This window comes from Thunnus thynnus, chromosome 4 (assembly GCF_963924715.1).
Source record: "Thunnus thynnus chromosome 4, fThuThy2.1, whole genome shotgun sequence".
NCBI classification, from domain to species: domain Eukaryota; kingdom Metazoa; phylum Chordata; class Actinopteri; order Scombriformes; family Scombridae; genus Thunnus; species Thunnus thynnus.
Genome location: NC_089520.1, coordinates 21,481,127 through 21,724,919, shown reverse-complemented (window position 1 = coordinate 21,724,919; position 243,793 = coordinate 21,481,127). Strand labels below are relative to the sequence as shown.

The 243,793-nt window shown below is 39.6% G+C and overlaps 19 protein-coding genes and 2 long non-coding RNA genes across 36 annotated transcripts; 10 read left to right on the top strand and 11 right to left on the bottom strand.

Annotated features, from left to right (window-relative positions):
• Positions 1–5,930: 5,930 nt before the first annotated feature.
• On the top strand, positions 5,931–25,638 carry c1ql4b (complement component 1, q subcomponent-like 4b). 2 transcript variants are annotated; one of them, XM_067587526.1, is made up of 3 exons: positions 5,931–6,578; positions 7,331–8,483; positions 23,474–25,638. In XM_067587526.1, the coding sequence occupies exons 2-3, from the start codon at positions 7,950–7,952 to the stop codon at positions 23,651–23,653; spliced, it is 714 nt and encodes a 237-aa protein (XP_067443627.1). In that variant the 5' UTR covers positions 5,931–6,578; positions 7,331–7,949; the 3' UTR covers positions 23,654–25,638. The 2 variants fall into 2 exon arrangements, with proteins under 2 accessions (XP_067443627.1, XP_067443626.1); XM_067587525.1 differs by having other exon boundaries at positions 7,034–8,483.
• Positions 25,639–32,022: 6,384 nt separating this feature from the next.
• Positions 32,023–44,262, top strand: smarcc2 (SWI/SNF related, matrix associated, actin dependent regulator of chromatin, subfamily c, member 2). 3 transcript variants are annotated; one of them, XM_067587513.1, is made up of 26 exons: positions 32,023–32,231; positions 32,864–32,983; positions 33,089–33,174; positions 33,344–33,419; positions 33,930–34,022; positions 34,189–34,258; positions 34,353–34,422; positions 34,643–34,718; positions 36,228–36,472; positions 36,587–36,711; positions 36,813–36,866; positions 37,076–37,113; positions 37,202–37,332; positions 37,759–37,830; positions 37,980–38,093; positions 38,197–38,362; positions 38,466–38,582; positions 38,680–38,742; positions 38,873–39,131; positions 39,575–39,736; positions 39,836–39,897; positions 39,993–40,113; positions 40,204–40,367; positions 40,465–40,599; positions 40,694–41,057; positions 42,102–44,262. In XM_067587513.1, the coding sequence occupies exons 1-26, from the start codon at positions 32,121–32,123 to the stop codon at positions 42,164–42,166; spliced, it is 3,159 nt and encodes a 1,052-aa protein (XP_067443614.1). In that variant the 5' UTR covers positions 32,023–32,120; the 3' UTR covers positions 42,167–44,262. The 3 variants fall into 3 exon arrangements, with proteins under 3 accessions (XP_067443614.1, XP_067443613.1, XP_067443615.1); XM_067587512.1 differs by having other exon boundaries at positions 33,338–33,419; XM_067587514.1 differs by having other exon boundaries at positions 32,024–32,231; positions 33,338–33,419; positions 38,197–38,350.
• Positions 44,263–45,160: 898 nt separating this feature from the next.
• On the bottom strand, positions 45,161–49,667 carry myl6 (myosin, light chain 6, alkali, smooth muscle and non-muscle). The gene is made up of 6 exons (XM_067587524.1): positions 49,556–49,667; positions 49,239–49,266; positions 47,244–47,387; positions 46,602–46,775; positions 46,306–46,383; positions 45,161–45,555 (listed from the first exon to the last, which is right to left on the bottom strand). The coding sequence occupies exons 1-6, from the start codon at positions 49,556–49,558 to the stop codon at positions 45,527–45,529; spliced, it is 456 nt and encodes a 151-aa protein (XP_067443625.1). The 5' UTR covers positions 49,559–49,667; the 3' UTR covers positions 45,161–45,526.
• Positions 49,668–50,469: 802 nt separating this feature from the next.
• tsfm (Ts translation elongation factor, mitochondrial) lies at positions 50,470–54,364 on the bottom strand. The gene is made up of 6 exons (XM_067587511.1): positions 54,237–54,364; positions 53,750–53,902; positions 53,448–53,576; positions 53,221–53,343; positions 51,896–51,977; positions 50,470–51,391 (listed from the first exon to the last, which is right to left on the bottom strand). The coding sequence occupies exons 1-6, from the start codon at positions 54,282–54,284 to the stop codon at positions 50,997–50,999; spliced, it is 930 nt and encodes a 309-aa protein (XP_067443612.1). The 5' UTR covers positions 54,285–54,364; the 3' UTR covers positions 50,470–50,996.
• Positions 54,365–55,477: 1,113 nt separating this feature from the next.
• Positions 55,478–58,049, top strand: endou (endonuclease, polyU-specific). Its single transcript, XM_067587522.1, has 9 exons — positions 55,478–55,579; positions 55,695–55,817; positions 55,936–56,058; positions 56,549–56,738; positions 56,851–57,056; positions 57,177–57,290; positions 57,374–57,480; positions 57,580–57,722; positions 57,803–58,049. The coding sequence occupies exons 1-9, from the start codon at positions 55,522–55,524 to the stop codon at positions 57,921–57,923; spliced, it is 1,185 nt and encodes a 394-aa protein (XP_067443623.1). The 5' UTR covers positions 55,478–55,521; the 3' UTR covers positions 57,924–58,049.
• A 2,134-nt stretch (positions 58,050–60,183) lies between these two features.
• LOC137181663 (neurogenic differentiation factor 4-like) lies at positions 60,184–69,132 on the top strand. The gene is made up of 2 exons (XM_067587523.1): positions 60,184–63,243; positions 65,514–69,132. Exon 2 carries the CDS (start codon positions 65,520–65,522, stop codon positions 66,510–66,512), a length of 993 nt encoding a protein of 330 aa, XP_067443624.1. The 5' UTR covers positions 60,184–63,243; positions 65,514–65,519; the 3' UTR covers positions 66,513–69,132.
• Positions 69,133–73,533: 4,401 nt separating this feature from the next.
• Positions 73,534–105,997, top strand: LOC137181659 (zinc finger protein 385A-like). Of its 2 annotated transcripts, none has more exons than XM_067587517.1 (8): positions 73,534–74,122; positions 89,421–89,569; positions 94,564–94,674; positions 102,185–102,359; positions 102,878–103,198; positions 103,539–103,726; positions 103,816–103,902; positions 104,005–105,990. In XM_067587517.1, the coding sequence occupies exons 1-8, from the start codon at positions 74,110–74,112 to the stop codon at positions 104,230–104,232; spliced, it is 1,272 nt and encodes a 423-aa protein (XP_067443618.1). In that variant the 5' UTR covers positions 73,534–74,109; the 3' UTR covers positions 104,233–105,990. The 2 variants fall into 2 exon arrangements, with proteins under 2 accessions (XP_067443618.1, XP_067443619.1); XM_067587518.1 differs by lacking the exon at positions 73,534–74,122 and adding an exon at positions 78,306–78,661 and having other exon boundaries at positions 104,005–105,997.
• Positions 74,129–112,332, bottom strand: LOC137181665 (uncharacterized). The gene is made up of 5 exons (XR_010928169.1): positions 111,393–112,332; positions 110,777–110,845; positions 84,147–84,356; positions 78,222–78,288; positions 74,129–75,268 (listed from the first exon to the last, which is right to left on the bottom strand). It is a non-coding gene; the product is annotated as an uncharacterized lncRNA (long non-coding RNA).
• gpr84 (G protein-coupled receptor 84) lies at positions 107,132–109,566 on the top strand. 2 transcript variants are annotated; one of them, XM_067587521.1, is made up of 2 exons: positions 107,132–107,355; positions 108,044–109,566. In XM_067587521.1, exon 2 carries the CDS (start codon positions 108,045–108,047, stop codon positions 109,278–109,280), a length of 1,236 nt encoding a protein of 411 aa, XP_067443622.1. In that variant the 5' UTR covers positions 107,132–107,355; position 108,044; the 3' UTR covers positions 109,281–109,566. The 2 variants fall into 2 exon arrangements, with proteins under 2 accessions (XP_067443622.1, XP_067443621.1); XM_067587520.1 differs by having other exon boundaries at positions 107,133–107,350; positions 108,044–109,565.
• Positions 112,333–112,752: 420 nt separating the features above from the next.
• On the bottom strand, positions 112,753–123,455 carry stat2 (signal transducer and activator of transcription 2). Of its 2 annotated transcripts, XM_067587515.1 has the most exons (24): positions 123,225–123,448; positions 122,224–122,364; positions 121,976–122,120; positions 121,755–121,850; positions 121,116–121,208; positions 120,924–121,002; positions 120,688–120,767; positions 120,427–120,578; positions 120,000–120,158; positions 119,812–119,901; positions 119,163–119,222; positions 118,997–119,017; positions 118,789–118,882; positions 118,426–118,473; positions 118,209–118,292; positions 117,962–118,060; positions 117,715–117,850; positions 116,734–116,786; positions 116,160–116,245; positions 115,897–116,033; positions 115,560–115,748; positions 115,319–115,373; positions 115,017–115,108; positions 112,753–113,676 (listed from the first exon to the last, which is right to left on the bottom strand). In XM_067587515.1, exons 2-24 carry the CDS (start codon positions 122,352–122,354, stop codon positions 113,447–113,449), a joined length of 2,409 nt encoding a protein of 802 aa, XP_067443616.1. In that variant the 5' UTR covers positions 122,355–122,364; positions 123,225–123,448; the 3' UTR covers positions 112,753–113,446. The 2 variants fall into 2 exon arrangements, with proteins under 2 accessions (XP_067443616.1, XP_067443617.1); XM_067587516.1 differs by lacking the exon at positions 115,017–115,108 and having other exon boundaries at positions 113,484–113,676; positions 123,225–123,455.
• Positions 123,456–127,058: 3,603 nt separating this feature from the next.
• On the bottom strand, positions 127,059–130,051 carry apof (apolipoprotein F). 2 transcript variants are annotated; one of them, XM_067587509.1, is made up of 2 exons: positions 129,779–130,051; positions 127,059–129,185 (listed from the first exon to the last, which is right to left on the bottom strand). In XM_067587509.1, exon 2 carries the CDS (start codon positions 129,143–129,145, stop codon positions 127,805–127,807), a length of 1,341 nt encoding a protein of 446 aa, XP_067443610.1. In that variant the 5' UTR covers positions 129,146–129,185; positions 129,779–130,051; the 3' UTR covers positions 127,059–127,804. The 2 variants fall into 2 exon arrangements, with proteins under 2 accessions (XP_067443610.1, XP_067443611.1); XM_067587510.1 differs by having other exon boundaries at positions 127,059–129,180.
• Positions 130,052–138,273: 8,222 nt separating this feature from the next.
• tac3b (tachykinin precursor 3b) lies at positions 138,274–142,710 on the top strand. Its single transcript, XM_067587508.1, has 6 exons — positions 138,274–138,410; positions 140,854–140,971; positions 141,090–141,201; positions 141,283–141,312; positions 142,252–142,327; positions 142,429–142,710. The coding sequence occupies exons 2-6, from the start codon at positions 140,858–140,860 to the stop codon at positions 142,433–142,435; spliced, it is 339 nt and encodes a 112-aa protein (XP_067443609.1). The 5' UTR covers positions 138,274–138,410; positions 140,854–140,857; the 3' UTR covers positions 142,436–142,710.
• Positions 142,655–150,122, bottom strand: c1galt1lb (core 1 synthase, glycoprotein-N-acetylgalactosamine 3-beta-galactosyltransferase 1, like b). The gene is made up of 4 exons (XM_067587506.1): positions 149,250–150,122; positions 148,809–149,082; positions 146,200–146,864; positions 142,655–145,804 (listed from the first exon to the last, which is right to left on the bottom strand). Exons 2-4 carry the CDS (start codon positions 149,032–149,034, stop codon positions 145,493–145,495), a joined length of 1,203 nt encoding a protein of 400 aa, XP_067443607.1. The 5' UTR covers positions 149,035–149,082; positions 149,250–150,122; the 3' UTR covers positions 142,655–145,492.
• A 655-nt stretch (positions 150,123–150,777) lies between these two features.
• On the bottom strand, positions 150,778–165,256 carry os9 (OS9 endoplasmic reticulum lectin). 3 transcript variants are annotated; one of them, XM_067587503.1, is made up of 15 exons: positions 165,064–165,255; positions 164,254–164,436; positions 160,920–160,983; positions 160,754–160,830; positions 156,967–157,065; positions 156,595–156,796; positions 156,225–156,380; positions 155,960–156,075; positions 155,457–155,514; positions 155,125–155,207; positions 154,810–155,013; positions 154,508–154,709; positions 153,907–154,074; positions 153,107–153,216; positions 150,778–152,838 (listed from the first exon to the last, which is right to left on the bottom strand). In XM_067587503.1, exons 1-15 carry the CDS (start codon positions 165,211–165,213, stop codon positions 152,701–152,703), a joined length of 2,010 nt encoding a protein of 669 aa, XP_067443604.1. In that variant the 5' UTR covers positions 165,214–165,255; the 3' UTR covers positions 150,778–152,700. The 3 variants fall into 3 exon arrangements, with proteins under 3 accessions (XP_067443604.1, XP_067443605.1, XP_067443606.1); XM_067587504.1 differs by having other exon boundaries at positions 155,125–155,177; XM_067587505.1 differs by lacking the exon at positions 153,907–154,074 and having other exon boundaries at positions 165,064–165,256.
• A 653-nt stretch (positions 165,257–165,909) lies between these two features.
• b4galnt1b (beta-1,4-N-acetyl-galactosaminyl transferase 1b) lies at positions 165,910–179,492 on the top strand. 3 transcript variants are annotated; one of them, XM_067587501.1, is made up of 13 exons: positions 165,910–166,232; positions 167,686–167,794; positions 168,119–168,220; positions 170,249–170,471; positions 170,594–170,770; positions 171,302–171,408; positions 171,923–171,960; positions 172,059–172,239; positions 172,746–172,838; positions 172,962–173,149; positions 173,235–173,375; positions 173,483–173,720; positions 175,875–179,492. In XM_067587501.1, exons 4-13 carry the CDS (start codon positions 170,257–170,259, stop codon positions 176,090–176,092), a joined length of 1,596 nt encoding a protein of 531 aa, XP_067443602.1. In that variant the 5' UTR covers positions 165,910–166,232; positions 167,686–167,794; positions 168,119–168,220; positions 170,249–170,256; the 3' UTR covers positions 176,093–179,492. The 3 variants fall into 3 exon arrangements, with proteins under 3 accessions (XP_067443602.1, XP_067443603.1, XP_067443601.1); XM_067587502.1 differs by having other exon boundaries at positions 167,686–167,803; positions 168,119–168,215; XM_067587500.1 differs by having other exon boundaries at positions 167,686–167,803.
• Positions 179,493–181,469: 1,977 nt separating this feature from the next.
• On the bottom strand, positions 181,470–205,252 carry arhgef25b (Rho guanine nucleotide exchange factor (GEF) 25b). 5 transcript variants are annotated; one of them, XM_067587498.1, is made up of 16 exons: positions 204,857–205,252; positions 193,060–193,394; positions 192,863–192,964; positions 189,575–189,702; positions 189,249–189,315; positions 188,970–189,073; positions 188,652–188,721; positions 187,737–187,826; positions 187,534–187,626; positions 186,782–186,832; positions 186,576–186,653; positions 186,126–186,317; positions 185,858–186,038; positions 185,569–185,762; positions 185,328–185,468; positions 181,470–182,387 (listed from the first exon to the last, which is right to left on the bottom strand). In XM_067587498.1, the coding sequence occupies exons 1-16, from the start codon at positions 204,948–204,950 to the stop codon at positions 182,364–182,366; spliced, it is 1,944 nt and encodes a 647-aa protein (XP_067443599.1). In that variant the 5' UTR covers positions 204,951–205,252; the 3' UTR covers positions 181,470–182,363. The 5 variants fall into 5 exon arrangements, with proteins under 5 accessions (XP_067443599.1, XP_067443600.1, XP_067443597.1 ...); XM_067587499.1 differs by having other exon boundaries at positions 185,388–185,468; XM_067587496.1 differs by having other exon boundaries at positions 185,276–185,468; positions 193,060–193,391.
• A 6,311-nt stretch (positions 205,253–211,563) lies between these two features.
• On the top strand, positions 211,564–216,698 carry ankrd33ab (ankyrin repeat domain 33Ab). The gene is made up of 4 exons (XM_067587491.1): positions 211,564–211,831; positions 211,960–212,089; positions 212,471–212,611; positions 214,213–216,698. Exons 1-4 carry the CDS (start codon positions 211,571–211,573, stop codon positions 215,055–215,057), a joined length of 1,377 nt encoding a protein of 458 aa, XP_067443592.1. The 5' UTR covers positions 211,564–211,570; the 3' UTR covers positions 215,058–216,698.
• LOC137181647 (uncharacterized) lies at positions 211,650–214,043 on the bottom strand. The gene is made up of 3 exons (XR_010928168.1): positions 213,715–214,043; positions 211,941–212,100; positions 211,650–211,777 (listed from the first exon to the last, which is right to left on the bottom strand). It is a non-coding gene; the product is annotated as an uncharacterized lncRNA (long non-coding RNA).
• Positions 216,699–217,283: 585 nt separating the features above from the next.
• On the top strand, positions 217,284–228,167 carry LOC137181643 (activin receptor type-1B-like). Its single transcript, XM_067587490.1, has 9 exons — positions 217,284–217,475; positions 220,568–220,813; positions 222,155–222,421; positions 222,536–222,766; positions 222,933–223,100; positions 224,097–224,253; positions 224,376–224,500; positions 224,615–224,745; positions 225,629–228,167. The coding sequence occupies exons 1-9, from the start codon at positions 217,367–217,369 to the stop codon at positions 225,752–225,754; spliced, it is 1,560 nt and encodes a 519-aa protein (XP_067443591.1). The 5' UTR covers positions 217,284–217,366; the 3' UTR covers positions 225,755–228,167.
• Positions 228,168–228,329: 162 nt separating this feature from the next.
• On the bottom strand, positions 228,330–235,248 carry LOC137181645 (5'-AMP-activated protein kinase subunit gamma-1-like). Its single transcript, XM_067587492.1, has 13 exons — positions 235,110–235,248; positions 234,009–234,060; positions 233,810–233,910; positions 233,639–233,720; positions 233,489–233,547; positions 233,241–233,286; positions 233,093–233,147; positions 232,417–232,543; positions 232,057–232,222; positions 231,902–231,939; positions 230,654–230,800; positions 230,156–230,255; positions 228,330–230,009 (listed from the first exon to the last, which is right to left on the bottom strand). The coding sequence occupies exons 1-13, from the start codon at positions 235,116–235,118 to the stop codon at positions 229,999–230,001; spliced, it is 993 nt and encodes a 330-aa protein (XP_067443593.1). The 5' UTR covers positions 235,119–235,248; the 3' UTR covers positions 228,330–229,998.
• A 949-nt stretch (positions 235,249–236,197) lies between these two features.
• rhebl1 (Ras homolog, mTORC1 binding like 1) lies at positions 236,198–242,146 on the bottom strand. The gene is made up of 8 exons (XM_067587493.1): positions 241,709–242,146; positions 240,486–240,557; positions 240,306–240,373; positions 240,053–240,135; positions 238,979–239,035; positions 238,829–238,876; positions 238,039–238,120; positions 236,198–237,936 (listed from the first exon to the last, which is right to left on the bottom strand). Exons 1-8 carry the CDS (start codon positions 241,758–241,760, stop codon positions 237,844–237,846), a joined length of 555 nt encoding a protein of 184 aa, XP_067443594.1. The 5' UTR covers positions 241,761–242,146; the 3' UTR covers positions 236,198–237,843.
• Between the last annotated feature and the right edge of the window lie 1,647 nt (positions 242,147–243,793).

Below are 243,793 nucleotides of genomic sequence, written 5' to 3'. Positions count from 1 at the left end.
CTCCTTTTTAAAGTGTCTGAGAGATCCATTTCATTCTTATTTTGGTTTCTGTCATGTGTCATGTTTGGCACATCCCAGTCATCACTTTGGTATCAGTTGCCAGTACTCAAGTGTCATTTTTTATGGATCTTCATCTGCTGATGAAGCTTAAGTTTTTGTTGGTATTAGGGATGTAAAAATAAAAACTTTCTAATACATGAATATGTTTATGAACACATAATACACTCTTATTGTACATTTAGTTTCTTTCCAATGGACCTGTTGCAATGTTTTTAGGTTTTTGAAAGTATTTCTTGGACTTCAGTTGTACTACAGCCCTCTACCTTCTCTAATCTGTCAGACTTGCTCACACATAGCGTGAACACACATCTTCACACACTTCCAGCGTCACTGTCTCTCTGCCTGATCAGCAGTGTTGTTACTGTACTTTTCTGAGGGACACTTGAGTTTGACAAATGAGTGTTTCATTTCTTGTAACCACTGTTTGTGATTGACATTACTGTCATTATTTGTGGTACAATAATGACTCCAATGCCGTAATGAATTTCATTGGGTAGTATTTAATTCACAACATTTACAATATTACTCCACATCGGTTCCAGACTTGTGTGCGTGTCTTGTTCACCCGGTGCAGTCTTGCTCTGTGTTTCCCATGTTGGAGAGATTCAGAATACAGTTTTCCTGGAGGGAGCAGCAGGTCGTTGGGACAGACAAGAGCTTTAATTAATGTTCACTGTGGGCTGGAGGATTTCTAACACTGTTGCTCAGTAGGGATTCAGTTGCTACTTTTGATCCACGAGTAATGAACTGTACAAGGTACTCTTCTTCTCCTTCTCTTTCTGTTCACAGAATTTCATTCAACTTCCTAATATGTCACTGTTACAGTACTGCAACTAGCTAGTTTTCACACACTATTTTCGGTCAAATCACCATCAAAACTACAAACTTTTATTCATACAGTCACAAACAAAACTGAGGTGTGTGATGAGGAGGAAGAGGAGGGAAGTGAAGACTTGACTTTTAAATAAACATTTCAGTATTTTTTTTAAAAATTTTGCCAGCCATATGTTTATGACAAAATATCTAATTACAGAGTACCAATACGGATATGAATTGGAGTGATAAATCATTATTTACCGATGTGAGAGGGCTTACTTAACCTTGGAGTGCTGGCAGAATTAAAATGTGAATTTCAGGGAGAAAACCCACTCAGTATGCTTGACCATGCTGTGGAAGGAGAGCAAGACACGAATGCAGGGGTGGGGTGGGGGGGAGGAGGGGGGGGGGGGGGGGGGGGGGGGGGGGGGGGAGGGGGGTAGAGAGTGCAAGAGCTGAAGATGGAGATGCAAGTAAAAATGGCAGGAAAGGGAACAGGTGCAGAGACCAATACACAGAAAGACAGCAAATTGAGAGACGAGTGTTGTGCAGAGAATCTATGGAAAAGTAAGCCAGGAGGAGATAAAGGGATGAGATGGAATCAGCAGCTGGGGAGGTAAGGGACAGGTAGAGGAGGGGTGGTGTGGTTTTTTGGGGGGGGGGGCGGAGGAGGAAGGGGAGAGAAGAGGAAGGGAGGGGAGGGTGGTGGTGGAGAGCACAAGACAGATGACAAATTGTGATTAATAGATGGGGTCCGGGGCAGCAGTGTGGAGCGCAACTCATTAATAGAGAGAATTAGAGAGGCTGTGCAACTCAATCTGCACAGTGTCACTCGCAATCAAGGACCATAATCAGATCTGCACACAGACAGAGGTAGATGTACAAGTGGAGAGAGGGGGGGGGGGGTTCATGCACATACACACATTTTTTTTCCTATGCTTACAATGGACATCCACACAGCTGCAAAACCTAAACTATCCTGAACACTTAACCCTGACGAAACCTTATCATAATTCTGCTCTTCACCTTAAACCAAAATCCCAACACTAAACTGGAAATTTAAGGAGGTGAGGAAGTACGGATTCCCAGAAATGTCTATAATAGTACGTTTAAAAGCAAGAGCTACATAACACTGTTGAATGATGAAGACAGTTAGGATTAATATCCTTGAAGGCCTGCTGCATACATGTGTTGTGGTACCATGTGGATACTGTATGTCTACCGTGCCAAAAAATCACCCAAACTAAATGAAAACAAACCACAAAGGTCTATTTAGTAGCTGTTGTGGAGCTTGGTGAGACCGTTTTGTCAACTACTGTTTCCAAGGTCAAGAAATTAACTTTCAATCTCAACTTTTAACCTCTCTCAGCCCCGCAGGTAGCTTGGTTGATCCTTGTTCAACCCTCAGAAATTTGTTTAAAATTTAAAAAGTTTCCAAACATACCAAATACCAGATTGAAATCTGGTATTAAATGGTATGTTTTTAATGACGTTGCATACATTAAATTTTACTATGCAGCCATAAAAAAACATGGAATCTTGGCTTTGACTCTTCTTTATAACTAAAACATCATAGATCCTATAATTTCTCTTCAACAAGTTTGAAATAGAAAACCTTTAACCAGTTGTAGCAGTTTAAGAGTGCTAAGAAAAATGAAAGTTTGAATATCTACAATGACGACAGTCATAATTTGCACGACCACAAGAGGGTAAATGTAAACATAGGTTGTATTTGAAAATATTGCCAATGCAGAAAACTTGAAACTACACTGTCTACTGCAATATAATAAACAAATACACACACGCTAAACTATCTCCTGTCGCTTCATAGGTTATAAAGCCAATGTAATGCTATGACCCCTACATTTCTATTACCCTCGCTGCCTCTCTGTTCTCCATCCCTCCCAGACTCTTCCTCTCTCTCCCTCGCTCACTCTCTGACCTGTGAGATTGCAGGTCAGGTTAAGCCCTTTTCCGCTGCCACTTACTTGGCTTGTATTTGTGCCTTGCTGTGTTGATATCGCCTCCACCTTGAATGAGCTGGTTAATACCATGGTAACCTCTCTGATCACATACTGACTTTCTGCTCATGCCCTGATTGGTTTTACTGATTGTTCTAAACAGAGAGTCCAACTGTCCTGCTGGTAAATCACCTCTGTCCAGCCCAATCTATCCCCCTGTGCTGCTGTCTGGAAAACCAGAGTGTATTAGCTGGAATGAGTCATTCCACCACAAAGATCCCGTTTTTAACTGCCATAAATCCAGGGTGTCACAGTAAAGTATTGGCCCGCAGAGAGATGGTTTCAAACTGCCACGTTAGGATAAGCTTGAGCGGGACACAGCATCCCCACCAGCTCCAGAAGTGCTGTTACATAACTGACTATAGTTTTCCCTGGGTTCGGTCTTAAACCAAAGTTTTGGACGAATTCAAATTTTGACCCAGTGATGGCGTTATAGGTGGAAAGTGAACGGATCATCAAAGTTATTACTGTTCGTCCTGAGTGGAGCAATAATGTCTGCACCAAAGTTCATGCCGATCCATTCAAAAGTTGCGGAAACATTTCACTCAAAGCCACAAATGTCAACCTGCTGGTGGTGCAAGATGAAAAGATCACCAAGACCAGTAGGATTCTGCCCAATAGTTGCTGAAATATTTCATTCTGAACCCAAGTGGTCGACCGACTCACAGACTGAAATGCCGTCCCTGCAGCCATGAAGCTAGAAAGGCTAAAAATAAACAGATGCAAGAAAAAACATGCATTATCTACACCTGCTTATCTTGAGCAGAGTTGTGGGGAGCAAGACCCTCCCATATATTATTATTATAATCATGAACAAGATAACTTCTGAAAATGAAACAATGCTACAATTCATTACAGTGTGTTTTGAGTTCCCTCTATTCTCATATATATATATATATATATATATATACCAATGCTTCTCATATACATCCATATTCACGTGCATAACCATATACACATCATTTTAAATCATCTTTTTCTCCATTTATGTCTATCAATTATTTGCCTCTTTAGGAAATATGTTGTTCTATCTGTCTTTCATTTGATGAGACTGAGATTTCTCCCTTTTTTCCTCTGTTAAAGCATTTTTGTTTAGTCCTGTTTCCCTGAGATTTTGGGCTGTATAAATAAAACTAACTTGACTTGAAGGCCACTCTTATGATTTTAATGATGAATCATTATACAGACATAACATGTTTTACTGGAGAAAATTACCTTTGTTAAAATCATGTGCTCTGCTGGTTGACTGCAGTTTTTCTCTGAACTTGCTCTGGCTTATTGACGGGGTTGGGTCGGCAGACCTTTTACGATAACAAACAGCAGCTACGTCCCACCTGAGACTTAACCATGTAACCTTCTGGTCCTCAGATCTTGTGTTGCTATAGAGCCTTTATATCAATCATAACTCCACGGCACAGACACTTGAAGGTCAGAAACGAGAAGGACATATATCAGAGTCAAGGGCGACACATAATTGTGTTAATAATCAACATATTCAGAGTATTCAGCATTGTACGGGTCAAAATAAAGGATCAAAGTATGTCTTCCCATAACCCTGAGCCTTAATTAAACACAGAGAAAGATGCTACACAAGAAAATGATATCATATATCATGAGGAAACAGAGTCAGAGACAGATATTATCGCTTCACAGCTTATATATTCATCGGCTTAGTTAATATTTCATAGGGCTCTAAAAACCTCATTCTCTCTAAATTGTCCTCCCTTCTTGGCAATAATAATTTAAATGCAGGAAGACTGTGAGTGTGTCACCAGTGTGTCGGAGCCCACATGTAAATGATATGTGCATGTGTGCACATATGTATGCATGTAGGCACTCATACACACGCCATAAAGGCACATAAAGAAGCGAGCCCTGACATGTAGAAGTGGATATAGGCACGGAGTGAACTGTAAAAGTATATACAGTGTTCACAGATGCAGAATTTTTTTTTTTTAGCATCTATACTTTTGATTTGCCAATTTTATAAAATGCACAGACCACACAGTTTCCCACTTTCTGACAAGCAGTAGTTATTTTCTATCTCCAAATGCAAATGTGACTAGAGGCTTGGCATCTGCCTGAGGGCTTAGTCGGCTGACAGTATGCATCCTGGGGAGTGATCTATTGATCCATATTCAATATCTGCTACACACTCCTGCTCAGTAAAGTTGGGAGATGAATAAATAAAGAGCAGAACTGACAGTACATACCAGTACACTTGTGCCTTAGAAGACTGTCTAAATGGTTTACTCGCCTGCTTCTTGTTTAAATGCCCTCCAGATCAGCATTTCTTGTAACATTAACAGTGATAGTCAGGCAGAATTTAAAGACAGATGTGTTTTACAGATTTTACATTTCAGGTGTCGGGAAGAAACACCTGGAAATATTGATTATTTTAGAGTAATCCCTGCCCTACAAAAAGCTTACAAACACAAAAGCAATGAGCAATTTGAGAGCTAATTTATTTGTGTCTGCTATAGCCTAAACGTAAAGTCAAAGAGAGAAAGGAAGAGAAAGAGACCATGAGGAGGAGGAGGAGGAGGAGGGAGGGATGAGGGGGGAGGGTGTCAGCAGCAATACATCTTTCATCTCTAACGAGGTCTGAAAGCTACAGAAACACAGACATTGACAACAAACCCTGAGAACAGCGCTCCCCCTGCTTTCACCTTATCCTTTTCACTTCGCCATTCTGCCTGATGTGTGCCAGTCTCACATCTGTACTCTGCGTTTTGTACTCACACTTGAGCGTCTTCACACCTGCTATTCTCCCAAACACAGCTCCACAAGTAGCTGCGTCTTACTCTTGCTTGAAAATCTTATCCTGCTCGGAGCGAGGAAGTCTATCGTGGCCATCTATGCACACATTTAAAAGAAATTTACATCATTACCACAGAAAAAAAAAAACACTAGAAATAAACCCTGTGGGAATATTAATTGACATCAGTTTTTGTTTGTAGCCTATAGTTGCAAATAAATGCTCAATATTTGAACGGGAGGGGGGGGGGGGGGGGGGGGGGGGGGGGGGGGGGGGGGCATCCTGTGATTAAACTATTAAACAGATGTAGTCATTTGATTTGTGAAAAGGTCGCATGCAGGATGGGACGGTGGATGTGAGTGTGTGTGTGTGTGTGTGTGTGTGTGTGTGAGTGAGTGTGTGTGTGTGTGAGTGTGTTGGGGAGGGCGGGAGAGCAGTAGTAGGCAGATGCTGAGGAGGAGAGAGGAGCAGGACGGAAAATACAACAAGTGAGTGAACTGTTGCTCTGCGAATAAAGTCGCTCTGCAGCTGGATTTCAGCGCGGCGAAAAGTGCGTAAAGTAGCTTGTCAGGAGGTGTTAGTTTTGATTGAAGGAGTTATATTAATTTGAGTTTTACGCCTTCTTGGACTGTCTGTGAGCGCTGCTGCTGCCTTGAGCGTTTTTTTTCTCTTTTTCTTTTTGGGCAATGCAGTCGGGCCACCGAGCAGGAGTCCTGCATGAGATGCTGCAAGTTCAGATATTAGTGTGACTGAGTTTGCATCGCAGCGCAGTGAAAGCGGTCAGTGTTGGGAGGGTTTCATCCCGGTCCTGGACCAGTTCTCCTGCGGCGTCGCCACCTGAACCCGCAGCGTTAAACCCCCCCACCCCACCTCCCACTGAGAACCGGAAAGAAAAGACAGAAAGAAGGACAGAAAAAAACTTGGTAAGTTGATCTTTATCTGACCTGTTTCTGCACCACTTCCTTTTTTTAGTATTTAGTACAAGTAGCCTATTCAAATTGGGGTGAGATTTTTGATTAAAGTAATCTTTTTGGTGGTGATTAGGCCTCTAATATATCAACATACAGCTGTGAAACCACTTAGTTTTATTATTATTGCTGTGGTTGCCCATATCTTTACTTTTATTAATAAAGATGTTTAAACAGATTATCCATAGTCTGTCTGTAGACACTCACATATTTCAGGATTTTTAATTGCTGGATACAAATATTTATTTTATTTATAAATTACAAAATGAAAATGCTTTATTTGTAAAATTGTTCTCAACATTTTAAAATAAAAGTTAATATGTGTTAAAGCAAAGGGTTTTAGTTTTGTTAGTCCATGACTTCTTATTTTATTATATGTGTGTATAAATGTGTCTTCTTTTCCTCTATAGATGCCCTTTTGTAAAGAGATCCAGTGATTTGCTGTGATACGTAAAATGACTTTCAAACAAGAATTTCCACATGCAATGCCCTGCCCTTTTCTTCAGAGTCTGCCTTTTTATGATCTGTAACACATTTGTTGTTTGAACGGAGGAGTAGACTGTCGAGATAAATCTAATCCAGACTCCTTTAAATAACATATAGAGAAGTGCGAGCCTGTCAAGAAAAAAAAAGGAAGCAGGGAGGAAGGAAGAAAAGAGCACAGATTGAGCATTTTCCTTCGTTCTTCTCTTCTCATTCCTGGACAGACAAGTGAGCGCCCTTCCTCGTATGTGCTGGGTGAGATGAACTCCAGTGGGAATACTGTAGACCCCACCTGACAGCTCTCTGCCTGAGCAACCGAAAGCTTTTCACTGGAGCTTCCACAACCTCACAGCTGGATAACAAAGCAGCGGCCTAAAAATCATCTCAACGGTGATGTTCGTTTGGGACAAAGAAATTTAAAATATTTATGTTATTTTTGGGCTTGTTAAGTGATGTATTATCTTTAGATAGGTTGAAATCTCTCACCAGAGGAAACTGAAAAATAAAAGGATACAAACTAAATGTGCTGAAAGCTAAGAAATGGAAAAACCTGTTTGTCATTCGTCTCCAGACTTGTGATTTTCTCCTTTTCCTGTTTGAGACTTGCCTGTTCCGCTCCTAGAATACCCCCCCTCCCCTTCCCCCAGCCCCTGATTTCTCCTCTGCCCCACACAAACACACATTTTCCTCTTTCACCTTCTTGATCCAGTAGTTGATTTCTACCCAGAGTTCAGTCTGGCCGGCACAACAATTCCAGCTAAGGGGGAGGAGGACTTCCTCACGCTGGCCACCTCCCGGCTCAGTCGAAAGAAACGCGTCATCGGGGCTGGAGTTGGTGTGGCCATGGTCCTGGTCCTGCTGGTGGCCATTCCCCTATTGGTCCACACCACCAAAGGGGGAGGGTCTGGAGGAGGGGGCATGCATTACGAGATGCTTGGGACCTGCAAGATGGTGTGTGACACCCCCACACAGGGAGAGCTGACAGCTGTCTCCCCACAGCCCCCGGACTTCTCAAATCGCAGGGGCAAGCAGGGTTTCAGAGGGGGCCCTGGACCTCCTGGCCCTCCAGGTCCCAAAGGGCCCCCCGGAGAGCCCGGCAAGCCTGGCCCACCTGGTCCACCAGGGCCTGGACCTGGTGGCTACGGCCCCTCATTCTACAGTCCCAAGATCGCCTTCTACGCTGGCCTGCGGAAACAACACGAAGGGAGTGAAATACTGAAGTTTGATGACGTGGTGACCAACGTAGGGAACTACTACGAGCCGAGTACCGGCAAGTTCACCTGCCCTCTGCCCGGCATCTATTACTTCACCTACCATGTGCTGATGAGAGGAGGTGATGGGACGAGCATGTGGGCCGACCTGAAGAAGAACGGGCAGGTGAGTGCGTGTGTGAAGTTAGGTAGGTGTGTTTGTGTGTTAATCTGACCCTTTGACACAAACTCCCAAAACATGTGGGTGAAAATACTTAGACTATGTCCACACAATATGTTTTCATTTTAAAATGGCGTTTAAAATGAAAACAATCTCCGAAGTGTTTTAGCACCATTTCAGAAATAATCCCCCTCCATTACTAACATAACTGAAAACGCATATCACATGACCATTCATGTACACTGGGCATACGCATGCAGGTGACAGATTGTCTACTCTGCAGTTGGTTGCTTAGTTGCAGAAAATACTACGGAGGAAGAACAGCAATGGCGAAAAGTAAGACTAGAGATTTCTTTGCTTGGACTGACCACGAGGTGGAACTGTTACTGGCCTGACGAATCAGGGAAGGACACGTTGTGACAGATAAGACCCAATCAGGAAGTGAATGTGGGTGTCTGCGTCATTGTTTTCAAAAGTCTCTGTTTCCGCCCGTCCAGACTAAAATGCCATCTCTGAGTTTTCAAACTAAAACGGAGTCAGAGATGTTTTCAAAAGTCTCTGTTTTAGAGGTTCAAAAACATCAGAGTAGTGTGGACGCCAGGTGTAAACGTAGCAAAAGATATGTGTTTTAAAATGTATTAGTGTGGATGTAGCCTTACACACATTACACACAATACTTATACAGGTGTGTTTGATCCAGTATCACTCTGTGCCACCAACAGCTCAATAACAAGAACACTTAAATAATGCAATATAGTACAACATAAATAATAATAAAAAAACCCTCCAAATTAAATGATAAAATATATTATTTGGACTTTCCCTGCAGAACAACACAAATAAGCTTTTTCTGAAATGACACGTCTATTGGTAGGATGACATAATTTGTCAGTGCCTTCCTAAACCTTTACAAAACGCCACTGCAAAAATAAAACAATTTTCTGATGTGACAACACCTTGGTCTAGAAAAACTTGGGTTAATGTAACTTCATTAAGATCATTGAACCTTTAAGGTTTGGGTTAGGGAACATGGTCATGGTTAAAACTAAACAACGTTGACTGTCAGTAGAAAACAGGAAGCAAACAGTGGTCCAGCGTTTTGCTGAGACAATCATCTACTTTGACATCCTCCCTCTGTGGCTCTATCATAATGTCATAGTGTCACATGAGTCATGATGTCACATCTAAGCTAGCTTCTGTTCACCTAGTTTCCGTGCAGTCTCTCACTCAGCATTTCTTTCAGTGGTCTTTCTGAAAAAAAACCAACTTGTTCCTGGGGTTTATCAGAAGTTCAGAATATCTGTCAGAAGTTGAAACCTTCATGACTTGACAAGTATTTTGTGAGCGTACAAAAAGCCCGGCAGCAGCAAGGGTACTTACATCTTGTATCTTGGTTTTGTCCGTATCCATAGAATTCACCAACACTATCTTCTGATGTCATTTTTTCAACTTTTTATCTCTAGTCTCTGCTGTCTTAAAACGACTTCACATGACTTTTGCTTCTCGCTGTCCTGCTGTTATTACAGACATGTCCCCGGACTTGCCCATAGTCTCAGTTTATCTGTCAAGCTATGATTTCATATTTGATTTTTTTTTATTTTTATAGATTACTGTCCTTGTCCAAACATGTGGAGTGAACCACATGACTCACTGTTGACAAAGGTTATGTTCCTAGGCTATTTCTACTGATGGACAAGAGTTATAAGTTTTACAGCTGCTAGAGAGCTTTGTGACATGAATGCTAACATATGGGGTTTTGGTCATTTGTTTAAAGCGTATATTATTGCTAATTTTTATAAAAAATGATGTATCATATGACAATGTGTAATATCAAGTGTTGCTCGTAGCGATGAACCTGCAGAGAATTATTACTAGACTCTGCAGCTCCCCTCGGCTTTACAGAGCTTTTTAGCAAGTTTCAGCTCATTGTTTAGCTGTCCGGCTGCAACTTTTCTGTTTTCGTTCACTTTCATGGCTCTCACAGTGTCATTTTCGGTTGCAGCAGGCAGCTGTTTTCAGAGAAAAAACTCTAAAAACCCACTGTGCACCACCTGCTCAAGACCAAACGGCAAACAGACACAGTTAGTGACTAGCTGGTGAACATAGTGGGGCATTTAGCAGCTAAAGAGCCAGATATTTCCCTCAGGAGTGGGGAGAGATAAAAAAAAATAGAGCTAAAGGCGAGTGAGTATTGGACTTAGATTCACCAGATGGACAGAAACATGACTCCAAATGAATGACAATGTTGCTTCGTAACTGCTGGATGTGGAAATAAGCAACAGTTTGCTAACATTTTTGCCATATCAACCTAAAAGATGACGATATGTCAGTGTTGTGTTCACAACTTGTTTCTGCTGCCCCCAAGTGGCGAAAAAAAATCTGTTAATGCAGGTTTAAACAACTGACGCTGTTGTTTTTGTTGGGAGAACAGGCTCATATTACATTAATGTACCTCCTTAGAAAATATCATAAGCAACACCTCTCCAACACAGGGTAAACAAAACTCATAATTAAAACGATCAATTGTTATTTATTTCAGGGTTATTGATTTGGACTGCATTGTACTTCACAGGTGCCGCTGTTATTGTGTGATAACATAGAGTTTGACTACCTAATCATATGTTAGCATGTTCAAAAAATGTTTCTAAACAACAGAGCATTAAGAAACACCATAGTGAAGAATTAAATTTAAAGAAGAGAAAGAAAAGTCTAAAGCAAAAGCTGCGAATTTAAGTAAAATCACTCATGCTGCATGGGGAGGAACTATCAACCCCCTGTTTGATGGTACAGTTTAATCAGAAAATGTTCTCAAAGTTTCCAAGAAAAGCAGTCGGTGATTTCCTTTAGAGGACAAAGAAAGGAAGCCAGACTGAAAGGAGAAACAGAGGTGTGACTAACGTCTGCTTTACATGGAAAACTGTAATTAATTGTACAACTTGCAAACAAAGGGAGGGGAGCTGGGAGAGAGAGAGAGAGTGACAGCCAAGCGATCAAGGGGATAACAATCCTCCAAGTCTCGGTGGAACAAAGCCAAAATTCAACAGCTGGCTACTGTCCTCTGAGGAACTCTGACTTTAACACTAATAAATAAACAAGTACAAATGTCTGGAAAAAGCCTTGAACGCTTCCATCTGGAGATCCGTGACAAGCTTGAAGTACTAAGCCCTCACTCTGTTGAGGAGCTCTGATTCTGACATGTGTGCTGGAGAACAGAAGAGTGACATCCTGGGGATTACCAGAGAAGAAGAAGAAAACATGCTTTGCATTGTTACACGCCAAGTCAAACTAGGCTGTGTTTGGTGGTACAACAGCGGCTTCTCTATACACGTTTATGTTGCTGCTGAGCAGACCTTCACCCTGCTGGGTTGTTGTCTGCTGATATGCTTTACTGATCTCCATCTTCAAAAGATACTGTTTTAGATACTGTAAGTAAGAATTTAGCAGGTAACTGCTGAACAATTTCCACTGATCTTATGCAAAAATTTCCCAATTTCAAATAGTGGATCATTATATGAATATTCAATGTTGGCATTATACCTCTGAGCCAAGGAGGTTCTGTTTTCAATTCAGATTTTCAGTTTCTTTTTTGGGCCCCAGTAACCCTCCTATTGGCCAGAGGAGGATATGGGAGCTGAAGAAATACACATGACACCAGTGATGAGCTTCACAGGGAGGTTTATGCCGCACAACCCGTAGGAGTCCCAAGTGCAGCAGCAAAGACATGCAGCTGTCCACGCTGGCTTCTTAACTCTTGTTGCAATGTTACAAAGCCAATTGTGATGCCACCTAAAAAACAACATTAGGCACCATTGGTGTTTTTGCAGTGGTGGATTGGAGCTTTACCCCTGAGTCAGACATGTGCCTTCAGCTCCATTTGTTTGTTATCTTGTAGAGTACCTCAAAAACCTGTCAACAGATTACAACGAACATTTGGTGGAAAATTAATTTTTTTTTCAACACTGAGATTGTGAGTGATATTTTTTTTATGTTTCCTATTTTCTCCTGCACTACTGCACCTAACTACATGAAAAAAAAATCTTTCAAAGTGTTTATTTTGTGCATATATGGATCCAGGTGTGTTTAAGAGTGCAATTTAGGGTTGCTACTAATGATTATTTTCATTATCAATTAACCTGCCAATTATTTCTTCAACTAATAGATCAGTCTTTTAGTCTGTGAAATATTTAAGAAATGAAGTGAAGTGAAAAAAATGCTCAGCGCAATTTCTCAGAGTCCACAGTGACGTCTTCTAATTGCTTATTTTACCGGACCAAACACAGAGATATTAAATTTATAATGATACAAAACAGACAAATGCAGCAAATAATGTTTGGTATGTTGGCTTGAAAATTGACTGAAACGATTAATTGATTTTCAAAATAGTTAATAAATTTGGAATAATACTTTTACAAAGTTGCAGAATCCACCAAATTAGTGATAAAAATGTTTAATCTGCATCATCTACACATATTAACAGATGTGCTGGAGGTGAAATAAGTAAATAATTCATGAAGGAGGGAAATGTTCAAAACTTCTTTCTCAATTTTATTAAAAATAATTTTAATAAAATTCCTCTCTGCACCAAAAACTCATTGTGTTTCACACTACATGGTCTCACTTTGTGCTCAATCACACTGGAATATTTTCTCATGTTTTTGAGTTATTTTACTAACTAACATATGAGCAACATAAATTAATATGATTACAGGTTCAGTACAATTCTGATTTTTTTTTTCTCATTTTCACCCCGTTTTGGTTTTACTTTAACAGTCCAAAAACACACATCATTACATAGTAAATCTTTTTTTGTGACTGATCAAGTCCATAAAAATAGTTATTCCCCATTTCATTGATTTGACAGGATGTGCATAAAGTGCAGAGTGAACAGGACAGACAGTAAATGCCACATATAATTGGGGGACTTGGTTTGTTGCGTGCCTTCACAGACATTGTCATTCCTGTCTTCTCCTGCTGTTAAATCTTTCATAGCCTTTAGATGAGATCTTCTCCCCTCCACCTGTGCCCCTCCTTTACACACACACACACACGCACACACACACACACACACACACACTGTCCACACTGGCTATTGACTCCTTCCCCATTAATTATCTTTTCCATCAACTAAATTATTTAACCCAATTCGGTGCTGATCTTGCCCTCACAGTTTCATTGCACTCGCTGTTTTTGTCTGTGAATAGACAATTGATCTTGTAGCAGAGTGAATCTGCTAGGTCAATGAGAAAAACCTTGAGGATAACACTGAAAAACTTTCTGTCAATTGAGAAATTGCTAAACTCCTTTGTTACTGTTAATGTATCAATCTTTCTGAATGAGAATTTTGTTCATGTAGACTTGATTTTGTTTATTTTGAGACAACATTCTCCAACTGTGAGAATTAGATTATTAGTGAGGACATGCTTTAAAGGAATAGTTTGACATTTTGGGAAATGCACTTTGGCTTCTTATTAAGAGTTAGATAGAAGATTGATACCAGTCAAGACTTTCTTTCCACTAAAGGATTTTGCTGGCAGTTTATAATTTTCTTATTGTTAACAAATCTCATGTGCAGAGCCAAACCAACAATGAACTGATCCTACTACAAGTATTGCATGTGTATCCAAAGTCTGATATATTGTATTCCTCTGTGCCATAGACCTTGGTTGTTGTCCAAAAACTACACGTCAGTGAGCCACACTGTTGCGCTGGATGACATGTTCATTTGCCACAAAGATTAAAGTCACATTAGTTTTTTTTAGAAACGGCTCCAAAGACTAATACCACATAATCTTATCACATTTTCAGTCTCAGGAGAGAAGTTCCTTAGTAATCATGACTCTTGTCCTTCAGGAGCAAAGGAGGGAGTGGTGTGACGTTAAAAGAGCCACAAAGTCCATAGATGGAGTAGGTTGGAGTGGATGTGTGGGTCAATACCCACACATCAAAAACAAACCATAAACAGTTTGTTTTTGTGCCTAAACCTAACCAAACCTTAACCGTAGCAACGTAAGACAAGAAATCCCTTTTAATCTTGAAAAGGTGATGTTGTCCTTTCCATAGTGGCATCAGATCAGAAAGACGCCAACCAGCATTATATCTTTTATATCTTGTTAGTTTATCAGCACAAAAAACAAAGATATAGCCAAGACATGGGCAGGGAACTGTAAGGCACATAACCCCTTCTTAACTCCACAACTTGTTGTTTTCACACTTAGTTTTTTTGTACAAATTAAACAATAATATGCCTTTTCCTAAAACATCATAATACTCCTTTAAAATCTCTTATGTCTGCCTGTAGTGTTTCCCAGCATGAGTGAACGTGTGTGTGTGTGTATACAAGCATTGTCAGACTGATATGCACGGTGTTGATCAATGTCTTGTCAAACGGAGCTGAGAATAAGACACATCCTGGGGAGAGATTACTGCAGAGACAGGCAGGATGCAGACAAGTGGGCTGACAGAGAGAGAGAGAGAGATGGATGGACGGATGGATGGATATTCATAGGAGAATGGACAAAAGGAGATGAGGAAAAAGGCAACACTGGAGCGTCCTCTGTCCTCTGATGAGGGGATAGGAATGTAATCAGACAAACATGAAACAAATCAGACGTGTCAGGCTCTCTGGCTGATGAAATGTGTTGCTGGTGTGCAAGTTTACACCAAGTTTGGAGACCTGAATGACTCAATGAAAGGAATCCTCTTCAGTCCTCGTGTCCCATAACTCATCAAAAGATTGGTGTTGAGGTAGATGACCTTTTCGATGGATATATAATTCACCACCAATATGTACTTTGCCCTTTACAGTGATGAGCATGGAGTGGGAGCATGAATATTTATAGCTGGTCCAATATGGGTGAACCTGGGTTGGTCAGTTGGCCAGTTGGTAGCATCCACACACACACACACATACACACTAGTTTTGATGATAGTAGTGTTTCAGTATCTCATGCTAAAATGTTGCTCTGCTATTGACACTCATTATGTGGCAGTGGCATTAGGTTGGATCTGGTGGTCAGGTGGACAAACTGGTGCCTTATTAAAGCCCAACAAAATGCTCTGACATGTGCGTCACTGTGGCTCAGCCTTAACAATGTGAGGTGTAAAGGTTGGAAGGGAAGATGAATTAAACGTGGAGATTTAAGCTTATTGGATCAAAGGTGTATGGGTTAAAATAACAGATTTGCAGGTCCTGATAAAGATGCATATGTTGGATGTTATTGTGGTGCAGGGAATAATGTCTTATTAAAGGCTCATTAATTCCAGCGAGGTTATAAATAAGGGTTTGGATGAAGCTTGAGAGTAACAGATAACAGGTAGCAGCAAAGACAATGTTCTGCAAACTAAATAATTTTCGTTGTGAATACCATAAACACTCCACACATCACAGTTGTTTTTTTTAAATTCACCTGTCTGTACATAAAAAATAACTAATAAGATCTATGAGTTAATTATAATTAATTAGATATACAATTTGAAAGTTGTGGTGATGACAAGCTTGGACTCAATTAGAAGACAGAAACCGCTCGCCTCCAGTAGGTAGGTGTGATGCGGTTACTGTGAGAGGTGGAAGCTGCTAATTACAGTTTGTCAGACAAGGTGTCAATATGGGCTTCATGTGGCACTTCATTAGACGGTACTGAATTTATTTTATTTTGGGCATTTTCCCAGCTGTGTTTTTCCCCCCAACAACGGTGTGTCTTCGTAATCTGGACTAATCTTCTGTGTGTTGCATTTACTTTAATATCTGACACAATGGCCAAACATTATAAAGGGGAATATTTTGTGATAAAAGAAAAAAAAAAAAAGACCGTCCTTTCAGACAACATTTCTTGTCAAGCCAACAGAAAGAATCCTCTCATATGCCCTGCAGCTTGTCCTTGTTTTCTTTTCTTGTCTTTTTCCTCCGAGAACACACACTTTCATGCGTATGTTCATGCACACAGCCATTATTTGACTATACTGTATGTTTCTGTTATAATGGCTGAGGCCATTATATTCTGTTGACTAAAACAGCTCAGCTGGTTGTTATGCCTTTGTTGTGCTTTCCCTTTGCCTCACCATTATATCATTATTTCTCCTCATCAAGGAAGCAGGTTTTGTCTCTTTTGTACACAGCAATGTTTCACAGTGTTTGATAACAGCGTTTTCACAACTGACATGAACAATGCTAAATGTAACCTGGATTATTAACATTATTAAGAGCAGGCATGTTGCAGTTAAAGGGTTATTAATCTCTGATCTGTGACAGGTTTCATATGATGAGTGAGTTTTAGGAAATGAGTCACTTTTGAGTGTGTCTGAGTCCCTGCATGCTGTGTGTCTACACTCTGTGTGTGTGTAGGGATGCATGTGCACACACCTTTGTAAAACACACACACATTTATTATGAGGCAGTCATAAAGGAATAGTATCATTTACTGTAAGTTCAGTGCTGAGGCTTAACTTGAGCTCTGCAGGTAGATTGTCCACTGTCCCATTTATATCCAATTAAAGCATCTCCTCTACCCTCAAAGGCTTCAGTCTAGAGCCAATTAGAGACTTTCTAATCAACATCTTGACACCTTGGGTCTTGAGTGTCATGGCAAAATATTAGCATTTAGTATGCCAATTACTGTGTGAGAGCATAGTGCAGGAGAAGGGTTACAAGTCGACCTGCGTAATAGAAACAGGATACCTCAGGCTGGTACACATGGATGGAGGCAGGGAGAACGCAATTGCTTTTACAAAAAGAGGCCATTTCAATTGCCCTTCTTCTCTCCGTAGCGTTCTCTACGCCCTCTTCACCCTCAGAGGTCCCTCAGGTAAGTTTAAGAGACCCCGTCTCAATCGCCTCGCTCCGCTCTGAGAGGTCTGTACATCACAGTGAATGAATCCTGTCAGTTTTATTACCAAAGGATCAAGGCACCACTGCGAAACAAAACAAAACTGAAAAAATAACACACTACATGGACAGCCCGCCTCCCCCATACCTCATTTATGCCCTCCTCCCCCTCGTCTGAAATAGGCATGCTTGATCAGTTTGTTATCCAACAGGCTCCCTCCCCATCACTCAAAGCCCCTCTCTCAACTTTGGCTTCCTTCACCTGAATCCTGTGCTTAGACTGTTAAAAGTGCACACAGCTGTTTACCCATCTGTGTGCCATTATCCAAATATCTGCTATCACACCCTCCTTTTCACATCGTGTCCTCTGTCTATCTGAGACAAAGCTCAGACATAAACATTAAGAACACTCACTTTGATATTGGGTTGATGTGCATAAAAATGAAAAAGATTGTAGGCTAAATAGATTAGAAATATGTCTTTAATATGTCACACAAATCAGTGGCACACAGCTGAAATTGCAGATTTTATTGAGCATTTAACATTGGAAGTGAATAATTTCTTTGCTGTCAATTTCTCTCTTTCTTCTCCTCCCACCTCTCTCCGTCTCTCTCACTATTTAATGTTGCCCCCCTAATGAAAAGTGGAGGCAGTGTAATCTTCTCTATTGTCCCACGGGTCTCCCTTCTCCCCAACAGCAGCAGATCAAGTCAGAATACGCGCTGGGCCAACAGACAGAAATTCACTCCCTTGTCGCTATCAATCTCCGCCACTGTTGACAATAATCCTGATTTGCTTTTCCCTCTTGTTTTCACTCCCAGAGCCCCAGTGTCTCCTGCTCGCTTTAAGAAAACAAGGTTTCACTGTGATTGTTACTGACAGCCGAACCTGAGATTCATCTGGGCTGCGTTTCAGTGTCACAACGCTCTGCAAGAAATTAGAATATGTTCCACACTGGTAGAAAAGTGTTCAGATCCTTAAATTAAGTAAAGTAGCAATACAACAATGTGAAAACAAATAAAAGTCCTTCATTCAAAATCATATTCAGCTAAAAGCCCAAATGTAACAATCTATAAAATATACTTAAAGGATCAAAGTAAATGTCCCTCTCCTGCAGAAAAATGGCCCCTGTGAGTGAGATATAATAATATACTATATTATTAGATCATTAATACAAATGAATTAATACATAAAGCTGTTGTAACTTGTTGAGGTTGTGCTAATTTTAATTACTTTATATATTGTGAACTACTTTAATCTGTATCAGTTCCGTGTTTTATGTTCAGTGTTTTTTTAATGTAAATTAATGTTTTTAATTTCAAAAGTTAATCTTAACTACAGCTATGAAATATGATATTCTGTTTTACAATACTGAAATCATATATTCTTTGCACATAAAGTATAACCTTTCATGTCAAGAAACATTATTATTAATGAACAAATAGTTAACATAGAGAACTACTCACTGTGAGTTATGCGGATATGTTTCCGTCTTACTTTTTTTTTTTTTTACCGAGGACTTACTGTTGATGACATTCAATGAAATATAATTTCTTTATTTATAAGCACAACACACATTAATTAACATTTCTGTAAATGTGCCTGCGTTAGTCAGCCGGTTAATGTTCAGCTGCAGTCCTTTGGCAAGAAAAAACTATATTTTCAAAACCAGTTCATGATTACACTCATATTCTACTGTGGCAATAATACTGACGATGGCTGTGATAATGTTTTAAATGTCACACTCTTAAAGATATGTGCATAAAATGTATGAAATAGCTAACATGTCCACCAGGTTACTGTATATAGGAAGAGAATGCAACCATGAATTAATCATAAACATAACACATTAAATGTCAGCATCTCCACTGTCTGAGTCGAGGCTAAATAAACCTACGTGTCTCATAAGGAAATCAACCATAAAAAGCCATAAATAACATTGTGTCCTTTGGGCAGGCAAATATAATTAGCTGGTGTTCATGTTTAAAAGGCCATTTCTGTGAGGTGGTGTGAATATCACTGCTGCAATTTTTGTTAAAACCCTTAAATGTGGGTGATTCAGGTAGGCAGTAGTTGTTCATTAAATAAAAACAGTCTTTTATAAACTATGCTGCATAAAGTACAATCAGAGAAGTAAACCCATTTTAATTGTAATCTTATACTGTATGTTCGCAGCAAGTTACAGCAGCCTGTCAGCCTCCAGCTCAGCTGAAAATAATGTCAGGGGAATCCTGCCGCTCAACCATGTAGACAGATGTTGGAAGTACAAGATGTCAGAATCTCTTTACTGTTATATTTTTCCTAAAACCTATTAGGTCTTCTCAGGGGAGTTGTTTCAGTCCCTTCAGAGTGAAGCAGTCTACAGTATAAAATAACAAAATGTCTCATATGCTGCATGTTTTTTTTTTCTCAGGTGTTCACTTGAGGTTCATAAAAAAACAAAAAAAACAAAGAGAGCTGGAGAGAGAAAGAGCAGGTGGAGTGTGTGTTTTGTAGGATCTTATCTTGATCTCCTGCTAGTATGTCATGGGCCCATTTGACCACTGTAGCCTATCCGGTGCCCCCACTTATTGTGATTGTATGGAGTTATTGAGGAGTTGGACCTATTAGGCGGGGAGCTGCCATGGCTGTCCGACTACCAATTACCGTAGCCTGCAGCCGTGTATAGCCTGCCCTGACGCATCTGGAGGTAGGGGGGGTTGAGGGCGAGGGATGCTGTGAGGAGGGGGTGGGGGGGTGTTGCTCTCAGGAGACCTGCCACAGCAGCACGCCGTTAATCAATCCGATTTAGACCGGACAGGGACACACTTAGTCGCTGCTCGCGCCAACACTGCCATGGCGAGGAGAGAAAATGTGTGCGTGACCTGCATCCCATTGGAGTGTAAGGACACAAAAAGATAGATAGATGGGTCCAGAATGAAGAGATAGAGAAAGGGGCTACGAATGGAGAGAGGGATGATGGAAGGGGCGTGAGGTGCGGAGGGTAGAGACAACAATTAATGGAGTGATGTGAGTTGAATTAAAACAAAGGGAAATGTATTGATTCATTTCTGTCTCGTGGAGGGGAATAGAAATGTTCACTTCCTCTACATGGAATAAATGCTTATACAAAGAAATATATTGAAATAATGGGCAAAAAAAACTCATTAGTAGATGGAGGATGAGGAGAAATGGGTAGCTGGGTCTTATTTGATTTGTCTTAGTGATCACAAGGCAGTCAGGGAAGCTTGATGATCATATCCTTAGTCAGACTCGGAGCGGGAGACAAGGATGGAGTAGGCTATCATATTTGCATTCATTAATATGTATGCGCTTGTGTACTTTATTTTCCACCATTAAATGGATCGTCTGCTTGAATAGTTGGTTACTTATCCAATGATATTGCAATTCATTATAAGCAGATTTGCTTACAGGGTGCGAAAACAACTTAGGGCTTGGAACAGCAAGGGAGTGGGACGAAATAACAGAAACACCTAACAATATCATGAATAAGGGATGACCTATCAAAGCATCAAAGCAGCTGTTTTCCCACCTTGAAAAATAATTCCTGGAGGAAAAGCCTTCAATTCTTTAAGTAAGGAAGAAACATGACATTACATTTAGTGCCTGTGTAGACTGCTGCAGGCGTTTGACTTCATCCTCGTCCTAATGAAACCTCTCTTGGATTTATGTAGCAGCATGTACGGGAGCATTATCATCTTGGAATATGGAAGCATCATTAAATCTACGTTCAGTGGTATCGTATATGTTATGTAAACATGTACAGTAATCATCTGATGTAACGACTTCCTTTAACAGGGCTGGTCATACCATTATAGACCCAGCTCATAATGTCAGGTTCTTGTTGTAACTGTGTTGTCGGGGCTTGATTATATTATTTTGTCCTTTGTGCACTCTAGTGTGTATATACAGTAGTATGACTGTGTCCATGTTTAGCATTTAACATATTAGGAATGTCTCTTTTTTTTGCCATTTAAAAAAAAATATTAGATTTTTTTCATTTGATACACCTCCAGTTTCTGCTCCACTGAAACTAGCTTCCTAATGTTTCTTGCAAAACTCAAATTTAAAGGTGAAGTTTGTCAAATATGTTTAAGCCACATTTTTAAATTGAATTAAGCTTTGTCAATTTGTCACTGACTCAACTGCTGTAATGGTAATTTAGTCGCTTCACATTTAAATCTGCCATATTCAATATTTCTATCATAACAATGGATTAAATAAATACGTAAAAGGAGTCGCTCAAACCCTGAGCTCTGCAGAGCGTCTTTCAGCTCATTGTTTTGGTTCTCACAACTTTACTTTTTTGTTTCACTCTCACTGCTCTCATCAGTCATGTTTTTGGCCATGACAGGCAGCTGTTTTCAGTGAAAAACCTCTAAAGACCCACTTTATGCTAGCTGCCCAGCGAGGAACAGCAGACACAAAAAGTTAGCAACTAGCTGGTAAACATTCTGGAGTATTTAGCAGCTAAATATTTTTCTAAGGAGTTGGTGCAGACTGAAAGGAGAATAATTATTGGGCCTACAATCATTCATCAGGAGGACACAAATGCAACTCCAAATAAATGTTGCTTTTTGCAGGCCGTCCTTTTTTGTAACCTGAACAACATTCATAATCCCTTGTATGCATATATACAAGTGTGACATGGACTACTTATGCAGCTTTGTAAAGCTGAATACCTGTGAAATAATGGCCAACATTTGGCAGAATGTGTCCATATACACACATGTTTATTGTCGTAATGCTTGACAAGTGAACTGATGTCCTCCCCCAATACAACCCATGCGATCCCTAGATTCTTCCCTGCAACAGGTGGATCAGGTGTGGGAGCAACAATCCTCTGGAAAAACTGATAGCAAGTAAAAGTTTGTGCTCTCAGATGGAGGTTTGAGGCCAAAGATCACTGCACATCTCATCTATCTACCCAGTGGACAGGAAGGGATCTGTGCTGATGACATTACACCGAGATCACAGAGTGAAACAGGAAATAAAACGACACCGGCTACATCAAGACATAGAGAAAACAGACTGGTTGTGGGTGAGATACTGTGATTAGATGGAAAAGGTAAATCTATTAAAATGATAAACAAAAATGACTGATTTGAAATAAATGGCCAGTGGAAAAACTTGAGTGCAAACATTTACCTGTAAGAACAAGAAAAACATTTTTCAATTCTGAGTTGCATTAAGCATCGAATAAAACTCGCTTCACGTGGCACATGTGGCATACATACATATTTATGACAGCATAGAGTAAATGTAAGTACTTGCAAGAATTTTGCCTGAGGTTTGAATATGTAGGCTGTGTTTTCCTGGCTTGAAGAGTCATTACAGGTAGAATGAAACGGTTCAGAGCCATTTAGTAATAAAAATGCAGGTCATACTATACAAACAAACATGTGCCGTATATAAACTCAGCATGTGCTCAGTTAGAGGTGCACATTCAATTAAAATATTCTTAAAATAAGATCCTGCCACCACCCCAAATTTAAAATAGCGATGCATTGATACTCATATTGATATCCGATATTGGTCTGATACTTACTCAAATAGCTGGATCAGATATCGGTAACAACGGGCCGATTATTTTAATGAATAACAATTCAGTAAATTTATATCTGTGTTTTATTTGCTGGATTTTGTTTCACAAAGTTAGGAAAGCAACATTTAAATCAAGCCTGATTTTGCCTTACACATAACAAAATGATCCCAGTCTCTTCCACACAGTGAGGCATACAGCTTATTAATTAAACACTGGTATTGGATCAGTACTCAGTATCGGCTGATACCCAAAGCCCAGGTATCGGTATCAAGACTGAACAAGTCGGATCGGTGCACCCCTAATTTAAGACACGGCTCCCCATTCCTCCTCTGTTCAACCTGATCCAACCTCAACCTCCTTCTCTGTCTCCCATTTTTTGAAAAATATGCAGAAGCTTTAATTGGCTACAAAATTTCTCTTCGCCATTTACATTCGGGGTTAAGACGAGGGCCATGAGCCACAGTATCGCCGGCTCAAGTCTGGTCAGGGACCTTACAATTGGTAGCTTCAACACAGGCCACAAATACTCATGACGCTTATGACATCAATTATCTAGTTTCCCTGTGATATATTTCAATGTTTCTCTCCATCTTTGTTGCCTATCAACATCCTGTTTTGTCTTTATCTCAGGTGAGGGCCAGTGCAATTGCTCAAGATGCAGATCAGAACTACGACTACGCCTCCAACAGCGTCATCCTGCACCTGGACGTAGGCGACGAAGTGTGTGTACAGCTGGACGGGGGCAAAGTTCATGGCGGAAATACCAACAAATACAGCACCTTCTCTGGCTTCCTTATCTACCCTGACTGACAGTATACTTACATTCTTATACTTTATCTCTCTGTAATCGAGCAAAACGTTCCCTCTCCTTTCTGCATCTAACATGCCATGCTTTCATGATGTAATTTGTCATTCCAACGCTGTTCGGTACACAAAACATGTAATAACATGATCACAGTTAACAAGTTTGAAGAGAATTTGTGTAAAAATGAATATAATATTGTATATATTACCAGTTAACATTTACTTCTGATACACACACCGGTGTAATCATTATTCTGTGCCATGTACAGTATGTGTAAGCATGGCTAAAAGACGTCATTCACATCTGTTTTCTCCTACAACTTCTCCTATCAGTTGTTACACTGAGACAAGATGACCATTTCAGCCACCGGTCTGAAATCGACTTAAATGATCTCTGAATGTAGACTGTAAATCGAAGAGTGTGTATTTGGCTGCAGCCTCTCGCCTTCACAGTGAGATGGATTTTCAATATGGCCGTAGACACCAAACGAGAAAAGTCATGAATATATTGATCGCAGCTGATAATACAGCCAACACCATGAGCATAATCCAGTGTGTTGTACGTCTGTATTCATGCTCGTGTGCAAGCATTTGTGTGTTTACCCTCCAGTTTGTGTTAAGGAGTAAAAGCATCATGTTGCTGTTAGTTTGACCCGCACAATTTCTGATACATTAAGGAAGGGGTGTCAACTTTTTGGTAACAGTCCCTTAACACACACAGTATATCAATACCGAGGTTTATCTTTGAGATTTCGCCTGAGCCAGAGTTTATGATAGAGCGTCATCATATCCTGCTAATGAGCCCGGACTTCCTCTACAGCCTCACCTGTTCAGCCCGGCATCCATAGTGTGCTGTATGATGAATATGATATGACTTTAAAGAAATAGTTCGACATTTTTGGGGAAATATTTGCTTTCTTGCTGAGACTTAGATAAGATCATCTATGCCACTCTCATATCTGTCCTCATGTTAATCATACAGAAAGCGGTTTCAATCTTCTCATCTAATTTCCCTCAAGAAGGTGAATAAACCCAAAATGTCTAGCTATGGTTAATTTTATTGTGTATGTACCACTGTGAAGATGTTTTTGAAAAGCTGGTGACTGTTGATGTTTTACTGCCATATGACATACCTATAGGTTTTCTGTGCCTTACACAATCTATTTCATTTTTATTTTTTATGCATGAGACTGTTTTTAAATCCAAGCTTTATGAACAAGCTGATCCACGTGATACCAACACGTATCTGACAGAAGTTTCTTATGAAAACCTCCCAGACGCATGCAGTCCATGCATATGTTGTCATTTTATGAAATGCAGATACCAGATGCTAACTGAAGACATTGACTGTGAATCTTTGTATGTAACTGGATGTAACTCACTGCTGTAAAGAAAAGCCCCAAAATGGAGATCAAGATTCAATCTGTATGAAGCATGTCATTTTGTAAATTAAAATCTGCATCAGAGAAATTATAAATATGTCGATGTAACCAAATAATTATATTTAACAGTTCTATTTTTTTGTTTTTACATGATATTATGCCTACACGGGTAAAATGTAAAACTCCTTTAAACACATCTATTGTAGTTTTAATGCCATGCAGGAGGAGAGCGTCACATTGACCCAGTAATACACTGGTTATGTGTGGCAGAGACTTTTATGTCCCAATTCTGCAGCTTGATAGCATGACTGTACCCCGATGAGATTCGGATGTGAGTCTGTTCTGATCAAGTCGTCATTCTTGTGCTGTGATTGAAACAACATCCCGACACTGTATATTGTACACAAACATTCCTCCTGAGTGACTTCACATAACCTGTGTGCCATGCTGCATCCTACTGTGTGTGTTTTTCCTGCCGCTGTTACCTTTGTTCACGAGCAGTGTTGTCACTGTACTTTGCAAGCTGAGTTGTGTGTATTTGTTATGTATGAAATCAGCATAGATTTTTCTCTGCCCTTGAAGACCATGAAACACAATAAAAAAAAGAAAATTCAGGGTTATTTTGCTGTCACTGAGTCAGACTATAGCACCAGTGTTTTATTTATTCTTTACTTCCTTTGCTCTTATATACATTACGGATCTCAGCAGGCGTTGACATCCGTGTGTAGCATTTGTCGTATTTTATAACTTATCATAGAACCAGATTTACATATTCCAACAAAGTTAAATCAGTTGTCTCCCATTCAATAACCTATACCTGCCATAACCCGGTTTCCCCCATTGATAAAGAATAATATGATACATTATCTAACATTGTGGACATTATTATTATTATTACTTTGACAGATAGTAAACATAATCACATTAATACATAGTCAGAGTGTCCCATTTAATATTACATCTTAATTAATAACATTCATTAAGAGCCATCCTGGAAAAACAACCAGATTTGGTTGCTTTTTGGGTTTTTATGTCAAACTGAAAGCCACAGTAATTAAAAACAAAGAAAAATAGTGAAATTTGCCCTTTACTGAAACACAACAAGTGGGGTGGTGACACAGGGATCATAAATCAAACATTGTCAGTTATAATAATACTCACCCTTACGATGACAAATGGCACCTGCATTTTATTGATGTAGTTACCAACTCTCTTTAGTAGCAGTGTTGTATTAAAGACTGCTGGCCTTTCCTCAAAAATGTGATTCATTCAACCCGTAATGTAGCCAGTGATTATATCTGACAACCACGTTAGCTTACAGTGTTTCTTTTCTTTACTGTTACATTTTTCCCACTAATGAGATAACAAGACAAGAGTTTATAGCCATGCTAGCAGCTCTGTGAGGCTGTCTTTATACAGTATGTACGTACAGTGGTGCTTTGAGCTAAACGCTAACATCAGCATGCTAACATCCTCATAATGGCAATGCCAACACGGTGATATTTGGCAGGTTAACATGTTCACCATCTTAGGTTTAGCCTGTTAGCATGCTAACATTTGCTAATTAGCACTAAATGCTGTTGAGAATGGCATTAGTTTTGCAGGTATTAGGCCATAAACAACATCAAACTTTCATGGCAATCCATCCAATAGTTGTTGAGATATTTCAGTCTGGAACAAAGCGATGGACTACCAACCTACTGAGCAGGATCTGTTGGAGTTGAGAGAGTTTGTGAAGCTCCACAGATTACATCACAAATACATGTTTAACAGTCTGGTTTTAATGTTAGTGAGGTCTGAGACATAATATCAAACACTTTATATGAAAAACTCAGCACTCTGGGGTGTAACATAAAACATAACAGAGTATGTTGGATAGATCAAATGTAGCATCAAACGCCTCGTGACTTTGACAACATCCCTGTGTTTCAGGTTTATTATCAGTTTGAGTAAGAATGCAGCTCCATAATGAAAGAGTCCACAGTCCAAAGGTTCAGTTCACTGACTTGTAGCTTCAGGCGAGAGTTGAACACAAATACAAATTGGACAAATTGAAATGTCTGAGATCACAGCAACCAGCTTGAAGTTGGCTTTGCTATTAGAAGACTTGTTTCTGTGCCTGCTGCTGCTGCTGCTGCTGCTGCTTTTACCTTCCACAAAGTCACCCTGTGAAAGTGAAACATTGGCTGAAGGGAGATTTCACTTCACCAGAATAAAAACAAGGAGATGGATCTTTAATTAAAGGTGAGGGGTAATACTATTCTTGATGAGGAAGTTCTTGCTGAATGTGGTGCAGATGAGAGGTTTGGGAGATGTTGGACTTGAGGGGTGTTGGTGCAGTTGTATCTCAGCAGTGTCTCCCCTCCTCTGAGTCCCAGTGCTCCTTCTTCGCAGATTCCAGCGTTAAGTTAATTGGACAGGGAGAGAGGGCTGAGGAGGGAAGCGTTCAGCCCCATTAGCAATCCCCCAGTGGAAGGCTGAGCCGAGAGGATCACAGACTCACAAATAGGAGGATTAAAATAATCAATAGGCTTCACTCTCTCTCCTTCAGCACAGACGGCTGCACCACACACACACAAACACACTGTTACACAGATATGCACCCACATGCGCACACACGCTCATGAGCAAATACTAACACAGACAGTCTGAGGAATACTAGTTCAAGGAGCACTACTCTCCTCAATGTTGTCCCTGGGCTTTCACAAATTAGTCTGGGTCATGTTAGATTCACATACCACACACACACACACACACACACACACACACACACACACACACACACACACACACACACACACGCTTATTCTCTGTTAATGAAGGTTAATTTAAGCCTCTGATTAAATGAGGACCAGAAAAGGTCAGAGACATGAACAGTCTGTATTTTGCTTGGTTATTTCTGTACTTTCATGTCTTCTGCATTTCCTTTTTGTATGACTTTTATAAAAAAAAATCTATGTCTTTATTCTATTGCTTTATAACTCAGTATGATCCAGTTTTGCACCACCACAAGAATTGTTATTTTATTTTACACAATGTTATATACAATATTTCTAATTTGTATGACTATAATTCCTGAATTTGGGTATTTTGGTTGTACACATTTTACTTATATTTACTGCATGGGAGCCTTGAATTTTGCTGTAATATCTGTATAACACTACAGGATACATTGTAGGATTAGTATAATTATTTTGTTGGGAATAATGATATAATAAGTCTGTGGAAGACATTTCCTTAATTTCTTGCAGTAATTGGAATTTAATTTGGTCTAATATAAACATTAATTGAGTAAGATATGTACATTTGACATACATTAATATAAAAAGTGCTTCATTCATTCAGGAAATCAATCAATGCCTGCAAGGCAATATCCACATGTTTTACATAACAGTTGTTGGCAATATCTATAGCAAATATTTGAACATGAGCTTTTTAATCCTTACACCCCTCATACAGTGACACACATATGAGGTGATCGCCCAAACACTTTCAGTCAAAAAAGCACTTTTAAAATGATAAAGAAAACAACCCAAAACAAAACAAACCTTTTTTCCATTCATATTGCCTGTTTTTCATCTCTATAGGCTGAAGAAGGAATTATTTAATTTAGCCAGAAATCAAAAGAACCCTGTGACCAGAAGTTAAATTTAGGATCACTGGTCTTTGTCCTCTCCTGCCGTCACACCCGGACTCTCCTGGATGAATCAAAGTAGATTTAAACTAATAAGCAACACCTGGTGGGCAACAATACCTGAATAATACTACAGTCATGAATTATGAAATCCATGTTTTAAAGAGAGCACCTTCATAGTCCTGGACTTGATGCAAAAAAGATATCAGATGATAGTAGGCATGATTTTCAGCTGATACCTGATTCATATGAATGATGATCATATAAAACCCAATTTCTAATAACAACAATATATGCACAGAATCAAAACCTGTTTCTGCATGAATTATAATTGATGATATAGGTCCTATTTTATTTACTTGTTCATGAAAAAAAAAAACCTTTTTGCCTGCTTTCTCTCTCAGGTGTCTCAGCAGCACACTTACTCAAGTCCTACTACAGGAGGTCATTTAATTGCTGGGGAGGTCATGTGTTGCCAATCAGAATCTGAAATTGTGTTTTTTCCCCTTTACTTTTCCCCCTCAAGATTTACAGGTAAGTACTTTGTTTTGGTGATTTTATATTTCGCCACCTCATGTAGTCTTTTCAAGACATTGGCAATTAATCAACCTCTAAATCAGTCTTAGTGAGGAAGCATAAAGTGGAACACTGAAATGCACTAAGAAGGCTGCTTCATACTTAATTTCCAAACCAATACACTTCTTTCAGCTGCCACTTACAGAACAGTGTTCACTGGCAGCGCTTGGCAGCACATCAAACTACCTGTTGACTCTGACATTAGTTTTTCGAGTGTGTAAAGACGCAGCCTGATCTGACCGTGTTACACCAAACTAAATATCAAACTAGAAACTGATAACAGACCAAATACGGGGATGATAAGTAGATTTTATATTTTAGAGAGACTAAGACGATATAAAGTTGGTAAAGTTACTGTAAACTCGTAGCATTATTATAGTGATAGAGCACAGACACTTTAACCTGCTGTATATCCCTTTCAAAACACTATCATATGTATGTTACTGATACATATTATACATACAGTATTAACACGTATATATATATATATATTTTACTGTATATGGAAAACTTGATTTAATTTTCCCTTTTGTGTGGCTCAGTATGAGTGTGGTTTGGCTGCTAAAGATGCTACTCACAGTAATCTTCACTGTGTTTTCAGGCTCACCTGTTACAGTGAAATTCATATCTCTGTCGACGTGATCCTCTGATAATTGAACCATCCAGTCTGTCTACGGGACTGACTCATGACACAAGATCTATATCAGTGTCTGTAGTGATGAACACTGAACTGGGTGAGGTTTTATTTGGAAAACATTACACTGGCTGTAATATGTTGTTCTGTGACAGTGGGTGAAATATCTCGCACACGTCATCCATTACCCAACAAATTCTAGGACAACACCTGGTTAAGAGAGTGACCTGTTGTGTGACCACAAATCTTTTTGACATATCGCTCATTATTTTTCATAGTTTTCAGCATCCTACAAGAGTGGTCAGGACATGGAGGAACAAAACAACTGTTTATTTTTCACTTTTAAATACGTATGTTTTTTCTTGGAACAGATGATAACAGTCATGACCGGGGGGTCTGGTGCGGAGCCCGAGTGCTTGGAACAGATTTACAGCTTGTGCCTTCGTCTCTGGTGTTATATCCAGCGTTTGCCCTCTCTGCCCTTTTCTTGTGTCTCCACTCATAATGAGAAAGTATGTGCATGCCAGTGGTGGAAAATAACATTACATTTACTCAAATACTGTACTTAAAGGATAGGTTCACATTTTTTCAAATCATTCAGTCATTCAGCTGTTCATACTGACTGTTAAAAGATCTCCTTCAAATGTGCTTTCAATGTAAGTAATGGGGACCAAATTCCACAGTGTATCCACACAGTCATTTTATCCAAAAATGCATTTAAAAGTTTATCTGAAGCTTATATGAGGATTCAGCAGTCTGAGTTAGTCACATCAAGTGGATATCTGTCACATTTACAGTCTTTTTAGCATCAAATCCCCTCTTTGTGTTTCCCTGTTGAGCTGTGTTTGGATGACTGAAGCTTCATATTAGCTTCAGATAAACTTTTAAATACATATTTGCCCAGGGGGAGGCCTCTAAGTACAATTTTGAGGTATTTTTACCTGAATATTTCTGTTTTATGCTACATTATTCTTGTTACGGAAGGAAAATTTATACTATTTATTCCACTACATTTATCTAACAGCTAAAGTTACTTTTAGTTACCTTTCAGATTAATATTTTACATACAAAACATATAATGACCTTATCAAATATGATATATTATAATAGATAAAACTAGAAATATACACAGTAAAGCAGTTAAAAGTAAAAGTAGTAGTTAAAAGTAGATTATTTTATGGATACTAATCAAGAAAATTAACAATAACAACCAAGTTTCAAGCTTCAAGTTCTTTATTGTTACATCTCATTACACAACTATAAGACAGTAAAAATCTTTGGTTTCAGCTCCTTGCAGTAAGGAAAAAAGAAATATTTAAAATAGTAAAATTGATAGTAATAGATAAGACTGTAAACAACAAGAGTGTAAAACATATCAGTGTATGTATGTAAAGTGCAGTGTGAATGTGTCCTGAATATAATATATGAATAAATATCTATACATGTATGTATAAATATGCTTATGTATGTGTGTGTGACATCAGGCAGGCTGTTAAGTGTCCATTGTTGATAAGCCTGGTGGCCTGGTGGAAAAAGCTGTCCTGGAGCCTGCTGGTCTGGGCCTTGAGGCTGTGATACTGCTTGCAGATGCAACCAATACACAAAATGATGAACCTCTGAAACCATATTAAAGAATTCCTCACATGTTAACACATCAATAATGATGATCCAAGACAAAATACACATAAAAAGAAGAAAGAGGAGAAGAAAAGAAAGAAGAGAAAAAGAACAAATTAAGAACCTATAATAAAAACAGTTTTTGTTTGTTGTTCTTTTTTTAACTATTAATAATAATGTGTTAATAATTGTTTGAAGAATTGTATTTTTGATTTATGTATGCTGTTATATAATTAAAATATAAATAAACTGGAAAAATAAAAAATAAAAACGATGATGATCCAGTAATATAATACTGACAGGAGCACTTCTGCATGATGAGTACTAGCCCACTTTTACTTTTGATACTTTAAGTACATTTTGTTGCCTCTGTATTTAAATTTTAACTTACTTTTACTTGTAATAGAGTATTTAAATAATGTTGTATTATTACTTTTGCTGTCAATTCAATTATCTGAATACTTACTGCTGCACGCAGCTGTAATGCAGCAGCAAGTTAAACCATGATCCTCTACACAGCAGCGCCCCCTGCTGGTCCTGCAGGGTCCTCACAACCGCGCGGAGGGGCTGTGATGACGCGCCTCGGCCGCTGGGCGGCACGCGACGTCGACTGGTTGTCTGCAGGCAAAGATGGCGGTGCGGAAGAAAGACGGCGGCCCGAATGTAAAATATTTCGAAGCGTCTGATACCGTCTCTCAGTTTGATAATGTGCGCGTCTGGCTGGGAAAGAATTACAAAAAGGTACTGAGCGCATGTTTTGTCGCCATACACACCACGCGTACATTTTTCAGGCTGAAATGTGGGCACTAACCTATTGAGCAGAGGCAGTGACAAAGAGAGGAGGGAGGGTGCTGCTGAGCGTCCAGCTGTTTGATTCACTCGAGCCGGGATACAAAAGGATGCTGAGCCGACAGCTGCGCCAGATGCGGCACTATATCCCTGCACGTTATTGTAGCTCAAACGATCCAGAAGACCTCTGAGGGGGCATTTGTGCAGAAAGGGGGTGACTTTAGCCGCTCATGAGGCTAGCTGTAGCTCGTAGCTAAGCGGCTAACTGTAATGCAGCTGAGATCCAGATGTTGGCTCTGCGTGGCGCGCGACGCTGACTGAAGCCATGGCCCGTGTGTAGTAACACTGAGCGGTGTGCTGCCGCTCACACTCATTGATTAAACAAAAATGAATCATTCATGTTATAAATAGGCCCAATAATAATGATGATGATAGTTTTATTTCATCCCTCAACAGATATTTCAAAGATTTACTGAGTAATAAAGGTGATAGCAGAGCACCACAGCACCCCTTTTATCACACTGTAGTTTATTTTTATGTGGCTCAGAGTTTTGACTGCCCCTCTGTGTTTGTTGCCCTCTCAGTACATCCAGGCCGAGCCCCCCACCAACAAATCTCTGTCCAGTCTGGTGGTCCAGCTGCTCCAGTTCCAGGAGGAGGTGTTCGGTCGACATGTCAGCAACCCGCCGCTCACCAAGCTACCAGTACGCCTCCTTTATCACCTCTATATGTCTTTCACAGGCACAAATCAGATCACTTTACTCACCTCCGAGGCATTCTGTAACGTTTTTGTTTTTTTATGTCTCCAGATGAAGTGTTTCCTGGACTTCAAGGCTGGAGGGGCTCTCTGTCACATCCTGGCTGCTGCCTACAAGTTCAAGAGTGACCAAGGATGGTAAGACTTTCTTTCCAGCTGGCTTGATGAGTTTTAGGAAAGGGGACAGCATTGATAAACAAACAGATTCGATATAAATAGGATTATCTAGAGTTACAGTTGCTCTGTTGGATTTTGGCTCTGTTGCCGTTTCGTGTGTAACTCCAGTCTAATTTCCTGGTAGGCGCAGGTTTGACTTCCAGAATCCATCGAGGATGGACCGAAATGTGGAGATGTTCTTGACGATTGAGAAGTCCTTAGTGCAGGTGAGTTTACCAAAATACTTTTCTTTATATATGCATGTTGCACACTTACCTGGGCAGTCGATCACAATTTTAAATGTTTTCATTTCTAATTCTGTGAGGTTTGATAGCAGAGTTGTTGTTTTTTTTTTACTGAGGATATCTTTCTTTTCACTCCACAAACTATTACAACATTCCCACAATTTTGCTATAATTACAGTTATTGCTCTAAAGGAGCATCTATGAGCTCCGCAGGTTATAAGTCTCCTCTGGTTACATCATATTTGTGAAGCTGCCTGAGCCACACAGATAGAAATAATGAAGGGCACCCGGTCATGTGACTTGACCAGTAATCCTACTTAATCAGTCCTGCAGTTACACTACAAGATGATCTAGATCTCTTCATATGCAGAACTCAACAGCATATAACACAGACAGACTTCTTATTTTTAATGAAGATTATGCGTTATATATATTTTGATTTCTTGCATGTGAATGTCACTTTTACACACATGTTGCATCTCTTCATTTCAGAACAACTGTCTGACTAGACCTGTCATCTACCTGAGTCCTGACATAGAGCCAAAACTGCTTGGGAAACTGAAAGACATCATCAAAAGACATCAGGTTTGTTATTTTGTTTTGTTTTGTATTAACAGTTAGAAATCATCTGTAGTTTTAAAAGAAAATCTGCCCACGTTTGAGGCCCTTAATTAGATGTTAAAAGTATTCTTAAATGTTCAGTTTTCTTTGGCAGATCTTATGTTAATTCTGTGGATTTTATCTGTCGCAGGGCTCAGTGACTGAGGACAAGGCCTCTAGCTCCCATGTCGTCGTTCCTATTCCCACCAGCTTGGAGGAAGGTGGGGCTTTAAATGTTGTGCCATTGTTGTGAATTTTACTGCACTACCTCACTTTGTGCTAATATCCTTTTATGCTTTTTTTTTTTCGCTCCAGAGGAGTGGGTGCGTCCCGTGATGAAGAGAGATAAGCAAGTGCTGCTCCACTGGGGATATTTTCCTGACAGGTTGGAGCACAGTTACACAGCAGAAAGATATAAACAACATCACATGATATTTTACACCTGAACTGGAAACTATTGCCTAATATTTACTGTGGAAGCATAACATGTTTCCCACACCGCAAGCTTAAGTAACACATTCCTCTTCCCAAATTCTTTGTACATGCACAAACTTGTAATCTTACCCCTGGTTTGACCTTTGACCTTGCTCCTCTCATTTTTTTAGTTACGACACCTGGATCCCAGCCAGTGAGATTGAGGCTGCTGTGGAGGATCCTCCCAGCCCAGAGAAGCCCAGGAAGGTATTTCATTTCTTGTCATGCAGTGTCAGTAAAGTTCAGAACTTGTTTTGTTGTCACTTGTTGTTACTTGTCTCGCTATTTTTCAGTCATCCATTCTAAGTTTTTTAAGTCTTTAAAGTTATCTTTTCTATCTCCCTCATTTTTAACAATGCAAAACACTTTTTTCCAATATTTTGCTTAATTTCACAAATTTCACACTTTTCAACAACATCATACACATATTTTGTATCTGCTTGTAGCCCTTTATTGAGGCTAATAACACTCGAGAAAAATGAGAAAAATATTCAGATCCAAGCTGCAATTTTTAATGGGTGCATGTCACACTATTAGATGGAAAATTATAGATCTATAGTTGCCTTGTGCATTATTTTATATGCATGATTTTTTAGACCATTTTCATCTTGACTGGAATTTAAAAAATAAAGATCTTGTTCTCGTCTGCACACCATTACAGTCTGTAAGGATGAGTTACTTTTAGTTAATTTAAGTTAATTTTATGCGTCTTTGCCTTTTCTTTATTACATAGACCTGTCAGGGGACTGTGTATACCAAGCTGAAAGCTCCCTAGTGTGACATTGATAACTCTTTTTATATCTTCTATCTATGGAAAACATCCAACAATGGAGCGCTGTGGCAAATTGGCACTCGGAGCAACAGAGCCGACTGTGGCACTTGGCTAAACAATAAATTCAAAGCAGTGTCAGAGACTCTTATTGTGTATTCAGAGTGACACTCGCTCAAGGCGGTCAGCACTCACTAGGACATTATAGTATGAGCGGTGAAGCATTCAAATGTTTTGAGCAGTACTCGCACAATAATGAGCACACTGGGTTTGTTTGTAGTGAGGCATTGTGCCACTCTGTTTACTCACAGTGGAAAAGTCTCCCTCAGACCATAACTTCAAACTGACATAATTAAATCTTAAACCATAGTAAAAGTATTTGTCTCATTTTAAACGAAATTTCTTCTCTTGTTAATAACATATCTACTCAACATCTGACATTTGCAGTATATGCAGCTAACATACAGTATTAACATCAGTGTAAAATTATATTTACTGAAACATAGACCATTGTAAACATCCAATTAACCCAGATAGATTTATTTATTATTTTCCATTATTTGTGTTCTAAACACAACAGTATTTCAGCCACAAAACCAATTTAGGGACCAGAAAATACCACCCTCTGATGTTTTCAACAACAAATTTCCTGCTGTGGCTTCACCTCAGAGAAACTGTTTCATAATAATCTCTTCGGAAGGCATCTAAATTCACATATAGGTCATTATTTGTACCTCTTTTAAATTTAACCTAGAGGTTTTTGGAGATATCAAAAGTATTTTGTTTTTCAGGTTTGTGTGTGAAGCACTGCCTGGTTTAACTGTGGGATTGTTTGATGACATTTGACTCAGGTGGCTGTCTTGCTGACTGAATATGATCCAATGCCGTTCCGTCAATAATATATTGGGATAGATGTTGGGCAAAGATTATATGGTCCTTGTTCACAGGTCCATGCCAAGTGGATTTTAGACCTGGACCAGTATAACGAGTGGATGAATGAGGAGGACTATGAAGTAGGAGAAGGTTGCCCAAAGAGGAAGAGGATCTCAGCCAAGACCCTGACAGACGAGGTGACCACACCTGACGAGCGGAGAGACAAGAAGCCTGGCAGTGCCAAGAAGAGGAAACGCTCGCCGTCACCCTCACCCACCCCTCCACCTCAAGAGAACAAGAAGAAGAACACCAAAAAAGGGTCTGTGAGCAGTCACATCTTTGTGTGTGATGTCACACTGAATAATGTTTCGCTTCAGGTGTCTGTTGTAGAATCAGAAATATTAAATAATGTCCTCTGTGTGTTTTTCGACAGGCCAACAACCCCGTACACCAAATCTAAACGGGGCCAGAGGGAGGAGGAGCAGGAGGATCTGGGTAAGGACTTGGATGAAGCGTCACCTGTCCCAGCATCTGAAGAGGGAAATCCAGCTAAGACAAGTACGCAGCACACACCTCCACATATGTACAACATATGAAATCTCTTTTTTGAATTAGTATATGGGATTTTTTTAATGTTCATTTTCTCTTTCTTTTTGTAGATAACACTAAGAAGGACTCTGATTCAACCCCAGTCAAGGGAGGAACAGATATGGGTGAGACCCTGTACAGCATCATCATGTGTAGTTGTATCTCCTCTAACATGGTCACCTTTAACCACTGGTTAAAATACAAAGTAAATGAGACTGACCACAGTGGTACAGTTAAAGAAAATGACATAATAAATGACAAAATAACATATAATATAATACTAAAATACCAAGTAATAAGAATCTAATTTGTAAACTTTTTGTGATTTGAACAGATGAGCAAGAGGACGAGTCCATGGAAACAACCGGAAAGGTAAGATAGTTTTTGAAAGAGTGTGAAAATACAGTATAACAGTGAGAACAATGTATGTGAATATGTGTGTGTGTGTGTGTTAAAACAGGAGGAGGAGGAAGGCTCTCCGAGTGTGAAGGGTGAACCAGTGAAAGGCTCAGACCTTCACGAGGACAATGTGACTGAGCAAACCCACCACATAATCATACCCAGCTACGCTGCCTGGTTTGACTACAACAGGTAAACAATAAACTACAGTAAGTCATGGGATTAGAGAGTAATTCCAGTAAACACAACTAGATTTCTGCTTTTTCATGACAAAGACACAGAACAGGGAAGGTAATACTATGATTAATACTAATAACAATAAGATATGAGTATAAATCAGTCCAAATCTAAGTTAAACTGATTAAAACTACATTAATTGTCTGGTTATAAAGTGAAGAACTAAATATGTTTTTTCACACTTGAACAGTAGTGTGCTCTTAAAGGTCAGACATGTGCAAAGTGAAAAAAACACAAGGCCTAATTTTAAAATCAGCTGGTGTCGTTTTGGTTGAAATTAAACCCTTGATAGCACATGACTGGTGACTCATAAAGTCAAAAATGAGGTTGAGATGTATTTCAGCTGTGAGTCCTCACAGTGTCATAATTGTTTCCCCTCAGTGTTCATGCTATTGAGCGCAGAGCCCTGCCAGAGTTTTTCAATGGGAAGAACAAATCCAAAACCCCTGAGATGTAAGTATTTGATCACTACGTAACACAATATCAGAGTTTTTTATATAATCTTAAATGTTTGTCTGACACAATTAAAAATGCAATCACAGGCATTTTTCAAGTCACAGTTGTAATATCTCAGTTTTCTCTCCTCCTCCACCTTTCTGCAGTTACCTGGCATACAGGAACTTCATGATTGACACCTACCGACTGAACCCTCAGGAGTACCTGACCTCCACCGCCTGCCGCAGGAACCTGGCAGGAGATGTGTGTGCAATCATGAGGTATGTGGAAGGTCGAATGTGAGCAACGGATTTGAAAAAAAATCCAGAGTTGAAACTATGTGTATCTAGTAGTTGTTAACAAACTGTGCTTCTTCTCCTGCAGAGTCCACGCTTTCCTGGAGCAGTGGGGACTTATCAACTACCAGGTGGACTCTGAGAGCCGGCCCACGCCCATGGGCCCCCCACCCACCTCTCATTTCCACGTCCTGGCAGACACTCCATCCAGTCTGGTGCCCCTCCAGCCCAAAACATCCCAGGTCCACACACAGGCTCGTACACACACAGACAAACAGACTCTTTCTCAGTTTCTTCTCCTCACACACAGATTTTGTATTATTTTACATGTGTCCTCCTCTCATTGTGTACCTGTAGACTCCTGCTACACAGCAGATGATGTCCTTCCCAGATAAAGTGAAGGATAAACCAGCAGATCTGCAGAACTTTGGGCTGCGGACTGACATGTACAGCAAGAAGACCGGCTCTACAAAGGTACAAGTCAAAGAAGATGAATGACAGAATGCCTGTGTTGCTGTACTTTATGATGATTTAACATAACAAAGTGGTTGTGGGTTTTTTTAATGCACAGAGCAAGAGCGCAGCGAGCTCCATGAGGGAGTGGACAGAACAGGAAACACTATTACTACTCGAGGTACAAACAGTCCCTAAAATAAAACAACATAAGCACGAAGATCATAAATCCAGTGCCAGTAATAACTTTTGTAAACTAGAAAATTATAACCCAGAAATGTGAAGCTTAATGTAACCCTCGCTGTCTTTAGGGCTTGGAGATGTACAAGGACGACTGGAACAAGGTGTCAGAACACGTGGGCAGTCGTACACAGGATGAGTGCATCCTGCACTTCCTGCGGCTGCCCATTGAAGACCCATACTTGGAGGACAGCTCCTCGACACTGGGACCACTGGCCTACCAGCCGGTACCTTTCAGCCAAGCAGGAAACCCTGTGATGAGCACAGTGGCGTTCCTGGCCTCTGTAGTCGACCCACGTGTGGCCTCAGCTGCAGCCAAATCTGCTCTGGGTGAGAAGCAGCTTTTTTTGAATTTCCACACTGTCCAGACAAGGTGTTTGTTCCTACACAGAGCATGAGCTGATAGTTAGTGCCTTAATTAGGTATGATGGAATTTCAGTATGAATACAAAATCTATGCAGGTTCCCTAATCAGCCGTGTTAGTGATCAACACTTGATTAATTATTAAAAAGTTATTAAAATACAAAATGTATGTTTTTCCATGATGAGAGCTCAAAGTGAGAACAATTGCCTGGTACTACCCAATATTTAAAGTAAAGTAAATTATTTGTTTCATGAACAAATTGCCAAAAAACCTGCAGGGCACAACAATCCATTCTAGTATCACAAAAGGCACAAATGTCTATCAAATAGAAACATTAAATGGCTGCCACAATCTCCCAAAATCCTTACTCATTAGTCATCCCCAAATCTTCTTTCTCTCACCTTCTCAGAGGAGTTTTCACGTATGAAGGAGGAAGTTCCTGCAGCCCTTGTTGAGGCTCATGTGCGGCGGGTGGAGGAGGCAGCGAGGGTCAGGGGCCGACAGGACCCTCTGTACGGCCTGGAGGGGAGTGGCATCGCAGGCACCGGCCTGGAGGAGGGAGACAGACCCGGTAGGATGGACGGACAAATTTTAAAAAGACGCAGAAAAACCCAAATAGGCAGATGAAGCAATCAACAAATTCTGACTTGTTTTCTCTCTTTGCCTCTAGATGAAAGCAGCGATGAAAGTAAGAGTGACAGCCAATCAAGTGAAGAGAAGAGGGAGGCCAAGGTATGGTGCCTGTTTGTTGCGTTACTGTTTCTTATTGTGATTATTTTTACTTGTGCATTGTTGTGACGCTCAGTCTGCTGTCACTTTCCACACAGGACAGCAAAGATGGAGTCACTGAGGAAGAGGAGAAGCAGGCAGAAAACGGAAAGAAAGAAGAAGAGAGAGGAAGAGAACCTGAAGGAGAGAGGGAGGCAGACAAAACTGAGTCAGAGATGGGTACGAAAAGGGCATCTCATCATGTCAGATACAGGAAATAGTTTTCTGGTCAAAGGTTAAAAAAAAACAACTTTGTTTCTTTTCTCTTAGGTGATGGAGAGAAGGAGAAGGATGGAAAAGAGGGAACAGAGGAAGGACAAAGAGAAGGAGAGAGTGAGGTAGAAAGGAAGGCTAAAGTGGAGCGTGATGTGGGAGAAGGGAATCTGGCCACCGCCGCTGCATCCGCTTTAGCTGCTGCAGCTGTCAAAGCCAAGGTAAAGTCAATTATCGCAGGGGCTCAACCAGCCGTATCCTCCACCTTTTTTTCTCATATTTTCCCTGACTGTAGTTTCTCTGTTTCTTTGCTCGTAGCATCTGGCTGCAGTGGAAGAGAGGAAGATCAAATCTCTGGTGGCTCTGCTGGTGGAGACCCAAATGAAGAAGCTGGAGATTAAACTGAGACACTTTGAAGAACTGGAAACCATCATGGACAGAGAGAGGGAGGCTGTGAGTGAGGGATTCTGGGATATGTGGTATCAACAGACAGTAGCTAAGCTAATTAGAGTGCAAAGCCTTCAACATTTTTCTGTGTGTTGTGCAGTTGGAGTACCAGCGGCAGCAGCTGCTGGCTGACCGTCAGTCTTTCCACATGGAGCAGTTGAAATACGCTGAGATGAGAGCTCGCCAGCAGCACTTCCAGCAGATTCAGCACCAGCAGCACAGCCAAGCCGGGGGTCCTCATTCCACCCAGGCTGCAGCAGCCCCGCCAACCCAAGGTCCGACTGCAACTCAGCCAGCTCCCAGCACACCAGCACCGCAGCCGGCCCCCAGCCCTGCACCTCCAGCCTCTTCTGCCCCGGCTCCTGAGTCCCAGCCACCTGCGAGTGCCCACACCTCGCCCCCCTGCCCCCCAGGCCCGGCCATGGCTGCGCACTCCAGCTCCAGCACTACTCCTGTACTCCATGGTGAGTTTAAAGTTAAAGCACAGTGTAGCAGTTTTAAGGAGGATAGGTTCACAGTTTTTCAAGTCTGTCCTAAAACAATAGTCAGGCGTCGTAATGAACATTGACACGTTTTTCTTGGGCTGTAATCATTCCTCCTGTTCATTCTGACCATTAGACGATCCCTTCATAATGCACTTTCAATGTAAGTGATGGAGGCCAAAATCAACAGTCCTCCTTCTGTGAAAAAATGTATTTATAAGTTTACTTGGAGCTAATATGAAGTTTCAGCCATCCAAATTAATCAAATCAAGTCAATATCTTTCAAAGTTACTCTTTTAGTGTCAAATTCCCTTTTTTTGTTACAATCCTTCCACTGCAGCTGAAAAAGAAAACGCTGCCCATCAAGACACAGAGGGAATTATTACTAAAAAGACTAAAAAAGACTTCATCTGTCAAACTCAGACTGCTGAAGCATCATATTATCTCCTGATAAAATACTTTTTGCTCAAAATAAGGACTGTGAATTTCGCTCATGGATTAAATGGCCCTCTTCTTTCTTTTCCCCCGTAACGCCCAATCGATTGAGGGCTCATAGTGCATCTTCAAACCTCAGTCCTGGCACTTCTCCATCAGTTCCTGGTACTTAGCGCGTTTCCTCTCATTGGCTTCTTCTGTATGCTCTTCCCAGGGTATTCTAGTTCTAACATGATCAGTCACGTCAGAGGTGATGATGATCATGTCTGGCCGGACTGATGTTGCTATGATGTGCTGGGAAACCTCAGCTGCTTGCCCAGATTGACGTGCAGCTGCCAGTCAGAGGCTGTGTAGAGGAGGCTCGTTCTTGTTTTTGGTTGTGGGTGGGGTTTCTCTCTGTTTCTCTGTTTGCTGGTGCTGATGACAGTGGCCATGCTCAGCCACCTTTTAGAAATTCTGTGTCGTGTCAACAGAAGGTCTATCTGAGTACCTTAAACAGGGAGATGAGTTTATATCCTAAAACCAGATGTCTCCAAATTGTTCAGATTTTTAACATTTTTTTCTCCTCTTCCCCTGTTTCATCCCTCACAGAGCCCACCGCCCCGCTCCCCGGGGAAACCCTCCACCCCTCAGCTCCAGTTCCACCTCCGCAGTGAGAATCTGAGTGACTCTGACCACTTTCAATCCTGCCTGTATCATCTGAAATGAAGAAGTCAAAAACCGAAGGAAGAGAACACATTTTACATTTTCAGCTTTTTTTTTTTTTTTTTTTTTTTTTCTCCGACTGGACAATTCATGTGAGAAAGAGAAAAAAATGATCAACTCAGAAGTCCCTTTCAAATTGAATCAATGCCAGTGAAGAATACTGATTTTCAGACAGTTCATCCGGCGTGGCCGACAGGACAGCAACATCCCACTTCATTATTTTACGCTTAACACCAGAGATCTGGTGAACTAAGAGGGTCTTAACAATATGCTGACACTCGAGGAGAAGAAGAGAAAAGACTCATCTTGTGTTTTCAGTGTTTTTTTGGAAATTGTTGCATTTATTTCCTGCAACGGTTTGTCACAGCCTGTGAAGTTTCACGCTTCATAATCTCTCCAGTGATCTCCCCCCTTGTACTGTAGGTACTAATTGAAATATATGTAAGGAAAAAAAAATGCACTTTTAATATGTTTCCCAAGGTCTCATTGAAAGACTTGAAGCATCCATGAAATTGAACTTTAGCACTTATATCGTCATTTTGTTGTCTTAAATACTTTTTCATACTGAAGGTTTTAAAAACTTGATTGGAAATGTTACTTTTTTCCTCTCTATTTTTTATTTGCATCACATGGACAACGGTCACTCTACAGGGTCTGGCCTGAAGGTCACATATCTAAAAAAAAAAAAAAAAAAAAAATGTCTGTGATGAATGACAAACATTCAAATCAGAAGCCCGTTTGAAATTACTTAGTTTGGATGCAGTTTTGAGAATATGTACTGTAAACTGGACTTTCTGTTACAATACTCTGACAAACAAACCTTTTATTATCCTGTAATGATAATCTGAAAGTACTGACAGCGTATGTCCTCCAGCAGCCCCTGGAGAGCCGTTTGGGTGAGGTCGTTGTCATGGAAAGACCTCCTTTGAAATATCTTAACAATGATATCCCATTTCAACAGCACTTAAGAGAAGAAGAAAAATATCAGTGAGGAGCTTCATCTTGGATGATCTCATCTAGGTTGTAGTTTTGTGAGGAATGTAGTATTGTTTAAAAGGAATGACTGAAGAAGTCTGGGGAATATCGAATTTTATCGCTGACCGCAGATGTGTTTATTCATAATTTGTGTTAATTGCTAAACCAAAATGTTTTTTATAATCATGTTGATCTCACATTTATTCAGTGTTTTATTGTGGTTCGCCTGGGAAATGAAGAGGATTTTTTTAGCAGCTTGTTTTTTTCCGCTGGTGCATTTTAAGTTACAAATGAAAGGAAAATGTTGATGCTGTCAAAAACAAGGGAGCTCGCACCTTAAAACAGCTGACAATGGAGAATTGTGTCCTTAATATCTGCAACAATATCCTCACTTTTTATCCTATCGATTTTTATATTTTTTACTGTCCTTTTTTTTCCATCTCCTTTCTTTGATATGTCAACATTGTAACTGTATATTATTACCTTTGTAGCCTATATTTACCCTCTCCACTGTTTGTGTGCGTGTGTGATTCTGATGGGTCTGTCGGATCCGTCAGAGATGTGACTGTGAGCATGTGTGTATGTGAAAGGCATGCCATTAAGATCTGTAAAACCATATTACCATTCAGTTTTATTTCCAGTGCCATTTGTTGTGTGTCACAAAAGTTTGAAGAATGACTTAAAAAAGGCGGCACATCACGTCAGTGTCATGAAATATAATCCAGTCAAATGGTGAAACTTTTAAAGCTACGTTCGTCAAGCCAGTATTGCAGACCTCACCGCAGCTGTGAGCATAAATGGACTTCTTTTATCTGTGTTATTACTACATTGTGTGGATTTTGTGATATGAAATAAGTGTCTGTTCAGTTTCTGTATGTTTTTCACTATGCTGAAGGTAGCAGCGATTGCATTGATTATTATACAGTAGAAATCAATTTTTCCTCAGTAAATCATCAACATTAGTGCTGACAGTTAATCTGATAGTTTGTATCAAAAAAAAAAAGAGGCAAAACAAAAGAGGTTCAGGTTTTAATTACAAAATGTTGGGGAAAAAATAAAGATGTGAAAAGGAGTCTTTGTGAGGAGTCGTTTGTTCTTCTTGTAACATAAATAGGAATCACACACAAAAAGCTAAATGTACAAACTGATAAAAGGGTTTACTAGTTTGTCAGGAGTCAGAACGGCTGAAGAAAAGAAGCACAGGATATTTACAATCAGTACAAAGTTGTACCTAAAGTAATAACAGCAACACAGAAGAGTCACCACTTAACTGTTGTTGTACCATACAGCCACTGTAGAATTCAAGATTATCGTACTTAAAGTCATAAAATATTTCATGGACTTGCTCTTGACGTACATCTACAGCCAGTCTTGTCCCACACAACGCAAACAAGTCTTACAGATGGAGGAGTGTGTGTGTATACTGCTCTAAACTCTTTCACCAATTAGATTTGAATGTCAAAAAACATTCAAACATTTAAAATGCATCTTTTTAAATTTGTCTTTAACATATGGTATCCCGATGCTGCCTTAATCTGCCGTTTGTTACTGATTTCATCTTCATACATGTCATTGAATTGAAATAATGTCTTTTTGATGGGTATCAACAGTTTGATGGATACTTAAATCTCATTTTGGATTTCTTTTTTGGCTCATTATTTTCTCATATTGCACTCTCACATACAAACTGTTTAGTTAAAATGTAATCTTTTATTAATTTATATATTACACATTTCAATCTATATTTTTCTAATATTATACTTATACTACTATTTTTCAAACGTTACTAATATTTCTTGGATATTTTACTTGATATTGTTATTCTTGCAATATTTTTCTGATATTTGATCAATATTTTCCAGACGTTTCACTGATATTGATATTTTTCAGATATAATACTTTGAAATAATAATAATCTACTGTAGAATTTATACAGAGATATATGATTTAAACACAGACTCAGGCTGAAAGACACTTTGGAAACCAGGATTTTTATTCAATACTGTTAACTGTAACATTATTCACATACACATGATCATATCCATCCCAAAAAAATGAAAAGCTAGTTGACAGCAAGACTGACAGGAGTCGATTGACGCAGAGGGAACAGATAAGGAAATATTACCTGCGAGGCTGAATAATGTGTGGAAATGAGATGAGCGGGCCTCTTCACACCAGACAGTAAAGGCACATTAGAAATAAAATAAAGATGTCTAAAGAAAGAAAAACAGGGACTTGTTGGAGGTAGGATGACGTGGATGGAAGAGCAAGACATGATCAACAAAACAGAAATATTGAGGATTAAAATTAAAGCTGGAAGTGTGTTTCTGAAATCCTCAACCGCTCATCACCACCCGGACGAGTTCTGCATAGAGAGAAAGAGAGAGAAACACAACATCAGCGTTCAGTGTGACGTGTGTCATATAAAAAAAGAAACAAAGTCAACATACAGCATCAGTCAGCAGGGCTACAAGTCTCCTAACTCTCCAGATCAAAAACACCAAAGCTCAGAGGCCACAGAATCAGCTACATCAAATGTTTTTTAATTCTTGAGTCAATTAGAAAAGCTGCAGTCATTTACTGCTCAGGTTATCGTATTATAGTCATTTTTTATTCACTCGTTTCTCACTTGTAATGAATCTTGACTTAACATCTGAGTGATTCTTCTTTTTTGAGGTGGCTTGAACATTTGTTGTTGGGACTGAACCAAACTTTTTTTTTTTTTGGCTACTGTAACTGCTCGCCTGCACTGCCACTGTGTGTGAAGAGGTGTGAAAACTCTCTCCCTTCTTCTCTCCCTCTCTAGATAAAAGGCCGCTGTGCAGCGGTGAGTTTGAGATGCTTCTTTGTCCTCCAGGCACCTGAATGATGCCCGACCCTGAAGAGATGAACAACCCTCTGCTCAACCGGACACGATGTGATCGACAAAGTCTTTGACCCGGAAACACTGAGTCAGCGAGCGCATGACACAAAGACACAATGACTCTTTTTGTTTTTTAACATTCACGACAGTTATTCATCACATATTTTTTTATGTGACACTGCAGAGAACTTGATACGTTTCTTTTTCTTTTAGGCATCAGAGTACATCTTTCTACATATTGTCCAGTGTTACCTTCATAGTTAATGCAGCCATTGGCGTCTTCATGTCCCGCTAGAAGAGTCTCCACCTCCTCCTCTGTCATCTTTTCACCTGGAACACAAAAACGATTTAGTCAATATTTTAAGAAACAATAAAGAAAACAAGGAAGAAAAAGTGATAAGAACACCCAGAGGAGATGGAAAGCTTGTTTACATCTTTCTTGGCACCGCTAAGATATGAAGCAAGAAAAAACAAACACTGGTCAGCTGTGATTACTACATGATGACCAATGACAAACCCTTGTGTTTTGCAGTTATTTGAGGTCTTACCTAATGTGGTGAGGACATGACGTAGCTCTGCTCCCATCACTGTACCATTTCCTTCCTTGTCAAAGACACGCAGACCCTCTACGATATCCTCGAAGGAACCCTGGTCCTTGTTCTTAGCAATGGCCTGAAGCATGGGCAGGAACTGCTCAAAATCCAACATCTTGTGGTTCATCTCTGCAGGTTGATCAATGGCAACAACATTAGAGTGAAGTTGCTTATAAATACCCATATTTATTTTTAACACCTCCAGAACTTGCACATGATCTAGAAAGCCACTCTGTTATGGCCGTAGTGTCGTGTGTGTCTGTGTGTGTCTGTGTGTGTGTTTTTCTCTCCCTACTCCTGTAGTAGGTGGTAGATCACGCCGGTGATCAATTAAAATATCAAGGCCTGGAGCTTAAAAGCCTGAGTAGAGCTGCAGACGGGGCCAGTCTGCCAGCTGGCAGCATTTGTGCTGTGTGCTGATTCAACACAGTCGAGGACATTTCATCCCCTGGACATGTTCGGGGACGTAACACTCTCTTTATTCACAGTTTTCACAACATAAGAACCAACTAAATCTAAATGTTAACCAAGGTGATGATGACGTAGTTGGTTGAACTAATCTGGTTAAATCATGTCGATGCTGTCTGAGAGGCTTGCCTTCTAACTTGGGGTTTCCCAGGACCTTGAGCACCTCGGCATTGACGGGGTTCTGTCCGAGGGCCCTCATGACATCACCACACTGGCTGTAGCAGATCTTCCCCTCACCCGTCCGGTCAAACAAAAGGAAAGCCTCCTTGAACTCTGACAGGGAAACACAGAGGTGGATGTCAGACACAGCTATACAGCATGTTAGGTTAATAAACGTGACACGCAAAACGTCAAGACACAAGCAAACACATATGCATAACGACACAAGGCTGATGACTTCCTACTACGTATGTTGTTTTGACATCACACACATGCAATTAAGTCTACACATCTTCAGAAATGCACAGCAGGAGCAGTTCCTGCTCCTGCTGTGTTAAGTGGGTATTTTATTAGCCGATACTGCTGTGATGGTAACATATCAGAACAACAACAAAAAAACAAGCTCATATACAGTATAACAAATTGGAAAAATATTCCTGTACAGGAGCAGATGTTGGGATGAGCTCCAGAGGTGGATATCTTGCTGAGGAAGTAGGTCAGATCAGTAGACTTGTTTTGAGTATCGATACTAGCATTGATAAGATCAATACCCAAAAAAAAGATTTGATCTCACATTTAATCAAATTCTGAGCACATGAACATGATGACACATGAAGACATGACTTTTTTTGGAGGTTTTTGGTTCTGCAGCCCATTAATGATGCATTCATCCCATTAATGACGACAAACAGCTCTTTCATATCTGACTATTCATTAGCTGTTCTTAATAATAAAAAGTATTGGTATTCTGAACCTTGTATTATTGGTATTAGATTGGAAACAAACACACCTTAAAGGAAACATCCACAGTGTTTTGTTTAAACACATCATCTACAAAGCTGTGCACTGCTCCTGTCAGCAGATTTCCCCCCAGCTTTATTGAAAACAGTCAAATTCAAAAAACAGTAAAATATAAACAAACATGAAAAACAAAAAGAGGAAACAAAGTAACAAAGTGGCAATTCAATTATGACAACCACCCCCCCCCCAAAAAAAAAAAACATTTGGTAAAAGGACTGTGCAAGACGCTTTTTATGTTCAATAAAAACAAAATAATACATAGGAGGAGGAAAACTTTTAAAAATAAAGGGGTACAGATGAATTGAGTAAAATTAGTCAATAATTTTATAGGTTTTAAAAAGCATTTTGCAGCTTAACTAGAGTTGTAATAGAGCTCAATATCAATTAGAAACAAAAGAAAAGTTTAGTTTTGTGAGCGGACTTGATGACGGATTTTGGGATGCAAGTCATCATCTAGTGACGGGCAGATGCAACTACATGACATCACATCGCCCATTTGACCTTATATGGCAATACAAGCAGAGCGGAAGACTGCAGGAGCAAAAACACTATCCTCAAAAACAAAGTTTATCCACATCTCAAAGAAGATTTTTCTCATGTTAAACAACGCCGCAAAGCAGTTTGTGTCTTGCATCAATTTACAGTTTCTATTCTAACTAAGTGGCACCAAAGAGAAGCTTCATTGTCTCTGCCACATCTTTAAATAGAGAAGTAAAGTCTGAGCCAACACCCTGATCCACACACACCCCCCTGCTCACCTGCCTTTATTATTACACTCCAGATATCATGTAAATGCTGCTTGTTTCAGCGTTCATGCAAAAACACTATCACACTTCAACACAAGGCTTTTGTGCAAGTTAGTACATCGGCACTCGTGATAAACTCAGACTGTTTCACCAGTGCGAGTCGTGACAAGCTTTAACACACACACACACACACACACACACGCGCGCACAGAGTCAGAAAATGTTAAGTTTAGTTGAGCTCAGTCTGTCATTTTCATGTGGTTACAGTACCTGAAGGGCTCCAGTGTTTTGATGAGACAACAGTCTACAGGCTACAGGATCAGAGTCACGGATTCATGAGGCTATTTCAAATGTTTTCACGGTTTTAACAGCTGAAACCTTGATAGAAACCTCTTTCAGTAAACAGGTGTTAACTCACCAATGATCTGGTCCTCTGAGAAGTCAGACTGGTTGAGGCAGATTGAGGGCAGTAGCAGTTAGTTGCGGCAGACGGAGATAGAAAGAGGGAGACAGGTATTAGTGATTATTCTAATGCTTTAGTTAATCCTCCATTAACGCTAACGTACAGTTAGCTAAGCTAACAGCTCCTACAGTGACGGCCGGGGATGCACAGCTCACTAGGACAGACGTTTTCAAAAATCAATTGACAACAAACAACTAGGAATTATTATTTAGTACGATTCTATCATAAGTATCTTTATCTATAGATTAGTCTGGAGCAATATCTTTACGTACCATGTCTGTTTTTGGTCGTCAGGTGATGGACGGGCGAGGGGCTTCACTGAGCAGCAATGACAGCAGCTAGCATCGGCTTCAGTACATCCCTGGTGATGTCATCGCAGCTCGCGTAGCAACAGCCAATCACAAGCCTCCATTTCACGGCCTCAACAGTATATAAACGGTGGAGTGTCGGATGTATTTTACCATTAATTTAAGGTGTTTGGATTTTAGGAGATAATGTTTCATGTCCTGAGGTAATGGCAGGTTGCTGCTGGAACTGGCTCACTCGTCTTCACTGATGATGTAACAGATGATGAATTCAGAAGTGTCCAGATACATTTTGTCTGGCTATATATACAAAGCAATTCATCCAGTATCTCATCTTGATTTCATCCTTCTACAAGACAAAGATCCCCAAACACACACACTGCCCTTGCAACCAAAGCTTTTGTCAGTGGCAAAAAACTGGAAGGTTTTAGACTGGCCAAGTCAGTCACCAGTTTTAAAACCTATTGTACATTTTACCTGCTGACAATAAAATAAATTTTGAAAAGATTAAGGACAGAAACACTGTCCGAGGAAACACAAATACTGTAATGTGGCAGATATCCACTTGATATGACTAATTCAGACTGCTGAAGCCTCGTATAAGCTTCAGATAAACTTTTAATATATTGAAAGCTCATTTGAAGGGGATCTTTTAATAGCAAGTATGAAAAGGAGGAATGATTACAGCAAGGAAAACCTCTTTCAGTGTTCATATGGGCACCCGACTGTTGTTTTAAGACACACTTGAAAAATGTGACCTTTAACGCTAAATAAAACCCCATTTTTATCTGAGAGTTTGTTTTACAGCCTGCTGACATCTTTGTCATGCAGAGAATTTTGTCAAAATTGACATTGTTTTGCGGAAAAGTTAATGGGAATCATTTGATCAATATTTAATTTTTTTATTCCTGCATTATGCACAAATCTTAGGCGAGTGCATATCAACTTTGACAAAAGTCAGGCACCATAAAGATGTATCTTTCAAGGTTTCATTCAACTTTATACTGAAATATATGAGGTTGAATGGAACTTGGAAACATGAAGGAGAAAATATGACAGCATGCCTGATAAAATGATCTCATGGGGAAGAAACAACATTTCAAAATGATTACAGAATACTGATTCAACAAGTAATACATCAAGCAAAATAGTGAATATTTCAATTTAAAATGCTGTGCAGAATATACGAATATAAATGGACTGAGATTTCCAGAAAAAAGACATTTTATTGTTGGATTGTTCATTTCTTCTGACACCAGTGCTGGCAGGCCTGCATACTCTGCCTTCAAATTCATGATGATGCTGTGTGACTGCCTGAATGTTAGTGAATAAACGTGAAATTGCATTTTATCTTTATATGAAACATAGACACGTAACATGTGGATAAATTATTTGCCCCCCCCCCCCATCATTCTGCTGCTTCACCGGTTTTCTCGCCACATTGAAATCGGACAAAGTCCAACACTCGAGCCTGCTGACCCCTGAGGAACTGTGCCACAGTCCTGCTCGGATCTCCCAGGAAGGTCTGAGGCAGCAGGCGTGTCTCACTCTCGCCGCAGGGCAGGTCATCCATGTTGCCCAGAGACACAGGGGCTTCTCCCACTACATGCTGTCCCAGCTTGCGACCTAAAGTTTCCTGTTCTCCCTCTTTTCCACCCTGGAATACGACCAGGGCACCGTAGCGCCCCATGGCCACCTCAGTCTGACCGGTCACACCACCGTGTACATATGAGCCGATGTGCCACTCAGCAGGGACACCCACTGTGACCGCCCGCTTCAGTGACATGTTCTCACCGAGGCGGCCTGAGAGGACAGAGAGAGGTTGCATCACTGAATGCTGCAATAAACTGTACTGATATCAGAAAAACATGCTGCATTTGTTAGATGGTAAAAAAACATTTTGAATAATTAATAAATGATTCATTCTCACCCTTTGTCTTATAAAGTCAATGAATTTACAGCTCTTGCTATATCCAGATTTTTTTTTTGCTTTTTGCTATGAAGCTTCAAAAATAATACCACAGCAATTTCAGCATTAAATCACAAAAAATGTTACACTGTTAGTAATTACAACAGTTATCTATCTTTAAAAGGTCGGACTTATGCTGCTAAATTCAGTCAATATGTAATTATACTCAACCCTACAAAATAATTAGCAATGAAGATAGTGTTAAATGAAAATAAATAAAATGAAATCTTCAGTTATCATTAAATGGTTCAGTAAGATCAGCAGGTTGCTTAAAATGTTTTGAATCCAAAACAGCAATATTTTAGACTGAAGTATCCCATAAGAAAGTTCTTACTGACCTATTGTCAGAGCCACCTGATCAGCAAGTGAAGCTCCTTCACCCACACTGAGTTTGCTCAAGTCATCAGCTGCCAGTGAAGTCTGAAAACAAATGTGATATGTTAACAAAGTCAAAGTACAGCAAAGCAAACAGTGCTGATTCATTCTGATACTCTGATTTAACCAGCTGTACACAACTAAATGTTTGTTTCTATTAGCATCAACCTCCAGAAGTTAATTGAAGTATTAAGTTAAAAGTATTGAAAGCTAATTACTGGCTCCACACGACCTCCATCAGCACACGTGTGCTGCAAGATTAACTATGTACAGTAAGTGTGAAATTGAATGTAATGTAATTAAATTAACTTACAGCTGCTAATATTTGATGCTGATCTAACAATAGCTTTTGCTCAGGGAGCAATATTTTCTACAGGTCAAATTAAATCTTTAGAGAAATGATTTTCCGAATAGTTAAATAAGATGTTAGTTTTACTCCACAAATAAAAAATGTGGAGCTAAATTCTTCTTCTCAATATTAAACACAGGTGTAACTAATGTAATTGCTCAAACAGAACCATCATTAGTTCAGTTATTTGTTCCACTTGTGCTTTTCTGACAATGACAATGAATCTGATTCTTTTGGGATCAATAAAGAAACACGATCGCTTCCAAAAGGTTGCATGACAGAAAAAGTTAGTAGATCATTATCCACACATAACCTGAAGGGTATTTCGCAAAGAGGAGAGAAGCAAGAAGATGAATGATGAAAGTCTGGCTTCAAAAAGAGTGATTTTGCACTTCTGTGAAGACCAGCTTCACCTGATTAACTTGTTACTCGTCTAGCTCAGATTAATGTATGCATGTAATGTCAGTTTGTACTCGCTCCTATGATCTAAAAGCAGGTAGAGAAAGACAGAGTGAAAAATCACTGATTTATGAACATTGCATGCATATAATTACTAAAAAGGATTAAAGTTGTGGCTTAATTAACCAAGATGGAGGTTGGCTGTCAAATGTCAACTACAGTTAAAGGAATGGTGCAACATTTTAGGAATCATTCTGAGTTTGATCCACAGATTGATATATCTCTCATATCTGTTAGCGATTAGGTTAGCTTTGCATTAAGAATTTTCCAAAATATAGAACTATTCCTTTAAGCCAATAATGTGTAACTGCATTGAGTTGGCTGTACTGAAATAAAAAACAAACTGCTGTAGCCTGTCACTTAAGGTATCTACTTATTTTTAGAAAAAATATTAATTTAATCAAATTAATGGATTTTACTTCCAGCTCTAAAGTGGACGGAGCAGTTGCCCTCAGTACAACTCTTGTTGTGTTGCTTTACCTTCACATATCCTGTCTGGCTTTGGGTTTTGTTCCGGTGGTGAGCCATGGTGGCAAACGCCACGTCCTTAACCAGCTGCTGGAACTTCTCATTGCGGGCAACAAAGTCTGTCTCACAGTTAACCTGCACCAAACACACAAGAAGACAGACAAGAGATATCGCTGAGTGCCATCAAACTAGAGACAGAACAGTTGAGATGAAATAAATCCCTGCACCGCTGGCCTCACCTCCACGAGAACTGCAGCTTTATCTCCGACAAACAGACCGATCAGACCCTCTTTGGCTTTGCGACCCTCCAGCTTGTTTGCTTTGCTCCAGCCTTCCTTTTGAGCCTGCTCATGTAGCCAAGTCTCTGCCTGAAAGTTTGGTCATTTAAATAAAAAATAAGCTTCATGAACAGAGAACAACTATACATCACACCTTACTTTATTCATTACGGTCAGGTAGCCCTCCATAGGGAGGGAGAACGAGGTATATTTGTGTGTGTGCAAAACATTTGAACTGTTTGAATCCATCATTTTGTCCGTACCTGTGCTATGTCATTATCAAACTTCTCCAGTGCTTTCTTGCAGTTTATGAAAGTGTATCCGGTGCTTTTCCGCAGCTTCATGAGGAGAGCCTTCTCAGCTGCCAGGAGCTGACATCCTGTGTGTAGTGACTGTACATGCTGGAGACTGCTGACCTGAGGATGACAGATAGATAGTAAAAGATGTTACCGTGGTTACAGTATAATCTCAAAAAGCCCAGTGACCCAGGTTTCCTCTGTCTGAAGGAGACAGTCAGAGAATGAAGCACAACTCTGTCAAAAGAAAGGCTTTATCCAGATAAATATCTAACTAACAAGGAATTAGGATTAACTAGCGAAATGACTCCATTGAAACTGGCCTTACTGTATAATGTTGGCAAGTGAATCAGAAAGTAAGGAAGCTAACTTAAGACACAAACCAGCTGATGACAACTCAAGTTTTAGGTAAAATGTCAAGAATGTGTTAAAGTGAAAGACTCGATCTTCTCACCTTTAAAACGTCTTTTGTAAATGTTCTGAATAAAAAGGTTAACGACATCTTTGAACCCTGCAGAAGTGAACTGTCTTATGAAAGCTCAGTATGTCATTGAAAATCCACGCTGTGTACGGAAGCCGAGTAGGGCCATAAATGTGAACGTAAAGTTATTTTTTACTGCTCAGCGCCCTCTAGAGTTCAGGAGTGCCACTGCAGGTCAGAATACATTTCTCAACAATTGCTTGACCCCAAAGACTGAATATTTAAACGATATGTCAATAACTTGTCAATAAAGTCAATAATTCTGATCTCAAATATTAGTAATAATAAAAAATATTAGCCTATTTGTATTTTTTCAAGCAAATGTCTAAATAAAGACTTGCTCTCTTTGCTCAGTGGTTCCCAACCTGGGGGGTCACAAGATGATTACAACACAAAAAAAAAATAAAAGAAAAGAAAAGAAATGATTTCATTTAAGATTACAGAGGAACAAAAGTGATTTAAACTGCACGGACTCAAAGGCAGAAATACCCAGTAAAAAGAAACTACAATCCTACTGTTCTAGTTTTCAACATTGTCGACAGGTTGTTACACACTTTAATTTATAATGAAAAACACTTTGCTGTGTGTTATCTGTTGTTCCACAGGGAGTATGTGACCTCAGCATGTACAGGAACACTGAAGCCGGTGAGCTATTCTGAGCTATCATGTAGAAACTCTGTGAAATACAACATCTGTCACTCTGGCAGGAGATATAGGAAAGGTCTTCAAAGACTGTATAACCATACTTCACAGTTTTACTTTGTATTGGACATGATGCAACTGACTGTAAATGTGACACTAAGTTATATCATTTTTTTATTTAATAGCAATTATATTAACTATCAAAACAGAGCAAAAGTCAAAACTGCGGTTGTTGTCACAACTCACAACTTGATATGGTTGTATTTTGATACATTAAAGAACCATCTGTGTGATAGGCAGGTGTGCAGTTTCACAGATAAGAGATAGAAAGTTTATTTACACTTTTTAAAAAATTATTTTAAGTGTCTACTTTGTAATCAGGTCCCATTTTCCAAAACATCAAGCACTTATAAACCTATAACAAATGCAGATAGCCGCTGTGAATCACTGACAATACATTTAGAGTGTTTTACCTAAAAGAAATTATCTTATTGAAATGGCTGACATCCCGATGTATGGACTGGCTGCGGCTGGATTGGTGGAGTGAAACTTGCTATAAAAGGGAGACCAAGATAACAGTCAGTCCACCTTGTTCTCAGGTTGCTGCTGAGCCAAGATGAAGATCATTGCTGTCTTTGCACTTTGCGTGACCCTGTTCTGCCAGGGATACGGCAGTAAGAAATTTTACTTCTCTAATATCACCATAACCCATCTTTAAAGGTTTCTGTATAACCATCTGTAAGTTATTCGTGTGTCATTAGGATATCAATCTGTCCTGTTGGTTTCTAGACACCCTGGACTCCTGTCAGGGTCGCTGTGGTTATGGAACAGACAGTAATTACTCCTGTCAGTGTAACCAAGCCTGTGAGCGCTTCAAAGACTGTTGTTCGGACTATGTTGAGTTCTGTAAAGGTTAGTGACAAAAGCCGAAAGCTGTCAGAAGAAACTCTTTGCAGTCTTTTGTAGAAAACTGTACATATATCAACATGTGCCAATATCCTCCTGTCACACATGTGTCTTTTCCTTTCAGTTGGATCCATGTCTTGTAAAGGCAGATGTGGTGAGAAATACAACTCTCAGAACAAGTGCCACTGCAACTCCAAGTGCACCAGGTACAATAACTGCTGCAGCGACTACGCAGAACTCTGCAACGGTAAGACAAATCATGTGTTAGCTACAGCTGAACCCTGCTCACGTGCCACAAAGAACATCACCGGTGTTAGTCAGCCAGTTGTTCTGTTTGTGTTGTACTTGTAACACCTGCTGACTTTCTCATGATGGACACTGAATCTAAAGACAGCAGTCAGACAGTGCAAAAGCTCAATTTCTAGATCTACAGTTTATGACCAATACTGTTATCTTTTATTATAACATTTTGCCTTTTAATTCTGTTTATCTGGTTCTGTCAAAGTCTAATTCATGATTATGAATACATGTTGTCAACAGAGGCTTGTGTTGCCTGCCTTTAGTAGATATGACCAGTAGGTGTCACTGTTGTGCTGAGCAAAAAAAGGTTCAGTTTTCTCTGCACAACTTCACCTCTTCCCTCTATTTCTGCTACAGAAATGCAGAAGTCAATATTGTGTTTTAACAACAGTAATATAGTTGTGTGTGTGTGTGTGCTTGTTTGTGATGTTTTGCAGGTGGTGGGGGCGGTGGTGGGGGCGGTGGTGGGGGTGGCGTCGTTGTCACTGATGCTGAGATCAAGGCTATCTCTGAGACACTTTTCGCTCTGGACTCAAACAAGGCCTCAGCCTCAGAGTTGATCATTGACCCTCAAGCTCTGGTGCCAGACTCTCAGACCGGCTCCCAGACAGATCTCTCCTCTGTGCCGTGAGAACACATGTCTCATTATCACAGCACTCTCTCATTGGCTTGAAATCGATGTATTCACCCCCTTTTTTCTGTGTCATTTGTCATCTGCGTTTGTGTTTTGTACTTCCAGCTTGTTCAGCTATGTGGACGAGGAGGTCCTGTTCTCCAAGCCCACCTACGCAGCTCTCCTGGCTGTGCTGGACAACTACCAAAGGATGACAGGACAGACAGAGGACTTCAGTCCTCAGCAGCTGGCTGAGCAGGAAACCTTTGTCAATGAGACCATGTCCAACACTGAGCTGGGCAGAGAGCTGTTTGCCTTCCTCTACACCAAGGGTGACTAGATCGCCTTGTAATAGTCAATAATCACAATAACATACTCTCTGGTGATCAAGTAATGTAATTGCTTTTCACTTGATATTAGTGTTTATAATGGATGTTACTCTGGATTTGAAGGTATTTACGCATCTGAGGAAGAGTTCCTTCATGACTTGAAGATGATGTGGTTCGGTCTGTACTCCCGCTACAACAACAAGATGGATTCCAGCGGCTTCGAACACATCTTTGCAGGTTTGGACAGAGGAGATGTCTTTGAAACACTGCAGATGTCTTGCAAATATTTTTTTCTTTACATTTCTTACATTCTGTAACAGGAGAGGTCAAGAAAGGAAAGGTGTCTGGTTTTCACAACTGGATCCAGTTTTATCTTCTTGAGAAAAGAGGAGTGCTGAACTACTACAGCCACAGCTTCGACGGGCCTGTAAGCGTCAACAGTTAAGACCTCAACATGTTGGTTTTTGCTGTTACATGTGTAGCTCTAACTTCATTTTCTTTTTCTTTCTTTTTTCCCGGCTCTCAGTGGACCAACTACCCCGATGTCTTGGGGATGCAGTTCATGTGGGACGGCTACTACAAGCAGGTCGGTTCCGCAATCATCGGCTCCAGCCCTGAATTTGACTTCGCCCTTTACAGCCTCTGCTACATCACTCGCCCTGGAAAACAGTAAGTAATATCTAACTATCATGTTTTCTTGTGTGTGAGCCTTTCCTGATTTTTGTTGTTTTTGTGTCCCTCATCCTCAGGTGTTATCTGAGCCTGGGAGGAAAGACGCTGATTATCCAAACTTACACCTGGAATAACTCTTTCTATGGTGATGGGAAGAAGTTTATCGGCTCTGCCTTTCCCGCAACCCCCAGGAACTGAAGCTGTCATCGACGAAGAGTCCAAAATAAAGAGTAAGGTCTAGACCTGCTCCATGTAAAAAGTGCCATGAGATAACTTCTGTTGTGATTTGGTGCTATATAAATAAAATTGACTTGACTCAACTTACGGAAGACCCTGCTAGTGTGTCATTACACTCATGATATAAATGAATTGAAATAATTTACTAATAGACATTATTTTAAGTCCCAAATGCCTTAATAAAGCAGTCCAGGATAATGCAGAAAAGCAAATCTTGCATAAATAAAACGGTAAGCCAGACAGTCCATTCATCTGCAGTAAAACCTTTCTGAGTAGCCTTACAGAGCATGAGAATGTGGTGCTCTCCCAGGGGCACGATCAAACTGTGCCTAATGGGGCAAAAAATGGGCGTTTACACACCATGAGTGGGTACAATACTAACACCAACCTTTCAGTAGTGAGAGCATGTGTGCATTTGACACAATTGCTTATTGTCTTACAAAACCGCAAAACAAAATACAGTCTTTTGCAATATGAACTATAGAAACAAAAAGACATTAACAGATTCTGTTCTGCTTGACCTGCTCCAAACAGTAGCCACCAGCTAAACCTGTTCTTATCAGCTGCCCATAAAGCTGCGTGTGTAACTCCCCAGTTGGGGTTAAGTGTGTGTGTGTGTGCGTGTGTGTGTGTCCAGCTGGGATGGGGGTTGATTTTACTCTTTCACTCATCTAGGGTGACTAACAGGATAAATTCTGGTCTGCCGACAGAACAGGGGGACACACTTGCAGCCTGTTTAAAGAAAGTATTACAGGAGATGGATCTGCCACTGATCCCATTGTCCACCAGTCTGTGTGCATTCAGGCAAAATAAGAGCACAAGACCCGTCAGTTTGCAGGAAAGCTACAGCCTTCAGTGATTCATCTGGCCTCACATGCAGTCAAAGTGTTTCAGCAACATGACAATAAAGTTAGCTCAGGGAAGAATTTCTCTTGCTATTTTGTCAAACCGTATTACATTTTCTGAGCTGTTGACTCCAGAAATTAGAAGAGTAAATCTTCTCTCTTTTCACATTGCCCTGTTTTTAAAGCCCACATGGAATCAAATTAAATCACAGTGGGGCAAATAAAAGAAAAAAAGATTCAATTGTTTCTTTTGTCACTCACACAACTTCATAATCGAATTATAGCTGGCCACCCGCCAGCGTGTCCTCGCATCCCCCCCAAATGGGCTTCTCCTGGCAGATCTCGTGAGCCACCTGACTTTTGTTTTGTAATTATATTATCCCGCTCTCCCTTTAGCATGTTGCAGCTAATGGCTGCGCGGGCCGGCCCAGCTGCACATGCAGAAACAAAGCTGCTTATGGGGCCAGACAATGGACCCGTGGAAAAGGGACGCCTGAAGGCGGTCAGCCAATGAGTACGCACAACAGGGGGCCAACAGAGGGTTTAGGGAAGGGTTAAGGGGGTTTAGGGGTTCAGGCAGAGGGGGGGTGGGTGGGTGACTATTTTATCCAGTAGTGGGGTCCATCAATGAGATGGTTAGTAGGAGGACACATGGTCAACATCACCCCTGTCTCCCCAGGGTCGGTGCTGGGCTGGAGGGAGGTTCAAGTTTGGCTTAGATGCCGGTCATTTCTAAAGTTGATGGGAGACCATGAAACACAGACTAACGTTCATTCTCTGGAGTGTTTTGTGCGCTTTCCAAACAATTTGATGACCATATTGTCATTGCAATGACCAATAGTATTCATTTTAAAGTGGATACCCACATATGTAGAGTAAGAGATACAATCTTGGTCCGCTGAAGTGACCTTGTTATGTTATTGCTGCACCAAAAGTATATCCAAGGCTGCTGATATTGTAGGGAAAAAAAAGATTTTGATTGCTGCATATTCAATTTAGCCACATCCTTAACATGCACACACACAAACAAACACACTCATATGCACATATACACACACACACTTCTCATGCTGTGGTGTTGGCATCTCTCCTAGGATTTCCAGTATGACAGATGGACAAAGCCCACTTTCCCCCACTGTCACACACAGAAGCACTGGGGATTCAGAGGAAGGTCATGTTTGTGTGTGTACTGGAGTGAAGTTTTATCTGTCCTTCATCATAATAACTAATTTCCCATCTAATAAACATACCTAGAAAAGGTTAGGGAGTGCCCTCCGAGCAATGCGGACATGCTGAGTGAGCTGAGCAGCCAGTGGAGAATAGAGGAGCATCTGAGCCACAGACCACTGAAATAAGAGAAATGATTAAGACCATCTGCAGCAGGACTTCATCATGTGTGGCCAGCACTGAGGGACCTGGGGACATTATGGCATACATACTGTACAGGATTCACTTGAGCACCACTTGTAGAACAAGATTGCACAATATAAGTAGGTCAAACTGGAAAAAAACGAATGAAAAAGGGGCAAAAAAGTGTAATTAGTCATGACACACGTTATTTAGCAAAGTGGGATGCAACTCACACTCCCTGAAACAAAATAATAAACAAATTCTAATTTATTTTAGTATCATAAACAGTGTAATGACAGTATGCAGCGGGGAAACAGCCCTCAGCTAGCATAGTCCCCTGCTAGTTCCACTCTGGGGATGCAAGAGGCCCGGCTCCGCTATTCCCATTTCAGGCTGCAGGTGTGAAGTAGGAGAGGCACAGACCCAGGGGGAAGAGCAGTGGGTAAGGTGGTCGGCCTGGGGATGGACGGGGAATGAGAAGAGCGTACTTTGGGTGTGCAGATTACCTACCTCAGGCCTCCCTGTTAAGAGCATGTGGTGCTCTGCTCCGAAATCACGCATATTCTCTGCCTCACTGTTCCCTGATCAGTGAGGATGAGTGTCGGGGGACGAGCCATCCTGTACTGTACTGTTCACCTCTTACATTACTGTGGTTCAGGGACAGATTATGACTATTTATTTGTGGCATATACTCACCTGGAATTAAAACAAGAAAGATTATTTCATTCTTATAATCTGACCAAACAGACTTTTGACACTCTTCATTATAATCTTTTTAAGTTTAGTAAGTATATGTGCCACAATCTAATTACAACCAAGTCTATTATCTTAAAGTGTTGAACTGTCCTACAAGTCTTCAGTTGAAATTTACCAGATTAACTAAAAATGACAGAGTCACCTTACAAAAAGCATAAATTATGCCTGTTCAGACATGAATTACTGTAGTTTCACATACAGCACGTCCATGTTAGTCACCTTTATTTGGGATAGATGTATGTACGCACATCTAAACTGAAGCAGGCAGGTGCTGGACTGAAAGTGAGTAAAAGTTGAAAAACAAAGACACAGCTTGCATACTGCAGGGCTACAATGTCCACATATAATTTATTGCACCAAGGTGACGTTTTGAACAAACCTGCTCTTCATCACACTTGAGTCTGATGAAGAATCACTCTTATTTCTAAAAAAAGAACAATGTTATAAGTGTCACCTTTGTTAAACAGCTCTGAAACACGAGAATCTTTTGCATTTCTTTACTGACTGTTTAGACGTCTCTCCTGAATGTTACAGCCGACGATCCACACATTCATTTTTGCATTTCCTTTCTAAGGTGATTCAAAGCCTCAGATCAAATATGTGTACATGTGGGATTTATATGATCCTTGCAGCTGATCATTTGATCAACAAGTACAAGTGTGATGATAAACTTTTCAGACATGCCATGAAAGCCTTTTACTGATAAAAGTAAAGTCAGCTTGTGGTGGCCCGCATACTTTACGTGGATGATTTTACCACCTTTTAAAAGTCTCTCCCCACTCAATGATGTGTTTTGCTAATTGTTACTTTACTCAGATGTTTGAGCTTCACTGTACAGAATGATGTGTGTGTTTGACACTAGAAGGTTGTTTTCATAGCCTGAGTTTAAGACTAGAGCTGCAATGATAAATTGACTAATTGATTAGTCGATCGACAGAAAATTAATCACCAACTATCTTGCTAATTGATTAACTGCTTAAAGTTATTTTTTAAATAAACAATGTCCAAATTTTCTTTCAACTTCTTTAATGGGAATATTTTCAGGTTCCTTTAGTCTTCTATGATAGTAAACTGAATATCTTTGGGTTGTGGACGTCATCTTGGGCTTTGGGGAACAGTGATTGTCATTTTTCACCATTTTCTGACATTTTATTGACCAAATGACAAATCAGTTGCAGCCCTGTTTATGTGAATAATGTGAAAACTTGAAACTTCCAGTGCACGTACACAGAGAACTGACATAGGAGACATCTTGTGTCCAGTAAGTAAATATCAGAAATGTTCACCTAAACTATTTGAATATTCATAGATTCTTGATTTTACAATTAGAAAGAAGAAGCATGGTTTTAATTAAGTTTAATGTAACTTTTTTGTTGGAAAAATAGAACATTTTTTAATGTCAGTATTTTTATTTTTATTTTTATTTTTAAATGATTACATGTCTGGAAGGAATCTTTACGTCATTTTCAACTTTCAGGATACTAAAATGAAATAAATTTAGCTCCAATGATGATGGAGCTACTCAAAAATACTGACAAGCTAATAAATCATTTCATTTAGAGAGAGCTGCTCAATCATGCAATGTGGGTCATTTTGCTTTAAATGATTGATAATCCAGAGGGCACGGACCTATATTCTGCAACAAATGAGTCCCAAAGACACTCTCGATACTGTAACTGCACACCTCATCTGCTCAGAGCTGCCTCTTGGGAGAAATGAACTTGTTCAACAGCGTATCTCCGCAGTGCGGAGGGATGGATGGCTGGAAGAGGGGACGGAGCAAACACCTGCTCACATGCAACTTCAAGCTGTCACATACAGTTAAGCTCAGCCGACTGAGCGCGTCTCCCCACAGCTCAATGCATAGCCTACGTGCTGCGGATTTGGCGGCCACTCTTCCAAAGCAACAAAGAGCCGGGGCCTCTCCTGCCTGTCTGGAGAATTTCAGAGAGCCTATGCATATCTCCCGGACCCTACACACACACACACACACACACACACACACACACACACACACACACACACACACACACACACACACACACACACACACACACACACACACAGGCGACGAGCCACGGGCCGGCCACGCGCAGCTCCAGCGCGTCAGCAGGAATTGGATGGGAGTGAGGGAGGTGAAGGGGGAGGGAGGAGCTTTATGAGTGGAGGTTAAAGCCAGAGCCCCCGCAGAGTGACCCGCACTGAGACTGGAGACAACACGGTACTTCTTCACTGTCTGATGGACAGAGAGACCGGACTGTGATCCATAGAGAAAAGAAAACTATCATCTGACAAACTTCCAGAGGAGGTCCTGGGACACACCAGCACAGGTACTTGTCTTTAATCTAATTTTATAAATGATTTAATATAATTTTACGCAGCCTGGAAAAGTTGCAGGCCTAAATCAAATGCAGCAATTACTTATATTTCAGTTTGTGACAATTATGTGGTGACATTTTGGCACAGCTTTGGACTGCAACTGACAACTCCATAAAAAAGTCAACAGGCAGTAAATATAGGCCATCTAATGAAAAATATGCAGCCTATAAAAGGCTTAATGTGCCTCAACTGGCATTTAGCAAATAGCTGCCCAAGCACGCAATTTGTGGCGAGACGTTAATATTTCTGGGAATTTCAACTTCAATTCAATCAGTCCTCTGTCTGTCACTGATCTGGGGATGTCGATCTTTCATTTAATCCCATGGTCGTCGCTTCATCCAGGGAGCAAATCCTGCGATGGCCCAGATTGAGGTTGCCTCCTGTCAGTGACTTGATCTCACTGGGATATTACCAGTTCAGAAGTTGACTGGGATTACGCCGAGTGAGTGAGAGAGAGAGGGGGAGGAGGAGGGGGGAGAAAAGGAATGGAAATAGATTATTATATATACATATATATATATAAAAACAGCAAAAATAAATCGTCGTTATTTTCTTTCGTCCAATCAGCCGGCGCGACAGGAGGAGCTGTCCGGTGCTGAAAACGTCGTCCTGGTTTGATAGTAACAAAATAGTTTACAAAATACTTTGTTATGACTATTGATTATTGGTAATGAAAACTTCTAACAGGCTCCATCCTTTACAGAGCTTTAGACAGAGCAATTGGACCAGACACCAAAAGGAAGGTCTCTAAATCCTATTATTAGTTGGATTTTTATATTTAATTTTTCAGCTAACTGTTAAATTATATTTTCTCTAATTCTGTATTGCCCACTGGTCTAAATGCTGTCTTCCTCACTGATGGTGTCCTTTATTAATTCATTGAAAGTAGTCAAATTTAAACATATTTAGTCTTAAAATACTGGAGTCCATAGCCTTTAAAATACCCATTATATGTACGTTTTTAATTGTATAATGTAAACACAAAAATGAAAAAGGACATGACCTCAGTGTCCTTACTGATATCAACAGTCCTGATCCTTCACCACTGTCAAGTCAGTTTTATTTACAGTATCTGATATCACAAATCACAAATTTGCCTCAAGAGGGGTTTAAAGTCTCTACAGAGTACAAAACTCTATCCTTACACCCTCGGTTTAGATTAAAAAACTCCCTGAGTTGCAATCGTAATTACTCATTATCATTATCGTCATGCTTTCATGTCAAGCCAGGAAAAATAAACCATCAACTGATTTATGCTCAGCTACCTGAATACCAGCCAAAGCTTCAACCTGATGTAAAAATGTTCATAGGCTGCCTCATAATCTTAGTATCATTACACAAAGGCTGGATTAGAGCACCCACAGACATCTGTAAGCTTTGGTGAGTCAGGAGTCCGCCAGTTCAAGCAAAGACTGTCAGGTGTTTCCATTCTTCAGTGGTTGAAAAAGTAAGTAGAAGTATCAAAAAAACAAAGTATCATTACAAGTAAAACTTTACTTAAATAAAAGTACAGAAGTGTTATCAGCAAAATGTACCTACAGTATTCATTGTGTACAATGTTTCCTTTCAGAGTGTTAGATTATTATTTTGGACTATTATCACTGTTGCCTTAACATGGATGCAGCATTTTTAAATGCAGCATATTTTGTTGCAGTGGGTTAAGTTGGTGTTAATGTTGGTAGTTTAATTTTATATGTTTGTACATAAGGTCTTATAGTCTACAAAGTAACTAGCAGCTGTCAGATAAATGTAATGTAGCAAAAAGTACAATATTTTGCTCTGATATGCAGTGGAGTGAAAGTATGAAGCATAAAAAGGCATAAAATGTAACATAAAATGGAAATACTAAAGTACAAGCACCTCAAAGGTGTGCTTACAGTAAGTATGGTACTTAAACGCACTTAGTTACTCTCAACCACTGACATTCTTCCTCTGTGGTTGTATATGGAATATATATATATACATACACACACACACACACACACACACGCACACACACACACACACACACACACATATATATATATTACATTCATGATGTCCCCTGCAATAACAAAGTGCATAGATTGCATAAACATAATATCAGTATAGTTGATTTCCTCTATTGATCATCATGTCCATGTTTTTCTGAAATGAATACATAAGACAACAGGATCATTTATAAATGTCAGTATTTTCACCACATCACATGTGTTTGACAAAGATTCTCTCTTGTTTCTAGAGGACTATGATGATTAAACCGTACGTGAGACAAGGGGATGGCGAGGAGGACGTCAGCCCTCTGCAGTGGATGGATGGCGACATGAGCTCACCTGATGGAGACGCGTCATCACACCACTACAGAGCGAGTGGCGTTAACCAGCAGGCCAGGGAGGTGGGGAGTGAGGATGCAGAGGAAGATGAAGAGGACGAAGAGGAAGGACAAGATGATGAAAACGGGTCCAAGCGGCGGGGGCCTAAGAGAAAGCGGATGACCAAGGCCCGGCAGGAACGCTTCCGTGCCAGGCGTGTAAAGGCCAACGCCAGGGAGCGCTCACGTATGCATGGTTTAAACGACGCGCTGGAGAACCTGCGCAGCATCATGCCCTGTCACTCCAAAACCCAGAAACTGTCCAAGATTGAGACACTACGGTTGGCCCGCAACTACATTTGTGCTCTGTCCGAGGCCCTGGAGGGGGGTCTTTCCACAGAGAGCAGAGCTTTCATGGAGACCATGTGTAAAGGCCTCTCGCAGCCCACCACCAACCTTGTCGCAGGCTGTCTGCAGCTGGGTCAGACTCCAGGTGTCGGGGTGAGGCCTGAGGACAGACACGGAGTTCGGGCCCCGTCTACTCCTCTCGGTGGCGTGGTGAGCTACTCCTCTCCTGGCCTGCCGAGTCCGCCGTACGGTACTTTTGACTCTGCTCACCTGCTTCACCTGAGGGCGATGAAAGGAGGAGTGTATGAGAATCACTCACCAAATGAGTACAACGCCGGCGGAGTGGGGACCCCTCCTTACGAAGGCCCCCCTACACCACCTCTGAGCATCAGCAACAACCTGGTGCCCAAACAGGAACCTTCACCCCACTACTTACCCCCACATCACTACTCGCCCTCCCCTGCAGATCAAGGCCTGTATCAGACTCAGACCGGCTACGACGTACACATAGAGGGGCCGTATGACTCCTACCATCCGCCGCACATGCCCCCCCGACAGATAACCCCCATCTACAGAGACTAAGATGGATCAGGAGGGTCGATTCTGCTTCAGCCATCGACACAACCTGACTGATTGAGTCCGCTCTTCGATTCTTCATGAACACTGACTGACGTCTCTTAAGACCTTCTCAGTAGAAAGACTGAAAGTAGAAGAACTGTAGAATAAAACTGCTTTGTTTACACGTGTGCTGCACAATAGATTAGCACTAAACATCGTTGAAATTAGAAAATACTTGATTTAAAACATTTTCCTACATTACCAAATGTTTTAAGGGCCTTTTAAGTCCTAACAAGAAATTTCACTTTGACCACATAGTCGTGATGGATTATCTGCTACATCCTGTTAATATAAGCACTTCCAATTTAGCTTTGGTAACATCAGATGTTCTACATAAATTAAAGTATTTTTATTTATTCTCTAATTTAATACAGTATATATGGGCTTTGTTCTGATGTGCCAGTGTGTGTTTGGTTTTTCCTTTTGTATATATATTTGTGGTCAAGGCTTCTCTTTGTTTGCTACTTAGATTGATAGTTTCTCTCTTTTTTCTTTCTTTTGTGTCCTGTTTTCTTTGTTGTGTATTATTTTCATGTTTTGCACTCAAAAACGCATTCAGAGGTAGATTTCATAGCACAATGTAGCCGATCATCGGAGGGTGTTGTCTGCAGAGGGAAGATGTTTTGATTTGTAGACAAAGAAAAATGAAATGGGAGAAAATGAGCGAGGAGTTTAAGTGGGAGACAAGAAAAACTGTCATTCTCAGGTTAACATTGGATATAATATCTCCAACAAACTTTGCATTGGATACAATGTAATTTTTTACTATTTTTAATTTTTGTTGAATAATTGATGTTATTAAAATATTAAAAATCCAATCAGCTAATGGATTCTGTGGTTGATTTTTGTTAAAGTAGTTGAAACATAGACTGAAATGTCCTGGGCTGATGTCAACACATTAGTCTTCATCTTTTTGTCTCATACTACACCTTCAGCATTTCAGCATCCTGTTTACTCGCTATTTTGTTTCTCATTTTTCTACCCAGATCTCATGGTTTAGCGGCACTAATCCTCTGGCCGTCTTTTAATGAAAGGGCGGCTATGCAAGGCGGGATTGTAAGATAAAGATTTATGATTAACGTGGCTGCCCGGCCACACAGATCCTCTCCTTCACTGACACTGGGACGGCATAATGCTGTCCTGAAATTCACTCAGACCACAACTTTACACTCACATATGTAATAAACGTGTGTAAATTTATACCCTTGACCTTTCAAATACAGAGGCATTTATAATACCTAAATCAAGATTTATGGGGGTGAAGAACTTTCCCATTGTTGATGTATCGATAAATAATTAGAGAAACATTAAAGCTGGAAAAGAAAACATAATAAAGTAGAACAATTGAAGAGGTAAAAATTAATACCAGGTTGGAAATATAAAACCAAGGTGAGAAAATGATAAAGACAATAACAGACATCTGATCTAAAAGCAGCCACTTCTGTTCATTCATGTGTCTACACTGGTCAGTGTGAAGGCCACCCACTGAGAGGTCAGTTGGGAAGGGTCACAAGGTCACACTGGGTCACAGCTAACTGGTGGGAATGGTCTGAAAGAGTCACCAGTTGCATCATCACTCTGCTGGTCAATTTGTCTTTCTGCATCTTTCCCATCTAGAACAGTGAGCGCTAGATAAGTATGATGTTAGAGGTTATATTATGGATGAAACACTCATAATCCTGATGAGCATCCCACGCTTGACCTGCGTTTGGGAGAAATATATCGCTTTGTTTTCACAAGGATTAGTATAAGCCTGTGTGTATGTGTATGTGTGTGTGTGTGTGTGTGTTTTGCGTTTGCAGTACTTACCAGGGAAACCAGGGACTGACTCTGAAGAGTGTGATGAATAACAAAAACAAGACATTTTCGTGCTCTTAAGAGGCACAGACGATCCCAAGACAAGACATGTAGGATATTCCTTCTTTTATCCACATGACGGAATAAAAACAGATGATGGACTAATGTCTCGAGAAAATAAACCATTTACCATTTGAAAAAGGCAGTTTTTCACCCAAGTCAAACAAAGGACTGCAATTGCCCTTACCCTTTTTGACCCTTGACCCCTTTTGACTAGACACTGGTCTAAATCTGGAGGCTACAATAGCAGCAGAGATACCACAGCGCTGCTCCGCTCTTCTAAAAGATATTTTTTATTTCAGCCAGCTAGTTTCCTGGTCAAAAAAGAAACTTTTGTTCATAATATTGTCAATATTCAACAGTAGCAGCTCTCTACTGCCTGAACATTATAAGTTAACAATATCATATATATACTACAAAATACATGAGAGTGTATGTGTGTGTTCTAGTAAGTGTATGTATGTGTATTCCTGTGTGTGCACAACTTGCGTGCATGGTTGTGTTATTTGGGATAAAACAGTATTAAGCAGCTGATCAGAGCTCAGTGTCTGAACTGTTGCATTAACTCGCTAATCCTGAGGGGAGAGAGGCAGTCGGGCCACAGCTTCTCATCCCCTCCGCTGCACAACGAAATGCAGCTATTGTGCACGTCAACACAAAGCGTCAGGCGGTGATAAACACTCACTCAGGAAACCAATAAATACATTTTCAATTCAAATGCTTTGCAGAAAAAGTGTATGTATATGTATATATATATATATATATATATATATACATATACATATACATATAGGCATGTGAGGAGTGATTGAACTGCCAGGAGATGCATTTGTGAGTATTGAATCTGTACATGAGGAGAGTAGAATTGTGCTGCCACCAAGTGGTGAAAGATTTTGCTAAAATGAAGTAATTGGTTGGATGAAAGATGAGCATTTAGCCACTAGGTGTCACCATTAGACAATCTGCTGCAGCTGTACAGTCTGGCTGAAGCCCTCTGAATGAGCTGTAGTGGAAAAAGATTGACATGCTCCTTTACTGCTTGGCATTTCTGCAGATGATGAGTGAAGGCGCTCATTATGGATTTAGATTCATCTGTTAAACATGTTCTGTTGGAAAACCTCACAGCTTGTTGTAGAGTGCAAATTAAACATTTGTCAGTAGTGTTGCACAAATCCAGCATGATTTCTGTGGAGGTAGAGTGAATTAAACAGACAACATTTGGTGCGATCTCGTCCGTTAAACACAACTTGCCAGCAGAGTGAGTGAAGAGTGGGAATAGAATTAACCTATTTACATGTAAACTGGTTGATGCAGTGTGTTTGGATCAGAATAATCAGGCTAATGAAGGTACCTGGGGACTCTGCTCAATCAGAAATCTGCGTGCTGTCCTCTCTATCCAGCTTGCGATAGTATCAAACTCTGTAATTATTCACCATGAAAGGACATGAAAAAGGATTAATCAAGGAAATCTGACTGATTAAATCTTCAAAGGCAGCACTGAAGAGCATGGGCTAATAGGAAGGAGGGATGTGGTCGGTGCTTTTATCCTTGAGGTGGAAAAATGAGGAACAAAAGCAGACAGTGCTCTCCAGGACTGCTGGCAAACTCAGTGGAGAGCAGCTGACAACAAAACACCACAACTGGCAAAATTTGAAATAAAACTCTTATTTGGGTTAAACGTTGTTGTTTGTCAAATTTCACTTTGTGGGAATGCACTTTCTTTCACAGACAGTAAAACAAATTATGTGTTTAATAAATCTGATGGAGGTGGGTCTTTATGTTTAATCTAGAATCAATCACACAATGTTATTAGTTGAGTAACAAATGTGTTGAATTCCTGCAATCTGTCAGAAAAAGAAAATGCAACGTTTCAGTCAAAGACCATCAATAATGAAACAACATCTTAATACAAGGCTGCAACAACCAATCAAAAATGGGTCAAATCTCAAACACCAAACACAATAATTGATGACTGAGAAAAACAATAGCTACATATAATAAAAACTGAAAAATGGAAATAGAAAAAAACTAGATTGGCAATGTCAGTGATGGAATGTAACCAAGCAGATTTAATCAAGTGCTAGATTAAAGTACACATTTTATGTACTTTATACTTCTACTGTGCTGCATTTATTTACTTCTACTATAATTTACATATTAAGATTTTTTATAGTTGAAACTACTCAATAATAGAATTGGTTCCACCTCAACCAACAGTAAAACACAGTACTGCATCAGCAGTAATAATATCATACATAAAAATATAACTCTCCATTCAAAAGGGTCATTGAGTTTACTTTTGATACTTTAAGTACATTTTGCTATTAATACTTACATGTAAGCAACATTTTTGATGCAGGATTTATACTTAAGCTTTAATGCTTTACAGCATTTACTTATGTAAATGATCTGAACACTTCCTCCACCACTGGGAAATGCAAAATGAGTGAATCTTAACAACAGGAGAAGTTTAAAAAATTAAGGGAGAAGAGAAGGAAGCTCAGAGAACAAGTTGCATAATGAGCCAAAAATCTGGCATCAATCCTTTTTCTCTAAAAAAAAAAGTGTTTAAAATTTCAAGAAAATACAGAATTCTGAATTTTTGGGTCATTTTTATCATGAAGTTCTATATTTCTAGAGAAGACAGTAGCTTGTTATACTGAACCAGTTCATGATCTCCTGTCCAGCTATAAACATGGTGTCCAGCAGTTGGCCTTGTACGACCTCCCTCTGAAGTAGAAATTCCCTCTGATGACTTATAGGCTACTTATTGTCAGAGACAACTGCCAACTTTGGCAAAAAAATTATGTGAACAGGGAGCCATAAAAAATGTGACTGCATCTTTGTGGCCAAAGGTAGTTTAATTTTCTGGTTGAATGAGTTGTTACATCCGTCCGAACGGCCCCACATGTCGAGGGGAATGGTATGTAAACACTGATGAGCCATATATAGATCAGAGAGAGAGAGGGGAATGCAATGCCCTGCATTTCTCCGCCTGATGTAATGCTGAGCGTTCTTGTAAAAATTTTATTGCAGAGCGGAGGAAGAGAATAGTTTAGAGAGAGAGAAGAGTGACCCTGAGAGGGAGAGGGGGGAGGCAACACTGTGTGTGTGTGTGTGTGTGTAACAGTATCCCCCTGGTGAAATGTGCTTACTGCTCCAGTTCGCTGTCCTTCCCCACTGTCCCTTAACCTAACCCCTATGTGGCGTGTTGCCAGAAGGTGTTGGTGTTTGTGTGTCCATATTATGCAAAATAAATAAAAGTGAAGGTGTCTGACTTAAATTAAACTAGGATATAAGTTTACATGGGCATCTGCTCCTCAGAAGTGGCACTGTGGGACCCTGCCAAGCCTGACAGGACGGTCCCATTACTACTTTTACTGCTTTTACTGCTAGCATTAAACACTTGGGTTTTTTTAAACAGCTTCTCATTTACACAAGAGTACTTGACACACACACGGAGTGTCATTAAATTGTTCATATAGCTTTGAGAGACTGCAGGCTACTTTACTCACATTACTCAGCATATTCTGTAAGTGACTTGTAAGGCACAAGACAGAGCCAAGCTGACTTCTTGACAGACCTTTTAGCATATCAGAAATACACTGACATTTACTGGACGGTGCGCCATGCGTCAATCTCACCTCAGTCCTTGCCTCCTGCTCCTCCACCCAATACTGCCCTAACTCTCCAAAACAACACTTGCAAGCACATTTATGATATCCGATCTGAATTTACACCTTAACTGGCAACATATTAGCCCATGGGAGTGGCACAGTATCGTGTTTTTTATCTGTGTGACTGTGCTCATCTCTTGGCTGTCCACATTTCTGTTTCATCATCCCAGCAATTCCTGCACATCACTTGTGTTTCACTGGATGATAAATTGAACGGCGTAATGAGAGATTGAGAGGTTGAGAGTGCTTTGGACTTTTCGGTGGATCAGCAATTTAAAGATGGCTTCCTACTGTAATATTTACCTCTTGATGTTTGATGCTTTGCACTGTAGGATGTGAGTGAGAGAAAAGCAACTGCAGCAGGAAGCAGCTCATGAGGAGAAAGAGTTTGGAAGATACTGTACAGTTGAGACCATCTTTGCATTTTCATTCACACTGTACCCCAGTGACTGTAACTGGATTAAAGCACTTGATTACAGAATTTCCAAATAATCGTCAGCGTAAAGATCTGTCTTATTATTGGGTTGATGTCTGGAGGGATGTCTCAAGGAAATCTGATTAGTAACAATACAAAAAGAAAAGATAAAAGAAAAAGGCAAAATGTATAAAATTCTCTATCATTGTAGAAGTCATTTAAGATCGTAAAACTGATTTATGCGGTGATATAGTGCATTTTCAAGAAAATCAATTGAGAAACAGTTTATGGATACAATTACCAGACAGGAATGTCTGTTGGTTGGCTACTCAAGCAAATTCAGTATGTGGCAAATCAAGACAAATCACCACAATGATGCAAAAATCACATAAAAATCCCACATCGCCATAAGTAATCAATCTTGCACAGTGATTTGCAACATAAACCCAGAGAAATTAAAGAAATAGCTACCACAGTATAGACAGTATATCAACTTTATATTGTCTCATGGTGTAAATCATCATAAATATCATCTTGATGACGCTTGGGGGGCTGTGAAAACTCCAGAGACAACGATGGATGCAACATGTTATCCTGTTTTCCAAAGTTTATTGGGTTACTTAAATTTTTTGCATTAATTCCAAGACAGCATGATTAATGTGTTAAGCTACATGACAATTGCAAGACTTGCAGTTTTATTGCAGATTTTTTCCTTTCATCTCGATGTCAACTCATAAATGTAAATGTGCATATAACCTCTGAGATTGATGGGATGGTGCATGGAAACTTTCCTTCACATATACAGTAGTATTGCAGTCATGCTGGCACACTTATAAGATATGTAAGCCATCTGTTTCATCCGCCAATCATATTTCCCTTTGCTTCGCCTCTCAGGTTTCATCGACTTGCCACCCTCCTCCTCCTCCTCCTCCTCCTCCTCCTCCCCAACAACACATGCACACTCCAACCCTTGTTTCCTCTGATCTGCCATCCGTCGCCGGGGTCCCCCCCACCCCCCACCCCTCCTCCTCCTCTGTCCTGCCCCTCCTGTTCCTTTACACTCTCTCTGCCTGTCTTCTCCCTCCTTCCACAGTTGTCCTCACATATTAGGTGACAACGTCCTAAGAAGCAGAATTAGCCTCTGGAATCTTGTGCACTTGTTTCCTTCGCTTTCCGGGAAGGTGGTGATGGCATGAGGGGGGAAAACACAGAGAAAAACGTAGAAAAACCAAGAGACGCAGTGGGGTTTCGCATGAATTAACAGAGGGTAAAGACTGTGGGGAAGACTGGAGAGGATCTGAGAACAGTAGACAGATGAAGAAGCTGAACATGAAGACGCTGGTTGTTTGATGCAGCCACACTGTGGACATGTGGCCGCCCGCGCCGAGCGTTTCCCTCTCCACTCTCCAGCCGACTGGTGCGAGGTCTGCTCTCACGCCGCTGAGTGCTACTTTATTTATCTCTCCACAGTAACGTGAGCATACGTCTTGTTTATCCCGTTCAAAGACGACTCTGAATTACTTTATGCTGGCTGACACACTGACCTCTGGACTATCTACCGGACGAAGGACCCGGATCACTTCGAGAGCCTCGTGAGGAACAAAGGCGACCAATGTGGGGCTCAGGTAAGACCATAAACTGACCACTGAGCAATGCACAACCACATGCAACTCTGAGCATTCCTCCTTTGATCACCTTAAATCGAACTGAGAGGCGGCTAAGCCCAGATCCCCCTCATTATTGCGATATTCTGAGCAGAAATAAAGAGTAAATAACAGTCTTACACAAGGCTTTGAAGGTTTCTCTCTCCAGTCCCCTGCAAACATCAGCACTCAGCGTCAGACAAGACTTTGCACTTAGTAATAGTCTGACCCCTGACCTTTCACATACATCATTGGTATGATGAAGGAGCAGAGAGAAAGTAGAGTTAGTCAGCTGTACTTTTCCTGACATTCCTGACCAAATAGCTCCTCCGTCGACACATGACGACGCAGGAGAGAAGAGTTTGGTAGATGCAGGAGAAATAATGAGCAATGCCTACTAAAGTCAAGAGACAAGAGAAGTGAAGTGTTTTATGTTTTATAAACTAGTGCTTCAAATGATTATTTAGTGTTAGCTCAAACTGTAATAAAGGCAAAAATAAAAAATTTGGTAATTCTGTGATGAATAATTTAAGGCACATTGGGTCGTGCGCAAAGCTTCAAATGTGTCTCAAGCTAAATATAAAAGCAAAAAATTTCAGCAAAAAAAAAAAAAAGAATTATCTGGAATTTAAAAACTCTTCTCTCCCTGCAATCTTGATTTGTGGATACAAAATCTGTTTTAAATCAAGTTGAGCTCTCTGAAACCAAGCAGCTTAAGCCTTTGTTTACAAGTGCTTTTGAGAATTTACTTTGTGCTTACATTTATTGGACGGTGAAGAAAAACAGAGAGAAGAAGAGTGAGAAAAGTCTTAAGCTGCTTTGCTCATGCAGTTTTTATTCAGCAAAAATTGAATTGTAATATGAGGTTATCTACAAATATGCTTGAGCAAATTATATGTTTTGAAAAGAAAAAAAGAGTTTTAGTTGTGTATCAAACCATGATCCATCATCATGTAGATCTGATGGGGACTTTCTGCCTCCTCATTGTACAGAGTTGTGTATTTAGTCCGGTGTTTCTGCGTATGTGCAGTGCGAGCCGGTCATTCCCTCTCTATTCTAGTGACACCTATTTTAACCTCTGAGGTGCAGTAAACAGCCGCTCTGCTGTGTGCCAGGACTGCCATCGCTCTGCCATCAGAGGAGAAACAAACTCAGTTAGTCACCTTACATCAAATTGATTTACAACCCAACACGGCTGGCTGCCTTTCAGTCATGGCGTATGAAACATTGCTTCAGTCCTTCAGCTCTGGACAACTGCAGTGTCACAGAACAGCACAGACAACAGAACCAGTTAAAGAGGTGTTCTCGCCTTGATTTTTGAGACAGATTGATTACTTGAAGCATTTTTAAAATGTACATGACAGATGGCAGAAAGTTGAGTGTTTTATGAGCTGCTTTCATTTGTCTGTTGGCTTTAACCTGTAAGTGGCTGACTAAGCACGTGCTTAAGGCTGTTTCATTGGTGTTTGACATCAATGAAGACTTCATCAAACATTGGTAGGACTCCTCAGGATTCACCGCTAACGATCACAACTAAAATTAGAGTGTAACAAGTCTGTTGACACAGTTATGGTCTCCTGGGGCAGAGAATGACAGGATGGTAGAGGTCACATGCACATATTGTAATCGCACACACACACACACACACACACACACACACACACACACACACACACACACACACACACACACACACACACACACACAGGTCTTCTGACAGCTCTGCTCACTACCTACATTTACTCCCTACACCCTTAACCTAACTTTAATCATTACATCTGTACATTTTGGGAATACTCCTTACCACCAAAGACAAAAGGAGTTTTCAAGTAATTTGTTTGTGTGACAAGAAGAATGTAACTTCACCTCTGTGTGCTTTAACAAAGTCACACTGTTCACTAGGCATCATGTTACAGCATTAAAATATAACAGATTTCTTCTAAAAAAAAAAGTTAATAAGTTAATCTAAAACCCTGATGAAGGGAAACCAGTAAAAATTATCTTATGAACAAGCCATGTAGTCAATGAAGCAGTGGGACAAGTCTGCCTCTCTCACAAAATATTTCTCTTTTCCCTTTTATAGTTTGACCAAAAAAGAATAAAAAGAGAGATGAGAGTGAGTTCAAAACTCTGAAAGGCTAGTAAGTGGGTCATATGTTGTTTTTTGTTGTTATTTTGTTTTTTGTTTTGTTTTTTGTCAAGAATTACTTTCATACAGAACTTCCTCTTCATTGGCATCAAATTAAATAGTTTTTCGATAAATATACAATAGATAAAAAATATAAATACAAGGCCCATAACAGATTTGTGTATCACAAACACAAACAGGCAGCAGTCTAAAAAATGTCTTCCAGGCAACAGCAACAACATTTCTTTCATTCAACCATAACTTCAACCAACTACTGTTTACTGTCAATTTGTGTTGAGTCATTTTTTGCCACATCGATAAAGCTGCTGTAACTCTGTTAGCCCCTTACTCACTAAAGGGAAAAAAAAAACAGTTTTATAAACCAATTTCACTCATGAATTTAAATAATAACAAACATCTAAACATATAGGCCTGCATCTCCACCACACCTGTGCAGTGAAACTACATCGAACAATGCTGAGAAAAACTGGCCCCTGGTTGAACCTTGCTGCAGACTGTCAGTAAAAGCTGCTGATTATAACTTTGACTCTGCTCCTGCATGTGTGAGGTCCTGAAGTTTTCCTTTGCATACATTTGGATGGTATAAGAGCTTATTTGAGCTCATCCTTTCAAAGCCATAACTACTGTGTTCTCCCATCCTGACAATAACATCCTTTACCTCTTTAGCTCTAAAGGCTTTTTCCAGCAAAGTGTTTCAATAAATGAACATCTTACACACACACACACACACACACACACATACACACACACATACATGCAGGATGATGTGTCACCTGAGTCCAGAGGTCTGGTTTCAGTTTCCCATGGTGACATCCATTAAAGTCATGCTGTGTGTGCCCTTCCACCCTCAGACAGCCACATTAGCACCTGGCCCATTGGCCACAACAATACACCTACCTGCATTATTCAGCCCGACTCCACTAATGAGGAAACCTTATCTCTCTCTCACACACACACACACACACACATACGAGCTTGAACACAGACACACAGGCTGACATGCAGCATTACTTGATTCATTGTATGTATTTATATATTTTTTCTATGATGACTGTCAGTTAAATTATGAAGCTCTGAGTCTGACGTGGATCCTTTTTTTATAACCTGAAGCCAGAGGTCATGTGACAGCGAGTGTGCCTAATCTAGTGGGAGAGGGTTTGATGAAGTCTTGAATATACATTGCCACAGCGTTCCACTTTGAATACATTATTCTGGTAAATGTTGGTACAGAGGTGTGGGCGGTGAGCACTCGCTGCCTCTGCCTGCCTGTCAAACAGCTGTCAAACGTCCTCCTTCATCCTACCGTTTCACTGCGTCTCCCACATTTCTTCACCGTACAGTTTCATCCCCAGTCAGTGTACGTTAACCTCAATCTCTCCCCCCCGCCGCCTCCCTCCAAATGCTCCATCGAGTCTCTCAAGCTGTCACTCTCCGTCACACCTCTGTGTCTGCTTTCTTTTTGTTCTGTACGCACACTTGTCTGGAATGGCAACTACTGTGCAAAACTCGGTCAAACGCAGCATGGACGGGTAGAAAGGGAGACCAAATATCTAGCATCATATAAGGGCAGGATATTGTGAGGGCTGGCACTAAGGTACCCGAGACATGTTTAAGATGCTGTCATTGTGAAGAATGAAGAAGACAATATAGTGAGACAAGGAGAGACATGAGAGAGAGAGAAAAAACGCTAATAGTAAACAGCAGAGAAAGGGTGACAGAGAGAAGGAGAGAGCAGAATCGACAGCAGCATTATCACTGCCTCCCGATTCAAACACCCCAAGAAAACGCTCAGCACCGACTGCTCTCATTGGCTGAGCCTCCAGCCAATCATGGCTCAGGAATGCAAGGTGCCTTTAGGTTATACCCAACCCCAAAATATGATAGAGAGAGAGAGAGAGAGAGAGAGAGAGAGAGAGAGAGAGAGAGGCATACCGTGGTGCAGAGGTTCCTCCAGTGAGGCAAAGCTCCATCTCAGCTGTATTCTGTGGTGTTCCTCCTGCTGGAGTGAATATATAACAGTGAATAAATTACAGGCTCCCTTGCAGTGTAGATTGAGTGCATGTTGTGTTGCAGTCAGGACCGCTGTGCTTCTCCTCCGGCAACAACTGGCTGAACCGGAGCCGTGTGTCGAGATCTGAAGGAGAAGCATCTCATGTGGACAAGGGGGGAACGGAGAAGGAGAGGAGATACAACGTTAGGGAGGCAGAGTAAAGGTTGTGGTGTCAGATGCTTTTTCCACATTGAGTTTTGATAAAACCGGACACTTAAAAGTCTGAGACACGTCAGTAGCTGATCGAGGAAGAGAAGAGACGAGCGAGACGATATTGCGGGAAAAGAGAAGTTGACAGTGGAAGGATACAGGATGATCTTGGGTAAGACGGAAACAGAAACCTTTTCTACGTCTTTTCTCTCATTGATCTGATTGATTTGTTTTTACTATAATTATTACATTCCTGTTATGTTCACAAGTTAATCGTTCATCTATGGCACAAACTTTAAATGCATGTGCTCTCCAACTTAGATGCATCTTCAATGAGCTATTTACTTTGTCATATAGTCATGATTAATGTCTGTCACACACCAGTGCACAATGAAAGGGTTATCGTCTTTGGAAATTCTTTTGGCTAAAGTGTTGTTCCTGTTCATGTGACGTCCTTGGTAGAACTTTATTCTCCTTTAATTGTGTGTTAATGAATCCTGCAGTCATCACAATCATTTATATGAGGCCTTCTCAGTCAGTCCCACACACACACACACACACACACACATTTTTTTGCCGCTGAAACCCCCACTCAACTAAACACCCTGAAAACTTTTCACATTCTACAATATTATTCATTCAGTTCAGGAAATATGCAAAAATGCTATGCTAACATCTAACTTCAAAGCTTTATATGATCCCAGTTTCTTGCTGCACATAAGCCTTCATACACTCGTCGCTAACAGACCGTGTCATTCATCAATACCTGCCTGCCTCGACAACAAGCTTCATCATGAAGCAGCATCAGGAAATCAGACACCATCCCAGTTTTCACGTTCAACGTTTGTTTGTGCAGAAAGGTCTTTACTGGTTAGTCTCCTTCCCTGGAGTCTGTCATTCTTTCACTTTTCTTACAGGGCTCCAACATACAGAATCTACTCTAGTTTTTGTGTCTTTTGATTCATTGGATCATATGAAAAATGGCGTTAAAAGAAATCCAAAAAGACAGGAAGCCAAGAAGCTTTAAAGATCAGATAGAGAAAAAAATAAAATTGAGTGCACTTTATAAATATTAATACGCTAATTAAGTTTTTATTACATTTGTGTAAAGCATTTAGTGCTACTAACTGAATTATCTTAATGTTATAGAATATTACGGAAGTAGCTCAGTGTGTTCATTATCAAATTAAATACAAAAGAGCACACTGTTGCAGAATCAATCTGATAAGACGTGTCCATCTTTTTTTTTGTTTTTACTTTTATCAAAAAACTAAAAAGGATTCTCTAGATAAATATATTTTTATCAGTGTGTCGCAGTCGTGTGAACTTCAGAGCTCACAATTTTGTTTTCATGTTTTTCTGTTTCAACATTTCATCTTCCTGCATGTGATTACAGTGACCTTGTTCCATGTGCGTGTATGTTGACTAAGTATTTGACTACTTTATTTTTGTTTGCTTGCTTTTACCCCTGCTTGAGTCTTCCTGTGATCTGTGTGGGAGTTTGAGCTTATGGTAATCCCTCTCCGGAGCAGAAGCTTTAACTCTGTGTGTATCAGACACTAAACACACTGACACATGATCACAACAACACGGGGTGACGGGGTTTTATATACTGTATTAGTTTCCCTTCACTAAGACAGAGATTTAGGCTCAGACACAAAAATAGTGTCCACGAGAGATGCGGACTTTGAGAGCGTCGACAAGCGAAGATAGAGAGACAAACACAGTAAGTCTCCTCTCATCTCCTTCTGTGCATCTGTGACAAAATATCTTCTCTCTGCCTCTCCATCCAACCACCACCATCATCATTTATTTCATTTAATGAGAGCAAAAAATTCCAACACATCAACACAATCTGCAGCGGAGTATGAAAGAAATGTGCAAAAGCTGGCTCGTCTCCCTCGATGCGGAGCAGTGTGGAACGCGGTTTAGTAACTCTTGTGTGATTTTTATGATGAATATTTCAGATCTGGAGGTTTTGAGGTCTTTATTTATTTAAAAATGGGCCAAGGCTTCTTCCAGTCTGATGCAAAGACCTCACTTGCCACTATAAACAAAGTTCATGGCTTGCATCACTGAAGAAAACAGTATGAAACAATCCATAAACGTATGTGTGTGTATGTGTGTGTGTGTGTGCATATATACAGAGCACACACGCAAAAAAAATCTACCCACTCATCAACGTCCTTCAAGAGAATCACAGGTGCATGTCGTCCCTGATAAAACAACATGACCTTTAAATCAAGGCAATGCAGCGAAGGATGAAAAGTATTGACATTTAAAATGGAGAAATCTGTCACTCTGCATGTTTGCCAAAGTGACACACATTTCATATGTCTGTGAGGCCAGAAAACACTAACGCACATAACAAAACCTGCACCGGCAAACAGAGAAGAGACAGTCCAAGAACTTTGTTACAGTATATAAACCATATACAGACTGTCCTCGCAAGATAAGCCTCACCATTTGCTGCAACGACTATAACGACCTGTTTACCAAACGAGGACCCCTACTGGCTGTCAAGAGTAAATCGGAAATATTGTGATATTATTAGTGCCTCAAAACCAACTGGCTGTCCACTGGAAGTTTTACAAATATCCTGAACACACCTCTGCTGCTCATATATGATCACTGATGTGGTAATAGATAGTTTGTGGCTGTACTTTAAATATTTAAATTACCTTTTTGTATCTATATTTCCTGAATAGTGTATACTGATATTACCAAAAGTAGAACCGCAGCCTTCTTTCTCCAGCTTTACAGACTTCAGACAAATGATGTGAACAAACAACCAAAAGTACTTTTGTGATATGCTTACGCGACAGAGACAAAGTCAATAACAAGTGAAATCCGTCATTAAATCATAGCTGACAATAAATATCCGCATTTAGATAAAGTCACAAGTGAATTTCACGCTTCAGAGATGTGAGTTGCTTACTTTGTGAGGCAGCTGGATTCACAAGATCACAACATCACAAGGTCACGCGAGAATCCATCTTGTCAGGCTTCAAGTTATGTGCTTGTGTCTGAACCACCGGTGGTTCTGACTAATCAGCATCGCAAATCCAGCTGCCTCGCAAGGAGAAACGATAGATGGTGATAGACAGATGGTTCATCCAATCACCTGTCAAGTATTTTTTTTAAGTGCCTGCCCTTTTCAAAACAGTTTCCATGGACAACTTCTCAGATGGTTCTGTTCAACAAACCATCTGGCGCGTCAGGTTAGCAAGTTGACAAAAATAGACCTAGCACGTAAAGATAGCCCAACTTTTAACCTGTTAACAGTAACTGCGATCTATCCCTCACATTACCCAGTACTTCTTTTAACTATGACCATAACTGTTTCCCAACTTTAACCAAGTAAATTTTCCACCTAAACCTAAATTAACCTGACCAGCAAATGGTCAAATTTATCTGTTTTGTAACAGTTGTATATAATGGTTTTGGAAGGCACTGACAAAGAATGATTTATCGCCAACAGATGCATCAGATTGAAAAAAAAAGAAGTTAATGTGTGTTGTTTTGGAAGGCACTGACAAACAAGTATTTGTTGATAGACTTGTTTGCTATATATATATAAAATTAGAGGGCCTTGGAACCAAGAGCACAAAACATGTACAGTACGCCTGTCATTTACTGGTTTCTAGGATGCCAAATAAGGCAAGAGAGCGCATACGCTGAGCATAAAGTCTCTTTGTTATTTTTTGTTTTGTTGTTTGTTGTCCTCAAGTCATGCAGACCACAGTTGATCCACCAGTCTGACTCACCCTGCATAACCCTAGCGTGCTTAAAGACCACACTATAGCATAAAACCACATTCTGCCCTTCAGACTCCAAATCTTAATCTCAACTCCAAAAATAAAACCTGTAATTTCTGCATCAGCTAAAAATAACATCCTATATGCATTTAAGCCTCATACAGCCACTTGCTCTATTTTTCTGTTTATTGAACATCAGGCAATGATTGTCTTTGTGTGCTCGCTATTGTATAAAATAATAGGAAGATGCACCTGGCTGCTGCACATCCGATTCCATTGTTATGTACGTGTGTTCACCTTTTTACACATGTGCTTTTGTGTGTTTGCATGCTAGCTTGTGTACTTTACATGATCAGGTTTCTGTAGGTCTGCATCTGCGGTAGTGTGTTCTTCTAGCTCCCAGCAGGTGTGTAAATGGTTTGACAAACAGAATAATAATGTGGGGAAGGGCTGCCGGTCATGTTGACAAGGTGGATCTCTTAATGGCCCTCACTTTGCTGTGCGTGGTTTCATGCTGTAATGTTCTCTGTTTGCCTCAAACTGTGCTACATCATGACTGCAGCGTAATGAAAGAGAAAGTTGGCAGCCAGAGTTCAGGATGTTCCAGCACCTCCCTGAAGAGCTGAAGCCTAAGAGGAGCTACAGAATAGGCAGATGTTCACGAGCCTCTTTATGAAACAAGCTCTCAGTATCCAGCATGTTAACATGGACATATCTGCACAGTTGGATGACTATGTTTCATTCTGTAACTATAGTGTTGAAATCCAATATACCATCCTTTCTGTGCCTTAAAGGTACCCTGTGGAGTTTTTGACCACTAGCTGCGCTATGAGGCAATATTTTTACAAGCAGGCCCCCGTTTTGTTTGAATCTAAACACGCACGTGGATCCAAGCAGGTACACATTTCTTCTTCATGCTATTCTAGTGATCAACAGTTAGTGGCGATGACAAGCAAGAAAAGGTCTACAAGCTAGCCAACGTGAATGTAAACAATGCATAATTTAAATAATCTTTAAAAAATCAGTTTTGTAAATGTACTATGATGAAGGAAAAGCATTCTAAATCTTTGTTAGACCTCAAAGGAAATCCAAAGAACTCTGAAAGTAAACACAACTTGGGTGGTTTACGAGAAACTCCACAGAACACATTTAAATGGAAATTCCTGTATTTGAATGATGAACATTTTCTTCACCAGAAATTTAGAAAACACGGACTGAGGCAAGAACATTTCTACTGTTTTCTGATCTCATTGTTCTGTCGACAGCTTTCCAGAAACACACCTCTCTTAAACAGAAATCATTTCAAACCCTCGTTAAGTCTGAAAGAAAGTAAAATCCACTTTACCCATGTATATCACGGCTATTGCGTCAACTAGGACCACAGCAAAATATTTGTATAAATGTGTCAGTATCTGTCTTGAGCTGACAAATAGCCTAAATAATTTAGGTAGAAAATCCACTTTCAGCTTGCCTCATATGATGCAAACACAGACTAGTGTTGCTATACAGGTATATGTGGGAAAGGTGCTTTACTCAGATTCACAATCAAACAAACTGCAGACACACATAAAATACCCAACCTAATGTCTCAGGATTCTTATATATGCTTAAAACAAGACACAACATGTGGACAGTTCATGAGGAGAGCAGCAAAATAACCGAAAATTGTTCATGTGCATTTGACATTTTGCATGTGACAGCCAAAGGTTCACCCTTAGAGGCAGCTGTACTGACTGGACTGCTTTGAACAATTTGACAATGTTACTATGAGATTTTTAACAGCTGTATGTCCAGCTGTAGAGTATAACTGCATTTTTCAGTTCACAGATGGCATTTCTTCTGTACATTAACCTGCAGGTTAACATGGCTCTTTACCTCCTTCGGTCACCTTGGACTCACCTCGAAACATGTAGCTCCCTCCCCCCATCCTCCGATGCTTTCCCTCTCTTTCCACCTCATCTCCCCTCCTCGTCCAGACCTTTCTTCCTCGCTCAGTCGACTCCATCCACTCAGCCATTATTTTCCTAACCAGCCCCTCTTTGCTCCTCATTTCCCGTTCCTCGCCAATCAGGAGCTGTTTGCTACTTCATGACAGCTCATAATCAGACTCTACGCAAAGACAGACGGAATTTTTCATGAGAAATTATTAGCGGGGAAAAGCCCAGACAAAGCAATGTAACACCATTATTACATAATGATTTTTAATTTTAATGAGAGCAGCCAAATCTGTAGGGGAAAAACAAAAGTCTTCATTAATTACAAATACTGCATGAAATCAACTGCAGAGGGACAAGCTGATCTCAAGAGCACTGCATGAAAACAGACACACACACACAGACACACACACACACACACACATACACACATATTTTCAGTAAAAGAGGACTTCTGAGAGTTCTCTGGGAGGCTGCATTTAAGCCTGGCCACTGGGGCGCAGAGCATCTATCATTAAAACAAAGTGCAGACTGAAATCAGCTGTGCTCTCCTTCACCAGCACTCAGTTCTCCTTCTCCGCTGCGTCCTTTTCCTCACTGTCCAGATCTCACGCAGACCAACACCACATTAATCAGCCTGTAACTTACTTCTTTTAGAGCATCATTCATTCAGACTACAAAGGTTTGTGTGTGCATGTGTGCGTATTGTCGTCTGTCCCCTGCTTAGGTTGAAATAGCTGCCTTTGACTTGAGGGTAAGCTGAGCTGCAGTAAATTGGATTTCATGCTTAGTCCTTCACAGTAGCAGTATGCGACACTAAGACAGAGCCATCCTCCGCCTGCAACCACGACAAAGTTAGCAGCTCAGCATTCCTGCCGAAAAACTACAAACAGGAGTCATAAATCATTTTAACAAATCACGATCATCGGTGTACTAATGGCATCATCTGCCACCAAACATTGGATCAACTTGACACCGTCTCTTTGTCACGTAACTTGGGGGAAAGACGAACGAGAACGTGGTGGATCCACAGCGGTTTTTCTGGTTAACAGACCCGCTGCCACCACAGTTGTCCCCTCTCTGCAGCAGTGACAGAGAGGGGTTTTTTTTTTTATCAGGGGAGGTTGGCTAATCCGCCGCAGAAGCTCATTTCAGAGTCATCTGAGCACAGCAGCCCATTTAGATGCAGATGTGAGACGGCTGGCATCGTGTGCCGAGCTGGTCCTCTTGAGTGTGGAGCTGAGGGGGCCTGGCACTAAACATGGCTGTGTTTCTATTTTTTTTTGTTTTTGGTGGGACCCTGCAGTGCTTCTGCCTCACATCTGACTTCATTCTGGTAGACAGCATGTCAACCAACCCCCCCTCCTCACTCAGTCTCCTGTCCCCTTCCCTTCTGGTCCTGTCATGGAGCACAAAGATGGAGGCAGGCAGGGAATACAGAGAGGCTCCAGCATCCTCACTGACATTGACATTACCTCTGTGATCATTAAACCTAAATTGGCTAAATGAATTGCCAATTTGATAGACCTTAGTCACAGCACATTGGTGTGTGCACGCCTGTGTGTGTGCACGTCGGGGGGGAGGGGGGGGGGTTGTGAAATCTAGTGTGACGATAAGAATTCTGGTTGTCTGTTTTTCTTCTCTTTTTTTTCCCTCCACCTTCTGCATCTCTTCATTTCTGTCCAACTACCTCTCTCTCACAATCTACACAAAAAATTCAATAAGCTATTACACAGGCATTGATCTTTTTCTCGCCCAAACATTTGCATTAGAAAAAAAAGGCAGTAAGATGAGGGGGCCGGTTGAGACAGCGCTGTCTGTTCATTTTAGTGGAGAGAAGGGGCAATAGACACCGAGGCCTGGATTTATAGAGTTTGGCAGCACTTTAACACTTTAACTCTCCTCAGAATGTGTCCAATCAATGCTCTCCCTCCTGCGTGGCCGCTGTTGAGGAGTCGTGGCGTTCACTTATCTGATGTCATTGTAAATCAGTCAGGAGGGGGGGGTGGGGTGGGGTGTGAGGGGGGAGTGGGGGATGGGGGGTGGCGGGGGTGGGGGTGGGGGGGTCAGGGGATGCTGCTGCTACACTCTGTGCTCAAGCTGCTGTGGGGTGCTGCAGAATATGACACTGAAAAGGCTGCGTGCCAACTATAAATACATCACTCTATTGTGAGTGTCTGCGCTGTAAATGCAGATTTATAAGGAACAGCAGACCTTTAAATTGGTAATGTGGCGTAAAATGAGCAGTGGATTTAGCAGAAGCGTGTCAGGAATACACTTCACTAACCAAAGAGGAAACATAATGATCATATCTCTCACCCGATCCATGCAGCTTGAAACATTGTTGTCCCCCTTATTTGCAGAGTGTTTAATTGCATCTAAGACACTTTCCAGTTTGCTTTTAATTGTTTTTTCATGCAATAACTGGATGCAAGAAAGAATCCACAGAATGTGATAGAGAACCTTGAATTTTAGGGCTTTTAAACAATAAGTTTTGTGATAATCTATATTTTCTTTTTTGTCACAAACCTCTTGAAAAGACCAAAACCAACAATAACTTGAGCTAATTTCTCTGCATCATAATTTTTTGTTGTCCAAGAACTATTAAAAACACACCAGTGAGTCACACAGGTACAAGTTGTTGACATCTTCCTAAAATACAACGAACATGTACAGTGGCTCTGTAGTTTAATTTGAATCACTCCCATCATACAGTCCTGGACTGTTGGCTGAAAACAGTCCCCAGCAAATACACTACTCATTTCTGTGAAGTAATATTTGCTAAAAAGCTACAGTGTCCAGGAAGTGTCGAGGAAATTATTTAATGAAATAAAACAGAGAAGCCGTGTGCACATCCACAAAACCTCAGTGGGATAGGTGCTGGATACAAAAATCTATTTAACTGTGGTTCTTCCTCTTTCTTTTTTTTGCCTGAGGAAGATCTGTAGTTGGTTGAAACGTTGCAAATAGAATGAAAGAGAGCTTTGATTTAGTGTGCGGGTACTCCTTGTATCACAGGATATTATTTAGTATGTTTTTTTTTAAATGAAACTATGTAGAAAAGCCCAGAAGTGTTAAGAAATTAACACATTAATTGGATTTGTTGATAATGAATCGCAAAACAACAAACATTTTGAACATCACCAGCCGTATTCTTCAATATTTTAACATTTCAAACACTAGAGTAAAAACAAACATGTATTTTTATATGACAGATTGCTTCTTAAATCAAAATTTATTTTTATCTCGTTATGGCTTACGCGCATTTCGTCATGGTATCTGGTGTTTAGCGTTCACTCATTCCTACATGTTCGGATGATGGTGTGAACTAAGGTGTCTTATTACCGAAGGTTTTTCACTGTGCACAAATCTTGCTGTAGTTGGTTTGGAGAGGTGATAATGACCACCATGTGAGCTGTGGGATTCTTGGTATGTCTGAAGGACATTGAAACCCTGACCTCCAGTTCTGTATCTTATTTCCCTTCCTAGCCTCTAAAACTCTCTCCTTCTCGTGCAGCATATGCGAAAGCTGCCACACGCAAATGACAATAGCTACAGCTGAGCTTCAGCTGCCACAACCTCCCAAGGACTGAAACGGTCGGAAGAGGAATGCCAGAAGGAAAGTCTTTCCCCTCCATCTATTTCTGATCCTGACAGCACATTCTTTGCGTCTCCCCTGCTGTCAGTGAAAGGAGCCTCCTCTGCTGTTACCAAAATAGCTTTTTCTTCCCCTCGTTTTGACAAGTGACCAGTTTTTCTTTTCATATGTAACAAAATTGTTCAGAAGTCATCACAAAGCGGCTGCAATAAGGATGATGGTTGCATATAATCTCAGGAGAAAAGATTATACAAATTCTCTCTGCATAGCCAGATTGGGCCTGAAGCATCCTGCTGGTTTTACGCTAAAGAGAAGAATAACTACAGGAAGCAGAAGTGGAATGGAGAGAGCGAAACAGAGAGAGGATGAGGATGAGGAGAAGGAGGAACAAAACAAGCAGGGGGAGACTGGTGCTGGAGTGAGGAGAAGTATAGATGAGGAATACAGAGGCAGGCAGGCAGACAGAATAAGGGACCGTGAAATGGGGATAGAGAACAACGCTTGGTGAGAGAGAGACAGAGGGAGAAATTGAGAAAAGGCGGATATCTGCAGCACCCCAGCTGTGAGGCTTAAGGAGCTTAGCCCTCCTGCCCCTCAAGTGCAGGCATCCACCGCTGCTGAGCTACTAGTGAGAGAAAAAGTGAGCGAGAGGAGCAAAGAAAGTAGAGGTGTGGGTGGGTAGTGGGGCTCAACACAAGAACATGATGCAGAAGATCATGGTTTTGATTTAGAAGGAGAAAATAACATTAATTTAAACAGTAAAGCAAAAAAAAATAAGTTCCTACTTCAGTTAAAATCTGTTTTGCAGCAAGTGCCAGTTCTGATATGATGCTTCGATTTAAAGAAATAGTTCAGCATCCTGGGAAATTCACTTACTCTCTCTCTCGCCAAGAGTTAGATGAGAGGATTGATACCACTCTCATGACTGTAGAATAAAGATGAAGCTATTGCTGCTAAAAGCCAGTTAGCTTAGCATTAAGACTGGACTGTACTGATGTGAGTGTAGTATCAATCTTCTTATCTAACTCTTGGCAAGAAAACGAAAAGTCCTTTTTCCCTTAATTAACTATTCATTTAAGGGTTAGGGTTAGAGGGTTAAACAAAAAAAAAAAAGACAATAACACAACAATAAGTCATATCTTAAACAGACAACCAATCAGACAATTCCATAAAAGACAGCAAGCGAACGAGCAAACAAACAAACAATAACCAACATACACATACACATATCGAACACACACACAAAGACAATAATTAGGGGATTTAGCCTCTCCAAGTCATAAACTCACTGTCTTACTGTAGCAAATGTATAAATGTGCATTAGTCTAGCGACTTTAATTTAGTACATTGGTAACATTTCCTTTAGGACATGATTGCTAAGAAAGGTGACCATGTTGAGTTGTACTTACACTTATATTAATGTAAATGACTTTCAAGTTTAGCTATTTTCAACAGTACATAATTGTGGTACTTATTGGTATCTTGTCACTAACACATCCTGTGCAACTATTTCACTTTGTGACTTTCTCAACATTATCCTCTGAAAGAGCAAAATTTGATATAGGTGTATTATTTATGGGGTTTTATGCATTTTCTCCCATTTTTTAATCTCCAATTTCCCTGTTTGTACATCTACCACAGGAAGTGTAAACCGACCGGGGCCGGTCCCTGCCTTCCTCAGGAGCCCGTCTGTCATCCCACCACCCCCTCTGGACATGAAACCCTTCCTCCAATTCCCGCTGGAGTCGCCTCACCCAGCTACCATCGGCCTCTTCCACAACTTTAATACAGTGAGTGCTCACAGGCAAGCCTGCATACAAACGTGCACGCACATGTGTGCACACAAACAGTGTCTGGGATTTGTTATCGTCTTGTTTGACTTAATGGAAGACAGAGTTGGTATACAGTTGTGGTTTTGGTGTGTTGCCTCCTGAGAGACGACAAGTGATAAAGCGCTGAGGATTTATACATAATAATCCTAAATGATAAGGGGACAGCTGTTTACCTTTTATTCAGCAGAGTGAGTTTCAGCATAATTGAGAAAATGCCCAGGCGAGTGTTTTACTGCAATAAAATGAGTTACAGCTAATCAATTGTATAAGAGGCACAGGCTGTGTTCTCTACAGTCAGCATTTTCTGTGGCTCCTTCTCATTTCCAGATTGGGTTTCATGTGAAGGTCAGCGTGGTGACAAACACGGGTGCACGTGCAACACACACATGCACGCACACACATACATTATCATCCAGCTCAACTGCATGCACTCGGGCAAAATGACCCTTCCGCAAGTTCATGATTCATCCTGCTTTACTGAGGACATTGAGTGTGGCTACTAATGCTAGAGTATGTCAATCCAAATCACTCTGTGTCTGCGCCGTAAAATTTAAGCAAGTCTACAACACTGCTGAAATCTGGAAGGCTGCAGCTTGCTGTGAAAAGCTATAAAAAGCCGGACGGCCGCATTCAGCTTGCTTGTCTTCAGAGGCAGCAGAGACTGAGAGGACACAGCGAAGGGCAGAGTGAGAAAAACACTTGATTACTGTGATTCAATCACAGTTATGTTCCAGTTTAGGTAGAAATTTTTCAGGGGAATGTCCACACATCATTTCTGACAGCTCATATTAGGTCTGCCTCACCAGGTTTACAGGTAATTTCCAGACATTTTATAATCTCAGGTGCATACTGTAGGTCTCACCTCCCTGCAATGAGACGTTAGCTGCACGATGAGGCATTGTGTGGGCAGACGGATAGACTCTGACTCTGTTGATCTGTAACACTCCAGGGGAAAATCATTTTTCTGTATTGCTAAAGTTTAATGTTATTAACCTCTGTGTCAGGTTCTCAGTACGGGAAAGAAAAATTACTTTAAAGTAATGTAATTTTCATTACGTCACACCCCATTTTTGATACTATTTATTAATATTTTTTTTTAATATTTGTAATTGCCTTTCTATTAAATAATTTTCATTGTTATTGTCCATCCTTCACACACGTACACACAAGAGATTCACAGGAAACAATGCATGCATGCACTGGACGTGATGTTGAAGACAACATTCAATCATCATGTCAGATGACATTGTTGATTGTCTTCTGGCGTGATAATCAGATTGAACAGCCATTTTGTTTCACATCATTGTTATTTAGTCCGCCTGGGAGAGGACATCTAATCAGTCAGTAGTGAGTGACGTATCTCTCCAATAAAATTAACGCAGCACAGCACAGATTGATTAATACACCAATTTAAGAGCAAATTTTAGTAACGTAAAGTAACTAACAGCAGCCTGTATGGCTGTGTGTTACTTTACTCTATTATCTATTACATGTTTTGTTGCCACCATTCTTTATTCCTCCTACAAAGCTCAGATGGGCATGGATGTTAAAACAGCCGTGAAAGACCAAAACACCAGATCTGAAGATTTGGAAAAAGGCTATCTGTCTTCTTTAGTGCAAGGCCCTGTTCACACCTGGCATTAATATGCGTCTTAAGTGATCCAATCACAAGTGGAGAGCTTTAAGTACATCGGTTCACACCTGGCGGTAGAATGCGTCTCCACATGCGAGTGACTATACCTGTGATCGGATCTCACTTCTCCACTCTGTATGCAAATGAACATGTACATCATTTCCGTTTGCAAAGACCAAGTGTGTTATTGTTTTTAGGCAGCAATTCCCTTCCTGTGCCTAGTCTGCCGGAAATTGAAAGAAGAAAATGAAGTTTGCAAAGACCTTGGCGTGCGGGTAAAATCAAAACTCCTCGGCCTAAATGGAAATCAGACAGTGTGTTTCATGTGTACTCCATCCACGAGAATCCATTTTCCCTGTTGTTGTGTCTTCTTCTTGTTTCACACTTTAATACGATGCTGTTGGTGCACAAATGAGTACATACCTCTGTGGCCCAGAACACATCCGCATACACACTGCTAAAAGAATGTGGCCATATGCGGCCCAGACCACCTCCAAATATGGTCTGGGCGTTCAGATCTCAATGCGGTCGATGAGTCACACCTGTACTTAGAGCTATCCACTTGTGATCAATCACCCAAGATGCATTTTAATGCCAGGTGTGAACAGGGCCTAAAACAACTAGACTGGACAGGATGAAAGCTCTTAGCCCACAATTGGTTTGGCTGCATTGTAAACAGATACATTGGTTGCTCTTCTTCTGTTGCATTTCTAACAGAGTCATTAATCAAGGTGTGTTTGCAGCCCCCAGTGGTCAATACACATGGCATTTAGCACTGAACTGTGGGACCTGTTTTATTAAAAGACGCTTCCCGTTACCAACAGCAATCACAGGTGTCGCTGAGTCAACCAAGACTGAAATTTTAAGGATTATAACTTCAGAAATGTGAAATAAATGCAAAAATGTGGGATAATCTAGAACCACAGTGGCCTTACACCATGTCTACACTGAAAATGTCTCAGCTGTGTTTTTCAGTCGTCCCTGTCTGACGTGTCTGACGGAACAATGTGCTTCTATGTTAATCAATACAGCTGTCTACAAAGCCCATGTATCAGCTCGCATGTCATGCGCGAGTAACTACAGTCATTGTGGTAACGGTGTTACAGTGTATAAGAGATCGGATATGTAAGAATGGAGCTGCAAATAAATACCCATAATTTATTTGTGGTGTACATTTCTGGTGAAACAAATGCTCCACTGTTTGAGGCAGGAGAAAGTGAAAGAGGAGACAAAAAGTAGACTAATAGGTTAACGAGGTTATAACTGTAGGGACGGATGAATAACAAGAGAGCCTGATGAGAACAGGTGGTCAAAGAAGCAGAGAAAGATACATATATGATGTGAGACAGAGAGTCACCGATAAAAGACGGAAGGGTTTTTGTTGGTACACACACATCCACATGTGGAGACTAATGCGCTCAGATTCATACACACATTCACAACACTGTCGTGCCACACTCACTGGCACTGAGACAAATGTACAAATGTAAACAAAAACAAAACTGGAGCTGTTACAGGCCTCCACGTGAAAAAAACACAAAACAAGAGAGAGGAGTGGAATGGAGAGACAAGAGACAGGAGCAAAAAAAAAAAAAAAATCAGGCTGAAGTCTATAAATATTTCCAACAATGCATTCAAACAGGGTTTAAGTTTTCAGACCAATTATACTATTTCCCCTGGTGCCTGGAGCTTGAGAGTGTAAACAGTCTCTCATTTGGCAGTGTTCGTTCACAGACAAGCAGAGATGAGAGGCTGAGTAAAACCGCAGTGTACTTTTGGCGGCTTAATGAGGGCAACACCCAGCACTGCGGTTGTTGAACCCTGCCAACGGGTCAGAGAGCTCACACGAGTCCATTTGAGTCGTCTAAAAATGAGGTAGTAAACGTTTCATAAGAGATGTGATGTGGCATATATCTGAGCTTGATCTGAGAATGAGAATGGGTTCGGTTAAGAAAAAAACATGGTCCGATCTTTTTAATATTTCTGTCCATAGCTTTGATATTTTATCCTCTGGTTTTCTCATAACTCTTTTAACATATGTCTAAATGTATTGTTTTACTGTTTACTTTTTCATGTTAAACAGTTAATTAGACTGTTCTAATTTATTTTTTAATTATTTTAATTAATTGTTTTAATTCATCTAATAGGATAAATGTTGGGCTGCATTTTCCAAAATGTTTAATGACAGTAATTATGGATGTTTAATGACAGAATTATACTCCTGATCATTAAAAATATCTAGGGCTGCAACTAATGTTTATTTTCATTGTTGATTAATCTGTTGATTATTTTCTCGATTACTTGATCAGTTATTTGGTCTCTAAAATGTCAGAAAATGGTGGAAAAAAGTTTCCCAAAGTGAAGGATGCAAACTAAAATGTCATGTTTTGATATTTAGTTTATTATCAAAGAGGTCTGAAAAAAAACAGAAAATATTCACATTTAAGAAGCTGGAACCAGTTAATTTTAGTTTTGAAATGACTCAAAACAATCGATTATCAAAATAGTATTATATATGTATTCAAACATATGTAAATCCATGAATGTTAGAAATCCATGCTCTTTCCCATAATTCCTAAATGTATATACCTAATCTTAAATTTATATACCTAATCAAAATTATCAACAGCATATGTATTTATAACCTCAGGTTGTCTATATTCATTTTGGCTTTAAAATTTGTTTCAAATGAAATTGTTTTAAAATTGTAATTTTTTTTTTTTTCATTGCACAGTTAAATGATAAATATAATTTCCCTGCAGTTGAATTCAGTTGCTTTTCCTGCTGCAAGGACCAGTCAGTGATGCTGCATGTTATCTAAAATACATCTCATCTTTACCCAAGGAAACACAGGAAATATCTATCTGCCATGTAATATTGTCGTATGCGTACCTTGTTTCAAAAAGAAGTTTTGTAGCACACAAAGTAAATACAAATTTTTGGAGATGGGGATTCTGTAATTAGGCGCTTCTAATGCCAGCATGAATTAAAGCGTTTGAACGGCACCCAAGAACTGAGGCACAGACAGCAGCACCAGCTGCTACTGAGAAAACACACACCCTCCTGTCCACATCAATCACCGCTCTCACTTCAATTCACTCTTCTCCACTCTTTTTTTTTTTTACCTCCCAGCTTTCTCCCCCTTCAGCGGCTCCCCCTGTCATTCACCTGCACTTTTTCTTTAACGCCTTTCTTTCTCATCCACATCCACCTTTCGATGGACCGCGGTTAAGAGAAACATTGCCCTCTGAGTTCCTCCTGTGTTGCTAAATCTTTGATGTGACCTCTCAGCTGCATCTTTGATGTCCTCTCTCCTCAGATGGACCCTGTCCAGAAGGCTGTGATGACGCACACCTTTGGGCCACCAATGGTGAAAACAAAGAGGCCCATCATCTCCTGCAATGTCTGTCAAATACGCTTCAACTCAGAGGTATGAAAGCTTGAACTCCTTTTATAGACATTCCTTGTGTATCTCTCTGAAGATTGTTGTGTTGTTGTTGTGTAAGAACATTAAGATCGACTAAAGAGGAGTCCTTGTATGTATAAACATACTTGGCCAATAAAGATAAAGATAATAAAGATAAAGATGATGTTTACTGTCCTCCATTTTATTTAAGTGTCTGAATTGGAGGGAATGATTTCAGACTCAGCCAATACTCTACTAATTGATTGTTCGCTAAACTCCTCCCCCGAACAGCAATCGTCCAATCATAGCTTCGCAAACATCACAGCAGGCCTGTCAAGCTTTGGATGTCTCCATATGCCATAGTGGTGTACATGGAGCAGTCGTAACAATGATACCTGGAAGATAACGAGTGTGTGGAGGGTGGTGAATTTTTTTCTAGCCTTTCCAAAACCAAAAACATAATAGTAAAGTGTAAAGGATAGAATACACAGTGTGTTTACCTGCTCAAACTTTAGCTACAAATTTTAGCATATCAGGTTAACTATCTTACTACTACCTAGTAGTAACCAAGCATGTCATTAACGTAATACTAAGTTTGTAGGGTTACAGGTTACTTTAAAAAAGCCTTGTTCATGACTAGCATAAACTGTGTAGTATTTCCTCACTGTGTGGCCATTCCTGGATGCTACTATATCAGTGTTTAGGCAAATGTTTAGCAGCTCTGTCCTGCACTTGATTGTATTTAGGGAAGTTACGCTCCAGTAACCCCAGCCAAACTGGTTAGTTACCCCAGACAGCATTATATTTGCCAAACACATCAGGTAGTCTTCAGTGTTTCCCATTAATTACCTAGACTATGGCAGCCCCCCGCAGTCTAATTTGTCCCACCACAGTTTCATAATGAACTGAAAATGTTTTTACACCTCTCATATCTTCATTCTGAAAGCCTTTATTGTTAAAAAATTAAAACATACAATTTGGAAACAAGTTTGTTAGCTAAGCAACCAAACAGGGTTATATTAGCATGAAATAACAGTCTGTAAACATTTTTCCTTAAGCTAATAATATGAGGATTAACCAGCGCTACGCCACAATATTCTTAGTATTCTTTACTCTAAGGATTGTGCAGACTCTCTGAACATTTGCGTTTTATTAGAAAAATAAACTTGTCATTATAGAAATACTATACTACTACTAAAAATAAACTTTATTGTCCCCCAGTCTAGGCTCCCTAACTGCAAATATCAAACTTGCAGCCAGTTACTTGGGCGTAATCTTCAATAGTGATCTTCTGTTTAACAAACAAGTCACAGTCATGACTTCTTGTTCCTCTCTTGTGCTGATCTTTAGAAGGTCACACATGATTTTATATCATCACACCTAGACTGTTACAATTTGCTGCATTCAGAGTTTAAACAAAAAAACAATCTCATGCCTTCTGTTAAGACAAAACACAGCTTTTAACAAATTCAAAGAAACAAGATTGTATCACTCCTGTTCGGGCCTCTCTTCACTGGTTACCAGTCAGTTTTAGAGCTGATTTTAGGATTTTACTGATTACATGTAAAGCACCGCATATGCTGGTTCCTACTGTAGTTACATAACTGACTTTCTGCTCCCGTATGAGCCAAAGTGCAGCCTCAGATGCTCAGGCAGGATTCCTCTGGCTTTTCCTAAGTCCTGGCGCAAGACTAAAGGCATCCAGGCTTTGAGTCTGGGCACCTCGGCTCTGTAACTCCGTCTGGAGATCTGAGGCTTGCAGGATCAGTAACATCTTTTAAATCACTTCTTAAAGCTTACCTCCTTAAAGTAAAGTTGTTTTGAAAGACCATATAAGTAAAGTTAGTATTATTATTCTTAAAAATCTGCCAGATAGTCGTCATTTCATCTGTCAAAATCGACAATTGCCTGCTTTCATCTGCCTCTGAAACCAACGGCTCATTATTTTAAAAAATACTAAGAATTTGAGTAATAAATCTGCGACTGTTATTCTTGTAAACTGCGTTATGTGCCCAGTGAGAACTGAAAGCTTGACAGGCGTAGCAACAGTAACACTGGGGGAGGGGGGGGGGGATTGGCTTTTGTGAAAGGTCAGTTGGTTCAAGAGGGCATGTTAGGAAATTCATGTACTTTTAGATATTTCCTAGAGGCCGAGAACCCTGCATCTGCACTCTAGACACATGAATTCATGACCTAAAAAGTTAGATGGCTGGACTCAAAGTGGGCTGGTGATTGACTGTACAGCTGGAGCAGGTGAGAACTTGGTTCACAGTTTCTCAGCTCCAATTTTAGCCCCTCCAGAGAGGAGAGTGGGGGGAGGAAGACTGAGAAAAACCTGCTTGCTTAATTTACACTGACAGTCCAATTTTCGATGTCCTTCTGCACTTTTGTATCAAAGTCTAAAGAGAATGCTGCGTTAGGAAAGCTGGACAAATAATAAAGGAAGACAGCCGGCAAATTTCAGAGTATTTGCAGGAAGCTTCCTTTTTAAGTTTGTCCAGACCCAACACAGGTAGGTGTACAGACCTTTTATTGGGCTGAACTGTGTGACTAGCTTGGACAACATATTTCAGGTGCTGATAGCAAGCCTCCGTCAACAAGAAAGATTTTTAAGTTCACTTTGGTGAGGTTTTAATGGAGGCACGGCTAACACAAACTCTTCCTCAAAGCTACCTTAAAGCTGATCAAGCATATTTTCTGCATTTCAAGTCTTGACACTATGCCAACATGAGGCAGAGAGACTAAAATAAAAGAGGCCAGAAATTGTGAAACATTAGAGGAATGATTTGAGTGTCCCCGTTAAAGAGGCAGAAGTGTAAACTGAAGCTGAAAAACAAATAGCTCATAATCTGGACATCCAAAACCCAACTACTGGATGACATGATTGATGTGTTATGAGTATAGCACTGGGCCTTTAACTGTATATGCCTGTGTGTTTGTGTGTGTGTGTGTGTGTATACCAGGTATTTTATCCAGAGTGTGGACATAAATCAGTTTACAGTCACATTGTGGGGACTCGCCTCTCTTTGGAGACAAAATTCAAGTCCCCATAATTGTAAATCATTAAATTATAGGGTGAAGACTTGATTTAAGGTTAAGGTAGGGTTAGGGTTACAGTAAGTGTCCTGGAAATGGAAACACGACTGTGTGTGTGGGTGTGGGTATGTGTATGTGTGTGTATGTGTGTGTGTGTGTGTGTTTGTATATGACCACATGCATGGAGCGGAAATATTTCGATAGTCCGAAGATGTGTTTCTTTGCAAAGAGAAATATTTCAGATTTAGATGGCCACTTTCCATGTCTTGGAGGGCTGAAAAAAAAACAAACATTTTATGATCCACAGCTCACAATAACTCTATGGTCTAAGGGAACCTAAACATTTGGGTTAAACATTTCAGCAGTGCTGCGAGTGTATCCCTATCAACTGAATTAATAAAAGAACTTTTACAGATGGAAAAAGCCCGGTGCTGTAACCTTTCTACTTAAACATAAGTAGAAATCAAACAAAAGCCTGATATACAAGCCTGGCTAAAAATATAAATACATTCCAGTGATGAAGTGCTAAATACTTGCACTCTAAATGCAGTGATGTGTAAAGGACACAGGCAGGGAGTCATCTGAAACTTGTGTAACACTGCCCTGTTCTCTCTGTGAGGGGCCGCTTAATTATATCTCCTCTACATGTTCTCACATGGTCTACATGAGCATGAGGTACAAGACTGGCAGGGGCACTTTTATTTACTACAGTATGTTCATATTTACATACTCTATGTTTTCACTGAGTATTCATGTATGAGAATATGTCCATGCATGTGAACATATGTGTGTATGGTTCGTGCCAAGCCCGCGTTATGCTGTGAGATGTCTAATACTGAGCCACCTGTTTGTCCGGCCTGCTGTTTTACTTGTGAGCCGCGGTGTGCATCTGCTCTGCTGCAGCTCTACAGCACTTTCCACAGTAACCTGAGAAAGTGGGAGCTTAAAGCACGGTGGACATTCTTTAATAATGAAGGAATACTCTGCTTACAGTACAGTTCTTGGCTTACTCAAGCTGTCTGGGTTGCGCTGCAGTTCAAAGGCAGACAAACACTCATTATTTTTCATCAAGTCCTCCTTAGGTCATGAGCTACTCAAGTATTTTAATAATACCAACATTTTCTTTCTTGTTAATGTCTGAGGGAGGCCAGTGTTAAATAGAAATTCTCAAGTGCTTAAGTGTACACAAAGTGAAAGAGGCAGATTGATTGATAGTGGTCATTGAGAAGCGGTGCCTCTCATTGCTACTACACCGTAGCCCCTCGTAATTGTTGTAATTATAACGTTGCACTTCATTTGAGGCCACAGAGGACATATTAGCCTGCCAGTGTTCAGCTCAGCTCTGCTGCAAGGCTGACGTCACACCATGCTGCATTAGCCATCGTCACCACTGCAGTACCATACTGGACACCTCTCTCTCTTTTCTCTGTTCAATCTCCCTCTTCTTGTCCTTTTCAAGGCTCACACCGAACCATGTTTCATTCATTACTGTTATCTGCTTGGCGAGGTTAGTTTTCTCGCCGTTCGCCTCTACAGTTTTCATGTCTCTGCTTCCCTCTCTGTGGGCTAAACTGTATCATCTGTCCCTTCTCCTTCTCTCCACCTCACCAGCTTCTTCCTACCCCCTCTTCCTGTCGCTGCTGCCTGCACCCCGTACAGTAGATTTGGCTGCTAGACCAGCTCTCTCCGCTTTCTGTGCCTTTGTCGCTTTATAGATAAAACATCAAAGCACATCCTGCTTAGAGAGAAAAGGATTTCAGGGACATTCACTTGCTCTCATTTTCTCCCTCTTAAGTCCCATCTATGCTTCCTCAGTCATCTTAATCCTTCTTTCCATAGGCTCTTTCATGGCTTCTCTCAGTCCATTTCACCTCCTATTCCGAACATCATTTATATTTTATCATTATTCACTTTTCCTCTTAACTCCAATGATCTGATCTGATGCTTTAATCTCTTTTACATCCTATTGTCTATGCTGCATCCTACCCCCAACCTACAAGGCTGTCAAGCTTTTTATGTTTGAATTGATGGCAGACCTTCATCGATTTCCTAAGACCTGACATTGAAGGTCACATGGAGAGTGAAAGTATCAAAGCTCAAGCTGAAAGAAAAGAAAACAATTGCAAGTCACCGAAAGGAAGAGGGAAATAAGCAGACAACACAAAGTGTGGACTGCAGTGAGAAGAAGAAGCATTGAATATTTGTCCATCCCTCGCTCCCTGCTGTCATTTCTTTGTGGACTTGTAGGGCTTCATCTCCTTGTCTAATTGCGGGGCTTTGGGGAGCAGTAGTCAGAAAGGTTGGGTTACACAGGCAGAGCTATATATGCCTTTCTGTCATCACCAATCAGGAGGAGGGCTATATGGGTATCTATCACTGGCAGTTAATACTTGAGGCTTACAAAGGCATCCTGGACATGTCCCAGTGGTCTCTTTGCATCAGTGAAGTATCCCACCCACCAAGCCCCCACCATGTACCTGTCACGCGCTCCCTCAGCCTTGTTATTGACATAATGAAACCTATCTAATCCCAGCAGGTCTATGCCTGTGCATACACATGCACATACAGTCACAAACACAGTCTTGTATTACTGTATTATCAGTGAGGAGCTTACAGAACTATATTTGTGCCCTAACACCTCACTCTTTCCTTTGATTTCATTTGATACTTACAAGCATATCTGGACTAAGAGGATAACAATGATTCCCAAGCCCATTATCAGTAGAAATTATTTCCATAGTGGAAGATTCTGCACCTCATGGTCTACATCCAATGCAGACTTTAAGTGCTGATGCAGGAAGTAGCGTGCCCTTTGTGTAGCGAGATGGAAGCAAGTGCGTGGAGGTCAAGGTGGTAGATGGCATGTGGAGTGACAGACTTTCATGTAAGAGACCAAAGTTTGTGTCCTGTCACAGACATTTTTATTAACCATAACCACTATCTTCCCCAAACCTTAATACAATGTTCTAGTTGCCTAATCCTAACCATATTATAGTTTATTTGCCCAATCTTAAAGGTGCCATGTGGAGTTTTCTTGAAGTCAAATAAAGTTCTGGGTACATTCAATGTTACTCACCAAACATATTGTGGATATCCTTTAGGTCTAACTTGTTGAACACATTTCAAACACAAGACAATGAAAAAAAAGGTTGTAAATCATACATAGTTTGCATCCATGTTTGCTAGCTTGCAGTCCTCTTCTTCCTTGCCTTTGTTGGCACGTTACTACACTTCTTTGCGTGTTGCCATGTTAGTGTCAGTCAGCAGAATTGCATGAAACTAGCAGCAGAAATATGTTTCGCCATGCAAACAAAACGTGGACCCACTTGCGCTCCATAGCGTTACAAGTGGTGAAACCGCACCATAGTTGCCATGCATATTGTATTGTAGAAATAAAAACAGCATGACACCATAATTGTTTTTCAGAATTGTTCAATATCAAAGTTTTTCGATAAGGTTGCATATCAAGTGCAAAAGTCAAACATAAAAAGTTCTCATAAATGCTTGACTAATCTTAAAACGTAACTTCTCTCATTACCTTAACCTTAAGTCTGATAAACTGCAACCCAAACTCTACACCCACTATAAGGACTTACTGAAATGTCCTGTTTTTTGATCCTCTTAAGTATGATTATACAAGGACAAGCAGGCAAACACACACTAATGGACACAAACTCTTCTTGATTTGATTTTTTTTCCCCTCAGTAGCTGACTGTCAACTGTCACTAGTCACCCATAGCCCTCCAGCCCATTTCAGATAATCCCAACACTCAATAATAATCATCAGCTCAGCAGGCCAGTACGGTGATTACACTGGTAGTGAAGGAAGACGAGAATATTCTGGAGGCTAATCTTCCCTGACAGCCTCATCAGCACATCAGACCCACAAACCATCAGCTGAGCAGCCATTTACTGTAATGCACCAAAATCACAGGGTGCCAGGATATATTTCAGAATTTGTGGGTAATTGTTGGATTATCCTTGGGGATAAAAATCCAAATGTTTGTTTAGTTTAACATGTATTAACAAGACAAATTTGAAACAATGGAACGTCATTTAGTCAGTCAGGTCCTGCTGCAGTGTGACACACCTGGAAGTCACCCGACACAACCACATTCTTCCACATTGAAGACATTGAGGGTTAGCTGCGTTGTTCAAAGATATCTAATCAGTGGGAACGAGGAGCGTACTCTCTCAGTTTCCAAACTCTCATTTTCACCAACAGCGGTCAAGGAATCTAAGAGGAATTAAGACAGCACCTTTCTGGTCACAAGGACGGGTCTCAAATCTCTACACTTCTCTTAAAGTGACAGCAAAGCAGAGTGAATACAATGCTTACTGTATGATTGCATCAGTGATTAAACAAACAAGTAAATATGACGCTAACTGGCCACAGAAAAAGGCAAATGAACACATGAAATGTTCTGTTAAAAAATGTAAATAAGCATCAAATCCATTATTTCTTGTAAATCTCTAGTATGTCTTGCTCTCCTTCCAGAGTCAGGCAGAGGCCCACTATAAGGGGAACCGCCACGCTCGGAGGGTGAAGGGGATCGAGACATCCAAGACGGCTCGTCTCCAAGATGGCGACAAGCAGCACCCTCCCCCTACTGCTTCCCCCTCCCTATCAGGCCCCTCGCCATCCAGCCCGGAGCCTGATCCTAATAAGCAGGGTGAGCATCACCTGTGACATATGATGTTACATACCCACACCCAGGAATCTGTCACAAAATGGCACAGATGCTCAACACAGCTGCAGTGTAAAGTGATAGGATAGAAACTAACCAGAGAGGAGTGTTGATACCCTGGTGTGTACAAAGGAATGTAGCTCAAATATGATTTTGTCAACCTGCAAATCTGATTAACAGAAAAATATGAAACATTCATTCTAACAATCTGTGTAAATTTCTCTCGTGCTCCAGAGATTCAAGATTTCATCACACAGTTCAATGTTGAGCTGATCAATGGCAATAGAAAAAAAAACTATATGTAAAAAAAAAATTAAAAAGTATGTTAGTCGCTAAGCCTAATATAGCTAACATGTCACCAGGGTGGCTGCCTGGCAGGTGCAGATGGACCAGCCTCATTGTTTTCACGCTTTTATATGGGGATCATCAGGGTTGAAGGGGCTATTGTATGTTTGACTTCCCACAAATTATTTACTAACCTGAAAACTTTGTGCTGTTCACAGATGACACCCAATCATGTCCCAACTCTAATGAGTCACCTTTGACCCCTAGCCGCCTCCCAACACCCACATTTAGCTCAGCAGACGCAGAGTGTCCCCTCTTGCCCTCTGTCAGCACACCTTTGCCATCCTCTCCCGTCCCCTCAGCGACCCTCAGTACACCCCCTGCGGACCTGGCAGTGGCTGGTCTTCCTGACACCCCGTCCCCAGCGCCCAGCCCCTCTTCAGGGGAGTCAGAGGAAGAAAAAGCCAAGAAGCTTCTCTACTGCTCCTTGTGCAAAGTAGCTGTTAATTCCCTCTCACAGCTGGAAGCACATAACAAAGGTAAGTCCAACACAGCTTTGTAGGAGTATTTATATTCATGAGTACAGACTGCACAATCTTGAGAAATAAAACTTATAAACAAACAACAGCATTATGCACGATGGGAAGCAATGTCAGAAAGCATAAGGCATGGCTCCTCAGAGGGAATCCTGCACTTGTTCTGAATTTGCAGTCTGAAAAACAAAAGTAGGTACTTTACTGCCACTTAGTGGTAAAAAATGGCAGGTTAAAAATGCAATTATGCAATTGTTTTCTGCATTTTTAAACCAACATGTACTACACTGTAACATGGCCTTGATTACAACCATTGATCTTTTTATTTATGTATTATTATTCCCAGGTACCAAACACAAAACAATTCTGGAGGCTCGGAGCGGACTAGGACCCATTAAAGCGTACCCACGTCTGGGTCCTAAACCCAGCCCTGAGCAGGGAGGGGAGCTATCCACTGACCCCAACACTCAGGAACGCACCTTCCACTGTGAGATCTGCAACGTCAGAGTCAACTCAGAGCTGCAGCTTAAGCAAGTAAGAAAACAGACAAAAGGACCTTGAGTGAAGTCATTTCCAAGCAATGTCAATATCCAATATCTGTCCTGTCTCATTTTATGTTGCAGCATATATCAAGCCGGAGGCATCGGGATGGAGTTGCAGGGAAACCCAATCCTCTTCTCAGTCGGCACAAGAAGCGCACAGACTTTATGGTATAGACTCTTTGTCTTTACTATCTCATTATGTTGTGGAAACTCTCCTGATGCACTATGTTTAAGTTGTTTCACATCAACTTTTTCTTGAATTTCTCAAAGGAACTTCCAAAAACTCTGGGGGCCGGACTTTTACCAAGTCCTCTGGCTGTTGCCGCAGCCATGGCAGCTGCAGCATCCTCGAATCAGCTGGCTCTGCGTCCCCCCGGCCCGACCTCCCACCCTCACCCAAGTCACCACTTCCTACAAGGAACACCCCTCAGCCTCCTGAGGCCCGCCCCGGGTCCCATCCGCACCACCCACGGGCCAATCCTCTTCACTCCTTACTGATGGTGAGAGAATGAGGACGAATCAGGAAGAAGCACACTGTGAAGTGGAGGCCTGCAACCGTGTGCCATCAAGAGCCAAATCGGCTAGTGTGGCTCCAGCTGGTGTTTCATTATAATGAAAACAGTAACCGTAAATACGACTCTTTATGGTGCATACTGTAGTTGCAGACCACTGCTGTTATGTTAACAGGGAGAACCAGAATTAACAGACAAATCTAAGACATTTTAAAGAGACTGTATATGTTTCCATCCTTCCCAGTTTTCCCTGCATCACTTAACTATCTGCCAATCAACAGACTGACTCTGCAGATAGTTTAAAGAGGAATAATAAACAAGCATTTCTATCAAGCATGGACTTCTTTGAACATCCTCCAATCTGCAACTGACTAAATATCTTCATCTAACATATGATCCACTGTATCTGACTCAAAACCCTACCTCTCTTATGTTTTTAATGTTCATCTCTGCATCCAAAGCATCAATGTTATCAAAAAAAAATAAAATAAAATGCCCGCTGGGTTAGATATAGTAGTTGCCTCTGATGTTAGCTGGTATCATACTGTAGCTGTCACAGTGTGTAGTGGGTCGCTCCACTGTAAAGTTCTGTTTTTGTGGCCTATAAAGAGAATAAGGTACCAACAATTTATTTTTCGTTGCTGCAGTAACTGGCAAACATTTCTCTGTACTGTATGTTTAGACTTTCACAGCTGGCCTATATGGTCACTATTTACCTCTGTGGGACAGAAACAGGAAGTCGAAGTGGAGCAGCAATTACGTTACGTCTTAAAGCAGATATTTACTGATGCACATCAACCACATTTGTGGTTTGACAAAGGCGTTGAGTTGTGATGAAGAGGTAATTGCTGACGGAGCACTATGCAGCTATGAGTGTTTATCTTTGTGGTCTGTTTAGAATGAAGTAAGGTTGGAGACAGTGAAGTTAGTCAAGATATAATTGTCACCAGACAAAACGTTTCCTGTAATGCTTCCCCAGATTCTCCCAAAATGGTACATGTGCATAAAGTCTTACTAAGCACATACAATAAGTACATACAGTAAGTCTGTGGTGAAGATGACCTAAGATTCACTTAAAATGAGGATCTATTGTTTTTTTTTTAATTTGCACCTCACTGCACAAAACAGCACGGTTTCAGTGTCTTAATGGAATAGTTTCAACACTGTGAGTACAGCAGGACAATGGTTGATTTATATAGTAGCAGGTATTTGCAATATGTGCACATATAATTACACAGACCACATTTTCACCACAATCCAGTGCAAGGAGTGTGGAAACAGTGGGATGAAAGACACCAGCATTACGTTACAGAGGGAAGAGAAAAGGACCACATACACGGATGAGACATTGTATGCAAAAAAAACAACACGTGATTTTTGATAGCATTATAGGCCTGTAGTTGGATAAAAATGTTGTTTGTCTGCTCTGCCTTGTGTACTCCAACCCGACATGAACCCTGAACTATCCCAGTGAAAACTGTCACGACGGCTTGTGAAACATTAACGGGAAGCTTTAGGAAACGGAAACTGTAGCAATACTTTCAGCACTCCTGCTAACTTTTCATGTTAACTGCAATAAAAAGAAAATGTCTACAAATGTATTAATTGTTATTTAGGAGAAGTGTATTGAAACTTTACTGTAAATGTAGATTATTAAAAAAAATGAGAAAAGGTACATGTTGGGGCTTCCTAATTGTTAAATGAAAACAAAATTATACATGAAATCATTAAACTGAGTTTATGATTGTAAAAAACGTTGATTGGTGAATTCTTTACCTTTTTCTTCTTTTATTTTCAAATGTAATGAGATGTGACATTGATAACAATAAACCACACATGCATTTGGTTGTACCAGTAGTTGAGTTCTGTGATAATGTGAGTACACAGTGTATGCAAAGTGAGTAATGTGCAGAATATTTCAAGACATTTTCTGTTTTGACACATAGTACAATACATTAGTAATAAGTGACTGTTACATAACAGATTATGTATATAAAACAGATCCATTTGGCTTTCAAACTGTATGTGATCAGAAATTTATTTGAGTTTTTAATTTAGTTGGTAATTTAGTTAATAATTTAGAGTTTTAGTTAGTGTATTGACTACAACAAACATTAAGGAAAAAGAAAAGTCACTGTGTCTCTGGAGGCAGCGTAAACAAAGTGGATGCACATAAAACCATCTGTCAACAGGAAGCCTGATGTTCAGAGGAAGAGACCACTGCAGTGAAATAACATGCTACACATGAACATGAAACCACCAACTTTAAGGTAAGGAATTGAACACCACACACACTTTTGTTTGATCAATTTTGTTTGCAAAAGCAATTACACTGAACCTGACAGAAGAGATAAAGCTGAATGCTGGGTTTGCCATTGTTTGGGTTATGAACCACAGGTTTACCACATCAAACAATTCAAAGACGCCATCTTGGGCTCTCAGAATTTGTGATAGGCATTTTTCACAATATACGAAATGTTATAGACTAAGTGACTGATCCATTTGTTAAAAAAAGAAAAATGAATTGATAATCAAAATAATTATTAGTTGCAGTCCTAGTCTACATAGTGTCATATAGTTTCTGTTTGTTATCATTTTCTTACTCTTTGGTGGACAAACTACAGAATAGTGACACTGTTTCTAAACATCTTTGGCATTTCTGTACTTCAATTTCTTGTCATTTATAGTCTGACATCTACGCAGAAACATTTCACTGCCATTGTCTTGTAATGTGTACATGACAAATAAATCTTACCTTACCAGGTCATAATAAAAACTAATAGACTAAAACATATTTCACTTATAGAATACATGTTTTCCACATTTGGGCTGTGAAACAAGTTATGTTTATGTTTAGTTTTTAAAGTTTAGTCCATTTGAAAGATAAGAAATATGCTTATTATGTAAGAAATACGCAAGATCTCTCTCTTCCTTAATTTAGGCACGAGACGGAAAAACCGTACGTCACACAATTTCACTTAAGCAGGCACTTAAGCAACACAGAGTTTAGTCATAAATTGAAATACTGACAGGAAGCCAGACATTCAGAAAAGCAGATCAGTGCAGCGCATGACACAGCTACGCATCACCATTTAGACACAGAGGTAAGGTGAGAAATTTTGTGTGATTTTTTTCTAAAATAGGGGTTTTTATTTGCCTTACAAATATATTGTAAATAACAATATAGTGTTATTTATTTTAAATTCCTTAGGAATATTTTTTATCATGTGTTTTTTGTTCAGTTAAATTATAACTTTATTACAGCAGTGTTTCGCTGATTGAATCATGATCTATATTCAGAATTCACCTCAGTGATTTGTTACACAGAAGGAAATTCTTTTGAGATCAAACTATACACAAAACATTTTTTGTTAATTCCTTATTTATAATCATTTATAATGGCTAATGTTGAGGAATGATTTCAACTTGCTCGACAATGTATTTCAAGCTACTAGAGCCAAAGCAGTTACACATACAGTTATAAATGAGAAAACAAGAAATTATCCTAAAATTATCCTAAAAAATCCTTTTAAAATGTTCTCATTAATTAAAACTGAGCTTATAAAAATATAATGAATGGGTAAAAAAAAACACTAAAGGTAACAACTCTGTCAATGAGTGAGGGTTTTGTACAAGAGGAAGTGGTGACTATGAACTAGACCTCCTGTGACTTCCCTTTTGACCTGTTTGGCCTGGTTTGGGTTTCTGTTTTACTGGAACTTTCCATGCGAACACCGCAAAGCTAATCTACATTCTATTCTAAGCTAACTTATATTCTGATTCATCTTACTTGACAGAATGCTGCTGAACCAAACAAACCAAACGGAGGACGACTTCTTCTCCTGCTACAGTCCTTCAGTTGTAGGTTACCGGTACTTCGCTGTGCTATGGGGATGTGCTGTGACCATCACTGGTACAGTGGGAAACCTGATGACCATTCTAGCCTTCGCCTTAGACCCACATCTGAGGACTCGCTTCAACGTGCTCATCGTCAACCTGGCTGTAGCTGACCTCATGTACTGTGCCATACTGCAGCCCATCTCGGTTGATTCCTATCTGCACCTCAGATGGCGGAGTGGTGAGCTCTGGTGCAGCACCTTCGGCCTGCTCCTCTTCCTCTCCAACTCTGTATCCATTATCACACTCTGTCTGGTAGCAGTGAGTCGGTATCTCCTGGTTGCAAAAAGGGCCGTGTTTGACCGTGTCTTCTCTGACCGTGGTCTTACTTTCCTCCTGATCTCAGCGTGGGCACTGGGCCTTGCCAGCTTTGGTCCACTCTGGCCTGTTTATGTATTTGTACCGCAGGTGTGCACATGCAGCTTCCACCGGACCAAGGGCCGCCCCTACTCCACCATACTGCTCTTTTTCTACTTCTTTGTCGGCCTGGGCTGCGTTGGCGTATTCTACCTCCTCATTTACAGACGTGTCCTGATTGCCTCAAAGGCTCTACTCCGCTACAGGCTCAGCCGTCGATCATCCAGGAAGAAACCAGCTTCTTCTGTACAAGGGGCCGATGACAGTGGTGTAGAGAGCGGCATGGCTAACACATGTAGCTGTGAGATAAGCAGCCAGGGGGATATAACCCAAAATAAGGATGAGATCACCTGTGATAATTCCTGCCCAAAACCCCAGGGCTCTGCCGAGGCTACAGATCCATCAGCAACCAACAAGCCTTCCCCTGATATCTTCCCTAAACCCCCTACAACCACACCTGCTCCCACCACGTCCCACTCAGCAACCTCAGGAGATGATGGCGAATTTAAGCGTGTGACACGCATGTGCTTTACTGTTTTCCTGTGTTTTGTGTTCTGCTTCGTCCCCTTCCTGTTGCTCAACATAGCTGATAAACGTAACCGCGCCCCCCAGGTACTGCACATGTTCTGTGCAAACCTCACCTGGCTCAACAGCTGTATCAACCCCGTGCTCTATGCTGTCATGAATCGACAGTTTCGACAGGCCTACCATGTGCTGCTCACCAGGGCTGCTGCACCCTTCACCTGCCTCTGGACCTGGTGGCCAGCTCTGAGGTCCTGAACTCCTGGAACTTAAAACTTGTCTAATCATTCTCCTGATATAAATCCTGTATGATATTATCTTCTTTCTATTTAATAGGCAAAGGGGGACAATGTATATTAAAAAAAAGCGTTATGTTTGATTTATGTTGCATTACCAACATTTCAGACTGCTCCATTTCCTTCACAATTGTCCGTTATTATATTCATAAGATGTTTTACTGTGTTTTGTTGTTGTTGTTGTTGTTGTTGTTTGCTTTTACATTATGCATTATATATGTACAATATTATAGTAAGTGTTTATCTTATGTATGGAATAAATTTTATTTTCCTCATACATATTCCACAGTGTTTGCAACACTTCTTCAGACAGCCATTTGCAACCATTAGCCTATATGTCATCACTTTTCTACACGTCTGTTACAACATCTTACACCTCCCCAATGTTACCAAATTAGCACAGGATATTCCTGTTTAACACAACATGACTATTTCAGTAATTCAGAAACTTTTGACCCTGCTCAGTTTCTCAACTCTGTGTTGCCTCTTACCTACTGACAGTAAATGACTAATGATAAAAGGGTTCAGGTGATCTGGCCTTTAGCCTCACATGTAGGTGGACTGTGCATGTGTATGCATGTTTGAGTGTCAAGGCATTCATTTATTGAGAAACCAACAGAGGCAAAGAAGATTCATACTCGTATGTTCACATTCTACCAACTGTTACAAGGTGTGATTTATCTTGCAAGAAGACTAAAAGTCTAGAGCCACACTAGCGACCCTGTGAAGCTGTAATGCCATCAACAACAGAGCTGCTGATCAACAACAAAGTCGCTGATTGGAGGAAAAACAAGACGTCTATTCTTAGGTCTTCTACACAAGCTATTGTTTTACTGTGGAAAGAACAAAGACACTAAAGAGCTAACAGCAGCATTATCTGGGTGCCACTAAAATTTGAACAAGTTCAGTCCTTTTCAACTCTGACCTTGCTGGTGACCTTTCTATTTTTAACCTGGAAGCAATGACACGGGGATGTTCCCAGAACAACACAACACAATATCACCTTAAAATCATACCACGACACTGGAGCTGCAACAATTAATTGATTAGTTGCCAACTATTAAATTTATTGCCAACTATTTTGATAATCAATTAATTGTTTTGATAATTTTTTAAGAAAAAAAAGCCCAAATTCTCTGATTCAAGCTTCTCAAATGTGAATATATTTTCTGATTCTTTAGTCTTTTATGAAAGTAAACTAAATATATTTGGGTTGTAGACTGTTGGTCGGGACAAAAGACATCTGAGAACGTCATCTTGGGCTTTGGGAAACAGTGATCAACATTTTTCAACCATTTTCTGACATTTTATGGGACCAAACAACAAAATAATTGACAGATTACTCAATGAGAAAAATAATCGTTAGTTGCAGCCCTACACAATATAAAATGTTAGCAGTCTGACAGGGCAACCAGATTTGTGAATAGGACGATAGTAAAAAGGACGTTTTCCTCCTACCTGGCACATGTTGGTGACAAAGACCTTATCTTCACCTTGGCTCTGCACAGTGCTCCGAGCTGTACCGAGCTGTGAGAACAGTTCAGGAGAAGAGGACATTACACACAAATCACTTTGCTGATTCAAATCATTTCGTTCAGATCAGTTCAAAGATTTGTAATAACTATCTTCTTGGACCTTCCTAAGCTTAGCAGTCACATTACTGTTCAAATGCACTTCGGTATGAACAACAGCACTATAAGTGAAAGCATCATTGTTCATCTGGTGTGATATTTGCTGACCTGCTGTCTTCAGGTCAGCAGTTCATTCATTCTGTTGTTTGCCCAAACTGTCACTTTCAGTTCAGTACAAAACTTGCCTATACAAGCACTGCACATAAATTTAATAGCTCAGCAGTCTGTTACTTATGACAGACTTATGAGATTATGGTTGTTTCTGTCTTTTAATATGCTTTAGCGAGAAGGTAGCTAGTGAGGGAAGCTCCGCTGCTAAAAGCTACTGAGAGAGAGAGAGAGAGACATATAGATTTGTTCGTACTTGTACTGAATACCTCTTTTACAGACCCTTCAATTAGTAGAGCAATGTAAAGTGGCCCAAGGTATGGCCATTTTGTTACCTAAATTGAAAGAGTTTGTCCCCTGTACTGTGGCTGTCTTAAGACATCTTGGAGTGTCCTCATGCCCAGGGGATAAGGTGCCAACATTAGCCACAGTGCCCGCGGTTCCCATCCAGCCAGGGACCTGTACAGAAAATCTCAGTCCTGTATGAAAAATCCTACTTAAGTAAAAGTACAAAAGTATTAGCAGCAAAATGTAGTGGTTTGGTCCCTCTATTTCAGTCCAGTGCCCCTCCAAAGGGTCACCAGATAAATCTGAGGGGTTGTGAGATGGTTAATGGGAGAAGAAAGAAGAAAAAAACAAAGTTCTGATACACAAATCTGTTTTCAGTTTTGGACTTTTTCTCTAATCTTTGATTTTTGGTGAAATATTGGATCATTTGAACATTTGATCATTTGATTTATTGAAATGAAACCATGTGAGAAGTTTAGAGGTCAAAAATCACTATTTGGTGGAGCTGTTAACAACTCATAGACATCTGAAATGTGATCCTAAAAAAGTTGGAAACCACTTATTTCATCTTTAACAATGTGTTGTATTTTAAAAGCTTGTTATATTATTCATTGTTTCAAATCTTCATTAAGTAAAAAAGTAAATAAAGCTGTCAAATAAATGTAGTGGAGTAGAAAGTACAATATTTCCCTCTGAAATGTAGTGGAGTGGAAGTATAAAGTAGCAGCAAATGTCATTAAAACTCAAGTAAAGTACAAGTACCTCAAAATTGTACTTAAGTAGAGTAATTCTGTAAATGTACTTAGTTACTTTCCACCGCTGGTCAAAATATATTACTTAATCTAAAGATGCTCTTTTTGATTTTGTTTAACTTACTGGATAACAGCTAACTGCTAACGCTAACCTATTTAAGCTATCACACAATATCAACGGTTAAAGCGTTTTTCAGAGCTAACCGCTAACTGATAACAAACAATAGTTTATATTTACACACCTGACCTGTACACAGCAACTGGCTTGTGTTTCTGGCCACCTGACGACCATAATATAAGTCAAATATTCACTGTTCCTTCAGCTTTGGTTATGTCTCTTCAAAGTCTGGAGAAACATTTGTCTTTAGCATGTTAGCTGTCTGACTCTTGCTGTTTATTCACCTAAAAACAGCTGCCTGCTGTTGTTTGATAGGCGGGAACTCAACCATACAATTATATATCTCCCTAAAGCTGCAGATTTATTTCTTATTTGAATTCATTTTATTTATTTTAACATACAGTTTGATTAATGCTGGACCACGTTACAATACAGTGAACTTTAGACTCATGGAAGAAAAACAGCTTCATATCTGTTTTTCTTAATTGTTGTTGGGATTTACAACATTCAGTAATTAATGAAAAAAACAAACAATCAAACAGTCATATCACATTTATTGATGATAACAATTCATTTTGATTTGAATGAACAGATAAATGCAAAGGTATATAAACGGCAGAAGTGCTATGTTTCAGTATAATGGATCACAAGCTGAACATACCAGTGAGGAACAAGTAATAATAAATTATGTGCAGTCTCGACATTCTACTATACAATACCTCATATAATCATTTCCCCACCAGCTTAAAAAGACAGATTTATAACAATCCTTAGACGTCTGGACCAAAAAATCCAGGGCCTCCAAATGCTAATTGTTTCATATTTTTAAAAAAAGAGTTTAAAATGCATGAGAGTTAAGGGGTCTAATACAGGTGTCTGGGACTCTAATGGAGTGGATATGAGTCCAGCTCATTCAATTATCTCTTTCACGTCTTCAAATAGTCTCACTGAATCATGTTCAACGATATGACAGCAGAATAAATTGGAATTATAATGAAAGTTAACATCGGTATTCAAATGCTGGTAACAAAAGTTCTTCATAAATATTCGCTGTCAGGATTAGTAGAGTAGTATTTCACATGAAAACAGTATTCAAAGCAAACTATTATATCAGTGCTGGGTTTGCTAAGTACGCCACAATTTTAGGACACGTATGTTGTAATGTAAGAAGCGAAGAGTAAAGCTGACAATGAGCGAGATATAGTGGTTTGGTTAATAACACAACAGATGCTTAATTGAAGATGCTTCCACAGGATTGTTGGGCGGGCAAATGAAAGGCTTGAAGACTGAAATCAGGCAGCATTTGGTCATCTTGCAAGATGTCAGAGTCATCAAAGAGGTTGGGGTTGTTGAGGTACATCAGTAAATCGTCCTCTGGGTTTGAAACCGAGCCAGACAGCATGGGATCAGGACGATACGTTTCCAGAGACGACTCTAGAGGATGAGGATCGCCGTTTTGTTCTGAGAGAAGAGAAAGAGCCAAGAGAAAGACATTATTTCTGCTGCTGTGGCCATGTTATTTATTTCTGGTACTAGTTTCACTGAGGAAATGAGAGCAACAAAAGGTTTGTTGTGTGATGCAGCTCAAAACCACAGATAATTTCTGTAGGAACTTATGTACAAGTAAGATTTGATTTAGTGGAACATACTCAATGCAATGTACTTTGGTAATTGGGTGCTTTGCTCCAGCACAGTCACTATTCAACTGTGCTGATGACGTTGCACATTTATCATTACTAATTTATTCCTAAATACATTTTACTAATTGCATTTGATTTATATTTTATGCTTGTATTTTCTTTTGAGTTTGTTTAACTCGTGTAATAGCTCAATTAAAAGTACTTATATTACTGTGAGCTACAGTACATCACTCATACCTTTTGTACTTCACAACCAAATCTGTACAAGGATCTCAATATTTACTGGATTGGAAGAAAAAAATAACTTACCCAAATATTTCTATGTCTTTCCAAATTTTCAATGAATTTAGATCTTTACCAATGTAAGATAAAACGCTATTACTAGCACCAGAGCCGCTGACACCGGGGAAACACCGGGTCCTGGGTCAAGGGAGGACCCAAAAAGGCCCTCTAACCTTTAAATAATCTACTGGAATATTTTGTCAAAAATACATATTTGTCAAAACTTAATATAGTATTTTTGAGGAAACAAAAAAGAGAAAATGATAGCAGAAGTGCAACGGACTTTATGGCCAGGTATTTGAAAAAAGATATTGAAGTGGAAGATGCAGCTGCGGGGGGCGGCGCGGACAGGGCGCGGCCTGGACATGAGCAAGACACATACGGTGGGCCTGAATAGCACTATTACTCATAATAATAATAATAATAATAATCATATAGCCAAGTTATCTTAGCTTTTCATTATTGATCAATTACTGCTGTTTTCATTTTATACAGTTTTCCAGTTGATTCAGTAGAAACATCAAGCAAAGTGTCGGGTGTTGAAGCATCAGAAGATAAAATCAAACACTTAAATAAGATGTTAATAGAGTTAGTAACAGTTTAGCTCAACCAGACCACCTCCATACCGGTTAGATATTATGTTCCAACTACATGTGCATGCAGTACAAGCAGCCCCACAGGTTATAAGTAAGAAGTTTCACACAATTTCATAGCTGTCACGTGACATGTATCAGGCTGCAGCACATTCCCCCTTGATTTCATGCAGCGCAAGGCCGAAATAGAGAGAGCAAGACAAGAGCTCTGTGATGAAGGGAGGGAGAGCGATTTGTTTGACGAGGTTTTTAACTGGATGGGACAGCAAGGAGAGCCATGACTCACCAGCTGACTCTCCACACGGGCCATTGTTTGGCTCCAGGCCTTCACCCTGTGCCATGTCAGAGGACATGGGTGACTTAGCCCCCGGTGTGTTCCTACATGACCAATGACAAACAGTCATTACTTAAAAGGGTGTGGGTACACTACTTCTTAGATGAAGTAAGTGCTTTTTTTTTTTTTTTTTTTTTTTTTAAGATGTTTTTGTATAAAAAAGTATATTTAGAATATAAGGGACGGTTTTATTTTAATTCATACAAACAAGACACTTTAAACCAGGCTGTAGAAAATAAAAATAATATACTTACTCCTTCGACACAAACATCAGCTTAGTTTTGATGTACTTTATGTAAGGACTGTCAGCTGAAAAAGAATAAGTTTAAATGTGATTTAATGTGTCATGTTCATCTCCAATGTTCACTGCAGTGTAATTTTACCAATGACAACTGCGAGGCAAAACACCATTCAGCAAATGACATGTGAGTTGTATTTTTTTCATATTCCAAAAATCTTTTTAGTGGCAAACAAAAAGACTGACGTTGCACTCACCTCCGCTTTTGCCAGTGTAGTATTTTTGGAAAGCCTCATTTTTTGGGGTGTTGGGATATAAATAAAGTAGCGGATTTTCTGGGACATTTTCAGCTTCTAAGATCTGGTAATTCCTGATGATTTCATGGAAGGGAATCTGGCAAAGGTCAACTTTGGTGAAGGGCTGGACCGTCTTTACTTCAGGCTCACCTAAAATATACAGAGGATGATCACACAAGAAGAAACATGAGTGAGGATAATGAAACATGTAGCTTGTCTGTACTGTATTTCTTAACCGTCTGCCTTCTAACAACTTCAAAATATTTTGCAGCATCATAATGAAATGAAAGCCTCTCACCAGTCGCGGTGGTGTCCACCCAGGAGAAGGTGATACCTCCGATGACACTTTCACTGAAGCGCAACAAGAACGTGCCTCTCTGTTTTTTCTTCAGGAGGGACTTCTCTTTGCCTTTGCTCACGAAACCCATAATGAGGCTACAACACAGATGAAAAATCTTACTCAGACACAAACTCCTGTTTCCCAAGAATTAAAGAGATGAGCTCAACTGCTCAACTCTGACTTAAACTCAGATTTGGCTGTGTTCAGCATACTGTACGTACCCATCCCTCCACAGGTCTTCAAGGTATGTTTTCACCATCACCAAGATGCCATCAAACCACACCCAGAAAGTGTCAGGAGTGTTTTCCTGCAGCAGAAGTGATGGAAATGCTCATCAACACACACCAACAGAGAGTATTCACAAACAATACTTAAAATGCTAATGTCTAGCAGCTAATATTCACCATGTTCACTGTGTTAGTTTGTTAGGTAGCTGAATTATATGTATTAGCACTCAGCACAAAGCACAGTGAAGCTGTTAGGAATGTTGTTTTTGCAGATGTTTGGTCATAAACCAAAGTACTGGCTAAATTGAGATTTTGACCTGACGATGGCCCTGGATGAAAAATCAGGGGATCACCAGGTTATTACAATTCATCCTGAGGGGAACATGAATGAGTTCACCAAATTTCATGGCAATCCATGCAATAATTGTCAAGACATTTCCCTCAAAACCAAAACATCAGAGAAGCAGATCACTGAAGTCAAGATATATCGAGTCAAGTGATCGGTTGACTGGCGTTGCCTTTCATCGAGCCGCTAACGGGCAAATTTCCAAATATTCAATATTCTTACCTTGCTAAATTTGGACCAAGCTACTTTGCAGGTGTCATAGTTCTGCTGCTTTCCTGATGAGAGAAAAATGAATAAATGATGTATTATGCAACACACTGACACAATCTATAATAAAAACATGTTTACGAGACATGAAGGATGCTGGATTATATTGTTTAATCATAATTATCATCTATTCAAACTGTGCACAGGTCTTTATGGGTATCTTCATAATTCCAATCTAATACGATTAACACACTTGAGACAAGCACTGGTGGATGTGGGTGTAATGAACATAAATTAAACAGCTTGTTAGCTTGTCTTCCCTCACATCCAGTGTTTGCTCTGAATGATGCAAAAGAAAAAGGATACAAGAGAAACTGAATCTCTTAATTGGGAGAGAAGATGGTAAAAGATTGCCAATTTACTACTTCCCCCAATGGTTAGACTAGAGCACAGTATGTATGTTCAGCTCTATTCTTGTGAGAAACTGCTTAAGTAATTTCTTACTTTGCGAATGCACACACAGTGAAGTGCAAACCAGTGCGAGCTTCAGTACAAATTCATCTAACATAAAACACGACGTACAAATCTCTCCAGTACACCATGCTTCCAGCTATCTTTTGGAAAGACTGACAAAAACACTTGGTGAATAAAGCACAGTGTACTAGAGAAGGGTTGTGCGGCGTGTTTTAAAACTGAATAAATAAAACAGTAAACATTTTGCCCCTCCAATCAGTGACAGAGAGGATGCAGCTCAAAGTTTTGTCACCATGTTCCTGACGATAAAAGCGCTGCCAGGGAGTTATTTTTTATATTTAATGTAAAGCCGATCAGTCTGAAAATGCAAGATCCATTTTAGAAAAGTGTGTCAAAATCAGACCAAAATATCTCAGATGTTTCCTGATATCATGTTTGACTCACAGATGAATGAATTTAGCCCCATTTATAGACTAACAACCACAAAAATAAACCGAGACAAGCAGCTGGAACAGGACTTACCAAAGAGTCTATGTGCAATCATTTCCAGCTGATCATCATTCAGACCACGTTTGGTGGCAAAGAGAAACTGCCAGCTCAGCATCTCTCTAAATTGTGGCCAAGTGGCAGCAGGAGAGTTGGCAAAGAACTTAACGTCCTAGAGAAACACAGACACATTAACGGATAGAACATTCATTTCTGACGCCTTACAACAGTATAATTACTAAACTGCAAAATGCTGCAAAGTGTGTGTTTGGTGATCTCTCACTTTGGTGTCCTGACTGATCATGTTGAACCAGAGCACAGAGGCCCAGGCGCTCTGCTGCTGGCTGGAGTTGGAGATGATGGTCACTGGGAGGGAGGAGGCCTGTGTTGGGTGTCAGGGGAAAACAACTTTCATTAAGTCATAGACGCAACACGAAAAAACAATAAACATGATGATATGATGCTGTTTTTTTTTCCGAACCAATGTAGGTTGATGACATTTTCATATAAGGAAGCAGAAGAGACTCCACCTGCAACTCAACTGACAAGCCTTTCAGTTCAAACACAGTGTCGAAGTAGATGATGTGCAGCTCCTCTGTAACACTCAGAGAAATCTTTCAACACAACACACAAAACACACACACACACAGATCATTACTCAGTTATTTACACTCTTCTTAAATTATTAATAATTGAGATAATCTGTATGCAGTGATGGCATCTTCAGTGTTGTCAATGTTAACTCACATCACTGACTCCTTTGCCGCCACTTCCACATTTCTGCTCCTTCAGAGTCTACGAGGAAAAGAAATTTAGCTTTTAAATAATGGAGTTTAGCTGTTGGATGATGCTTGAGCCCTTTATGTGTGCATTTGAGAATAGCATTAACACTGATACAACACAAAAATACTGGGATAACTAGGCCCAGGTTGAAAGTTACAAAGAAACTATATGGAACAGTATGAGAGATATTACTGTATAACTCAGTGTTATCAACAGTTTATATTGGTGTCAAATGTAGTCAATAGTCAAGTAGACAAGTCGACAGTGATTGTCTTTTTCATTGGTCTTTGTCACAGAAAATTCTCTTTCCAAATCAATTTCACTCACTAGATGTCTGAAGTCTGCTACCATGCCTCCGCTCTGGCTCTCTGTCATGTTCAACGCCTTGCTTTTGGTCCCCAGGACATTAAAACGTCGATATCTGCAAGCATGACAGGTCTGGTCAAACAAATACATATAAATGTGAAAGCACGATACAATTCCTCTGGAAACACCACTTGATACGGAATCTAAAGTTAAATAAAAAAATACTCACCCTTTGATCTGAGGTGCTTCCCTAATTTCAGAGGAAAGAAAAACAGAACAGTGACCACCAGGGGGCGACATAAGTAATCATCCTGTATTGTCAAGCCAAGAACTAATGGCTGCAGGTCTGCTTTGTGTGAAGTGGAATTAACTCAAACCAAGAGAGGGAATCTCACCTGTCCATGGATACATTTACTTTCATGGAGTGGTTCAGCTCAAGAAACTTGACAAGCAATCTGAAAACATTAAATCAGGCATAAGATACAGGAAGAAAACAGACAGTAATGTGGAAAAACAGGAAAATAGAACCACTCAAGAGTACACTAAGGATTAGATTAAGTTTGATAGACTAAAATCACATTTAGGAAAACAATAACAGCTTTACAGAATAGCATTAAATTATCCTTGTTTTCCTTATTAATCTCACATTAGTTCAGAGCAGCTGATCTTGTAATTAATGTGCAACAACACCAGTTCTGTACATAATGCAATCAAGTAAACTGAGTTTAAGTGTGTTTAGCTCCACTATAACTCGATGTATCATTTTGTTTATGAGGCATAAGATATTTGCCTTCTTCCAAATGTTTTCCATGCTTCTTCTTTTTTTAGAATAAAAGTCAAAGGCCTAACATGAGCAAACATCATGCTAATTACTACATATTTAACTATGAAAACTGATACTGAATGCCACATAACTATCAATGCAATGGTCAGAATTTACTTATCCAAAAGTCTATACATGTAGATTACATTATAAACATGTCCTAAAAGTAAATTCAAATAAATACATAGAAATATAGGGATAACCTGAAGTGTTGCACTGACCTGGTCTTAACAGAGAACTGGACATTTGTGCGGAGAACCAGTGGGCCTTTCCCCTGAGGCATGGATGGCTGAGTCTCAACCACGAAGGCACTTCAAGAAATAAGAAAACACCAATGTCAGGAAACTTCCAATGGAAATTATAAGAGAGCAAGAGAGCATGTCGAACAGTGTCGTAGAGAGAGAGAGACCTTTTGATTAAGTTTTTCAGAAGAGTATCTGCTCTCTTCTGCAGAGCTGGTCTTTGGATCTTCACAGGGTCGTTGTCATAGGACACCTTTCCTACCAGCTCCTCCAGCTTACAAATAAACTCGCGCACCTGGAACAGACACACTGCCACACAGGTGAACCTGCAAAACAAGATGAAAAGAGCAAAATAGATTATGTTCACACAGGCATTAGAGAATGGAAATAGGGCTGAGGATAGTGATGGTCTCAAATTCCAGCTGTAAGACACTTTGACAGCTGCTGTCCGGACTTACTGGCTTTATAGAATTAAAATGATAACTGCACGTTTTGCTCTAGCCAAGAACTTTCTGATGTAATATTCAGCATTCGTGCTATTAAAGTAAATGTCCAAGATTAAAACTAGTGTGGGGCATGGAGAGATAAACATACCATTTCTCTAGTTGATCCAGGCAAACATTGTCTGGAGCTCCAATACAGGCTTTCTGCTGCCTCCTCTGCCACTCCACCAGCTCTTTCTTCACCAAAGTGTCGGTCAAGTCATCAATCCTGTCCAGGAGCTTGTTCAGGTCTGACAATGTGCTCTAGAGGAGTGATTATATCATGGTTTGGGGAACAAAAATGAAAAGAATTAGGAAAATAAATGGACTGGTGAGATGAAGGTGTTGTTGAAGAATATTAATAACGTCTTACCTTTCTACAGTCGTTCAGTCTGTTGACAAGTAACTGAAGAACTTTCATTTGTTGGTTCTTATCGGCCTCTTCTCCCCTCGCTGAATAAGAGTTTCCACATTGAGATCACAGTTTCCAAACAAGAAAGACCAAAGTAAAAGAGAACATGTAGCTGGGATTCGGGCCACTTTTTTATTCATCCCCAGAGAGCATCATCAGAGCGTGCAAATAAAACCAGAACTTTGTAATGTGCTTACCTTCCATCGTGTGGGTTTGGTATTTAAAATCAAACTCATCTTGCTGCTCCTCCAGACATATCATTGTATGTTCCATACACTATATTCCAAAACATACAGAGAAATAAAAAAAATCAGTGAATGAACTGTAATATATTTCATCAACAAAGCACAACAAAATAACATTAAGCAACAATAATAAATAATCTGCACCTGCACTTCATTCTTGAGGCCGGCCATTTTACGTTCAAGGTCCTGCTGGCTGCTCGTCTCCATAGCTTCCTGTTCTACATGCAAAAACTGGACCTGAGAGAAATCAAAGCCGTAGGAGGATCAGGCATGTAGATAAGGTGATTCAGATGTGGGTGACATTGTTACACAGCAAAGAATATGTTTGGATGAAAGTGGAGGTTAAAATGATATCACTACTAGATGGAAATATTCGTTTTTTAGCCCACACACTGAGTCCCGCAGTTTGTATTGAGTACATGAACTAAAAAAACAGGACAAATTCTATCATGGAAATTCACACCGTACACATTTTCTTTGTAGACTTGGCTTTCAATCCTAAAACATATGTATGAAATTGCATTACTGCAGACACACAACACATGTACTATTAGTGGTCGACCACTGAGTCATATGGGCATATGTATGTGCAATGTAAAGTGACTATATGACACACAAGAGAAAACTTTAGCAGTAAAATATTTGCCTTAAAAAAGTAGCATGAGTCAAGCGCTATCTTTTAAAACAATATGCATGTATTATTTTCATTTGTATTCTGTGTGTGCAGAAGGGTGTGTCTGGTGTATTGTATGTGTCAATAATTTGATGTGCTGTTGCCCCAACCTGCTCAGCCAGATCAGCAGTCTGCAAGATTTCCTTCTCTTTTTCTAAGAACCACAAGATCGTGCTTGCCAAAGTCATCGGGTCATCCTGGTACCTCTGTGAGAGGAGAAAGGTCGGATCAGAGTCAAAGTTAATTACTTAAAATTATTAGCAAAGGCAGGATAATGAGAGGAAAAAAACACCTGGGATGTTGAGAAAGTACTCTTTAAAGACAGACAAACCTGAAAGTTATGTTTATAGCGTCTAATGTTGTGCTGCATTAAGAATGACTCCTCTTGTACAAAGCGACTGTGCTGGATATCCAGATTCTCCAACAGGACTTGGAACAGCACCATGGCAAAGTCCTGGTCCCGTGCTGCTCGTTGCCTTGAGAACAAGGAAGTAAGATGTAAATACAGTACGTGACAAACAGGATCAAATATTTATGACTCTAACTATATGAGGGCCACAAGAGATAATCCTGCCTTACCACTCCTGCTTCTCTATCCAGGCAGACAGGTAGTGCCGAACATCCATTGGCAAAGCATCCCTGTCATACAGTTCGTGTAACTGCTGTGTGTAAACAGCGGGCAGCTGCCTCAGTCTCTCCCACTGAGTCATGCTGAGGTTGCTGAGGAACATACCAATATTAACACAAACAGCCAACACACATATTAATGACTAATTCAGTGAATAAGAGCTGTATACAGCACACAGTACAGTGAAAAAGTTTTTTGGCACTTTAGGCATGTTACATTGTTATCTATCATGCAATACCATCAGGCAGTCAGCTGATTGGTCCCAAATTTATTTTGCAGCATGATAATAACCCCAAACACACAGCCAGAGTCATCAAGAACTATCTTCAGCGAAACGAAGAAGAAGGAGTGATGCAATAGATGATATGCCCCCCACAGATCCCTGATTTCAACATCACCATCACAACTGTGGCAAATTCATGCAGGAACATGAGTACCGAGTACCTTGAAAAAACTGCAGGTGTACCGAGGAGAACTGGTGTTGTTTTTTCAAGGCAAAGTGTGGTCAAACCAAATACTGATTTAAGTTTTTTTCTGTTTACTGCACTAAGTTGGCTGATTAATAAAACTATTCATGGCATTATTTTCACTTTACAGCATTTTTGTGCCTAAAACCGTTGCACAGTACTGTAAGTCCTGAAACTCTATCCATAAAAACATCATCGAACTAAAAAACAATAACATTTCATTTAAATGGTGATAGGTTCATACAAGTCAATAATCGACAGCGGAAGGAGCAAAGAGCAAACTGTTATGCTAACCTATGACTTGTAATAGATGCAAATTATGTAATAGATGCAAATTATGTAATAATGTTTCTGTAGTCTACTGAAAGTTGAGACCGAGTATATTTCATTTGTTTTTTCACTTACGTTAGCTCTTTTCAAAACAGTCTGTCAACATCGCAGACAGGGCTAATAACACATTATTTATTCACCACATATGTACTCACCTAATTTCATACGCTGCAGTCTGTCCGATTTCTCTGTAGAGATGTTTTAGTTAGTTGCGTTAGCCGATCATTTAAAACAGGCGCATAGCTAGCACTTGTTTTTCGACGTTACTTGGTGGCTGCAAATGCTGATATATGTTGATAATACAACTTCCAGTTGTTTGCAGGCTTATGAATGTTACTTCCTCCGTCTTTTCACCCCGTTCTCTTTTTCATTGGATATCTACTTATCCCTCCCAACTGCCTCTTCTCAAGCTAACCATGGGCGCCATGTTGGCTCTGACGTATTCTAGTTAAAGCGGCATTAGGAGCCGAAATGTCCGAGTCCAGTCGCGCAGTTTCCTCGCGAGCTCGGAGTTAACAATTGATTGGTCGAGCCCGACAGAGAGCAGCACGCGCTATTGGTATATTCACACGTCACTCTGTTGTGAGGACTGCGACGAGCAGAATAGAAACTTAAGGCCCTGTCTGAAAATTTCCAAGAAATGACGTTGTGAAACTCATTTAGCGAGAAGAGGAGCGTGTGACGCAACAATTTGAATAATTCCAAATCAGTTAACCACAAAAGAGGTTGTGTCTCTTTGGCATTAGTTTACAACTACGTGTTTTGTCTTCTGCATTTAAAATTGTTGACAATAGGCTGGTGGAGGACGTGGGCGTATTCAGAAGTGCTGAGCCTCTATATAAAAAATACCCTGTTATATCCTGCATTCAAAACTGTCAAAACAAAACAAAACAAAAAAGAGGTACCTCAGGAAATTGTGCTCAAAGTATGAAAGGGAAAGTACCCATTAGCTATGCGGAAGAAATTTCCATTGAATCGTTATAACTGATGCCTTAAAGTGTAAATACCCTATATTTTTCTGGGGTAGTTGGTCGAGGTGGAATTCATTTGAACTACTTTATATACGTTTAGTTTAATCTATAACAATGCACCCTTTTTAAGGTTTATGTGAAGTAAATAATTCTGGCAGTCAGATAAATATAGTGGAGTAAAAAGTGTTTTCCTCTGAATATAGTGGAGTTGTAAGTATAAAGAATACATAGCCAATATTGGTACTCAAGCACAAGTACCAAGAATTGTACTGATATTTTACGCCACTGCTTGTACCTCAGTAGCATTTTTTTTTTTAGATCTGTACACAAAAATCAACATTTTGTTAAAGGTATCCATTTGTGTCTTGTATGTCATGTGTGTCATGTAATGTATACCATGTAATTCGTTATTTACCTTTATAATATTTACAATTTGTTCTGTCCTCAGAGAGAGCTTGGAGTATCTTGGAAATAATAAGCAGTGGTAGTGTTATTTTTTGGCTATTACCACCATAACAATAGCTGTGGCATTTATTTTATTCAACCATACAGTTCCTGCACTTTCCAGCAGATGTCACACTTGACATATCAGTACAGAAATGAGGATTCCACTTTGGATTTCTGTAAATTGAAAAGCAATGAAAACTTTCTATGCTGAAACTCAAAATCACAGGACTGTAGAAATGATTGAATCAAATTGACTAAAGCCATGAATTTTGTACCATTTTCAGGTTATTTTAATTCACATTACCTTTATTCATTTAACTGTGAAATTACATCTTTAAAGTGACCGTCCAAAGGCAGTTTAAGTGAAATTTAACCCTCATCCTATCAACATATTTGACATATTAACACATAAGGACTACTGACCCCAAGAATAAACTACGGTAAGAAACAACCTTCATAGCAAAATTTTAACATATTTCTTCTCAAAACATTATTAGTTATGTTATTAATGTCATCTAAAAAACAGATTATTATTATTTTAGGAAAGTTACAGTTAATTTGCATATTGTGTAAAAGGAAAATATATACTTTTCTTTAATACAAATTGCAGCTTTTATTCCAAGTACAATCTTTCCACAAAGCCTTCAAAATGATTGATAGAGTGTCCCTAAATCACCAGATAGTGTGTGATACTTTAAATTAGCAAACATGAACTCAATAAATAGTTCCAGCTATTAAAACTGCAGGGGCAGAATTGGGTGCTTTTGACTGGGGTCCCCCTAGGACTCTGATACATTGGTATTTTTAGAAAGCACTAATTAAAACAGAAACAGAAAAAATGATATGAAGTCATTAGAAACAAATTGATTGACAAAGTCATGAAAAATTGGAATGAAAGAATAAAGCACCTGTGTGGTCTGCAGGTTCTCCAGTTGGTAGGATGGATGTTGAATCTAAAGAAGTATCATAATTTAATCAGGTGTAATTTGTGTGTAGCCTATTTGTAGAATGTACACACATTGCCAGGTTAGTTAAAATCTCCACATTATCAAAAACAAAGCAGAGGACATGATCTCTGTGCCATAAGCTTCCCCCCATATAAACCTTACTCTGTAAACAGAGTAGTTTACCACCGGTGCAGTGATTGGTTGAGGTTATCAGCTACAGAGCACATACATACTTTATATAAACACATGTTGTTTTACACAGTCTGTGCTACAGAGCCACACTACTGCTGGAGCTGGAAGTCAATCAAACACGGAAGATTTTAATTCTGACCACCCGCCTGCAATCATCTGAGAAAGATGAAGTGGAAGCATTAATGAATCAATTTCCCAGTAAGACTATTGTTTTCTGCTTACAGCTCAGCACATCTTATAATCAGACCTGCTCAGCCAGCTCCCTGAGGTCAGACCTGCCTTTGATAACACCAAAAATACACATTGTTATATCTGTGGAGAGATGGGAAACCTGAGAGAGAGGTTCAAAACTGAGGTGCCGGAGTTATTTTTCTCCTAGACAAACAGACATGTTATCTAACATTATTAGATAGATATTAAGAGATACAAGAGTGGCTCTTTTAATTAAAACAAATCAGTTTCTGCCATTACTAGGAAGCAGACTGTGTGTTTCCTGTATTGCTTATCTGACAAAAAAACACCCAGCTTAGTCCTTATCTTTTTCCATTACGCACAGTCAGGGCTAAAGTGATATGATATATGTTTTATAATTAGCTACTAAGCTGATCAACTTGCTGAGAAATAAGAACTGTGGACTTAGTTTTAGGAATGCAGATTCATCATCTGGTAAAAAGTTCACAGGTCAGTGCTGGCTCAGGCTCAGAAGAGAGATAACTTATTGTCCATTAGTTATCATAAATAACTCAGCTCTGTTTCTGATAATAACTCAGGTTTTTGACAACATATTGCTAATGTGCATCTATAACTAGTGAACATGCTCTGTTTTGACTAATATAATAAAATCAATGGATCCATCCACATTAGGTTGTCCTGTTCAAGGTGCCTTCAGGGAGCTTGTCCCAGTATGCATTGAGCAAGAAGCAGACAACAGTCTGGATGGGTCACCAGTCTATCAGAGGGATAACACACACACACAGACAGACAAACAGATTTCACTTTACCCAGGATGCACGTCTTCGGACTGTCAGAGGACATTTCGAGTTGTCACCGTAATAAAAGCACCAGTGTTACTGATAACCTTAACAATGGCACCATTATATTCAAGTGCCACAGTGTGTGACAGTGAACCAGCATAAACAATACCAAGACCCTGAAACTGAAGCAACTAAATGGAATTCAGTTGTAGTCATTTTTTAAGTTTATTTACATATGTGTGCTTTTCTTACTGCAACATCAAAATGCCTTCTGTGAAAAAGGTCTATTCAGGATCCTCCTTCAGTGAGATGACAGAGTTTATCCACTGAGCCTCCTCGCTGCCCTCATGGTAAGTCTTATCATAAGCATATACTACACTATGATGTTGTATTTGGCAGCTACAGAGCGTTTACTCTTTAGCATATAAACTACCACACTGACAGCCACTGCATGCACACAGATTTAATATACACTTTATTAACATGTAAAGGAAAACATATAAAACAACAAAATTCAGTTCTCAATCTATTGTCCCTGCAATTACACCAGAGGTGGGAATGTGACTCTGACCAGACAGAAGGTTTTGATAGGAAGGAAGAAAACTGATGGAGGACATGAGGAAAAGAAAAAACAGTGGTGGAGGGTACAAATCAAAGTCTTGAGGGTTTAAGGGCTGAGTTTCCTGAGACCAGTTCTTTAAATGTTGCTGCTTAACAGGATAAATTGTACAACTGTTGTATCTATTATACACAAAAAGAGATATTTTTCTAAAAGCAAAGGTACAAAGCTTATTTTCTGACTTTACTTATTGTTAGATTATTGAGATTGTTTACAATGAATGTGTAATGTAAATCACTTTATACTATTTTAATAGCCTTAAGGTTAGATTGTCTCTCTTTCTCTCTGAAAATCATGAAAATCATCTTCAAGAAAGAATAATTATTGTGCAAATTGTGTAAAATGATGTTTATGTGCACAGTTACACAAAACAAAATGCAAAAAAGCTTTTTTTCCCCTTTCAAACATGATTCTGATGATCCACTGAATAATCCTGTTTTCCAAATTATCTAGATTATGTAAAGTCTGGTAAGATATTTTGTTACTCCGAAACCATGTCAGTTAACGAACATTGATCCTTTCTCGTTATTTTAAAACATGTATAAACTAAAATATATTTATTACTAAAGCTTCACAAGCATCAGTCTACTGTACAGTGATGACACCTTCCTCCCAGCTGAACTGGTTCACCAGCACGTCGTCTTCATCCTTCATGGAGTTGAGTAGATACCTGACTCCAGCTTTTACCCCGGTTTTCACCCCTGCTCCCAGGGCATAGCCCGCCACCCCGGCAGTCCCCCCTGTGGCGACCATGAGAGCATCTGTGCCAAGGTCAACGGCACTGAGGATGGCTCTCTCCTTAGCAGTTTCCGAGCAGTTGACTGAGGCATAATACACAGCTGTGCCGAGATTGTAGAGGGTGCTGACAGCAGGGATCCACTCCATCACGTTGTACACGCGCTCCTCACTTTTGTTGATGCAGCTCCTTTGGGTGCTGCGCCTCATCCGTCCACCTGAAGCGGCGGGGATCGAAACATCCTCCTCTGCACTGCACTGACGGATCCAACACTCAGACTCGGGGGATTCAGAAGGCAGGATGCGACTGCCTTTCTTCAACACTGCCTCATACTTGCCAGGTTTGTGTAGTCCACTTCTGGTCACACCAGCACACAGGACTCCCAGTCTCTCACAGGTGTCCACAGCCTCCTTCAGTCCACCTGTGGCTCCATCCACAGCTGTTCCTACCAGTATGGTTCCATTCACACTGGTCCAACCCTCACAACGCTCCTCCTGCTTAGAGGTGCCTTGTCCCATTGTACCCTCTCCCACCACGGCCAGCTGCTGGATGTTAAACATCAAAGCCTCTAAGTGGTGCCCTGCTTGATCCCTTTCTGATGTAGATGCTGTTGATGCAGGTGTTGGCGTGGATGTTGACTTGCTCATCCTCCTCTTTATCAGATCTTCCACCTCCATCAGGAGCTCCTCTGTGTCAGTCACTCCCAGCAGGTCATACAGCTTGAGGACCAGGGTCTGCGCCTCCTGTGGGCAGCCTGCCACCACCAACACGGGCACTAAAGAGAGACCCAGCAGCTCCTGCGGGAACACGGAGGATAACGGGTCATCCACAGTGCTGGCAGACAGCAGATCCCCACAGCTGACATTTCCTTCAATGTGGAGATGATCTTGAATCTGCCCCTGAAGCTTCGCCCTGAGGACTGATATGACATGTTCAGCAGACTGGATTCTCTCCTCTTTTTGCCCAACCGCTGACACAGGACCAGGCTTTTCTGCAGATGAGAGACTGAGCTGGAGTCGGGAGCCCCGGAGAGCCTGATCATCCTGTTTGGTCGTCTTCTCTCCAACTTCATGGATGTCAGTTTCTGGAAGCAGAGTCTTCCTCAGTGCCAAAGGAGGTGGCACTCTGCACAGAGCCTGTTCATTCAGCAGGAGCTGGATCACAATCAGCCACTTGAGCTTGGAGAACATCCTTCCACTCTTGTTAGAGCTCTTTTCTAAAACCACTACACTAAACACAGGAGAATAAAGAAAAGCAGGCCAGCAACATAACAAATTAGTCCTCATTGTACATAGTAAAAAAAACATTTCTTAAACAAGATTATTGTTTTTTTAATGTGCTGTCATTCAAAACTCAACTCTAATCCTGCAGTCTGTTGTGTTTATCCTGTACTCAGTCACAGAGATTAATGATCCAGTATCCAGCCAGTTTTATGGCTGAATTCCTATCTAGTAAAGTTTTTAGAGTCACAATTAAATCCCAATGTAATAAAAACAAGTTTATTACATGAATAGGTGTTTTAAAAGTGACCAATTGCCTGTATTTTCAAGATTTTTATACTTTATTAATGGGTAAAAACATTGATCCACACTATACAAACAAACAAATAATCAATATTTTAAAATGTTTTGAAGATTTCTATTTTTTTAGCAATGCAAAAAAAGAAAACAAAAAAAGCATTGCATCCCAATATGGAGCCTTGACAACATTTGTGCATGCCCTCTTTTTCCTGCACTCACTACAACTAAAAATAGAAATGTTGTTCCACCCACAACTTCATAATTTTATTGCATGTTTTAATCCAGTGGCAGCTCTTCACCTACCTTAATGATTAGATGTGGAGTCCGCAGCGTAGCAGTACGACCAATACGGCTTCAGCATGTACTGTAGGATGCCTTTGTTTGTCCTTTTTCCCCCACTTTTTTTTTTCTTCCACAAAACATGCATAGCAATCTTCTTTCTCTTTGCCTCCAATGAGAATCTCCTTCTTTACACATGACATCCCACAGCCCTCCCTCTGTCTCATCTGTCTTTCAGCTCTCTCTTCTCTTTGGCCTCATTGCTCAACGGGGAGATCAGGGCTTGAATATTGATTCACGTGGGGAAAGTCCATGTGTACTAAAGCAGTTTTGTTTGTCTGCCCTGCTATCCTCTCATCCCCCACACCCCCTCCTCTCACATCTCTCCGCTCTCTCTCTCTCTCTCTGTCTCTCTCAGTCTGCATGTTTTGTTTTTGACCCAAATATTTGAAAGACATCTCCCCTCATGCCGTGAGCAAATTTATCTCTTACAGCCAAGAAGTGAAGTGAGGAACATGAGGGCTATCTGAGGTAAAGATGAAATGGAATCCAAACAAAACTCAATATTGTAATTGGTGTTTTCTTGTTACTGACATCCTGTTCACTTTCCTTGTATTCTTCATATCTTAACACACTATTTTACTGTGCAAACTTCATTTAAGATATGACCTCTTTTATACTCTGAAAACCTCGTTCACTCATATGATGGAAATTGTTAATACAAGTCCATCTGTTTGGCAATCAGAGCAGCCAGAACAGCCAGACTTTGCCCTGGAGCACATCAGTGTCAGTTTGACCTTGTCGGACTCGCTTTGATGATGAAATTACTTGATTGGAATTTGAACTGTGACCTTTTTTTGCACAATAAATTTGAACTTGAAGTAAACAATGTAAACAATAAAAGAATAAACAGGCCATTATGTCGTAAAAAAAAAAAAGAAGAACCGGAGATGCACATTTTTATGCTGAATCTCAATCAGGGTGCATGTTTCTTTCAGTGTCTAGTTGTATTTGTGCTGTGACCAGTATTCAGTACAAAAGAACGCTCTCGTTTCACGGAGATTCAAAGAATTTAGGCTTGTTCCCCTCCCACTTCTACTATACCTCCCTCACTTTCACTTCCTCCCTACTCGCTCGCTTTCTTTTCCTCTGTTACACACACACACACACACACACACACACACACACACATACACACACACACACACACACACACACACACACACACACACATACACACACAGTCTGAGAGAGTACTCCAAGGCTTTTATTCTCTCCCTTCTTTATAAACTCAGAGGCTCATTGAGGAACAAATTGTCCACAGTTGCCAAAAACAAGCATCAAGGTTTCACCGTGAAAATCTGTGTTTGACTCAATTTTGTCAAACTCTTGAAAGAATAAAGTTTTTTATTCTAGTAATTATTCTTATATCCACAAAGCCTTGTGGCCCTCATTGCACTATAGTTTGAACTTAGTGCGACATACATGGACCATTTTATAATTTCATATGTGAATACAAAGTCTCAGGAGAGCAGGGATCTACAATAAGCATCCTAGACTCTGTTGTCATGATACTTTCTATTAAGTGATTGACATATAATTATCTTGTGTACAGAGCAGGGCTTTAAATCACTCATTAATCATCATCTCTGCCAGGATTTAAAGTCAAAGAATGTGATCGTCTACAGAGAAGGAGAAATATGTGATCAAGGAATCATCTTATTTACAAATCAAAGGACATAGATGGATAGATAATACACTAAAAAAGCTGGAAACATATGTATAAAATCCACAAAATAAATAACGACTTGGTATACTTGGAGATAGGAGATCAGCTGAGTGAAGAAGAATGGAAGCAAATGTGCAGAGAAATTAATAAAACAACAAATTCTAAATATTAGAGGGAATTTGCATTGAAATGATATACAAGATTTTTTATTACTCCAAACGACATTTGAAAATTCAGTGAAATCAGACCGCTGGAGAAAATGTGATGAGACACATTTTCTTTTTCTGTCTCATTTTAAAATCATTTTTGCATTCAGTCATAGTGAGTATCATGTGTATTCTCAATATGAAATAAACAATTAACCCAATATATTATTATTCTGCAGGAAACAGACCAGTACCTGTATATACTTATATAAAAATTTTGTGGGTGTACTGAATTATGAATTAATTACAATAAAAGTATGAAAAAAAGGGATCATCTTGCCGTCATTGTTGTGTGTTTTTAATGAGTTTGTATGGATAAGATACTCACTCTGTGTGTGTGTGTGTATGTGTGTGTGTGTGTGTGTGTGTGTGTGTGTGTGTGTGTCTGTTTTGCTGATTCAACAACACTAGATGGTGATGTGTATCCACAGAGGACACTCTGATACTGACATCATCCTCTGCCAGCTCTGGCAAATCCTGCAGTATTCCTCAGAGAGATTTTGTCCTCCAACTAAAACTCCACCAAAATAAAACAACACTACAGAGGCAGAAGATTGATCATCTATTAGAGATACATGATCTCACATCATAGCATGACACTGGAGGGCAGCCTGAATATGGAAAGTTCCTCACAAGTAGATGAGGGAAAAAATGTGGAAGTTAGTCTTAATGGCTCTTGACAATGATGATGATGATGGTGGTGGTGGTGTGTTACTGGACTCCCTCAGAAAGGGATGTTTAGGGTGATTTCAGTTGTTTATTTTCTACCTATTTAATATTAAGAATATGTGCAATTTTTGCACCCATATGAGCACAAACGCGTGTGTGCGTGTGTGTGGATGGATTCACACAAACACAAATACATGTTTTAAAAGGACAGTAAACAGATGTAACTGTAAAGTAATTGTAATGAATTAATGATTTATAAACGAAGTATTCAATGCAGGACAAACATGAGCAGAGAAAATGGAAGGAAAACAGAAACTGAAATCATGCTATTGTATTATTTTACTGAAAATGAAACGAAGAACAGTCTTTTTTGTTCAGAATGGTGGTTTTGCTGTCTTACACTTAGGGATTGTTGTTGGCTCAGTTACCACCTTTAGGTCTTCTGTCCTGCTATTTCAGTGACATTTTTAATGACTTTTTTAATTATAAACTTTTGTGATTCACTATTGGATTAAAGTCGACTTTTATTTGTTTAGTTAACAACTTCTCCAGTTCTGTTCACTTCTGTCTCCTTCTCGACTTGTCGCTTTCCTCTTTTACTTTACTGGTTCCTCCAAGTTGATTGGTTGTTTGTCTTTTGTTTGTTTTGACGTGGGGGAGATGATGATGATGAGATGATGCTCCTCCTCAGTCCTCTGCTGAGGATGGAGGAGTTGACCTATAGCGGGGAAAGGAGGCCTGATCAGCAGCTGGCCTCAGATACAAACAGCACGTGTCAAACTATAGAAAGTAGCATAAAACTGTTTAGCTTCAAAGTTCAAATCATTAACAGATTAAAGCGAAGGTGACATACTGTCTAAATGTGGAGTTAAAAGGTGATACAGCCCTCAACCCGCTCTGTGTTCTCACCTGATGCATTCAGGGAGTCCGGATATGAGGAAGCAGTCCGCTGGGTTTCACCAAGTTAACAATCTAAGAAACCCAACAACTGGCTGGTGTGTGATTCATGAAACGTGACGGGTAATTGTACAGCTGCTTACACTGTCATTTCTGCTGGGAATTCAGTAGAATTGACCCTAGTTAATGCACCGGAAAACAAAAATCATCACAACGTGCCAATGCAAGCTGACTGCTCCACACACACACAGCTGTGATTTGATTGGCCATTAGAATCTGTCTTCAGAGTATTATCACATCTGATGTGAGTCACCACTGATCATCCCAGTGCAATTACCACGTCTGACTATTATATGTATATACAGTATATATACATCATAGAAAGTGTATTTTAAAATTAAAAACATCCATGTAGCTTCAGGTTAGCAAAGTTATTCTGTAATTCTGGTTCAAAATGCAGGGTTTTAAAGTCCATGTGTCTACATTTAATGATGGTGTTACAGTTTTTCTCCATCACTTACACACTATGACTGGGCCTATTAACTAAACATCCCAAACCATGATGCCATCTACCAAAAGTAAGACTCACTATTCCCCTGTTTTCAAACATGACTCAGATTTGTTAAACTTTTTGTGAAAAAACTCTACACACAAGTCCCTTCATATATCACTGGCTGCACCATGTGTTCATTTAGAAAGGCTGGCTGACTTTTCAATATCATTAACACAAGTCATCACAGCTGGAACCCAATTAACACACAATTCTCCAGGTGGAAACACTAAGAGTCACAGTTGTTCACAAACCAATCAGGATAGAAAGACAAAAGGGTCATGGGTCAGTTTGTGACTGGTTCATGAACCACTCAAGATTCAGCAACATCTTTCTACCTGCATATTCTCCCATCCTAAACCTCTGTGTTCACCTCCTCCGGGTGACGGAGGAGACTTGTTTAGGTGTTACAGTTGAGGCTTATCAGTGGTGGATAAGACATACAAGGGTTCCTGGTCTGACCCAGACCAGTGACAGGATGCTGAGGCAGAATAGATGTGATTTCTTTCTTTATGTACAAACTTACTGTATATTTTACTGTATTCTACAGTCTTTATTAGTTGCATATTTTTACATTTTTACTTTTTTTTTTTCACTCAATTTCAGTTTATTTTACCACAGTACACTGAGGAAATAAATCATTTGAAAACGTATACACGTGTTGTGTCTTTATATTGTGTTCGTCATGTAAAGAGGTTGTGCTGAGGGAAAACCATAAGCACCATTATTCATTGCAGTAACATTTTTTTTACGGTGGTGTTTTGAATTGATCCCACCAGTGTGTAATGACTGTTTTGTAGTGTTTGTGTATTTGATGGCTTTCGTGTGATGTCTGAAGACAAAGTTTGGTTCAGATGTAAGATTAGATGTTAGATTAGTTGGTTTTGACGTGGAAGTTTGAAGTTTGTGAAGATGAGTGTGTAGTTATGCATTTGTGTTTAGAGTTTTGGGAAATGGAGCATAATTTCAAGAAATGTGTCTTGGTAATAAAAAAAACAAACAAACCCTGTAATAGATCAGATCACTAAACATAATGTGAAATTTGAAGTTAAACTTACTTCAGAGACAGTTTTAGAACTTGGATACATAAAATTAGACGCCTAACTGAATACTCCCTGCCTGAAATCTGCAAGATGTCCAACCTCTAAATGACAGATATAGTGAACTATATAGTATATAAGATGTTATTTTTTACTGTCACTTATCTTTAGGAAGCAGAAGGAAGATTTTAGACAGGCCTCAGGAGATGCTGAGGTGTACCTTCCCTTTCTATTTTCATCAGAACTTGGATATATAGAATTAGGCATTTTTTCCCCTTTTCAAATGACTCTGCATTGCTCATCAGTCAAAGAGAGAAAATAAAAATAAAAACAATGATTTTCTATCCTAATTTGATAAAGTACTCAAGACAGAAAGAGAGTTAGAGACGGTTTTTAACCTGTGTCCTGCACGCTCAGCGCCTCAGTGGATCGGTTGAGAGGGACAAATCTCTAGTAGGACTGGAGTTGGGCTAACATCTAATGCAATAAATAAATAAATGTTGTGTGTGTGTGTGTGTGTGTGTGTGTGTGTGTGTGTGTGTGTGTGTGTGTGTTCAGTGTTTTTAACCCCAGGAGACTGTATCAATCTTACTTAATCAACACCTCAAAAGTGCGTTTGGGTTCCTCTTGCTTCTCTTCTCTTTCATCATGTGTCACGATTTCACAATTACAGGAACCATCAGGCTCAGACATCAGACTGAACTCAAGATATTTCATCATCTAATTTGCTGTGGAATTTGTTGAATGCATTCATGCTCATACAGTGTCAGGTGTTTCCACCTGTCACTCCCAGCCACACCTTAAAACCTGGTCAGGCTCTAGTATGTTGTTCGTCCTGTCTAACACGGGTGTAATTAACATTTGAATAATAATAGAGTGAGCAATCAAATAAACTATAAAAATAGAAATAACTGTAGGGCAGAAAAATAATCTGCCAGTAATTGCAGCACTTTACATAAATTGTAAGAGTATGAAATGTGGAAAAGAGTAAAGATAAGTCACGTTTTTCAGATTTATTCACAGTTTGATATAAGATGACCATGATACTGCAGCTGACAAAACAATCACCACAAAATCCATCAAGTGGCTTTTCTAAAGCTTTTAATCAAACCACATGATCTTGGATTACTGGATCTAAATACTGTATGAGAAACATTTATATAGTATTATAATCTAAATACAACAACATGTATATTTAGGGGCCTTTCAGCTTCAGAAATCTCTGTCATGAAAGCAGAAGACTACAGCATTTTATTCCATCATCATCAAGTAGCTAATGTTATCAATACTCACTTTATTAAACATCATTCAGTGATTATTTTAAGTGGCTGCAGTTTTGATGTGTTGTGTTGCAGACGTGTCTCAACACAAGTGGTAATCACAGCAGGAAATCTACAGACATTATCACCTCAGTTTATTCAGTAATTTTCACATTAGGATCAGTCAACTCTAAATACAACATCTGAGTGATGTCTGCAGCACTCTGGTCATAATGGATTTTTTAAAAATTATTTATACTATACTACTAAGTAATTAAAATATGCCATGTCCAGCCTTAACCTGTAAGTCTAATGTTATAGCACCAAATGACTAGTTTAAAATTTAACAAAGCATCAAAAGTTACGAGTTCATAACCTGTTTTATTCTGTAACACATAACTGTGTAAACACTTGGTAAACATATTAAAATGTGCTTTACTGTGCTGAGTAATTGTCATCTTACAAGTCTATAAAATTATAAACTAGTTAATAAAAGTAACTAGGATGAACCAGGACAGGACTGTAGTGCAATGCAATAAAAAATAATTTTAACTGACTATATAAATCCTGTTTCCACACAGTTGTGTCTGATGGTGAGTTTTCAAGGCTGCTTCTGAAAAACATTTCAGACACATGTAGTTCCCCCAATGAAAACTCATCATCCTTTATATGCATATAAAAAGAAGATTTATGTGATAAATGAACAGCTAAGGATTAAACATTTGCAAACAAAAAACTACTAAATGAGCCATTTAAAATCAAAGAGTTTGGTTCCTAAATAACATCTAATTTTTAAAAAAAACACATACATGTTGACTGCTTTCAGGAACACATTATGGGTTCATGCTGAGCAGTCCAAAGTCATTTACTGGTAAAATTGTTTTTTGAGAGAGAGATTATCACATCTGACCATATAAATCCCAGGTGGGTGTAATAAACCCACCCAGCACTTTGTCCACGGAAGGAAGCGGGAAGCGGTGTCAGAAGGCGTTCAGGAGGAAAGAGACACAATGAACTGCTCATTGATTCAGAGAGTGTGGGAAGTTATTAGGTTCAGTGCTCAGACACACCAGCCAATGAGAGCAAAGACAGGCCCGCAATATCCGCCTGCAGGGTGTACACATTATTAATCCAATATCTGCTGCGGGCACACACATCTCTCAAGGGAGTCCAAATGATTTTATCTCATATATCATACTGTTTGATTATCTGGGGCCAGGACTTCTAATCATTTAACGAAGGCTGTAATGTCATTATTTAAACACGACCAAAGAAATGGCATGATTGTCAGCTTCTACAAATATATAGTTTAAGTTTTGACAGTTTCATAATGTTCTCATTTATTAAAACAATATTTGTGTGCACAAATATATAATTTCAATTTTCAAAATCATATATAACCTGTCAATTAATAAGAAATATAAAACCACAAGAGCCACGACCAGAAGAAGCGAGAGGTAACTGCAGAGATCGAAAGACTTGTGATCATGAAACATCTTACTGACAGAATTAAAAACACTAACTTAACTTAAAAAATAAACACACACACACACACACACACAAACTCTCACATAACTACAGTATTTATCAGTGCATAGACAGTCATACACATATACAGTAGATTCATGCATATTCTTATGTGCACAGTCTGTTGTTTTCATCCTGAATCTGTTTTAACTTGAATGCAAATGAGCATCAATTATAGATTCTCTACCCACATTACATCTGTTGTATTGTTTCTATGTAACAATGTCTATCTGTGTTGTTCCTGTTAAATAAACTAAAAAATGAAATAAACAGTGAACTGTTAGTGAATGTTATTGGCGACTGTGTAAAATTGGTGATGGTTTCTACTTTTCAGGTTCAAATGCTTCCCTGTTATCTCTAAAGTCATAGCAAGAATGGGCTTTTTAATGATCTCATATATACTAAAAATGTTTCTTTTATTAAATAACCACCACTGAAAAGCCTATTATATTTGCATCCACAAAGCTCATGTTAACAGTTTATTCAGTAAGATGTCTGGTGAGAAAGATGCAACAAACTGTGAGGGAGAAGTGTGTGTGTGTGTGTGTGTATGTGTGTGTGTGTGTGTGTGTGTGTGTGTGTGTATGGTTTGGGTGGTGGGTGGAGCTCTAATTGGATTGCAAATGAGCCCAAGGACTATAATAATTAAGATCAAGAAGCTGCTGAGTGGAAAGACTTGTTTTGAGTTGGCATAGAGCTGCTTTAATACCAAACAAACTGTTGAACATTTCAGTGGTTTATTCTGAGATCAGATCAAGACTTTTTGCAGCCGTCAACAGGTAAGAATCTAAGAGAGTTATTTCCAGTAGTTTGCAACACTGTGACTTTATGATAAGTTACTTTGGTCAATTTTCTGTTATTTTACCGGTCCATTAACTCCTGATAATAATTTCCTAATAATTTGTTGAAAGTATCCTGTGGGCGATAAAACGTATTTCCAGAGAAATTTCCTTGAAAGAACAGGGTTGAAAGAACAACCCAAGTAAATATTCATCATTAATTTAATTTTGTAACCTTTATTGTTCATATATTTTTAATTTGATGCATGCCTACAGACTAATTGCACATTTTTGCGCGTTGAGCTGACCTACTGTGAATTAATTAAATGGAAGGTTACCAGTTACTGTCTCTATTTAACTCATAGCCTGATAAATGTGAAATGACTTTGTTGTTTCCAGGAGTCTTTCTAGAAGATTGTTAGGACATCAGTAAGACTTTATTATACAAGTACAAAACACATAACTGATCAAAGCAGAATGTGCATGAATATGAGGGCATTGAGGACTACTTCATACATTAATTTATATGCCACCAAATGACCTGAAATCCAGTTACACAGAAAAATGCATCTGATAAGCCTCTCTGGAAGCAGAACAGTATCTGAAGCTGTTAGTCAGATGCAAACATGTTGCTGCATGTATTAGTTATGTGTTATTTACTCTTGGGTTTTGTACCCTTACTATAAAGTGTTACCTGAATTTACGGATCAAGCTGTGGTTATTTGTCTTTAGCATTACTTGACACATAGAGTTGAATCCACTGCCCTCTGGGCTTCACATATTTTAAAAGTGATGTGTGACTGTTAGACATCAGGCTGCAGCCAATAGTTGAATACACGGTTTTAATAGTTTGTTGAAAAAATACCTGAAACTCTGTCAGTAAATAACCTGATGTTGGGGCTGATTGTGATTATACAGATTATACTGTGTGTCAATGTTACACAACAGTATCCTACAAATTACACAATTACACAAAATGAATAGCTGTATCGCTCCACAGTCAGCGAGAAGATGTGTTTTATCACTCTATCAATCTCAGGAAGGAGTCACATGTGAAAATAAAGACTGATTTAATTCAAGAGGATAAAATGACAATGAGTGAGTTATTGCTGTAGACTGACTGCATTGATTGTACAGATAACTATCACATCTAATTGCACTTAATAAACTGGCTCAGTTATAGATGTGATACGAGTGAATGGAGGCTTTAAAAAACTTAACATGCGTTTAGTCTTTAATGCATTATTTAACTCATAATAGCTTATGTATGGCTTATCAATGTGCAATGTGTTTTCTATCATATCTATTGTACTCGATACAATTGCTAATAGAAAAAATAATGGATGCTGATAAGATCGTTTCCAAAACTGAATAATGAAAAGTCAGATCACCGGAGGCCTGACAACTGTCCTTGTGGGAGGAGGAGATATCTGCAGGGTCCTGGCACCGAAACAACTACACTAACAAGACAAGAGTCTTGAACTAGAACTAGACAAGATCAGACTTTTCTGAGAAAAAGATGCGTGTGTGTTTGTGTGAGAGACAAAGGCTGCTTGTAAATGCCCAGACTTCAAACCTTTTGTACTTTAAATCCTGGATGAAACCAGGAATACTTAACATTGTCGTGAGGAAGAGAAAGCTGTAAAAGAAGAGGAGGAAGAAGAGAATGAATATGAAAGAGGAGGAGCGGACTAAACTAACAAGAGACTCATAAAGATGACAAACAAGAGAAAGGGCATTATCAGCCAAACAGCTGCGTGTGTGTGTGTCTTTTCTCATAGCAGACTTGGTAGCAGCACCCATCAAATGAACGAGCTTGGTTGAAAGAGTTCAACTCGTGAGGGTTTTCACTGATATGTAATATAAACATCAGTTAACAGAAAGACTTGTGAAACATCCCTTTGCTCTGAAGTTCATTAAGCTCAAAATATTTACAATGCATCAAGTAGATAATTACATTGTGTGAGACAGGAAACATCTGTCAGCTGAAACAGTTTCATTTTCAACCCTGAAGAGCCGACTAATGCAATGCACAACCTTTAAACAGGCAAAATTACTCCAAAACTTATTTAAAAAATATCAAAAAGAGTGTTATTAGTGTGACTGATGTTGGTCAGGTGCCGCACCAACATATCTAACCCCTCATATGATGTGACATGTGAGGGTCAGCGGTGGAAAGACTCCTGTTTCTGCTATCACAGCTATAAAATGTTTGATTCCTTTTGAAAATGATCACACTTTTTTTTGCTAAAACATATGAAAATACAGTGTGTGACGGTGAGGATTCTGAGAAATAGAGCGTACATGAAACCTTTATCACAGGGACATTAAACTCTCCACCTGAAACACTGGAGATAAAACATCATCATTTTCACTAATAATGAGAGAATACTGCAGCAGTATAGTGTTTATTCTGCATTAAATCTAGTGATTCCCATTTCAGAGTGATGGAGAAAATTCCCAACTGCTGCACCTTTGCTTCACTGGTCGCTTTAGTCATCCTCGTCTCATTTCCTGTGAGGTCTTGGTGTGAGGAGGACGCCTACAAATCGCTGCCAGAGGTCTGACTGACCAGGATTTATCTGATAATTACAAAGTCACGTGAGCTGAATCCACATTTCAGATCCTGCAGGTTTTCAACAGGCTGACATATAATTCGCTCTTTGTTTTCTCCTCCAGGAGAAGCCAGAGTGCTGCGTTAGTAAAGATGCAGAGATGAAGAGACTTGATGACATCGATTATGACAGCTTTGTGAGTCTAATGGGACGGAGGAGCGCTCCTCAACCCGACAGTGAGTTCTCTTTTGCATTGAAGCATCATCCACAGCACTGTAAGCTTGTCTGCTGATCTGACTCGTAACTCTTTTTCACAGGCAACAGAAACAACCGATGGTCAAGAAAAAGTAAGAGTTTAAAGGGGAATTCTGTGTTAAATCAGTGTCCTGTGTTTTTTCTGTAACAAACTTGTCTGTAGCTTTATGTTATGAGTGAAAACTTGCTGTTTATCTTCCATCATCTATCACATCTTCGCTGAAAAACGAGTGAGTTACCTCACTGACACTGAAAGCAAGTCATCAAGACAAAGCAGTGCAATATTCTCTTGATTCCTTTAAGTCACAGCACATTTAGTCAGGACAAATACTGAAACATTAATGCACACTGTGATTTATATACAGTCAACGGTTTCAATCAATACCAGAAATAAAAGCTGCCAGTTGTCCCACAGTCCTCCAATGATTCCCTTTCAAGTTACCGTCACATATTTAAGCCATGAAATCTGCAGATGACACATCCAATACATGATTTTTAACATTAAGAAAATCTCATTATAATATATCGGTTGGTATTTTCACTTAATATATATAATATATTAATTAATTAATTAATATATGATAAGGATCCTTTAAATTTGGTTAAAGTGGGATATTTTGGTCAAAAAATAAACTCAGGTTGACAAACTGTAATGGACACTTTCTGATCTATTGTACCTCAAATATACTTTTAGCATTTCTGTAATTTCTTGTTATAAAAAATATAAATATATATCTCTAACAGATACAGACATATCTGCAAAAAGATAATATCAGTCTATGCATCAGCTCTGCTGATTTATTGATTGGGCTCTACACTACGTTTATATAAACATGCTGATTGGTCAACATTCAAGTGCTGAAAATCCATTCTGCTTAAAGTTAATTTTAAATGGTAAAATAACCTTAATTAAGCTTCGTAAAAGAATGAAAACATGAAGTTTTTAAGTGTAGTGATTGTGATAACTAACTAAGTGCTGGCTTCATGAGTGAAGGTTAGTTCAGAGCTGCTCTTCTCTTCACGTGAAACAGGAATGGCTTGTCCGTGTGCACAGACGGAGTACTTACAGACAAGGAGAGGCGGATTCATCACTCACAACAGGCAGAGGTAAGAAACTTTGACCTGCACTCTGTTTGCTAAAACTAAGAAAAAACAAAAAGGGTCTTTGTTGTGCAATGTGTTGACTGAACCTTGTTGTCTCTGTTCAGGTTCTAGCGCTTTCTGTAGAGGGGATGTCGCAACACGTCTCATCGGCAACACAGACAGCGAAACCTTCAGTTTCTCACAGCTATTGTATCGACAGAGGACATTGTTTCTGTTATTTAACCATGAAGAGGTGAAAAAGCCATATTAACCATGCATGAATGCTTTTCTACCGTCACTGGAAAATGTCCTGACACAATGAAATGACATGTAAAGAAAAGTAAAACAAGATCTATGTAAAATATGCATTTATTTATAGTGATTAAAGTATCATTCACTGAAAACAATCCTGCACACCGATCACGTGCGCTCACAGATTCATTTACACGCTCAAGTGTATCGACTCAATTTAGACGTCAATACCAACATAAATACATTTCAAATATAAATACAGTACTGTACACCTTTCCCTTTGATAAAATGTGAAAGTTGTATGAAGTAGATTGTCAAGGACTGGATGTGTTGTATCACTAATATGTTTGAGTCCACTGATGGTAACAATCAGCCCTTTCCCACTGAAATGTCCCAAGACTATTAATTCAAGTGAAAGCAATCATTTTAAAAGAAACCATTATTTAAAACATGCTAATTTGGTTTAAACTAGACTTTCCCCATTTTTTTAATACAAAAAACAAAACTGAACATGCTCTGTGTTCATGTACAGAGAGAAACTGAGTGTAAACATTTACAAAAGGCATTTTGATAGGCATTAGTTACCTCATACATTTTAGACGAGAATAAAAAGATTTAAGTGGTTAAAATGGCAAAAAAAAACAATTTGTAACACTCAAAAGTGCATTCAATAATTCTTTTCACAAATTAAGTAGAACATATTTGTTTTGTTTGAATGATCACTAAATACTGGAGCCGTTTCTGTATTTGGTAATTACTGTATCTCCAACAGAATTAAGCACGAACAATAATCCTTATTTGGTTACAAAGTAGTAACGAAAACATCATGAGTATTTGAATTTGAATATACAAACATGTACTAACTACAAAAGAAAAAGGTCCAATTCTATCTGGGCCACCCAGAATTTAAAAATCACACAATGTTGCAGAAACTAAAATTGTATAAAACAAACAAAAAAAAAATCTTATTAAAAAACAAACAAACAAAAAAAAATGCTGTCATGAACAAGTCATCCGCTGGCTTACCAGAAGGCCATACTCATATATTGGAAGGATTCAATTAAATAATACTCCATCTGAAAGCATCACTCTCATCATGGTAATGTCACAGTGCAAAGTCATGTGTGCAGCTGATGGCTCATACAATCTCAATTTACAAAAAGGCACAAGCTAATGAGTCCGCTGGGGGAGGACAAGGGGAACTGATGTGTGTGTATTCAGTACTGGTATCAGGATGTAGAGAGACAATGTGCCACAGATGGTTAAATGTACACAAAGTTTCATTACACAGACAAATCACTGAACTAACAACTTCCTCGTCCAGCTGCAGGTGTGTCTAACAACCGAAGACAGGTCAATATCCTTAAAGTTGGCTGTTAACCGAAGATTCGGTCATTATAAAAACTAGCTCCAAGAATAAAAAGTGACAGGAGGACAGCTTTGCTTCAAAGAAGATTTTCTCCAAGCGTTTTGTTAGAAGGACTGCAGACACAGATACGGACTTAAATTTGGTGTCATCTTTTGTGTGGTGTTTGGCTGGAATATAGATGAATGTCCTTTTTTTTTAAAGCATTCAGACAGACAAGGTCACGCCACTGCATCTGTTAGCCAGAGAGAAACATGAACAATGTTTCCCTATGAAACTTTATATCTGTATTTTCAGATGTAATGTTTTGGGAAGGTGTATTATATACTGAGCTTTTTCCATTCCATGACACTTGATTAGGGCTGCAAATTTATGGCTGAAATAGTAATCGCAATTATTCTGATGAATGTTGAACGATTATTCTATTCAAAATTATTTCGCTGCATTTCAACCTAGAAAACTGCCTTCACTTTCACATGTTACAATGTCCTTGATAAACCTAAAATTACAGTAAAAACAGGACTCTAATAATAATGCCACCACAACATATAACTGATAAAACGTTCCTAATTCAACACAGAACTACATTTCTGTGTTGTGACGATGTTTTTGCCCGCAGCTCTAGTCAAGTGTGGGAGGAAGCAAACACAGAAACAGGTTAAACACAGCATGGTCGACGTAATGAATGCACTAGATCAGGCACTCAGTTTTAATATGAATGAGTAGGTCTTTTGCACAGACGATATTCTGACCTGTCAGAGTAGAAAAAGCACAAGTGTAACTAAGTAAAATTAACGATGACTGAATTTGATTTAGCTGTTTAAGTTTCTGAGCCATGGTGTTGCTCATGCCAGCTTACTGTCACACTGTCCAGGCTTACTGGAACATTACATGAAGTCATTTTTATGTTATTAGTAATTACTGTGCTTCTCCTACTATGACTCTGACCAGCTGCAACACATCTTAGTCGACTTCACACTTGTTGATTAGATCTGATTAGCTCAAGGCGCATACTTGTGTCTCATTGGCCTCCAAGGCACATAGCTACCTATGTGTGAATCAAGTCAAACAAACTCCATCAAGTCAAGTACCACTTCACTGCAGAGAGTGGTAGATCAAGTTTTGGTGGGAATACTTTCTTCATAAAAAGGATTAAAAAAAAAAAAAAAAGGACAAAACCAAATCTAACTGGCTTTGGAAACTACTCTCACTTCAGCACACCTTAAACAGGTGTACAGAAAGCTATTACCGACTTTAAAAGAAAGTGTGTTTAAAAGATTAGGTTAGGTTTAACGTTCGTCTTTAAAGAGTCTGTTGTAATAACCACCTAACCAACCTGAAAAACAAGATCAGTCTTGCAGTCACAGTACGCATTAGTAGCAGTCCTTCAGCTAGAGAATCCTCAAGCAATGCACTTATTTGTGGGGACACTTAAGATCAAAGTGGACCATTTTTCTAGTATTGTAGAAATGTGAGCCAGGATTACCAGAATGACTAAGTAAACACTCAAAACACACATTCTCCCCTCACTAATGATCAGTTCCTCTTAACACACCCATACAGTCCAACTGTTATTTGCCTGCTGGTGCAGCAGGGAGGCCTTCACCAGCTGCAGGAGGGGGATCTGCATCCTGTCTTTTGTCAGTCCTAGGCAGATCGTTCCCCTCTCCTCGCCCTTTTTCCTGAGAAGCCGGCTCTTTTTTTCCTTCAGCGGCGTCCCAGGAACTCAACTCCTCAAGATTGTAGCCGAGCGGAGTGGGAGGCTGGTAACGGTATTTATAGCCAAAGGCACGCAGGTGATAAGTGTAGTACTCCAATAAATACATGCGTGAAGCATCTACATAGTGGAAGGACACCGACACGTCTGAGCAGCAGTTTGGACCCTGAAGGAAAACAGAGAAAGCGGTTAAGCTACAAAGACATCAAAGAATCGAGGTTTCTACGTGTATAAAAACAAGACCTCATTAAGAATGGGTCGGTTGTACAGGTGTGGACACATTTGCATGCCTGCTGCGAGATAACAGATTCAGGAAGTAAAATGTAACAATATATCTATATATATATAATCTGATAGATCAGTCACCACTATTCATCTTTCACTGCTACTGTGGCTCTACCAGTTTGACCAAGAAAAGTCTCAGACAAAAGAAACTATCTCTTAACAAATAGAGGCCTGTCCTGTCAACAAAAATGACACATCATCTGCGCAAAGATTAAAAATGCTGAGGTTGTTCATGTCAGGAATATAGAGAGATTCCACAAAGCCTTCGTCACTTGCCTCTGAGATGGGGTAGTAGCAGTAGCTCCAATACCAAAAGCTCTTAGGAAACTTGGCAGTGAGGTGCTGCTCAGGGACAAAGGGGTGAAATGTCTCCCTGTGCGTAGTGTCTCTGGAGTCCCCTGCCAGCACCCCAACTTTCTCCATGCACTGCCCCATCGCCAGGTCCTCTACTGAGGTAGTGTGAGTGCACAATTTGCTTTTAAATCCTTCTACAAATCGCCGCAGAGCCTCTTTACTCAGCACATAGCCTGCACCACCACTCATGTAGCCTTGCTTGGTGTAGGGCTTGAATCTTCGGCCAAAATAAATAGGCTCATCCGGGGTGTGGTTTGCAAGAACCCAACGCAAGTTGTCCACTATTACATAAGTGTCGTCATCTGCCTTGAGGAACCAATCAGCTTCATGACCATGATGCTCGTACGCATAATGGAAGGCCCGGATGGTTTTCCAGTACAGCTGGTCTCGGCCTTCCTTGGTACCCAGGCCCACTGTTGGGAAGTCGGGGTCGTCCACGGAGCTCATGAAGACCACAACATTGCAGTGGCGACTCCACGTGGTCTTCACATGCCGAGCCTTCTTCTCCAGGTTGTTGGGTCCGGTCATCACCCAGCAGAGAATACGCACCTTTTTATATAGTTCATCAGCCATACGGCTATCCTCACCTGGACACAGGATATGAACATTAAAACCACATTTCACTCCATAGTAAACTGTGCTACTATGCATTTTAAAAATCACTGACAAGTATCTAGAGTAACTTGCTTGACATGTTTGTTTCAAAGGCTGTTAAAACATCACGTCTACATAGACAAACACTAAATATGTAGTATGGATTTTAAAGGATATGGCTGGGGATTTTCTATGTTTTTTTATTGTTAACAAATCTCATGTGCAGAGCTAAACTAACAATGAACTGATCCTACTTACAAGTATTGTGTGTGTTTCCAATGCCTGATATATCTGTGCCGTAGACCTCGGTTGTTGTCCAAAAACTACACATCTATGAGCCACACTGCTACATTGGGTGACATGTCCCTTGTCCCCAAAGAATGTGGTTACCTTAATGTGTTTTCACTTTCAAGTAAGTATTTTCGTGTCAGAAAGAGGCAACTTCTCATGTATGCGGGTCTGTTGCCATCGCTCTGCTAGTTTGTTGTGCTACATATCACAAAGTCTTGCCTTTGTACTTAACTTCTTGTTCTCATGAAAAAAAATGGTGATTGTTTACTGTAAAGAGTACAGTGTCTTCGTTTCTAAACAAACTAAAGTAACCATGTTTTTCTGTCACTAATCAACTCGCAAATGCATCTATACAGATATCGCTGCAGTGAGCAAATATCAACGGCCTGGACTCCATTCCAAATATTTGAAAATTGGAAAATCATAGAACTTGTTATAATATTTTGTAAGAAACAAGTTACTGGGTCAGTGAGAATTTCTCAAATAATATCTGTACAAATGCACACAATTCAATTTAAATTGAGTCTAATTGAGATGTTGTCTAATTGTGTCTAACTGTCACTGAAGAAAGACCTCAACAGTGTGTATCTTGTATGCAGGCCTTTTTCTTTCTATTTCCCTGTGTGTCCCTGTTCCCATGTATGTATGTATGTATGTGATGCACAGGATCCCAAAATACACGATCGCAGGATACCACAAGAAACCATATTAATTTAATAAAACGTCATTGATATAATAATGCAATGACTGAATAAGTGTCTTACTAAACAGCACCACACCTCACAGTCTGTAATATATTTGGCCTTACAGATTCCGGGAAGTACTGAAACCTGTCCAACTGAGTAAAGCTTGCAACCACTTAACGCCATTCATTCTAAGAAGCCAAAAAATTTAACTTACACTTTAATTACTGCAGTTGGTGACCTAATGTTTTGGAGCACTTGGGTCTTAAAACTTAAAATAATATGTGATACAATTTGGATATTAAATATTTCCGGTCAAAACTCTTACACCCAACAACTCACAACTTTTGTGATTGTGATTTGATAGTTTAAATTGCACAGTGCAATATAAACCATCAAATCACATCAAATCGAGCAAAAAATAAATGAAATCTGTCTCAATCAATCACACACTTACACATTAGTCGATTAATCAGTTGCCAACTATTTGGATAATCGATTAATCTTTTTGAGTCATATCCAAAGTCCCTGATACCAGCTTCTTAAAGGTGAATATTTTCTGGTTTCCTTAGTCTTATATGACAGAAAAACTGAATATCTTTGGGTTGTGGACAAAACAAGATATTTGAAGATGGCTCTAGGAAACAGTGATTGACATTTTTAACCATTTTCTGGACCAAACAACTAATCAATTCATCAAAATTAATCGACAGATTGATCGATCATGACAATAACTGTTAGTTGTAGCTCTAAACTAAAGGTAGTGACTTCTATTAGGGCAAAAATTGCATGTAAAAGGAAACTGAAACTTGATCCACTGGTTCAACGAGGTTTGGTGAAAAATGGTGGCATTGAATCCTTAAATAATACAACAGCCTGGATAATGACGTGGTGTTGACACACTTCTTCAATAGTGTACGTAGACATCTTTTTGAGGAAGGTGTGATATAAAGACACTCGTACCTGTATGATGAGGGTGTTTCAGGTTAAAAAGAGCAGACCTCTCCTTCTTCCATATCTTCCTCTCATCCTCAAGCTGTTGCTGGTGGTCATGAAGTTTTTCAAAACTGCTGGCTTGTTGCTCTGATAAAGTCCTCTGAAACCACACCTGCCGCAGAAACACGTACAGTGTGAAGGTCCCCACCACAAAGCCCGCATAGAAAGAGAATCTGGATCCCAGGGCCTTCATGCTGGACCAGGTGTCGTTCAACTTGGCAGTCGTTCAACTTGGCAGGTGCTGGATGAGAAGAAAAGAAAGCCAACATGGACACAAGTTTCACCAAACGGGCCCCAGTGTCGAGCTGTAAACTTTTAAGTCATGGCGAGTGTGTATGTGTGAAGAAACGAGTAAAGTGACATCTGTGAAGAGGTGTCACTCCCCGTTTAAGGAGTGGTTTAACTCACCAGCCGTGGCGCAGGCACCATAGCAGCTGTCTTATCCAACAGCTACTTCATCATAACGATACACATCGACAACTTTGAAAAGCGTAAGCTGAGCCAGTTTTGACCGCGACGTAGCGTTATTTTCTCTGAACGGTAACTTAGCTCAGCTAGCCAGACTAAACAGTTAAAAAGGTTGCTAATAGTTATCGTGACAAAATAGCGAAATAGCGAGAGAGGTTACAAAAAAGCCAAGTAAATAACCTATCGAATCGGAAAAACAATTAAAATGATAGTGTTTAATCGCTGGCTCCTGGCCTAGGTGCTAACTGGCTCGGCCGTTATTTGGTCGACGCTGCTAACTTCAGTGCTAACGTTAAGTTAGCGATACTTCCTGTCGCGTCAACATAACGGTGGCTAACGGAAACCTTACAGAGTTAACTAGCTGACCGACCGAGCAAAAACTGAAACGTCTGTTAACCGAGACAAGCACGGTAAAGTAACGCTACAGACGTAAAAACACCAAGGAAAAAAATGTTCCACAACGCAGCATAAACTACATTTAAGTTCTCTACATGCTGACTGACTTCCGTCCAGAAAAAAAAAAAGTTATTCCGGTCAAGAATTTCAAAAGAAATGCCTCATGTGCAGAAACAGAGTAACGTGTCCCTAAGAAATATCAGCTTCTGAGAGGTTTGTCTGAGCACAGATATCTAACTTGTCAATATGTGTCCGACACTTTGGTCTTTTTCATAAATTTAATTACTAAAAAAACCCCAAAACGAACCCTGCGGTCGGACTGCCAGCAAATCACCATGGCGACCATTCACACCAACGTCACATGAAAAATCACGTTTGCCTAAACATCCAAAGGTCGTGTTCCCACTTTATCATGGCGACAGATATTCCAAGCCCGTTGATATGGAAAACACACTGTAGCTGTGTCACCTTCATAAAAGCTGACTCTGTTTGCCGACTCCTCCTCCTGCAAATTTGTTAATAAATAGTAGCCTAAACACAGTCACACCCATCACAAGGGCTTTTCACACTACACCCGGCTCAGGGCTAAAATCATTCTTGCACAGCTTTCACACTGGCACAATCCTGGCACAGTCCAAAGTGGGCTTACCCTCTGACTTGCTGGCCCTGCTCTGGGGCATAGTCCCGAGTTTGCGAGGGCATCCCCTGAAAATTAACTAAACACGGGGCTAAAAGTTAAAGTAAACAATGGAGTAGTCACGTGTCATTCTACAATGTAAACAGTCGTGTGTACCAATCGACATTTAACCCAGAGCTGGTAGAAATGCAGTGTGAATCATATAGCCCTGGGCTTAGGTCAACCCTGGCTTAACTCTGTGTGTGTGTGTGTGAAAAGGGGCTGAATGATCTCAGGGTCAACTCTTACGATATGCAGTATGAAAAGCCCTTCAATGAAGGACTTAGCCTTTATAAAGGCCTGAGGGCATGCAGCATAATGAACACAAGTATGCAATCATATTCATATCTAACATTTCAACATAAATAAATAGCTGATAAATTATATCCACATGACTTCTATGGTATTTTGTTTTATTTCAAAAGAACAAATGAAGAGTGCTCAAAGACTTTTATTTACAAGGCAGCTCAGATGGACCTAAAATCTTTTCAGACCTTGAAGTCATGAGGTGTTGCTCCTTAAATAGCTCCGTTAAAGGACACAGTAATCAACTCATCTTGTCTTCTCTGCTTCTACATTAAGTTGTCATCATTTACAAATAATGTGTGCAGCTGAGGGGTGATGCTCAGTGTGTGATGCAGAGAAACATGAGTGTTATGGCACACTTTGTAATCATAGGACAGGTTGATGGCACACCTGTGATCATAGGGATTTTTTTCCCCCCATTCAAGCCACATGATGGATCTGGGGCCTGTATCACGGAGCAGATTCAACTTAGTCTGGCTGTATTTGGGTTAACTGAGGCTAACGTTGGTGTTAATGGATAACTGGTATCATGAAGCCAGTTATCAGTAGGCTTAACTGACAACTCTTGATTTTCCTATCTAGCCATGAGTCAGCTTCATAATACAGCAAATACTGGGTTCAGCCCAGAGACAGCTGACTAATCCACTGTATCACTTTGTGATACAGGCCCCAGATGAGATAACATTAATCCAGTTGTCCAAGTAAAGAAACACACCCACAACACCTACATCTTTTCTTGACACCAGTTTCTTTAAGAATGCCCCAATCATGTGTCTGAAAAACTTTGTATATGACCCGCAGTCTGAAATTAAGTTTCATATACAAGATTGCACAGTCACAAACGTTTTCAGTCAGGTAAGTCAAGCCCCACTAAATTTGTGCTAACATACAACAGTTCACTTCAAAAAACAGATTCACACAGAAATTATGTACATGTTGAGATCCACGGAGCCACAATTATTCACAAACTATACAAATTCAGCCCTTTTAAGTACACCTCTGAAGGATCATTACAAAAACTTTGTGTGGATTCATTATTTTGGTAATCTGATTGACATTGTAGCTTTCTTTGTTTCCCTAAACTTACTAAATTAAGCAAGGTAAATTCTTATTAGAAACAAAAGCAAAGTACACATTTAAAAAGTTTCATCTTCCGACATTCCTTTCAGTGTTTTTCTTTTGAGCAGTACAAATGCCAGCCCAAGGGAAACCCAAAAAGAAATAATGTATAATTCAGCGTTTACAGAACCTTTTTCTAAAAATATAAAGTGCGACAGCATGTGCACAAACACGTCTGTAATCTACAATTGTGTTTACTGGTAATTTAATCACCAAACACAACGTGTCAGAAGGCTTCAAAGACAGGTGGGAAGTCAAATGTGAACCCTTGAGTGTTTGTCCTTTGTTTTTCATATCCAGACACAATCATACCTCGAGGAAAATAGTAAATGAAACCACTGTGTAAACACTCATCCAGTTTGTTGAGGCATGCACATTTTGCCCAGCTGTGTCACACAGAGGTAAGGACTTCTTTGTCAACGTCAACATACGTTTAAGACAAACACAAGAAGTAATTGAACTGTGGACGCACAGTGTACTGCTGATAACTTCAGAACTGGATGCAAATATTCAGTAAAACTCACTGAAATATTTCTAAAAAGGTACATTTTGTACATCACCTGGCTTTTCCAGCCATCTATGAAAACTGAATCCCATCAAAAAGGGGAAAATGCATAACTTCATTCAACTGCACAATTACCGCTGACACTGCGGTTTTATCGTGCAACATAAATGGTGCCCACTAAAGACACGTATTGCCTATTCAAGACACAGAGACACATTTTCTGACTGTGCAAACAGGTGAGTTGATATTATCTGCCAGGTTTAATAGCAATGATTGAATCATATGGTCTCTTTTTCAAATTTGTGGCTGCACTTCAGAGCTCCCCCCTCCCTGCCGGTCTCCACAGGAGTTCACCATCACAAAAGGTGCACTGGATGTACTGAATGAGCTCATATGTCCACGTCATCAGAGTCAGAGGTGCTGGATGACTGGGACTCCTCCTGGGACTCTCCCCACACAAACCTGTAGTTGTTCTCCAACTCCTGCTGCCTCTTTTGCTCCTTGTAGACTTCTTCTGTGCCTCCAGTCTGGGGGATATAAACAAAAGATTGAAAGATTGTTTTTTTTGTTGTTTTTTTTTTTTAAACAAATTTAATTTAAACTTAATTTGTGCTTAGAAACAGCTTAAGTGACAACTCACATCTTTAAGAACAATAGCTGTCTCTAACCAGTCTTATGCAAGCTATTTTCTAAGCAAACAGCACACAGCTGCAGGCAAACACATATAATGGTGTTTAAACATCCTGGAGGATCAAAATGAACCGTATAAAAATATTTTATCACCACTCTAATTACCAGGAGATTTATCAGGAGCTCCCTGAAGGACTTTGTATCTTCTTCAGTCAGCCATTGATCACCTGCCTCCTCTGCATTCTTTCGTGTCAAGATCTTCACCTCAATTTTACCTAAAAAAACAAACAAAAAACACACACACACACACACAAGGAAAGGGGGGCTTTCCAATTAAATACATGCACTTCAGAGTGGCTCAAATTAAGAAAACTGTAACATACATCAAAGCAACAAATAATTTGAATGAAGAATGGTACAAACGCAACAGTGGATGAAAAAGACAAGAACACACATGGATGACACACCTTTCATTTCTGTTTGTCTTTGAGATAAGCTTCAGCTAACTGCGGTCAGAGGTTGTTTTTTGTTTTACTATTGTGATCTTTAAAATCATCTACAATAAGGGCTTCCTAGCCTTATGCCCAGCTAGTTAATGGTCAAATACAATGTTTTGGTATTCAGTAGTACTAATTGTCCTGATACTTAATCTGTTTTGAATGACTAGACCTTTGAAAGAAGGAATACTATTGAGTATGGATTTTGATTTTTTTTATTCAATAACTATGTTTATTAAACAATCCTACCTGCTCTGTTTCTGTGTGGGTCTCTAATTTATTTTGCCCAGTTTGCACTATTTGTCCCACCACTGCTTTTCTAAATACTCTCTGCACAATATACCCACGAAAAAATATAAGTTGTATGCTTTTTGACAAAGATGATAAGAGAAGTACAGTACTGTATGCTCAAGATAACAGATGGAAGAGAAAAAAGGCCGTGAGTGTTTCGGGCACTCCCCTTCATACCTTCGGCCTTCAGTCCTGCTTTCTCTAGCTGTTCTTTAACCACGTCCTTTATGTGCTGCCACTGGGGATCTCCTTCGCCCATCTCCTGAACTTTGACCTCCCCATCAGGGCTGCTGCCCGTCTTATACTTAGTAATTTTGATCTTAACATGGTCGTCAGCTGCTTGGTCTGGGGTGACGAGACAAAAGAGGGACAAACAACACAGTTGACCTCAAATCCCATCAGCAGGGCCACAGGATGGAGGAGGTGAGAGCCAAGAATCCAAAACACTATCTGTATGCATTACACGCTGTCATAGAGTTCAATTACTGTGATTGATTTCAATAGCTTAAATTTTGATTTCAATTACTGAAAAATGAATTAACCCACAGATACATCAATGGCAGCAGAGGAAAGACCGCTAACTAACCACAGAACATATCAAACTAATATCAGCTTTCTGTGGATTCATTTTCTTTCTGCATCAAACCCCATGTGTTCGTCTATACTGGGATGGAAGATGCCACAACAAACATCTACTGTACATATGGATGAAATATGAAGCGGATGGAGGTGGACACAGAAGTGCACATGACTGCAGGGCGGCAGTCTGTCCAGTTACCTGGCTGCTTTGGAGCCAGGCTGGGGCTGCCCCTGGTCGGATCGCTGGCTCTTTGAACTCCTGCTGTTTGCTGCTCTGGATCCTGGACGTCTTTCTCCTCCAAATGGTCAAGTAGTTTATCCAGTGTTGTCTCCAGTGTCTGTGTGGCTTGAGTGCGATCGAACTCCCCTTTTAGCCCCTCTGTCTCCAATTCCTGCTGAGCCTACAGAGCAGAGAAAAGCCAACTTTGTCAAAACATTACTGCACAGACAGGTATAGGTATGAGTTACATTATGAGTTACATGTTGTCTAAAAGCTGTTACCTCATTTATGATGTTGTCAAACTCTTTCTGCATTTCTTCCTTTATCTCCTCAATCTTATCCGACGGCACTGAGAGGTCAGCCATCTCATCCTCAAACTCCTGTAGCAGCTGTTCATCTTCATCTTTCTCTTCCTCGCTGTGCTTCTCTGTTACTCTGTCGCTTGTTTGTTTCTCTGCTCGACTTGTGGCTTGGTTTTGTGCTTTCTAAAGACAAACAAATGCTGCACTGAATTGGAATACACAGCCAATGCAATGAAAAAATATACCGCAACAGGTGCACAGACAAGTACTGTGATGATCTTGGAAAGCGCTTACCTTCCTGTTACTCTCCTTGAGGTGTTGGACAAATTTCATCAGGTCTGCTGGGTCTGTGATGATTTTAAAGTTGAATTTTTCAACTGAAAGATATTCATTTGAAGACAGAAATTGTTTCAAGTTCAACATGGGACAACACTTCACTTTACAACCCAGGCAACAGAACTGCACAGAAACGAAAGACTGTGGTAGTATTAATCTTGTTTGAGGCTCTCTGAAGCAGAAACCAGCAGGCATGTTGACCACAATGATCGTAAATGGCATCGGTCTTCCTAGTGTATGTGTGTGTGTGTGTGTGTGTTAGGGAAAATGACAGTGACAAAATACGATACCTTCATCGCCATCATCTCTGACTTCATTGTCTGTAAGTGAGTTATAGCCATCATCTGCCTGAGGGGAAAAAAAACAATCAGGTTACAGTCGTGAAAAGGGAAGACAAAGAGTCTTGCTACACCCTCTAGTGGTTGGATTCTAACCAGAGACGAATCATTTCAACTTTACATTGAAAAGAAAACTACAAATTGATACTTGCACAGTTACTGGAACAACAGTTTTGGAGAGTCTAATGATATAGACCAATGAATATTGAAAAATGTATCAATTCAATGTATCAATTTAGTCTGGTCTTTGTCAACTACACAAATATTAAGAAAATACATAGAAATGTACCCTTTTAAATAAGATTAAAACACATTATAGAGTTTCTCCACCAACAATAAGTGTTTTCACATTGGCGACATCTACAGCATCATTTAATTCACTGAAAGGCTGCAACAACTCCAAAGAGGCACCATTCACTAAAAGGGAAAACTGATTCTAAAACATATTTCTGTACCTGACTCTCCTGTTGAGAAGTAGATGTTTTTGAACTCCCTGATTTTGGAACTTCCTCCCAGAAGTGAGAATCTTCTGCCTCTTCTGACGCAGTGTTCTCAGATACATCTGCAGTCTCTGTTTCAAAACAAAGGCACACACTTATGTCAAACAAGAAATCTTGCACCCTGCCTGATGGAAATATACAAAAAAAAAACCCAAACTGAATAGATATTTTTACTTGGTGTATTGACAAATACGATGTTCTTTAATGTATAAAAATGCACCTTTTCTGTCAGACGGTTCTGGGTCATCACTGGATGCGGGAGATGTCTCTTCTGCTGTTACTTCTACTGCTCCATCTGCCCCTTCGTTACCAGCCAACATCTCATCAAGGCTCCTAAGCTCCTCTGAGATCTGCTCTACTTTACGCTTTGTGTCCGCTGGGAACAGACAAAGGAAGGAGGAGGGGGAAGGGAAAAAAAAGAAAGAAAGACAGAAAAAGCACATTTCTAAAATTAGAAATTAAATTTAATAATACTCCTTTCCCTCATTAAGCCGTGCTCTAGTGGCCTGCTTCGACAGGAAATAACTACTATGGAAGCAAGATGCTCTCTAAATGCTGCGTCACTATGACTTTCGTTTTTGTCAACTCACAGACTTGAGCTTTGACGTAGTCCATGTACTGCTGGGCACTGAGTGCTGGCTGGCATACGATACCCTGGGGCTTGGCAGTAGATGGTGGGCGCAGGAATGGATGCTGGCAGGTGCGACTTGTGTGAACTGTGAGCACGTAGCGGCACGACTGGGGTTCATCCACTCGGGCGATGTAGTCACCCGAGCCTTCTTCACATACAAACTGTAAAAATTTGAGTGAAATCATCTAAGTGTGTCTAGGAGAAACGTTTGGTACAACATGCAAATTTCCACTGACTTTATGTCTGTGCTTAGAGTAGCAAAACTTAAAACAAGAAAAACAGACAGATCCACATAGGCAGTGTGGAATACTAATTTACTCAAAGGTCTCACCCGGACTTCAGTCTCTCTGGGATTTCCATTCAGGTCACACTTAGAGCCATTTACATAGGTCTGACTGTGGTAGCGCTTCAGTCGGTGCTGTTTGGAGGCCTGTAAGATCAACAGAAAAGATGTTTTAATTCAACTGATTTGTAATATAAGATTCAATTCAACTGATATTGTAATGCAACTCTGCTTTATTCCATTGTGGTGTAATTTTATAAAGACCCATGAGTTGCTAAACGGCAAAGAACCTAATGGCGCAGAATGATTATGACAAGTATCATAAGTAATAAGTAGTGGTGTGTTGAATTGTCATTATAATGAATATATAACCTCACAGACCACATATAATCAATGAAAGGACACAAAAAAATGTTAAAAGAATCTCACTTAATGCACTGGATAAACTGGAGGGTATGTTTGTGTTAAACTTCACTTTAAATGTGTGTTTAACTTCACTTTGAAATGTGTTTGTATCAAACTCAATGTTTCAAAAAAAAAAAAAAAAGGAAAAAAAGGCTGTGGGAAAGGAGCAAGAAAAAGGGGGGTATAAGGAGGTAAGTATGGCAGTGGAGAGAGAGCCAGGGGAAGCTCTGACAATAATGGTATGATATGATCCTTAGCAGTTACATAAAATAAAAGAGAATAACTGGATGGAAGTGGTCATGCCAGATATGACCAGCTCAGGCCAAAACCTATTTCAGAGATTTTGGGCCAAAAACAGGTCATGTAAAAAAAAATAATATTGGTGTGGTTGGCCAAGTACGAAGAGGATGGACACAAGGCGTGAGTTGCAAAACTCAGAGCAATGGGTTGGTCTATTATGAACACTGTATTGCTCTCCTTTATCGCCTGGCATTTAAGTACATTTTTGCTGCTCAGAAACTCTGACTCCTGATTTTTGAACAACAAAGAGAAGTTTGGCCTTGACTTTTTTCAACAGAGACCCAGCGGAACTGATACGATACCATCTGGTGCTTTTAATGTCTCATGTCATCATGACAGCCGCTAAGCAAAGACACACACCGGCTATTAGTAAGTACATCACTAAACTTTCCTAACTTTCCTAAGTAAGCATAATGTACTGTAATATAAGTCCTTATAATAACAGTTTTAGGAGGCCAAATGATACATTAAAATCACCTGACAATACTGTGTAGATATAGGTACGACTTTGTTTTATATATATATATATATATACACATACACATACACACACAAAAACAGTGTGTATATATGAGAAATATGTGCGTTTCAGATCATTTATGCAGTTAAAAGTGAGAGCGAAATACCCAACTCGGCTAATCGAGCCGTTGTTATTGGGTTAATATTTTGTAATTTGAAGTTTATTGTGTTATTTTTGTAAAATGCAATTCAAAATCACCCTGATCAACATTATCATTAAACAGCACTTCAAGTGTGTAAAATCAACAAATGACGATGAGCAAACACTATACTCTCATATTTAATCTTTCAAAACACTCTGTTTAAAATAACAAATCACCTGGGTGTGTTGAAATAAATCAGACACTATCTGAATGGATTTAGACGAAGAAAAGTCGACACAGCAATCACTCAAGATTATTATGCCAAGATGAAATAGTCTTGTGCAATAAGACAATAACACTTAAGACTGACAGATCTCAAATGATTTCAGTGGGCTGCTGGGAATAAAAACTTAATTTGTTAGTGAGTGCTATTCACTCATGTTGGAACACAGAAAGGTCACATCATTTCTGTTCTACATACAAAATGAGAGTGGGATGTATTCATTATTAACACGAAGAGGCTTTCAGCTGTCAAGTACACACTGCCACTTACAACTCAAGGCTTCAGCTCCTATTATACAATCATGTATGTGTTCCCTTTTTTTGTCTTTCTTTAATGACTACGGTGGCTAACACATGTCAAATGAAATGCAAATCCAAAACACTTTGCAAATTTGAAAAACACAAGCGCATTAACAGAAAAAACAAATAAAAAAATCACAACACAAATGCAAAAGCCACAACACGACGGCCGACTATTATTGTCTGCACATGTGGAAGAGGAAAGTTCTTGCCTGTTTGGGAAGTGAAACATTGTTCGCTGACTGACGTAAACTGTGATTATTATTGCTATGTGATCGTCACAAATGAGCAATGTTGTTCAATGTCTTTATATTTTCATATTTATGCACTCTGCCATCTAATGTTAGGCTATTGTGAAGCTAGCTATGCAGTAATGTTAGCATTACGTCATTTAACTAACATTTGTCAATCTGGGGTTACAGGTAAATAAAGGGCAGAGCCTCCATTTTAATCCAATGGACGTAGAGATATTAATGCATGTGTATGCGGATGGTGCACATTTAAAAAAGAGAATCTGAGTCGGAGCGGGAAAAGTGTCAATAAGTTAACACAATAAAGTTTTATTCAGTGTTGTCCGTTAATTCATTATTTATTAGACTTACATTTCCTTGATGATGATAAAATGGTATCTGACTGTGTACCAGGCTGCAGCCTTCATTAGATTTAAATATATTAGTTCAGCTTTAATCTGACAGGGACAAAACACAGGAGGAAGCAACTGAAGATGAAAAATATAGTTAAAGACTTAAAACGTGTATAGAGCAAAGACAGAGAAACATGACTGTAAGCTCGCAGTCTGATCAGTAATAATGTGTTCGGTAGATTTTAAAATTTTAGACATCTACTTGTATCTTGGCTCAACATCATTCAGTGATGCTGCTCGATCCTGCTCACTAAGAAACATTAACATATAATCTCCATTATTATAGGAATGATGTAACATCAGTGTGATCAATCACATCATGAGTGATAGAGACAATTATTCATTGATCCTATGCGTCTAAAGCTTCATACCGATTTCTTAGATTTAAATTGAGATTATGTGCAATAAACATTTCGGTGTTGGAGCTGCTCTAACAAACTGATAGCCATCTTTTGTGCACAGAGTCACAGTGTTGTAACAGAAGGACATGCAGAGGTTTTATTCTGAGCTGAGGCTGAATTCACACTGTGTAATATTTCATTGTGAGAGCAAAACCTGCTGTTTGAAGAAATGACTAATGCGCATAAAAGCAGTGACTTTAGAAAGTCCTTGAGTAACTAAATTAATATCTAATTTAGATTCTGACAGACAGTAAAGCTCCGCTAAGTAATGTGCTTCAATACGGACTGAGTGAATGAGGAAATGAAACAGCTCTGTAAGAGGAAGGAGGTCTGCTGAAGAAAACCTGCCAGCGAGCAGAGTCAGTTACCATGGTAACTGACCCAGTGGTGATGGAATGAGTTTAGGAGTGGGGGGAAATCCCATCTATCCCATGTCTGAACAGGCAGAATATCGAGTTATAAGCTACCAGTCTGATGTGTGTAGAGGTGTGTGTGTGTGTTGTGCAGAAGCCTGGTGTCGTTTTTAGGTGATTTAATAAAGGTAAATGCAGTGAACGGACGTAACAGCACTTCTCAGAGGCTGCGGATTTACCAACATGTCAGTCCTGCTACATCAAAGCATCTGCCAATACAGATGTATATGTTTCACTTACATATCAAACAGGCAAGAACTTTCCTCTTCCACATGTGCAGTCAATAATAGTCCGCCAGCACTAATAGTCAGGCGGTTTCATTATCAACATCTGTTGTTGCTCACTTCTGTTGTGGCTTTTGCATTTGTGTTTTCTGTTGATACGCTTGTGTTTTTCGAATTTGCAAAGCGTTTTGGATATGCATATGCTTATTTGACACCATAAATGACGGCTGAGACCATCCAAAGAACAAAACTGAGGCAACCTTACCTTTGCTGTTTCATTGCTCCAATCAAATTCAGACTCATAATAACCCAGGAAGAGAATGTCCCCTTTGATTTCTGTGTCTGAGGAGAGAAAAACAACATCTGTCAAAGACAGCTGTCAAAGCAATGTTGATGAGAAACAGATTTAAAACACAGAGGACAGCTCTTACCTTCAAGGTGGTACTGTCTGATATGCTGACCGTGACAGAACTCATATGTCCACCAGTCTTTTGTCTGCAGGAGGAACAGAGAGCAAACATTTCAATATATGCAGTAATTAACTGACACGTTTTCCTTTTTATTTTAAACATTTGCTTAATTTCACCAATCAATCAATTTTATTTAAAGTGCAGAATCACCATGCAGCATGGTCCCAATACACTTTACAGTTAAAAAGAGTACACAGGACAAAACATACAGCAAGCAAATAAGATCATAAAAATTAAAATAAGACAATTAAAAACATCAATGTTAAAGGGATGTTAAAGAGGTGATGGATCTGACTAAGTTCTAGGGGAGGCGGAATGAAGTTAATAAAGGAAGGTTTTCAGTCTTAATTTAAACATTTCAACTGCACATGCTTTTTTTTAAACATATAATGGAAGTCTGTTAGATAAAGGGCACAGAAGGCAAATGAAAAAATGGCAAACTGTTAACTGAAGCAATGACCGGGAGACCAACAGGAAGCGAAGACAGCGTACCAGTGTATGTGGTGTGATTACTATTATTGTTTACCAATAATGTGATAAACTGTCCAATTAAGAGGCCAGTATACTTCATCAGAACTGCTTGTCAGATGGTCAAACAGCTTAGGAAACACCTCCTCCCCTTACACCTTTCTGGCGTGAGATTAGGGAGCGCCGTGTACAACCATTTCTGAAACCAACAATCCAGCATTCATACCCACTTCACTGTGACTGGCCAGTTGTGTGGCGTTGAGAAAGGAGTCAGGGTTTGAACTTCTCTATTATCTGTTATTTATATTTCTTTCACTGCAACAGAAATAGTTGTGCAAAACCCTGAATGCCTTCTTAGAGAGACTGTCTGAAAATTATCCCTGTATTTAAACGACATCACACCTCCCCTTCCTCTATGACGAGCGACATTTCACTTATTTGACACAACATGTCGAATTCACTAGTTCTGACTGAGTATAAACCAACCCTTAAAGGACCAGTGTGTAAGCTTTAGTGGCATCTGGTAGTGAGGTTGTAGACTGAGGTTGCACTGTAGAAACATGGCGGTGCAACATGGCGGGCTCCGTGTAAGAGGCCCTGCTCCAGATGTAGATATAAAGAGTGATTATACACTAATTAAAACATATTTATTAATATTATACTCCATTTCTGCCAAGTCCGTTCCACTAGATGCCACTGAATTCTACACACTGCACCTTTAACCAACAGCTGTACACGCTCCTCATTATTATTAATTATTATGTTGGGAAATCAGAGAGAAGAAGAGAGAAGCGGGTTAAGGAACACACATATAACGCCAACATCCCCTCTCGCTCTCATAACTTTTCTTTGACTACTCAACAGGGTGAGGACGACACAGAAAAAAGTTGTGGGGGGAAAATGTGAGCATGTTTCAAGACATTTTGGAACAAAGGTCATTTTCCCTTACAGTCTCATTAGAGAAGAGTTTGTGAGCAGAGGATAGACAGATGTTTGAATTCCAAAACAGTGATAAAATGAGGAATGGAATGAGTAACACTCTTTCCAAGTCCTCTGTGATATTACACAATCTTTTTCCCCTTATTGGGGGGTGGGGGGCTCATAAGCTCTTTGTTATAGGAACTTTTAAAAATGTTAAAGCAGCAATACCAGAGACATGTGTCTTTTATATCAGTTTTATACTGACAGGAGTTTGGACCAGGTTGGACTTGGCTCTCTACTCTCATGTGTAGATGAAAATTTATGTTGCATTTTTTGAATATATGTTATAATAATCTGTGTGTGGAACGTAACCATTTCCTGCTTCAACATCTATTTGAGTGCAGCTGCTGAGTGTCTTGAGTTACAAGACTGTGGTTCTACTGGAAAGACGACATGTGTGAATGTTAGATAATACCAGATGTTCTTTTCAGATCTCGCCTCTTGTATCCAGATATTTGCAAATTTTGTCTGAATCCAGTTTAAACAGATTGCTGTCCACACGTCATAACACATTTATTTCATCAACTGAATACTTATAACCTGATTTCACTTCTACCTTCAATTATATTGCTGATGAAACTGCGTACTAACCAGGAAAAAATACACATTTCAGACTTCTCATACAGCTAGATCATTTGACTTACTGGAATCTTGCCTCATGTATGGACTTGTCTCAAACCTGTTTCAATTGTATGACATATGCAAATCTTCTATATTTCAAAGATTTATTGTGCTTTATATGTACACTAAAAAGTTGACAGGAGTTGTAAAAATGTGAATTATATAGAGTATACCCTGTGTAGGCCTTTTTTTAAAAATAAGGTTTTTAGAGTTTGTGTTTTTATGTTCATAGTAAATAGCGTGAAGGTGACGTGTGTTTTGGGTTGTTTTTTTTGGATCATGTTAGATGACTATCTTTATGCGTTTTGGCACAATCACATATGCAGTGTGTTACAGTTGTCTACTTGGATCTCCCAAAATGCTTTTGCCAAGTGTGATGTTCACAGTGGTGGGAAGTAACTAAGTACATTTATTCAAGTACTGTACTCAAGAAAAACTTTTGAGGTACTTGTACTTGAGTACTTCCATTTTATACCTCCTCTCCACTACATTTCAGAGGGAAATTGTAGTTTCTACTCCACTACATTTATTTGACAGCTTTAGTTACTTTTCAGATAAAGATTTAACACAATGGATAATATCACAAGCTTTTAAAATACAACACATTGTTAAAGAAGAAACCAGTGGTTTCCAGCCTTTTTGGCTTTTGACGTCTTACAACGGGGTCACATTTCAGACGTCTACAAGTTGTTAACAGCTCCACCAAATAGTGATTTTTCCCTCTAAACTTCTGACATGGTTTCATTTCAATAGATGTTCAAATGATCCAATATTTCACCAAAAATCAAAGATTGGAGAAAAAGTCCAAAAACTGAAAACAGATTTGTGTATCAGAACTTTATTTTTTCTTCTTTCCTCTCTCATTAATCATCTCATGAAACTAGTTCCAGCTCCAGCAGCTACAACAGTAACATGCTGCTCTAACACTGATGCTTCAGTATTAATAATCTAATGCTGTCATGTATAATAATATATCAGTCAGAGGGACCAAACCACTACTTTTACTTTAATATTTTAAGTACATTTTGCTGCTAATATTTGTGAACTATGACTTAAGTAGGATTTTTCATGCAGGATTTTTACTTGTAATGGATGTTCATATCAAAAACAGTTCTCATTAACATTAACATAAATTTGAAATCAGTTTCTGAACATTTTAAGCATCTCAGAAATGGACTCTTAGAGGCTAAATGCACATACAGTAGATATGCAGTAGAGAACCAACCTTCACTAGACACGGGGCAGTGTGCATTGGACTGAGTAGATCTGGGATGTCAGGCCCAGTGTACCCTTGTGAGTCAGGCTCAGAAGCTGGGTCCTGGTGAAACCGGACAGCCTGAGCTGGAAGTCGACACTCATACAGCTGCTTGTACTTGCTGGACACCATCATAACCTCTTCTGTCTTGGTCTGAAGGAAAAAAACAAATTCTGTCATGAAAACTGCAGTATTCTTAAAGGACAGATTCACAGTTTTTCAAGTCTGTCTTAAAACAACAGTCAGGTGCCCATGTAAACACTAAAATTACATTGCAAGTGCATTATGAAGGGGTCTCATGATGGGCAGTATGAACAGGAGGAATGATTACAGCAAGAAAAGCCTATTTTAATGTTCATTTGTGCACCTGACTGTTGTTTTAAGACATACTTGAAAATGTGTGGACCCGTCCTTTAAGTGTGACAGTGTACACAGTTTTTAAAGCTTATTAACTACCTGGCTTTACTATTGTACTACTTGTAGTGAATTACAGTCTGAGAAGTGAAGTCGAAGTGAGGAAGCTGAGGTTGTGTTGTGACAGCTGTTAACGGTGGCTGCTACGTAGGTCATTTGGAAATAATTCCGGCATTAACGCTTCTTCTTGAAGCTTTGCACGTAAAAAGTAAACGTCAAAGGAACCGTCTTCTTACCTAGTGAACAGACAGGTTACTCTTCACCTGCGTCAAGTCACGTTAAAGTCAGATATTCAACGCTCGCTAACGGTAGCCTACTTTCTAGTTAGCACGCTAACCGTTAGCTTCCCCAAACACCTTCACTCACCTGCCCCAGGATGACGGGATCGGGAAGAATTTGAATCCCGTATTTCATCTCGTTCAACTCTTCCAAATTCAAGAAGGCCGGGACACATAGGGGACATATCAGCAAGAAAACGCACAGTCTCTTTAGCCATCGTACCAAGGAAGCAGCCATGATCGACTCTCTCCTCGTATTCCCGATTGTCTGATAGCAACAAACACAGAACGCCTGACATGGTGGCAGCGGATTGGTCGATATGAGAAGCGCTCTTCGTTCATTGGCTAATTTATGTGTCTGTCAACGGGTTCCTCATTCTTGGGTGTGTTAGTTTATGACACCGGCATACAGTCAGTGGGCGGCACCTCCGCCGCACATGTCAGCTGTCACCGTTGTTCTCGCCAGAAAATAAACACACTTTGGGACAGAATCCAGACTTCCATTGGCCTAATGAGTTGGGCATGTCACAAGCCAATTTGCAGATCTTATTTGGCAACATAAGGTTTCTGCTTTCTAAGAATTCCAAGGTTCAAATGTTCAGGTACAAATTTAAAACTTCTTCATTTTGTGCCCACCGAGCATACAATGAGGTGTGAACTTCAACCGTGAGGTATTAATTTAATGTTAAAACTGTGAATCATGTAAATAGTGATACAGCTCGCATGGAAAAACATGCATTCACACATGCCATCACATGATACCAGACAGACCACACACACACACACACACACACACACACACACACACACACACACACACACACACACACTAAAGACATACGCCCACATCTACCCGTCTACATGTAGGAACACACGGGTACATTATCATTGAGTAAATGTTAATAGTAGTTAATATGATGCATTTATTTTCAAAAAAGAAAGAAATGTTGCATATGTTGTTTTCCAGGCCACTATCAGTTGATGAGATGTGTTGCCATCACAGTTGCCTCTCCTCCCGCCGTGTTGCGGTGCGGTGAGCTCTCCGCTGTGCCGCTGCCGCTGCTGCCGCTGCTGCTGCTGCTGCAGGGGAGCATCCGTCTACAGCCTGCAGTGCTGCGATGTGTGGCCACTGCTCCTTTCCCCCCACATCTAATCTAATCCCATTTGCAGGACCATTAAGGAATACGTTCATTAAGAAGGGCGACCTCCGTGCGGGAGGAAGGTGAAACAGATAACACTGCGCGTCTTTAGACTGAGGTGAGCTCCCTTTTCTTATGATTTGGCTGTAATAACAGGCCTATAGCTCTGTCTTCAGCGCGTTATTTTTTGACGGTATTTCCAACTCTTGCGCGAACATTTGACGATTTGTCTTGTCTGCTGGACTAATCAGAAATAGAAGAGAGACGTTTAAAATTGCGTAGAAAGAAAATAAATGCCCAAATGCTGTCTATAGAAGAAAATGTGTTTCAGCATGTAAGGGATGTAAAGACACATCAAGCTTTTGTGTGCATGATTTTTTCACCCTACAGTCTTGTTCACGACAAGGTAGGCTAATAGGCCTGTCTGAGGGGATCGTACTGTATCTGCAACCAGGCTTTTATGTTCGCCGGACCGGATTGCAGCACAGACGACTGCATTACCTTGACATTTTCATGCGTTCAAGGATGCCGGACAATAAGGAGGCACTGGTGCACGATAACATTGCGGTGATTTAATATTACATGCTGTGAATGGATTCAATGGAGGCAACAAATCTGTCACGCGCACTCTGGGAGGGACTGAGCTGCATTTATATCTATATCTATAACAGCTCTCCTCACCTCCTCATAAGCCCGATAAAGTATTATTCTGATTCAGACATTTCCACATGACTTGACAGATCGTCTCTCACCTAATCGACCTAATTCCGTCTGAGGATGGTGATATCAAAACAGCTCGTTCAAAATGTAAAATATGTAGAGATGTAAGACTGAGTGATGCCATTAAAATGACTGTGGGGTTGAATTAACGAGCTTAACCTGACTAATATCACACAGTTCAAGCATGTGATTGTTATATTTTTCATAGTAATTGTTTGAATTAAAATTATACCTGCCATATTTCCTCATATTCCTCATGTTGCTCATATTCTGCCGTTTTGGTTTGTATCATATCATGATGGGCTGGTCAGTATATTAAAGTCTTTCACTGGAAGCTTATCTCTGAAATATGGTCATATCCTGTTTTGCGTCAAGAAAATTGTAGTTTAAAACTACACATTTCAATCCAACAGTGGATTTGTGTGATTCTGCCTGTTTTTGCTTTAGTGTTATTTGTTATGTAGTTGGAAACATTATTTCAGTATTTAGAAAAAACAATTGGTACTACTTTTTTTTAGACTGCTACAATGTTCAGTTTACCTTTTCAACAGGATAAGTGGTGATAGGCTACCTGCATGAGTTTGAACTTTAACAGTAAAGACTTTAAACTGTATCTCGTGGTTCAATTCATCATTTATTGCTGTTAATGTAAGTGAGGAAACATTATTTCATCCCTGTGTGTTGCTCTCGTTTAACATTGTTTATTACAGCCAAGATAATTAGAAATTCACTGACTGACTGTTACAGTAAACACAGTAGAATCCTTTTTTATTGGATACTGTATATCGAAGGAAAGAGAGCACTTAAAATGCATCCTGAACATGCTGTTTTCTTATTTTGTCTTATTTTAGAGACCACATGCGATGAGCTGCCTTAAGAACAAAATATCCACATGTCCCTCTCTTTTGAGTCTGCTACACCTGTGAGAGACGTGACTGTGGTCTTTCTGTGAATCCACCAGTGAGTTTGGTAAATATAACAGACTGTATGTACACTCACTGTAGCCTATCACTAATAGAAGAAGGAAGAAGAAGTGCTTTTAAAGGACCAGTTCCCATTAAAGATTTTATTGATTTTTCTCCAGCTTACCATAATAAGGCTAAATTGCTCCCCTCCCCCAAAGCCTACATGATTTCCCCTGGGGGCTGCAAGACCACGCAAGCAGCTGATGAGGCACCACATGTTTTTATGTGGTGATGTAATGGCTTTGTGCAGTTATATTGTATGTGTGATGTTATAGTGAGTTTGTTGTCCATATTTTTGTTTATTTCTTCTTGTCTCCAGATGGGGAAGGCACACACTCATTACTGTGACTCTCTACATGGTTTCTGGAGATGCAGGTGCCTACAGAAGATCTCCTTTCACTGACTGGATAGAGGCAGTTGGGTATATTAAAGTCAAATTTTCAACTATTTTGGGTTAATTTTGATCATGAATGGAAAAAAGTGCAATGCAGAATCATTCTGAACAGCTTAAGTCATCTCTTGAAAAACTTCCCTTTCCTTTATTCCCTCCATAACTTTTTTGTGGCTGAAAAAGCAAAAGAAAAAAAAAGCTTTCTCATCAAATTCAAAATGGTTGTCAAATGAATTGGCTTGAGTTGGACTATGTTTGATAGATTAACAAACACGAGAAGAATGCAGTTTGTTAATTGTTTTTAAAGTTCAGGGAGTCACAGGCCAAAATATTTAAGAAAGAAAAGGAAGAAATAAATTCTTAGACATTTGGTGCTCAGTCAGATCAGATTACTGTACAATTAGCTGCAGCTTAACAACCAGCTTCTCTGTGTTCCCCCTCTGAAATGTCCTAAGAAATTAATGAATCTATTTCATATTCTTCAGTCTTTTAATGCCATCTAGTGACACAGAGTGAAAATACAGTTTTAGAGTTAAGTTGCACTTTTATTTTTGTCGGAGAAAACGTTATATAAAAAATAAATATTTATTCATCTAAGAATTGTGATTGTGGAGCGTAAATATTGTTCATTTTGTACATTATTATAATTGTTGTTTTCTCAGTTAGCATGAAGCTATCAAGCAGGACAGATTTGCTTCAAATCTGTGACTTTAGCTACCAGTCTGTAGCCCAGATGAACAAATAGATGCTGTTTTGCATCTGTATGCATTTATTTACACTGATTCCAGTATTTCTGTGAAGATAATGTTGGTTGTAAGATGACATATATTTTAAGAGCCTGTATTCATGGATATTTTGTATTGATTTTTGTTTCAGTCTCTCAGTTAACTTAAAGACTGCCCCCTCAGTCTAACGGTCTTTCTGGACATATTTGACCCCATTTGATAAGATTTTTGATTTTAGATGTTTTATTACAGAAAGTGTATGAAACCCATGACCAAAATAGTCATACATTCTATCATTGTGTTACTTATGGGTGGAATTATAATGAAAATAAATGATTCCCCTTTTTGCTGGGGACCCCCTGGGACCCCCTCAAGGATCCTTGGGGGACCCCTCTTTGAGAACCACTAGTTAAGCTAGCTGGATAAACAGCTTCAGCCACGGAGAGGGAGGCCAGCATACCAGCAATATCTCATAAGTCTGAGCGGAAATAGGGTTTTTGTTCAGCTGGGAGGAGAAAAGGCTCATTGTGCAGCCGGCAAATTTGCAGAGGGTGAGACATCTGCTTTCGGTAGATGTGGCAGAGACAAAGTGAGCAGGGAACAGATGATTAATGATAACTGAAGGAGAGGAGAGAGGTAAGGAGGGAGAAAACAACTCCCATATGCTAGATTTCTGTGTTTGATAAACTATTGAAATGCTGACTTTAGATTTTACACAACGATACTGAGCTCTCTGATCTGAAACTTCATTCTGCTAATCCAGCAGGTCAGCATTTTATTCCCAGCTGCATGACTTTTACTCTGTCTGGTGTTTTATTTAATGTTTCATACGCTAAGTGGCTCCGCTGTAAATGTAAACAAAGGGCATCTGAAGACTGTTTGGAGCCAGGGCGATGATTGAAGGATAGGTTTTATACAAGTCTATCTTGAAACAACACGTACATGCCTGTATGTGTGTTGAAGGGTTTACTGGCTGCTTCTTGATGTTTTTAAGAGATTGAGGACAAAATTCAGATGAAGCTGACATGAGGTTTCAAGACTTCCAAAGACGTTTTAGCACACAAATTCCCTCTTTGTATTTTCCTGGACTGTGTGTCTTTGCCAGGCGGCAGCAAAGGGATGATACAGTACCACAGAGAATTTTGAAGATTGTCTCACTCAGGCTGCTGAATCCCCATAATAGCTCTGGCTGAACTTTGTATTTTTGTGGATTTTGTCCCCCGTCTGTTATACTGGAGTTGTATTAGGAATGGATTGACTACTAACTCCTTCAATGTATATATCTGCATGTGATGATTTTACTGTAAAATCTTATTGGCCTTGTCTGTGTCAGGTTTTAGGATGCGCTCTCTGAGGAAGATGGTGCTGCTCGCCATCCTGGTGTCTGCGGTGCTGGTACTGGCCCTCCTCCATTCGTGGCCCACTCGAGGCTACACCATGGTGGATGTATGGCAGCGACCGGGGCCTATCGTAGAAAGGCATCTGGAAGAGAGGCTCCCAGAACCAGACCACCAATTAGGCAACATCCCCTTTCGCTTGAGGGATAGTGTGGCAAAGTAAGAAGCTTTTTAATTTAGTTGAGTTTAGTTAATTTCTTCCATCTATCAGCCCAGCAGACCTCAGCTGAAACCTGATTTCTTCACACACACACACGTGTTTCTGACAATTTGCTCCCCAGCTTGTTGGCACGTAACGGATGCTTATGTGAGGGTGAGAGCGGAAGAGTGAACCTGCCCTTCGCCCAACTCTTATTCCCGCGGGTGTCAGCTCACCCGCTGCACACTGCCTTTGAGGCCTCTGAACTGGAGGAGATGAAGAGGAGAAGGGCCAAGGAGTACAAGAGTTTCCAGAAGAGGTGAGCGGCACCGTAAAACAGAGATGTTATAATTACAGGAGCACAGAGCTGCATTTCACCTCAAAACAATCCACAAATATTATCATGAAGCATGATATATTGATCTGTTCAGCACATATTTGGACGTTATCAGGTGCTAAATCAGCTTCAGTTATCTCTGGACCATTTTAAAGATTATAACCTCTCTGTCTCTCTCTTTGCACCTCTTTGCCTTTTATTCTGAACTAGTCAAGATTCATTACTGACTGGTCCAACTGATCCAAAACACAACAGCAATACTTTTAAGGAGATCTCTATACTGGCTCATTTAATACCTTTAACTTTTTTTCAGTCAAGAACAAAATCATTAGGTGAAATGATCTTTTATTAGCGGCCATTGAGTCAATTCAGTCCATTTGTGTTTTTAAAAAGCAAAATCCTCTAACTGGATTTTAACTATCTCATTATTCCTGTGTATGTTTGTGGATGTACAGCACTGTGTGTTGTGTGAAGGCTATACATCTTCCTGATTTTAAGCTTTTCCCCCCTCAGGTCGCAGACACCTGCAGATGTGCTCATTATTGCAGAGGCTAACAGTCCCTTACAGTATCCAACACAGGGGGTGGAGGTACGACCCCTGAAAACAATCATCATCCCAGGTATGACTTCAGATAGATTGGGCACACACATTTCAACAGGACTTGTTTGTTAAATTTGATTTTTGTCCAACAGTTAAAGCCAGATGTTGTTGTAGTGTAGCATCACTGATTAGATTAATTCATTAACGCACTGGCTACAACAGTTAAAAAATCAACAAAGTTACTTTTTTTTAAACACCAACCCAGAGCTGATTCATGTTTATGTGACTGCTATAAAAAAAGCACATTGTCTTCCGTTTATGCGCGTATATGTACAGCCCAAATAGCAAGCACATATCAAACTAATGTCAAAAATAAGACTCTGCAATGAGGTGAATGCTTTTATTTGTCTAAAACTCTATAGATAAACACATGTTGACATACAGTCTGCACTGAAGAACAATTAGCAGCCTGCTCACCCCTTAGAGAGCACAATTTATTCAATTTCTGCTCACAGGAAGTGGACACCAGAGTGGATTAAATAAAGTCCCATGGCTATTGCAGTTAATCCTTTAAATTGTAATCATATTTTCAGGCTTGGCCTTACACGACCTTCCCAGAGACCATTACTCAGTAAGTATTTCAGTATGGCCATCTTAACTTTACCATATATTTATATATCTGCTGTCCTTCCACCATCCCACCTACTTTCTTTTCATCTCTCGCTGCAGATAAACATCACTGCCACGCTGGGAGCGCTGAACGTGGCGGCAGAGGTAGACGGAGTGAAAATCAAAGGTGACGGCGAGATGCACATGTCACTGTCTAGCAGCCTCCTGCCGAACCTGAACCGACAGCTGCAGTTTGTCACCTACACAAACACGCTGTTCCACCCCAGCACAGCGGACACAGGTGAGGCCTCAAAAGATGGACTTTGTTATGCTTAATTCTAAAAAAAAAAAATTGAATAACTTGAGGCATCATACACATTTTCAAGGTGCTGTGTTCAGTTTAATATCAGACAGATATTTCGTTGTCCTGTCCAGGTCGGTCGGAGGATATATTTGCAGACGTTTAGATGCCATCTCTTTGTGGAGAGTCGGGCAGCCAATCAGGAAGCAGCCTGAGTGTTTAAAACAGAAAGTTTGTTTTGCTTCGATAGTTCATGGACAACGCAAGAATGAACAAGAGGAGGAACAAAGTCTGAAACCAAAGATCAGATTTACTTTTCTGAATTGACTGCCAACCTTTTACCTGCATATGGACAGTGTTCATTTCAGAGTGATCACAGCTCAACAGAAACGACGATAACCATTGATAATAAATATGTCTGTACTCCAAACAACAGTGGGACAAGACAGGTTTGATCCTATTACGCTAATCAAGTTTATTAAGTCCTTTTTTGTTGTGTCTTTCAGTGCAGTTTGAGACAGAGGGGCATCAAGCCACCTTTAGTATCAAGATCCGTCACGGTGTAACACCAAAACTGTACAACACAGGATCTAAAGGAGGTACAGCACATCACTGGCATTTCAACAGTAACCACAACTACAGTCAAATATTCCATTAAACTGAACTGAAGTATTTGCAAGTGAATTTTCCTGAAACTGCTGTCTGATCCTTCTTCTCTGCAGACTACAATGTCAGCGCTCTCGTTACCATAGCTACCAAGACTTTCCTGCGTTATGAGAAGCTTCAAGATCTTATTGACAGTGTGAGAAAATACTATCCCACTGTCACCATAGTAATCGCTGATGACAGTGAAAATCCCAAAACCATCTCCGGGCCTTACATCGAACATTACATCATGCCTTTTGGAAAGGTAGGAGAAGTGTGGGTGACACATTTCTGTTGTTGCTGTTGATGATGTCTGGATCTCAAGCTCAGTGTCGCGTGTCGTACCATAGGGCTGGTTTGCCGGACGAAACCTGGCCGTTTCCCAGGTGACCACAAAGTACGTGCTGTGGGTGGATGATGACTTCATCTTCACAGCCAACACCAAGCTGGAGAAGCTTGTGGATGTTTTAGAGAGGACCACTCTGGATCTGGTGAGTGACAGACAAATAAACTGGTGTTTTTTGCTGAGATGCCAGGTACTGACGTCTGTGTGTGTGTGCATGTGTTTGTGTGTGTGTGTGTGTGTGTGTGTGTCCAGGTGGGTGGTGCAGTGCGGGAGGCCACAGGTTATACTGCCACCTACAGACAGACTATATCCATTGAGCCCGGGGAGGAGGATGGTGACTGTTTACACATGAGGAGAGGATTTCATCATGTCATCCAAGGATTCCCCAACTGTGTTGTGACTGACGGGGTCATTAACTTCTTCCTGGCTCGGACGGACAAAGTCCAGCAGGTCGGCTTTGACCCACGCCTCACCAGAGTCGCTCACCTGGGTGAGTACAGTACAAACACCTCAGCAAGAAGATGGGACAACTGATATTACTGTAGAGCTCAGTATTCTTTTTTTGGATCTTCATTAGCTTCCACAAAGGGGTTGGTTGTCTTACTGGGGTACACACAACATGAACAACAATAAAACAAACAGCAATTTAAAATCACATTGATCAATAAAACAAGAAAAAGCTAAACAAGCCAAATATAGATATCAGAAAATAAGTGAAATAACTCTGAAAAGGTAATAGTTAAGATAGAAACAAAAAGAAAATAAAAAATATCAAAGGTTTGAAAACTACAATAAGTAAAAGTAACATCTTTGTAGGATCCATCAGATTTTGTTTCTATAGAATATACAAATCTTTACTTTATATCATTATTACAATATTGTCAACACTCAACAAACACTAAAGGTAGCTTTTTATATATGTCACATACCTGGAGAGTATATAAAGAAAGCTATATCTGTGTCCCTATTCCAAACTACATGCTCATTTTATACATTATAATACAATATGTACTATAATAATCTGCAACTTACACTTTTTAGTACCATTTAGTTGTTAGTATATAAGACTTTTTATACCAACAGGAAAATGTAGAAAATGTGTGAAACAAAGTTTCTGCTTGTTGAATTTAACAAGCAAAATTATTTTTTATTTTCTGTGACGCTCCTGAAGCCGTCTGACCACAGCAGAATTTGTTGGAGGTTTTTGTCGACTTGTGAGCAGCTCCTGCATTTCCTCTGTGTATTGCAATATACTGCATGCACTGCACATTAAATTACAAGTCAACTCAATATGCTTTACATTAAAATGCCTACACAAACACACACACACACACACACACACACACACACACACACACACACACACACACACACACACACACATACACACACACACCCAAAGACAGTAAGAAACCCACATCCATCCCACAGACATAAACCCACAGACACACACAAACAGTCCCAAGTCATAAGTCTGAGAAAAAAGCAAAGTTTGCAGCTTGTGTTTTTGTCACGGTGGTGTGGAAACATCTCATGGGATAAACATCTCATTCAAGTTGAATTTGGTATGCATAATTGCTTTTCTTGCTGTTCTTTTCCCAGTATGACCACGACTTATTCCAAACCTGGCTAGAATCAGTGTGTAGTTTGCAGCTGGGACACAGCAACGAGCGCAAAATGAGACAAAGAGACACAGAAATTTTTTCCATTATCGTGGAGTAAGCTGAAGAAAACTAATGCTAACATGCTAACATGGTATACTGGTAAAATGTTCACCATGTTCACCATCTTATCTGGCATGTTCGCATACTGACATTTGCTGATTAGCACTAAACACAAACAGCTGAGAACATTGGGAATGTCATTAGTTTTGCAGGTATTTGGTCATAAATCAACGTATTGGACACATTACAATTTTGACTTGATGATGGCGATAATGGAAAAGTTCGAGGATCACCAAAATTATTACCATTCATCCTGAAGGGGGGCACTAATGTCTGCACCAATTTCCATCTAATCCATTTAATAGCTTTCGAGATATTTCACAAAAAAACCCAAAAATGTGAACCTCAAGCCTGGCATGGCTAAAAAGGTAGCAGACTCACAAACACATCTGTTTGACCACCAGATTGCGCTGTTTAGTTAAATATTTTTACTAAATTATGGTTAAACTCCAAAGGTTTTCATCTAATTTCAGCATTAATTGAGATAGTATCAGATTATGTACCAAAATAGTGTTGGCGAAGAGAATTGTACTGTTAAATTGTACATTAGATTTAATTAAAGTCAATTTAATCCCATAATGTCCAAAGGCTGATAAAATTGAATTATTGCACACTGTCTTCATTGAGGCTAAATGATGTTTACACTGAGTGAAATATTTAACCCAAGACTCCATGTTTTTTTTTGGCTGCACCTCTCCATTAAGGGAATATTCGAGATGTTTTGTGCATCATTATATATTTTATATGTTACTTTATTTCCTCCAATAATCCGCCTGACATATTTGGTATCTTTGAAAACTTTGGGTTCTCCAACAGAATTTAAAATAAAGTTCTGTGAGTTTGAACCAGGTTCTGACTAAGACTTTAACCAGGTTTTGCATGTATATGGTTGAAATACTTTGTTTTCGTCTGTTTTTCAGAGTTCTTCATCGACGGCCTGGGATCTCTCCACGTGGGCTCTTGCGACGATGTCATTGTCAATCATGCGACCAAAATCAAACTCCCGTGGGTCAGCCAATCAGAGAGCGACAAGATTTACGCCAAGTTTCGTTACCCGCCGGCCTCCTCCGATGCCACACACACGAAAAATGGCCTCCTGTTCTTCAAGAACCGATTTCAGTGTTTGACTCGTAATTAACCCCCCAACCACCACCACCTCTTTATCCTGAAGGTTCCTCTGCTCTTCTTGAGTTGCCAAAGAAGTTCTCCTCCACTACTTCTCGTCAGATAAGATTTCAGACAAACACTTTTGTTTGCCTTTCCCTTGAACACCTTGACAGCGGTTTTCAGGCTTCACTGTAGTAAAAAAAAAAAAGAGTAATTGTGCCATTAGGGCAGTTTTAGCATGTTTCTTCTGTCAGTGCACAGCTCCATACTGAGCTAAAAAGTCAATATCCAGGAGCCTGATATGAAGGTTCAGGCTCTCTTCTGGAGCGGAACCAGTGCAGCAGTGGAAAAATATAGAAAATAAGCTGTAGTAATAAAACATGTCGTCTTGTTTACAGAGACCCAGTTAACTGCAAATCACAGCATCATCATGATTGATTCAAGGTTATGAAGGGGTTACGCTTTTGTGTTTGTCAAATCTTATCTCGCTTTACATCCTCGAGAGACCAGGCTTTGGGAGAAGTTAAAAACCAACAGGTAGCAACTAGATTCATCGTCATTCTATTTTAATGTGAGTAGAGGTGTGTGTGTGTGTCCTCCTTCAATTTGCACTATCCGAAAAGACTGAGCCTAGAAAAGCAATAGAGAGCGTGATGAGGACTTACCACGAGCGAGAAAGGGACAAAGGGACACTTCTCAGAGAGTGACAATCCTGTAGACACAGAGCATAGGTGTCCCTCTTACCAATGCCACATGAAGAACACATCCAAAACTTTTCACCTGTGGTACCTATGCTGCGTGACTGGTCAAGCCAAGGGTTGTCTGCTGGCTTTGGAGTGTTTTTATCATTTTGTGTTATGGTTTTGCTTACCCCCGTCACACAGAATTCTTTGTGTCATTTGTAAGTCAGGAGGAGGAACTTTTGGTCCAAACCACCTGGAGTCAGAACTGGTTTTACCTGATCTGGGAGCAGCCTTGTTTTGTTTCTTTTTGTCTTCTGCTGCCTGTCACTCTGGTTTCTTCAACAAGCATCAAAAGAGGAGGAGAGCACGCTGGTGTATGAGAATGAAAGTGATTGCATCTTTAAATGCTGCCTAAAAATTAATTGGATTAACCAAAGTGCATGTTTATTTTTCCTCATTGTAAATGAAGAAAAGAGAGGGAAAAAAAACAAGCAGGTTGAGACAGAATGGGTGAGATTAGTTGACAGTTTGGAACAGTGTGAGTAGAGCAGTACTAGAGCATGAGAGGGAAACTCTGAGTCACGCCTAGAGAGACAAAGTCCATGAAGTGTAAGGGTGAAGCACCAAGGCTAGAAAATCCTCTTTTTATACCGACGGCTCCTTTTTTGAGAGTTTCTGTATGTCATAGACTGTGATACACACTGCCCGAAGTGATGAAGTTGTTCTTTTATACCATGGCCTTTAGATGGCGCCTTGTGTCACTCCATTCTTTCTTAAAAACTCAAATTACTACTTAGCTGTCATTTGTTGTTAGCAAAGGAGTGCCAGAAATTTACCAGCAGTTTTTTTTTTTTTAATTTCCAGAGCAACATTTAAAACTTTTTTGTGTAAAGGCTGAATTGGAAAAGGAGGTTGTGCTTCAATAATGTGATTCTCAGTGAAGAGCTAAACCGAAAATGCATGTTCTGAAAAATGTGAAGAGGTAGCACCTCTCAAATTTCCAAGTCAAGAAGAGAAAATACTAATATTTCACTTGTTTATTTGGCTCACAGCACAACTTAAGCATTTCAGGACAGAGCCTTCTTGAGAGTGTTTTCTTTTTCTACTTTGTGATGGCTGAAAGGAGGTTGTGCTTCGACAATGGGATTCTCAGTGAAGTTCGAAACCCAAAATCCTGTGAGCATGCTCCGAAAATGTGAAAAGGTAGCACATCTCAAATTTCCAAGTCAGGGAGGACAGAGTACTAACATTTCACTTGTTTATTTGGCTCACGGCACAACTTAAGCGTTTCAGGACAGAGCCTTCTTGAGAGTGTTTTCTATTTCTACTTTGTGATGGCTGAAAGGAGGTTGTGCTTCGACAATGGGATTCTCAGTGAAGTTCAAAACCCAAAATCCTGTGAGCATGCTCCGAAAATGTGAAAAGGTAGCACATCTCAAATTTCCAAGTCAGGGAGGACAGAGTACTAACATTTCACTTGTTTATTTGGCTCACGGCACAACTTAAGCGTTTCAGGACAGAGCCTTCTTGAGAGTGTTTTCTATTTCTAATTTGTGATAGCTGAAAGGAGGTTTTGCTTCGACAATGGGATTCTCAGTGAAGTTCAAAACCCAAAATCCTGTGAGCATGCTCCGAAAATGTGAAAAGGTAGCACATCTCAAATTTCCAAGTCAAGGAGGACAGAGTACTAACATTTCACTTGTTTATTTGGCTCACGGTACAATGGAAAAACGCTCACACGCTTCAGGACAGAGCCTTCTTGAGAGTGTTTTCTGTTTAGTGTGATGTTTCTGCCTGCTTTTTCTTTTTCTTTACCAAATGTGGACAGGGGTCAGAATCTATAACTACATCAGTGAAACTAACTCATAAAGTGGCTGTTGTGTAGTTGTGTGTTCAAAACTCGTCTCACGTTAAGATTTGTAACTGTCGACAGATTTATCGCTGAGCTGAAAACATATTTATTGTGTTAGCACAGATCTTATCTTATCTTGCCTGCTTCACTCAAAAACCACTTGTGTTAGTCTTCTGATCACAGCAGATTTGATTTAACTTGATGCATAATGAGGATTTTTTTAAATTTATAATGTTGACATATTAAAATGTCTGTGGAAACAACGCTTTCATTACCAAAACTTTTGAATTACTTTGAGTTCCGAACAAATAAAAGGAGGGGATTTACATCGCAGAAACAGGAAGTCGCAGGTTCAGTCTACATTATCATCAAGTGTCCTTTAAGGCATCCCTGTTCAGACACTCATTATAAAACTAAATGTATTTAAAGGTCATTGTTATTATGTAATCAAACACTTTTTTGCTTTGGTGTTGCTGTGTCCCTCAGCAGTTTCCATCAATGCTCCACTAAATGTTGGACTGTAACATTTTCACCCACAGGACTCATGTTTCATACTCATGTTTCACATTTATTGTGTGATGTGAATATAATTTAATGTCTGTTTTTGTTTGTGTGTTTGTTTGTTTGTTTTTGTCTTTAAAAGAGTCAAACAATAGTTGGCACCTGTGTCATGAAGTCTTCATGTGATTTTTTTTTTCATGTCAGTACACTTCATTACAGTCATTATTTTGTGAATAATAACAAACACTTGCCAAATACATTCCAAGAGTAAATGTTGTTCAAGGGACGAGGAAGACAAAGAAGCAAATTAAAGCAAGAAAAACCTTTAGATGTGAAATGGTTAAAAAAAAAAGAAAAAAAAAAGGCTGAGGTATATTGTTCATTTTTGATAAAAAGTTTGCTATGGAAAACAAAAGTTTGTCTTCACATGAGAAACATCTACTAACTAGAAATGAATGAATACTGTGAGGAGTTGACTGGAAACCTCTCACCTCGTCAGGGAGGTGAAGGATGATACATACTGCCACAGAATACCATGGTCAAAATAAGATACACACCTTAAATTGGTCCTCAGTCAGTCAGGGAGACACATTCACATCTACGGGAAATTTAGAGTCTCCATATTGACAGAGTTGCATGTCTTTGGATTTTGGGAGGAAGCTCGCGCAAACAAAGGACCATGGCCAAGGAGCGTCCAGCTGTCCCGGTGGTTTAAAATACATACTTTATAATCATAATGTCTTGAGTTTTATTCCAAAAGAGAACTTCTGTTGCATGTCATTCCCTGCCCTGAAGTTCTGTCTGCATTTTAGTTGCAAACTAAATATATAACTATATATAAAATGCAAAAAAACAACACCTAAGTAAAAGTCCTTCTCCAGTCAAAAATGTGTTTTTCTTCTTGTCCCTTCAGTTGGACATCTGAGCTTCACTGAGCAGAATGATGTAGATGCAGAGTTTGACACTAGAAGGCTGTTTTCACATTCATCTGCTGAAAGTGGAAAGTTTCTCTGTGCTCACAACTAGTTTGGAGCCAATTGTGGTCCAGTGTTTAACTTCCAGAGAAGAAGCATGAGACATCTTGCAACCAGCAGTAGGCTAAAACTAAAACTAGAAGAAGGAGTAGATGTGATTTTAAAGATTTTTAACAAGGTAATTGAACATTTTTGTGGAAAAAAAACAGCCAAACACACAAACATTTATTATTCCAAGCAGAGGATTTTACATGTCTTAAAACATGACTGGAGGGGATCTTTAAAAATAAATAAAAACCAGGTTCAAAGTTCAAACACAGCATATTTACAAGATCTGTAAAGGTTTGCATGGTATCCATGTTGAGCACAGCACAGAGGGAAGTACATATTAAGTGTTTAGGAGAGCAGAAATGTTGCATAAGACGTAGGCAAAGTTGTCAATAGTGGCAGTGTGAAAACATCGTGTGAGTCTCCAATCTCACTTGTATTACAGGAACGGTGCAAATGAATAATGGGCCTTTGGGACTTGATGTGTCATAGATACAGATCGCTCCTGGCCAAAACAAGCAGCTAAGATGCTTGCTGTGTTAAGGGGAATTTGAATGGGATCCAGGAAATCTTTCAGCTGGAGTGTTGAGGTGCTGCAGGCCTTTTAAAAATCCACGTGGGAGCACAGTGGCACATGAGGATACTGACAAGAGTTTTCTGTTTTTGTTTCCTGTGATGTGAGCAGCAAACCAGACTTTAATATAAGTTAGTCTGGTTTGAGGATACTTCATACTTCCTATTTAAAAAGGTTTTGTGCCCCTATTATTTCCACAGCTTGGAATAACAACTCATCTGTAATTTCACTAAATTTGTCTACAAATATAAATACTCACAATATAAAAATGTTGATATTGTTAAATTACAGAATTTCAAACTGACAATGTGATCCACTAATTCATAATTATGTGAGTGATCTTCTTTAACGTCTCCACTAGATACCAACAGCTTATCTGTTCTGACATACAGTAGATTTAGTACAAAGATTTGGTGCCATTGTCTGTTCATTTTTGAGAAGCCACTCAGACTTGACTTCTGCAAATAATTATAAACTTTTCAGTGTAGAAAGCTTCTACTTAATTAAGACAGTGGAGGCAAAGAAAGCCGTGAGTACACACTGCATATTATAACACACACAGACATTTTCATGGTTTCCTGTAAACAGGGGGCTGTGAAATTGTTTCACGCTCAAAAACCTGTGATTGCATGATCAGTTATTCATTTCCTTCAGAGTTGTCACGGGTCTATTTCGATTTACGATACACAAACATGTAAAGAAAAAGGCCATGAAGTTTTATGCTGCATAATGTAGTTAAGAAATGTGTTAGTTTCTGAGAAAAATGATAACCAGCATTTGAACAGCATTTCTCTTTAATTCTGTGTGTGTGTCAGCACATCACAATACCACAGAGTTACACTGATATGATCCCACATGAGATTATTTACATTCAAGATGACAGTTACAGATGAGCACCTCTGATTTATCTTTGTTCCCTTTTTCTTCTTTCTGCTTGATAATGATGTGTGCTTTGTGTGGGTTTGCTAATGTGTTTCATTCAGATAACAGTCTAACAATGGCAGGGTTAAAATAGCCCACCAAAGGGAAAACACAGCTATTTGCAAATCTGCAGGGTATGCACAGATGTACACAACTCATATAGATTCAGATCCCACTGTGAGGCTGGACTCTGCAGTCACCCGGTGGACTCAAGAATACATTTAAGTCATTTAAGGACACAGAGTATGGGATTTGAGCTCCCAGTTCTCTGGGGGAATAAAGTGGAATTGGTCCCTTATGAAAATATTATGCATTACAAAAATATCCATCAAGGAATTTTCAGTGGAAAAAGTAAGAAATCTATACATATACAATATGAAGTACAGTCTCTGTAGTGCTTAAAATCCTTATTTTCACACATTTAATCTCCTCTCTGTTATGAATATCTGTAGGCATGTGTATATGTGGAGTCTGCACACACACACACACACACACACAAATGAACACAATCAAACCAATATGATTATACAAGATCAAATCCAGATTAGCCTGCACCATAGTGGTATTTGAAGGAAATTCAAAAGGAAATCTAGGACAATATATTGAAGACAGAGACACTGAGGCCTTGATGACTTCTGTACAGGAGTGAAACAAACGATGCTGACAGAGCTCGCAGACTCGGCCGAGGCACTCTCACTCCAGAAGGGGAAAGTGAGTTCATGTGTCATCGGAGGTCATTACTGCTCGCTCTACTGGACACTGCCAGTCACACCCTAAGAGGACAGAAATGTATAAATTAAATAGTCACTCAAAATAGTATAAAGAACCAGTATTTAAAGGACCATTGTGTAGGATTTAGTGGCATCTAGCGGTGAGGTTGCAGATTGCAACCAACTGAATACGCCTCCCTTTCCAAGTGTGTAGGGGAACCTACGGTGGCTGTGAAACTCGTTTGTCCATTCTGGGCTACTGTGGAAACATGGCGGGCTCCGTGGAAGGGGACCCGCTCCCTATATAGATATAAAGGGCTCATTTTAAGGTAACGAAAACACAATGAGTGTTATTTTCAGATGATTATACACTAATTAAAACATACTTTTGAATATTATATCCCATTTCTGCCAAATCTGTTCCACTAGATGCCGCTAAATTCTACACACTGCACCTTTAATATTTCTACTGTTGCACAAAAATTCAGTTTGTTCAAACAATTACAGAAGGAGCTTTTGGTGATAACGCACAACACCTCATGACTCTCAAAAGAAATCTCATTGTTGAGATTACTGATTAAAATTCTCAACATTCTGGACGACACTGAATGTAAATTAAATGTTCTATGTTACTTTTTGTTAATTACCAACACACAAAGCAAAGAAAAAAAAACCCACCCTGTCATACAAAGTGTTCATCATTTCTAAGTCACCACAGGACAAAGCAATGTGATAAGAATAAAATAATTTGTGGTGTGAACCAACAAATAAATTCACATTACATTACTAAAAACATTATATATTGTAAATGATGAATTTTGTACAAACTTAGTCAAAATATGTTTAAAGCTGCATTAATTGATTTTTTTGGCCGCTTAGGGGCAGCATAACAAGCTGTAAATACAACACTGACATATTATCACCTTATAAAGTTTATATATCTGGATTGTTAGCAAACAAAAGTTGTTTACTCACACATCCAAAAGACACAGAGCAACATTAGCATTCATTTGAGGTTAGGTTGTGTTTCGGGTCACCTGACAAATGTAAGTTCAACATTTTCCCAACTTTTAGCTCTGCTTTGATCTTCACCAACTCCTAAAGTGAGTTTTAGCTGCTAAATGCTTCATTATGTTCACTAGCTACTTGCTAACTTTGTTCCTCTAGCATTTGGTGCTGGGCAGGTGGTGTTCAGTCGATTTATCATAACTTTTTCACTGAAAGCAGCTACCTGACAGGTTGGCTACAGCTGTGATAGTGACTAACACAGTAAGACTCTAAAATGCTGCACAGAGCTGATGGGAACTGCAGAGTTGGATGATAATTCTCTGTGGGTTTCTCCCTACGAGTGACCCCTGACATATTATGGATAGTCATTTGAGTGACTGTTAAATATTGATTAGTCCAGCTTTATAAAATGATGGTATCATGTGAAAAAAACTACAATCTCAAGTGTGTGCTTTAACCTGATCCATATTGGGTTTTACTTCCACAGAAATATGATTATGCAGTTGTTGCACAAAGTGTCATATTGCTCAGAAACAGACATTAAGTGAGAAAATGCTGCTCCCTGAGAGATTAAACACCAGAGACAGAAAGATTATGGATGCATAGGAAACCTGCATGTACTATTGGGCATGTGGAGCAGGATGGAAACAGTGCGGATCCAAAAACACAAAGAGGGGGAACAAGAGGACAAGAACCGCTGTGGAATCAGGCCAGATATGCACGTCTAATAAGAGCACTGTGATCAAGCCACTTCCTCCTCTCGGTGGAAGTCTGGGCGCATAAGATAAAACAGCAGGTCAGCAGCAGGTTTTCCATAAACTGGATGACAGAATGACTCTGGCAACAGATGAGGTCAACCAGGTTTGTAAATCCATGCAGAAACAACAACAGGATATTTGACAAAGGCAACCAGAGAGTCATTTCCCCTCATCACCAGTGATCATGACAACATCAGGCTGCTGCCAAAGAGATAACAGCTCCACCGATCTCATCTACACTATTTAAAATCCAGTGAATTTATTTGTACTCACAATAAATGCTGAATGGGGTAATTACCTATAACGATAGACCATAGACCACCTAACCTGATAAATCTCACAGCTATATTACTTTATTAATTTTACAATCAGAAGTGGAGAGTAACAACCTATATTTACTCAACTACTGTCCAGTTTCCAGGTCCTGGGGGTTTATACTGGAGGTTAGGGTAAGGGTTTAGTTAGTATATTCATTCAGTAACACTTATAATGTATTTCATATGGAAATGTGCTTTTCATCATGTATCTGATGGTTGTAGTAAGTTGTGACTTTGCAGATAAAGTTATTACACACAAAACATAGAAATATGCTCAAAACGATGCATTTCATTGTTTACCTAACAGAGTATAAAGAAGTTAGATTCAACATTAAATTGCTCATTAAATGTTAATGCATCTACTTTCCCTCAGAATGAGTATTTTTACTTTTGATACTTGAGTATAATTTGTGACTAAGAGTGCTTTACTTTAAGTAAAAATGAATCCATGTCTTTTAATTTTTTTGGATTATTGCATCTCGCCTTTATTGGATAGCAGCAGTTGAGATACGGCGTGCGACAAAGATCCACTAAACAACACAACTTTTACTTTTAACAGAGCATGTTTAAAGAGTAATTTAGTACCAGACTGAAAAACAGTATTTCACCGCCCAATCTGGGTGAAAGTTTAAATCAGTCACACCGTCGACCATACCCAGAAGTGATGTCACAGTGTACTGACACACCCTGGAGTAAAACTTTCACATCACTGCAGCCAGGTGAGAATTTAATCACTGGAGTCAGTTCAGTTTCAAATAAAATAAAAACTGTCTGCATGGTTAGATACCACTTTAGGTATGCGAGGTTTTTTTTTTTTGTAGTAATTTGAACCAACCCTTTACAATATGATGTTGCTTCTTTTACTTACAGGAAGAATAAGAGTACTCGTTTTACTGCTGTGTAAGGCCAGACTGATGCACCTGCGTGCTTTGCTGGCTGCAGGGAGGCAGGCCATTGGACGTCCCGCGGCCGTGTCTCACCTCAGGGCACAAACTGGGCTGCTTTTTGGAGGAAAGTGGAAGGTGAGGCTCTTGATGCGCCCCAGCACAAGGGCTAGAAACCTTAAGATATAAAATAGAAATCAAAGACAGAGTGAATGTTTACGATGTCGGAGAAAAGTATGGATGACGTAAGTGGAAGGGAGCGTTGATACAAACTCACCACTTTTGAGGCCGGGCTGTGTTGGGGCGGATGCAGTGAGGGCAGGGAGGTGTTGTAAGACAGCAGACAGGGCTGCTGACGTCGGTCCATGGATGCCGAGGAGTGAGGTCGCAGGCCAGTTGGAGACTTCATGTTCCTGCCCAGGCTGTTTGACTTGCTTTCCCTGCGTTGGTACTCTATTGGAGACTGAAGGGCTACAGTGCCAAAGCCGAAAGGTCAAATTACTCAGATGCACCACACCAAACTCTTAAATCTTTAGTTTTATTGAGGAAACATTAGTCTCTGGTACCATTTAGGAAGTTCCTCTGAGTTTCTAAGATTTGGACCACGTCATCGAGCCAAGCCTGCTGTATTTCCGGAGATGATGCCTGCATGATGAAGCGTGTCACGCTGCTGTCAGTCCCGCGGGAGGTCAGGACTAGGCAGCATGGATCTTCCTCAGCGTGCTCCTCCACGCCCAAGCAGCTGACCTGCAGAGCACGCAGCAGATGTGTTGGACATTGAGAAGAAGCACAAAACAAACATGAAGAATGATTCAAACACAGTGATATTCTTACCTTTATGCTGTTTTTAAAGGTGTACCCTGGCAAAGAGAAGCCTTTTTTCTTATCAATTGGCTCGCTGAAGATGACCAGCTGCTCAAACAGGAAGACCCGCCTCTCCTTGGCTCTGGACAGGAAGCCGCCTTCCTGTTCGCTGACAGAGAAGGTATCCTGCTGGAGCAGCTTCCCCTGAGCTGTGATTTTCCCCTGAAACATTATGTTCGTCACAGACATTGTGATAGCCTGTAAGTGTTTTTAATGCATTTTGTTGTTGTTGTTTTATTTTCCTGTTTGCATTTTCTTTTTTGATTTATTTTCCTGTTTTCTATCTTGCACGTGTATGTTATGTTATTGTTTTTTGTGAAGCACCTTGTAACTCTGGTTTTGAAAGGTGCCACAGAAATAAAGTTTATTATTATTGTAAGTCACCTGGCACACATGATTACAGATAAAAAAGAATCTCACCTCAAAACCTTGGAGCCTGCCCACATTCATCATATCATTGCAGCGTTTAGGCACAAAACACATCACTTCCACCGCCCTCTGATGTAGGAAAGTAAACGGATGAAGCTCAATGAGTCAAAACAAGTTGCACAAACAAAGTTTAAAGATTCAGACAGATTTAAAATGCCATTTTATATGTGTTTGTACATTCTGTAATGAGCTCGTACCTGCAGCTCCTCAACATCTCTTCCTGCTTTGTTGTAGTACTTCAAGAAGTCCTGAAGGTGCCAAACACAAGTTTATTTAGAGTTGTAGTGATTTTTAATAATAAAGAAGCATTACCCTTTTTTATGCTGTAATTCTAAGAAAACTCAATGCAGTTCTGAAGCTGGTGGGAAGATCGGAAGGGAAATAACTTTTTATTCCAGAGAAAAAAGCTCCATAAATTTGATGTATGATCAGAGTTTCTTGTTTTCTTTTACATCTTTTTTGTTATGCAGTTTTTTGGTTGCATGACAAATAAAATGAGTAATAAATAATGTTGAATTCCGTTACATCTACCCACTATCTTTGGATTTGAGACATTTCCTACTTTGTTAAACTGGAAGAAAATTAAATCTCAACTATGAGGGTCATTTTCAGTTTTAAGGAAACATGGGAATCCAATTTCCACATAAATAAAGTATTTCTTTTGTCTTTTATCATTGTGTACTCCACTACACACTTACTGTAAGTATATGTGTACATGTGTACACATATATAGATGTTTACTTTTATATTTGCCATGTAGCTCCACAACTTTTTATTTCTCATAGGTGACCAAATTTCCTTTTCCTCTTATTGTTCTGTTTTATAAGAACTTAAAATCCGTTCTGAAGCTCGACATGCTACTTGTTATCTGTTATTTGTTTGGAAACTTTTTTGGGGGAAAAAACAACTAATGTATAATGGGTAGCAACATGTAACAATGACAGCAAACCTTCAGCAGCAGCTGATACTTCATGATCCGCTGAACAGGTTTGATGAGCAGGTCATTGAGCTGCAGCCTGTGACCCAACTGCTGCCTGAGATCCTGTCGGGTGACAGAAAGGAGAGAAAGGTTTTAAATGCAAATTCAAAACAACACATGTGATGGGAGAAGATGAATGTAGCAATAAAGTTGTGATCGATTTAAGCCCTCACCTCAAAGTAGGTCTCAATGTACTCAGAGACGATGTGCTCTGACTTGGGTTTGTTCTGACAGTAAACAACATACATGTGAAGTCGTCGCTCCTGGAAATTTAAGACAGGAAGAGAGAGAGAAATCATGTGACTGTCACTGTAAATGATGCACGTGTGTGTATGTGTGTGTGTGTGTGTGTGTGTGTGTGTGTGTGTGAGAGACGGACAGAGAAGGAATTCAACTTGTGAGCTGTTCCAGATCAAGTTTTGTTGTGATCCCATTCCCCTCAAAAGTTTTTGTTAAGTTTTGTTAAATCAGTACAGAAACTTTCCCTCATTAAATAGTTCCAGTGGCTGACAAAGAATGATTTAATTTGCAGTGTCTTAATTAGGTTTGCTGCACCACGCTGACTCAAGTTGGATAGAGGAGCTGAGCAGAAAAAAAGTTGCAACCAATCAAAACAGCAATAGTTTATCCTCCTGCTAATTCATCTATTACTGTGTTTTATGTTTGTACTTTGTTTAGTTATAGAGATCTGGTTTCACTTTGACATTACATAATCTGTTTTTTCAATGTGCAGTGTAAAACGATAAAAAATGGGGTGAATACTTTTAATAGAGCTCTTAGATCTCTAATTCCAGCTCATTTTCACACACAGCGTGGTCTCTGCGGAGCATCTTGAACACTGAATGTCGGCTTTGAGAGTTCTTTAGTGGAACCAGAGTGATTACGAGACCTTTTATTCTGCAGCTGCACCTGCAAACAACTGATCTGCAAGATGGAGAAACATCTGGATGGCAGGGGACCAAAGACTTTGCACAAAGCCAGAACTCTCTGTGAGACGGCTGCAACCTTCAGACAAACTCAAAACACGCAGAGGGACTAAAAAAGAAACTTCTCATTAGCACTTGTTGCTCACTGATCAATAGACTCACATGTTTGATGAAGAGCTGAGCCAAGCTGTCTGGATCACCCACACATTTCTCCAGCTCGCCCAGGAAATAGCTGTTTGACACGAAGCAGAAAAGGTCAGGCAAGAACAGTCATCCAGCCAAATAAACACACATGCACACACTCCCCCCCCCCCTCCCCACACACACACACTCAGAGGCAGGAAACAAACAGCCACAGGGGGCATGACACACGCTGGACCGTCATGAAACATGAGAAGCTCAGAAACAATAAGTGTAAACTGTTACAAAATTGTTCGAATTCAGCGGAACTGAGAGGTGAAAAAAACATTTAGGACTCACTCCTTATGCCAGTCATAGATCTGGTGGATGTTTCCAAACACAATCCTGTCCTTCCCCTTCATATCCTCTGGAACTCCCTGATTGGTCATAGACGCCATGTAGCCCTGTGCGCGCACACACACACACACACACACACACACACACACACACACACACACACACACACACGAAAAAAGACAACTTCTCTTTCAGTTTAAGACATGAATGTTGGAGAATAAATTATTTCTTGTATAAATGCAGTGAGTGGATTTTTTTGAAGCTTTGAAGCGAGACACACACCTGCACTATGAGTCCAAGATCTTCCACATACAACCTTTCAGTCTCTATTAGCTCTGTCAGCACATATCTGAGAGAGAGAGAGAGATTAAAACAGCAAATAAAGCATAATCAGAAAGAGGAATTATCACTTACATTCTGGCAAAATGAATTCAGAAATGTACACGTCTGGCAAAGATATAGTTTGACATGTTGGGAAAGAGTTAGATGAACATTAATACCACATAAGAGATGTAGCAATCTTCTCATCTAACTCACAGTAAGAAAGCAAACAAACTTATTTCCCAAAATGTAGAACTATCCCTTTAAATACAGAGGTCAACACCTACATGCTCTTCTCTAAGGCCATGTTTCTCTCCTCCTCGCTGTCCACTGTAGCAGACCACTGACTCCCTGAATCATCAGTCACAGTACAGCTGTCGTCACCTTGGAGAGTGTTGATGCTGGATTTGTGGCTCTAAAATTAAAAAAAAAAAAAAAAGAAAGTACAGCTTTTGGTAAGCAACATCATAACATATTACGTAAGAGGAGAAAGTCAGTGAGTTGTCCAAGTACATTTACTCAAGTTGTACTTTACTCGAATATTTCCATTTTCTGCTACTTTCAATTCCACTACAGTTCAGACAGAAATATAGTACTTTTTACTCCTTTACATTTATTTTACATCCAGACTGTAGTTACCTTTTGGCTTTTACAAACTTTTTGGCTTATGACTTCTTATAATGAGCAGTGTATTGTCTGGACAATATCCAGTATTTCACAAAAAAATCCAATATCGGACAAAAGTCCAAAAAATGAATAGAAACGTTTGTGGCAAAACTTTGTTTTTTCTTGTTTTTGTGACCCAAATGCTACTTAAGCATCGATGTACCAATATTAACAATCTAATGAGGTAAAATGTAGTGATACCTCAGTCACAGGAGCCATTTTACTGCAAAATGAGTTCTTTTACTTTTGATACATTTTGCTGAAAACACTTTTGCACGTTTACTTGAGTAGTGTTTTAAATGCAGGACTTTTACTTGTAATGGAGTGTTTTATATACATACATTATTTTACTGGTAGTTTTGCTTAAGTAAGGGATCTGAGTACTTCTTCCACCACTGGTGAAACACTTTGGTGTCGTGAAGTCTGACCACTGGCGCATCAGCCAGACACATTTAAATCATTAAACGTCTTCTGCAGCATCCTCTGACCTGCCAGCACACATCTGTGGAAAAATAAGGAGACGAGCTGGGCTACGGACTTGTGTCTTATCCTGGGGAACTCATCAGTTGGGCAATTTCGTTGATCCTCTTGTTGGAAAGTCATGCCACCCTAAATCCCTGAGTAGTAACCTGAGAGTAATAAGTACTTTTTAATGTCTCTCCTTGCTGCTGCTGAGGAGATTTGTGGAGCAAATATATTAGAAAAGTAGAATTGAGCCTCATGGATGAAGGCGAATAAAGAGCAACATTTGTACAATTTAGGTCATATAACAAGTTGGGGTTAAATAAATGGAGAGCTGTTATATAACAAATATCACTCCTCACCTAAAAGCAGTATAATCTAATGTGAATTTGACTGTAATCCTCTTGACATACTGTAGTCTCACCACATTTTGTTCCCTACCTCAGTGCTCTGGATGATAATCCTTCTGTGTGAGTCAGTTTGTAGGTCAGATATGCACTTTCTGTTGATTTTAACTCTTTTTTTACCATTTTTTTTCTGGGGACAGTCTTTTTTTGATCTCTCTCTCTCTCTCTCTCTCTCTCTCTCTCTCTCTCTCTCTCTCTCTCTCTCTCTCTCTCTCTCTCTCTCAGTGTCAACTGTTCACATCCTCACCCAGCAGACATCCCGACTATGAAAGCCATCTGAGGTTGATTCAAACTCCATCTCCACTCTGGCTCTGATCCGCAAGACAGGAGCAATTAAAACTGCAGAGCTTAGCTTGGTCACTGCTCTAAATGTTCCCCTCTCAACAGATAAAAGTACATTAGCTCCTCTGAAAACCATTAGGAAGTTAAAGGAATATAGTAGTTTGGCATTTTGGGAAATTTGCTTATTTGCTTTCGAGAAAATTGATGCCATGCTCACGTCTTTCTGGCAAATATGCAGCTGGAGCCTGCAGCCAATTAGCTTAGCTTAGCACAAAGCCTGTAAACAGGGGTAAACAGCTAGATAGTCTCTTTCAACGGTAAGAAAATCTGTCTACCAGCACCTCTAAAGCTCACCAATTAACATGTATCTCGTTTGTTTGATTTTTGTGCAAATTGAACAAGAAGAATATTCAACATATTTAGGGAACTTTAGAGGTGCTGGTACAAGATTTAGACAGAGCCAGACTAGCTGTTTCCTCTTGTTTCCAGTCTTTCTACTGAGCTAACCTAACTGGCTGCTTCATATTTAGCATACAGATAAGAGAGCGAGTAAGTGTGTTTTCAAAAATGTCAAATGATTCTTTCAAAAGAGACAATGAGGCCTTCTATTTACCCTGACCCGGGAAGGACAAGAATAAAGAGTTAAGAGCCAAAGTAAATATAAAGCTGCAGGTGTCTTTGGAATAATATTGTCCCAAAAGACCCTTAGATTTGGGCTGAAAGTGAGAACATTCATATATCTTGCAGAACAATGTACTTGACAGGTAAAAGACTTGTTTCAACCCTCTAAAAGATTCTTCTTATGTAAAGCTTATGAAACCTGACCCTGTCATCCTTGGAGGAGCACTGTCCATCACATCCACACATCTACAGGCCTGCTTCGCACCTTGCCTTTAGGCCTCTTCTTCTAATTTTGGCTCAACCCCAACCCTGACCCCATTTCAGCCTGTTACAGGCTGCTCGGCTAGTTGATTACTTCCAGATGCCGTCTAGAAAAGCCCACAGGATTGATTCCACTCTACAGGACCTTTCAGAGGATACTCAGTACAGTGTAGGGTTACCAGAAAGAAGCGGTGTGTGCCTGTGCTCCCCAAACATGTAGCAAAATGTGAAAATATTCTCTATTTATTTGGCGTGTGCATATATGAGGCCTTCCACATGCTAATACAACTGAACAGGAGGTCGAGGAACGTATGCATGTTTGTAATTCATAGTTTGAGTGTGAGTTCTCTTTTGTGTTTCAATCATTTAGAAATCATTAGCTCATGAGAGCTGTGTTACAAAAAAAGGGTTTGTTGATAAGAGAGGCTTCACTGAAAGAGTTAAAATAACTGTGAGGGGAGTGAAGAATTTAGTGTTGAGAGCACATTTGACTTTGCATAATTCAAACAATTCACTTGTGTTTTTCTCTGGTCGTCTAATTTAATCATATGTTCTCATCAGTAAAAAGTACAATTTCAAACAATGCATAATTTCATATTGTTGCAACAATAACTTGAATGTATTACGAGTCGTTCCCCAACTGTTTTTGCACCATTGATTATTTTTATATTGAAAACGTTCTTGTAAAGGTTAAAAATTTGAATTTTATAACACACAATGGGCCTTTTATCTCCCCTACAACATCCAAAGAAATACTCTTGGTTTTGTTTTCAGCTTAGCTAACTACCAACAGTGACTGCAATCACTTTAAAATCAGTATCCTGTTTAAGTATTTACTGCACAACAAAAGGATATAATACAGAATTGAGACATTACTAGACTCTGTGTGTCTCTGCCTTGCAGGACATCAGATAAGTGGCTCTGACCGGAGGGCTGTGCAGGAGGAGATGCTGGGCTCAACACACTGTCTTTACACACCTGTATAATAAAAAAAAACAATGGGCATCACAAACAAGCATAAAAAGTGTTTCCTCAGAATGAATAAATGTATACATTAAGTTGAAATCTCTCACGCTCACTGTGTCTCGGTCTTCAGAGGGGAGGATGGTGTAGTTGTCGTGCTGTTCCAGGGACCTTGGTTGAGCTTCGCCATGGGAAAGGAGCGACGGTGGCTGCCTCCCATCTGACCTGCACATCTGCTTCTCCGCTTTCCCCGCTCCTCCTCTGGCATCAGAGCTGAGCTTGCGGACAGGATTGGTGAGCCATTTCTTCAGGGCGCTGACCGGGTGCCGTGATCCTCCAGACGAGGTGTGTGAGCAGGGGCTGGAGTTGCCTGAGGCCTGATGGGGCACAGAGCCCACTGATGGGGTAATACTGCCGTCACTGCCCGCCGCTGAGTACGACTCTGCTGCAGAGAGAGAGAGAGAGAGAGAGGGGGGGAAAAGGATTGGGTTAAAGTACAGCAGCTAATTGTGAGGTTGATCCTCTCAGGTCAGATGCTGCAGACAGATTTCTGCACAAAAATGTTCAATTTCCTGCGTTAAGCCCAAACTGTAATTTTAGTAGCTGCAGCTACTGTACCCACCGGTCCTAAATTATTATAAACACAAAAACAGATCAGCTCTCACAAAGAAGGTCTCAAAAATATAGGTGGAAATAACTTAATTTTGACTGCATACATCTCTCACACTGAAAAAAGAAAATTACAGGTCATACAATCTACATAACTGCCCGGCTCAAAATATATGCGCAGCATTTTTTTATGCTTTTTTAATGCAGTTAAAATAAAGCATAACAGGGTATAGAAAATCTGCTTTGGAGGAACTATATAGGTAAACTGAGTGCACAGACATAGCAGAGTAGGACAGTAGTGCTAAGGTATTTTAACTGTTTAAAAAACAAAACCTTGAATCTAAATAGGAGGCGAAGTTCAAATCACCAATCTCTCAACTACAAGACATGTAAAACAAGACATATTTAAAATAACAAAAATCAAAATACCCAGATTAAAATCCTGGTATTTAAAAAAAGAGACTATATGGAAGATTTAAAGTGTAACAACAATAAAAACACAAACTCATTCGACATACTTAAACATGTTTGACTATTTGACGCAGCGCACAATGCTGAATCTATTGTGCACACAGTTCTGTTCCCAAAACAAAGTACTTTGTTAAGAAGGAAGTTATTGTGCTGCTGACCAGAGCGTCACACTGACAGACTATTTATTCAATCATTTAATTTTACTTTGTTATGGTGGAAGAAGTACTTCAGTAAAAGCAGCAATACAGCAATGTAAAAATATTCCACAGCAAGTAAAAGACCTGCATTCAGAATTTTACTTATGTTTTGTTTTTTTTTAAGATTATTTTTTTAGCGCTTTTTGCCTTCATTGGACAGTTATTGGAATAGAGGTCGATAGGAAACAAGGAGAGAGAAAGAAGGGTATGACATGAAACAAACATCTCTTGCTGGACTTGAGCCGTTGTGGATATGTGGCAGGTGCAGTAACAGTTCAGCTACCGGGGAACTCACAGAGTTTTACTTATGTAAAAGTATGTAAGTAAAATGTACTTAAAGGACCAAAAATGTGCAGAACTATGGTTTCATTCATTTATCTTTATTGATGCTTTAAAATATAACAAGCATGTAATGTTGCCTTTCAATGTGGAGCTTTTTTTATTTGCAAAATATTATACCTATCAAATAAATGAAGTACAATATTTCCCTCTAAAATGTGGTCTAACATACCGAATTGAAATACTCAGGTAAAGTGTAACTACCTCAAAATTGTACTTAAAGTAAGGACAATACTTGAGTAAATTTACTTTTCCCCATTGGATGTTTATTTGTTTCTTTCTCCATTACACCCCATTAAAACCTGCATTGGGCTATAATGTCACATGATTAAGACACAGTTAATTTTGTAAGCATTGAATTTTCACATATAACTTAATTATTGAATGAAGTATTTAACAGATAAAAACTGGAGTGATTTTTCCAGTCCTCTGTGTGACCTAAGGTCAGTGATGACGCCTGAGCTCATCACTTCTGTAGTGAACTGCCCTCATTCTCAGGCTGAACCAACACTGGAGCTGATACCCTTTTATGCCACAGCTGGATTTTGTTTCCAGCTTGAAGTCTCTTGACTATGGAAACTGGTACCTAATCCTCAACCACACTGTTTTAATCAAGCACCCTAACATTAACATTTCACTCTGTTCTGCTGATCGTAGCAAAGTGGAATCTTTTAGGAGCCCCATTTTGTCGTTTTGGACTCTTCCCAGAAGCCACTATTCCCTGTCAGCACATTTATGTAAGCTGTAATCATAATAACAAGCTTTCAAGAAGCCAGTGAGAATCTGGGTCAGACATTTGCCAAAACTGTCTGATACAGCCATTAAAAAAGACACCATATGGACAGTAAAATACTAAATAATGTATTTTTCTTCTTGCTCCATTCCAGACCTTTTATTTCATCCTATGGTGCAAAAGTGGTGTCCAGCAAAAATCCCTAGAAGCAGTATAATACACATATATCCAGTTCACCGTTCACAGCATTATCTTGTTTTTAATGATTTTATTTAAATATATGCATACTCATCATGTTACTGTGTTGATAGCTTGAGTTGACTGTGAGGCAAATAGTTGTTCTCCTGCAAAGCAATGAAATAAGACTGTAATAAAAACTAATTCATTGCCTTGTGCTTCAGTGTCATGCAGTAAACGACTGAAACTCATTTCTGTAATGGGATGATTTAGAGGAAAGTGTATGTGTGTGTGTGTGTGTGTGTGTGTGTGTGTGTGTGTGTGTGTGTGTGTTTGAGTGATAGAGAGAAAGAAAGAGAGTGTTTGTGTGTGTCTGGTGGTTCTTGGGCGGGAGGGTTGAACCAGTGGACAGTTCGGACACTTTGCTTATTTTCCAAATGAATCTTATCAAAAGTTATGCTGACCAAGAATAATAAACCAGTTTAGGAAAGAAAAATAAGTTAGAAAATGTGGAATTTAAATGATAAACGAAAAATAATTGGTGGAGAAGGAGACAAAAGGTGAAAGTAACACAGCTGCAAGATGTTGTTTGTTGCCAAACAAGGCTTGAAGTCTACACACGCTAGAGATTAGAGCTAAATGCTAAAGTCAGTATGCTAATGTGCTCACAAACACAAAAATTAACATGCTGATGTTTAGCAGTTATGATGGTTACCATGTACACTGTCTTAGTGTGGGTGTTAGCATGCTAACATTTGCTAATTAGCACAAAACACAAAGTACAGGGCTGATAGGAATGTCATTGATTTTACAGGTATTTGGTCACAAACCAAAGTATTGGACAAAATAATATTCAAGTCAGGGAATCACTTAAGTTATTTCAGTTCATCCTGAGTGGATCATGAATGTTAGACCCAGATTTCTAGGCTATCCATCCGATAAACCACAAACGTCAACCTCATGTGGCGCTAGATGGGGATCACCAAAGTCAGGAGGATTCATTTTCTACAAGATGTGAAATTTCATGGCAGTACATCCAAAAGGTGTTGAGTCTGGACCAGAGTGATGGACCAACCGACTACTATACATTTTCACCGTAGAGCCATGTCGCTAGCATGGCTAAGCTACAGCACAAACTGAGGTTTTTGAATCAAATCTGTTTGCAGTTTTTTCTCTCCTGTGATTCCCGTCACGTTTCACAGAAGTTACAACATAAGATAATACTCTAAGAGTAAGATATCAGATTGGCTTCACCAAAAATGTCTTTCTAACCGTATCCTCAATATGGGACCCATATTAGAAAAAAAACAAAAACAAAATCAGTTGGTGCAAATATACATATGCCCCCAACACACACACACACACACACACACACACACAATGTATGTTATCACCCTGAGCACGGACAGCCATCTGGACTCCTTGTTTTTTATCTGTGATGCTGCTTTCAAGGTCAGGTCACACAGGACCTCTCACATCTCACCATCTGTTGAAACAATAAGTACACCTTACTGCAGCTGAGATGCAGGTTTTTCTACAAACTCATCAATGTTTCCTCTGAACTGACCCTTAATGGTGTGTGATGGTCACTGTGACGTCCAAATCACCGCCAAACTGAGCGACTCAGCTTCTCATGTTTGTTTGAGGCGCTTATGTAATGAGTCACTTTCCCACAGAGCAACAGCTGGACCACCATCCGGACTGCAGGGAGTGTCAGCAGAGCGTGCAAGCATGCTTGCTGTGACTGCATCTTTGCATGCAGGCGTTACAGAAAACGATATTAAATAATTTCACACAAAATTGAAAATTGTCTGATGATGTTTAAATACGTATTTTAGGAACACATTTTCACTCCCTACTGATGCTGATTTGTGTGAATTGTCAGTTGGGGAGGTGGTTTTATGTGCAACATAAATTCTCTACTGCGTTCAGATTGACAGATGGATTAAGGTTGAATGAGGATGTATTTTTACTGCAACCCCATTGGCTAAGACAACACACCCAGAGAGATGCCAGCGAACGGGACCAAAACATTGGCCAGGGTCAGTCTCTACAACAGTAATCCTGTCTATTGCAGACAGGGCGCTGGCAGCTCAAACATTGGCAGCAATCATATCTCTAATGCTGCGTGCACTTCACTGCTGCTGAATGCAAGGAAATAACTAACTACATTTACTGTAACTGTTACTATAATTGGGTAGATTGTGTAGTTTTTGGAGCATGTTTCAAGTCAGTAATCATCCTCATTTCTTATGTAACTTTTACTGAAGCAGCATTCTTTACTACAGTTAAAATGACTCATCACACTCATTGCTCACAGTCAATAAACAACAGCGATTTGAGTAACTTTTAAAGGCTTGAGGAGATAAAATACAGTAATTCATGATAAATAGAGCAACGATTGGAGGAAAACTTAAAAAATGTGTGTCAAAAATCTTTTTTTTTCTGTTGTCCTATCCTGTCCTATGATCTCACGTCCTCAGATTAATCCAGCTGCCGCTTGTGAGTGTCCCAACGCCCAGGTTGGGGTGGCATTTTCTTTGGTCATGTTCCTCACACTGACTTTACTTGTGCAGTTAATCTACTGACCAGTAAAAAGGCTGTGAGTTTACAGTGAGTCTACTTCTCCCAAGTGGTTATCTATTCTCTTTTGACTCACTTGTCCAATAAATGCAGGTGTACAAAGATGTAATTTAACCTTTTCTGTTAAAACGATCAAATTTAAGCTCTGTCCTCACAACCTTTTGAAGTCGTCAAAACCAAATCCAACAAAATGTATCTTAGTAAGTTCTTCTCTGTTTGGGTAGGTAATTTTAACTTTCATTGTGGTTTTTCATTACATTTTTAGTCTCTGGAGAGTAGTCCTGTGTACGGTAGGTGTGGGAACACAATTTACAGAGCTTTGCTTGCTTGTTGTGCAACATATCACAACATCCTGACTTTGTACTAGATTATAAATTTCTCAAAGAACTTCAGTACAAAGTCAAGAGGTTGCAAAACAAGCCAATGAAGCTCTGTAAACGGACCTCTCTCCAGAGACTGAAAACATGATCACTGTTATTAGTCTTTGGAGCCGTTTCTAAACAAACTAACATGCCCATAAACTTTGTGGTGAAGGAACATGTCACTCAGAGCCACAGTGTGGTTCAATGACGTGTTTACAATAGTTTTTGGACAACAACGGAGGTCTACAGCACAGAGGAATACAATATATTAGACTTTGGATACACACACACTTATACAGTAAGTAGGATGAGTTCATTGTTAGTTTGGCTCTGCACATGAGATTTGCTGACTATGAGAAAAATATAGAGAATCAGAGAACCAGCCTTATCCTTCCTCACCAGTTTGCATATTTGGGTAAGATTTTGTAGTAGTCTATCATTGCCAATATGATGTGCTATGATTTAATTGGTAATTAGTAGCCATCTTGGAATCACAATGGGCAGACGTAATGAATCAACATCACTTGAATGCTACCTTTTAAATGAAAACCAAAATCTTATGAAAAGCAAGGTGATTTAATTAAAAATAGAGTTACAGTTAATTTTATAGAGGCCTTCCATAAAACTAAACCGATTTTATAATTTCAGGTGTAAAAATGATTCTTATGGTAATGATTGATTCATATGACTGTGAGAAGAGTTTTTTGTGCTCATCTGGTTGTGATTGCAGAGAGATAAGTTTATCTGCTCCCGTGACCCACTATACATAATGGAAGTGTCGATGATCTCTCTCTTAAAGCAGATAGTTGGGAGACAGTTAACTATGTTGGGCATGTTTTCCCCCACTCAACCCCATAAATGGTCATGGTCAGCAGGAATCATTGAGATTCTGCAGAAGCGCTGCTTCAAACAGCAGGACACTGCATTAAGTCTAAGCATGACTAAAGCCTTGCACATGTTACGTGCCATTCCTTCATTTGTGTGTCACGTGTGTGGCAGCTGATTACTGCTCTTGCTGCTTCATATTTTGTGCATGCTGATGGATGCAATCATCATTATTGCAATCAAATCCAGTCATTTTGGGCTCAGACGTCCTGCTTCCCTTCCTGTTGAAACACTGCCGAAGCAAAATACCTCCCAGTCATCACCACTGCTGTCATCACCAAAACTAGAAATTTGTGACTCTCGTTATCTGCATCCACTCGCTCCTGAGCAGGGCTGATGTGTAGTTTATCAGTTAGGTAGAGTGAGAGATTCATAGAATTAAAAACACACACACACACACATAAACGCGTCATCTTCCTTGCTGGCCATTAAATTGCTGAGCGGTTTCATTCCTGCAGTGAAGAGAGGACTTTTAACATGTAGCTATGAAATGTTAATTGAGTAGATGCTATATTACATTACAGTTGCTGTTACTTTTAATAGCCTCAGTGCAGAATGGAGCTTAAGGTAAAACCAAGACTAGCTGATCTCGCTGTGCACCAACTACACACTGTCTGTCCTAAATATAAACGGTGCTGCTACTAACACCTTTTACTTGACTTTGACTTGCCATAAAACACCTCCAACCAACCCTGCCTTCACCGGTCTTACTCACTTTAAGACATTGCTGCTCCTCACTGATATCGCTAACTGCTGATGCTAATGCTACGTGTTATCCACTGGTCAGCGGACACTGCTACATTACAAGTGGATTGATTAAGTAATTTAAAAAATGAAAAACTATGCATTCATCCATGGGTAGGGTGTGGCAATTACAGGCACTAATTCAGTAAGTATTAACAGGCATGTGAATGTACATTTCACCGTTTACTGTATGTACTCAAATGTGCACAGATACAGTACCAGTCAAAAGTTTGAACACACCCTCCCATTCCCTTCATGAGAAAGTATGTCAAAACTTGTGACTGGTACTGTAAAACTATCAGTTTTATCCCTGTGGTGGTTGTTTCTTTTTACAGTGGCTCAGTTGTATTTTCTATAAACTATGACAAGAATGATTCTGATTAATATCCCGTCATCATCACATGCTATTACATCCTGTGTGCTGACAACTGACCCAGTTACAATTTTTTTCTACAGTGTAGCTGGCCATCTCTACAATTCCTCACGCCACCATTTCCTTTTTCCCACGGCGCTGCAAGCTGCTGATCTAGCCTCTCACTTGTACATTGTGGTCACTTCTCATAGTAGTCTGCTGCCTGAAAACCTTCTCAAAGTACAACATGTCCTCTCAGTGAAGATAGAGTAAGAGCTCTCTGCACTGGCTTCCACTGTGTCATAGAATATAGTTTAAATTACTGCCTGTCTTAAATCTCTCAGTGGTTTAGGACCAAAATCTCTCTCTCTCATCAGGTAGTCTGCTAACTCTTTACAGAGTCCAAGTTAAACATAAGGAAGCACCATTTAGTAACTCCGCACCACAGAGCTGGATCAGACTTCCAGAAGATAAGACTTGCCACGACTTTGACTGAACCTTATTTCCACCTTGTATTTGCACTTATCTTGTACTTATTTCTCTGTTTTAATTGTCTTAATTTATTTTAAAATGGATTCCATCCTTTTAATTTATGTAACATTTAATATGTATTTACTGTTTGATGTTTTGATGCATTATGTGAAGTACTTTGAATTGGCTTTGCTCTGCAAATAGGAGGCTGAGTTTTCTGTGTCTGCTGGACCCTGCTCATGTAGGGACACAGAACCATGTCTGATTAGCTGCAGGAAGTTTCCCAAACAGGAAAGAACCTGTTGAGGAACTTAGTTCCTTTACCTGTGTTTCCACTGGAGGAACCAGGGTCTAAATGAAGTTCCAGGGGGATTGTTTTACTCCCCAAAAGTCCTGCTTGGGGGGTAGTACTTTCCAAAAGTACAGGAACTTTGCAGACAGGGTTTGTATGACTGACCGTCGCTGATTGGTCAAACACAGAAAGGCTGCTAGAACTTGTTTACCGCTTCATTCAGAAAACAAATACTGTAGTATCGATTTTAGGACGAGGAGTGGACATTTCTCATCGTAAAGTAAGTAAGTAAGTAAAGGAAGGCTTTGTTGTCGGCTTTCCGACTCATTTTAATAAAAAGCAAGAGATCCAACTCAAACATCAGAGTCATGCAGTCAACAGTAAGTACAAAGAAAAACAGGAGAAATTTGTGTTGTTTTCCCTCCTGTGTGAATACTTTTCAAACGCTGTCATTTTTTAGTTCATCATGGGTCCAATTTGCATGATCAGATGCAGTGGAAACACAAACAGGATTGCACAACAGGGACTTTTAGTTCCAAGTTTAGTTCCTGAGATTAGTTCCTCTGGTTCCAAAGAACCTGGAACTTTTTGTGGAAAAGGCGTTATTGTAAGTGCAAGTTAAAATGAAGACCAGCCAGTCACACAACCACCAAATACAAAAGTGCAAAAATGGCAGAGTTTTTATGTAGGCTGCTGCACATGTAGGAGCACTGTGGAACAAAACAGTTTTGTGCTTGTTAGTCATCATGTTTACTTCTTCACATACTGGCAGCGATGACCTCACATACACTGGTTGGCTAATGGACTATTAGTCAAAGCAGTTTCTAAGCCAGAGTGACGTATGTGTAATGAGACAGTGAGATGTTGGCAGGACTTTTAAGTAGATTTCCAAGCAAGTTTCCCAAACATACTTTATCTGGAGGTGTTTCTCTGTCCTTATAAATAGCTGTTGGACATTGTGCCAAATGAAAAGAAACACTCAATGAGACATGCAGAGTGAAGGATAAGAAGGAAGTCTTCAGGGGAGATAGAGAGAGAGATCAGAAAGCTACACGAACAGAAGAGAAAGCCTCAAGGGGACAACCTTTGAAAATGAAGAAAAGTATGTTCGCGACCACAGAAAACAAAAGGTATGAAAGAAGAAACAAACAGATTAGACTGAAAAAATAGAGCTGATGTTGTCTTGACCGTGACTGCTATAAATACACAGACACAAAAAAAAGGTATTTTTAGAGTCAAAGGGGGAAAAAAACACCTTGTATAACAGCAATACTGACATCACATCACACCATGTGTGAAGTGTATCCCAAAGAAAAGTGTCAAAGATGTTCTATTAAGCTTTGCGAACAAAGGTGAGAAAGCAAGGCATCTCAACACGAAGCTGTTTTTAATTTTCACATCTCACACGTCTATTTACAGCGTCCATCAGTGCGATGCAGCTCAGAGAAGAGCTGTTCTGTAATCACTCCCCGAGCAACTGGAGCAACAGAGGATTTAAGGGTCGGGGCCGTAATGGGACGTATTTGTCTGTCTATGTGTGTGTGTGTTTGTGTGTTTGTGTGTGTGTGTGTGTGTGTGTGTGTGTGTCTGCATACAGCTGCCTTTGCTCTAAAGCAGTGTCACAATATTGCGGGGGTACAGATTAAGAAATTCTGTTTTTGTCCACTGCCACACACACAGTGTATACTGTGTCTACACAGAACAGCAGTTAAAAAGCAGTCAAAAATGCATCAATGGTAAGAAAAAAGGTAATGCTTTCATCTCATAGCCTCTAAAGTTTGTGGTATACAAAGCCACAAACTGTCGCTGCCACACACATAGGACATATATTTACAAAACAGCCAAGTACTCAAAAATACATCTAAACCTACAGCATGAAAACGGCAAAAGTATCTGCACTAATGCTTTCATCATTTATAGTATTTCTGTCAGTGATGCAGAGATCATATGGTATGATGACATTTCTATTTTGTGTCTCATAAATCTTGTTATGCTGAGCTTTTTGGGGAAAGGAATTTTGGGACAGTGACTCATTGACTCTTGTGCTTCTGTGATTCAGTGATCTGCGGCCACACTGACACTGCACAGATCCAGATGTGTCTCTATCACTGACTTTTTTGTTAGTCTGGAACATGAATCACTGGTTGTACTTGCTGATCTGTATCATTTCCAAACACAGACTGCAAATTTACTGTTAATGAACCCCGAAGTGTGGAATTTTCCCTGGTAAAGGTGTACAAATCCAAAAATAAAACTGTCATTGTGTCATCCCAGAGCAGCTATAAGTCTCTCTTGGCGTTTCTTTTATATTTAAAGGAATATTGCACTCTTTTCAGTCCTATCTCTATCTCTTAAATAGAAGGAGAAATGATCAATACACAGTGCAAAAATCATTAACACTTTCTCTTTCTCCAATCCGGGGGCAATTGTCACCTCACACGTAACTCCAAGGAATTAACATTAATATTATGACTAATATTCTAGCATGCTAACATTTTTCAAGCCTTTTTGTGCTTAGCTGACATGTTATATAGATCATACAATGAACACCACATTCGCTCTTCCAACATAAACTGAAGCTAACGGGAATAAGAGCTGTTGACCACATACAGAGTTTTTGTAAACTAAAACTATGGTCAGCAGTGTAAAGCTAGCTGTTGTTTAGTTGCTAAATGTGATTGAGGAGGCTACTAACAGTCGCTAGTTAGCAAAATTAATACGGGGAGGTTAACAATTTTAGCTAATCATATAGTTTCAAAGAAGTAGCTTTTGTGCGTCATAACCTTACAAGCAATATTATAGTTGCACTATACTATGACCAATGAACAGACACTAACATAACATGCATAACATATTAGCCTGGACCCGAGGACAACTAGCAACCACTTAAAAAGCGTAACAGACCTAGATAAGGGGTGTGTAGATGGCATGAGAGAGGTGCTGTCAAGTAAAAAAAACAACAAAAAACGTTGATGCAAATATGAGCTGGACTTTAAGCAGAAATAATGTTTTTTGTTTCAGCCATTAACAAGTGTATTTCCATATTTTTCTTGCATCTATAAATGCAGGTAATATTCAAAATCGGTGTAATACCCACAAAATAGTTTTCAGTATTTCTTTAAATAGTCTGATCTCCATCTTTGTACTATTTTGTGTAGATTTTTATGAATCCTGTAAAAGTAAAATGAAGGAAGAGAAACATATTTTAATCTTTTATCTATTTTATTCTCAGTTTCTCGTTTTTTTTTAGTTCTGCAATGAACAGGAAGGACGCACACAGTAGGAAGCCTAACAACTTGTCTAGACAGCCCCATCATTTGTTTTTGGGCCATCTAATGCTGCTGCCCTTCAGTATTGCGGGACGCGCAATAAGACTGAGAAGTGAATGGACGAAAAATATATTAAAAATAATAGAAAAAATTGTTAAAAACATATTTGTAAACAAAGGTTAAGTGGATTTTACAAAAGCCTCAATGAGAAAGTGGCACCCGAGTGCATTGAACATTGCAAATCATTGTGTACAAGCAACAAAATGAATGTATTGCAACAACTTCGGGAAGTTAAAGAAACAACCTAATAGAGGTATGTCATAAATAAAGAGAAAGTTCTTTAAACTTGGTGTGCAGAGTTCACTCCGCAGTCAGAAAACAGCGACAGTAAACATCCTCCTGATGAGCAGAGCATCCACGTACCTCTGACTTGGACAAAGCAGCAGCCACATTTGCTGAGCAGTTTTCTGAACAGGTGCTGACACCCACACCCTCGCTGGTGGTGACCCCCTCTCATGATGATCCACTCGCGCTGCTAGACTCAAGAATATCAGATGCAGTCATAGCGCTGGACAGACACAGATACACACATACACACATACACACATACACGCACGCTATTCCTGTGGTAATCCCCAGAAGAGGTGGGAGAAAAAGTGTACAGCGAGCTCCACAGTCATCTTCCAAATCTGAGTAGAAACCCCTGAGAAGAAAGCACAAACGCTGCTACTATCCCATGATTTGCAGACAAACAGGGAGACAGTAGGCTACTCTCCTCCCCTCACTAGGCTCTCTGTGTGGCCAGATAGTGTGCAAAGATTATGAGAGGGACCAAAAGTAAGTGAGGGAGCAACAGAGAGGCAGGGAAGGGGAGGGGCTGTGGTGAGGGAGGGGATGGTAGCTAACATGTTGTACAGCCGTGCCAGCATCTGCTTCCCAGTCCCACCTCCTCTCGTTCTCTCCCCTCCCTTTCTGTTCCACTCCTCCCTCCCTCATCACACCTACCTCCTCCCCTCAGCTTCCCCTCTCAGTTTTTGTCCTGTGGCTGTGGCACCTTTGGCACTTCATGAAAAATTTCCATTAAAAATGTAAAGAATTTCAACAACCCCACAACAACGTTTGAGGAAACATAACAACAAAACAGAAATCACAACATTTCAGAAAACACGATGAAGCTCATTCACTAATATGTGCGTAGAGATGTTCTTACTTTGCACAAAATCAGCACGCACATAAAATTACCGTCGGATTCATTACACATGCGCACTGGCCAATTTTGTTCTTACCACCATGTGTATGTTAGTGAATCAGGATCATCTAAATTGACAGGTGTGTGCTCGCTATTGGTAATTAGCATATTATCACGCACCCATTTCTCTATAGAAGGAAAGCTCTATTGGAGCAATGCAGCAGTGGAGAGAGCTGCTGCTCATTGTCAAGAGCGCGGTGATGGTAAAAATGTAGAAAAGCTTTACTGTTAGTGAAATGCAAACAATAGTTTCAGAGGTAGAAGCCAGAAAAGGCAGATTTGGCTGGTAAATATGTCATTGGCACAACTGTTTGGAGCCTGATTGTGAATCCTGTATGTAGCCTGCATACCTGCTGTACAACTACCACGCAGTACGTCCGAAACAAAATAAAAAGTTGGTAAATGTGTAGATCTGTGGAACTGATCTAAATAAATCTCGACTGCTGTGCCAGGTGTGCATCGTGTATCGTCTCTGTCCACAACAGGCCGTGATGTACTGAAAGCAGAGTGCCCCTCCCTGTACCACTACTGAACTGAGCTTATTATATTATTGTCATCTAAAAGTAGGAAGAGGACCATTTTAATATGTTAATAATTTCATTACATTTGTGATGATGATTTATGGATTACAACATCTTAGCTATTCATTAATAATTAGTAAATGAATTATGTATTATTAGCAATTTCACACCTTTAAATGTTGTATATTTAGGCCTAATCATTTTTTTAAAATAATTGTGGTTCTAATACATTGTTAACATTGAATAAATATTTACTATTTCATTTTTTAAGACCATGGGATGTTTGATGTCATGATTTGTGGTCTAAGGCAATTCTAAATTTGTTCGTAGAGTAAGAACAAATTCAGGTACGGACATATTGATGAATCTCAGATTTGTGCTTAAAACATTCATACGCACAGTTTAAGCACAGATTTGTGCTTATGCACAGTTTGTAAATGAGGCCCAGTGACATTTCACAAAACATGTTTTGTGAAATTTTGTTGTGTTTTGCACCTCAGGGCCACCATGCAAATGTTGACTGTTGTCCAACCATTTTCCTTTTAACCATAAAGCAAAGTAAATCAATAAAATATATCAGTCTTGAATTACATGTAATTGCATGGATTTATGCACTGTGCATAAATCAAGGAGAGACTCGGTATCACAACCAGCTGCAGATGTGCAAACACAGAACACACACCAAAGTTCATGTATTTCCAGTGGTGAGGAAATGTTTTAAAAATCTGGAAACTTTACTTAACCTGTTGGTTTTATAGTCACCAAAAATCTGGAATTTAAAAAAAAAAACTATGACAATCGCACTGTGGTCTCTGAATGTGTCAAACTTTCACTAAAGCCCCAGTTTCCCAGACGTACTTGCGCCTGCAGATTAAATGTAAATCAAAACTAATCCGACAAACATGATCATATGTGTTTCCCTTCTCTAATCAATAAGGCAGCTGCCTGCTCTTCTTTGTCACCACAGGTACCAAAACATTTCCTCTGTGGTGGAAAAACCAGCAAGTGGAAATATCCCACACACAGCAAACTGAGCTGGCAGGTCGGAGGCAGGCAGATTTAATCTCAAAACCAAGATTAAGTATTCATGACTGGATGATCATCCGAGCACAGCTGTCCAAGCTCACAGCAGCCGGCAGTGTGATTCAAAAAGATTTATGCATAAACTCATTGGAACCCAAACATGGACAAAGTCAATGAAGAAGAAGAAGAGAAAAAAAACAGATAGAGAAGAATTTGTCTCTGATACAGCTGTTGTTTCTATGTATCACACATGTATTACGCACACACACACACGCTGGAATCTCAATCCACCAGGGAGAGATTACAGCTATAAAAATATCTAAATACTCTTGCTCTCTTTGCCATTGAGTTAAGCTTTTAAAAACTCTGCTGAAATGATGATCCCAGTGAGCTGAAAAGCACTGATCTTTCCCCACTGTAGGATTACTGTATGACAGTGCGTGTGTGTGTGTGTGTGTGTGTGTGTGTGTGTGTGTGTACAAACCTAATAAGACAATGTTTAATCATATTTGCCTTTTGCATTCAATGTTGCTTTTCCACAGAGTGCAAAGTATAAAAGTGAGCAGTTTTATACAAAAATCTCTGATGTGAATGCTGCCTTTCTGTCTGCAGCGCTTTCTTTCTGTCAGACGGCTCCCCATTATGGGTGACGCAAGAAGTGCACGCAGCAGTAAACCACAGTATTCCTCTGAATTCACTAAAGCAATTACCTTTGTATCCTGTGGCCACACTGGACTTCCTGGCCCAGTTTAACTCCATCCTGATGTCCTGATTGTTCTCATCCGCCAACAGTTTATCCTTGCTGGTGTCTGAAATCTTACACACAGGACAGACATGTGAGTGAGAGGGTGTCCAGGAGAAAATAAAATTTAAAAAAGACCTTTTCCTCTATTTCAAAAGTGTTATTTTAATGGATATGTGTGATTCAGGGGGAAGCAGGAAATAGAAAAGCAGAAATGAAAAAGTGATTGACAGATTGAGCTAATTATACCACTTTTCCACTCTGTTCCACCTCTATCTCCACCCTTCTCTCTTTCCTATTTTTGCTTCAGCTTAAGTGGTTTCTTATCTGTGGAATTTCTCTGAGAGGACTAAACTGATCAGCAAAGTACATTAAATCCTAGAAGTCTGATGCTAAAGGATAAGTCTGGTTCATTTCATTCTAAAGGTGACTTCTTATCTATAAAACGCTGAAAAACAGAAAACTGGGCTATAAAAGTTGATCACCTAGATGAAGGCAAGATAGTTCATGAAGTTTGAATGAAGCATTGTGTATTGGAGAAGAGTTACACAGTCTCACACTTGCCCACTTCATTGTGTGTCTGTTACTAAATTAGAAAGTAATACTACATGGACAGCAGATAAATTATTGAGCACATAGGCTAAATGAATGTAAATCATGTTGTTTTCTTAATATGTGAAAAAATTAACTTAAAACCAACCCAGGTTAAGAACAAAGGAGTTTGATAAGCAGCATCAATATATTTGGTGTTTATATGCATATTAACAAGGATGAAAATCCTTCATTCTTGTTTCACATGGATCTCTCAAAGTGTTGTGTTCATTTTGAATAAAAAACTTTTTTAAACTTCATGGGGGGAAAGTTTTGACTAAAAAAAAGGTAAAGATAATCCAACATAACAAAATGCAAACAAACGTTTGAGCTTGCATACAATATTCTTACTTACAGGTGTGGTCTTCTTGTTTTATGTTAGTAAATATGTGTCCTATACTCTATTACATTTCACAGTTTTAGTACATATGTGTAAGTTTTACAGCATTGAATATCATTATTTTCATCACCTGACTTGTGCAGTTTTGTTCACGTGGACCAAAGAGACTCACTTTATCAACCCTGTATCCTAGAAGTTGTCCAGTCCTCTCTTGCACTTTTGCCAAAGTCTTCATCTTCCGTTGCTCTTGAAATGATCCCAATGTGGCTCCTTTTTCTTCACCTTAAATTCTGTCTCATTCTTTTCTCCCTATTTAAGAATCTGTTCCTGATCCTTTTGTTGTTTTTTTTTTATTCAATTAACAGAGAGAGAAAAAGTTAAAAGGCGTCAGATAAAGTTTTCTACCATCCTGCCTGAGAGTCTATGCTTTGCACCCGATCCTTTTCTTCTCTGGGCAGATGAGGACAGCTGTTCAATTGCAGTGGGATCTCTCCTCAGGCCCCTCTGGTCAAGAGGGGGTCAATCTGTCAAGACAGGTCCAGCCACGTCCCACAGGCTAATTTCAGCCCAGTGACCATTCCTAAAGCTGGAGTTTCAACTAAATCAGAATAGATTCAGAAAAACTTAATGTGCTTTATTATCATCATAGTTTTATTATCACAGCGTTAACCAGATTGTACTACATATATGACACTGATGATACTTACAACTTTTATACCAGTTTCTACATCCTGCAGTGGAACAAAAATATATTTAAATCCTCTGAGACTTCACTTAATTTCAGAGCACAGAGGCATTTCAGATTTTATCATGTTAATACAGTTTGTACATTTCTGATATTTACAACACAGAACACAACTCTCTATTATGACCAAATTTTAAAGGCTGCAGTCTGAGATTAGTGCTGGTCAGCTGCGTGAGAGATCACCATCCTGTGGTAAATGTGAGAAACACCATCATTCAGCCTCAGCTGCCGCTGCTGTTCAGTGAAACAAGTTTTGTTTTAACCATTGACTTTGGACTCTGTCCCTGCTGTTCAGAACACGCTGGTCACCTCTGATGGGATTAGATGGCCTGCTAGTCAGTCTTAACAATTAATAAGATTCCTCTGGTTTAAGCAGCTTACAATTAACATTTTATACATTTACAATTGGATTCATGTTGTATTTGTGGACAGAGTACAACATTACTGTACATGGTTTCTGTGAGATTTTTAAATAAATATACATGTATTCATATTTGACACAAGACGGTGTAGATGAAGTGTGATTGTTGCTCTTCCCCAAGATTTTTCTTGCATGTTCGTTTGGTTATAATCTCTTTTTTTCCTTTTTTACCTTTCCTTTTTTTTTTTTAAACCTTTTTTTTTTCAAATAAAGTTTCCTATTAGGTATGTGACATAATCTTGAGCGTGAAATGCACCCAAGAGAGTTTATCACATAGTTTAAACATGAAGAATACATTCCAAAAAAATAAAGACATGACAGGAAAAAAAATGGCATTGAACTTAAACTCCATTTAGTTTAGTAAAAACCAGGTATAATTAACGACCAGGTGGTGTATAAAACACTGGTCTTGTGTTGACAGATGAAAATGGCCAAAGCAGTAAGTAATCCTCTCCATAAAGCTGTTGTAAGTGGGATGAGCTAAGCACAAGAGCTGAACACAGAAGACTCTGTGAAGACTCCGCCTCTCAGTTTTATGTCATCACGACAACATGTGGGATGGAAATGGGTAAAGTACCTCTATTTACGGGCCTCGGAGGAAACTGTGACCTCTCTGCTACTCTGAACAGACAGTAGTAGTACTGGAGGAAGTCATAAGCCATCCACAAGAAGAAGCCATACAAGTGTGACAGACACTGACCGACACCTGGATACATCTGTTGGCTTACATTTGCTATTGATTACCCTTTATGGTAAGTGTATTTCCTTTATCTTCATGTGTCAGTTAGTTTGAATGAATATAAGTGGAGAAACACAGCCAATTATGCTTTTTATAAACATGGAATATCCCTTTAATTTCACAATATTAGGAACACTTGAGTAAAAATGTAAAAATCTGCATGTGATTATACATATTATGTTGCAGGTTGGACACAAAAACCAAGTAGTCATTGGTTTCGATAGCAATGTTGGCTTCAGAAAGCAGTGATTGAGCCAAAACATTAGTTGGCGAGGGCCACATGTGACTGAGGTTATTCTGAGGTGGGTAGTTCCTCTTTTAGCTGTCGTTTACGTTCAGCAGGGCTTTTAGATGATCCAGTTACTCAACAGTAAAGGCACACTGAGCTCACGCGGCCACACCCACCCCATGACACACCGTTAATACACTCATAATCCCTGACTGATGGTCTCACGTTACACTTTGTCACTCTGTCAAGAACCAAACTTTCGATCTGTTGTCTTGCCAAGCATCTGTTCTCGGAGGCCTTTCATACAGCATGTTGTGATTCACCAACAACTTTGTGCCTACAAGGAGGAGATAATTTTAACTTGGCATTATGTGCAATCCAGGGAAGAAAAATTCATCCTCTCCAAGTTTCCATCTCTCGAGCGCACCTGATTGCACCTTTGTTGCTATAGACAACATCCAGTAGTTTCCGACCACTTTCTATTTTTGATTTTCTTGTAGATGTAGCCAAAGGATACAGTATCATCTCACCTGGAGGATGGCAACTGCAGCGGAGGACCCCCACTTGGGTTCAGGCCCTGATGATGAAGATGAGTCTCTGTCAGGGAGTGAGTCTGATTCGGACAGCATCCTGTCTGATGACTCGGTGCTTCCGGACTACACAACAGAGACAGCAACCGGGCGTCCAGCATCAACACTGTATCAAGCGTGTGCCCGTAACGAACCCGTCTCTCTGCAGAAGGTTCTGGAGAGAGGGGTCACAAAAGAAGAGGTCATGGAGGTGGACATCAATGGCTGGGTGAGAGTCTTGTTCATAATGGCAGTAATTCACAACCTGTAAATCATAGCTTTGGCCTGCTGAGATGTCTCAAACACTTCTAATGTTCAACAATGTCATTGATCCTTACCGTTGACTATTTCCAACAGAATGGCTTGATGGTGGCTTGCTGCAAAGGTTTCGTGGACATTGTATATGGGCTTCACAGCTGTCCTTTTATAGACATAAACCACCAGGACAATGAAGGCAACACCGCACTGATGATCGCATCCCAAGCAGGTAAGTCGCACCTACACACCAAACATTAACAGAAAGGTTTGTTAACACCGACAAAGTGTAATACAAATGTTAATTTCATGATTGATTTGAACCTGCATGCATACGTCAAAGATCAAGTTCAGTAGATTAACCAGTAAAGTACAACACCAACAATCAAGCTACTTCAATGAGGGTGTAATTTCACAGCAGCAAATATAATGTATTGCATGTATGACTTCTATAAACCGGAAACCAATGTCTTCAATGGAAACCAATGCCCAACCATCATCTTCATCTGAGGCAATTGAATTCATTGAGTTTTGTTAGCAACAAAAATCAGCTTTCAAATGTTTTGTGACAAACTGATGATCTGATCTCTGAATTGTGTGTATTTCTCCGCAGGTCATATCAACACAGTCATGTATCTCCTAAACTACTATCCTGGTGTAGACACTGAAGTAAAGGACTGTCGTGGTTTCACAGCCCTCATCAAAGCTGCTATGACCGGTCGCAGTGATGTGATGGCTGCCCTTCTTATGGCTGGTACGTACAAGCACACAGCTATGAACTTTTGGGCACAAATGATTTCAATGACTTTGATGACTTCAATGACTTTTTATTGGACGCATTGCTTGTTAAATTAAGGCACAGTATATCATCTCTCATTTATGGTCTCTAGAGTCTTTAATGTGAGAGTCCCTAACCTTTTCATGTGTAACAAAATGCACATATAAAGTAATGTTTGTCTCTAAATCTAAACTAGTGTACATTTGTATTGCTCAGATGTTAGTCCAGTTTTTATGACAGGACTGGAGGCATTCAAAGATCTGACTTTTACAAACATTATTCTGGCTTATTCATCCACTAGTGGCAATGCTGAACTCATACAGGAGTTGCTGATATTAATAGATTAACATTATCTCATAATCCAGGACTCTTACAGCTCTAAATGAACCCTTAGAGCACTGGTGGTGAGAATAGATGACCCCACGGTTTATCTGTCTATATTTGAAGCCTGCTAACTCTGTTCGTGAGTCAATGTGCCACTGATGCCAGACCGGTTTAAGGGATCATTCTGAGGACATTATCACACCTAAACACACCCTCCAGTAATCTGTGATTTACTAGTCTTGCAGGCTAGTTGTAGATTAGCCAATTGTACTGCTATTTTTAGGCGGCACGTTTCCTAAAATCTCCACTAGTCAAAATTTACTATTTAACATTGCAGCTAGGTCTCAACAATTTGATCCATATCACAGTAAGTTGTCATGTTAACCTTGATGATGATGATACGTGCGTCAGTGCCAGTTTTTTTTATATATTTTAAATATCAGTGATGTCTTTTTTAGCTTTTTAGTTCACCTTTGATATGTTCGTCCTGAAAGTAATTAAAGTAAGACATGTGCCAGTGTATATTCTTAGTTATATGAAATTCATACAACTTATGTATTGAAATTTTATATCAGTAAATTTAAGTTGATAAGAAAGGTAACAATTTACATTAACCTCCTGAGGAATCATGTTAGTATTGCACTCAAAAAACTAAACTAAACTTTATTACATTTCATGGAGGGCAAGATTTGACTAAAACAAGGTTAAGATCATCTGAAATAAAAAAATGCATAAAGAGGTTGCAGTACTCTTACCTTCGGGTGAGGTCTTCTTGTTTTATGTTATTAAATATGTGGCCTACACTTTATAATATAATATAAATTTGGTCTATTGTATAACTGTAATTGCTGCAATCTCTCCAAACTGACTAAATTGCATTATATATTGTCATTATTTATGTCATTGTTTATGTCATTAACCTGTGTTTTTAACGGCAGAGATGTTGACATTATAGCAGAAAATGCACAGGTGCCATAAATCATTAATGATAGTCACATTAAATTTAGTTCTTCCCGTTTCTGGGTCCTGGGTTTGTGCGTGCTTTACTAACTAATGTGGCTTAGTGGGACATTTACTTGTTAACTGGAGCCATCATTAGTGTTATTAATGGCACCTGTGCTATGACAAGTCTAAATGTCAGTCGTGAAAAAAAGGCCTGAGCTCTTTGTTGATAAAAAACATTAAAATTAATTTCATAATAAAAATTAACTCTTGCTCTCCTCATTCCTCTGCTCTACCATTTCTCTTTCCAGGGGCTGACCTCAATGCAGTAGATTCCACAAAAGGAAAAGGTGCTCAGGACTGGGCTCTGAAAACAGGTCGTTATGAGACCCTGCAACGTCTCCGCCGCCTTAAAATGCGGCCAAAAGCTGAGCAGTTCTGTGAAAGTTACATCCCTGAGTGGCCTGAGCTCAAGGAGCTGGTAGCCAAGGCCATGGCTGAGAAAAGTCCCAGGGAAAAAATTACCCAGCGGATCAAAACCACATTCGCATTCAGATTTCCTCGTGACCCCCAGGACAATGGGGTCTTGGACCACATGGTGCGCATCACCACCAGCGTCCACAGTCCCCTCATTACAACTGGATGCCGTCCACTCTGCCCTACGAGCCCTCCAGAGGTGGGGAAGAGGCGCCTGGCTGTGCCAGAGCTGGTGAAGAAACACCCAGAGAAGGAATTAGAAGAATATTCGGTGTGCCACACTAACGGCTCGATATCACACATCATCCCCTCAATCCACTCTGCAGAGTCCATCGCTACGACGTGCTGTGCTGAAAAGGAGCGGAGAGGAAGCATCCTGTCATTGGCCTCTACCAAAGTTGCTGCTAAATTTATTCCCCGCAGTATGGCGAGAAGGAACAGTGTGTTCCCTTCTGGCTGCATCCCCAAGATCAGCATCAACAGGCCTTCAGAGGCGACGCCAAAGAAAGAAAAGAAGAAGAAGAAGAAGGATAAGGGCTTCCTGGAACCACCCAAGTGGAAGTACAAGGAGATCAGGGAGGAGAAGAAGAAGGAGAAGGAGAGAGTGGAGAAGGACAAGTCAGAGAAAGAGAAAAAGGAGAAGAGAAAAGAAAAAGAGAACAAGAAGACCAAAAAATAAGAGACTCAAAAAAGGGCTGCTCCTCTGTAACTTCTCCTCTGTGTTTTGTAACCTCTTAACATCCACCGTTTTTTTTTTGTTTTTTTTTTAATTTTCGCCTATTTGGCATAGCCAAATGGAAAAGCTTATGACAGAAGAACTGTGAGGCCAAAATGCATGTATTAGACTTCATTTGAAAAGTAACATCTTCTAGTTTCTGGAAAGGTGCTTGTTTAGCATGTGGCTACCACACAACCAAAACTACATCAGTTCAAATATGGCTCAAAAAAGTGTTTTTGGCCCTCATCTATAATGAGTCATATTTGAATAACAGTAACTGCCAGAACTACACAAATCACCACGTACCTTCTACATCTTGTCAGCTACATCTGTATAAAAGTCCAGACCTCTAGGCCTAACCTCATTGGTGCTAGGAAGCTTTTAGTTTGTGGTGTCACTGGTGTCCACAAACCTCTCCAAAATGTCTCTGAGTGGCCAAATTGTGCCAGTTACTTTTACTCATAACTGCATGGTGCTAAGCTATTTACAACTGGCTTAAGTTGGTCACCAGAGACCCGGTGGATGTTTAGAGGTTAAAATGTGTTCAACTCAGGGCTTGAAACTATCAAATATCTTGGAAATATTCAGCAACCTAAAACCCACAGGGATCTTTTTTCCTTTCCAAAACTGAATGACAGAAAACCTCAAACAGGTGCTGCAAAGACTCTTCAGCAGTTTGAATCATACAGCTTCTAATGCCTAAAACAGAGAGAAATATATATATTTTGAGTTAGTCTGAGAAAAAGTTTATTTTCTATGAACTTATTTGACATTTAGAGAATCCAAAGAAGACAAAAATGAGCTTTTTCTTTGTAAATAGTTAGCTTAAAAAAAAAAAAACAAAATTATGTATTGAATGTAACCAGATGTAAATATTGTACAATATGTAGCCAACATGTATCAAAATGGAGGATCTGTGTAATCCTCTCATTCAACTTTTACTGTAAATTTGATTGCCATTTTCTGATATTGCCAATAACATATCCATATGACATATCCTGCTTTTATTAACTCTATGAGTGCATGGATTTAATTTGCTTGAAATGACAAATAAATATAAGGCAGTAAAGGAGTATCATTTCATTCATTGGTGTTCAAAGCTGCACTAGTCAAGGATCAAATGACTATGTGTGATGTGAAAGATGATTTTTGTTTGTTTGTAGTGATGAACCCACAAGGAGTTACCATCAAGTGGCAGTACATGGACTCTACATGTTTAAGAGGAGAGTGTTTCAGCTCATTGTGTTGCTTTTCCTGCCCACAACTCCACTCTCATCAGTCTTTATTCGAGGAGGAAGCTGTTTTCAGCAGAAAAGCTCTGATAAACCAACTACAGACCGACAAATTTAACGACTTGCTGGTGAACATTTTGTGGAGCATTTAGTTTCTAAAGAGCCGGATATTTCCCTCAGGAGTTGAAGGAGATAAAAGGAGTGAATAATGGACTTCTCCAATGAATGATAATGTTCCTCCGTTTCTGCAGGATTCGAAAATAGGCTGCAACTTTATAAGGTGGCAATACCTGTATGTCAATGTATTTTCAGCTTGTTCTGATGCCCTCAAGTTACAAATAAAAATAGATAAAAGATCAGTCAATGTGACCTTAATGTCAACGATAGCTACAGAGGCAGCCTTTGCTCCATTTCTCTAATAAATTTGGGAATAATCTCACAGCAATTAGATGCTAATTCTGCCTCTGAAAAGGGAATGTAGCTCTGTACAAGGGACCTGTTGACAAAAGCGCCATCTATGAGTGACCTTGTAGACCAATATTTATGTGATATGTTATGTGTTTGTATCTCTCAATGTATCAGAATCTGTTTATTAGCCATGCATGCAAGTATACAAAGAAGGTGTCTTTGTGTTTGCTCCCACAAATGCAACATAGAAGAATAAAAATAGGACAAGAATAAGTTAATGGTAATAATGGAATACACAAAGCAGTGCTAAAATTAAATGAAAAATTTAAATTTTAAAATGTATTTATAGATAGATAGATGGATAGACTGACAGACAGACAGATAGATAGATAGATAGATAGATAGATAGATAGATAGATAGATAGATAGATAGATACTGACCTCTTAAATCTCCACCCTGTGTGTGTGTGTGTGTGTGTGTGTGTGTGTGTGTGTGTGTGTGTGTGTGTGTGTGTGCTGCTGCCTGCTGGTGGAGCATGTTACTGTCACTGAGCTGCAGTCTGAGCACTGACAGGTTAGCTGTCATCATCACGCCTCGCCACATCTAACGGCAGCTAACTAGTTAGCTAAATGTGCGATGATGCGGTGCGATCATGCACCGGGAATTCATTGATCATGGCTAGTTTACGAGTGTCGTTAGTGGTGGTTGTTCAGGCTGTCCTGTACGGAACCAGCGAGGGTGAGTAACTTGTTTTGTTTTGTTTCGTTCATAAGCTCAGGACCGCTGTCATCATCATCATCATCACGGCGAACGAATGTGGAGTTAGCTGCCAGCTAATGTTAGCTAAGCTAGCTCGCCGAGCCAGAGAACAAACTGTATTGACCCATAGAAAGGAAAACAGCTCAGTCGTCTTTAATTTAACTTACTACACGGGTGTTACATGAATGGCTTTCATGTAAATACAGCTAACACTGATCTCATCGTCTTTCTTCCGCTTTCGAGCTACTTAAGCTAGCCCGAAGCATTTATATATGAGCTCTGCTGTAAAACAGAGACAGTCTTTGGTCAGATTTGGAGCCAGACAGCTTATTTTTGTAGTAATGATAAATACGTGACTGAGGATGTGTATTCATCCTACAACCTTTTCTTTATTAAGCCTCTCTGCAACACAGTAATATTATTCTGGCGTGCAATGAACTAATGATGGCATGAGGATGTTACTGTGTGTGTCAGTAATGTTTTCATATGACTGGTGGTCAGACAATAATAATCTCAGGTGTGCAGCATCCAGGCTCAAACTCATGTAAAACTCTTCTTTCTGTGCAGCTACAGAGACAGATGATACAGCTGTTTAATGCTGTATTGCTGAGACAAGTTTCTGTATATATATCTCACCTGGTAAAAGTCTGGTTATTATTATTACACAGTTTATAATGATTTGGAGCGTCTTCACTAGTTTTCAGCAGTATTTTGTTCTTGCTTTTATGTAAAAGTGTGTTTAGCAGCAGGTTTATTATACAGCCTGACCTATATCAGATTTTGGAGGCCGATACTGATATTGATATTTGAGAGCTTATCAAATAGATATTAATTTTCTTTACACAACCCATAACATAAGTCAGTGTTTTTGATGAGGCACCTTTAAATTTGTTTTTTTTGTTGTTGTTTGTTTTTGTTTTTAAATTGCGACCAAGAAACATACTGAGCAGGACATTTTGCAGCTGAAAAATAAAGCACTCTCTGTTGTACAAAATACAAAAAGGTGGCACTGTTTCAAAACATATCTTTGCCCTTTCTTTATTTTAATTTCATGTCATTTATCAGCGGACATATATACATATATACAGATACCAATATATCTGCAATGAGCTAATATTGGCCGATGTACCAGCCCGGCTGAGATATCGGTCTGGCTCTAGTTAATGTGATGCGTGACTTGTTATCTGATAAGGCAGAGTAATATCCTCTGTTATGGTAAATGCAAGTGTAAGTTGTAATAATGTGATACTGTCAATTTCCTAGAAATTCAACTGAGAAAACATTTAGATAAAATAATCAGATTGGAAATTGTGGGGATGTCTATCTTGGGTTTATCTGGTGAATTTCAACATCCGAAAAATATAGATAATTCTTCAAACTGATGCAGAACTCCTGTAAATCCAACATTGCCATAAGGCAGTCCTAGCCCTTGGTTTGCCCAAATGTTGCATCCTCTTCCGTGCTGCTTTGTCCGTTACCTATACTCAGCTTCTTTGCACAGTGATTTGCAATATTGTCCACAATGACCAAATACAACCAGAGATGTTACAGGAATAGTTGCCACAGTATAAACCATTGACAGATTTCTCTAATTTTAAGGTACATATCATCTAATCACCCACCCAGAGTGGACAGAGTGATGTTACGAGACGTGGAAACTGTTCCTTCTCCGTCCCTCTGTCATTGCTATGTGTTAAACGATGTGATTATATCGCACATTTCTTCAAATCCCTACTTTGTGTTCTGTATTGTGCACACTGAGATGTCTTATTTCTGTTCTTGTTGTTGTATTTAATAGCAGGGAACAGGCTGTAAGACGTGATGTTGTAAAGTATAGCATCTCAATCCTGCTCTGTTCAGGTTGAAATCTGAAAAGACTCAGCAGAGTTGCAGTGATGATATTAACTGTTATGATATTTCACAAGGAAACATTATATACATTGTGATTTGTTTTGATCACTTGAAATATTTTTGCTTTTGCCTGTTTCCTTCTTACCACAGTGGTCTTGGCTGTATGTCATGTTTTGAAATACTTGATTATTTCTTCTCTGATTTCTTCTTTGTGGCTTAAAACAATCAGCCTAATAAAGACTGAAGTTGTGACATTTATAGCCGTGGAAAGTCTGAAATGTTAGTCTCATTTCATGTTTAGTCAGCATTAATCTTCCTTATTTCTTCTCTAGTTACTTTGTTTCTCGTTTCTTGACCCACCAGCATCCGCTACGTAGGTGTTGTCTTTGTGTGAGTCAAAAGATGTTGAAACACATTAACAGTATATTCCTCCCGTTTGACGTAGACGTGGGTGTTGGTTTTTCTAACAAACACATCCAAGACGGGCTCTAGTCAGGCGATTTTCTGCTGAGAATCCACTCGGGGTTTTTTTTTTTTTTCAGAATTACTGGAATGTCACATCATGTCTGCGTCTTAATAACATTACTCCTACTTTCACAGAGGAAGTCTCGTTCTCTTGTTAGTCTAATGACAGTCACAGCTGGTCATTTACTCCCTGCTCCTACATGCCCTCACATAAACCCTCCACCCATTCTCCTAAAGCCCATGTCACCCGACAACACACCCCACCTCCAACACTTCCTCTGCTTCCTGGACATGCCAGCACCATCCTCCCTCTCTGTCATCTTTGCAAGATATTAGTCATCTGAAAGCCTTCCCTTTTAACCCTTATATATTAAAAGGGTTGTACTGCTTTACTCTTCAACCTCACTGGTGCCTTTTACAAAGCTAATTGATCCTGTTGCCATTATCTTTGATGACTAAAACCTAAAGTGTTACAAGCTAAAGAAACCAGAATAGAAGTAACCTTAATGGTGTTTTGCAAATTGTCACAACTGGCTGTTACTGCCCTCATAAGTATGATGTACAATCCTGTACAGCTTCGAAGAATACTTTGCTAATAGTTTTGACTGACTGCTGATGTTTTTCAACGGTTGATTCGCAGCCTGTACGCACAGTATGAATTTGCAGCGCTTGCAGACCAAACTCCAAAACTCTGAATCATGCAAATGATCATATTTCCCACTGTGTTGCTTCTTTTTTGCCCTCTGTCTATGAAGCTCTTTGGTGTAACTGCACCACCGCCCAGTGTGACAAGACTGGCTCCCAGTGCGAGACCGACGGGGCCTGCATGGCCTCCACTTCCTTCATTGATGGCCAAGAACAGCACATTCGGATTTGCATCACGCGGGATAAACTCGTGCCCCCTGGACAACCATTCTACTGCCTCGGCGCAGAGGGCTTACTCAACATCCACTGCTGCTACACTGACTACTGCAACAGCATTGACCTCAAAGTGCCCTCCGGTAAGAACTGTGAAGTGTTGCACAAGATAGATGATCAGTTTTTACATTTATCACTCCTGCTCCTAACATGCAGCGAGTCAACCCCCAGTCTTCAACTTTACCCCTGAAACTGACTCTGTGGCCTAGTTACAGCCCGCATTCATACACAGCTAACATTGTCTGTGATGTTATCTAAAGCATCTCAGTTCCTGCGAGTTTGTAAACACGCTTTTTGTGTGAATATGAGCATTTCCCATTGTGCAGTGTGGTTAGATATTTTGCATAGTGTATGAAGATAAGAGTGTCGGTGTGAAATATTGTGACAGGAAGGTTTGGCAGTATGAACATAAAACACAAGTTTAGATGAGGTTTTGAACCAAAAAGCAGCACCTGGTGTAAACAAAGTGACTGATATTTGAACCCAAAGCGGTTCTACCTGGTTCGCAGGCTCTCGTTCTCATTGAGTGCGGTGTAGCGTAGGGTACCGAAATAGTTACTTAAAATGCAAATTGTCGGGCGCCAGACAGGAGAATAACGAACCCTGTCGCTTGTTAAGGAACAAGAAAATATATAAGTATACACAAGTAACTTGGCACGATAATCCCAGTTAGCCTACAACCCTTGCTACAAAAGAATTACCAAATGGGAAAAAACACCATTGACCCAAAGCATCTTCATTAACAAATGTTATTGAAACCAACTCATAAGCAGGATAAACCAAGCATTCAAATACAATAAGTAACTCAAACTCTGTCACACAACTCCACACAGGGTCATATATTAAACCAAACTATAAACTATATATAAGAAACAGAAATTACATTCCCTTCACATTTTTCACCTTCACAATCACCTTTAAATTCAGTTCCTTTATGATACAGAGAGTGTGGTGAATGGGTGTGTTAATCGGGGTGAAGGGCTTCAGTTCAGTTTAGTTGTATTCAGTTCGATTCAGTTCAGTTGCATTGGGGAATGTATTTGTGTGTGTGTGTGTGTGGGGGGGGGGGGGGGGGGGGTCTAAGAGGCGGGGACCAGGTGGAAGGCAGTTGAGTATGTTCAGTTTGGTTGGAGGGGGGGGGGTTGAGCAGACCTTTTACAGTATTAGTACACTTCTTGTAGCTGCTTTTCCTTTGAGTATACATATTTGAGTATTTCTTTGTAAAATAACTGGAAATAATCAATGTCAGTGAATGCAACCGTCAATTAATATAGACTCAGTTTTCTAATTGTCTGCCCAGCCAAAAGCTTTTCACTGTCATCCTTCAAGGACATGAAGCAGTTCATATCAGGGAAAGCAGTCAGTTTCATATTTGTATTGGGTTGCAGTCACCACATATTAATTCACTTGTGGTCTCTTTTCAGTGACAACCCAGTCGGGACTCGGGGGAGGCTACGGCCCAGGTGGGACATGGGGTCTGGTGGAACTAGTCGCTGTGATTGCGGGGCCGCTGTTCCTGCTGTGTCTGCTGCTGCTGGTGGGCGTGTTCGTGTATCAGTACCACCAGAGAGCCTACAGCCACAGGCAGAGGCTGGAGGTAGAGGACCCCTCCTGTGACCACCTCTACCTAGCCAAAGACAGGACCCTGCAGGACCTCATTTACGACCTGTCCACATCTGGTTCAGGCTCAGGTCAGTGCACACTGTTATAATGTAGCTGCGGGTCGACACTCGTGTTGTAGTTCACACTGGTTTTGTTATGTTCAAATCATGTGACTGGTCTCTATTCTCTTCTGCTCTGAACAGGTCTGCCTCTGTTTGTCCAGCGGACTGTGGCCAGGACAATCGTCCTCCAGGAGATCATTGGTAAGGGGCGTTTCGGCGAGGTGTGGCGTGGACGTTGGAGGGGTGGTGATGTGGCGGTGAAGATCTTCTCGTCCAGAGAAGAGCGCTCTTGGTTCCGTGAGGCTGAAATCTATCAGACCATCATGCTCCGCCATGAGAACATCCTGGGCTTTATAGCTGCTGACAACAAAGGTGCAAACCTGTAACATCTTGCATTCTTAGTCAAAGAATAAATTAATAACATACAATTTAGGGTTGTTGTGTTTTACTTGTTTTGTATAGCTCATCTAAACTAATTAATCACTTCAAGTAAACGTATCATTTCTTCTTTGTCTCTATACTTCTATATCTTGCTCAGACAATGGCACATGGACCCAGCTGTGGTTGGTGTCAGACTACCATGAATACGGCTCTCTGTTTGACTACCTGAACCGTTACCCTGTCACTGCTGAAGGAATGATCAAACTGGCCTTGTCAGCTGCCAGTGGCCTGGCACATCTGCACATGGAGATTCTTGGAACACAAGGTAGTGTTTCTGTTTTTGGGCTGTATAATTGTGCATTTGTATTGAACCATACATGTGTTCTTAGAAATTGTCACACATAAACATCAAACCAGCTAGGTCTTTTCATTGTTCAACCACAGTCTATTTTAATGATTCCTCAAATACCTCCAGACCTGAGCAAGTCAAGTCTGCTCTTTAGTTCATAAATACATTTATTCACATACTGTAAGTTAGTTACAGCCGAAGCCCCACACCCCACATTACTTTCTCATCTGTTTCTGCAGCAGCTACCAGTACTTAAATTATTTTTATGATTTCTCTGAATTTTCATACAAATTTAAGTGCTACCATTGAATTGGTTCTTCCAGGCAGTTCCACACTTCTGATCTTACTGGTTAATTTGGGCAATAACACAAGCAAAAAAAGCGTGTTTACCATCTGAAAAAAAATGTTTAAATTGAGAGATGTTTCTATCAACAAAGCTTTTTTCTACCATTTGTAGTGCTGGTTGTATAGATTTCCCATTTAAAATAAACACATTTCTCAGACACCACAGACTGGCACAAGGACATTCATGTTGACCACTGATCTGTGCCATCTAACGCAAGACTCGCAAGATGTAATTGGATTGAGTCATCCTATGAATATGTCACAACAGTATATAGAAACTTAAAAAAACTTTATAAATGAGTTCTTGGAGATGTCCTTCTCTTATTGAAGGGGTGTCTCAATATGTCTGTTGCAAGATGGCAACTTGTGCAATTAAAAAGGAGAAATAAATGGTAAATGTCTCAAAAAGTGTGTAGAATTTGCACTGAATTTCTACAACTATATACTGTATACCTTTAGTATGGCTCAGGAAAATTATTTTGCTCTCATGTAATGCCCAAAAAGTGAAAATTGTATAACATGTTCTAGTCTCTAGTTTTCCAAAGGCCTTTGACATGTTGAAAAACAAATTGAAAACAGAATATAAGAATCCACAAGTGATTGTCATGTTCATTTATGTCTTGATAGGAAAGCCAGGCATCGCCCACCGAGACCTGAAGTCCAAGAACATCCTTGTGAAGAAGAACTGCACCTGTGCGATCGCTGACCTGGGTTTGGCTGTCCGTCACGACTCTGCCACAGACACCATCGACATCGCCCCTAATCAAAGGGTGGGCACCAAGAGGTCTGTGTCAACACACCCACCTACATTTCCTGACCTAACACTGACCGTCCTTTCTCACAGATATCTTTCCCATTTAATTCTGTACATGATTACAAACTGGGATTGTTTTGTACGTCTCACAGGTACATGGCTCCAGAGGTGCTGGATGAGACTATCAACATGAGACACTTTGACTCATTCAAATGTGCAGATATCTACGCTCTGGGGCTGGTCTACTGGGAGATTGCACGCCGTTGTAACAGTGGAGGTCAGACTCTTATGTTTTTACTCTGGTTACTCAACCTGTGTTTGTTTTTTTTGCTCAATGTAACAACTGAGATCGCAGCACTGATCTGACCTCAACGTTGTCTTGTGCTATCAGGTATCCATGAAGAGTACCAGCTGCCCTACTATGACCTGGTACCTTCTGACCCTTCCATAGAGGAGATGAGAAAGGTGGTATGTGACCAAAAGCTACGACCCAACATCCCAAATTGGTGGCAGAGCTACGAGGTGATGAAAACTGTTTGAAACCGAATTTTTGTAATTTTTCAAGATCTGCACTGTTTTATGGTGCAAGTCCAGTTTATTACAACTAGGGTCTTGATTTAGTATTTTTGCCATCATTCATATCTGTCATAATAACATTGTACTCACCGGATTAAGAGGAAGTCTAGGAACACTGTGGCATCTGTGCCATGAGCGATGCACATTTCAGGTGTGCTCACTCTTGGTTTTACCTCCAAAAAGTGGTTTAGATGTAGTAAAGTTGATCTGGTATTATCTTATTGCAGAGATATGGTATCAGTGTATATGTCGGCCAACATGTAAGTATAAATGGCTACATGGTACAGAAATGGCAAAAGTATGTTTGAGGTCATTTGGAAACAGTGTTTCTCTTAGAGATGGTCCACCTGAGAGCACTCACAAGTTAATTTCTTAACTTTAAAATGTCTTGTTCAGTACATATCTATCAAAATTTTAAGGTATTTCTTGTTTTTTTGTTCGGTCAGGCTATATTTGAGCTGATCGTTCCTGATTGTGTTTCTTACCACATTGGATTTTATTGTCGTGATGCTGATTTGTTCCCAAATCTCATCATTTACATTGGTGAGAACAATGTGATCACGACTGCTAAAAAAACTGGCCGCAGCCATTGAAATAAGACCAAAGATGTCCTTTAAAGCTCCTTCTATCTTCTTTTTTGTTTGCAACTTTCTCTTTATTGATATTTCCGAGATAAATGAGTAACATTTGTACAGGATCAAGGTCTTTCTGCAAAAGCCCTCTGATGCAATATATCAAGTTACCTGAACTATATTTATATCATCGACTTAATTTATACTGTATTATAAGCTCTTGATCCTCACTAGCTTTTGTCTTCCTGTCGTTCCAGGCCTTGCGGGTTATGGGCAAGATTATGAGGGAGTGTTGGTATACTAATGGAGCTGCCCGCTTGACGGCCCTGCGCATCAAAAAGACCCTGTCCCAGCTCAGCATCCAGGAGGACATTAAAGTCTGAGCCAAGTCAGCAGAGCACTGAGAAACAGCACCTCGGAGGACCCGGCTCAGGACCGTAGCACACAGAGAGGAAGGCGCCGGGCCTTCTTCCAAGAACGCACAAAGAAAGAGAATATGATGGAGAGTGGCACTTTGTAAAATATTATTCCATAAACACTCCTGCCAGTTTTTGAAGCCACTTGATTTCTGACAAACCCTACCTCGCTTACCCAGCCAAACTACCAAGAACACCTTTCCTGTCTTGTCCTCAGCTATTGCTGCCCTACCTGAACCGTTTTCTCCTCTCTACACTCCGTACTAACAAGGATCCTTGGACTTTCTGTACTTGTATGCAATCAATAGCAGGACATGTAATTAACCAGTTGATATTTTAAAACTTCAGTTGCTGATATTTCCTCAAAGTCTCTTGGATCAGAGTCCTTTAATAGTTAACAAGCAGCATTCGCTCTCAATGTATTTGTAATGGGGCAAGCTGGGAGGGTTAGGAGTGTATTTTACTTATTTTTACTTATTCTGAAATGACCAGATCTTGTTAATAGTTTGTGTTTTTGTGAGGTTATTGTGTAGGTTTCTCTGTGCCACACCGACACCACACAGGCACATCTCAAACCGCTTAGAAATCCTTGAAGGCAAGTAACCCATCTGGTTCTGCTACAACAGTGTCGCTTAGCCGTCTGCTGATTACCATGTAAGCATGTAGTAGTTGAGACAGCTGGCGTAAAAGCAACCCATTGACTTTGAACATGGTGTATTGTGACTTCAAAGTCACTGGAGCTTCAGGGCACGTTGCCAAATATGATGTAACCTTTGGACCACTTGCCTGGAGCACTTCCCATAAGCTGTTGTAAACCTCAGGTCCGCAGTGTGCTTACCAATCAACAAGCTTTTTTTTTTTTTTGAGGGTCTGTTAAAACAAGTTTTAGCAACAAAAAAAAACAAACAGTTTGGAATAATTTAACATAAATGTATTTCATTAGGATGGAGTGTTAGATGTAGAGTGTTGCAGCTGCCAGTGACACAGATAGGAACATTATTCTCACAAAATACTACATGCAGCATGTAACACTGTGGTACATGTAGTATATTTATATAGTAGTGTCCTGTTCTTAATGCAGCTGCTGTCTATTGATTAGTTCATCGAGTGTAATCTGCCATGAGAGTGAACGTTGCTCCAGTCCCTCAAAACATTCAGATATACCTTTGTCCTTTGCAGCAGCCGCCACTATTTACACTTTACCTGAAATACGGGACAAAAAGGTTCTATTTTTAATCCCTTTTAAATACACTAACTCCAGGAATCTGAATGATAGTTTGTTTTTATGTTCATTTTGTGTCAATATGGAGGTTTCTTGTGATTTTACATTGATTTTTAGGTCATGCTCTTTTATATCTGATTTTTTGCTGGTGGAAAAAAAAATCAAGGACTTTTGTCTTGCTGTTGGTAAACAGAATCATCTTCTTACTTCTGAAGTAACATTACTGTATGTGTCAGGCTTTTTCCTGTTGCCCTCTATTACTGCTGAGCAGTATTTGATTTATAGTGTTTCCCCTCTCAGTTCCCTTTGTTCACCATACAATACCTCCTCAATGTGCAAATGTATGTGGATTGTTCCCTCGAAGCTAACATTGTCACAAATCACTGTCTGCATTTTTATGTTTCAGGAAATCGGTGCACTTTCGTCTTTTGTTGTATGCAAATTCAACAGGTACTGTTTGTGTTTAATCTCTCCCATGTTATTTATATGTGTTTGCTGCGAGTCCCTATATGAAAGCCTGAAAGGCCACGTGTGCACTACTACTGACCTCACAGCACTACAACCAAATTGTACTCAGAATCATCTCCGCCCACGGCCTCCGGTGTTTATTTAAGATCACGCCACTGGAAACAAGTGTTTATATAAATCATGCCAATTCATTCCAGTACACTCTGTCTGACTGGAAACTGTAAAGACGTTTCTCTGGAGGAAGAATTGTTGACACTAAATACTACTGAAATGTCTACGTGCTGTCTTTGACCAATACTTTTTGTTTTAGAATCACTTGCTCACTTGCGCTGTATTATGATGTGTTTGTAAGAAGAGCTCGACTGCACTTGTTGCTTTTGGCTGGAAAGACGAGAACGGTTTCATAGGTGGTTGGATGTCAACCATGTTTGTACACTAAAGGGGGATGTTTGTCAAGTAGTATTTGCCTTACAATGTAAAAGATGTATAGCATATTTAAGGTGTTAAATACCCTGCTTCAAGTATCTCTTGGCGTTAAAGAAATGAGGTATTATACATCAGGTTGTGATAACTCGCAGGTCTCTGTCCAGTCGTGGCAAAGACAGAACTGTACCCATGTAAAAACCCCTTCAGGACTTCAATTATGTAACTTCTAATATACATAGATTAAGAAATACAGTTGTTTTCCTATGTGGTGTCTATTTGTTTTACTTTCATCTTTTTAAATACACATTTGTTGCTGACAACATGTAAATGAGTTACAGGTTGCAGCTTTAATAACTTTACATGTTTAAACAAAGTTTCATATGATATACAAGATGCATGCATTTAAACAATGAACTCCACTTAAAACAAACTCTCAAAGAACCTTTATTGCTCATCCTTTAAATTATAATCTTGATGCAGATTAGTACAAAAACTGTGCATTTACATACAGTTGTCCATTTCATGTATACCAAAACAGGAAGTGTGACATGTTCCTTTGCTTATCCCCTGAAGAAAATGGAAGGGAAATGCTGGTGTTTAGTGATTTTTGATAAAGACGTAAACTAATGAACACACAAACATGTCGTTACTGACGTCAACATAACACACCAATAATCAGAAACCAGTTTTGTTGCAAATGAGTAATATCAAAGACTGGTAATGTGTATTCAAATGAAGTTCTACTTTTCCAAAAGAAAAATATGAGATTTCGCAGCACTGAAGCAATAAGCAAATCCCTTTAACGCTAATAATGCCAAAACCTCAAAGTGTGGGTAACAAAACAAGCAGAAAAATGTCGCTCTAAAGTGAGATGTACAATCCTTTATACATTGTTATATATAAACAAACAAAACGGCAAAACAGAAAACCCATAAATATGTAGAGGTTATGCATTCAAACAGCACAACTGAACGGTCATCTGGACTTTACCAGTGAGGTTGTTTTAGGAGCCTAAAGTGCTCTTCCAAGTTTGGTGCTTTACTGTCTGGCTACACAACAGATTATAACCTGAGCCTTTGAATTCTTTCCACATTGGTAACTATGATAATTGAACATAAAATACCATTTTTTGGATTAATCTGAGCTGGCCTTAAATTGATCCAGAGCTATTGTTGGAGGAGGATTTGAAACCAACAAAAGTCCGGACTTCGGCAAAATTAGTTAAATCATGACCTGATGTTTACTGATGACTGTTTGTTTTACGTCAATGAAATCATTTTCAAAAACCGAGGTGCAGTCTATCGACAGTCTCCAAGGTCTGCCTAGTGTTTGAATGATAAATTAAACTAAATAATTTGTACAATCTTCACACAAAGGTTGTGCAAATTGAAGTTGTTCAAAGTCTGAGCTGGAAAACATTGTTCTTCTTGTATGATGTTAGAAAAGAACAGGGCTGAGGCGAATGTCTTAACATGCCAGAACAACAACAAACTCAAAATGTTGATCTGAGAAAGTTACACAGTGTTTAAAATTACACTTAGATAAACTGATTTGCATCCAGAACCAGATCTACCTTGATGCAAATGGAAGAAATGTTGCCAACAAAAGGCAATACAGGTTTTACAATCAGTTTTCTTTCAGCTGCTAACTGATTACTTGTTTTATCTAACAATTCATTTATTTTATCTGGAATACCTTGGTGATCAAAGTCATAATGGATGGTCCTCTACATTGATCAGCACGGCAGCCACAGATGTGGAATGATGCTGGTCATCCTGAGTGACTGCAGCTCCTCTTCGGAGGTTTCTTGTGCTTTTGCAACTTTCTCGGCTCTCTCAGGAAGCGTGGAATTTGGCTCGATTTACAGGAGTTCCGATATGTCCTGTACTACTACAATTTTATATTGCTGAGTTGCTGAAATGTGGTGAACTTCATATTTTTGCAGAGAGGGAGAAGTGTGAATATAGGTTTACAATGTTTACATGGAGATGGGTGATGATACTTCAGTATTATGTCATAATTTCCCTCTCACATGCCTGTTCTTTCTCTGCTCTGCTCTAGACACTCTGTGGCCTTTCCTTGTTTGAATACTTCCTCAAGCAGTGCCTGTGGAAAAAAAACATCACTTAGTTTACTATGAATATTTAGGAAAATATGTGACTTGCACTACTTGTAATACTACTTGCGCAATTCCTGTATTCCTACTATGCTGCCATTTCTCCAAATACCATGTGTTCAGACACTTTACTTACCCTCATCTCCATCTGTAAGCACTAGTGCCTGGAGGATATCTGAAAGGGAGACGATTCCCTTCACCACTTCCTGCTCATCCACCACCACCAGCCTGTGCACCTGAAGAACACAAAGGAAGACCGTCAATGTTATTCCCATGTGTGCAGAAATTGATGCATCCCAATGTAAGCGTACGCTCATATCAGCAGTGATAACAAGAGATAAGCAGTACGAATGGTTTATTTCAAGAGATGAGGAGCGACATATAACAGGAAGAACGTCATGAGAGATCTTGGCATCGTCTGAAGTATAGTGATGTCAAACTGAAGGACAGATATGTGCACATTAAGTTATTCTGCTGTAAAACATTTCTGACTTGATCAATTTATTAAATTATTATTCAAGAAAAGGTGTTTGTAGCTGTAGCTGCTTTTCAGGTAGTGCCTGAAGCGCCCCTCCATTTCATGACAGGATGACAGGACATAATGACAGGAATCGCTAGTTGATCAGACTCTCACCTCTGCCTCCACCAGTCTGTTGATGATGGCCTCCAGGGTCTCGTGCCTATTGCAGGTCAACACTCCTTCAAAGTACTGGGAGCGGTGCTGCAGGGCTTTTGTCACAGTCACGTCCAGGTTGTTGTACGTCTTCTCTGCTGCCAGGTTCTACATAAACATAGAGCCTCAGGTTAAAAAGGTTTCATCTTCGCTTGCACTACACTGTTCAAAGAAAACTAAGTTAAAGTTATATTCAAGAGATTCATGCAGGAAATCATCAAATAAATCATTTTATAATTTCAATGTCCGGAAATTAATAGATATAGATTAAAATAACCACACTGGAATGTCTTTTCTTTACTGTATTAAATATTTAACAAGTTGAAGTGATTCATTACATTGAAGCGAAAGTCCTGCTCATGATTTGAAACGCTTTCCACAATTACCCCATACAATCAGATATAAAAGGGATACCATAAATTCTCATATAAAAATGGTGTTCAAATGACAGCCAAGTCTGAAATAATAGAGGAGCATGACCAGCATGAGCAAATACAGGCTGGGTGAAAAAACGTTGGGAGTGGAATTACTTGTAGCCCACTACAACAGCTCACACGTTAAATTTAGTATAGTGTCTATTTCCACAACACTAATTCCATCAGTACAACAATTACAGAGCCATGTCATACTCATCACTCTGCTGCTCTGAGTGGCTTTTTTTTAAAGACAGAAATAATGTTTTCTTCTTTACGTCCTCCAAAGCCTATAAAAGGGAAAGCTGCACAACTTTTAATGTGACATTCCTGAGAAAGTGTTGAGTTTCAGTCATGGTAGCTTAAAAGTGTTTGGGGTGGGGGCAAAGTAGAATATCTGACATGATAGTTGCACTGATGGAGTTAGTGCTGTGGAAATTATATTGAATTTATTAAGACAACGGTTCAACATGGAGGAAGTTTTGAGTTTGCATTAAAACAGTGGAAATTAGAAATAAATGGCTGTCTCTAATATAAACCCTTTTCTATCTGCCTCTGAGTTAAATAAAGGCACCGGCCACTATTTTAGAATTTATGGCAGTTACCAGTTAGAACCAGTATATCAAAATTTCTTCCATTTGATATTATTGCCTGTATATAAAGACAACCATACTCTTAACTTAGAATACAGGTAAAGTGTCTACTTTCTCGACTATACTATTTAGTTTATGAGCAAAAAGGGTTTAAAAACAAAACAAAACAAAAAAACAGTACACACAGAATGCTTGCAACTTACTATGACATCAAATTTTGAGTAAATGTCCACCACTCGACCTGCACGAGAGGGAGAGAGAGAGAGAGCACATCAGTACATAAGCACACAAAATTCAAGAAGTGTTCTGGTCATCCATGCAAAGTCAACAAGGATGACATTTCAACCAGCCCACCCACCTTTGTCGTCCACAACAGGGAGCGCTGACACTCGCTGCTCAACAAAAATACCCAGCGCCGTGTACAGAGGTGTGTCTGTGCGCACCACCGCTATGTTCTGGAATGTTCCTATGTTCAGTTCCTCTAAGGTTTGACGCAAGAACGAGGGTTTTGGCATCTCTGATATCTGAAAACAATAACAAGAGATTGTACACACTTAGATGAACTTGCAGGAGACTGGATGTACTTGAAAACCAATAATAGTTAACACTGTTTCATTAACTGTAGCTAAAAGTTTTACTATCGGAATTTAACAGACAAACCAAGAAGTGGCTGATAATTTAAAGTATTTAATGTGGAAGAGAAGCCAAAGAGACTTACAAAAAGCTTCAGGAACTTGAGGATCCTCTTGTGCGTGAGGATATAGAGTGTGTTTCCTGTCAGGGGGTCGATTACAGGCAGTCTGTGGATCTTGTTCTTCAGCAGAGATGATACTGCATCATACAAACTAACAGAGAAGTTAAAGAGGATCAAATCAATCATGTTACTTGGATGTAGCATACTCTGACACAAGGCAGTTAAATTAAAAGAAAACTAGCTTAGTACGAATGCTAGTTTGTTAACTGTTAGTGTCTGTAATATGTAATAACTTGAAGCGTTTTGGTTTTTAGACATTTTACTTTTAACTACACAACAAAAGGTGTGGGACTGAAATATTGATAAAATCATTGAGTTAATAATTAGTTTTTATCAGTCACAAAATTAGAGTAAAAGCTGGTTGAAGACACAGCTCATTTTCAGGTAGTGTTTTATGTATGTCCCACTATATTGGCAGAGACTCTGACCACAAAAATAAGGTGTAGAGAACAATATCTGCTAGAAATAGACCAGCTTTAAAAAGTTAGTGCCACAGGTTAAACCATCAGATGCCTCCTTGTTGTATGCTCCAGCACGCAATGACCATGTATTTAGAAAAGTAAAGTTTGACACCAACAATCACAAAATGTAGATGCCTACAAGTACTACTAAGCATTAAAAAAAATAAAAAAAAACTCACCTTGCATTTGGTGATATGCTAACCAAGGGCTTGAAAGAGTCTTGAAGGTACAGCTCTGTTAAAAACAAGAACAAAAACAATGTTTAACCTTCTAAATTACCAGAATAAATGACGAGAAATACATGACTTATTCAGCAAATATTCTCACCTCTCCATGTTTCAATTTTGTGCTCTTCCAACTCATATATCTGAACCTGAAAGATTAAAAGAAGAGAAAAAGGTGACTTCTTTAAGGAGGGACTAAGAAAGAAATCGAGACAAGCTCTTAATGCAAAGGGAAAAGACAGTAATAACACAATTATCATATTAGTTGTAAACCTACAAAACAACCTCGCTGTTCAAGTTTGAGATTAAATAAGTTACACTCTTACAATTCAAAGATTTCCACCATCTTACCAATGGAGATTTGTAGTAGCGATGAAGGATGTTAATAAAGTCTGTGATGGTTAGCATACCTGTGGAGATGAATGAGAAGCATTAAGTCAATCCTTTATTTAATTTTCTTTTACACAGAGTGAAACGGAGCCAACTGAAAACTGCGCTTACCAACAAAGCACTGCTTCTTACTGTCCCACAGCGGCGCTGCTCTCACCCCATTGGAAACAAGTGCAAAAAATGCCTTCTTGACCTGTAAAATTAATTATATCAACTGTGTCAGTCTAAATAAGCTAATGAGAGAGGTTCCATTTTTTTTTAGATTCAAAGCTTTTGTTTTACCTGAAGTGATGTATCAAACACAACCAATTTGGAGCTGGTAGGTACGAGGTCATAACAGCGATGGGACTTCATAAACCTGGTGTACACATTGTGCTCTGGGTCTGAGGGGATGAGATAGAGACTATTGAAGACACTTGTTCAGCTTTTAAATGTTAAGGTTTCTCAGTTTGGTCTAATGTGATTCATACTAGTCTCTTACCCTCTACGACTGGCTCCTTTTTGCCTTCAAGATCATCAAGAGTTACTTGAATCTGAAAGATAAAGATCATAATTTGTTTAGGCAACCTTCCAGCAACCTGCAGAACAAATGAAAGGGTTACACCTGTTGCTATGATACAAAAGCCTACCTAACATGGCCAAATAATCTTCACAGTACAGCTACTGTAAATGTTTGACCCCAACAGGGTTGTCCCGCCAAATCAGGCTTTAGGCATGAGGCTGAAAATGTTTATGATAAGATAAAATACTTGTGGTTAAGCTGCGTATAACGCTGTAAATTACAGTCTTTGGTTGTAAACAGTCAAGCCTAGGTTACGATAATGATGGTTGGGATTAGGTAAAGTTAACTGTAAGAAAAAGGTGTGAATTAATGTTGTTTACCGAGTTATTAAGGTGTTGTTCATTAAGGTCCCACTAACAACAGGTCCACTGTATTATACCCCAGGACAGGCATGTATAACTCACACAATAAGGTTACGTACTGCTTCATTGTTCGTGACTTGGGGGATGCAAGGTAGTTACACAAATACAGCGTTAAAGCTTCTTCAACATGAACACAAACGTTGTTACAATTAACCAACGTTAGCTAGTTAATTACCGGTTAGAGTAGTTGAGATGCTAGTCAAGTGCTGTTAATGTTACTATGGTTTCAGCCCCGTTACCAGAGTGAAATAACTTCTAAAACAAGGCAGTAAATTAAGCCACATAATGTCTGATGAAAAAGTTGAAGCTGAAATTAAAGAGTCACCTCGACTGGCTCGTTAATGTCAACACTGTGACGTTGGCTAATGCTAACGCCTCGCTGACGGTATTGTTATGGTTTTACGTAAAGTAACTTAGCGTTTTTCGGACTGCACATCAACAGTAGCGATGACAGTGTGTCCGTTTTATTCCAACTGGACACAGTTACATTCTCAACTCAATATTTTATAACTGCGGATACACATATACTGTTAGCGTAGCTGCTAAACTTAGCGGGCTTCGGAAAGTCACGGCAGGTAACTGTAGGTGCAAATGTCTTCTTTAGATAGAAAGCTACTGAGCTATAAAAAAATAATGTCAATGTAGTTAGATAACTTACACACTCCATATTCCATTCGCTGTGTCCTCTTCCTGTAACCGGGTTCGTTTACAACGGGCAGGATCTTGCAAAACCACAGTACTTCCGCTACAACTAGAGCCTGATCAGCGTAAAGTCGTTACCGTAATACCGCCAATTTTATTTTCATAGGATGGCGAAGTCATGACCCGCCCTACTCTGCCTCTGATTGTCTAGTACTTGTTGTTGCCTTCGTTGGTTGGGTTGGTTAGGTTTACGCATAAGGAGTGTTATTGGTTAGTGTTGGGTAAAAATATCAGGGTAAGCCAATCAGAGGCAGAGTAGGGCGGGTCAAGACTTCGCCGTCCTAAAGGGGGGAAAACAATATCGCTTACCGTAATGCATGAAGTGTCACCGCAGTACACTCTCTGGTCTCCACACTGCTGCTGCTTCTCTTAGATTGGCAGCAGAGTGGATGACATTTGGTACATTGCTTATCTGTATACCTACATACAATTTAATATGCATGTTAAGTTATAAAAATGAACAGCTGTTGCAGTACACCAACCTATGCACAGCCACTGTGAGCTATGCAGTAACACACAGTATATGCGACCTTGTCTTTTTTTTTTTTTTTTTTAAAGGTTCCCTCCATAATCTAACTGGTTTATTGCCAAGTAGGTTTGCACATACAAGACAATTTACCTTGGTGTTGTAACTATCAAAAATAATAATAGAAGGCAAGAGGAAAATACAGGTTTCAACAAGATGTCTCCTACTAAACTGTAAAGTTCATTCTTAGTGTTTGTGCACCGGAGGCTTCAAGTTTCCACATCACACTTGTTTAAGCTGCATATTGGACCACGACTGGTTTCAAACTAGATGTGATGTCACAAATCATGCTCGCCTTAAACTCAGATTTTCGGTGAGCACAGAGAAACTTTCACTCTCTTGGCAGATGAATGTGGAAACAGTCTTCCAGTGTTGAACTATGCACACAGTATACATCATCCTGCACGGTGAAGCTCAGACGTCCATCTGAAGTAACATTAAACAAAATAAATTTTTGAGTGGAGGGGGACTTTTTAACTTTTAGCTACCTAAATAATAATGCAGCCAAAATCAACACATCAAATGAGTAACAGATTTATTTATATACAAAACTGTTTACAGCAAGATTTCTGAATTAACATTGACCAACATGGGAATATTGGTGTTCAGGTGCACACCATCTGCACCCATGGGATCAAGTCAACAGAAGGAAAAAAAACCCCTTTAAGAGCACCTTTAGTCATGACGGGAAGCAGATGAGGGAGTTTGAATATCTGTAAGGCACAAGACACAGCATCACCAGCTTCTGTTCAACCGTCATAAATCATCCATCAATCAACTACTTACTCAGCAAAGCACTAAAAATGTTACAATTACCTACTAGAGGAATAATATGAGAATTATGGTGAAATAATCCACAGTCTATCATGTCTTTTTTTAAGGCTACAAGAGCTAAGAAGAACAAGTCATTAAGGATCTCAAGTGTCTGACAGTGATCATAGGTCCACAATATGAATTAAATGCAGTGCATGACATCCTGGCTTGTTTTTTCTCAAGCCTGCATGAACCATCACATCAAAACCATGAGTTCAAAAATTACAAAGCTAACTCAGTGGCCCTCTGCCATTTTCTTACACACAGTTAAAATGCAATTTTAAAAAATTGCAACTCAACTATGTTCATTATCATAATGCACTTTTGAGCATATACTCTGTATTGAAGGGGAGCGCAAACCTGCATCACTCAAAATATAACCAATAGTACCAAACCCATTTCTAAGACTATTTATATTGTATAAAAGGGCCATAACATAATATCAAAGATCCTTTCTAATCTATACTAAATTTCTCTGAGGGTTCCATAACATAACGGCTTTATTACAGGCAATACAGAGAAATTAAAACTGTAGAAGCAATGGAAGTAGACTAATCTGCTTAGCAGAAGAGCCTAAATTGTGAGTCATTGAATGTACAAATAGATTCATCCATCATGAAGACACAGCTCAAGAGTTCATTGGTGAGAGGTACCTGAAGATGAGTTGATAAAAATTACAGTGAAAAGAACTGAGAAACTACAGTGAAATTTCTTGCGTGAAATCTCATTCCAGGGTGTTTGAGGAAATCCACCATCTGTGAGAAATAGTGACATATTAACACCACATTTAAAGCAATGTGAACTGTGACTCTCCATCACTGTCAAAAACAACCTGCTGAAATAATACACCAGTCTTTAAAAAAGGTTATTAACCAGGCCCCACTGTATATTAACTACTCAAAGTTATGAGACATATGCCAATAATGTCTCAACATTAGATTTACATCTAGTTATTATATGTTCATGAAAGTTTTGATACAATTAACTAGGACCAATGTGTTTTGGCAATCTTATTTTGTTTTCTGAGCATTTGGTTGAACTCAAAATAAAGACTATGCCCAGTCAGAAATTACATCTCAATATTTAAAGAAAGTGTTCAATAAATGTGCTTCTCTGTCTAAAACAAAGATTAATCCTTTCTCTTTCAAACTTCTCCATACGGTTACAATTAGTGGAATAGTTTATCACTTGTCTGGGCAGGTGCCATGCTGTGTAAATCAATCTGTTATCACAATGGAGCAGCAGATTTCCACTGCAGTGTCTTGGTGTCTGTGAGGTCACGATTGGCAAGCTGGTGAAGTTGTGCCTCCTGTCTTCAGCAAACGAGCTTACTGATGTCCTGGGTACACGTCTACATCACAGCACACTTCTTCTCCTCTGAGGGTGCATTCCCATCAGCTTTCTCCATCTCCAATATGATTCGCTTGAAAACCTCCACAGCAGTCTGTATTGCAAGAATATTGTCAGCAGTGTGTGAGTTTGCGTCAAGAAATAATCATGTCGACTGCACTGATGAGCAGCTAGCCAGAGAGATACATATTGTTACCTCATTCTCCTTGGCTGAGGACTCCATGAAAGCAGCACCCCAGGAATCAGCAAGTTTCTTTCCCTCCTCTGGCTTGATAACCCTGAGAAAAATGAAATGGGAACGTCACTTAATCAAAACAGAAAACTATTTTTATGTGACACTCACTGAATGACTTGGATCATTCTTTTTGTTCAAGTGGGTGGTGACAGAAAGGTTGGCAAAGAGGGACAAGTATGGTGTTTTTCTTTTAAAGCATAATTCTGGTGTTATTCTATATTTTTGTTACTGTTGTTTTGGTCCATGAAAAGACCAAGACCTACAAGGTGTTTATCCATAACATCTTGTAAAAAAGGGTAATTAGTTATTTATTTTAAAGGCTAAATATTTCCTAAAACACCTGGGCACTGTAGTTTTTACCAAACATTAATCAAAAAAAGTATATTGTGTATTTTTTGGGGTCTTTTGAGTATTTATGGCAGCAGAACAGTGTATGAGGGATTAACTCAAAAAAAAAAATGTTGATGTGTTTGAAGCTCTGTGGCACAGAGGAATAAGACGTATCAGCCTTTGGCTATACAGGCAGTACTTCTTGATAAGATCAATACATTGTTGGTTTTGGTCTTTTCATGGGATTTGTTAACACTACAGAAAATAGAGAATATTACCAGACTTATCCTTTAACTGCCAAAACAATGAAAGGCTTAACTTACCATAAAAATATTTTCAATGTTGAGTGATATTAAGTGTTAATGTATATTTTAAAAATAAAAAGTCTGACAGTATTATCAGTGTTTGTTTTATTTATTACCTTTCCATGTGGAGATCTTTTTTGTTCCCAACGAGAACAGTTGGAACCCTAAAAAGAAAATATTATGGTTGAACCAAAAAAAACTAACTTGGAAAAACAAATAATACAATTGTGGACATGTGGAGCTTTAAAAGATCAAAATAAACTTACTGAATCTTTCCAACCATGTCTAGCAGCTTGTCGTGTAGAACCTGAACAACTTCAAAACTAAACAGAGACAGACATCAAAGTACTTTTAAATATTTAAGAGTAGGCAGTACCTCTAGTTTGTATGTTGGCAACTTATATACACACACACACACACACACACACACACACACACACACACACACACACACACACACACACACACACACACACATATATATATAGATAGATGATAGATAGATAAATAGATACAGATATATGATAAAGAGAGACTGAATATGAACAAATATCAAATATAAGTGAGTATGGCTTCAACTTAATATTATTTTGATTAATCTCTTATGACATTGACAGGCTGGAACCAAAGAATATTTGGCATTATCACTTGAAAAATAACTTAAAAGATTAATATATCAAAATTATCTATTTTTCTGTCAACTGACTAATTGATCAACTAATCATTCTACTACTGTAAATGTATCCTATTGGAAATTACCAAATTAATTGAAATTGATTTTAAATTAACTCTGATTCATGAATACAGAATACATATCTTTTTCATTCTGCAAGAATCCAGTTCATATGTTCCTCCTTGACCCAAACAAGTCTTTTAACCCTGTTTTGATGCCTTAATAAAAGGTTTCCCTGCTTCTTTACATCCTCTCTGTATCATTGAGGTTGGTACTTAATGACTCATACAGCTGTGGCTGTGGAAGTAACCCTTCTGTTACTATTAGGCTGCACACACTCATGAACTTGTCCTTAGATACAATGCTTTATAATACAGCTAAAAACATCAAAACTACAACCTTAAAATGATCAAAGTTGATTTAATCCCTCTTTGACACAACAAAAATGGAATATAATAAACTAGTGCTAGTTATAGAACAACTATATTGGATTAAAATAGACTGTAGGTACACATGATACTCTGTTCAAACTTTGGTTAATTTATTTAGCATCAACATCCCTGAATAATTGAGTGTGTATGCTACAACACACTGTGCTACCTCATAGAAGACTTTTGACTGTGTATCCAACATTAATACAGGTGTGAAAACACAATCATCCACTCACCTTTTCATGGAAGTCACTGAATAGACAAGGACATAGCCATGAATGTCCATTGAGTGGGATTGTGGAAAAATTGAGTACTCATCCTACAGACAGAGGAGATGTATTATAATTTCATTGGGTATGACTGTTACCAAAACATGACACATTATCGAACAGAGTCAGACATGGAAGAGCATAGCTTCTAGGAAAAGTGATACTTTCACTGGGCAATTTGTCATTCTGACATCAGATTACTGTTAGATAAATAACTTACTTGTCCAGCTGTATCAACCAGCTGAAGATTGAAGTCTTGGCCATTAACGCTGACCATTTTATTAAAGGCTGGGGAGGGGAATGAACAAGTTTTAAAAACCATTTCTTAACACATAGCAAAATCCTGTCAGATTTCTTTTTGACCTGCAATGTCTTACAAACATCTTATAATGACACTTACTGTTTTCAATGGTGGGGTCATAGGAGTCAACAAACTGTCCTTCCACAAACTGTATTGTAAGAGATGACTTTCCTGTGCAGGGCAAATGTACATAACATGACATGACTACCATTTTAATGCAACATTAAACATTTTTATGACAACAGGCATCTTCATTACAATACATAGGTACAACACAAACAAATGCTGTATCACCATGGTGACAGTTTTATGCAGTCACATGAAAAACTACACAGGACAAAACAATTTAACACATTATATTATCAGTTAAAAGAGTTACACCAAATTCTGTGACCCCTCCAGACCTGGTCAGAAATCATACTTTATTAAATACTTTATTTAGATAGCTGTTATTGTGCTATGGACCCCTCATAAGTTGTGTCCTTAACAAAGTCTGAATTGAACTGAACTGAATAGCTGTGATTTTGGTGTACCAAAACCTGCTGCTAGCTAGATTTTTTGATGCTAGAGCATCAACTAAGACCAAGGAATGAAGACAGGCTGACAGGCGTTAGTGCTCTTCACACAGACCTATACACTACTGTTTCTGCTACCACATTTATCAAATGTTTGACCCCGTTTGTATCTATGTCTATCAAAATTTGTGACTCTATCTTAATACTATAGTGTCCCCATTTTATAGCAACAGCTGCTAACTAAATACAGTATGTGATGGTAAAGTATGATCAAAACGTTTAAAAACGACAACTATATTACCATGATATTACCTAAATCCTATTGGGTCACATCGGCCATACAAAGAGGTTTTAGACTATTAAAGACTGGTGTTAATGTTGGTAAATGTCGTTAAAGGCTAATTCTCTTTCCTTTTGGACATTACATACTATATATTACATACTACAACATACACATACTATACTTAAATACTAGCTATGTTTGTCACGCTAGACTAAAGGACTGAAAGACACAACACTTGACACCATGTCAGGATCTCACCGGCTGGGGAAACTTTGTTGTCGCACACCAGGTTGCAACAACTAACATATGGCTACAGCTATACAACAAGATAAGGCTGATTTTTGTTCCGTGTGGCTGAATAACCAATTTCTCAGCAACCACGTGTAACAGAAATCAACATTTACAGCGGCAAGCTATCGTTACTAGAGCCAGCCTGATACACGGAAAACAAAGCCAGGACGTTAGCATGTTAGCCGGTTAGCACACCAACATTAGCTGTGCACGAGCTCGGCTGCTTTACTCACCTACAGACCTGTAACCTATCACAGCAATCTTTCGGTATTTTGGTTGAGGCATTGTGGTGAAGCGGTGTTGGACAGGTTTTATTAATGTAGTACGCCACCTAGTTTTACTATCTAAACAAACTTTTATCGCCACATTCGTCTCACGTCACGTGACAACAACAAACTTTTCGGAGCTGCCGCTCGAGCTCTCCGCTGGGCCTCGAGCTGGAACTTCAGAGTTCAACTACAGCAAGTACAGCGTGTACTTATCACAAAAAACTGGTCTAGTCTCTGTATCTGCCAAATTAATCGATATCGATCGATAGTTTGAAATGACGAAATTGTCGTCGCAAGTGAAATTGGCAACGGAAAAACGCTCGTTCAACGCGGTTACGATTCGCAAGTCAAACTGACGGAAACTGTCATTGTGTAAGCACACCGTCGTAAAACCAGCTAATACGTCAGAACTGACATGGACGTTTTTTTTCTGGCCAATTTGTACAGCAGAGGTCACTCTTTGTGCGTCCCAGCATGTTTCTGACAGCCATCCTGTGGACTTTTCCAGACTGACTTTCAGGCGACAATCACCGCTGAAAGTTTAACCCCAACCCGACAACATGACTGTGGTCTTCAGACCTATTACATTTAAAGAGCATGTACAGAGGAGGTTTAGTAACTCAATGTATCCCTATCTGACTGTCTATAAAATAATGAAACAGAAAGTTGTATGCTTATTTATGCACGCAAGCCAGTTTCTTCATCAGACTCAATATGTTTGGGACACAACAATGCCACAGCTTACTACCTTTACAGTTTTCTATATTTTCTTGTCTGTCCTTTAGTTCTCTTTCTTAATCCTTTCTGTCGCGCTCTCTCTCTCACTGTCTGTCTTGTCTCACTGGATACTCAAATATGTCTACCCAAATAAAATGACTTGTAAATATGTGGAATGGGGTTTCTTTTGCTATCACTTTATAAGACAAAGAGAAGGGAAATGTGTCACTGAATGGAAAATGTCGAATAAATCCAACGAGACTGTCTGGGCCTTTTTCTTACAAATCTAGGGGGTTTCCATCTTAATGACTATAGCAAAAATGTTCAGATGGTAAGGACGTTAGGCCCATATACGGTGACTTGAGCGTTTGCTGGTTAAGCTGAGAGTACACATGCAAACAGTAAATACATTCACTTACTTCTTGTGCGTGAAAAATAGTGTAATACTTAAAATACTAAATGCTTTGATGCCCACACCTACATTACACTTGCTTTTTTAGCATTTGTATTGTCCTGAGATTTGTGAGGGTAAGCCTGTGTTTGAGGTAACATCAGCATGTTTGGTCATTCACTCCAATGCCAGCAACTACGCTGCCAGCACTTGATGATATTTGCTTACTTATACTTTGATCAGGTATTACCTGACTGACTTATCATTTTGCAAGTTTTTAAGCAAAGTTCTTATACAGTTGACATTTGTTAAGACAAACTGATGCATTTCAAAAGTTTGGCTTATTTATAACTGAAAAAGGGTTGTGTAGAAAATACTTCTATATTCCTCAGTTTGTGGTGTCAAAAATTATATATAATTTTGGCATGCATCATTTGGTACCGAAATTCGGGTGGCTGTATTGGCACAAACAACAAAAAAAATACCCTGGCATATGTTTATCTGAACACAGTACAGTTATTCTCAAGAAAAGTTACAGAAAGTTATTCATACTCTCATTTGGGACTTTTGTATTGTTTCACTTTTTGTTTTGTTTGTGTTTCTTTTCTTTTCCCACTTGCCCCTGTATATGCTTTGTATATGTATTACTGGAAGATGCATGTTTTGTAAAATAGAGCTGCCTTGTAATCCCATGTGGGATGGCCCAAATGTTTGGCATGACACAGAAACAAAACTAAAAATCTAAAACTATACTCTGAATGGGACAAGTAGGTAAGGAAGGCTGTTGAGTTTCTTGTGATGCTCTGTTAGAGACTCTTGGCACGTCCTGGATCCCAGCCTACTGTTAACAGTCCAAGAAGCATCACAATGGCACAACACAAACCACAATGGTGTGGTTAATGTTCACATATAAATGAGCCAAGACAAAGGAAGTTGGATGT

Coding starts and splice junctions, on each gene's coding strand:
- c1ql4b (XM_067587526.1), top strand. CDS start 7,950: ATGGTCCTGGTCCTGCTGGTGGCCATTCCCCTATTGGTCCACACCACC. Junction 8,484..23,473: donor ACCTGAAGAAGAACGGGCAG/GTGAGTGCGTGT, acceptor TCTTTATCTCAG/GTGAGGGCCAGTGCAATTGC.
- smarcc2 (XM_067587512.1), top strand. CDS start 32,121: ATGGCGGTGCGGAAGAAAGACGGCGGCCCGAATGTAAAATATTTCGAA. Junction 34,023..34,188: donor ACATCATCAAAAGACATCAG/GTTTGTTATTTT, acceptor TATCTGTCGCAG/GGCTCAGTGACTGAGGACAA. Junction 36,867..37,075: donor CAAGGGAGGAACAGATATGG/GTGAGACCCTGT, acceptor TGATTTGAACAG/ATGAGCAAGAGGACGAGTCC.
- myl6 (XM_067587524.1), bottom strand. Junction 46,776..47,243: donor GGGAAACCCCAAGTTAGAAG/GCAAGCCTCTCA, acceptor ATCAACCTGCAG/AGATGAACCACAAGATGTTG. Junction 45,556..46,305: donor TGGCTGCATTAACTATGAAG/GTAACACTGGAC, acceptor CTCTCTATGCAG/AACTCGTCCGGGTGGTGATG.
- tsfm (XM_067587511.1), bottom strand. CDS start 54,284: ATGTCGTTAACCTTTTTATTCAGAACATTTACAAAAGACGTTTTAAAG. Junction 51,978..53,220: donor GCCAGACAGGATATGTGAAG/GTAAAGCAACAC, acceptor ATTTGTTTTCAG/ACTTCACTGGCAGCTGATGA. Junction 51,392..51,895: donor TCAGGTGGCTCTGACAATAG/GTCAGTAAGAAC, acceptor CTGTCCTCTCAG/GCCGCCTCGGTGAGAACATG.
- endou (XM_067587522.1), top strand. CDS start 55,522: ATGAAGATCATTGCTGTCTTTGCACTTTGCGTGACCCTGTTCTGCCAG. Junction 56,739..56,850: donor ACAGATCTCTCCTCTGTGCC/GTGAGAACACAT, acceptor TTGTACTTCCAG/CTTGTTCAGCTATGTGGACG. Junction 57,057..57,176: donor TGCCTTCCTCTACACCAAGG/GTGACTAGATCG, acceptor CTGGATTTGAAG/GTATTTACGCATCTGAGGAA.
- LOC137181663 (XM_067587523.1), top strand. CDS start 65,520: ATGATGATTAAACCGTACGTGAGACAAGGGGATGGCGAGGAGGACGTC.
- LOC137181659 (XM_067587517.1), top strand. Junction 89,570..94,563: donor TCTTCCACAACTTTAATACA/GTGAGTGCTCAC, acceptor CTCTCTCCTCAG/ATGGACCCTGTCCAGAAGGC. Junction 102,360..102,877: donor GCCTGATCCTAATAAGCAGG/GTGAGCATCACC, acceptor TGCTGTTCACAG/ATGACACCCAATCATGTCCC.
- gpr84 (XM_067587521.1), top strand. CDS start 108,045: ATGCTGCTGAACCAAACAAACCAAACGGAGGACGACTTCTTCTCCTGC.
- stat2 (XM_067587515.1), bottom strand. CDS start 122,354: ATGACTCAGTGGGAGAGACTGAGGCAGCTGCCCGCTGTTTACACACAG. Junction 122,121..122,223: donor TGGATAGAGAAGCAGGAGTG/GTAAGGCAGGAT, acceptor CTTGTTCTCAAG/GCAACGAGCAGCACGGGACC. Junction 118,883..118,996: donor GAAGCACCTCAGATCAAAGG/GTGAGTATTTTT, acceptor TCATGCTTGCAG/ATATCGACGTTTTAATGTCC.
- apof (XM_067587509.1), bottom strand. CDS start 129,145: ATGTTCTCCAAGCTCAAGTGGCTGATTGTGATCCAGCTCCTGCTGAAT.
- tac3b (XM_067587508.1), top strand. CDS start 140,858: ATGGAGAAAATTCCCAACTGCTGCACCTTTGCTTCACTGGTCGCTTTA. Junction 140,972..141,089: donor CCTACAAATCGCTGCCAGAG/GTCTGACTGACC, acceptor TTTCTCCTCCAG/GAGAAGCCAGAGTGCTGCGT. Junction 141,313..142,251: donor CAACCGATGGTCAAGAAAAA/GTAAGAGTTTAA, acceptor CACGTGAAACAG/GAATGGCTTGTCCGTGTGCA.
- c1galt1lb (XM_067587506.1), bottom strand. CDS start 149,034: ATGAAGGCCCTGGGATCCAGATTCTCTTTCTATGCGGGCTTTGTGGTG. Junction 146,865..148,808: donor GAAACACCCTCATCATACAG/GTACGAGTGTCT, acceptor TCCTGTGTCCAG/GTGAGGATAGCCGTATGGCT. Junction 145,805..146,199: donor GCTACTACCCCATCTCAGAG/GCAAGTGACGAA, acceptor GTTTTCCTTCAG/GGTCCAAACTGCTGCTCAGA.
- os9 (XM_067587503.1), bottom strand. CDS start 165,213: ATGGCTGCTTCCTTGGTACGATGGCTAAAGAGACTGTGCGTTTTCTTG. Junction 164,437..165,063: donor ATCCCGTCATCCTGGGGCAG/GTGAGTGAAGGT, acceptor TTTTTCCTTCAG/ACCAAGACAGAAGAGGTTAT. Junction 154,075..154,507: donor CCTGGCTCCAAAGCAGCCAG/GTAACTGGACAG, acceptor TCGTCACCCCAG/ACCAAGCAGCTGACGACCAT.
- b4galnt1b (XM_067587501.1), top strand. CDS start 170,257: ATGCGCTCTCTGAGGAAGATGGTGCTGCTCGCCATCCTGGTGTCTGCG. Junction 170,771..171,301: donor TACAAGAGTTTCCAGAAGAG/GTGAGCGGCACC, acceptor TTCCCCCCTCAG/GTCGCAGACACCTGCAGATG. Junction 171,961..172,058: donor TTCCCAGAGACCATTACTCA/GTAAGTATTTCA, acceptor CTCTCGCTGCAG/ATAAACATCACTGCCACGCT.
- arhgef25b (XM_067587495.1), bottom strand. CDS start 204,950: ATGAGAGGGGGTCACCACCAGCGAGGGTGTGGGTGTCAGCACCTGTTC. Junction 189,074..189,248: donor ATCTTGGACTCATAGTGCAG/GTGTGTGTCTCG, acceptor GTGCGCGCACAG/GGCTACATGGCGTCTATGAC. Junction 187,627..187,736: donor ACATTGAGACCTACTTTGAG/GTGAGGGCTTAA, acceptor GTCACCCGACAG/GATCTCAGGCAGCAGTTGGG.
- ankrd33ab (XM_067587491.1), top strand. CDS start 211,571: ATGGCAACTGCAGCGGAGGACCCCCACTTGGGTTCAGGCCCTGATGAT. Junction 211,832..211,959: donor AGGTGGACATCAATGGCTGG/GTGAGAGTCTTG, acceptor TATTTCCAACAG/AATGGCTTGATGGTGGCTTG. Junction 212,612..214,212: donor GGCTGCCCTTCTTATGGCTG/GTACGTACAAGC, acceptor TTCTCTTTCCAG/GGGCTGACCTCAATGCAGTA.
- LOC137181643 (XM_067587490.1), top strand. CDS start 217,367: ATGTGCGATGATGCGGTGCGATCATGCACCGGGAATTCATTGATCATG. Junction 220,814..222,154: donor TGACCTCAAAGTGCCCTCCG/GTAAGAACTGTG, acceptor GTCTCTTTTCAG/TGACAACCCAGTCGGGACTC. Junction 224,254..224,375: donor CAAAGGGTGGGCACCAAGAG/GTCTGTGTCAAC, acceptor TACGTCTCACAG/GTACATGGCTCCAGAGGTGC.
- LOC137181645 (XM_067587492.1), bottom strand. Junction 232,544..233,092: donor AGCATATCACCAAATGCAAG/GTGAGTTTTTTT, acceptor CTTCTCTGTTAG/TTTGTATGATGCAGTATCAT. Junction 231,940..232,056: donor CCCTGTTGTGGACGACAAAG/GTGGGTGGGCTG, acceptor CCTCTCGTGCAG/GTCGAGTGGTGGACATTTAC.
- rhebl1 (XM_067587493.1), bottom strand. CDS start 241,760: ATGCCTCAACCAAAATACCGAAAGATTGCTGTGATAGGTTACAGGTCT. Junction 240,558..241,708: donor GATAGGTTACAGGTCTGTAG/GTGAGTAAAGCA, acceptor TGCCCTGCACAG/GAAAGTCATCTCTTACAATA. Junction 239,036..240,052: donor TCAGTGACTTCCATGAAAAG/GTGAGTGGATGA, acceptor GTCTCTGTTTAG/TTTTGAAGTTGTTCAGGTTC.